This window comes from Pezoporus flaviventris, unplaced genomic scaffold (genome assembly GCF_033815535.1).
Source record: "Pezoporus flaviventris isolate CSIRO_AGI_PZ_B2104156 unplaced genomic scaffold, CSIRO_AGI_Pfla_v1 ptg000013l, whole genome shotgun sequence".
Lineage (NCBI taxonomy): Eukaryota > Metazoa > Chordata > Aves > Psittaciformes > Psittacidae > Pezoporus > Pezoporus flaviventris.
In genome coordinates, this window is record NW_026892561.1 from 19,539,626 (window position 1) to 19,824,514 (window position 284,889).

General features: G+C 48.0%; 4 protein-coding genes across 7 annotated transcripts in view; 2 read left to right on the plus strand and 2 right to left on the minus strand.

The window, feature by feature from the left end:
- Positions 1-28,183: 28,183 nt before the first annotated feature.
- Positions 28,184-41,545, minus strand: BRINP2 (BMP/retinoic acid inducible neural specific 2). Its single transcript, XM_061452041.1, has 8 exons — positions 41,401-41,545; positions 34,428-34,795; positions 32,368-32,558; positions 32,021-32,211; positions 31,579-31,684; positions 30,982-31,218; positions 30,550-30,772; positions 28,184-30,197 (listed from the first exon to the last, which is right to left on the minus strand). The coding sequence occupies exons 2-8, from the start codon at positions 34,727-34,729 to the stop codon at positions 29,081-29,083; spliced, it is 2,367 nt and encodes a 788-aa protein (XP_061308025.1). The 5' UTR covers positions 34,730-34,795; positions 41,401-41,545; the 3' UTR covers positions 28,184-29,080.
- A 2,052-nt stretch (positions 41,546-43,597) lies between these two features.
- On the plus strand, positions 43,598-96,685 carry ASTN1 (astrotactin 1). 3 transcript variants are annotated; one of them, XM_061452046.1, is made up of 23 exons: positions 43,598-43,969; positions 64,671-64,858; positions 67,944-68,337; positions 69,160-69,306; positions 69,748-69,855; positions 70,955-71,104; positions 71,628-71,795; positions 72,002-72,086; positions 79,687-79,761; positions 80,251-80,388; positions 80,761-80,911; positions 81,621-81,787; positions 81,977-82,171; positions 82,493-82,620; positions 84,925-85,029; positions 85,170-85,358; positions 88,395-88,663; positions 88,913-89,046; positions 89,699-89,850; positions 90,191-90,326; positions 90,436-90,536; positions 91,171-91,354; positions 94,671-95,172. In XM_061452046.1, exons 1-23 carry the CDS (start codon positions 43,687-43,689, stop codon positions 94,786-94,788), a joined length of 3,765 nt encoding a protein of 1,254 aa, XP_061308030.1. In that variant the 5' UTR covers positions 43,598-43,686; the 3' UTR covers positions 94,789-95,172. The 3 variants fall into 3 exon arrangements, with proteins under 3 accessions (XP_061308030.1, XP_061308031.1, XP_061308028.1); XM_061452047.1 differs by lacking the exon at positions 94,671-95,172 and adding an exon at positions 92,881-94,643; XM_061452044.1 differs by lacking the exon at positions 94,671-95,172 and adding an exon at positions 96,057-96,685 and having other exon boundaries at positions 43,600-43,969.
- An 8,220-nt stretch (positions 96,686-104,905) lies between these two features.
- PAPPA2 (pappalysin 2) lies at positions 104,906-191,553 on the minus strand. Its single transcript, XM_061452042.1, has 22 exons — positions 191,061-191,553; positions 184,987-186,049; positions 166,429-166,574; positions 160,064-160,357; positions 159,121-159,313; positions 157,490-157,611; positions 155,786-156,278; positions 155,131-155,259; positions 154,345-154,436; positions 153,880-154,073; positions 152,545-152,682; positions 149,072-149,207; positions 148,622-148,841; positions 138,035-138,206; positions 135,484-135,661; positions 133,149-133,362; positions 126,638-126,806; positions 125,802-125,934; positions 124,568-124,677; positions 121,807-121,878; positions 107,472-107,570; positions 104,906-105,490 (listed from the first exon to the last, which is right to left on the minus strand). The coding sequence occupies exons 1-22, from the start codon at positions 191,551-191,553 to the stop codon at positions 105,416-105,418; spliced, it is 4,935 nt and encodes a 1,644-aa protein (XP_061308026.1). The 3' UTR covers positions 104,906-105,415.
- Positions 191,554-219,013: 27,460 nt separating this feature from the next.
- The window catches only part of COP1 (COP1 E3 ubiquitin ligase), a 135,694-nt gene continuing 69,818 nt past the window's right edge, over positions 219,014-284,889 (plus strand). Inside the window, exons 1-13 of one of the 2 annotated variants that reach the window (XM_061452048.1) lie at positions 219,014-219,437; positions 225,574-225,633; positions 227,145-227,242; positions 228,683-228,759; positions 231,236-231,355; positions 233,754-233,822; positions 244,576-244,635; positions 247,526-247,602; positions 252,225-252,282; positions 255,294-255,408; positions 258,976-259,111; positions 274,410-274,553; positions 283,050-283,158. In XM_061452048.1, the coding sequence (XP_061308032.1) occupies positions 219,100-219,437; positions 225,574-225,633; positions 227,145-227,242; positions 228,683-228,759; positions 231,236-231,355; positions 233,754-233,822; positions 244,576-244,635; positions 247,526-247,602; positions 252,225-252,282; positions 255,294-255,408; positions 258,976-259,111; positions 274,410-274,553; positions 283,050-283,158 (1,461 nt within the window). In that variant the 5' untranslated portion in view covers positions 219,014-219,099. The remainder of the gene's footprint in view (positions 219,438-225,573; positions 225,634-227,144; positions 227,243-228,682; positions 228,760-231,235; positions 231,356-233,753; positions 233,823-244,575; positions 244,636-247,525; positions 247,603-252,224; positions 252,283-255,293; positions 255,409-258,975; positions 259,112-274,409; positions 274,554-283,049; positions 283,159-284,889) is intronic. The other variant, XM_061452049.1, reaches the window with a different exon arrangement.

Sequence of the window (284,889 nt, forward strand, 5' to 3'; positions counted from 1 at the left end):
TTACAGAGGAGAGAATGACCCTGCTGCTGCCAGGCCATGGTAGAAAATAGAGGTAGGGGGTGGGCTTCTTTATTTCATCCAAGATTCTGGTTCTCTATTAGCCCTGATTCTGTCTTGCATCTTTTCCAGCTGGAGCCTGTCTTTATTTTGTTTTGTTTTGTTTTTTTTCTTTTTCCCTTTTTTCTTCACCTTATTAAAAATGGCTTTGCCATCTGCATCTGTCAGGAGTCTGCCGAACTGGGTCTACGGCTCAGTGAAGATACAAATGTGTGGGCTATCCATCATCAGATAAATCCTCTCCTTGCTCCCACATCTCAGCTGCTAATAGGAATGCTGGGAAAGGGGTAACTGTTTTACCCTGCTTTTTCCTACCATCCTCTTCCTTCTCCCTTTTTCATCCCATCTCTAGGCCTATTACAAGGCAATTGGAAGGCTGGAGTTCAAGGACACTTGTTGGTCCAGGCACTTTTTGAGAGGTAAGGATGGAATGGAAGAGATTGACTTTACCCAAGTGGCTTAAAAATGTAGCTTTGAATGGATGTTTTCAGCAGTGTTGTATATGACTCCATGTAATATGCGCTGAAAGCACTCGTGCTCCTGCATGTCTTGTCCTCACTGTGTCCCCTTTCCCTGGTGCAGATGACCAGCACTATGGGGCTCTGCAAGGAGGAATGCACCATATATGAAATCCTCAGTTGCTACAACTCTGCAGGGTCACTCAGGTACCCAGAGGGAGATGACAGCCTTCATTGACACCCATGGATTTGCTCATCTCCTCCTGCCTCTCTGTTTTCTGCAGTCTGGTACACGAGCTGCTTCCCTGGCCTTGACATACTAAGAAGCTTTCAGCCAGGTGGGCTCAGAGGAGCAGGCAGGCAGAAAATGAAATCAGTCTTTCCATGCTTTTGCCACAGCTATCTGGTCAAGGAGGGGAATTTTCTGGGAGGGCAGACCCCTGCTTTGGCAGGAGGAGAGAAGAAACAGCTTGAGCTTGCTGTTTCTATGACAAACAGATGGATGTTCAGTGAGGACCCAAGAAAACCCTCTTCCTTCAGGCTAGCTGCAAGCCCTCCAAGCCAAAGCTTTGTGCTGACTTGAAAAAAGTATCGCTTCGTTGATGCTCGGCCTGAATTACCTCTTCTAGGCACTTGATTCAGGACAACCTTCCCCTCTTGCCACCGACTCCTGGGAGGAGCCAGCTGTATGCCTGCAACCAGGCAAGAATGCAGCAGGAGTCATTGAGCAGTGAGGAGGGAGGAAGGCAGGTGATGGCAGATTCCTCTGGCATCTCCACACTGCAGGGCTCTTGGCGAGTGAGTGCTCGTCTGCTTTGAAAGCTTATTGCTCCTGCAGGTGGGAGCCAATTTGTCTGCTTTCCTGCCCAGGTGCCATCTGTTTGTAGGATTGCCTGTGTGGTGGATGAGCACGATGGGGATGCGGAATGGAAGGGGCTGCTGGGATAGGAGAGATGAGCCTAAAACTTTCCATGAGTAACTTCAGCACTTCTGGCTGCCATCACTCCTTCTCCCCTGCATCATGGCAGGGAAATCACAGCCTGTCATTTGCTGTTCCTGGAGTGTGATAGGAAGCTGAGGCACTACTAATAGCAAGCTATCATTTTAATGCTAATTTCCTACTATTAGTTCAGGTTGGGGGAGGCTCAGCCTGGGTGGAAGGAAGCCATTAGCAGATGGAGAAGGTGGAATATGTGGGGATTGTTCTGCGCCCTGAGAAGGGACTTCCACCACTAGAAAAACTGGTAGTGGGCTCTGGGGTCAGTCTCTGGTGGATGTGGGAGGGAGGAAGGGAGAGGGACGCTTTGTTTCAAGTCATCTTCCTGTGGGGATTTCTTGAGTGCTTCAGGCTTTGGCTTGGATCTGATGTTTGCTGCTTGTTGCCAGCCCTCAGTGAGTTGACCCAGGGGATTCTCAGAGTGCTGGCAGGACTGCAGCTGGTGGCATGGTTGTCCTTTTAACAGAGGACAAACCAGGGTTGTGTTTGTCTTTTTGTGAGGAGCTCCCCAGTTCAGGAATGTTCAGGACATTCCTGTTGGGTGATGAGCTTCAAAGCAGGGAAATTTTGAAGCCATTCTTGAGATACCCAAGAGCAAAAAAAGCAATTTGACCTTTTGATATGTGAACAAGCTCAATTTCCCCAAGCTGGAGAGCTGTTAGGAAAAATCAGTGGTGGAGCTTGGAGCTGTGATGGAAACTGAACTATTTCCTTTCCCTTTCCAGAGATGTGAGTCCCCACATCTAACCTGTTTTATCAGTCTCTTCTAGCCATGCCAGACAAGTGGAAGAGCCTGTGCTGCTCCCCACACTGGTGTAGTTGCCTGGGAGCTCTTGGAGAGTTTGAAGAGAGGTTACCAGGTGCAGTAGGAGTGTAGGGCTCGTCTGGCATTGTGTTGGCAGCAGTCAGAGAGGTTCCTCTATCATGCTTGGAAACACTGGCACATGAGCTGATATGCTGTGCCTGGCTGAGAAAAAACTGATTGCCCACTACTGAGGGGTAGAATTGTTTTAAGACAAGGGCCCAGTAGTCTCCTTGCCTGTGGTTGCTTTTTTTGCTCTTGGGTATCTGAAGAATGGCTTCAGAATTTCCCTGCTTCGAAGCTCATCACCCAACAGGAATGCCCAGGCTCCTGAACTGGGGAGCTCCTCACAAAAAGACAAACACAGCTCTGCTTGGTCCTCTGTTAAAAGGATAACCATGCCACCAGCTGCAGTCCTCACAGCACTCTGAAGCACATCTCCTGAAGACCCACCAGCCTGTGCTGATCTAGACCATGGGCTTCATCATTTCATATGGAAGCATACGTAGATTTTTTTAAAACCACTTAAAGACCACTTTGAAGCTCTTTTGGCATCTAACAGAGGCAATGAAGGGATGAAAGCAGACACAAAAACGGGAAGGAAAACCAGGAGCTGTTTAAATGGCGAAAGGGATGGAAAGCCAAGAGGGGACCGTTCTGCCAAAGGCTACATTAGCAGAGTAGCATTGCTCAATGTGGTTACCAACAATCAGATCTGCCCCAGGGTGAAGCATGACTTGCTGCATTTTAGGGAGTTGTTTCCACCTGAAAAAAAAAAAAGGCTCCGGTCTTTTTCTTTTGTAGAGCCTCTTCCCTGCCTTGGGCTAGGAAAGAAAGTGAAATATGAAGGGTTACTTTTTCCTAGCCAAGAAGAATGAAACAAACTTCCCCTCGGGTAGCTGACTGAGGAAATCAGCACCTTACGTATTCCCAAGAATAATACAGTCAAGTAGTTGGGGGAGAAAGAAAAAGCCCATAACGCAGTGTTACTTTTCCCAGTTCAGCACTCTGAATAATGAGCCTACAAGCTGGAGGGAGAGGTGCCAGGAGAGGCACCTGTGTACAGGAGATGGACACAACAAGTGTCTCACATGGGCCAATATCTGAAGCGATTGCTCTCTAATTTTCTACATCAGTGAGAACGCAGCGCAGTGCCATCAATCACAGTCAGCCTCCCCTCGGAAAGCCACCTCCTGCCTCACTGTACTCTGGCATCCCCACTCTGCTTCTGCCCCTGGCTGGGGAACCGCAGGTGTACCAGCCAGCAGGCACGTTCTGTCCTTGGGGGTTTCTTCCTTGTGTTTGAGCCTGCTTGTGTTTCTGCCCTTCTTCTTTCTCCACCCCCAGCACCTGTTCCTTGCCAGTGCTTTATTTCCAGGCTGCGTTTCTCCTTCCTGGAGTCAGAAGAGGCCAAATACTCCTTATATCCCCAATGAGGAGTAGGTGTGGAGCTGCTTTTTCTGGGATAAAACCCCTGCATTTTGCATGGGAGAGGGAAGGGGGTGAGTTTTGTGCCTGTACTGCTCATCTCAGGATAAGGAGGTTGGATTTTATGGGTCTTCTAAGGCTGCTCTTGCAGTAGTGGCCATGAGAGCATGTTCAGAGGACTGCTGTTGCCTGCTTGGCTCCTTCATCCCAGCCCCAGCTCTGGGCATGGAGTAGCTAAGAGAGCCACCTTTCATGCTGGGCTGGTAGTGTGATGTAGCAGCTCTTGGTCTCTCGGTTTCTCCTTCTGTGAAGTACTCTGCTCCTTCCAGGCATGCCTGTGTTTCCACCAGACCCAGGGACACCTCTTTGGCAGGAGCAGTGGTGATGGGTGTCCTGAGCACACCCAGGGCAGACACACTCCTGAGATGGCCAGAAGGCTAGCGGGAGATGGATCTGTGCTCATGATTGTTTCTTCTACTGGAGCATAGACACAGCTGGTGAGTTTGATAGCTTTTGCTTCTTCTTCTCTCTCATGTGCTAGGTTTTGTTCAATTGTGGTGGCTCTTGGTAGGTCCAAGACAAAAAGTGGTATGCAGTCCCATTTCTGGCTCCATCCGCTCCAGCACCAGCTAGAACCAAGGACCATGATTCTTTCTTGAGCACATTCCTAGACAGAAGCATCTTCTGAATAAATCTGTGCGGTTGCCACCTGCGTCTCAGTCTCTTACACTGGTTTCTGAGAGCTGCCAAGGATCCTTGACCTCTCTTTCAGGCATGGTTTCCTCCATGTATCAACCCTGGTTCGGTGTTGTGGTGCTATTGCTGGCTTCTGTAATAGCTGCCTTGTTTACTTCCCAAATGCCTGCCCTTTCTGTAATGAGCTATAATTCATCCTGGTTTATACAGTGCTCAGAGATACCTGGGGCAAGGAAGGTGTGCTATTAAACCAGCTTCTAGGCTGCTCTCTGCACTGGGGTTGCTGATCAACTGGAGGTGTAAAACATGGAGGACAGGGGGGACCAGAGTGAAATGGGGAACAATTACCTAGCAGGGTAAAAAGGGCTGACTGGGTTGGAAGCTGCTGGGAGCTGACACATGGGTATAGATGAATGGCTATGGCAGGCAGGCAGGGCGGAGGGGTGAAAGATGGTTTTTTAAAGCATCTGCTTTCTTCTCTTCCTCTGCTTTATAACCTGTTTTTATAGAGACTGCATGAGGAACACATTTTTTTATTAGCAGCTTGGGAGTGGAGAGTAATAAAGATTAATTTTTTTTAAGTAATTCCTTGCATTATCTTTTAATTTCCTGTGTCAGGGTTTGATTTTTAAATCTGCAAATGGAGTTAACCACAAACATGCTCATCAGTCTGGAAGCGGCAGCCAAAGGAGCTGGGAGACCTGGTAAAGCTGGGAGAGGCCCCAGCCCCAAAGCTGAGCCTGAAATCCCAGCCTCTGGGTGACTGCTGCCTGCTCCACTTACGGATCTGATAAACAAAGGCTCTCCCTGCCCCCTGCATCTACATTTTCCATCCCTGCCTCCATGAATACAGAAGACATGATACTTTGCTGGGCTTTAACCTGCTTGGGAGACTGGTTTCTGATGGAGCTGTACTACATTCACTGCCTCAGATGAGCTCTCATGTGCCCTGTTAATTGTACCCATAGCCATGGTTGCTCTGAAGCTGGGCAAAAGTGATGCCCTGCATCCAGAGACCCCAGCCCCAGCTTACTTTGACCACTGATCACTTTTTCATAGCTTGTTCTTCAAAATATGGCCATGCTGGCTGCTTGAGCTCGCTCTGAACTTGTGATCTCTCTGTAGAGCAAGTGGTGGAGGCAGAGAGCAGACATTATGGAGAACCAGCCAGTGCAGACAAGAACATTTTGGTTCACGTGGGTATGAAAGCAGCTGTAGCTCAAGTGCCTGGTGAGGGCTTTAGATGGGCAGAGGGGAAGCTGAATGAAGGGGGGGAGCACAGTGGGAGTGTTGATCGTGTCCTGAAAAGGCATTTTAGTGGATTACATCACCACTGTGTTGGAACCAGGACCAGAATGAGGGATTTTGGAGATATCTGGGGATGGGGAAGAGCCAAATCATGCATGGGGAGCACACTGACCCAGACAGCTCCTGGCTCCCTCTGACAGATGCCATCTGGAGCAGGCTTTGTGCGTACCTGGGTGTCTGTGTGCTTTGGCAGCCCTCTTGATGGCCAGCTCTGCTGACCCAGTGTGGGAGGACTGTGCTCTCACTCCTGATTGCTTCCCTGCATGGCTGGAAGATCAGCTCTGCATCACAGCAGAGGGGCTCTGTGCTCAATCCTGCCTCACTGCTGATCCCACATGGCCCCCTACTCCTGGGAAGAAGAGAAGCACACTTCAGCCCATCCCCAGGTGTGAAGTTTGGTTTCCCCATGCCAGGTCATCTCTGTGTGTTGACATTTTGCTGGGCAGAGCTGTCCCTGATGAGGTCTGAGTCTGCAGGCACAGTGCAGGGGGATGTGGGTTGGCCTTATTTGGGAGTCTGTGTGACTGCCTGGCACCAGGCATCATGCTTACAGCTATGAATATGGTTTGGTTCTGGTTTTGTACTTTGACGGCAGGCTGATGTCTTGGCCTGCTGGCCAGGCTTCATCTCACTGCATCCTCTGATGTCCAAGGGAGTGATGAAAAGCTTTGGTGGCTCCTGCATGTTTTGGGTGGGAAATGCATTCCTCAGCCCTTTGTTTGGATTATTCATTTATTCAAGTGTTGGCTGAAAAAAGGACCCTGCTCTCTGACAGCAGCAAAAGAAAGAAGTACTTTACGGGTGCTCCTGATCTCAAGAGAGAAACTGAGGCACAAAGAGGTGGCTTGATGCCTGTACCACTAGCACCTCGGTCACACAGAATCAATCAGAGGATTGTTTGGTTTGGAAAGGACCGTAAGATCATCAAGTTTCAGCCCTCTGTGTATGGCTGCCAATCCAGGTGTCCCAATATACTGCAGCTAGCCACAGCTTTGAGTTGTGTTTTTTTAGCCAAAAGAAGCATCATTTGCTAAAGTTACCAGGTGCCATGAGAGCTGGGGGACAGCTCCCACTTGTCAATATCTGCCCAAAAGCAGAAGCCTCTCCTGTTGTGACGGGTTCTTCTTTTTTTCCTTCTGAAGTTACAGAGAGAAAAATGGAAATAAAAAGCAGCAGGGAGAGAGCTGTTAGAAAGCTTAAAGCTGTCACAAGGCATTGGTTAGTTTATGTGCAGTGAAGTATACAAACAAGTTTTCAGCGTCTTGGTTGGAGCCAGGGAGCATGGTTTTTTGTGTGATAAATATGTTTTATAGGTCTTTTATGGGATTTTTTAAAATGGCTGTCCCAATAAATTATTTACCAGGGTAATAAAAGATCAAGGAAATTGTTCCAACTGTGCTGCTGAGCATCTAAATCCCAAACATTTACTGGGGTGGAAGGACCCTCTGAATTCCCTTGGCCTTATAAAAGATGATCCAGGTGTGCTGTTTGTCTGCGGTGTTCTTTTGGAGGCCAGGTCCCAAGCCAGCCCCAGTCTGTCTCCAGGAGGTCTCAGAGGCTTGACATTGGTTTTCAGCCCCTCAGCATCTACTCCTGCATTTCCCTCCACCTCTGGCTCTCACAGCTGCAAATCTCTTGATAGTCTCTGACTCTTTATTTAAGTTTCCAAAAGTTCTCAGAGGCATAATGGTGCTACCTGGTGTGAAATAGTCATGTTTGTTTCTGTAGCTCTGAAAGAGAACATCATAATCTAGTTGAGCTACAAGTGGGAAACTATGGATGCCAGAGAGGGACTGGGACTATAGCAATAGGACAAGGGGTAATGTGTTCAAACTTAAACAGGGGAAGTTTAGATTGGATATAAGGAAGAAGTTCTTTACTGTGAGGGTGGTGAGGCACTGGAATGGGTTGCCCAGGGAAGTTGTGAATGCTCCATCCCTGGCAGTGTTCAAGGCCAGGTTGGACAGAGCCTTGGGTGGCATGGTTTAGTGTGAGGTGTCCCTGCCCATGGCAGGGGGGTTGGAACTTGATGATCTTAAGGTTCTTTCCAACCCAAACCATTCTATGATTCTATGAAATGGAAGGCAGAAATCACTTAGAAAGTGGCAAGGAGTTTGAAGAAAGGCATAAGCTCCTGCAGCACAGGCCAGAAAGGCTGCCATGTAGTCCTACAGACAACAAGGGCCCCCTACTACCTTAGATGTCTGGGTTGGTATGTTTCTCCTTGCTTGGTATCGACTGCTACACAAGGGGTGGGCCAGGTTCTGTTTGTTGCTGGCCTGGTCTCCGTGGCACACAAACCTAGAATAGCCTCTGTGGAGGTGAAATAATAATTCTTGGCATTCCAGCCACAGAGACTATATTCCATACATATATATTGACATATATATTACAATGCCCCATCTTCTGGGGCATTAGGCCAGGCTTTAGGAAGTTCAGGCACTCTCTGTCCTTACTGCTCCCAAGGGAATGGAGGAAGGAAAGGGCTGGGGGTCTTACCATGGGTCCCCACCTCAGGACAGGGCAAATACTTTGGCTGCATCCCAGACTTTCTGGAATAGGAAGTGGGATTAGATTTAACCCTCGGTAGGGTTTAAAACGGTCTACTTGTTAATACCAGCAGCTTTTGCAAGGACTCTGGTAGAGAAAGATGCATCCCTGTGTGGTAAGCTGGTCGTAAATAAATTTAGATGGGATTTTAGAAGCAATTTTCGAGGCTTGAAAGAGATCATTCTGGAGTGGCCTTCAAAAAGGGATGGTGGGTGGGAAGGGACAGCCGCTGTTTCAAGATAGATCTCAATATTCATGGGAAGGATTATTCATTCAGAGTCTTTCCAGAGGAGGGAGTCCTTGGGTATCTGATGTTTTGAAGTGAGACTGGATTGATCTTTGTTTGTGCTCTCTTTAGCTTGCATTAATCCCATGCCTCAGGGCTTCTGCTTTCCTCCTCAGGGTCCAGCAGGGAATCCTCATCTCCACTGATGACTAATTTGGCTCTTGGGTTTGGTGGTGGTCCTGTCTGTCTGAGGTGGTGGAGAATGGCCACAGCTGGGAGTACATCTGAGTGCAACATATCAGCCAACAGGAGCACAGAGTTTTATTTGGCTTCCTTCTTGTGCCTGGAGGCTTCCTCAGATCTTACCCTTTCCTGAAGTAATTCCTCTGCTGTTACAAGGCCCTGGGAAATTCGCAGAGCTGCTAATCTTCCTTATTTACTTCCCATGCCATGTTAATGTAGTGGCTTTTGGACTTGCTGGTCCTGCAGCCAGGGGTATAGCCATGTCTCCAGACCCTTTGGTCTAACAGAAGCACTGGAATGGAGATCCTGGGCAGCTCCTGGAAGTACTAAGCTGCCCTTCTGTCTTAAGCCTGGGGAGAGGGCAGGCAGTAAAAAGAGGACTTGTTTCTCTATTCTGGAAGCTGGGCCAGCAAGAACAGTCCCGTAGCACCCATTCTCTTGGCTGCCAGAGGACTGGGGTATGTTCACCGCACCCTAGAGGATATCAGTGCTGGAGCCTACTGCTGTGCATCCTGCGTGAGCAGGCTAAGCTGGGCCATGAATCATTAAGGCTCTGGCCTGGGAAGGGTGTAAACTGGAGCTGTGTGTTTTAGTGGGTGATGTTTGCTGGGGTCAAGGCTGCGTGGTTTGTCTTTTAGGCTGGCAGCTGGGCACTCAGTTACAGAGCAGGCTTTCTATTGCAGGGAGCGGAGGATGGTGCGGGGTCTGATGTGTGGCTTTAAAGAAAACAGGACACATCTCACCACAGCCCTCTTATTAATTGTAAACACATCCTGCCAGTTTGGGAATGGGTGTCATAAATTTAAATGAGGATTGAGCCAGCATGGGGCAGGTGTAAGAAGCCCGGATGATGTGTGTAGGCCAGGCTTAACGTCTCCTCCCGCTCACTCCAGACTATGCAGCATGACTCTGCTGACTTCAGTGGCATTTCCTCCTGGCTTGCCTCCTCGTGATGGGAATTGGACTGTCTGTAATTGAAAAGGACGGGGTGTCTGCCAGCAGACTGCAAGCCACGTTCCCCTTGGCAGCTTGAGCTTGTTGGTGGAGGACGGGGGAGACAGGCTGGGGCAGACACCTGCATTGAGGGGAGGTGAGCCTCAGCATCATGGGGATCCCAAATCCATCTCCATCTGAAGCTCTCTGGATGGAGCCACGTATTGCATAGGGGTTGCCCATGCCCAGAGGGGGACTGGTGTCTTCAGCTGCTGTTGCATGAGCAGTAATTTGCTCTCATTCGTGATCTCCCCCTTGCTGGCACCAGGACAGACACGTGAATCACTGCTTCTCTGAGCAGCTTTCTGAACCAAGGACTTGATCTTAAAAGCATTCTGTGATCGGGCTGGCTGTGTCTGACCCCGAGCTTTGCATCACCATGTCTCTCCCTGCCTGAGCATCAGTCAAGAGAAGCCAAGGGAGGTAAAAGGCTCCTGGGGTTTGCGTGGTCCTGAACACTAACGTGAGCTTGGCGTTCATGGCTGGTACAGCAAGCCTTGGTGTAAGGCCAGTGATCAGGATGCGAGGGTGTTGTAAATCCGGCACCTACAAAGATGCAGGGAACAAAGCGGGGCAGGATCTGCATTTCAAAGAGTGTTGTTTCTGTAGCAGCACAGGGAGCAGACGTGCCTGCCTGCCTGCTGCCAAGGTGGAGAGACGAAGCTGTTTGAACTAGAGTCTCTGGGAGCCCATAACTACGAGCTCCATGTTTGGGGCATGGTTAAAGGAAAGCTTTGTACCCCTGCACTAATTGCATTGTGCTGAGCCTAAGAGGTGATGCCTGCTGGGCATGGGCCTAAAATGGCTGCATCAGATGAAGATGTCTTGAAACAAGGCTTTGCTTTCAAGTATATGTGGTCCCTCACTTGGCTACTAAGGACAGAAATGCGTTGCTGAACTGAGGCAGGCTCTCTCTCTTAGGGAGAGCCAGCTCCTACCTCAAAAAGCCTGTAGTCCAGGCAGGAGAGGCAGCCATGGGAGTAGTAGGTGAAAGAAAATCCAGCGATGATTAAATGATTTGGTTTTGTCTTCCGGTTATACCAGGGATTAAGTCAGGAATGACCGCACATGGCCAGAGCTCCAGCCTGGCCACAGTCACTGGACAAGGTGGGCTCCTTCACTGCATATGACTTCTTCAGGAAAAAAAAAAAGAAAAAGAAAGGGTTGGTTTTGGCTGTGAATGTTTGTTGGTGGTGGTGGTATTTTCTGGAAGGAGAAATTGTAGAAGGTGGGTGGTTTTGGACAAAGTGGCACAGTTTTCATTTCTCTGAGCTGGCTGACTCGGTGGGAGATGGAGCATCTTGTCCCCAGCACTGCTGCCTGCTGTCACACTCCCAGGGCAACTGTTTCACTGGGGGAAGAGAGCATCAGCAGATCCCAGTTTTCTGCCCTGGCATGGGGTTGTAACAGGCTCAGTTTGTGGATGTCCCTGGGCGATGGACGAGCAGACCTCTGCATTCTTTCACAGCCCTGCTGACATGCAGACCCTCTGAGCGGAGACTGGTGATAGGATCCTGATGCCTGGCTTCTGTTGAAACCTCATGTGCCTTAAAGGGACTGGAAAGAGGGGAAGTTGCAGGGGGAGATGCTTCCTCCAGGTACCAAAATAAAATACAGCAAGGAAGTGCTGGAAGTGCTATTTATAGTAAATAAGACATCTTAATGTGTATGTGTGTGTGTGTCCCTTCCCCCCCCAGTTGACTGGGGAGCAAGGATAGTTTTTATGAATGAAACTGTTTGTCCACGTCAGTCACCTGTCTGGGTTATCACTGTGCAGTGATCAGAGGGCACCACAAGATAAAAAAAAACCTAAAGGAAAGAAGAAAAGTCCCATCTGTGCCACTCAAAACACCTCTGCTCACTTGGGCTGTCATCCAGCAAAGCACTTATGCACGTGTGAACGTCTTCCTGAGCAGCACTGTGTGGCATCTGTGCCTGGGGCAGGTGAGCAGGGGCTTTGCTGTTGATGTTTGGAGCAAGGTGTCATGGCAAGGAGCCAAGGAGAACCTTGCTCTTGACCTCTGTCTTTGCAGCATGCTCATGAGATGCTTTGCAAGATGAGGGCCACTCTTGGTGATTTCTGATTTGATTGCAGGTGAGCCTGGGCTTGGAAGTTACTGTATTTTTCCTTGTGTTCCTTAATCAAGTGACGCTGCCTGAGGGAAATTGAAACCTTACTGGAAATGAGGATGTGCTTCTTCCTGCTGGGATGACTGGAGAACTGCAGGATGTCACCCTGAGGCAGGACATCTTTTCTCAGACAAACAGGTACTTTGGGGTCAATGACATGTAAAAGCCAGTTCCCTTGGTCACAGGTCTGGCCTTAGGCCAGTCTCACTTTCAAGCTGCATCTATGCAGTCTTGCTTCTGGACCCATGGAGACCTCAAAAGCAGTTGCCAACACTGCTGTGGCTGTGGGACCTGTACAAAGATGTCCTGGGAAGCAGCAGAGCCCTCTCTTGGTGTTCATCTCCACTAACACCCATGTCGGCAGGAGGGTGGTGGTGGGATGTGTTTCTCATCTGTCTCAGTGAACTGCTACAGAGAGCAGCAGGATGGTGAGCAGTCCTACAGCTGAGACCAGAGCTGGACCCAACATGGTCACCATTGCTGTGACAGGGCAAGTGGCTGAGAACCACTCTGGCCACCACCACCACCACTGTCACCATGAAGGCATAGCACATCCCACCTCTTGCCAGCTGCTAGCATGCAGGATGTCACCATCAGCACGCAGTTGCGCATTTGCTGTTTTACAGACCTCGGCTGGGTCATTAACACAGGAGCAAAATAAAAAAACAGGGCTCCAAATGGATCCCACAGGGATTCCCTGCAGCAATTAGCTTTATACTTGAAAACATATTTCCAATCTTTACTGCTTGCTCTCTGTATTTGAAATAATTTTCTACCCAATAAACCTTAGTAGCCCCAAAACATAATTTTAGTGATTCATTAATTAACGACAAGGTGACCCGATGGTTCAAAAGCTGAGCAAAACCCAGTGCATATATTAGGCAGCAAGGCAGTATTTCTGAGGTGTTCACCGGGTGGTGTGCGGATGCAAGTGCTTTATATAGGACATTACCTAAGGCCTGGCTGGCCAGGGCGGAGGGCAGTCTGGGTTCTTGGTTGCTGACGGGCACGTTCTGCACGGTATAATTGTGCTGGAATTTGAGATGCACCTGTTTCTCCTGCAGAGCTCTTGACTGGTTTTTAATCCCTCATAAAGAATAATTTGGGGTATCTGTTAAGCTTAGGAAGGCCTCTAAACCTGAACACTCTCCTCGCCCCCCTTAACATTCCTTGTGCCTTATAGTAGGGAGTTTCAGGGGTTAGAAGCGTAGTATATCCCTTGGGCTGTTGTGCAATCACCGCCTTCCCTTTGCTTTGCTTTACGTCCCTGTGAGTGCATTAACCAGCAGGACTAGCTGAAAAGCTCTGGTGACTGCTTACCCACAGCTCCCTTGGCAGTAATTCACGCTGTTGGGGAAGCACAAGCTTTGAGGTGCCTGATTGCTTCAGTTGCTTCATGCCTTCTGCATTCAGTCAGAGCCTGTGAAGGGTCCTGGGCTAGTGAAGGCACCAAGTGAAGGGGAAGATGTACTTACTATGCCATTCAGAGCTGATGCACGTAAAGCTAGGCTCACTTGCACACAGTTAACCCAGCCCAGGTCCCTCTGGGACCGACTCCTGCCCGGCTTCTGCAGAGTGTGAACAAGGATGGGGTGCGTTACCAAGGAGGTTGGATCTGCTCCCTGTGGGGCTTTACCTAGGCAGGCCTGGAGCCCATTGCAGGCTGGTGAAGAATGATGCACTGGTGGGATGCCTTCATCAGGCCTCAGCTGGCCACCTGGGAAGTAGCCAGTGACCACGAGGGTAGGTTGCCTCACCATCATGGAGGCCATGGTGGGGTAACTGGAGCACTGACACAGTGCTGCCCGGTCTTTGTGTGTGAGGTAAGCTTGTAATCTTCTACTTAACAAAAGATGGGAGGTTGCATTAAAGGCTGCTGCCTCTGTCTGGGTTTTCAGCTATCATGGGCTCATCCTGCTTTATCTGTTGCATGTGAAATATCCCATGTAAAGCTATGCAAAGCTTCCATAATCCTTCCTAAAGCCACCCTGTCCTTCCATGTGAATATTATGTTAGATTATATGCTTATTAAACTCACTCAACAGAAGTTTTACATCCAGCTGGGGGTGATAGTCTTGAAATGCCATTAAGGTAATAATTATATTACATTGTCCTTCATCCAGATTTTGAGCGACAATTGCTCACACCTGCTGCCAGCCTTTTAAGTAATAGTAGATGCAAGGGGAAGGTTGTGTCGTAGTGGGTGGTATGATCCCAGCTGGGTAATGTCCTGGGTGTGGGAGTCCTGTGCTGGCTCCCTGGGGAAGTTCTGTCAGCACTCACTGTCATTGTGCTTCTCCTGATCAGAGCACTCTTCCCAGGTCACCCCAGGGCTCCTCCAGCTTCTCCACTAGGGCGGTGTGAAGAAAGGGGAGAAGGCATAGTACCGTGTGGAGGTGCGGCCTGGGACACCTCTTTGGCACCACTCTCTGGTGGAGGACTCTCCGTGGGAACCAGCACCTCTGTCTGGGGTTGGATAATGGGTGGGAGGTTCCCCTGTCTTGCCCTGACACATCTGGGCTGTCCCCATGCCTTGGAGATTGAGACGATGCCATTTAACACGTTCGTCAAGTGCCTAAGTTCTGCTGGCAATTTGAATCATGAACTTCACAAAACTCCATGCTCAGAGGAGGAGAAAGGGAAGGGAAGTCTTCGAAATGAGACTGCTATGGCTCATCCTCAGTATCCATGGTATTGTCTGATCCAGGCCCCTCTGGTTTGCCCAGCCTTTGCAAAGCAGCTTGTTGGCCAGACCCCTGGGCTGGAGGTGAGGGACAAAGCCATGGATGTCACTTTGCTCCTGGCTCCTCTACTCAAATGGAAGGCTGAATTAGCTTCAGTTATTTCTACGAAGCTTATATGTTATGTGGGACTTAACTCCTATCAATTCCACTTACATCCTTGTGGGGAGAAAAGTTGCAATTTAAAATGTAGCAAAATTGCAGTAGGTGGTTATTTTGTAAGTCGAGTGAACTCTATTTATCCTCCAGTCAGGTGTAAGCCCACTGCCTATCACTCATCACACCCCACTCTGCCGCAGCCCTGCCGAGATGATCTGTTTATCTATAAGCCTCATGAGCCTAGAACGTATTGCTTCCTGGGTTATAACTGGATTTAGCAGAAATGAAATCTTCCCCTCAGTTTCTTGGTATCAAGTAAGAGCAGAGTACAACCTGACATCCTGCTCCTAAGGGATTTGTAAGGCTAAAGACTCTGAAGACTTGTTGAGGTGTCTTGATGGACTGCAATGGGTCTTTACTTCCAGAGAGGGAATCAGTTAGATTTTGCATGATATGGGATTTCTCTGAGTGACTTTGGTTGCCAGGTCCTGCCAGAGCTTGGAAAGGGATACAACCTCTCCTGAGCACATGGACGGGCAGAAGCTGTGTGGCAGCACATGGTGCTACACAGAGGAGGTTGGGACTCCTAAATGTTAAGAAGGAGCCCCAGGAGGATGTGGCAACCCAACCTGGCTGTACTCCTCCTTTCAAAGATGTCTCAGAGCTGATATCAGAGTGTGGACATGATTCCAGCTACTAACAAATCAATATGGATCGTTGTCTCCCTGCTGGGAACTGGATCAGGAAATGAGACACTGGCTGGGGGAAGGGGGGGGGGTATTACCCTCCTGGAGAGGGTAAACCAGCAGTGACAAGCCAGAAGAGTTCTTTATGGCTGTGGCACTTCATTCCAGAGGTCACTGTGAAATGCTGAATGCCCATTAGCTGGTATGAGTGTCTCTAGTCTGTGGCAGAAGAAGATGAGCTAGTAATTGATTCCCGGATGCAGACGGGTGGATGGACACTGAGATCATTCAGAGGGCAGTTGGGCCACCTTCAGGTCCTCAAGCCTCTCTCTATGTCACCACTGATGGCTGTGCAGCAGGTAAGGATCTCTAAGCCCATTGTGAAGGCCAGGTGAAATGGTGGCACGCGTCTCTAGGGACCTCTAGGTGGGCCCCCGAAAGACTCAAGGGCTTCATGCCTTTGCTAATGTGTCCTGCCTGCTGAAGGGGATTATGTATGCTGATACAGAGGTAAATACAGACATGCCATGCTCCTGGCTCCAGTGCTGGGCATCCCACCATCTGCTTTCAGCTTCCAGCCTCTCTCAGAGAGTAAGCTGCTGGCAGACGTCTACCATCAGTCATGGGTGGGGAGTGATTGGCTGCGTTAGCGCGACACTGATGCAAATTTAAATCCTTCCTTTGCTCTCTCCACTAGCAGCCCTGTGTTTTCAGGAAGAAAGAGAATGGGAAACAACTTTTTTAATGAAGTAGAGCATTTAAATTCTCTTTATATTTAGTCCTATCTAGAGCTCTTTACCCAAATGAAGCAGAAAGCATTTACAGCTGTATTTTCCATCACACCAACCAAGGAATATATTCATTTGCAGTAACATGGCACTCAATGGAGTGGAAAATAAGCTCCCAAAATTGCTCTCGCTGTGAGACGGTCTCAGTGACTAGTAAAAGCCCGTTTGGATTCCTCTGACCGGTCACTTTGGTTATGATAATAATTAATTTGATCGAACACCTGAGCTGTGGCAGTAACACTTGGCCCTGAGATGGTTCTGCTCAGGACCAGGCTTGGGGCTGCCTCCTCCACCGCAGCTCCCACTGCTCCTGCTCCTGCTCTTGGCTTTGCCTGCCTGGGAGACCTTGCTGAAAAGCCCAGTGCCTCCAAGGGTGGCCATCAGTGCACACGGCAGCTGATGCCCCACGTGTCCTGCTCCACATCTGCCACACAGCCGCGGGAGGGGACATTGCCAGCGCCGTGGCAGGGCTGGCCTGTGGTTGGTGACAGCATTGCTGCCCGTGGCCACCACGCACAGACTGGAGTTCTGGATTCCCAGTGAGCGGCAGGCTACGAGCACAGGAGATGTAAACGTGTTCCTCCTTCCCTCTGCAGCAACCTGAGGAGGACGTGAGCGGAGCATTAAGCAGGTACCGACCAAACACCAGCGGAGGGTTCTGCTAATTGCTTGTGATGTCTCGTCCAACTCCGTCGGCACAAGCAACAATTGCTACTGGAAACGCAATTAATAATTAAGCACTGGATGCTGGCAGGTGTCAGGAGGAATCTGCGGGGCCCGGCATCCCCCACATCAGCACCTCCCTCTGCCTGCACGGGAGCAGGCAGCGCCAGGCAGGATGCATCCCTTCACTGCCTGGATCAATACTGGGTAGGATGCAGATTCATGCCTTGAAGAAATAACTTGCTGGTAGTGTTTCCACAGCGTGGATGATGGCTGCCTGCTGTCTGAGGCTTATGCGGCAGGATGAGAGCCCGGCACTGGCCTGCCTAGCTGTGTGGACCTGTGCATCATCTCCAGTTAGCATTGCAGGAGTGCTTCCCAACTCAGTCAAACCCTGCAAGGATGTTCTATGGGTGTTTTCTGTTCCTGCTGGACAGGGCGCTGCTCAGCAGTGCTCCTCCACAGGGTTGAAGACTTGGAGCATGTCCCTGCCTGGGGCTGGCATAGCCACTGCAGGGGTAACCAGGGTGGCTGGGCTGCAGGTGCCTTAATGGTAATGCCCTGTTCCAGCAGAGGAGGGGACTCTTTCTGTCCCTGGGCAGCATGTCCCCCTGCTGGGGACAGTAGCATGCAGTGGAGTGCCAGTCCTGGACGCAGAAAGCAGCCCCTTGGTGCATTGAAATATCTTGCTGAGATGTCCTCTGGGCTTGCTGTAGTCAGGGGACCCCCCGTGTCCCCTCTCACAGGCTCAGCCAGCATTGCTTTGGCTTGCAGCTTTGGCTTGCAGCTTTGGCTGCTGCTTGTGATGACTTACAGCCTTCTTCAAGCTGGATTGTATTTTTAATTACAGTTTGCATCTGAAGATGGGCTGCTTTGCTGGTTCAGTTTTGGCTTGCTTTGTTGTTTTTTTTTTTCCTACTCTTTTTTTTATCTTTTTCCTTTTAAAGTCCAATAGAGTTTAAGCTCCCTGAGAAACAGCTTCAGCTTTTAGGAAGGTGCAGAGCCTTTTCCCTGGGTAGCAAAGTGTTGATTTCCTACACAGGCCTGAGTGATGGTGATTCCCTTATTAAACTGCACTTAGAAGCAGTGACTGTCAGGCAGGGATGGAGAGCTTCCCTGATAAGTTGGAGCTATTCATTATTAAATTATCTTCATTCACTTGAACATCTCATTTTCATTGAATTAGATGAAAAGTGCTCAAAGGCAGCTGCTGCAGCTGCTTGGAGGCTGCCAGGAGCAGCGTGCAAATGTCACCGCTGGCCTCTCCTCCTGTGCCGGCCCCATCTGACCCTTTCTATGGGATGGACGGGCCTTGTGCTGGTGTAAATCTCCTTGAGGTCACTGTGGGGTTGCACCAGCTGATGGCCTGGCCTTGGAGATCTGACTCACCAGCTCTGAGGATCTAGCAGGGATCAGCTCCACTGGGGAATAAGGTAGTGAGGCAACAGGGCTGATCTTAGCCTGGGTGGGAATGAACAAGATGAGTGTCCTCATTAACAGGGGCTGGTGTGGTGTGACTGATGGGGGAGCCTTGCCTCACTACTTCAAAAGCTGGGATAAAAGTCCTGCTGGGGGTGCAGCTGGGTTTGGCTGAGTTACGCTTTAAGCTTGGCCTAGAGGACCCTGCAGGGCATGTGAGCTCAGCCTGGGTGCCCAGGAAGCTCTACTGGTGGTGGGGCAGGCAAGAAGCTGGCAGGCAGCACGGTCTTGGGCATAAAGCACATCACCGTGCAGACAGCAGCCAGCTGCTTTGCTTGTGCCCATCGCTGGGCAGAGGCAGTGCATGGCACTGTCGCCCCACATGACAGTGGGGTTCAGTGGGGAGTTTATCACCTTTCTCACAGCAAAATTGATGCAGGGGCTGCCTGGGGCTGAGCAGGTCTCAGCCTGTCTAGAAAGGCTGCCTCTTGGTGTTGAGTTGTCTGGTTGTCTTACTAACAGCAACAACCCTGACACTTGTCTGCCACCCAAGTAAGAGCTTCCTCCTCCTGCCAGCTCTCCATCCCCACCTTTACCTCTTACACTGCTCCCTTTCTGTGGCAGCGTGTGCTGAGCAGTTACAAGCCAGTCATGCAGGCATGGCTCTCTCTTAAACATGAAGCCAGCCAGCCCTGGGGTGCTTTTCACGAACATGAGCTCTGGCTCCCTGCCTGCCTCTCCCTGCAGATGGCTTTACCCCTGCTCCTGCTGCCCGCTCCATCCCTGGGCAGCAGCATGTACCTGGTGGGGGCAGCCACTGGCTGCATTGGTCCCAGCTTTGTCCCTCAGTTGCAGATGAGCTGGTTTGAGTCCTGGTGGTTATTTCTGACAGAGGATGCCATCTGGCTGCCTGATCTCTCTGCTCTCACCTTGGCATGACTTGCTGGCACCCAGCCCCATTGCTCGGCATTGAACCAGGGGGCTGCTGTCTGGGCATGCCAGCCCGCAGCTCTTCAAGGGGTTTTGTGGAATCTGGGCTGGTTTAAAGCTGCCCTGTAGAAATGAGAGACAAAAGGCCTTGGACACAGCACGCTGTGTCCAGGCACCATTGATCTCTGTCCCCAGTCATATGTAAAGCTGCATCTTTCCCTAGAAGCAGGATATAAGGCTCAGAAGTGGGATATCTGGCTGATGCTCAAGCCCAAACATTTCAGGAGTAGGCAGCATCCCTCTCACCTATGACACCCTGTGACCCCGCTGGTCAGTGAAATTCCCTTCGCTTTGCTGCCCTGGGTGCTGTGAAGTCCTTCGCATCTCCTACCCTCAGCTGCCATCTTTTTCGCAGCAAGGAAAAGCCGGCCCTTTGGACCAGCTCCTCAACAACTGTTGCTTTTCCTTGCCAGTAAATCTCACCCGAAGAAGCCACTTTGATCAATGCGCTTGGATTTCAGCCTTCAGCCTTGATCAAGGCAGGGGGAGGGACAGAGTGAGTACCCACGGGCTCTTTGGAGATGGTCTAGAAAACTAAGCTCATTCTCCAGGAAAAAACCTGCTTCATCGTAAGAAGCAGTGCTGTCAGAATAACAGTGAACCAGGCAGGCAGAGGAGGAGGAGGAAGGCTGCATGGTTCCCAGGGCCTCAGCTGGGCTGGGCCAGGTATGGGTCCAGCAGTGATGTGATGGTGTTGCTGCGAGGCTGGAGCTACTGCTGGGTGAGGGCAGGAAACCATAGCTTGGGAGGCACAGTGGGGAGGGTGAACGTATGCCTCCCCCTACTCTTAGTTCTGCTGCAAACCCAATTTTCAATATGTGTTCACTTTTTGACTCTCCCACCTTCCCCAACCAAGTGGGGTTGAGAAAGTTTTCTGAGCTGAGAATGGGTTATATTTGCTTCCTTGGGTCAGTGATTTCCTTCTCATCTTTAACTGGTGGGATCGGTGCTGCAGGTCGGATGTTATGGACCTGAGGACAGCTCTGGAACAAGAGCAGAGGGGGAAAAGGCATCCCCGCGCCAGCTGTGGTCTGACCATTTCAGCCATAAGCTCTTTGTGTTGAATGAAAGGATGATAAGGTCAGAGCCTCTGGTTAATGGCAATTAATGGCCAGCAGGAGACCTCCAGGGGCAGCTTTGTTTCCCCTACCAGTGCATAGAGGAGCACCGTGTCAGCAACTCCAGTGGGCACAGGCCCCTCTCTGGGTTGCATTACCTGGGAGGGGAGCAAAAGATGGAACAGAGAAGCAGAACCTGGAGGCTCCCATGAGCAGGTGAAAGCTCTGGCCAAGAATCACCCTCCAGCACTGTCCTTCTCCCCCCTCTGGCAATCCTCCTCCTCCTCCTCTGTTCCTACCTCTGCTCCCTCTTCTCCTGCTGTCGCCTTCCTCAGGTACACACACATGCGCTTCTTGCCTTTCCTTTTGGCTACAGATGGTAGGCAGGAAAGCCAGCCAGCCAGATGTGTTTTTCATAGCTCCCAAGCCAGGCATAACTAAACATTTACATTTATTACCAATTAGAGGGGAAACAGACTGTAGTTTTATGTACTGTATATGTCTGGATATATTTCAGTTTGTGACCTTACTTACATCCCCCCCAGCAACTAAATCTCTCTTGGCTGGGAGCAAACCCCTGGAAAGCATCCACAGCACCAGATCCCATCCCAGCATCCCATGTCCCTCTGACTGGGAGATGATGTGGATGCTGTAGCAGCCCTGACACTTGGTGAGCACCAGCTACTTTGCAGGCAGCTGCAGAAAGCCTGTGCAGGGGTTTGCTCCTGGATGATGCTGAGCACCCCTAGCGCCACAGGTCTGCCACATCCCCAGGGGCAGGGATTGCCATGGAGCCTGGCCTCTGGCAGGAGCCGTGTCCGTTAGCCCTGCGTACAGATTTACATACAGTGTGGCTGCCAGTCTGTGGCTTGCAAGTGCCCAAAGCCGCGGTTCCTCAGCCAACTTCACAGCAGCTTTTGGTGATGTTTGAGCCCACAGTGAAACACGAATAAATCCATAACCAGACTTCAGGCCTTACTGAGAGCAGGAAAAGGGGAGAAATAAAAAGTGCATGGTGGTGGTGATGTCCCAGTCTGTTACCAGCATGGTCACTAAGGGTCTGACATCCGAACAAAGACCAGATCCTGCTCAGCAACGGTCTGGCCCCAGGGTGGTCACCACAGTACAGTGTCATTGCTTGCACTGCTCATCTCTGCGAGGCCAGCAACTTAGCCAGAGCTGGTTTGAGCTCAAGACAGGATTTGCATGTGACCAGCTAGCCTTGGACAGACTGATGGACTCCCACTCATGTGAGGATGAGGACTTGTTCTATGGGTTTGCTACACATGATCATCAGCTCTCAATCCTGCTTCTAGGCAATGCTTAAGCTGCAAAGAAAATGTTTCAGTCCCCTTCCTCAGGCCACCATCCCCTGGGCAGGAGAGGAATGGAGAAATGTGCTGTGGGGACATATTGGACAAGGGTGTTCTTTAAACAAGGCTGTTCCACATCCCCCCTGGTGCTGGGAAAGTGCCCATCCAACACCACCCCTGCAGCAGCCCTGTTGGGATGCAGAATGCCTCAGCCACTGGCCCCTGCTTAGCCTGCCCATGCCTCCCCCATCCTCCTCCCAGCAGGTACTGAAGCCGTCAATTCAAGCTGCAACATCCCAGTGCCTTCCTTGCTCCCAGTTTTTACCCGGAGGGTGCCCTGAACTCTCCTGCAGTCGTGTCTGAAGCTCACCTCTGTCTGTGTCACCTGGATCCCTGCGCACACCTCTGCTGTTGCTCAGGCAACAACCTCTGGGTTGGATGCCCCTCCTCTCTCCAAGATGCTGCAGCTGGGGAAGCATCCTAGACAAGGAGGGAAAGCCATGGGCAATGCCATACAGCAGTTACATACATCCCTCTGGCTGCTGACGGGGATGCCAGGGGGATTTATTCCATCACAGGGGGACTTCAGAAATGCAATATTTTATTGGAAGCCTATTAAAATGTTCAAACAGGCAATTAAGAGAGGGACAATGTTGCTGTGTGGGATGGCAGCTGATGCAAACTGAAGCAAGGTGGGGGTGGATTGCTCACCTGAGCAGGGAGAGCCATGGCCTGGCATGGCCACAGGGCCAAGGCCAACTCTTTCAGATAAGGAATAAATAAAGCTGAGAGGCTGAACTGGGGAGTTACGAAGAGCTGCAGTATTTTGGCAGAGCTATTGGAGAGTGAAAAGGATGAGCTCTGGGGAGGAAATAGTCCAACCCAGCCTCAGCGTATGGTGGATCTGTTGCTTGTGCCCCCCCCCATGCTGGGGGGCAGCATCCTGCCTTTATTTGGACAGGGTGCCCCAGGTACAGGCAGGACCAAGGATGCCACAAGCCTTGGCCACCAGCCTTTGGTCCCTTCTAGAAAGGAGCTGACACAGGGATGGGGCTGCATATGAGCCCTTATCCAATAAGAGCTGGGGAGGAGCCAGACAGGAGGTGTCACATCACAGCTTCATGCGTGGATTTGTCCCATCATCATGCTAATCAGCAAATGCAGGTGATGGTTTAGTGAGAGAACTGAGCTTAAGGTTAGAAAATAGTAACTTTTTTCCCTCCTCCCTTAACTTTGCTGCAGTGTGACAGGGTGTGAGCTCTTGGCAGCTGGGATGGTAAATGTTTTTCCATGTGATCTCATGATTATTAATGGATTTTAGCACTTAACAAAGTAGAAATTGGGAGATAAAAGCTATTAGAAACTAATTTGGGTAATCAGTGATCTGTTCCCCCAGGAGCCTTCCTGAGGGCAGTGCTCCCAACACCACTGCTGAGGCACAGGAAAGAAGGAAATCTCTTTTTCACTGGGTTTCATGGGCTTTGGGGGAGGCTCTTGATTTATGGCTGATGAGGAGATGGCTTGGATGGAGCAGGCATGATCTGAGCATTGCTCTTCTCCCAGCAGCCTCCTGGGATTTATAGGGTTTCACATCCCTGGACACTATTTGGGTTGGTTTATATGCCATATTTTTTTTTACTGTTATTTTGGTGAAACAACCATAGAAGCTAGTTTGGGAAAACAATGTGGGAAATAAATCCTGGTGGCACAGGCTTTCCCAGTGATGAAATGTGCTACAGGTGGAGAAATAGGTCCCTGAGATGCTTTTCTCCTTCAATTCCCATCTCCCTGAGTGGATCAATAATGCCAGGGGCAAGGAACTGTCATGGGGCATCGTATCAAGGGAAAAGCTGGAAGGTGGCAACTGATGTAGTACCCACTGCTAATTTCAAGGCAGATCAGCTGGGAGGGTTTGTGTGTCCTCATACGGAGCAGGAGCAGCCTGATCTCTCTCCTTCTGTCTGCCCATGATCCAGCGTCTGCTCCTGGCACGTGCAGCAGGAGCAAACGGTCTGTCATGCAGCTTTGTTCTGGTTGTTTTCTCACAGAGCTTTGCCCTCCAGGGAGATCCTTCTAAAATGCACCATCCATCTCAACCCACTGCCCAGGAGCAGAGCCAAGAGGTCCCTCCCCTGGGAGCAGTGTCCAGGGGGCAGCTGGGCCATGGGTTGAGGGTCCAGCCCAGTGAGCTAAGTCCTGCACCCAGGCTGCTGGCTGTGAATCAGAGATGCCCCTGGCCCCAGTGCTGCTGATTTACACTGGCTGCGGTGGCATCCCAGGGCAGAGCACCCATATTTAATGGACATGGTACCATTGCTGGCAGCAGCAGCTCCCAGCTCTGAGCCTGGGGAGGAGAAAGCAATTTGCCATCAGCGGCTGCAGAACCCTGCAAGTTTCTCTGCTTGCAGAATGGGATGCTGTGACAGTATGTTATTTGATGGTGTCTAAAGTGGTCCTCAGGTTCTCCTTGAGAGTGGGGAGCAGCTGGGGAGCACTCGAGTTCAAGGGCTGGTGCAGGCAGTGGGGTTGCGTTGGTACTAATGGGTGGGTGAGGTTATGCTTTTCCATTTCTGCTTAAGGAGGAGGCAGTACAGAGGGAAGAAGGGAGCTGGGGAATTGGGAATAGACCTCCTGAGGTGCCCTGAATCTTGAGTCATCCTAGGTCCTCACTAAACTCCTGGCAGGGGACACGGGAGGGTGGCTGGGACCTCTCCTGCATGTCTGGGCTGATAGCAACCTCTCCCTGCCTCCTCCCCACGTGCTCCTTGCAGCCCTTTCTGCCTTCTTTTCAGACTGCAGCAAGAAGCTGAGGAGGAGGAGAAGGAGGAGGAAGGAGGAAGAAGATGAGGTCCTCATCATTTCAAGAGCCTGTTAATCGTCCCCCCATGCTTCCTAAGAAGTGGCCATTTACTGCAGGCCCTGTAAATCCTCTCCAGAGATGGAACACCAGGGAGCATGGCATGGGAGGATGAGAGCCCTTGATGGCTTTGAAAGAGACAGCAGAGAGCTGGAGCAGAGAGAAAAAATCCAGCCTACTGTCAGCAAAGGGAGAAAATAGACCGAAACAGAGAGAAACTAAAAATGTGCTGAAGCAGCTGATGACAACCCAAACAGCGGGAGAAGGCTCCTGCCTGCCAATTAACGAGGCTCTGGTGCTAATTTGCCACCTTGACTGCACTTCTGAGCCTGTCAGGAGAAGGGGAAAAAAGGAAAAGATGAAGCTAAAAGAGATGGTGAGGTTCCGGTGTGCCTTGTGGCTACACAGATGTCGCTGGGCTTCAGAGAGGTGGGGGAAGCAAGGGGGTGGTGGTGAACCCCCCCTCCACGAGCCTTGAGCTGAAAGAGAATGATGGCAAGTCTCTGTGGGCTTGTGTGTGGCAGAGCTGCTCCTAGCCGTGGCACTACCCAACCTGGGCATCCTGGTTGCCCAGGAATAGCATCCCATGGTCTGGTTGGTTAGATGGGAGAGTAAGTGGTGATCCCATGTGCTTCCAGGGGCATTTCTGGTACCTGTGGACAAACTGTGTTACATGGAAGAAGCTGGAGCAGCGCTGTGCCGGGGCGGAGAGGTCTGCAGGCAGCTTGCTATCGCCTGCCTCCCCCAGAAATGCTGTCAAACAGCAAAACAGCTCTGTTGGCAGCTGCCTGGTGGTTATGTGTGGCTGACAAAGCTGGAGGAGCCCTCGGCAAAATGCTCGGCGTGAAGCCTCCCGCCAAGCAAATCATCTGATTTCCACTTCTTGCCCATCCTGCAGCCTGGACCAAGAGGGCAGGGACTGCAGGGATGAATTTCAAGCAAAATCTGCACCAATGTGCTGTTTGCATGAAAAGAAAAAGAGTATCTGCCAGCAAAGTGTGTTACCTGAAGCCTCCCCAACCCTCCACCCTTTCCTGGGGATATTTCACCCCTTGTGTGTCACATGCTCTTCTCCCAGGCTGACAGCATCAGCTGGGAGCTATGAGGAGGATAACTCAGGTGGGCTAGAGCAGGGATGCAGACTTGGCCCCAAAGCCTCTCTCCATCCTGGCAAAACTATCCCTGCTATTGAGGCACAGCCTGATACGGAGATGCTCCTGGCCATGAGGCCAAAGGCAGCACCTCATGACAAGCAGGGCTGGAGGATCAGCAGGTGCTGTGGAAAAGGGGTAAAAGCACTGGGGGGTAAAACCAGTGTAGGTTGGATAGCTGGAACTGTGAGGGTTTTTGATTCAGGTGTAGCCAATCACAGCCTAACATTGGCTGTCTTGGGGCTGGGAGATGGAGGTGGGACCAACCCACACCTGGAAGCCACAAGCAGGAATGCTGAAGGAGAGCACTGTGGATAATCCAGTCCTGCTGCCAGGGCTGGGGGGTGAAACAGCCCGGCCTTTCCCCAGCCTCCTTTTCCCTGGCAGAGCTGCTAAACAAACGTGTCTGGAGGGAACTGGAGTGTCTGCAATCAAGAGAGTGAGAAGCTCAGCTTGTTATTTAAGAAGCAGCTTTCTGGCGTTCATGCTGCGGAGAATATTGTGTAAATGCAGGAGCTTGCAAACCAGATTCCAGGTAAGGATAACCACAAACACACCAGCTTTTAAGACCGAATGGGTTTGACACTGAATTCCTGGTTCAAGGTGGCATGATGGCTTTTTGCACCCCGAGGCCAGATCCTGTTGGTGCCGTGCAGCAGTGACTCTCCAGCCAGCCCTACTGGTACTGGAACTGTTCTTTGCAGGGGAATGTGCTGCAAGGTAATCAGATGCTGACCTCTAGTTATTAACCTCATCTTCTTAATCACCTCCATTGAGTGCCTTAATTGCTGAACAGGGATGGGAGGACCCAGCTGCTTCCATCCGGGATTAACATGCAGCCTGGCAGTCCCTTTGCAGGGGGCTGGAGGGCACAGTGCTGCTGCTGCTGCTGCTTTTCCTTTGATTCACCCACTTACCCTGGAAAAAAGTGCAGGTGGCTGTACCAGAGTACAGCAATTTATCAGCAGAATCCAGGGAGCCATCCCATCCTTTCCTTCACTCAGGTAGAGAGGTGGTCCAGCCCCACGGCATGGGGCCCTGTGGCCAGGGATGTGCTTGGCATCGCTGTCCCTCCTCACCTGCTAGCCCTTGCATTGCCAATGGGTGCTTTGCTGAGAAGGTGCTGTGCTAGCTGCTGGGCTGAGAATGCCATACACAGCCTCATTCCTGATGGGCATCTAAACCAAGTGCCAAACCCAGTGCTTTTGGGCAAGACATGATGAAATCTTGCTGGGGGACTGCAGGAAGGGGAGGCTGAGCATACAGAGTTGATGGCACATCCCAACATCTGCCTGCCTGCCCCTGCCTTATCTTGCATTAAATTGAACGTAAACAGCCTTCATCTGCTTCTGTCCCCACGCATCATCAGGGCATCACCTGCTGCCTCTAGAGCCAGCACCATGGTGGAGAAGCCTGGGGTCAGTTCTCCATTGTGTGAAAGCTGCTCCACCATGTCTTGGTCAGGGGCTCCTTGAGATGCTGCCAGACATCCTAATGGCTCTTGCATTCATGTCCAGGTGACTTCAGGATGTGTGACTGGTTAAGCATGCTGAAAAGCATGGCAGGAAATGCTTTGGCTGGAGGAGACAGGATAGAGCAGAGGAATGTTAGCCTGATGCATGGCCCACATGATGATGGGGAGGAGTGATGTGATGGCTCAGAAAGATGTGTAGCAAAAGCCAAAATAATCTTTCTAGCTGGGAAGCCTCCCGGCAGCAGGAGCACACAGCACTAGCGGCCCTCCCGCCTATACCCTCCCCATCCCTGGGCAGATGTCTGCTGGCTCCCCCCAGGGAGCTGAGATGATGGCTTTGACTTCTCATTTCCTCCTGGTGTGTTTAATTGCCTGTTTTTTTCCTCTTTAGGAGTGGGAGACAAGGGAGGAGATGTGAGCAAAGGAAGACAGATGTATGGAGAAGTCCAGGTGACAGATGAGGGATGCTATAACCACAATAGCTAGCCTGATGGATTGATAGATTAGACAGGGAATATAAATAGCAATCATCTACCCCCATTTTATTTTCCTCTCACCTATCTCTTGATCTCTCCTGGTGTTATTTTCCTCCTGCTTATCTCTTTATCTGTCCAGTCTGAGGATGGAAGAGAGGGGTAACAGGCTGGTGACAGATGCAGGATGGATGAGTTCAGGCTACCGCTGCTTCTGCAGCATCCAACCAAGCAAGTTTTGCCAGCTGGGGAGGATTAGGAAGCAGACTCTAATCTGCACACTGATACACTTTTGCCCACCTCTTCTTTTCCCTGTACCCTGCTGCACCCCCTGCTTTCAGGATGCTGTAGGCTGGAGGATCAGCTCCTTCCTCTCTCTGCACTGTCCTCAGCCAAGAAAGTGGGGCAGCTGCCGGAGCGGAGAGCTCCACTTGTCTGGATACCCAGCGTTTCCATCTGACAGCCGGGCAGTGCCGCTGCTTGATATTCTGGTCAGGCACCGAGCACGGTGGCAGCAGCACTGGGAAGGAGGGAGGGATCCACGCAGCAAGGGAAAAGCCAGGTCCAGAGATGACAGTAACTGTTTGGGTGTTTTTTCTTTAATCTCCGTTGGTTTTGGTTGCTCTTTTGCTCAAAAAAGGCATTATTTAAAAAATATATTAAACAGATACATTTTACTAATATGTCTCTTGGCTGGAGCCACTGACAAGAAATGACACTCCCCAAATAAACAGGCTTAAAAAAATCCCTCCCAAACAAAACAAATAAATAAATACATAAATAAAACTTTTTTTTTCTTTTCTTTCTTTCTTTCATTTTAGGTTTCTCTTTCAGGTAAGGAATTGTGGCCCAGAGGTCTCTGCCAGTGTCAGTGACTGCAGTGTCCCTGGGGCAGGTGCCAGGTCCTTCCCATGCGAGGAGTGATGATGCCTCAGTAGTGCAGCAGGCACAAGAGGCCCCAGTGGAGATCTGCCGGGTATCAGGGGCCTACAGTGCGGTGTCCCCCTGTGCCCATGTGCACAACTGCAGGAAGGACCACAGAGGATGCAAAAGCGAAGGCATCATATAAACCTCTCTTAAAAAGACTACAAAAGTTGGGGTGCTGAGGATCCACTGCTGGAGGATCCTCATGGCAGGTTGGGCATCTGCTCCAGCTAGACCAGCAGCTGCCTGTGGCCAAGGCACATCCCTCCTGACCATTGGCATGTCCCCTCAGCCACCGAGTGGCTGTGCTGGCATCGTCGCCATGCTTGGAGCCAGTTTGCGCTGTGTGAGCCATCCCTCCTCCATATTCCTGCTGGTGTCCTCCATCCGCTCAAGCCCTGTGTCTCTTTGGCCAGTCGCTGGATGTACTATGGAAGCACGCGGTTGGCACTAAGGTAAGGCCTTGATTTAATTTTTTAGGGTAGTTATTCCTTTGCTCCTCCCAGGAGTCCTTTCTCCCAACCCCCTCGCTCTGAGATCGGAGCGGCCCTGGCTGTTAGCTGCACAGCTTGCCCGTCTCCTGCTCTAGTGCGTTGGGCAACTTGGCATTGAAGGCCCTCAAAGAAGACTGGATCCTTGCCACCTCATTGTTGGCCAACTTAAGCCTGTGCCGGAGCAAGCAAGTGAAGAGGTCAAGGCGGGTTTTGCCAGGGGGTGACAACCTGTTTACCCGGTCCCTGATCTCCAACAGCTGAAGCATGGCTGAGTCCTGGGAGCCCTGTGTATAGGGGTAGTCCAACTGAAGTATCAGGTCACGAATAGCATCTGGCTCAAAGGGCAGGCTGTAGCCAAAGACTTGCAAGCTGTTGATCTTCATGTACCCCAGATTCTTGGAGGGATCTGCCATCTCCAAGGGTTCATAGTAGATTGTCTCGTTGGAGCTGTCATCCAGAGACTTGATGCGGCTCCGCAAGTAGACGTGGACTGTTTCAAAGAAGGTCTTCCACTTATTGCCCAAAGTGAGCGTCCAGTTTTGGCATTGGGCAGAGGCATCTACATTAGTCCTTTCCCAGTCTGGGAAGCTGCCTTCATTGACGGGCATGAACCAGCTCTCTGAGTGGCTTCCGCCGAAAGGATTGACATAGATGGCCATGACAGGCTCCAGTGTGCTATTCTTGGTGAGGCAGATCTGCAGAGAGAGTGCCAACATCACGTGAACCAGCCCGGGCTTGTACTTGTTGCTCTTCAGGGTCAAGAGCATGCGTTTCCTCCAGGAGGGGTCGAACCAGCTCCCCAGGCGCATATCATTGCTGATGAAGATGGAGTGCACCTCGATGCGGCTGTCCCGTTTCTGCAGGAGGTACTTGAGCTCCAAGTCCTGCAGGTCTGTCTCCAGCCCCAGGTAGTGCTCCAATGAGTCGGCCACCTGGGGGCGGCAGAAGCCCTGGGTGAGCACGTAGCCGTGGTTGCAGGTCCCGCAGCGGGTGCTGTTGTCCTCGGCACAGCTGGCACAGGCTGGCCCGTCGCCCAAGGCACACGGGATGGACCCCTGGCAGGACGGCTGCTCGGAGGGACATGTGCAGCTGTGGCTTTCTTCCAGGAAGGTCCCAGGCACAGTGGTCTCGCTGCAGTACAGGAGTGACTGTGCACGGCTCCACCAGTAAGGGAGGGACCTGGTGGAGAAGAGACACAGGAGGAGAGATGCTTACATGGCATCTTTCGGGTCATGATCGAAGGAATTTCCCTAGGGATGGAAGAGCTGCCCATCTTGTGGTCACTTTTCTGCACTGCCTATGGCATTCCATGAATAAAGCCCCATTTTCCACCTCTAGGCTTAGACTCAACTTCTCAGGGTCACATTCCAGGGTGGCACGGCTGCCCCTGCTGCCTGCTTGCCCCCAGGCATCCCTCCGGCAGGGCAGGGCCTCTTAAAGCCCCAGCCATAGGTGGACTCTGGGTGTAAGCCTCCCTCAGGACTCTGAGCAGCGGTCCCCAGTGTGGGGTAGGGATGCTGTGGTACACTACCTCTCCTTGGGCAGCTTGAAGCGAGGTTGCCGGTGGCAGCGTTTGCTGAGGTTGAAGAGCCGCCGGATGAGCCGGTGGGTTTTCCTAGAGAGCAGTTTCAGGCTGGTGCCCAGCTGCTGGTAGCGATGCTGAACATCCAGGTCCATGGCCCAGAAGTGGGAGATGGCCGTCCTGTTCAGGAATCGGTCCCCAGGAAGCCTCTTCACCAGGGCCTGAAACTCCTCTGCGCCGGAAGAGAGATGGTGTCAGCAGACCCATGGGAGCAAGTGGCACAGGCAGGGCTGGAGGCAAACCCCCTCCACCCAAACTCAGGTCTTCACAGTGTGACAACCGCTCTGAATCCTTCCCTGGAGCCCCACCACCCAGCCTGGGCTGCTCCCAAAGGACAAATTGCAGGGAAGGAGATGCTTTGTGGGATGTCCTTAGCCTCACCTGACTCCTCGAACTGGCTGTGGTGGCTCTCCCAGGCTCTCCGGAGCTGGGCCAAGCTGCTCTCCAGCGCCTGGATGTCAGCCTCGGGGCAGTTGCAGCGGGGGAATGCAGGCTGGCACTGGCAGCGGCAGTCGCTCTGGTGGCACACCAGCTCCCCAGCCGAGCTGCAGGCAATGTAGCTGAGGGCAGCTGCCACAAACCTCTCCCGCAGATAAGAAGGGAGCACCATCTGCAGCCCTGCAAGCAGGAAGAGCCCCAAGAGCATCAGGGCCTGTGTTGTGGAGCCCCTTGAAATCATTGTCTGGGCAAGGAGGGACTGAGCCTTCCCGCTCCCCAGGCTCCCACCCTTACATGATTATCATATCAATTTGCCGTGGAGCCACTTGTCTGGGCTGTGCATCGATCTTGGCTCCTCTTGGCAGAGGAGCGACAACCTCATCCTACCCAGCTTTGATTATTTTCATCCCCTCTCCTCCCCAGCTCCTAAATTAAAAGCAGGATCTTGAGCCAACATCCTGCTCTGCGGCCCCCCGTGTGCCCACAACCATCCCACAGTGGCACTTGTCCATCACCACGTCCCCACCAGCCCAGCCCTACCTTGGAGCTGCACTTTGTTCTCAGGGCTCTGCACCAGGACGGAGCTCACCGAGTCCAGGTTGTCATAGTTGCTACAGCCAAGTGGCCCTGTCCGTGTTTCAGTCACCTAAGGGGAGACCCACAGGTGGTCAGGGACACGGGAGGGGACCCAGAGCACGTGCCACCCCACTGAAAGTGCTGCAGATAACCCCTGGTGGACTTGCCATGCCCCACTCCTCAGAGCAAGCTTGGAGAGGAGGATTAATTGCCTGCTAATTGGCTTGCTGACAGGTGGCAGCCCTGCCTACAGCCCTCTGAAAAATGTGCCTGCATTAGCGTGCCCAATTTCCCATAAATAACACAAATGTGCTAACTTTGCCTGCTCTCCCCCTCTGGCTGGTGAGGTGCTGCTGAAGGGGCCGCTGTCTCCCGGCGCTGCGTTCTCCCTTGCGCCCTCGCTTACCTTGATGGCGGCGGTGGCGATCTGGATGTGGTGGAGCCGGCGCAGGGTGCTCTCCCGGTCAATGAAGTAGGACGCCGCCAGCTGGTGCAGGGTCTCCAGTGAGACCCCCGAGCTGTTCCCGGCCACCCCGGTGGGCTCTGCCCTGCGGCTCAGCTTGCGCTTGTCCACAAAAATGGTCAGGGACTCCTCTCCTGGGGAGGACACGCAGTGCTTTGGGTGCTGCCGCCTCCCCCATTCCCCTCCTTGACCGTATTTCTCCTGTAGTGCCTATTTTCCCACCCTCTCTCCTATGCACTCTGTCTTGTGCAAGGGAAGTGAGCGGGCAGCAAGCACCCACCAGCGCTCACCTCCCAGCGTGGCGGCGAGCAGGAAGTGTGTCCCATACTTTCTGATGAGGCTGTCGGTGATCTGCTGAGCGCTGGGTCGGCGTCCCAGCAGGCGGATGTTGCGGATGAATTCGGGGGCCAGTGGAAGCGGCAGGCTGAAGAAGTCTTTCCTCTCCAAGGCCAAATTATTCACCTTCCAACGAGCAAACTCTCTGCGGGATGAATATGGCAGTGAAGAGAGGGTTTGAAGCGGGTCCAGCTGTGCCACATGCACACTGTTCCCTTCACTGTTCACAGCTTCCAACTCAGGGCAGGGGGGACCACCCCAATCTCCCCACTGCTCCAGCAGAGGTAAAGGATCTGTTGGGCTCACCAGCTATAGATCCAGTCAGTACAAAAGAAACATCCCTCCCTAAGCCATTGATGGAGATAATGAACTACAAGCAGCGGAGATACCTAGTACTGATTAATTAGGCGCCTCCGGCAGGCATTAATCACAGCCCTGCACAGGACCAGAGCCTTTTTCAGGCTGCTGGGCTTCCTGGGCCTTGTCCATCCTCCATCCTCGTGCCAATGGGTCTGGGTGAAAATCTAACATCTGGGCTTCCATAGTTGTAAGTCTTAGCACCATTCTGTAGCAAGCTGGAGGCACTGGGATGTGGTGGGGCTGGTGGTGGGTCCCCTCATAGCCCCCAGACACTGTGAATGTGCCCCACCGGGCTCCCGGTATCACCCAGTCCCACGGCGGAGCTGCCAGCCTGCCACTGCCTGGAACAACCAACAGCCCGTAAGCAACTAGAGACTGATTTCAGCCTAATCTGTGGCATTTTGCTCTAATTAAAACCAGGCCTTGGCTTCAGACAGTTTAATTAAGGGCTGGGTGGGAAAGGAGGGAGAGGGAGGAGTGGATGGCTGCAAAGGGAGGGGCTTGACGCGTGCTGAGTTGTCTTGCATCATGGTTTTTGGGCCCACAAAGCAGAATGTTAGGACCAGGAGTGGAGTGGAGGCAGGATCCTGCTCTTCCCTTTGCAGGCATGCTCCCTGAGTGCTGGGGCACAGAGTGCTGGGTGGCCAGGAGCCCTGCACCAGTTCCCCCCGCCCCATCCCATAGTCAAAGCAAGCCCTGAAGGCTGCTATCTGGTTCTTTGCTTAGAAGAAGTTCAAGCCAGCTGCTGTCCTTCTGGCTGCTTTTTCCCATCCCACCACCATCACCAGCAGCATCCCTGGAGGATGCGGGTCCCTCGGCATGGTAGTATCTGTGCGTAGGAAAGTGGCAAAGAGAGGAGAGGAGCTCTCTGCGGGTCCTGGGCTGCATAACAAGGCTGGCGTCCTGGCATTTACGTCAGATTCCCTGGGGGAGAGCAGCTGGGTTTTACTCCACTGCTGGAAACCCCCAGGGATGGGCACCAGTGAGCAGAGGAAAGGAAGAGGGCTCATTAGCAGAAGGTGACAATTATCACCCGGAAGTGGTGGAGTGGGTTTCCCATGCTGGCTGTCATGAGGTGGCTCTTTACTGGAGCCAGTGGACCCTGCTGTTGCTGAACCTGGTTCTCTAGTGGCAAGAACCAACCCCATCCAGCATTGGCCCCTAAACCTGCAGCATCCCACTGCCACAGTTCATGGGATGACAGCACTGGGAACATGCCAGAGAGTCAGTCAGGGTGACTTTTTGTGAGCCTTAGCCACATCCCAGCCCCAAATGGCTGGCAGTCCAGGCAGGCTCACTGATTTAGCACAGAAATGTGTGCATGCAAAAGTGCAAAGAAGTATTCCTCCATGCCTCTCACCACAAGCATTGATCCCATCTCAACCTGTGCATCAGATCACTCCCAGCTTAGGCAAATCCTGCCTGGAGCCGATCCCAGCCATGCCATGAGCATCTTGTGGGGCTGCTGTTATATACCCTGGGAAAGCTGCATCTCACGTGCACCCATCTGCTGACTCTCCTGATAGGCAGCTTCCTCCCATACACAGGGATTAATCAACGCTTGTGTGGATTAAAGCAGGTGTGTCTCCACTCTGCTGTACCCGCCACAGCCTTCCCACACCACAGCTCTCTCCTGGGGTGCCCATGGTCTCACCTGTAGATCCTGTACCTGGTGGTGAAACCCTGCCGGTAGCGCTCCATGAAATCCACGTAATCCTGGGCTCGGTAGAAGGGTCCCCGGTCGGTGAGGAGCCAGTCGAGGGGTGCCCGGCCGGAGGAAGAGGAGGATGACGATGAGGAGGAAGGGGTCGCCGGGGCAGCATGCTGCTGGGGCACCGTGCCACCCGCCCCATCGGCCACCCCCCAGCGGCAGCACGTGCTCAGGGCCAGGAGGGCCAGCGGCCATGGGAGCATCGGCAGGGGGCCGTCAGCGCGTGGGAGCTCCTGCCGCCCCATCCTGCTGCTGCCCAGCCGGCTTCTTCATTCTCTCACCCCGCAGCAATCCTCCGGGACAGCCCTGTCCTGCAACGGCACCGCAGGGAGCCCATAAGGTGCAGCAATGGATGCCCGCAGCACTGGGTGAGACGAGAGGTGCTGGCCACTGTTTAAGTTAAATTAAATCGTGGCTACTGGCTGTTTGAGGCATTTCTGCCTTTCTCTCAGCTGTGCGTCAGCCCGGTGACCCAAGCTTGCTGCTAAGGAGTGCCCATGTGAGGTCGCCTGCCTCTGTGCCTTGCACTTTGAGGATGCCTGTCATGAGCACATGCAGCTCATTTCAGCAGGGCTAAAAAATGATAAGCATGGGGAACTGGAAAAAATGGGCCTCTCCGGGTATGGGTTGAGCTGCATGGGCCTGGTGTTAGGCTTTCCTTTGCCTTCTGCCAGTGGCTGGCTGGCTGGGCTAATCATGGTGATGTTTTGACTGCAGTTGGTGTTTATCTCAAGCCAAGATCTTTCTGCTCTCATAAAGCAGGGTGCAGTATCTGCAGGAGTAAAGATGGAGCTTCTGGCCCCAGAGCCAGAGCCTGAATTTGCAGGTAAAAGTGGCAGACAGGAAGCTGCAAGGTCCAGCAGAACTGGGGTGAGACAAGGTGTCTTGCTGGGCAGCAAGAGCTGTTTGAGTAAAAATGAGGACCCCATCATGCAGTGCATCCTGGGGAGGTATTTTTATTTTGGGCAGGTGGCCAGCTGGGGACCAGAGCACAACTGCTCATCCCTGCTGAGCAAACACCAGCCCTGTGTTATCCCGGACGGAGCTTTGCCATGTGAATCATCAGGCTTTAACATGTACGATTGTTTTAATTTTTTTTCCCTCTCTCTTGTTTTTGAATCCTGAAGGGTGGGTGCCCTTTGATTATGCTTTCTCAGCTTCTCACTCAGCCTGCAAGGCTGGGGCCCTGTTAATTATAAACAGAAGCTGAGATTTTCACATCACCAGATTGGGGATGCCGGGGCAGCGGGGTGGGCAAGAGAAGGCAGGAGCAGCAGGCAAGGCTTTTCTGTCTCCTCTGTGCTATCTTTCCACATGTCACTCTGGCTTCTTCCAACTTTGCAGGCAGCCACATGACACCCCGGTCATTGCCTCCTGCTCCTGGCATGTGGAGTCTCCCCTCCAAATCCTGGCCCAAATGAACAGCCCCTATGCTGAGGTGGGAAAGCGGACTGGCAATGTGAGGGTGGTTTCCTTACTCTATGCCTTGGATGTTGGAGGGGGCATCTGTCCCCCCTGAAATACGTCAGGACTTGATGCTGGCTGCTCACAGAGCTGCTCGTGTGCTGCCACGTGTGAGTGATGGCTGAGCAGCTGAGGCACTTTGGCTGCTCTGCTTCCCTGCTTGCTTCCCTGCCTGCAACCAAAGCCGGGCAGGGGGAAGCAGGCACTGGGATGGAGCAGCTGCCTGAAGCAGGCAAGCACCTTGCTCTCCTCCCCAGGAATATCTGCAGATGCAATTAAAATTGAGGTGGCCTGGGGACCAAAGGAGCCTGCAAGGCTCAGGAGTAAACCCTCTTGTCCCCCTGCTGCCCGGCAGCCATAGGTCCTGCTGCTGGGCTCTATGGGATGATGTGGGGAGTGGGGACAAGCTGCCCAGGAGGTCATGGCGGGATCCAGGGTCCAACAGCAAACTCAATGGATTATTTAGATGCAAATCATGGGTTAAACGCTCTGTGACTTGGTACCTCTCCCATATAGCAGGGAGGAAAGCAGTCCTCTGGTTCTCGGCTGAGAAGCAGAGGTGAAAGCACTCTTTGAAGAGCATCTTTCTAAACATTGCTCACAGAAACACGCTGTTGGTAGCATTAAATATGGCTGTGCCAGCAAAACACCTTGCTGAAATAGCTGGTGTGCTAGGTAGCCTGCCTGTTGCACCATCAACAGGGTCTCATCCGCTGTTGTCTGTGGCTCCCGACCATCTCCAGCCAAGGTGGGGCTGGGCTGGCCCTCTCTCCCTCCACCAAGGTCTGTACAGCCAAGGGGATGATTTTCCACAATTGTGATGGGAAACTGGGCTCATTCCTCACCATTTCACCCCAGCACAGTCCAGTGTGGATGGTCTTGTGCCAGTCATGCTGCTGCCCTCCCCGAGGCTTTCCTCATGTAAATCAGGAGGATGTGGGAGCATCCTTCCTATGATTCAACGCACACAGGGGATATTCTTGAGAGACCAGGTAGAGCACTGTCTCTTCCAGCAAACCATCCTGGCTGCTAACAGCTTCCCACCAGCACTGATCAGCCTCTTGTCACCACCATGGCAGTCACCCCCAAGTGCCTTCCCCAAGAGAGGCTTCCTGTGCTGACCTTCCCTTCAAAACCCTCTCTCCTCACCCAGCACTGCAGCTCAAGGCAGCAGACCTGGATGATCATTATGGGGACAGATATTAAGGATGGAGCCATTTTGGGTCACCCCTTCTCTTAGGCTGTGGTCCCCAGACCAGCTAGAAACCATTTCAGCCTGCTCTATTGCCTTCCTTGGGGAGCTTGTTCTGAGATTCAAGGCTGAACATGGAATGTTTCGTTGTTGCCTCCTCATGTTTTATTATAGAGCAATAAAAATAGTCAGAATTGGGTATTTTCAGCACTTGACTGGTGCAAGCTGGTGCAGATCCAATGAAGGTCCCCTCCTGGTGTGCAGAGTCCCTCAAAGCAGCCAAGTTTCCAGCCTTGCTAAATGAGCTCTTATTTACACCTATCTCTTATTTACACCATGAGTGCTGGCAACTCTGAGGCAGCTCCTGCTTGGGGACAGGCGCTGACGCACATGAGCATCCTTCCCAACAGAGACTTGAAGCTCCAGGTCAGGCAGGAACAGGGAAGCCACAGTGGGCAGGAGAGCCTGCATGGGGACTATACAGAGTTACACAGCAAGCTTATACCTGAGCAGCAGCTTCCCTGCATCATTGTTACCTGGGCTAATTTATTTGCTTGTATCTACCACAAGTTATACAAGATAAGTACATGCAGAAACTGCTATAGCTCCGTATAGTCCCAAGTCCACACAGGTTGGGGGCTCTGCTGCTCTGCAGGGGCAGGGGCAATGCTTATCAGGGTGCACCTCTGCCTGCTCACACCAGCATCCTCCTGGGATGCTGGGAAGAGCAGAGCTCTTTGGAAATGAGTAACCCCCTCGACCTTACTACTGAAGCTAGAAATAACTTTCTAATCACTTTTCCTTGATCCAGAAGAATGAAGGTTTGATGAGAAGCATCTGACTACTTATTTTTTATTTTTGCTTTTTTTTTAGGGTTTTGCATCACTAAAGTTGGAAAACTTCCAGCTTGTTAATTTTTCTTTTTCTCCTCCCTCTTCTATAAAAAGAGTGCCAATGCAAATATTTTGGCAAACTTTCCCAAGACCACAACATCCTTTGCCAAGTATTCCTGATCTTATTGCAAGCCCTCTGTGTCCCTGTTGCCTGCAGCAGAACACCCCAATGTCCCTCCAGTGATGGCCGGCGCAAAGCCCAGGCTGGTGTGTCACGCGCTGCAACTTAAAAATAGCTTGTTGCAACTTCTAGAGGTACCCTTGAGATGGCAATGGGATTGCTTCTGCGGTGGGTGCCCTCATCCAAAACGGCTCAAGAGAGACCAAGACAGAATGATGTGAGGTTTGGATGAGGATGCTCATGTGCTCGGGTGAAGTGCAAAAGCCTTTCTCTACTACCCTTGGAGCTAGCGGCAACAGCAGCGATGTCCTGCAGAGTTATGCTGGGGTCCTGCCTGCTTCCATGCCAACGGCATCTTCAGAGCCACACGCTCCACCACTAATCAGGCTGAGCTCAATAATTAAGACATTAGCTAATTATCAGGGACATTAACATTGATTTCTGCCCTTTCATGCAGCAGGAGTGGATCTAGACACATAAACCGAGAAGCGTGTGCCGGGGAGAGCTGTGGTGGTATTTGCTGGGTGCTGTGGGGAAGAAAGGGACTCCAGACAGGTTCTGGCACTATACCCTGTGAATGCCGAACTGAAGACTGGAGCAAAAAAGCAGCATCTGATGTCTGTGCCCAGTGGAGCAGTACTTATCGGTGGCAGAGCTGTGGGACATGCCCAGCCATGGGGGCTAGTCCCTGGGGCACAGCAGGAACAGAGGTGCATCTGTGTGGGAGCTGAGAGCCACGGGGATGGATCTCGAGCTCCCTGGGGATGTCTTTTAGTGGGAAAGAATGTCAAACTTGACGACTGAGTCACCTTCTCATTAAACATGGGGAAGCTTTATCAAATTAAGGCCACTTAAAAGGAGTCTGGGCAGAGGCTAAGTGCAGTTTAGATTCTGAAGTGGATTGTCTCAGCTCAGTTGTGCCTATATGTATTCATGCAGGCACCCTGGCACCTCTTGCTCTGCCGCTTGCACCCCCAGGACAGACAATCCCAAAGGATGCTCAGCCCAGTGCTCTGAACCAGTGCCACCAACCTTATGTGGGGCTACCTACAGAGGACCTGCTCCCTTGCACCTAGCCCTGCCCATGCCGCTGCCTCCTCTGTCCCCCCAGCTCTGTTGTGGTTTTCAAGGATCTGCCGCCGCCGGGCTGTCATCCGCACGCTCCCAAGGAAGCGCCAGGGCCTCATTGATCTGTCGAGGTAATTAAGAGAGCGAGCCAGGCACTGCCGGAGCGACAGCAGCACAGTAATCGCTGGCAAAGTGGGCACGGCGGGGTGCTGTCAGCAGCCTGGCACCCAGCCTGCGGAGACGCGGCTCCAGGCAGCGAGCATGAGGACAGCCACCTCAGAGCCTTCCATCCCTGCCTGAGCGGCAATCTTGACGATCAGTATGGTGGCTGCGAACCAATTCTCTCTAGGCTTCTGCTAACCACCCTCTGTAGCCCATTCTGTTGCTATTGCTAAGTGACTTTAAATCACTGCCTTTCTCGAGCTCATGAGACTGGTTTTAAAACCTGCAAGACTTGACAACTTGGGTTCCTTTTATTAGCTTTTCTTCACATCCTCAAGAGCAAGGCACTTGAAGATGAGAGTAAAGGAAAATAGTAGAAAATCCCAGGACTCTCGGAGCTAAGGATTTGCATAAGACGTCAAATGAGATGAAGCCTGGGCTGCCATCAGGGGAGATAGCAGCTCCATGTATCGTGTCACACCAGCACCATGTGTTCTGCCCTCTGGCTTTGCTCACCCGAGACTTTCACACCCACGGGCAAAAAGCCTCTTAAAAGAGCAATGTGCAAAATACAAGTCCTCCCAGCATGGTGATGGCAGCAGTAGCCCTGGCTTCCCCTGCCTTGTGCTGAGCTCTCAGCCTGAAGCATCCCTGCAGATGGGTTTCTGGGGCTGGGCAAGAGCATCCCTGCACACGAGAGCTGTGGAAGAGTATTCCTGCAGCCCCCTTCCCAGAGAAGATGGCTCCTTATCTCATGATGGACCCTGCAAGCCAAGTATCAGCCTCTCACAGGAGCTGGATGAAAGCAGTTCAAGGTGATCACTGCTCTCTTCCATCCCTCACTTGCTTTCACACAGGTGGGCAGTGATGCACAGTGGTAGCTCAGCATTAGCAGTCCAGGGTAAATACGGTGGTGTGTGGTTGGTGCTGGGCAGAGAGAGAGAAGAGACCTGGGTTGTCAGAATGGGGCCACTCCCCTCCGCAGCCCCTCTCTGCTCCCCAGGTCTCGAAGCTGTCCCTGAATGCACCAAAGCCAGCTCTGCCTGGGAGAAGTGCAGGGACCTCCTTGCAACATCTCCGGGGCTGGTAGGGACCCCTCCTGGCTGCTGACAGAGGGGGGACACTGACATCTGCCGGCAGCTCCCTCCCCGACCCGCAACAGCACCCCGGCTCACCCTGCCTGGCCCCGCACAGCAGCGGGGGCAGCTCTGGTACCCGCCACCCTGCTCCAGGGCAGGCTCGGAGGGCGGCGACACAGGGGTCCTGCTAAGAAGGGGCAGGACAGGATGGACATCCCTGTGCTCAGACCTGATGCTCCCCAGCCGGGTGCTTTGAAGATCCAGAGTTTTATTTCCTACTGAAACAAATTAATGCTTAGAGAACGGAACTGGACCTCGCAGCCTGGGACCCCGCTCTCCTGGAGCGGCCAGCCCCGGCACCGCTCTGGGAAACACATGCAGCGCTCAAGGCGAGCAAACACCTTCTGAAAGGTGCCCGCTCCCGCCTCGCTCTCTTGCGAGAGAGCCCAGCGTTGCGGCGCTGGCTCAGTGCGTGCCCCGCAGGGGAGATGCGGGCAGCGCTTGAGGGGATATCGCCGCCGGTCCCGCGGCTCCGGGACGCCTCACACCGGCATCATCCTCGGAGCAGGGTACGCTGCACGAGCGGTAGGAGGTTTCCAGCAGCCCAGGTACCTTGTTTACCGGTAGCAGCCCCCCGGACCTGCTGGGACCCGCACCGCGGTGGCTCCCGTCCAGGAAGAGCTCGTTGCCTTTCTCTACACCTCTCTGCGAAGCGATCCCGAAGCACGAAGGCAACTTGACCAAGGTCACCGAGCAAGCCGTCGGCGGCAGAGCGGCGTCTCCACAGCTGCGCACGGCGGTACGCGGGATCTCCGCCGTACGCGGTCGCGGCTTTCCCCCTCTGCTCCCTCTCCTTCCCCTTTCCGCAAGCCATCGCACCCCCCCCCAGCAGGGTTCCCACGCCGGCTCACCCCCTTCCCCGACCCTGCAGACTTACCCCAGGCTCCGGCTCAGCACCGGCGGGGCACCGGCCGCCGCTCCATCCCGTCCCGTCCACCTGCTCTGCGCCTCAGCAGTCCCGGGCTCTGCCCCGCCGCCGCCTCCCGGCCGCCCCACAACGCCCCATCGCCGGAGAAGCCGGCGGCCCCCGGCGGCCCCGACAGCATCCCGCGACCGCGCTCCCGGCCCCGCACCGAGTCCCGCCGCTCTCCGCGGGCGCCGCCGCCGCCACCAGATAATATATGCAGGGGCGGCAGCCAATAAAAGGCGCCGCCGGCCTCCCCGCGCCATCCCATTGGCGGTGCCGTGCTCGGGGCGGGGTGGGGGACACGCGTGGAGCGGTCCCGGCCCGGCCCACCCACCCCGCCGCGGGGGTCTCCCATCCCCGCCGGCCCTTCCTGCTCTCCTTCCCGGCCCCGGAGCTGCGCGCCCCGCAGAAGGGCCGCGTGGGCCTCCCCGCGGTGCCCCGCAGGGGTTGCAGGCTAGAGGCCCCGGCAGGGCGCTGGCGTCGTCTGGACTTCAAAGGAGTCGTGGTTGTGCCAAATTACCCCATCATATACCGGTAAATGATTCACGAGGTTCGGGATGTGGATGTCGTGCATTGGAGCAGTCAGCAGGAGGACGTGGTTGGTGGCGCCGGATTTACCGTTCTCTGCTGGTTTAAAGTGTTTTACTTATCTGTATTTATTATTCACGCCTCCTGCCAAGCCCCTTGTTTGCTCCTCTTTGTGCAGTGTTAGATGTTACAGGGGCACTGCTCTTGGAGATGCTCCTGTTTCCAAAAGTCAACAAGGATCTTCTTGGCGACACCTTCTGAGTGTCACACCTTTTTTTTTCATGAGTTTAATGAGTTTGTATCCCCTGGTGAGAGAAGAGGAAGGAAAGGGCCTGGTGGAGACCCTCAAAGAGATTTTCGTGTACCCCTTCTAGGGCCATGCCCTGTCCTACAAAGCACTGCTGCTCATTTTTCCTGATTTTTCCTGTTTATTCTAATTGATTCTGCTGGCAGCTGCAGCCAGTTGGTGCTGGAGGGGGACTGCGTTGCTGAAACATATCCTGCTACATTCTCACTCGTTTATGTTTAGTTTGATGCTTGGCTCTTTTTGTTAAAGAGGCTGCTATTGGAAATGGATCATTTCTGGTGAGAATAGTTTTTCTTTCCCAAAATGCGGTGGGTAACTGAGGGTTATTATAAACCAGAAATGGGTCGGGAAAAGCATCTATGCTTGGTGTGTTTGGGATAGAGGCTCCCCTCATGATGCCCATACTAGGGCATGTTAAGCTTCACGCTGGCGTGAATGAGGGAGGAGAAATTTGGGAAATTCCCCGCGGCTTCTGCAAGGTGAGGAGGAAGCTCTGAAAAAGAAAAGATATTGCAAGATTTTTTTGAAGTAAGATCTGTCTGCTGTGCGTGGTGTCCTTCGGAGGCATCAGGTGGGATGGAGCCATGTCCTGCACAAGGAGCTGGTGGGGTGGAAGCTCCAGTTCTAGGGCAGCGCTGTCTCTACACCCCTCTGCTCCAGGGATGTCAGACGGCAGGAGAGAGCCTCCAAGGGTGAAAACCAGACTGGCACGGTCGTGTGTGCCTGTTGGACTAGGCCTGGGCTTTTCATCTGACATTGGGAGAGGAGAACATTTAACACCAACATTTTGTCTGCAGAACTATAGGTGTTTACAGGAAGGTTTGATGGTTGGGCAAGCTGTTGGTGCTGCTCTGAGCTCACTTAAAGAGAGTGAACATAAAAAGCATTCAGTGCAAAAAGAACCAGCAGCTTTGGGGTTGGCCCTTACCCTCTAATTTTTATTTATTTTTTTTATTCCCTCCCCCAACCCCCCGTATACACAGGTCTGGGGGCTTTGGAAATCCATGACTTCTCCTGGGATCTTGGAGGTTGGTGACTTCTGGGGCTTTTGGGTCTGTGACTTCTCGTGGGATTTTGGACATTCATGACTTCGGAGGTCTGTGATTTCTCCTGGGTGGGTACTTGTAAGTTACTTTCAGTGCAGAAGGTGTCAAAGGTAGTTGGGTTGGGTCAGGCAGCACCGGCACCTCTTCTGCCACCGCATCGCTCCGCAGCCCGCACGGTTTTCCATGGGTGGGGTAAAAGATTGGAGAAGCGGAGGAAGGGGGAGGCGCGGGGCAGGGGAAACCGAGCAGAGCCGTGCCGTGCCGAGCCGCGCCGTGCCGTGCCGAGCCGCACGGGGAGGCGCCGTGCCCCGCGTCCCCGCCCCTCGCCGCCGCCACCGCCCGCCCGGCGCTGTGAGCGCGGCGCGGGGCTCCAAGATGGCTTTGGCCGGGCTGTGCTCCCTGCTCGCCGGCTGCTGCCTGGCCGCGGGCAGCGGCCCCGCCGAGGCAGCGGCGGAGGCGGCTGCCAAAGAGCTGGAGTGCAAGCTGAAGAGCATCACGGTGTCGGCGCTGCCCTTCCTGCGGGAGAACGACCTCAGCATCATGCACGGCCCCTCGGCCGCCGAGCCCAAGCTGCTCTTCTCCGTACGCAACGACTTCCCCGGCGAGATGGTGGTGGTGGATGACCTGGAGAACACGGAGCTGCCTTACTTCGTGCTGGGTGAGCCTGCGGGCAGGGCCGGTGCGCGGCGGGTCACCTCCCCTCCCGGCGGCGGGCCCCGACCATCCCCGGCTGCGGGGCTCCTCCCTGCGGCACCGGCGTGCGGGTCCCCTGCGGCTTCTCAGCCCCGGTGCCGGTTCACCCTCTGCAGCATCTCGGCCCTGGCCGTGACACCTGCTGCCCTGCTGCAGTATCTCGCCCCCGGTGCCTGTTCACCCTGCTGCAGCATCTGGACACTGGCAGCAAGCACCGTGCTGGATGCCATGGAGATGCTGCAGGCCTGGGGTGCTCTGTGCATCCCCAGGTTGTCATCTGTAGGGCTTGTTCCCTGCTGATTGCATGGCCACTGGTGGCTTGTGCTGGCAGAAGGCCCACAGTCTGCTTCTGGTGTGCCTGGCTGGAGGTAAGGGTTTCTGCTTTGTCCACCCCTGAGCAGAGTCACTTTTCCTTCAGCCTGGTGGAAAAACACTCCAGTGCCCAGCATTTCCCATCCTACCTGTGTATACTGACTCCAGTGTTCCTGCTCTGAGGTTTTAGGCTTTGGCCTGCTCATATGGTCCAGGTGGTTCCCACCTCCTCTAGCCAGGCCTCTGCATTTCACCTACTGCCTAAACCTCATCTGCCCAAATCTGGTGGGCTTTTTCAGTTCTCTTCCACAAAAAAAAAAAAAACAAACCAACAATTTGCTCCATTTTTTTTACACTGGGATCTGAGCAAGGCCTCTGCCACTTGTGAGTGGGGATCCTCCCTGCCACCTGGAACAAGTCGCTGAGATTTTTAATTTTTAGTGACATTGGTACACAATACCAGTTTCCTACCACTGCCTGCACGTAACCCCCTGCCCTGGGCAGATGTTACTGTTGCTTTCCTAGCAGCCCCTCAGTGACTGTGAACACCTCCTGCAAGCCTTGTCCATTTGCTGCTGCTCTTGTGGCACCTCGGGTGCCCTTTGCAGTTTTTAAAATACCACCCTTGTCTGAATGTTGGTACGAAAATGAGGCACTAGTGTGTTGCTTTGTGTGGCATTGCTCCTCTGTGCCACCCTTGTGTGCAAGCAGAGTATAGCAGTGGCCCTAACCTGGTGGGTTGGGTCTTCTCCCCAGCGCTTTGTCACCTTCATTCATCTGTGTGCAAAAAAGCCCCCGATCCTGTGGGCTTTGTGGGCTTGGGGCAGCGCTCACTGCTGCATGGGCATCCCCCTTTTCCCATGGGAAAGACAGAGACAGGTGGGGGGCTTTTTATGCTATAGGTGGGGAGGTATGTGGGAATACCCTGGGCTGGTTCGCTCGAGGCCGGGAGCTGTGTAAGGAGGGGGCAGTAGGCTGCGTGGCCCCCTTGTCCCCTGGTCCAAGCCCCGTGCTGCGGGAGGCTGCGGCGGAGGCCGGAGAGCGTTGCTGTGGCAACAGGGCGGCAGCGCTGCAGATGCAGGGGGACTTGCAGGCATGGCCGCCAGCCTCACGCCACATTGATGCCCCAAAGGCAATGTGAGTGCGTATTCTCCTGACTCCCTTGGGTCTGCTCCCATCCCTGATAGGCCCTGGGGTGCTGCCGGTGAGGAGCAACTGGGCAGGGATGTGTGGCTGTGATCTGGTGGGGGTCCCTGTGCATAGCCCCTGGCTGGTACTGCAGGGATTTTTCCCATGATTTTCAAATCCATGAGGTGTGATATGCTGGGCAGTGAAAGAAAAGACCTGACAGACCCTGTTGCACCCAGGACTTAAACTGATGATGCTGGGCAGGTGGCTGCTTTTGCCTTCATTTCTTACCACCACCAGGCAAGCACAAGGATGGATGGTTCTGTGCCGGTGCATCCTGATATTCCTGTGGTGGCCAGGCTCTCCCGGGTGTTGCCACCAGGGACATCGGTCCCCAAAATCCTGTGGGTGCATGAGACTGTGTTGGCCCTGGCACTGAAGGGTTTGGCCTGTGAAGACACAGAGGTGGTCCTAGTAAAATTTTCCCCACCTGGGATGCTGGGGCTTGGAGCTGGGCTGGCAGGAGGAGGCACCTTGCGGGCCCCCTGTTTGCCAGGGTTTTGGCTTGGTGATTCCTAGGAAACACCTCCCTCCCTTCTATGAGACAAGGGCTTGCTTGGAAGCTGACCTGGCAACTTTACCATGTGTGGGTATTATTATTATTATTGTTGTTGTTTTTGTTTTCATCCTTTGCCATGTGTGGGTGTTGTTGTTGATATTATTGCTATCCTGGGCATTGCTTTTGCATGCAGAAGCCCTGGACTGCATAGAGTCTTGCGAGCATGCTATACTCAGTGGGGACATGGCCATGTCAGGTCGAACTGGTGTCAGTGGCTGTTTGTGTTTCCACAGGCCCTCATGCATGGGTTGGAAAGTGTGTTTGAGCATTCTTCTAAGAACCTGGGTTCACACGGTGCTGATTGCACCACGTCTGTCAATACCCAGATCCATTAATTGTGCCCACCTTGTTGAGTCTGAATGCATAATAGTGTGTCAGAGTGGTGGATAATCTGCACACCCGTGTCTGTGCTTCTGACCCTGGAGTTGGGCAGCTGCTCCTCCTCTCAGTGGCTTTTGGTCCCAAGGCCTGTGGACAGGGAAGGGGCTCACGAGTGGAGGGGAGCTGCCCCACTGGTTGACAGGAGCTTGGACCAGACCCCAGGGTGGTGCCTCCAGGCCAGGGAAGGCCTGGGTTTAGGCTGGGAGCACCATGAATGGCAGGTGGCGATGCACAGGTGCTCCTGGCAGTGGCACCTTGACTCTGCCATGTGGGCTCTTGAGCAACTCCTTTGAGGTCACTCTGTGCCTCAGTTTCCCCCCAGGAGGGTGGGAGCATATGGGGAGGTGGCTGCGGCACTGTGGCAGGGGAAGGGGCAAGGGGAGCAGCCAGGACAGGGTCAGGATTGGGAAGCGCAGGAGTGGTTGGGTGTCATCCCCCTTCGGCTTGGCTGTCTCTTCTAAACTTCCCTAAATAATTCAAGTGGTTTCAAGCTTGGCCACCATTCACAGAGACTGGTGTATATGATTTCCTCTGCCTTGGTGGTACCCCCCTGCCATGGTGGTCAAGCTGGACATCCTTCCAATGTCAAGGTTTTTCCCCCAGCAAGAGATGTGCTGGGGTCTTTGGAGAGCCACATATGATGCTTGCTAAAAATAAAGTCCCAGGGGTGTGTGTTGACCTGGGCACCCCAAAACTGGCTGTCACTTCCGACCCCGATGAATTGCTCCAGTAACATAACCAACTTAATGGTGAGTGTGGAGGTTGTGGGCATCCCCTCGCTGCTGGTAGGTGGTGTGTCGGGGACTCTGATGGACCCCTCCATGCCAAGCTCTGCGGGGGTTTACCTGTGTCAGTGGGGATGATGGGGACCTGGGCAGTCTCCTGCCTGAGGGTCTGCAGGGGGTGGTGGGAATGTCACGTGGGGGACCGGCATCCATTGCCTACACGCATTTGCTTCTGCTCAAGCTGTGGCTTGGTGGAGGGCTCAGGGGGATGCACTTGCCTTGATCTGCTGCCCACAGCTTTAGCTTTGTATTTCTCTTTACCCAAGAGAGTGAGGCGTTGCTTGCTGCTCACTTCCCGTGCACCATTCTGCTGCCAGAGGCAGGTGTGTTGGGTGCATTGGTGCTCAGCCCAACCAAACATGCAGACCCTGCAGCTGATCCCATGTTCCTCCAAAAGCAGAGGGATTTGTGGGATTATTACCCCTCGTGTGGGAGGAGGGAAGGCACTTGGGCAGGGCTTTCATCTGCTTTGTAGCTCCCTTTGCTAACAAACAGAGTGTGTTTTAATTGCACTTGCTCCTGCCTTGTACATGTGCTGCCTCTCTGCCCGTGTTTGCTCAGGAGCAGTTCAGCACACGTGGTCCCCATGTGTATTGCCTTTCAAGCTTGTACCCATAAAAACCCACACTGTTTTATATGCATGTCCTCAAAGGGACTCTGATACCATCCTCCTGCTTTGCTGTGGGTTATTTTCCCACCTCCTGAATTTTCGGGAAGTGAAGAGGGTGTGGGAGCAGGGATAGGGCTGCTTGCTGATACGCGTGGGGCTGCCTGCATTTAAAATCACCCTGTTTCATCCTGCTTTAAACCAAGGAAACCTCAATTTGAAATGGTTGCCTTTCATCTCATTTTGTGTTTGTTGCATTAGTTGTATTTTCTCCTAAAGGGAGGCTGCGTCTCACTGGTTGGTGACCATTAAGAAATGCTAATTAGCAGTTCAGTATTCCCTGTCCGCTAACCTTCACACCCCCTTCTTCTTCACTGCTTGGCTCGGCAGCATCCAACCGCATTTGATATGTCATTAACTGGGTTCACACTCCTGCGGGCTGCTAATTTTTCTGGGCCCCATCCTTCGCAGGTTATAAACTGGCAAGCAGGGTATTTATTAGCATCCTGGCTTCCTGTGGCCCCATGGGCTTGGCGGAGATTTGCGATGCAATTAAAGAAACTCATGAAAGACGGTGCCTTTGACTCCTTTGCCTTCTCTGTAATGAACAAGGTAGTTGAAAAGTGAAGTCTTAAAATACCTTTTTGTGTGTAAAGTCGACTTGAGGAACTAGAAAGCGCAGCCGATGGGTCGAGCCCATGCTTTCTGGGCTCTGGATAATTCGAGGTCCTGAAATACCAGAATTTTGATGTCCTCTTTCTGTTTCCTTGAGTTTGGTGGAACTGAAGGAGCTTTTCCTGCCCCACCAGTTTCCAGCCCAGCTGCTGTGCCCTGAAATGGGGGCAGCACAGCCCCTCATGCCCCAATTCCCCCATTCCCCATTACCTTGAAGGGAGCCTTGGCATCAAAGGATGGTAGAAGGTTCTTAACTTCAGTGACTTTAATAGATTATCATAAAGTTGGGCTTTAATACAAGCTGTCATGATTTCAAATTATCTTACTTTTAAATTAAATAGATTCCTTTTTAAATACAAAATCAATTCTAATTTTTTAGAGGGGTGAGATTTTTCAAAGGCACGGAGGAGCTGGGCATATTTAACTGCTCTGGAATATCTCCTCGAAATATCTAGTCAATTCTTTTTTTGTTAAATCCCAGCTAAGCTCTTGGCTGTGCTGGCTGATGTCCTGGCCTAGACTCCCCTGGGTTAATTGTGGGATAGCATGGTGGGTTGTGGAGATATGAGACAGATCACTGCAGTGATGTGGGCTGCTGCTAATTGGGGTGACGGGCCACCAGCATGCCTGCCCACCCTGCCTCTCCTTCCAGGCTGCACAGGGAGACGGTGAGATGTGACATCCGTCGGCTCTCATCCTCATCCCACATGTCTCCCCACTGCTGTGGACTGTGGGAGGTGTGTCCCCCCCATCTGCCCTCAACCCCCAGCTCCTAAATGTCTCCAGAGGAGGGAAAAAGGAGCCAAGAGGCTGCAGGACTGTTATCCCCCTTTTCTCCCACTTCTACATCAAGTGAGAAGAGTGTCCCATTGGTTTTTGGTTGGGATTGCTTGGCCCTACTCATCCCACCTGTATCTGGGTGCTGGCTGGGGGTCCCAAAACTGATGTCACTCAGGGCAGCTCTCTGTGGTAGGAAAGCGGTTCTTGGGTCCGGCTACCAGTCCCTGGCTTGACTTAACTTCCAGGGGAGGTGGTGGCACCCTGGCATCACTCCCAGAGCACCCCTTCCCCATTACATGTTGCTGTCTCTCAAGACTGGGGCACAGCAGAGGGCTACAATGGGGCTGGTCCCACCATGGGACCCACTGCATCGCTCCAGTGTGAACCTTGCACCTGGAAATAGGTGTAATGGTGAAATAATGGAGCAAATATTAAGAAATTCTTAAGTACCTAGAGAACAAATGAGTTAAATTATACCAGAGGAGCTCAATTGCCTTGCTTAGATTGATTGAATTGCTAAATGAGCCCGACTAATGGAATGGAGTGGATATATCGGACTTTTACTCAAGATCCTGAAATAATTTCTCTAATAAGATTGTGAGCCATTAATTGAACTTGGCTTTGATCCTGGACACTGTCGCATGCACTGAAATCCGGCGCTATGATCTATGTTCTAATGTGCCTGGCTGAGAGGGTGGCCACCAGCACCTCCCCGCTGGGTGGCTTGGAGGGTGGCCAGGAAGTTCACCGGGGGGTCCCAACACAACCGCAGCAGGGCCTGTGGTGGTGAAGGGACCCCAAAACTCCCTGTCTCAGCTGCCCTCCTTCCCCTTGGCAATACCCACCCTGGTAGTGGGGTGTGCTTAATTCCCCTCTGCTGCCAGCAGCTGATTGCCTGGCTGGAGTCCTAAACCCAGTTCCCATTGCTATGGGGAGAATTTGAGATGGATGCCTGGGGTTTACATCTATTGCAAATCCAGGCATGCCACCTTCTTTCTGCATCTTCCTGGAGTGGTTGCTGCTGCTGCTGGTGGGACATTGTCAGTAGCATCTAGAGTGCTGTGGGCTGCCTGGTCTGCCATGTATGATGCTTCCCACCAAGGCCTGGGGCCTTGCAGAGCTTCAGGAAAGCAGAGAAGATCCTGGCCTGGAGCTCTTGGCAGGATAGGACACTCCCATCTAATAGGGTTTGAGTGCAGCCTTCTGGTGGGACTATGTTCCTGCCGTTGCTCTTGGCCATGCAATGGAAACCTCACCTCTCCATATTCCTTTTCCAGCTGAATGATGAGGCCAGAGTGGATGAGGTGATCTGCTCAGACCCACTGAAGCACTGAGAACACCCTCACGCCTGGTCACCCTCCTCCAGGTGATAGAGCCCAGCACCAGCTTCAGCTCTGATCAGGGGCAGCCCTTAAAAACCAGAGGCTGGGATGGAAAATGCTGGAAGAAACTTTGCAGCATCCCTGGGAGGATCACAGGTCCTCCATGGCCAAACTGGTGGTGACCGAGGCTCAGAAGGGAGGCACAGGGTTCACATTCCCATCCTTAGGAACACCTTGCCCCATGCTGCACCCATTGCTGACCTGCTCTCTTACTGGGAGCAGAGGTTTTGGTGGTACGGCGGATGCAGAGGCTCTCTTGTATGTTTTTTCTTAAGAAAGGAAAAAATCCTAAGGAATAGGGATTTTGTCTCTGGGAACCCGTTGCCACAGCAACCGTGCATCCAGCTGGCTCCAGCGGCAGCAGGGCTGAGAGGGGATCTCACTGACCCAGAAAGCAGTGGGGGGAGCGGCCGTGGGGCTGCTTGGTATTTCAGTGGTGGGTTTCCAGGTCTGGCAGCACCAGGCAGGGTGGGCAGGAAACCAATGCTCAGCCAAAGGAGCAGTGTGGGTCCTGGCCCCCTCTTTCATCTGGATGTGCAGATTGATGCTCCCAGCTCTCTTTATTCACTCCCAGCCCTAATTTCTCAGACTGCATCCAGGCAGGGATGCTCATGCTCACTCCTGTTCCCGCCTTGAGACCTGTCCCAGTTTTGGGGACCAGACTGCCTGTATGGGTGCTCCTCAAGGACCCCCAAGGCTTTGCAGCATGCATTGCCCTCCTGGAGTTGTTTGTGGTCCCTGTGGTTGAAGAGACCCTCGGGCAGCCACACACCTCCCTGATGCTGCTATCTCACCTCTGCCCTTCCCATGCTGGTGGTGTTTGCTCCTGGGCTGCATCCCATTTCCCACCAATATTCTATTCTACTCTATTCTGTTCTATTCCAGTCTATTCTATTCTATATTCTCTTTTTAAGAAATTATTTTTAAATGCTTGCAGGAGGCTCTGAACTCATCTGTCTTGGAGTTCTGCTGCAGAGTGGTCCTTCATATGAAGGAATTTTTGCCTGGTGGGATTAAGGCAGCCTCTGGATGGTGACGGCTCTGTCGTTAACACTGGTGTCCTTTTACTTGCAAATTTCTGGTTTCTGGCTTCTCTGCAGCCAGCCTGGCTGTGGCCGGCAGCTCACCTCAAGAGCTGCACTCTGGAGGCTGGGGGATTTCTTCAGATGAGGAAAGATTTTTGATTTCCAAGTTCTGGCTGCCCTGCCAAGGCTTAACTCTGGGAAAGCACCAGAGAAGAGCTGGTATTTCTGATCCTGTTTTGCTGCCCTGCAGCGAAGGGACGATGCTTGGGATCAATGCTCACCCCGTGGCACTGGTACTGGGCTCTTTGGGGTCTGTTCTGGGATGTGGTCTAAGCTGACCACATGATTTGCTTTGCTATGGGGCTTTGTTTGCTAGTGATGGGCTTAAGCAGCGGTCTGAGCTCTCCACTGTGTCTTGTCTGCAGAGCCTGAGATCTGCTGAGGATTTATAATTTAAGGGGTGTAAAGAATCTTTAAGGAACCCCCTAGCTGGTAGTGGCACATCAGTCACAGAAGGTTTAGGTCTGTGTTCCCCATGCAAGAGGAGAGGCAGTCCTGGCTGGCGCTGAGGCATTTCAGTAATTAGGAGGACTAACGAGCATAACAGAGCAAGCAGCTATGGGGGATACAGGGAGCTGGCTTTGCTCCCAGAGGAAGCTGATCCAGCTGAAAAGTAACCTGGTGGAGGAAAGGAGTTGGAAAAGGGTTTAAGAGAGTGGCAGGAGGTGATAAGGAGACCCTGGTCGTGCCCTTGCTTGTGATTGGCCCAGCAAGGGCTGTGCTGTCTCAGGAGCTCTCCCCAGATCAGGTCTGTGGTCCAAGAGAAACCATCGCCTGGCTGCAAACGCCTCCATCCCCATGTCTTTGGGATGGAGGTCTGCCTGATGGACAGGGGAAACTGGGTGCAGGCAGCACATTGACCTTGGGTTCTGGGAGCAGCACCTCCCAAGAGTGGGGGTGCGGTTCCTCTAATCCCAGCTGCGATGTCACCGTCACAACACACTGGCTGCCTGGGAAAGCAGATATTAGCAACCCTGAAATATCCCAGAGACAGGCTCTTGTGTGATGGGAGACAGTTGCCATGGAAACCTCCTTCAAATAAAAAAAAAAAAAACCAAGGGAAAAAACCTCCGAAATTTAAAGCAGCCCTTGTAGCTCAGAGGAACTGTAGACCTTATTATGGGTTTTGGCACACCCTCTGCCCCCCCCCCCCCCCCCCCTTTTCTTTTATTTGCTCCAGCTAAAAGCTCCAGGAGACAAGGCAATTAGTTTGAACATCCCAAGGGGAGTGAGAGAGGGAGGGCACAGTGCTGGAGACCAGCTGCCTAGGCTGGTGGGCTCCTAGTACTTCTCTGTGTGGGTGCCCCGTGGACACCCAGTGCCTTCTCTTAATGGGATTTCTCCAACATGGAGGAAGAAGCAGGGTGTTTTTTCAGAAGAGGTGGGTTAAAATTTAAAAAAGCCCCTTCCTAGCGTTGTAGGTGGAGGGCATGGGGGGTGGGTTGGTGCGAGCAAAGGATTCAGGGCATTGCAGGAGGAGTGAGGATATGGGAAATGAGTACAGGGCACAGCTCCAGGATGGAGGCAGGTGGCTCAGCACAGGTCAGGGTGATTTGTGTGTATGTGTGTGGCATGAGGAGGTAGTGCCTTTTTTCATATCAAAAAGGGCAGTGTTCTGGTTGGGGGGCTCCTGTGGGGATAGGTTGAGCTGTCCGGCTTCAGTGGGGAAGGGGAGATGCCTGGGAGACAAGACATCACACTCACAAATTTTCTTGCCAGGGCCAACTTTGTAGCTTGTGGCGCCAGGGTCCCAGGAGGGCCAAGTCCAGCACAGAGCAGAGTTTAAATTGCTGCGGTGCTCTCAGCCCATGTGCTCCCCTAATAATGTCCCCAGTGTCTGTAGCCCCTGGGAAATCTCCTGGAAATGTCAGGTTTGGATTGTAGAGCCTGCTGTGCTCGCCACTGCCCCGAGCTCTCCCCAGGCTCCCCTGGGCGCTGCTTTCATGGTGGTGGTTGTGCTGGTGTGAAGCTGTTTTCCCATCCGAGAGGTACACCTCCCCAACTTTTGCTTTATTGTTCAGCCAGAAATAGCTGGGCTCTGGCTTTTCCCACTTTGGGAGAGCTCTGCAGAAGGGCAGTGATAGGACTTGAGAGCCATCACACTGCAGGCTTTCTTGCTGGCAAAAGGGACAAGCCAGGGAGTTTGTCTTTGCAGACATGACAGGTATGGCCTGGGAATTTGGGGGGAATTATAAATGTCTCTGCTGCCCCATGAGTGGGGAGCTGCAGGAGTCCCATCCCAGCTCATGCCAAGGAGCACCTTTAGCTGGGCTGGGATGTGAGTCCAAGCATCCGCAAGCAAGACAGTGCTTGAAATATCCTTCCAGGGTAAAATCAAACCGATTTTATTAGCTGCTCAGCAGAAGTTGTTCTCTTCCCAGGTGTGCCATGCTTCTGGCATGCTCAAACCTGATGGGCAGGAGAAACAGCACAGCCACCTTTGTGGATGGTGGCAACGCCTGTAAGGCAGGGAGGGGAGAACATCCCGTGCATCTAACACACTTAGTCAGCTTTGGATCCTGCTTCCAGATATTTTTGTTATCATGTTTCCCTCTTTCCTTGCTTGTTGAGCAAGGCACATCACTGGTTAACAGCAGGGGCACTCAGCCTCAAGCTGCCATCTGAGCATCCCTCAGCAGTCCCCCCATGCCTGCCACCACAAACTGGGGTGAAGAGGTGTTACATAGAGGAGCTGTGAGCTAAACAAGGGATAGAGGTTCCTGAGATGGACATGGTGCATGTCTCCCCACGGGATACTGGTGACATGGTCAGCCTGGGCTGGGTCTGGCCTCCTTGTAATTAGAACTCAGCACTGGGGGACGAACGGTTTTTCATGTGCTGCGGGATGAAAGGCAGCGTGCATGTGAAGCACAGCCATGCCAACAAGGCGGTGCAGGGAGGGCAGGAAAGGATGGTGGTGGTGGTAAATACAGGAACTTGCAGTTACCTGGTGCTCATAGTCTGGCAGAGCTCTTTGCTCTTGAGATGTGAAAAGGCAGCTCATTCCTCACCTTAATTTAATTTTGTTTGCTTACAGAGATGCTGCTTATTTGCTAAAATGGGATGCTGCTTCCCTTTGGCAGAGGGGGAGAAAGAGGCAGCAACACAGAAATCTCCTAGTCATGGGGGTGCTGTCCTGGCTGGGGTGGCCTTCGGCACTTGGCTGGCCAGAGCATCCCAGCTTCATCCCTTTTTTCCCAGCCATCTCAGATTTCAGCACCGGACTAAGAAAACCAGTAGGTTTTCCTCCCTTTTATTTTTGTCCATGAGAATGCAAGAGCACTTTCTGACTGTGGTTGTGACATGGGGATTTCTTTTTCCCTGCCAAGGGGGTGAGCCCTGCCTGAAAAGGCAGGCAGGTAAATACAGGCAGGGCCATACTGCTGTGTGATTGCGTTAAAGCTGATGGGCGCTGAAACCAAAGAGCGGTGTTACATAATTTGGACTGCAATGCAGAAGTGCTTGCTTAATTTTTAATTATCCAATTGCTGCATGTATGTAGTGCTCGGACTGGGAAGTGGGGCTGGCCCACGGGCACGTGCAAGGGAGCTTGGCTGGCAGCGACAACGGGAAAGCCTTCCCTCATGTTCCTGTCCCTCCCAGCATGGCAGGAAGACATGCATTCCAGTGGCACTGACACACACAGTAGGAGCAAGGCTGGGCTGCAGCCGCTGGGAAGGTTGCTCTGCAGTCACTACAGGGAGCAAGGGGTGTCCCATTGAGCCGTGGGAGGACGGATGACAGTCTGCAAAGGTCTTTGAGGTTTCTCGGGCTCACAGTGTTAGATAAAGGGAAGACACTGTGGTTGCTTTGCATCCAGATTTCCTGAAGCTGCTGGTAAAAGAGCCTTGAGTGCCTCCTGGGGTGGGTTTGTTGAGATGCAGGAGAAACAGTGAAGGAACTGTTGTAGACCTCAGCTGTGAAGCACTGTTTCTTCCCCTCCCTATTTCTCCCCCTCTTTCAAATCCCCGCTCTGCACTTTGTGTCCTTCCTACAAAGGCAGCCACCTCGGAGCACCTTAGGCTTCAAAGTTCCCAAAATAACAAAGGTTAAAATAAATTAAAAAAAAAAAAGAAAAAAGAGAGTTCCTACAAGATCAAGTCATTGCCCCACTTGCACCTGGGCTCAGAGCTTCAAAGTGGCTGCAAAGAGCCCCCCATAGCATCCATTGTAGGGCATCTCAATGCTCAGGTTCCTGTCTTTGTCTTCTTGAAGTCACGGGAGTTTTTGCAGCAGCCAGGATAAGGCCACAGGTAATTGCATCCATTGAATGTGGTGGGGGGCTTACTGCTTTTGCTGCCCATGGGGGCAATCTGGAGAAGATTACTCATGGAGGAGAGGGACATGGTGGTTGTGGTGATGGGCAGGTTCGAGCAGGTGAGATTGGTGTCCCCTGATCAGGCAGGTGGGCAAAGAGCTCCTTTTAGGAAGGCTCCATGCTCAAAGTGGTGCTTTGTGCCTCTGCTGGCTCCATTGATTTATATAGATCATCAATATGACAATTATATACACCTGCAGATTTAATTACCTCCATTTTTGCCAGGCAGTGACAGATTTATACCTCTATTCAGTTCCTGTAAATCTGAAACAAGCTTGACTAGACCCAAAAGCCCTCCCATTGATCACTATGTACTGGCTGGTCTCTGGCCCTCTTGACAAGCTCTTCCTTCAAGAGTGATAAATTCAAGATGCACAGTTGACTTTTTTCCCCTCCTACTTTTTTTCTTTCCTTTGTTGTATTTTTTTTTCCCACACTTCTTCCTGTTATCTTTCAAAGCCGTTCCACAAACTTGAACATGGGACTTGAAACCAGGTAAGACCTAAGCACTGAAGACTTTATGACATTAGGCTGCAGTCAGCACCCCACGCCTGCCTTCTGTGTTCCAGTATGGGGCCACTAGCTGGGAGTCATCCTGCTACCAAGGCCAGCATCAGTCCCTGCAGAAGTGGGAGGAGGACCACCTCTTAGAAGGCGGAAGAAGGAAGTTTTGGCCCTGCTGGTAGCAGGAGAGTGGACAGGTTTATTTTGGTCCTGTTTCACTTCCTGGGAGGGCCACCTGATCCATCCCATGTCCCAGAAGACCAAAAGGTCCTGCCTCTTCCCCTAGGAGATGAGGAAAGAGCGGTCGCACTCATTTCCTGTGCCAAAATAATGTCTAATTTGCCTGACCTCTTGGCCTTGGCACAACAGGCACTTAAACAAATTAGTCTGCAGGAGCAGGCTGAAGTTTACCCTTGAAGTGAAGTCCATGTCATCACTGTAATGCATCCCCCTCTCCTCCCCCTCCTGTCCCACCACTGCCGCTGCCTGACCTCGCCTGTACGATATGCTCCAATGTCTTGCTAAGTGCCTGGCAGATGGGCTGGAGTGGCTGGCCATTACCTTCCCTGCCAGCCCATGATGGATATAAATAGTGCTTTGCCTTCCTGTGAAAATTGCTGGCTGGCTTGGAAAGCTGAAGGTAATCTTGGCAGGTGTCTTGGGTCTGTAGGGTCTGATGGCATGGAGGGCTGGGGTTTGGAGAGGGGGAGTTGCTGCCTGGGTGTTGAGAGGCTATCTCAATGGAAGGGAGCTGCCTTGGGGTCTCTTTCCCCCAGCAAGGCTGTGCCTGGAGGAACAGAAGGTCTCGGCTGTTCCTGAAGGGACATGTGGATGTGGAATGCATCCTTCAAGGGTGGCCTGGATAGCACCTAGCTGGCTTTGTAGCCACCTTCCATCCCCAAGAGACTGAGCAGTGTTGGGGGAAGCAGTTTTGTGGTCCCTTGGCATCTCCAGCCGTGACAAGTTGTTGATAATTGGGGAAAAATGTTAAAAACACAGCATATATAGCATGGCCCTTTCCCTACAGAGAAGGTCTGTGCTGCAGGGATTTCTTTAGCTGGCATTTACTTCTGGGCTGTCTGGCTCAATAGCTGCTACTGGCTTTGTCTCCCGAGTTTGGTTTGTTTCTCAGTGCTTTCATACTTTATGGTGGATGAAGCAGAGCCTTTATTTATTTATTTATTTATTTATTTTAGTTTTCACACACCTAATTCTTGCAAAGCAAGAAACAATGAATAATCATTGCCTTTCCCACTGCTCCACTGGCTTCATGATTTTATAGGATTTTATCATGTCCATGTTCAGTTGTTTTCCTTGCTGAGGAGTCCTAATGCAGTTGGCTTCTCCTCTCCATAAAGCCATTTGTGGTGTTTCATCTTCCTTGTACCCCTCCTGCGAGCCTTCCAAACTTTGCCTTCTCTGTAACGAGATGGCTGACCTGAATACTGCTTGTAGGACTCGACATCAGCTTGCTTTCACCAAGTTGAATTTCACCTGCCCACTTCCTTGCCCACTTTCCTCCAGCACTTCACAGCTTTAGCTTTGAGGAGACTAAATTTAGCATTGGTGACCAACTTTGTCATTCGCCTCCTCTTCTAGAGCGTTTCTGAGCAGTCAAGGTCCTGACAAAGATCTCCGTGGGGCTTCTTGGTAACCTCCTTTCATTGTGAAAACTAACCTCTTGCTAGTTTCCCACCTGGTGGGCTTCAGGAGGACGTTCCCTCTTATCGCAACCCCACTTCAGCACTTTGGGAAACTTTGTGGGTGGATTTTGACAAGAACTCTTTGTAATGAATCCGTCAAACTGGATCATCCTTATCTGCTGGCTTAGAGTGCTGAGTGACCCATGCACCTACCAGTTCCTCTAACAAACTGTCCAGGACAGGAGTAGAATTTTCTGGTCTGTAATTTTCATGATCCACAAGAGCTTTTTTAAGAGATTGGGGTCTCCTCTGCTAGGTTTTGCTTCCCCAGTTGTTCACCCTTTCTGAGTGGTAGCTGTTTTGGTGGAGTTCTGCAGGTGGCCTCCTCTGCTGCTCAGAGGTGAGCACCATCTGGGATGAGGGGTTCATGTCCTCCATCTCACTGGTTTGCTGGGAGGTGATTTAGCCAGCACAGTAGTTTTCCATGGCTGATTCAGAGCTTCTCCATCATTTGGGCTCTTTCTGTAGAGATCTGGGTTTCCCTCTGGAAGAGGTGAAGTGATAGCATTACAGGTTGGGATATCAACTCCGGATGTGATCCTTTCTGGGTTTTATTTATTTGTAGGTTGTTGCCACACAATCTCTTAAATTTGCTTTTGTTAACTGTCATGGTGTGGGGCTTTGGTTTTTCTTTTTCACATGACTGTGTCTCCCGAGTGTTGGTCTAGAAGGTGAATTTGTCTGTCTTCCCCCATCCCCTCTACAGTACATGGTTACAGAAGATGGGACCGAACTAGCAAACTAGGAGTGAAAACTAAACATCAGCGAATGTCCCAGTCTACTTTTTTTTTTCCTTTTCCCCAGATTTGGGTCAAAATTGACAAATGTGGTGGAAAAATAACTGTGGAGAGAATGTCATACAGGTGTGATTGAGCTTGCCCTTGGGTCCACAGGGAGTAGCAGGGGTATGTCGTGTTGTAAGGTCAGCAGCTGCAGAGCAAACTTGGTCAACTCAGACCCATTAATGATGAATCAGTGTCCTTCACTCTCGACACAGCTACGTGACACAGTGTCACTCCCAGAGTGATGGAAGGTTTCCTTTTAAAGAAGGGGATGGACAAATTAGGGCTGTGGCATATTCAGGACAAAAATCCCAGTTCAAGGCTACAGCGTGGCAACAGCTTTGAAATGTAACTCCTTGACAACCTTCCCAAAAGCAAAGGCACCCTGTGTTCCAAGGAGAAACCTGGTTAGCTGTCAGCCTCACTATGACAGCTAATGGCTTCATGTGTACCAACCCCACAGGCAGTCATGTTGGGATGGTCCTCTCTGACCTAGCCAGAGAGTGGATGCAGATGCAGTGGATGCCTTTTCTTTGAGCCTTTAGGTTCTCTCATGTCTATGGAGATTTTGCCAAAGGTGCTCTCTTCCATGGAGCAGGTTCCTAGTAGATTTAGTACCATTTGTGTTTGCCATTTTGGAAAAGGGGGATTATCTTGAAAAGGCAAAATGACCTACAGAATGAACTGTTTTTTCTACCTGAGACTGGAGATAGGGAAAAGAATGCAAATAAAGTATGTCAGTGATGAATGTGATATTTTTTTATAAGGGCTCATAAAATCATGAATATTATCCCATGAAAGATGCATCACTAAAACCTTGGAAATAAAAACGAGTTAAATATCAGGATATGAGTTTTGACATCTGAATTTGTACGAGTCAAAGCCCGAGGCCCCGACAGAGAGTGCGAGTGGCTCATGGTGGGAAGGTGTCCAGGGTTACTTCAGACACTGGAGGAGTGCAAGGCTAGCGCTTCCTTTAGCTGAGTTACAGCCCTTTAAAGAATGTGCAAGGTTTAAACACAGAGCAAAAGCCTTAGCTAATGGGGACCTTAAATAAGAACACAGTCAGGTTCTGGATGGAAAATAATGCAGGTTTGAGTGTTAATGAGGAAATACAAGTCCGAGTCAAAATCTGCTGTATGACATGGGTCTGCAGAGACTGGCATTATGGCAGAATTCATTTGACTAATCAGAGGCATCTATTAGTGCAAAACACTTCCAAATGGAAAGGAAAATTGTTTTGCCTTTTTTTTTTTTCCCATCGAATGCTGGTGTGCAGTCTTTAGGAGAGTTTCTGTCTTTGTGTGCCACAATGTTGGGTCTCAGCGGGAAGATGAGGATAGAACCGGTCCATATCAGTGCTGGGCTCGGGGGCCACAGTTTCAACATTGCACCAAGTCAGGCACAGAACTGGGCTGTGCCAGAGCTGCTCTCTTCTAAAACTGGGATATGCAGAGGTGTTTCCTCCAAAAGGACTGTCTTGGCTTTGGGTGGGTTGGTTGTTCCTAGAGAAATGAGGTTATTTGGGATGATCAATAATGAAGAAGGTATTAATCCACTCACCTCCAGCAACTTCAACTGGACTTTTTGTCCTCTCTTTAGTTTGCCCCTCTACAACCCTTTCTTCCCTGCTCCCTTCCCTTGCAGATGGTCTGGGAGGGGAGCAGCCGCAGCTGTTATGTTGAAAGCATCAGGCTGGGTCTTGTGAGGCTACTGCTCCTGTAGATATGAAGGACCTGGGCCACGTTTGATACCAGGTGAATGCAGCACAGCCTAATTAGTGGTCTCTTACTGTTATTAACCCCTGACTCAGGTAGGCTATTTTTTAACAGAGGTGCAAGCAGTTAATACTAGTGCTAATGCCTTCATATCCAAGCCCTTAATGAAAGCCATGCAGGGACCAGGCCTATCATCAATATCTTTCAAACTTTGAACTTGAAATTATCCTCTCCCCTCCTGCCTTTTCCTGGGGGGAAGGGAGTTGGGGGGAGCTTTCCCACATCCTCTCCCACCTCCTCCCGAATCTCCTGGCTCTGTGGTATGACCTGGCCAGCAGGGTTGGCACTTGCAGTCGATGGTAGAGCTGAGTCTCTGTGCATCCAAATAAATGGCCCCAGCTGGCTACATGGGTTACTGTAGCACCTCCCACCAGGTGATGAGATGTTTGCTTGGACAGCAAGAGGAAGATAAAAGTGGAGTGCATTGGACTGGGAGAATAGAGAGCAAACAGATGCTGTTAGGGAGAAAGCTTGCTCTTGGTCTTGGTCTTCTTTTTGTTTTGGTCTTGCTTGAACCAAAATCCAGGAGAAATTCACAGACCCAGTAAAGCATTTATATGTATAATTTTTTCAAGCAGAAATGGATGTGGTAAGGGCAGTTAGCCATATTGCTAAGACCTGAGAGGAGAAGAGAAACATGTCCAAGGATGAAGCTCCCTCATGAAGGCACTGCCTCAAAAGTGTTTGCAGGAGCAGGGATGGTGGAGCAGTGTTTCCTGCTGTGTGATGAAGGGGTCACAGCGTGCTGGTTTGGGGTGATGGCAGTTGATTTCTGGGGTGTTTTCCTCTGTTTCTAGCACTTCAGACTTGTGTGCGATGCAGCTGCAGGGTCATGTCGTGATGTCTGGTGGGAGAGGGTAACGTGCTCAGGCTCTGTGGCTGGATTATGCTCTTTTGAAACAAGAATTTCTTCTCTTTTTTTTCATACATTTTTCTTTTTTAAAATAAGCCTGTTAAAATAAATTTGAAATTATGACAACCTATTTTAAGGCTTAAATTTACTATAATCTATTAATCATTTAAATAACTTCCATCAAGGAGTCCTCCTCAAATATTAATGAGCTGAAGGGTGCTGCTTTTTCAATGATATGTCAGATCAAGGGAAAACATCTTTAACAGTAGCTTTCTAAATGTCACAATGTCATATACTTAATATCTATTATTTTCACTCTTTACAATAGAGCAAATGCTGGTATTTACATTTTTCCAAATGTCAGTACGTTGAGTTCCTGTTGTGCATAAAAGCTCTTGCCTTAATTACTCCTAATTTCATGTTAGCAGGCAGGTGAGGGAAGAATATTTTCTTACATTTGAGCTAGTTCATTTGAAGTTGGGAAGCTGTGGGAAGTTGGGGAATCGGGAAAGCTTGTTTTCGCCTTTCAGCCCATGAATAAAAACCAGGTGGGAGAGGAGGAGATCTGCTTTTTCAAACCCTCCCGGCTCCCAGGACCAGGTTTTCAAAGGGGATCTGTGTTCCTAAACACATAGCTCAGCGGTTAGAGGGAATTTCAAAAGTGCTTCTGGCTTCCTAGCTGCTTTAACTCCTCTCAGTTTTGCTTCCCAGCGGCATAAAGGAGAGCTCAGCATCTCCCTGCTTGGGACACTCAAAGCGCACTGACTGACACCAGAAATGTGGCCCATGCTGAGCAGAAACAATCTGCCAATTCACTCACTGCGGCTAATGTTTCTTTTGATTAATCAAATCAGTTTGGGAGGATGAACCTGGTTCCTGATGCAGATTTCCTCCCCCCTCCCCGGTAGCTAGCTCACTTAAGGCAGCCTAATGAAATTAATTAACAGTAAATTTAAAATGTTGTTTTTCGGTACTGTAATTGAACTCCAGTTTTCATTTGAAGGCAGCATGAAACAAGCAAAATAAAGATGACAATTTACAAAGCAAGACAGGCTCTTTCCCATCAAAATGAATGGCTACAAATGGGATGGAGCAGACTGGTCTAGCTGGACCATTCTCACAGGGCAGAGACAGGAGGGAAAGGTGTGTCTTGCTGGGAAGCTCATCACATTTTTAAACATCATTCCAACGTATGCAATTGAAGCTTATATTTTCAGGAAAAAATAACTAACTTACAATGCAAGGCTCAAGCTGATGGCTGAGATCTAAGTGGTCTGAGATGGTGATCAAGGTGATCTGGTCTCAGATGGCAGTGGTGGTTAACACGGTGCCCATCTCTCCTAGGGATGTGCTGTTGTCTCCTCCCTTTTGCTAAGACCCTTTGCTGTAGGAAGTCCCTAAATTTTGGAGTCAGCCAAATGAATTTGGTTTGGTTTGGCATTTAGTGTCCTGTGGCATGGGTCGTGTTCATGTCCTTAGCTGTTCCTCCTGCTTGGGTGTCCTCTGCTGCTGTCACTCCTCAGCCCAGTGTCATGGTTTAAACCTAGCCTGTAACAGTACCATGCAGCCACTCACTCACCCCCTTCTTCCCCCCTCCTTGGGTGGAATAGGGATGAGAATCAAAAGACTGTAACCCCACAGGTTGAGATAAGAACAGTTTAATAGCTTAAGTATAATACAAAACTATTACTGCTACTACTCCTAGTAATAATAAGCAAAATAACAAGGGGAGAGAATATAAAACCAAAAGGAGAAAGGAAAAAACCCCAATAAACACAAATGATAACAATACAGTTGCTCACCACTCGCTACTGATACCTAGCTCGACCTGAGCAGTGATCTGAACCTTCTGGGTAACTGCCCCCAGTTTATATACCGAGTATGATGTGCTGTGGTATGGAATACCCCCTCGGCTAGTCTGGGTCAGGTGTCCTGTCTCTGCTTCCTCAGGGCTTCCTGTGCCCCTCCTCACTGACAGAGCAAGAGAGGCTGAAAGTCCTTGATCAGGGTAAGCGCTACTGAGCAACATCAGTGTGTTATCAGCGTTGTTCTCCGATTGAAGCCAAAACACAGCACTGCACCAGCTACCAGGAAGAAAATTAACTCTATCCCAGCTGCAACCAGGACACCCAGATCTGTGCCACTGCCCCCAAACCCTGAAGTTAAAGGTATTTAGGGGAAGTCAGAGTATTTGGGCATGAGGTGCAGGTACATCTGCAGATCTCAGGGCTGAGTCCTATGTGGCAAGCTGTAAAATATGGTTGAAGATGGAAAAAAAATGCACCCTGATTGCAGCCAGAGCTGCAGGTACAATTGCAGCCAATGTATGTTTCTCCATTCACAAAGGATGGGAAATATTTTCTGTCTGCAGTAACTTGCAACATGGTCCCAATGATCCTGTGAGTGTCACTGAGAAGCCTATATCCTCTGCTCTCTATGGCTTGTGTTGTGTTTAACACAAAGCATGTGGGTGAAACCCATCCAAATTAGGGATGGAAGGATGCTGCTGGGCTCCCCAGCTCTGGCCCCGAGATGCTGTCAGTAAGTGCTTTATCACTGCACTACATCTGTCTTTTTGCTCTCTTACCAAAATGTGTAAATACAGATTGAATTCTCCACCTCCCCCTTTTTCTCCATCGCTCTTGTCTGCACTCTGGCAGCTTCTTTACACCCTGGCAGAGGTTGGCTTTTGTGCCAGGAGTCAGGATCACATGGAGTTTTCAAAGGTGATTTTCTTTCTTTCCCATGCAGCTGCCAATCCACATCTGGATTTTACCTAGAAATTTGGTTTTACTCCACTTTGACCCTTCAGGCTGTGGGTTGTATAGGGCAGTAATGGTGCTGGCAGGAGGTGACTGGAGGGAGCCTGCTGTGTGTGTCTCTTAATCCCTTCACCCATTTGGGGGGAAGAGGTGAATGTCCCCCACCACCCCTCTCCTCCACATTTCCTGTGTGACCAGCTTCGCTTTTGCAGAGATCTCGGGCAATACGGATGACATCCCACTGGTGCGCTGGCGGCAGCAGTGGCTGGAGAATGGCACGCTGCTCTTCCACATCCACCACCAAGACGGGGCCCCCAGCCTGCCCGGCTTCGACCCCACAGATGAGCCCCAGACCGAGTCGGCAGAGGAGGAACTGAGGATCCTCCACATCTCTGTCATGGTATGTGATGGGAAGGCAGCCCCTCTTTAGGTGTCCAGAAGCCTGCAGAAAATATAGGGGCCATATGTTTCCGTATATTTCCCCATCTGGGTCCAGCTGACCTAGGACTGGGAACTGAGCCCACATTTGAAGGCTGGTTAAGATGCCCTGGACACCTCTCTAAACCATACTGCATTCAGGGTGCTTTAACATTGGGCTGTTTTAAACCTCTCCCTTAATTTGCGTTGCTTTACAAATATGTTTGCAAGAGTGCCTTTATTCCTGGGTGCCTCAGGGCTTTGAAGGTCTCAACCACCTTAACCCAGGGTTAATTCACATTGACTTTGTCAGGAGCCCTTTGCCTGGTGGATGATGCCCGGTGTGTGCTGCTCTGGCGCACGGCGGGTGTCACGGTGCCACTGGGCACTGTCACTGCCACTTTTATCAGTGCTGCAGCCCTGTGGATGTGGTTTCACAGCGTGCAATAAACAGGAGCATCCCATGTATGGAGACTGCACAGGTCTCATCCTCCCCCCAGATACGTGGGGATGAGGTTTTTTGCAGTAGAGAAAGGAGGGCAAGGCAGAGACCTGCATGTCGCAGGTGGGTCTGTGGTTTGTTGGTTGGGGTTTTTTGTTATGTTGGAAAAAGTTTGAAGAATCCAACAATTTTTGTGCTGCTGGAAGATAATTAGCTGGAGACAATGTGTTGCCCAGGCTGCAAACTGGCTGTTTAATGGTGCCTACCCTAATGAGAGCGTCAATAGCTCTTCCAGATTGCAGCCCCAGGCCAGGTTTCTCCTCCATCATTTGTGCTTGATTAGTCTCAAGAAAAAAAAGTAATCACTGGCAATGCCAACCCCAAAAACATTTTGCACTGTTACCTTATTTTATTATTATCCTTTCCCATCTGCCTCTGAAGAGGGTGTGTCACTCCAGGAGAGGCTGGCCCCAGTCTGCCACTGCGGTCTTGGTCTTTGTGGCTACCACTGAATCCCAAGATTGAATCCTGAGATAGGAATGCCTGAAACAAAGCTCATTATAGAGCTGATGAAAAGGATGTCTGCAACTCATTGCTGTCATACCAAAATATGTACATACACATCGAATCCTCCCTCTCCCCCTTTTTCTCCATCACTCTCAGCTCTGCTCTGGCAGCATCCTTACACCCTGACAAATGGAGTTTGGCGTTTGTGCCAGGAGTCAGAATCACGTGGAGTTTTCAAGGCTGATTTTCTTTCTTTCCTGTGCGGTTTCCAAGAAAAGGAAGTGTGAGCAAGGGGCTGTATCCATCGTGGCAGCAGACCACATGCGGACCATGAGAGAAGCTCTCCTGCACCCGTCCAGAGCAGAGCTCCTTTGCAGGTGTCATGAGTGCTGGGTGGGGGGAATGAAGGTAGAATGAGATTTCTGTGCTCCCATGAAGGGGAATAGGGTGTCTGAGGTGGTGCCCTGACACCCTCCCATGAGCAGTGTTTGGAGGGGACTCGAGCCCTGGATTTTATCCTTTTTTAGAAACATCTTGATATCTCAAGTGACCACATGCATCTTTTCTTCAGGGGTAGTTTGAGGTCTCAGGCTATCAGGGTAGAAGAAATTCAGTTTCAGTTGAATAACAGGTCATTTCTGAGAGCCCAATCAGCAGTCCTAAACACATGTTTGTCAGCCTGACTTGAGCTCCAGCTTGGTCTCCCTTGTTTATCAACATAGGTGCATGGCAGAGCTCTCTGGTGTTTGGGAGATTTAATGTGCCTACAGAGGGCAGCCAAGGAAAGCCAGAAATGCCCTGGTGTTGTTTCCACCTGCTTGTGACCCCTTATGCATCTGGACCCTTCTCCCAAGAGCCGTGACATGGGTGGCCGTGTCTGGTGAGGATGGGGCTAGCTCCACTTATTTATGAATCAGAGGAGCTCAGAGGGATTTGAACATGATACAGAATTGAGCCCTCACTTTACCACTAAAATCCACAGTATACGCATGTCCGGTCACAAATCCAGTGACAGTTTTCAGCCCCGGTGGGAGATTTCCCATCCTCCCAGCTGCAGGCTCCTGGCTGGAGAGATGCCATGAGCCAGCCAGCCCTCCTCCTCTGCTGGACTGCTTGTCTGCTTAATCACTGGAGCTTTTTTTTTGTTGTTTTTTTTTCTTAAAAAAGGAGTTTTGAAGGAGCCTGGGATGGTGTACTGCAGCTCCATTGTCCTGGGAATGAGAGAGAGTTAAACCATAATGGCCATTAAAGCTTCTTTTCCAGCTGCCTCTCCTGCTTCTCATTCAATAATTCCCGTGATGCTTTATCCTAATGGAGCAGATTATTACTATTATTTTATTTTATCAAGATCACCTGTTGCACAGAAAAGAGAAGGGGGACCAGAGGCACGGATGTACACAGAGCTCTTAGCTGGCTCCGCATGCTATTACTAATATTAGTAATATTATTAACAGTATTATTGGAAGATGGGGCATAGAGTTCAGCTTGGGCTTTTCTCTTACTGCCTCTACCTGTGTGCAGTGATGATGTCTCTGCAGGGGGTGACCTTGGGGACGGTGGTGAGGTGGTGGGGCTTGGTGCAGTTTCTGTGTCTGCCCATGCTGCGCAGGAGCTTTTTCAGTCTCTTCCCCCTGGGCGTTCCCCACACAACGCTTCAGTCATCCGGCTGTCCCGAGCCTTGATCTCCTTTAATCTGTGCTGCGATTTCTCCAGGATACCCTGGGAAAATCTCCCAAGATTGAGAGTGACAGCGCTGAAGCCGGGTGGAAATGGGTCAGAAAAAGTTGGCCGTAGGAGTGTTTGCCTGGAATAAATCTGATCTCTGCTTTCAAAGACGTGTTGCGGGAGAGTGAAACAAAACATGCTCTGCTTTAAATGCTGCTTTTTCATGCCTCAGTGGTGACTTCAAAGCGGGTCCAGCTTCAGGCAGGCTTCAGCTGGGAGTGCTCGGCCAGTGCTGAGGACTCCATGTGCCAGCATCCTCTTATCGGCCTGACCAGGCTCTTTTCACCATTGCCTTTGCTTTTGGCCACACTGGAGGATCCCCGGGGCATTTGCATCCTCGGGGGGTGCCTGGCACTGGTCCCTGGCTGAGCCCTGCTCTTGTTTCTGCCTTCAGGGGGGGATGATCGCTCTGCTGCTCTCCATCCTCTGCCTGGTGATGATCCTCTACACCCGTCGGCGATGGTGCAAGCGGCGCCGGGTGCCACAGCCCCAGAAGAGCGCCAGTGCTGAGGCGGCCAACGAGATCCACTACATCCCCTCGGTGCTGATCGGGGGCCACGGGCGGGAGAGCCTGCGCAACGCCCGCGTGCAGGGCCACAACTCCAGCGGGACGCTCAGCATCCGTGAGACCCCCATCTTGGACGGCTATGAGTACGACATCACGGACCTGCGGCACCACCTCCAGCGCGAGTGCATGAACGGCGGGGAGGACTTCGCCAGCCAGGTCACCCGCACCCTGGACTCGCTGCAGGGCTGCAATGAGAAGGCCAGCATGGACCTCACGCCAGGTGGGGATGGGATACGGGGCATGGGCTGAGCTGGGTGCTTTCCAACCCGTCTGCTCTTCATGGTTCTATGCAAATTTGCCTTGAGTATTTTCCTTGGTTTTCTGTTTTTTTTTGTTGTGAGATGTTGGTGGCATTCTGAAGGTGCTTCATTGCTGGGAGACTTTGTAGCCAGTTGAGAGCAGTCCCTGCTGGGTGAGACATGGCTGGGGCAATGCAGGATGGAGTTTTGAGTGAAAGGGCTGTGGTTCCTATGGCCCGATTGAGAACCAGAATGGTGTCCCCTCCAAGCTACTTCATGGTGACCTCCAAAATTCCTTCATGTATCCCAGGATTTCCAGTGTCTTCTTTAGCTGAGATTTTTTGTAGCAAAATTATACTTGCCATCAGTATGATACAGAGGCAATGCTGTCTTTTGATCACCAATGCAGCTTCTTTGAAGCTTGTAACATACTTGTTTGTTGGCCCTATTACCAACTGCCCCATCCAACTGGAGCCTTCTGAACTGAGACATAGTTTTGGAAGGCCACAGTCTGGACCCTAAATCTCTCCAGGCATTTTATTTACACACCTGGGCATGCAGAAATGACCTGACAGGCTGAATGTTAAATCTCAGCCTTTGGCTAGCTTGGTGGAGGTGTTGGTCTCCTTCAAGCTTTGAGGAAGTCATGAGGGTGCATTGGGGGCAGCTCAACCCATTGGCCATGGCATCCTGGTCACTTCATGCAGATGCTGAAGATGGATCCAAGAAAATCGCTCTCTTTCTCTCTCCTTTTCTAAAATCTTTTCTGCTGAAAGATTTTGCCTTCAATTCTTCCTACTCAGGGAGTGATAATGCCAAGCTATCCCTGATGAACAAGTATAAGGACAACATCATTGCCACCAGCCCTGTGGACTCAAACCACCAGCAGGCCACGCTGCTGTCCCACACCTCCAGCAGCCAGCGCAAGCGCATCAACAACAAAGCACGAGGTAGGGGAGTCCCTGGGGCAGACAGGGTGCTCTGGGCTTCCACCCACCTATGCTCCAGCAGTTCGCTCCTCCTTGGGATGGAAAAATAGGGCCAGTGTTGGGCAAAAGCATGGAAAGAAGGGTTTGGGTAGAGATAGCTGAAAAAGTGGTGTCTGCAAGGATTCAAATGGTGTTGAGTTAAAGATGAAGATGGTGTCAGGCTTGGAAAATATTTTATGATACTCGCATGGCCATGGGGAAAGCTGAAAGGCAATGGGAACCCTGGCAGGGAGCATGGCTGTTCATGGTGGAAAGGGGAGAAGATGCTGTCCCTGCTGTGCCCAGCAGACAGGGCTCCTGATCTTCAAGTCATGGCTTGCCCTGAACCGGTAATGTTGGATGTGGTGCCTTGGGGTCACACAGTGCCAGCCCTGCCGTGACCACGCTTGGTGTCCCCTGCAGCTGGCTCAGCGTTTCTCAACCCTGAGGGGGACTCGGGGACAGAGGCGGACACCGATCCCCAGCTGACCTTCTACACGGACCCCTCCCGGAGCCGGAGGCGCAGCCGAGGTGGGTGCAGGTGTGGAGGCGGGTGGCAAGCCAGGGCTCCTCTTGCCTTGTTTGTTGTTGTCTCTCTGCGTTTGGAAACTTCTCACTGGCAAGCAACGGAAACCCAGGCACAGTTCATGCTGCTGTGGGCAGGCACCAGTCCCCGTTCCCACAGAGTGCTGCCACTGCTCTCTGGCGCAGTTTCTCAGCAGAGGATGAAATATATTCTGATTTTTTTGCTGGAGGCTTCTCCCGAGCTCTGGTGTGTATTAATGAGTAACACGCTTCAAAGCCTAGCCCGTGACCTCCTGTGCTGCTGCTCGGCACGGTGCTGCTGTGGGTTTGCTCCAGCACCATGCGTGTACAATCTGTATGTGCAGCAGAGGATGGGGACAGGCTTGGTCCCCAGGCAGGAGTCTCAGCTCACTGCCCTGCATCCTCCCTTTGGGAGGTTTTCTCCTCTGGGAAGGAGAGTTTGTGTCTGTTTTCCTTCATTGAGCCTTGTTTGATGGATGGTGCCTTGTTTTTCTGGGAGTGGTGGGAGTGGGAGTCATCTCCTGTGCTGGGGGCTGGGAGGTTGGTTTGGGCTTTGTCTCTGCAGGGAATAGCTCAGCCTCCAGCCAGCTTTTGCGACTCAGGTTCTTCAATTGAGAGACTTAAAGTCAAAGACCTGCACACCCTAAGGAGTTAGGGCTCTCCAGTGCTTTTTCAAAGGCATCCAGGAGCCTGTTGTCATGGCAAAATTAACCTGAGAGAAGTGCCGTGAAGAAGGAGGGGAGGAAAAAAGTGAAATTGCATTTACCTTTCTTCTCCTCAGTATCTCTGTTCTGCTTTGAAGTTTTGCTGCTGCAAAGGTCTCAGCATGCTGCAGTGCAGGGGTGCAGGAGAGAAACTCGCAGAGAGACCTTCTCCCAGAAGACCCCTGCTGCAGCAGGTGGAAGGGAGGGTCCCACAGCAAAGGCTGCTTCATTCTCTTGAAAATCCAGAGCAATTCAGCTTGATTGGATTGGTGCTGGATTTCCAGTGAGCTGGGCATGGTCTCTGCACCCTGAGATCTCCTGGCTGCACCCCAAGATCTTCCTGGGTCCCCCAAGTTTGACTTTGCTTTAATTATTTTCAGTGGGGTCCCCTCGAAGCCCTGTTAACAAGACCACATTGACCCTCATCAGTGTGACGAGCTGTGTCATCAGCCTTGTATGCTCCTCCCACATGAACTGCCCCCTTGTTGTCAAGATCACCCTCCACGTCCCTGAGCACCTCATTGCTGATGGTGAGCACGCCACAGCCTTACCCACTCCTCCTGACCCATTCTGTAAGCTGTGATGGAGGAGAGGAGAGAATGATGGAGGGGACAGATGCAAGATGGGTACAGGATGGAGGGAACAGGCGTAGGACAGAGGGTACCGGTATACATGGGGGATGGGTGCAGGACAGAGGGGATGGGCGCAGGACTTGGGGGACCTTTGTGAGATGGAAGGGTCAGGTAAGGGAGGGAATGGACCATCATGGAATGAAGGACATCAGTATGGGACAGAGGGGACAGGTGTGAGACTGAGGGGATGGGTGTGGGATGGAGGTGGCGGTAGCGGGACAGAAGGGACAGGCACAAGATGGAGGGGGCTGTCACAGGATTGGAGGAGACAGGCATGGACAAAGGGGGCTATCATAGGGCAGAGGGGATGAGCACTGGAACAGAGGATTTGCTGTGGAACAGACAGGGCTATAGAGTGAACCGTCATGGGATGGAGGGGATGGCAGTGGGTTGCCACTGCTGACTCCCCTCTTGGTGGCAGGGAGCCGGTTCATCCTGCTGGAGGGGAGCCAGCTGGATGCCAGTGACTGGCTGAACCCGGCGCAGGTCGTTCTCTTCTCCCAGCAAAACTCCAGTGGGCCCTGGGCCCTGGACCTCTGTGCCCGGCGCCTCCTGGACCCCTGCGAACATCAGTGTGATCCTGAGACCGGTAGGTGGTCAGATGGTTGCAATGGGTTTAGGAGCTCATCTCTGTCTGCTCAGCCTAGCTTCAGTGGGAAGATGCTTTCTTGCCTTGCTCCACGTGAGATAATGAAGCTGCTGGGTGCCCCATGTGGCTGCAGGCTGGGTTTGGCAGGGAAGCACGTGGAAAGTCTTGTCCTTCCAAGACCCTCATGTCCTCCCCTTTCTCCATAGGTGAGTGTCTCTGCTACGAAGGTTACATGAAGGACCCTGTGCATAAGCATCTCTGCATCCGGAATGAGTGGGGAACGAACCAGGGGTGAGTGTACCTGACACAGCATGCCCATGCTTGGACCATCCACACAGGAGCTGCTGGGCTTCAACAGCAGCATAGTAAGGCTGTGGCAAATCCTCTTGGGTAAAAGAGGCATCTTGGTGAATCATAAAGTCAGTGCTTGGCTGACCTCTGCAGCAGGACTGCAAGAGGCAAGGATTTCTAGTCTTTCAACTAATCAGAGGTGATGTGGAAGAGGCCATGGCTAGATTTCAGAGTAAACACCCCCTAAAGAAGATCAAGGCTGCTCCTCTTCCCTTTGCTGGCACTCTCTTCAGCATCTTGCATTTTGTGGGGTTTCAGTTTGGGTGTATGAGGTGTCAGAGGGAGGCTGAGGTTGGGCTGTGGGCCCTAGTGGAGGAGGGAGGCCTCAGGTTAGGGATGCCCTATTGAAAATTGGGCAAATCAGATGCTTCAGTGCCATGGCCTGAGGGAACAGAGCAGTCACTGCTCCACAGCTTTACACCTCTGAAAGTGCAAAGGAATTTCTTCTGATGTTTCAGCAGCAATTTGGGGGGGGATCCCAAATGTTCCCATCTCTCTGTGACCTTGAGCATGCTTCTGATGGCTCTTAACACTCATGAGTCTCTGATATGCAGATGGAGACTTCCAGAGATGGCTGGAGGTAGAAAGACAAGCTGGTGCAGAAAGCCAGGACACCCCCAAACTCGGAGGTCCCATGTGCATTGGCACCTTCCTTCAACTCCATTTTTCCTCCCCTCATCTTGCTATGCTGCAGCTGGATTTGTGGCAGCCCTGCATGTGGCAGGATGCCCTCTCTGAAGTCATTAGTCTTCACAGTGGGGAGAGAAAAATCATCAAAGGCTGGGCTTGGCAGCACCCGCACTGTACTGCTGTGCTGGAGGATGGCAGCCGTGGGGGGCTGCCCGTGCTGGCTGGCCCTGCCTGCAATCCTGTTCACTGGGGCCTGGGGAGAGCACCACTGCTCTGTATCCGTTTTAAAAGCAATTTAGCAATTGAACCCCATGTGGAGCACCAGCCAGCAGCAGGAGACAAGGGCCACTGTTGTTGTGGGTGCTCTGAGCCCAGCTGGGACAGGGCAATGCTCATGACGCAGGTGGCCGCATGCTGGGGCTGTGCTGAGTGGTGCGGTCAGGGTTCCCAAACCGCAGCTGGGAAAATACAGGCAGAAATACAGCTTCCTGCCCTGTTCATCGCCAGGGGATAAGTGTCTGACAGGGATGTCCTCAGCTCCTCTGTGCCCATCTAATAAGAATCACTGAGTGATGGTGGCTGGGGCATGTGAGGGTGTATTCCTCCTGCCAGGGACTTGTCCATTTTGGGATGTGTTTGGTTTAGGAATGGGTTAGAAAGAGCCCACAGGCACCCACAACCACACATGACTTTGATGCCAGCCTGTGCCTCTGTCAGAGCTACCAGCAGTGTGCTGAACCCACCACCCTGCAAAAAGCAAGAAGGCAAATTACTTTGTTGGGGCAGGTAGTAAAAATGGATAAGCCCTGTGGAGAAGAATTTGCTTCCTTCCCGTTTGCTTTTCCTTTGCTCCTGGGTGTGTGACTGCAGCTTCACACTTTTCCTCCCATGCACATTGCTCTTCTGTTAGCTTCTTCCTGACCTAGCTGCTCTGTTCTCTAAAGGGAGAGAGCTTTCAGTTGAATTGGAGAAAAAAATATAGGTGGTAACAAGCAGGAGAGAAGCCAAGGGGAAGAAGGACAAATTAATTCCTGAAGCCCTCTGGACCTGTTCTCAGATCCAGACCCAGCTGTAGTCTTAGCAATGCCACTCTGAAAGATGCCTAGGACCCACTCTCTTCCTTTGGGGAATTTAGGGCCACTTTTCAGACACAGCTATATCCCAGTGTCTCCATAAGAGCCTTCTCCATGTTCATGCTTGAGCTTCTGCTTTCCTTCTGCAGCCTACTTGGCTAGGATACATGTTGCCTTGGGTCTCTCCTTATATGCCAAAGTTAGCTATGACAAATTGTATGCTGTATTTCCAACATCCTTTTCTGTTTTGGGCAGAGAAACCTAGCAGATCTCATTTCCCCCAAGGTGCAACACAGCCCTAGACTATGATGGGGCTGCTGAAGTCCTCCTGCCCTTCTCTGGGCTCTCAAGAAGGCTTTGACACTGCGGTGTCAGAGCTTTTTCAATGCCACCCTTTGAGAGCTCCTCTCTTGAACTGTTTGAAGCCAGGGTAATTTTGTGTTTCTTCCTTGAACTTGGCAGATTTTTGTTTCAGAAAATGGCAGCAGCTGAAACCACACTTAACTGTCCCTGCTGCAGCTTCCACTATTTATAGGGGCTCTTGAAAGCGTGTCCACCCTAAGCATTGTGAAGGCCAGCTTGATGTTTAATGAGGGTTTTTTTCTGCACTGCAATCTGTTCCTGATGTCCAAGGGCTATTTGGTGCAGCTCTGTCAGCAAGGGCTTGTGATGGTGGAAGTATCTTCTACCTGTCCCCTTGGACCCCTGGCCTCCCCGGGGTCATGTCTCTCTCTCATGTCCAGCATCTTGTCAGAGCCCCTATAACTGAAGAACTTGTAACTTTAACCTGGTATTTATGTTTTTTTTTGGGTGGAGGCTGAGCTACCAGGCCGTGCTGTCTTTTGTTGCACTCCAGCTCACTCCAAACTCTAGCCTAAAAAGGGCTGTTCACTGGCTCACCTGATAGAGATGTTTGCAAATCCCCCATCTCAGGGCAAGATCAACTGTGCCTGAATTGTTTCTGACCATTGTTTCTCCAATATACTCCTAACTCCTCCAATATTGGAGCGATCTGCTGCAGCTGTGGGTAGCACAAGCCAGGCGGCAAGTCAGTCCCCAGAGAAGCCACGCAGCTCTTAGCAAAGGGGAAGTCAGTAAAGCAGGAACAGTGGGCTCTGCAGATCCTTCTGTGTGTGCTTGGGATCAACATGATCTGGTTATGACCTCTTTTGCTTTCCTAGGGTGGCATTTTTATCTGAAAACTCATTCCAACCCTTTTGTTTAGATAGGTTTGCCATTGGTTTGTTTTATTTACAGTGATTACGGGTTGACTTGGAGTCTGTTCACTCAGCAGCATCTAATTTTGCTCATGAAGGTGAGCTCCTGTTTGAACTTTATTGGTGATGGCAGCAAGGCTTTGTGTGTTGTGTGTATTTTGGGTACCATGCTGAGATCCATGCCTCTGTGGTACATCTTTTGCCCAACACATCCGGTCCCTAAATCTTCATCGATTTTTCAAAAGTAAGACATTTTTGATCATGGGTAGCAGATACATTTGATCAGCTGCTTTTTTTGTGCTTCTCTTCATCTGTTTTAAACAAACCTGGCTGTTGCTGCTTGTGTGTTCACAGTCTGTCTTCCTACTTTGATATGCATTGTTAATTAGCTGCTTTTCCGCTCTTAACACTAACATTTCCCAAGTAGGATGCAGTTTCCAGCAATCCAGCCAATCCTGCCTTGTCTTTGCTCATCAAACCCAGTTCCTGCGGTTACTTTGCGGTATGACTTGACCAAAAGTCAAATCAGCTCATTCTGCCTTTAGTTAATGAACTGTTACCTGCCCTCATTTGTACTTCATCTCAGCCCTTAGATCAATCCTATGATGGCCCATGGCTTTCCCATCCCCATGTGCTGTTCTTGCCTGGATGCCCTTTTCAGACACCCGATGAGATTTAAGGTGGTCTGCATTTAAGAGGTCTTTATCAATGTGCCCTTTCAACTTGTAGCGGGCTTTACCCCAGCATGGTGAGGCTTTAGGTCACTTTAAGGCAATTTAGTGAACGTGTTTGGCTGGGTACTCTCTTCCTCTTCTAGCAGCTGGCAAGTGGTGGCCACCACAGCCTTCCTCCCATGCAGGACAAGTTACCCCTTTCTCCACCCTGCATCCTTGCAGCCATTTTTCCCCACACAAGATCTGAATTAGCGTGATGGCCTGTGCCCTGTGTGCCCACCTGCCCTCCCTGGGGTGTCTCTTATGCATGCAGTTATTTCCCTCCCTGGCTGTACACCTGCTCCTCCTGTACCATTCCCATGAACTACCCTCTCCCCACCCCACAAAGGAGCCAGGGAAGCACTGAAGTGACAAGGAAAGCACTTTTTCTGCTTAAAGTCTTTTTTTCCCCCTTCTTCTCATTTTTCCCACCCCTTTTTTCTGTTTTTTCCCTCTGCCTCTCTCCATCCCCTGCTGTGCGCCTCGGCTTTGCGAGCTTAAAGGACGTCCAGATAAAAAGCTCCTCTTTCTTTCAGATCCTTTCACCAAACCACCCATCCGCCTCCTCCTCCCACCCCATTCTGCTTGCAGATTTATGGGCAGCCCAGGGAGAAAGTGCCAGCATTAGCATTTTTAATAAAGAGCTGCTTGGAAGGGATGGCAGCGGGTGGGGAGGTGGGAAGGGGAGAGGCATCGGCAGCTGAAGCCTGAGCAAAGCCGTTGCAAAGCAAATTCAGAGAGGAGCAGGGATGGGCATCACCAGTGGTAGAAGTTGGCAGCTCGGTGCTATCTGCCTTCTGCTTGTCCCCCATCGGGGTAGTGTAGGCTCTTCATAGGTCCCCACCTTGGTCATTGTGGAAACCCACTGGGGCTGCAGGAGGGGTGCCAGTGCTGCTGGGATGCTTCTTGTCTTTTCACCCTGGGTTTGAACCCCTGAGCTGCCAGTGAAGGGATATGGTGAGTGTCATTATGTGCACCACTTGCTCCCAGCTCACACTTGAAGCTGGTGTTCTGATGCCATGATGGAGCTGGGCATGGCCATCCTCATGCTGCTTGCTTTGTGGAACCCCCCAGGAGCACAGGGAGTCAGGGAATTAGACACAAAGTCACATATTTCAGTGTAATAACAGTAAATTACCTTCTTCTCCACCGGTATTTCAGCCACGCTCGCATGCAGCTACTTCTCAGAGTCTTCTGCAAAGACTCTCTCCTGCAGCCATTCTGACCTCCCTGCCAGCTCCTCTCAAACCAGCTGCTCCAGGTTAGCTCAGTGTGGTCACAGGCAGTGGGCTTTGATTGCTCGTCCCACCCCTCTTATTTAGAAGAGCTTTGCAGGGAGCAAAGACTGGCAGGAGCACAGTTCTCAGTGCTGGAAGTCAGTGTGGCCTTGTCCTCTTGGGGCCGCAATTCAAGTGTGGCTGGGGTCCTGTTGAGGTTGGGAAGAGCATCACCAGCAACACTAGGTTTGGTGGTATTTTGGGAGCTTCCACTCAAGACCAAAGCGAAAGCAAAGCACAGCTGATGGTCCTGCTGGAAAAAATCAGAGGCCTGAAGATCATTCCAGGAATACACTGACAGCCCTTTGGCCATAGGAACTAGCTGGCTGAGTGTGGAGAGTTTGTTGTTTCTCAACTGCCCTGGTGATCCCCTATTTTGTTGTTTCAGATGCCTGCCTACCTTAATGCCAAGGCTTGCAGGGAGCTGAGAGCTGTAATTTCTGGCTCGTTTAATCCAACCTGGTCAGGCACAGAGCAGCTTCTGATCAGTCCTGCTTTCTTTTGAGCTCTGACGGCCATGCAATCAAAATACCTGCCAAAAGCAACAAAAACCAAAGCAGGGATGTATCTCTAGTGATCACAAAATGCAGGGAAAGAGTCAGCTGTTTGAGCACATGTGCGTGCACAGGAGATGAAGGAAGGGGATAACAGAGTGACAGAGGCACAGGGGACAAGAGAGAGTGATGGAGATGGTGAGGTGTCCCTGGAGGAGGAGATCTCGCCCCATTCTCTGCAGCAGAAGGCACAAGTCAGCAAGGGAGTGTGGGTGGAAATGTCAGTGCTGAGCTCCTGGAGAGCTTCCTTGCAGATGAAGATAGACAAGTGCCTCTTCTTGAGCTGGAGGTCTTGCATGGAGACTGTTTCCAGGCTTACCTCATAAGGTACCATGTCCTTGCAAGCTCAGTGGTGCCTACAGCATTGGTTGTCTCCTGCCATGTAGGCACATAGCTAAAGGCTGAACATTCCTTTTAGTAGGCCTTTTGTGACCCCAACTAGAGGCAAAGTGGGGAAGGCTGGAGAGCTGCCATGTGGTATCTTCCTGCAGCATGGAAACCTTTCTCAGCTCAAAGCATCATCACACAAATTTTAGTCACAGATGGAAATTGCGCCCTGGGTGGATGCAACATGGCCTGGGCTGACTTCCATCTCCCAGGCAGGTGCAAACCCACCTACAGTGTGTCCCAGATGTGTTGGCATCCATTGGCTGCCAGATGTGCCATCCGGCAGAGGTCCAGCAGCCACCACACCTCTGCAGTGCCTGTCCTGTGTTGAGCTCTGCTGCAAGCCAAGAGCAGCTCTTCATAACTGCTTTTCTACCCAAGTCACTGTGGAACAATACCTTGCCTCTGCTTTTGTTCCTTGCCTGGCGTGCTCCTGAGAAGCAAGAATAAAACCCATCTGTGGGAGCACTGGAAGGCGGAGGCGTGTGGCATTCACAGTGTCGTCGAGACGCAAGGAGCGCATCGCTCTCTGACTGGAGCTGACCTCATTCAGGTCAATCCGATCTGGGGGCTGAATGTAATCCCCTTCTCCCAGCCGACCGGATGGGAAAATGGCATTGTATCCCAGCAAGGAAATGAGACGTGCACTGTAATCCTGCAATCAGGATTTTTTTTCTTTTTTTTTTTTGTCCTTGCTGAAATAACTTCAGATTAGAAATTAAAGTGCTTGTGCAGAAGAGCTGTAATTGCCTCTGGAGAAAATCCTCAGGCTTGTCAGCAGCACCTGATACTCTCACCCTGAATTTTAACAGCAGTGATGCAATGGGATGGAAAATCTTTCCCTCCCCAGATCTGAGCTCTTGCAAAGAGAATTTTGAGCTTTAGCTTTTGGGAGCGGTGTTTGTGCTGTCTAATTCAAAACCCGCTACAGTTAGTCCGGGTGCCTCCCTTGTTCTGCCATGTCAGCCTTGCTCTGCAAGTGGTGCTCTGCCAGTGGGGCTTTGCTGCTGGGGATGCAGAGCACAAGGTGTCATGGCCATGGGTGTCCCACCAAAGGGCACCGGCCACTGAATCATGATTGCACGTTACGCTGTACTACCTAGGGCAGCAGGGATGGAGGAGATGGGACCATCCTGCTTGGCTGCAAGCTTCCAGCTTGTCTTCCAGACCCATTTTCAGAGTCTCACAGCGGCTGAGGCTTCCTCAGTTCCCCTCCTGAAACAATGAAATCCAAGGGGAATAAGGAAGGTGGTGAAGCTGTGGCCCCAGACCTCACATGCTCCCTTGCAAAATCCTCACAGAGAGAGAATTCAGCTGTGGTTTAGTTCTTTTTGCAATTCGATGGCTGTGACACCAATCCCTAAATGAGGGCTGGGCAGGTGGTACCTGAGCATGCAGAAGCGTAATGCTTATGGATGTGGGGGCAATTGGAATGCACTATGTCCCAAAATAATGGGTGTGATACACCACTGACATGTTGGCAGATTGGGGCTGGGGTGAGGATCTGATGTTGTAAGAATCCCAAAATCAACATCTTGGAGGTGGGGCTATTTTATCACCTTGTCCTGGCTTGGTTTGAGTCATCTCATCCCAGGACCCCTCTGCACAAGAGCTAGGGGCTAAGCAGGGGAAGTGATGTGAGTGCAGCAGGGGCAATGCCAGTGTGATGTTTCTGGGTTTCTCTTCTAGGCCTTGGCCATACACCATCTTCCAGCGTGGCTTTGACTTGGTGCTGGGCGAGCAGCCATCCGACAAGATTTTTCGGTAAGTGGTAAAGGCAACCTGGTCAGCACATTTTGGGGCTCAAAGATATGACAGAGGGCATACGGGCAGGCTGGTACCCCAGCTGGTACGGCTGAACACAGCTGTCCTGTGCCACCTCCTGGGGACATGCGAGCATGGCTGGGAAGGTCCTACTACAGCTGCCATGTGGGATGCTGGATGCCCAGCAGTCCGTTCCTCTTCTCCGTTCCTGACAAGAAAAAGGTTTTAGCTCTGAAGGAGGACTTCTACCAAAAAGGGAAGTGTCTTTTTTTTTTTTTTTTTAAATTACCTAAATTACCTGTGCTTTTGAGGGGTCATTTGGGTGCAGAGGAGCCACACCACTGTGTGTCTGACACAACCCATCTGTCTTTGCTTGGGCTGGCATTCCTGCAAGGCAGGGTGGAGCTTCAAGGGCTTGGATTTGGGTAGAGGCAGCTCTCTGAACTTGGCATTTCACTCCATGCCAGCCTTTGCTGCTTTCGCTGTCAGGTTCACCTATACCCTGGGGGAAGGTATGTGGCTGCCTCTGAGCAAGAGCTTTGTCATCCCACCAGCTGAGCTGGCCATCAATCCCTCCGCCAAGTGCAAGACCGACATGACAGTCATGGAGGATGCAGTGGAGGTCAGGTAGGTGCAATGGTGGGGAGAGGTTTTTAGGATACATTTCAAGCAAACAAATCGGCAGTGTGTCCTTAGAGTGAGAAGACCAACTCAAAGCATGTGAGGGTTGATGAGCGCTGGGGCCCCAATCCCACACTTTGCAGGTGCAAATTAGCATGTGCTTTGATCTGCCCCATTTAGTGCCTGCAAAGCTGAGCTTTCAGAGGTAGCTGTCATTATCTCAGTAACTCCTGGCTCCCTCTAAAAGCTTGGCTGCCATTCTATTCACTGTCAGCCTGAGGGGGACCTGAGCTCTAGAAAACCCCACACAGCAGCCGCGGTCATGCACATGTTTGCAACATTTCATCGGAGCTGTGACACTCCTCCTCCTCCTCGCAGGGAAGAGCTGATGACCTCCTCCTCCTTCGACAGCCTGGAGGTCCTCCTTGATTCCTTTGGCCCCGTCCGTGACTGCTCCCGGGACAATGGGGGCTGCAGCAAGAACTTCCGCTGCATCTCAGACCGCAAGCTGGATTCAACAGGCTGTGTGGTGCGTGGTCCCCTGGGGATCTGCAGATCTCCTTCAGTGTGAACAGGGAGTGGGAGAGTGGAAGGGGAAAGGATGCATCTTTCCTCCTTTGCCATTGCTTCAGGATGGTTATTTGGGGGTTCTGCAACAAGAAGAGATGTTTCTGGGCTGACCTTGCTGCACACATGCACAAAAAGAGTGGGATCTCATCTGCTTGCTGGCTCTCTGGGAGGTCCCACATCACTCACACATGTACCCTATCCCCAAAACAGCACAGCTGCTTTGCTCTGCAGAGAAAATGTGTGCCCCAAAATGGAGGCGTTTGTGGGGCTGGGGAATCCTGCTGTGATGCCACCGGAGCTGGACATCAGGGTGAAGGCTGTGAGTATGGGGCACAGGGTGGGCTTGGAAAGCGCAGCATTACTTTGGTGTTCACTGAAGATGGGTGCTGGTAAGCAGGCTTGATTCCAGCACATTACTTTGGTATAGAGCAGCTTGGGTGGCTCCCATCCCAGGGTTTGCACTCCCCAGGGCTGCAAATAGGCTTCTGTGCAGGAGGTATATCTGCAGTGGTGGGCAGTGTTGCAGCCACCCATCCTGCAGCCCCTGAGCACTTCTCAGGCTGCGATTTCCAATGGAGAGCAGTGCCGGAGCCCTCCCCTCTGCTCCAGCCCCTGGGCCAGACTACTTGCTCAGGGACTTTACCTCTTGCTTCTCCCACCCCTGCCAGTGCCCGACAGGACTGAGCCCCATGAAGGATGGCACAGGCTGCTATGACCGTCATGTTGGCGTGGACTGCTCGGATGGCTTCAACGGCGGCTGTGAGCAGCTGTGCCTGCAGCAGATGGTCCCCCTGCCTGACGACCCCCTGCTCTACAACATCCTCATGTTCTGCGGGTGAGTGACCCATCGCTGCCCCAGCCATTTGGACACTCCTAAAGTGCTGCTGTACTTTGCTGCTGCCACTCTGAGCTCATAGCATTGGGAGGGAGGGTCTCCTCTGTTCCAAATGTCCCTGCTGGGGTGGCCCCGTTCCCCACCGGTGGAGGCTGCAGCTGATGATGGACCCCTGTGCTGGCTTCCCAGGTGCATTGAGGACTACAAGCTGGGCACAGATGGGAGGTCATGCCAGCTCATCTCGGAGTCGTGCCCTGAGGTGGGGGACTGTGGCGAGCCCCGCGAGCTGCCCATGAACCAGACGCTATTTGGGGAGATCTTCTATGGCTACAACAACCACTCCAAGGAGGTGGCTGCAGGACAGGTGCTCAAAGGGACGTTCAGGTGAGCTGGGGATGTGGGGAGGTGACCCCAGCAGGGTCAGACCTCTCCATCCTCTCAAGAAGGCAGCATGGGAAGCAGCGTGGGGCTGGACCTTAGCAGACTGCCTGATCCATCCATGTCTGACCAATCTTTGTGGGAGGTGGAGGGGCCAGTGGGCAGGTCATATCTGAAGCTTTCTGTCAGAGTAAACATCTTTGTAACCTGTGCCCAAAGGAAAGACTTGTTGTTGAGTGCCTTTATGGCATTGGTCACTGGCTGGTGGGGATGATCCCCAGCAGCTGCCCTGTTTTCCAGCCCTATCCTCCTCTCTGCAACTTCCAGGCAGAACAACTTTGCCCGTGGCCTGGAGCAGCAGCTGCCAGATGGGCTGGTGGTGGCCACAGTACCCCTGGAGAACCAGTGCCAAGAGGAGCTCTCTGACCCCATGCCCGATCCTGAATTCCTCACTGGTGAGTATGTCTGGCCGGACCTACACTCTCCCAACAGGGCAGATGTTGGTGTGGATGGCTTCAGCACCTAACCCTCTCAGGGGATATATCTAGTCTGGCTTTAGCATCCTGTGCTCACTTGCAGCAGCAGGGCTTAAGAGGAAAGCATTAAAAGCAAAGGAGAGGGAGAGGCTGCAGATTCATGGTGTGGTGTAAGACCTCAAGTGTCCATTGGATATTTGGAGTATTTGCAAAAAGATTTTTTTTTTTTTTAATTCAAGGCAAACAAGTTTTCCAAATATCTTTCCAAAAGTATTTCCAAATCAAGAACCCTTTGTCATATATGATAATATATGCTTCATATATAATGAAGCATTCAAAACCTGCCTCAAGCAAACCAGAATGTCTTGGTTTGTCCTGCCAGAGCATCACGGGCCATGAGCAACAGGATTATAATGGATTTGTACACAGCCTTCAAGGATTTACCCTTCTTCCACCAAGTTGCCAGCACTGATGAATAGCCTTTGTTTCCTTGGTGTTTGTAGCCATTGGCTGAAATGGCCAAGGGCACTGGGCAGCTACTAAAAGAAAGGTGTAGATAGTAAGGTTATTTTGGAAGGTGTCTGCAGGGTGGTATTTTACAAGACCTTGTGAATTCGCTTCATTTGGCAGGACTCCTAGGAGGGTTTTGGGGAGCATCTGTGGGCTGCACCCAGGGTGCAATGGGTGCTGGTTCCCCCAACAGCACATGGCAATGTAGGTGTGTGTGCAGGCAGATGCAGGCAGGGAGGAGGGTGGCAGTGGGTCTGCAGACCTGAGATACCCCAAGAGAGCTGTGCCTGGTGGGTCACTCCTGCAGCCATGGGGATATTCAGCCCTGCCTGGAAGTGATAGAGGACACCTGCCTCTACATGGGGCCCTGCTGCCCTTGACGTGATTACACGGTTGTAAGGAAGGCACTGCCGCTGTGGACTCAGCATCAGAGCAGGGTTATGAGACTGGGACTCCTCTGGCAATTATGCCAGGGGGGCAGAAGCCAGTAAATTATCCTATTAATTTCCCACTGCTCTGCTGGCTCTTTGTGCCTGATTTAAAAAAAAAAAAAAAGAAAAGAAAAGAAAAAAAGGGAAAATTAGTAAAATCTTCTCTGCTTGTCAGTGAGCAGGTCTGGATATTGCTGTGAATACACAAGAGGCAGAGCTGCTGAATAAGGAAGGGCTGGTTTTGCATAAACACTTTGCAGGGAAGAGCAAGGCTTTGAAGGTGTGTTGGTAGCAGCCAGCACCGAAGGGAGAGGCACTGGAAGGCAAAAGATCTTATCCTCCTTATTCTCTGCCTTCATTTGTTGTTATGGAGCGGAGGATGCCTGTTATCCTCCTGAACTCCTGCTGTGAGGCTGGTTAGCAGCAGAGTTTGCTGCTTTGCTGTCAAGTGGAGGCGAGCCGTGATGGCTGTACAGCAGTGGAGCTGTGAGGGAGGAGGTAGCTGTGTCCAGGCATCCTGCTTAGCACACAAGGGTTGTTCTGATCACCAAAATCAGAGCCATGAGCACCCTTCAATTCAATTTCTGGGACTTTGGCCAAGGCTCGGTGGCCTCTGTCCCTCTGCTCATGGAAGCTGAGCTGCTGCATGCCTTGGCCTGTTCTCTGGGCAGTGGCTGCCCAGCCCTAGTCTCCATGAATTTCTTGTTCCCATAATGCATAGTTAAATGGATGGAGACTGGGATGTCTTTGCCTCTAGAAGGAGAAACTTCAGGTCCTGCTCAGCTCCAGCGCTGCCATAGTGTCCTGAGGGAGCACGAGCATTGACAGGTGTGCAGTTTTCCCTGTATGTGTGTCTCCTGTTCGGCTCAGTACTGGACAAAGGGGACCTATGGCCTCTTGGTTGGCCACACTTGGGCACACACGGCATGACAGTGACCGTTCCCAGGCCTGCAGACAGCTCATTAAAAAGGGTAACTCTCATTAGTGAAATAATTAACACACCTGGGCAGGACTCAGGAGCGGGCACTGGAAAGGAAGCAGAAGGGGGGTACAGGAAGAGGCTCATTATCTTCTGACACAGAGCCCCTAGTCACAGGGTGAAATGAGCCCACGTGTCTTCCTTCAAAGCCATGGTTTTAATTGCCAGGGAGCAGCTGACCCTCTGCTCTGAATGCCTCACCCCCTCCTGAGGGGGATGTGGTGTGTGCACCGTCCTTTTCCCCAGCTTCTTTCCACCCCACTGGCAGCATTGCCCCAGGCACAGCACAAGGGGCTGCGGCCATCCCCATGGTAAGACATCCCTGGGCAGTGGCTCTGAGCCCCTGTGTCTTTTCTCTGGCAGGGATGGTGAACTTCAGTGAGGTGTCTGGGTACCCCCTTTTGCAGCACTGGAAGGTGCAGTCTGTCATGTACCATGTCCGGCTCAACCAGATGACCATCTCCCAGTGTAAGTGTATGGGGATAAGGGGAAGAAGTGAAGAAGGGGTGGTGGGCTCGGAGGTTGGCTCCCCGTTGCAAGTGTGCAGGGAGGTGGCAAGGGCTTAGGGTTCTCTGGGATCTGAACATCTCCTCCCATCTCCTTCCCAGCCTTTAGCAATGCACTCCACTCTCTGGATGGGGCCACCTCCCGTGGAGATTTCATGGCACTGCTGGACCAGTTTGGCAATCATTACATCCAGGAGGCAGTGTATGGCTTTGAGGAGTCCTGCTCCATCTGGTATCCCAACAAGCAGGTCCAGAGGCAGCTTTGGCTGGAGTATGAGGACATCAGCAAAGGTAAGAGCCCTGCTTGTCCTAAGGAAGGGTCTGTACAGCCACCCCATGGGAGGGAGAAGCATAGCAGGGAAAGTGCCTATTTCATGTCAGGGCTGTGTCCCATCTCTTTTTCTTATTTGCACCCTTTGAAGCTGGCGAAAGACCTATATACTGCAGCAGCATTAGTCTGGGCCAGAAAGGAAGATAAATACTACATCCCCAGGGAGATGGAAGATGAATACACTAATCCCACCAAGCCGTCCTGCCTGGTTCTGGACTTAACTGTTATTTGTCTTTAATCCTGTTACTTCCTTCCTTTTGTCTCTGCCATATCTGCTCTCTTCCACTTGCATCCCATGGCAAGTGGAAGACTTTTCTCCTTTGAATGTGTTTTCATCTCCAGGGCTATCAGCAATGTGCTTTTAGTGTGTGGAAAACAGTTACGAAGTGGAAGGTTCCCCATGGTGCCGAGGGCATCTGGCACTGCTGCACCTCATCTGGTGCCCTCGGCAAAGTGAGGTGTGAAGGATCTGTGGTGGAAGGGTTTTTGCAGGGAGGTGATGGCTGGTTTGGATGCACGTTTTCCAAGAGCAGAGGCAGCCTAATGTCTGCCTGCTGCCAGCAGGACCACAGCATCTCTTGTGCTGGCCTCTGCAAAGCTGCCTGCAGGCATTTTGCTGCCTGTGCTGGGGATGTTGGGTTGCACCACCTAGGTTTGTGCAGCAAACAGGAGCCGGCTCCCAAGCCCAGACAGGGGGATGCTGAGTGGAGATGCTGCTTTTTAGGTGACCTTGGTTTGTTGACCCCTGCCCATGAGCTCCCAGGTGCAGGCAGCTCACATGGAGCTCACAGGCACCATGAGTACCACATCGTTTCCATCATGAAGCTTCATAATTCTCAGTATTGGCACCAGCTCACAGTGCTGCTCTTGCTGTGCCCTGGCCACAGAGACATTTGTTTTCTCTCCAAGGGCTCTTATGTGGGGAAGGCTTCTTAGACCTGCAGCCTGGACATCTTCCCAAGCCCACCTGTGAGAGTACAGACCCATTGCTGTTTTGCTGTGGGCTGTCTCCAGATGTAGCATCTTTTGATTGCAAGTGCTTTTTTTTTTTTCCTGCAATTTCCTCCTCTTTGATTTTCCTGCTTGGAGGCTTTTCAGGTCTGGCAGTCTCCTTCCACCCACAATATCGCGTTTCGTTTTCACTCTGGCACCTGCCACTTTCTCTCCTTTGCTCTTTGTTTGCAAACGTCAGGAGCTGGATATTGATTGAGAAATTGCAAGAGACAAATCATTCCTTGGCTCCTCTGCTTTCCCTCGGTGCCTGCTAAGTTGCAATTCACAGCCAGCCCAAAGCGATCCATTTCCAGCTTCCTGGGGAGGGGAGGGGGGGGCAGAGTAATGCTCTGGTACCCCAGGTTTTGTTCAACAGCCTTGTTTTCTTTGCAGGAGCCTTGAGGATAGGCTAGTGCTAGCCCTCTTCTCAGTAAGCCTTTGAAATAGGAAGGTTTTCCTGTTGAGCCATGGATGTGCTCTCGGGCAGCTCTCCACAGCAGCCAGCCTGCACCAAGCCACCACTGCTGATGCTCTGAACCTCTTCCAGGAGGGAGGCTTTGCCTGGGGATCCTTCAGCTTCCTCTGACCCCACTGACCATCAACAGTAGTCCCTCTGGGCCCCTCTTTCTTCAGTGTAGACCCAAAGACATCCTTTGGCAGGGGTTTTGGGTGAAGAGCACTGCTCCCCACATGGCAAAGCTCACAGCAGCAGAGTGATGCTAGCCAGGGCAGCGATGAGCAGATCCTACCTACTTGACTGCTGTGCCAGGACTTTTCCCCTTGTGTCAAATTATTTCTGCTATGGGAGTTCTAAAGAAAAGTCCACCAAATGCTGGGTCTGGCTCACTGCCCTATGTGATGTGGACACAGTGGCATCAGCCATTAGGCACCTTTGCGTGGAACTGTGAAAAGCATAGACCATGGTGATGCTTTCCTGGTGCAAATCTTTGTTCTGAGCCTGTTGGGTTGCAGGGTCAGCAGGGCAGGACCTGCAGATACTCCCCCATACACACGGGGCAGAAGGTAAACAAGCCTTTAGTTTCATCACAGGCTGGGGGTCTGTGGTCCCAATGGCTGACATATCTGCCTTCATGTCACCATTTTCTTTCACTTCAAGATGATGCTTTGTAAGCTAAGCCCTTAGGGAAAGACCCGATTTTCTTGCTCAACTGCAACTTTATCTACCGCTGTAATGCCCCATGACAGTGAAAAGAGATAGGAGCCAGGCTAGAGCCATGTCCTGAAAAGGAACTGCTTCCAGTGTCCCTTCCCCTGCATAGGGACTGAGGGCAGGAGGGATGGTGGGGCTGAAGAGGGGCTTGGTGGCTTTGTAGCCATCTCAGGAGCTTCCTGGGTGTCTTGAGACACTGACAAGTCTTCCCTGCTCATTTTGAGATCTTTGGTGCTGCTGGCTGTGCATCTTTGAGACGGGAAGAAGGCACTGAATCAGCATAGATTGTGTGCACCCTGGACTGACACTCATCCTCTCTGGTCTCATCTTCTGGTCTGTCACATTAGCTTTGATGTAAGTCCTTGAGAACTGAGTGAGTTGAGTGAAGAAATCAGCTGTGGGGCCAGGAGGACTTTTGCAGTGGAGTGGTTTGGTAAGGGGCTTTTGTAGGGCGTCAGCCTGGGGTGAAGGTGCCCACACAGATCCTTCATCAACCTCCAGCCACATGAAGGAGGCTCCTTCTTGTGGGGACCTGCTGCAAGGGTAGTTCATCCCAGTGCTAGGCAAAGAGCTTGGGTTGGGGAAGCTGAGGCACAGGGAGACAAAAGAACCTGATGGTAGCGTCCAGAGTGGACTTTCAGTCCTGATTCTTTTTCTGAAGACCACTGAGCACCTCATCCCTACAGAGGAAATGGGGACCTCTTAAGAATACAGGAGGGTCTCTGGGCAGCACTGCCTCTCTCCTAGGTGGATGGCAGGGCACTGGCCCCCTTCCATCCACTTACTGATGGCTTGGAGCCCACCCTGGTGCCCCTCTTTTCCTCCTTCCCAGGAAACTCCCCCTCGGATGAGTCGGAGGAGCGTGAGCGGGACCCCAAGGTGCTCACCTTCCCTGAGTACATTGCCAGCTTGTCCGAGTCAGGCACCAAGCGCATGGCAGCCGGTGTGCGGATGGAGTGCCAGAGCCGAGGGCGCTGCCCCTCCTCCTGCCCACTCTGCCATGTCACTTCTAGTCCCGACGTGCCAGCCGAGCCCATCCTGCTGGAGGTCACTAAAGCAGCCCCCATCTACGAGCTGGTCACCAACAACCAGACACAACGGGTGAGGAGCCATTGGCTGGGGCTGGTGGGGTGGGCATGGGGAGGTGGCAGGATAGCATCGAAGTGATCTTTGCAGGCAGCTTGCAGGCATCATGTCAAGCTGTGGCAGACCTTGCCCACTGGCCAGCCCTGCTATCCAGCGTGGACAAACCATGCTGAACCCACCCAAGGGATGGATGAACACTGACTTGATTGGTGGTAGGATGAGAGCTCACCTGCCCAGTGCTTACCCCCTTCCTCTCTCTCTCAGCTCTTGCAGGAAGCCACCATGAGCTTGCTGTGGTGCTCAGGGAGTGGGGACGTCATTGAGGACTGGTGCCGCTGTGACTCAAGTGCCTTTGGGGCTGACGGGCTGCCCACCTGCGCGCCTCTCCCACACCCCATGTAGGTCTCCATAGGTGCCCAGGCTGGCATCTAGTTATGATGGGTCTGGGAGGAGGAGGTGGTGGCTAATGGCATGGTAACAGAAGTTGGTGGGGCTGGAGTGGTGTTATGGAACAGGTTTGCAAATGGATAGAGGGGACCTGGAAATCAGGCAGAGCGTGCAGAGATGCAGTATATTTTCTAAATTCAGCTGAAGACTGATTTTAGATCCATTCTGGTAAAGCATTGCCAGAGAAGGAGCCCTTTGGACCAGAGTGCCCAGAGTTAGGAGTATGAGAAAGTCTTCTCTCCTGAGGTTGCTCTCTCCCATGATTATAGCTTTGAAATGATTGAAGAAAAGTAATTCAAAACCAGTCCCTACATACTGTCTTACAGAAACCAACTCATTTCTGGTACATTTGCATGTGGTCTGCACAGCAGCGAGTGGCACTAGCAAATATGCTCATGCTGCCTTTTACATCAGCCATAGGGACTGCTTGGTGAGGTTGTCCTCAGGATCTCTCCCATACACTGTGCCTCAACCTGGTGATTTTGCTGCCTTTTTAAGGTACAGAGGAGCAGCAAGGTGGCGACAGACATGGGTGAGGGTGAGCATGGGTGGGTGGCAGACCTCATCTTCCCAAGAATCTGACCAGCTGGCATTGCCCCCTAGCCTCCGGCTCTCCACTGTTCATGAGCCCAGCAGCACACTGGTGGTGCTGGAATGGGGGCACTCGGAGCCCCCCATCGGGGTGCAAATCGTCGACTACCTCCTCCGTCAAGAGAAAGTCACTGACAGAATGGATCACTCCAAGGTGGAGACAGGTGAGTGGGGACTCCACTGGTTCTCTCTAGGGAGAGTGGGATGGAGATGTTGGAGGAGAGCCTCTGTCTCCCTCTTTGAAAGTGGGAACATATCCAGTATCGTGTGAAAAAGAAAACAGCCCATCTCCTGCCCACGATGCTGCACTAGTGGCAGCTCCATGCCATGGTGATGAGCCTTGCTAGAAAAGCAGTGGGTCCATCTCTGCACGAACTTCATGCATGAGCCTTGGTCCCCCTCAACAGCAGGCAGCGTGTTAGCAGGCACAGACCTCAGCAGCTCTCCACAGCCCTGGGGACATGTGTATCATCACCCACAGTGCATCCTCCCCTCTCTCCCTAGAGACTGTGCTGAGCTTTGTGGATGATATCATCTCTGGTGCCAAGTCACCCTGCGCCATGCCGGCCCAAGTGCCTGACAGGCTGTCCTCCACCATCTCCCTCATTGTTCGCTGCCTGGAGCCTGACACCACCTACATGTGAGTTGCCTCCCCTGTGCCATGCTTGTGGCAGCACTGTTGCTCTGATGCTCCTTTCTTTGCGTGAGGTCTTGGGAGTCCAGAGCTTCACCTTTTTCCTTCTCTGCAGGTTCACACTCTGGGGAGTTGATAATACGGGAAGACGCTCCAGGTCCAGTGATGTGACGGTCAAGACCCCCTGCCCTGTGGTAGACGACGTGAAAGCTCAAGGTGAGATGGAGGGAAATGGCTGGACTGTGATACTTGGGACCAGCAACAGGGAGTTCCCCCTTCCAGCAATTCCCCACACACATCTTGCATCCTGGCTGTAACATCTCCTTCACCCATGGTGGCCCAGGTGCTGCCATGGGGTATTAAGGGTTGGTGTTGAGAGTGGCAGGAGGCACAATTCCCCTCTGCAAGTGCTTCTGGAAGGATGGGAGGATGGGTGGAGGGCCAGGCATGCAGCGAGGGACAGGCATGTAGCACATACCAAAATAGCCAAGACAACCTGCCTGTCCTGCCCCGAAAGCAACTGGTAGTGTAGGTGGTGGTTGTGCTCAAGAAACCCAGTTGCGTACCTTCTCAGAAATAAATGGTATTTTGTTCACTAACAGTGCCTCATGACACCACATGTTTCTTTTCTTAATTGGACTGAACTACAGGAACCTAACATGGACTGAGTCTGGGGAATACCATCTACTCTGTTGTTCCTCCACTGGGACCTTTTCTTGATATAACATTAACAGTAACTCAGAGGACAAACTTTGGCTTTGGTCTTGGCTCTAGAGCTGAGCTTTAGCCTGGTGGGCTTTATTCATGGCATTCCTTGCAGCCCACTGAATACCTTTATACTTCTGTGCAGAAATAGCAGACAAGATCTACAACCTCTTCAACGGCTACACCAGTGGTAAGGAGCAGCAAACAGCCTACAACACTCTGCTGGACCTGGGTTCCCCTAGCCTGCACAGAGTCCTTTACCACTACAACCAGCACTACGAGAGCTTTGGGGAGTTCACCTGGCGCTGTGAGGATGAGCTGGGGCCCAGGTAGGCTCAGAAGCTGGGTTAGCTAGGCAGGAAGGCCTGCCTACCAACAGGCTTATCCTTTGTAGATGTTTGTGACTACATCTACAGGAAGGCGACTCTGGCAAATCTCACGAATTTGATGGTAGAGCTTAGAATCTCACAGTGGTGTTCCTGTTTTGGATGCTGTGCATACGTTTGGTGTCCAGCCATCTCCCTTGAAGGACCAGAGACACAGGGCAAGTTGGAAGGCAGTAGACCATAGTCAACCCCTCATCCTTGACCATCTCACTAGTCCTGTACTGTCTCTCAAGTTTTTCCTAGTTTGTTCATGCTGTGCAGGGTGGGAAGGGGAAGAGATTCTCTTCTTCCCTCAGTAGCTGCTGCTACATGGAAAAATGCATGGAAAAAGTCTTGGAAAAATATTGCACAGCTGAGTGTGGTTGGAGTGCGCTAGAGAAGGGCCCCAGGCATTGATGCAGTTGACTCACTGTCAGTTGTGGTCCAAAGCAGGCAGTAGATTGACCTTGGGTCTGAATTGCATGTGTTCCCTCCCTTTCGATGCATGTCTGCGGTTGTGTGGGATGATCTCAGGGACATGAGTGTTTTGGTGCCCAGGCAGTGCTAAGCTGCCACAGCAGGTTTTGGAGGAGGTGGCCCTGATCTCTTCCTGGCTGAAAACGTCCCTTCATGCCTAACTGAGAACCATGTCTTCTCCCTGGGCTTCTCCAGGACACTGCAGCCCCTCCAGTTGCCTGGGGATGGGTTGTCTCATGTCCTGGGCTTGCAGAGACAACCAGATGTTCACTTCTCCCCTTATCCTTTGATATCTGCTTTTGTCTGCATGGTTTCCTAGTGATGTGGATGCTTCCAGTTGGTTTAACAAGCTCACTGTGAGATTGTGTGGGCTGCAGTGGTGTTTCACAGCATCTGGCCTCCAAAGAGCCAGAACCTTGAGCCCATCCTAACTGAAGTAATCAGGATTACTTCAAGTGTATGTCAGCATCAGCTCCTATCTATGAAATGTATGACCTCCACCTTACCCCCTGTTCCACACCTCCTCTTGCTGATCTCACCAGTAGCTGTCTTCCAGCCCTGCTTCTCCAGGTGATCACTTGTGGATTTCTAGCAGAAGACTGGAGATCCTCCAAATACCTTCTCTGTTCTCCAGCCCTCTGATATTTGATCAGAAAGACACAACAAATAGCTGGTGGCTGTCATGCACTTAGTGTCTTAGGCATATCTCCTAGTCCAGCTTTGGTGGGAAATTCCTAAGAGATCCTACACTCCTTGAGGAAAAGCTGGGATCCCTCCTTTTTCCCCTTTTCCCATTTATGTTCTAAGAAATGTGAACTCTTTGAGGCACACCCTTAAAGCTCAGTAGCGACATCCCTGTGCTTGGAGTCTTGTTAAGGCTGAGGCTCCCACCAGCTCCCCTGCCTAGGGTTGCTTCATTCCAATGACACTGAATGGGATCATCAGGCTTGGACTTTCATCTCACCTTCATCTTGGGCCCAGCTGTGGTGATGCTGCTCTTTCTCAATTTCCAGATGTGAAATCCAGCCCCAGTTTGCAAAGGACATCTGACATCTGTTGTGATGGTTTGCATGAGGAGCACATAAAATTCTTTATGTGACAGATTGGAGTCATCACACAGCCACTGCCATCACTGCAGCTGAGCAATACCATAGCCTCTCACTGCCTCAGTGAGGAGACCAAGGACCATACAGAACATAAGGTGGAAGCTGCCATCTCAAGCCCCACAAGGCAGATGTGTATTGACATGGAGGAGCCAAAAATGCCACTGAATTGCCCAGATGTTAGCTTTGCTGTGTGAATCGATGAGCCAGAGGGTTAATTCCAGCCTCTGAAAATTCTGGAGTGCTTAGGATGGGATGACGCAAGTTGCTGATGAAGTGTTTGCAGCTCGCACTACTTGGAAAGAGACATTTAGGCAGCTGCAATGGGTTCTGGTGATGACAGATCTTGGAAAGCAGACCTCCTGTTTGATCGTCTGTGAGGGCGAAGCATCCAGACTGGTGGTGACAGGACAAATCACTTGCAGATGACATTATTTAGCCAGCAGACAGAGTGTTTGTTTGACTGTTGCTGATGCTCCTGAATGTGGACCCACACGAATGACTTTACCATGTCCCTCCTCCTCCACGTGGCCATGCTGCCTTCTGGCTCTGCTTGTTTGTGGTGTGCTCACCTCCCTTCTTGGAGATGCTGGCTGCTGGAATGAAGGAAGTGAGGGTGTGTGCAGATAACTTGCTGGGGTTACAAAAGACAGTGCTCTCTCCCAATCCAAGAAGGGCTGCAGAAAGCCCTGCACTTGGCATAAGAAAAAATGGAGGGAAAGGCGAGTCATTTTCTAGCAAGTAATAAGTGGAAATGGGATTTGATGCGAAACCTGGTGAAGTCTGGTTGCGTCTATGGGCTTTGAGCCAAAATCTGTGGGATCACATTCAACATTCCTGTGAGAGTACATGAGATGCTGGAGGAAAAGAGAAGCAGCCCCAGCACCTTGTCTAGGTGTCTATATATGGGGACCAGGACAAGTGAGAAGCCATGTACGTTCTCATGGCTGGAAGACCTGGGCAGCTTGGGTAGCTATCTGTGGAGTTAACACTGTGCTAAGCACCTTCACCTCTCTGCTGTGATCTGGAAGTGAGTGCTGGGGCTTTGGATATCATGTGGCTGCAGAGCTGGGCAACATATTGGTGGCTTCAGACTTGCCCCTTTGAGCTGCAGCCATATCCACAACCAATGTCTTGAGGGTTCCCTCTCTGGAAAAGTCAAGGTTGGCTCTGTCTGAGCCTGGGGTAAATTAATTCCTCTCCAAGCAGCTCTGCCATAGTGCACGTGGCCTGGAGGAGGGTTTGGAGGGGATGTGGATGGTCCTCCATGCTTGGTACGCGTACCCTTGAGCTGTCTAACCAGCCACAACACAGCCATGTGCTCCACACGCAACCCCTGCTTATCCAAGTAGGAATGTGACAATGTGTTTTAAGAATGTGTTTTCCCTAACATCATGGTCTGTGCCTCCACTGCCTGTTCTGTGCTGAGCAGATGCTGAGTTAAAGCTACCAAGGGGATGTATCTTCTGTCTGTACTAACCCACCAACTGACCTTGAAGCTGGCTAGAGAACTTATTCCAGCTTTTGAGACACTTAAAATTTTGTCTGGGTTTCCAGGCACATGTGATACTCACCTTCAAGGCACTTGATCTGAATTGCCTCCAGATTTGCCAGATTCCCTGGACATCGCCCAAAGTGTTAGACAAGTTTAAAATGAACATAACATGTTTTATCTTAACAAACCATTTTTCTTGATAAAGGTATAAAAAGCACAATTTTAAGGGGAAGAATGTGAAAAGGAGAGAACACAATTTAGGTCATATTTGGCCAGGATCTTTGCACCCTTCCAGTATCTCATTCAGCATGAGGGGTTGGTAACTTAGCACTTTCTTGCTATCAGAACAAGCCCACACTGAAGCTGTGTTGCCCTGGGGGTGCTGCGTGTCAGTCTTCTGCTGAAGATGGATTCTTCCTGGACCTTCTCTCCCTCTGTCATACAACCTTCTTTTCTGGCTTCCTTGGCTGCGTGATGGCTCTTTATGAAGTGCTACTGCCATGACCTGGCTTTCCTTGTTTTGTTCTCTGCAACTGGAAGATGCAAAATGCACATACAAAGAACTGGGGAGGTCTGCCACATCCCCTGCTCTCTCAGAGCTTTTTGGATCAAACCTATGTTGTATGCCTCAGTATGTTCCTTCCAGTTTGCATGCTGTCCTGTGGGACACATTTTCTAAACTGTTATTAAATATTACAAGTCATCTACCAGGAGTGTCAGTCATTGTACTTATATCCTGTGATACTGCATCTTATGAGCTTGATAGTTCTTATCTCACTTTCAGCCTCCCATAATGACCCCCACAAGCCAGGCAGGTATTTTGACAAGAGAGCAATGCTCCCAGCATACCTGCCTTTTCTCTGCCCTTCCTGCCAGGTCACTGTCCTACAGTAAGCCATGAGTGACCAGCACACTTCCTAAACATCACTTCATGGAGAGCACACTCATGATGACACTGCCCTGGGCTGGCCATGCATGTCATGCCTGACACCTTTCAGCATTTCTCCACATGTCTGCAGTGCTATTGGCTTCCACTTTCCCACCCTGTTATATTTGGGGTCCAGTAACTGCAGCAGTGACTGGTGATGCCATTTGGGTCATTGATGTCCATCCCAAGGAGTGTTGGGGGTTTCCCAGCTATACCTGCGACTGCCCCTCAGTAAACTCAGCCTTGTTATGAGGATGATACAGGGTGGAAAAAGAAGGAGGGACAGAACAGGGAATTGTGAGTGCCAAGACCAGTGATGCAGGTCCAGCACCACGATGTTGGCATGGGCACCTCTGACCATAGTAGGGGGTGTTCTAATGTGCATTTAGGCTTGCAGTGGTGCCCCAGGGCTAGTGTGTCCCCCCAGCCATGCTGTACTCCTTGGACAGTATCAGGCTCCACTCAGCTGCTGTCTATGCTGCCTGACTCTTGTGTTGTTTCTTCTCTCTCCAGGAGCTCTGGCAGTGTACTAAATGTCTTTGGTTTTCTCTCCTCATATGCTCCTCCTGCCCTTCCCACCATTCCCCCGTGGTGTCTCCATCACCCCCACTGCCCCTCACTGTCTGTCCCCATGGCATCTCCCCTTGCCCATCCTCACTGCAGGAAGGCTGGCCTCATCCTCTCACAGCTGGGGGACCTCAGCAGCTGGTGCAATGGCCTCCTGCAAGAGCCTAAGATCAGTCTCCAGCGCTCATCCCTCAAGTACCTCGCCTGCCGCTACAGTGAGATCAAGCCCTATGGGCTTGACTGGTCAGAGCTCAGCCGGGACCTCAAGAAGACATGCGAGGAGCAAACACTGAGTGTCCTTTACAATGACTATGGTGACAAGGACTACTGAGGGTTGCAGGCTCCCACTCTCACACTGGCCTTCCCATGAGCATTTGTGAGGGTTTTATACATGGACCCATGGGGGGAGGGTGTCACTGATGTTTCTGGAGGCAAAAATTTGGACCAGGGAGTGAAACCAACTGCTCTGCAGGACCGACTCAGTATTAGTTTCTTCTTCAACTTGGCCAAAAGCCTTTCTAGTTAGAAGTCTTGTGGGACACAGTTTTCTTGACTTTGTTTTATTCATTTTGCCAAGAGGTTCCTCAGCATCAGTGGAGAGGGGAGTCCGGGAGTGTGCAGCCTTCTTCTCCCACCCCATCCCTGCCCTGCCTGTGGAGACCATTCCCGAGGGCGGGGGACATCGGTCACAGGAGAAACACAGTGGCACGGGCAGGATAGGGGAGCAAGGGATGCAGGGTTGCTAATGGTTATAGCTGAGCAAAACAGCCACCGGATGGCCAGGAGGATTGGGATGTTTGAGGGTTTTCTTGCAGTTGTAAAGCATGAGGTCTGTATGAGACCCAGCTGAGTGATGCTGCCATTGAAGGGCATGGTGTCACCAGCTGGGGTGAGGAGAGAGGAGCATTGGTGAGCCCTTCTCCTCAGGCTCTTCTGTCATGGTTAAAGCCTATGTCTGCTCCAAGATGCAGAGTCCTCCAGAGCAAAAGCATCTTGTCCTCAGGGCCAGTGGTCAACTGGACATTGTGAGCTTTCTTCTTGCAGGACCACATTGCTGGGAAGTCACATTAAAAATACCTTCTTGGGGTTTTTTTACCCACTACAATAAAGACTTTGAAGCAATGTCAAACTACTGCTCAGGAGAGCCCCAGCCAAGAGATCCGCAGTCAGATGGCTCAGATGGAGCTGCCTTCTGCACCAGCTGCCCTGTAACTCTGGCATAGCCCAGGCTCCGCATGGTGAGGGGAGTGGGGTGTAGCGTACCCCACCACGGTGGTGCAGGATGATCCTGTAGGTCCTGGTCCCAGAGACAGTTCAGTGACATAGCATGGCGGGCAGGCTCCTGAGGGTGTTGTTTGCTTGCGTTCAGGCTCACATCTGCAGCTCTCACCAGTGACTCTTTTCAAGCCAGAGAACTGGGGTTGTCCTGGGACACTGGGCTTGGATCAGGGCAAAATGTTCTCAAAAACCCTTTTACCACTGATGGTGTTAGAGGCAGCAAATGGCTTCCTTTTAGCTTCAGCTTCCAGCTTGGTTTGCAGAGGAGGCATCTCTGCACTTGCCAGCTGTGCACCTTTGATCTGGACAAGCCAGGAGCCCTACAGAGGGATTTTTATGATGCCTTTTCAGAGAGAAATTTCCTTTTCATTTTTTCAGTCCTGGCAGGAGAAGTCTTCAGCCTGTCACTTGTGACTTTCTGCCTCATTTCTCCTTATACCTGCTAAGGACATGGCTTGAACATTTTCATGGTGCTGAGAGGGAAGCAGCTGCGGTCCGTGGTCCACAGCTGATCACAGCCAACAGAGTTGCATCACAGTAATTGCTCAACAGCAGTTCAGTATCTTCCTGCAGGACCACGCAATGCTTTTCTCTTCCCTTCCATGGGCAGACCTCTCCTCCAGGGACAGCTAGCCTGGATGGGGTGCTGCTGGGAGCAGGCACCAGCAGTCAGTGTTACCTGGGTGTGTCGTTTCTGTAATGAATGTGTCTAGCAGGGGTCATCAGGCAAACGCCTGCTGTTTGCAAGTCTACTGTGTCCTTTTGGCTTCTTTTCATGTGTTTCTCCTTATATTTTGATGTGCCTGATGCTGCCAAGGGCTTAGGGCTCAGAGCAAGACCAATGCCATCTCCATGCACAGGTATATGTGCAGATGTGATCTGTACTGAGCCATTGCTCCTTCTCCTTTCAGTCTCCAAGACACTTTGATTTATCTTTTTGCTTCTCCCAGCAGATGCTGTGACAACTTTTAACTTCCAGCTGGGCAGCTGACCAGAGATGGGCAAAGGGCACCTTTGCTCAGTGCCTCAGAGGGGTGCTTGGACGAAGGCTGCTCTGGCCCAGACTCAAGTTGGTTGCTCGCCAAGTAATACCGCTTACATGGCCTTTATATGAAATGCAGACTGTTTTCCTTTGGGTAGTAGACTCTTCTCTTTTATCGCTCACTAGGTGCAGCAGCAGGGATGGGAGTGGTGCAGCCTGCCAGTCACTTGCTGCAGTGCTGCCAGAAAAACCCTGGACACCCCATGCATTCACACCCGCCTAGGTCACCCTTTTGTCCAGCCCCAAGATTTGCACTGGGGCTATTCAGATATTTCTGTTCCACTTCTGTGCTCACATTTCAAAGTCCTTGCATGGTCAACCAAAACCCTGCAGTATCATCAGCCGGCTGGGCCGGACTCCCTCTGCCCCAGCGTCCCCATGGCGGGGAGATGGACCACCCTGGAGGACAAGGGGAAAGACACCCGTCCAAGCTCCTTCGGCAGCATCCCTGCACAGTTGGACAGAGCTTGGCATCCTCATCCCATGACGTAACATGCAGTCTGTGTGTGGGGCTGTGCTCCACCTGGTTGATACTGCAGCGCTCCTGCACCCGCTGTGCTGCCAGGTCCTGCTGGTGTGGCACATCTGAGGGGCCATCTTCACAATGGCCCTGGCTTTGTGAAGGCTTTGCAAGTCAGAATTTTGCTCAAACTTGGATTTTCTTGCCAGAATCCCCCAACTAACACATGAGCCCATCTCAGACAAATACCAGCAGCCTGCCATGGGAGCCCAGACCCAAGAAGGGGGTTGCACCATGGTAGCAGACCTGGCTTTGGTGAAATGTGTTGTATGGGGCTTGCTCACCCAAAGCAGCCATGGGCAAACCCCATGGCGTGCCCTTCCTTGCAGAGCTGACACCATCCATGTCTGCTGCAGGGTTCTACTGTTTGGTCTGTACAGTATTTTCTCTCTTGGACTCCTGGTTCCCCCCACGAATCCTGGGAGACTCAGAAGCTGGAGAACACACTGTTTTGTCCATCCATTTCTGCAACCTCCCTGCCCCCCCCCGCTCTCTCTTCTTGTTTTATTTCTGAATTAATGGGCAATCATTCACCTGAGATGAACCTCTGGGTTGTTATCTTTTCTTTGCTGCACCCGTCCCCCTGTAATAGCATTATTACCTTTTACTTGTCGTGGAGTTAACATATAAAGATGGTTTGGTCCTTTTCTTTACAAAGATGGCTACAATTCATGTTCCTTGATGTTCAATTAAAACTCTAATGTGATGTTTTACTACTGTAGATTGAAAGTAGGGTGCTTTAGGGTGACGTAGCCATGTGGCAAGAAACACAAAACTCTTCCAGATCACTTTAAAAAAAAAAGAAAAAAAAAGAAGAAAAAAAGGTTTTAAACAACAGCAATGAAAAAACCCCATTGTAACACTATGTAAAACTCCAGATGATAATTTAACCGACTATTAAATGGAGCTGTTAGTTATCCATGGCTCGGGCAAACTGGAGTGTTTGTTTATAGTTTTGGTCCAGTTGATGTCATCTTTTGGTAGTGGATGAAACACTCCCAGCCTTTGAACTTGGGTGCATTTTCACACAAGTTTAGCATTAGCCTGTCTGCCCCCTGGGTTAGCCTGTTCCTAAACCATTCAGTACATACAGCCAGAGCTATGTCCTGCACCTCGCCTTGCCTACCTGCTCTTGCTGGGCACAGGAAGGTCCAGATACCTGCAGGCACCTCTGGTTTTGGGGGAAAGGCTACATTTACATGTCCGTGGCAAGGGGCTCTCAGTCTTTGCTTTGCAAGCCTCCACAGATACTGGGAATTCAGACTCAGAGTCCAAAAATGCTCCTTTTAGCCTGTTTTTTCAGTATATAAGGTGGATGGGATGGTGCTCTCTGAGTGTCAGCCACCCCTTGAGAGCTTTCTGTTCCATCTGGCAGACTTCTGAGAGAGGACCAGCAGTATTACAAACACTAATATTCTACAAATGATGTGAAAATCAGTGCCTGAATGATGTGAGAGCTGCAAAGGATGCCTTAAAAGTAGCTTACAGTGCAGTGTTGTGTCTAATGCTTAGGCCATCAGGACTTGTAGGGGCTGGTCCCTTGGCCAAGCTCAATGTGTACTGCCACGCACCCTGCCAGATGCATATGAGACCTGGGGAGGGCCAGGGATTACTGTGGGCAGGCAGACAGGATGCCTGAGAGGACACGGAAGAGGGAGAATTTAGGGACTATGCACACAAATCCATAGGAAACCAGACTTCATTAAATCTCATGGAACAATTTTTTTCTTTCTCTTCCCACTGTTAAATTGCAGGAAAATAAGATAAAAATACATCCAATACTTTCCTTCTGCTATTTTCCATGCAGTTAAATGCTGTGGCTGCCACCAGCTCATTGCACAATAACCCATGGCTGTGGAATGAGACATAAGGATGAGAAGGAGGAGGAGGAGAAAAAGAGGGGATGCGTGGCAGAAAGGCATGCAGTTGCAAGCCTGAGCTGCTGTGTAAAAGAAGCAGGGTTTAAAGACAGGACAAGGGAAATCAAAGATAACAAGAAGTTGACTGTCCCCAGAAGGAATGTCATGTGTCAGAAGGTCTCAGCGTGACTGGGTCATTGCACCTTCATCAGAGCAAAATCTCCTCTGGGGTTGTCTGCTTGCAAGCAATGGGGGTGGACTGTGAGGGTGCATCACCAGCACAATGCCAGCTTTTCAGGAAGGGTTTGGTAGTCTGTGTGTGTTGGAAGTGTTGACATTGACCAGCAGTCCATATTCTCAGAAAGCAGGTACCAGAAGGGGTCACTGCATTTCAACACATGCATGAACAACATGGCACTGCTGGAGCCCACACACAAGGCACTGTGTCCCCACAGTCTTGGTGGCTGCCCTGTTTCTTAATGACTCCTCCATCATAACAACTGTCAAAGCTTTTCACATCCAGTTTCTGCTGCTGAAAGAGACACCCTACTCAACCACATGTACTCATTGTCTTGGGGACACAGGAGTTAGCATCTCTTGCCTTGAGGCTGGGTGTTTGGCAGAAGGGAGAGGATGGAATAGGGAAACAATTCTTCACTTGGCTACTGCCACAGACGGATGCTCTTTTGTTTTAAATGCAAGATGTGCAGTGGGGGTCCTTGTTGCTCGGGGCTGTGGAGTCCCCCAGTGAGCTGTCCTTCATAGGAGCAAAACTGGCCCTGGTGGAAGTGCATGGTTTTGGGGAGCTTTGCACCAGAAAGGACATCCAATGTCACCAGATGTTCCTCCTGGGACCAATGAGAGAATCCATGCAAAGACCAGAAGTGAAGCAAGGCCAGTGTGGAGCAAAGTGAGGCACATAGCCACCAGAGATGGCTGAAAGAAGAGGGAGCGGGGTTTAAAGACAGGACAATGCAAATCAAAGATAACAAGGAGCTGACTGTCACCCATAGGAATACACCCTTTGATTTTGGACATACCCATTCCAGAACCCCACCTTCTGGACATGGGGCAAGGGCCAGCCCTGCCTGCAGTCCTGCCTGCATGCCCCTGTGGCTGGAATCCCCAGCCACTCCAGCAGAGGCAGCTAGAAGGACCAAGGGCTTGCCAGGACCCCACTTGTTTCCAGCAGCAACACAAAAGCATAGCACTTCAGCTTGTTTCAATCAGGGTTGTGTACATATGGCTCCAATTGCCAGTGATGGGCAGGGCACCCTGGCTGTGGTGAGAGAAGCAGGCTGTGTAATGTGCCCAGGCACCTTGAGGTCTGCAGGGGCAGCTACTTGTCCTCAGGAGCTTTCTGCCTGCCCATGCGGCACTGCGCACCCTGTGTGAGAGGCTTTTCCTTCTATTTCCTCAGCCCATCGCTTCTCTCTGGGGCCCTTGATGCGCTCACATCAGCCCTGCAGGAGGAATGTTTGGATTTCATAGCTTTCCATAGCCTTAGCATTGCTCCCTAGGGTCCAGCAGCCCCTGACCCACTGCAAGTGCCTGTGTTTTTCAGTCCTTTTCAATCTCTGCACTTGCTCACCTGTGACTCACCTTCTCCACCTCTTGAAGCAAGGTGCATGGAGAAGGAAAGAGAAATAGCTCCTACCTAACACAGACTTGGCTTTTCAAAGGCACTGAAAAGCCACTTTGCAAAACAGCAGAGGGGCTCCTTGAGGGACCATCTTGCCCCTAGCTGATGGGGGGTAGAGGCTTGAAATGTCTCCAGTACTGGTCCATCAGAAATGCAGACTAGATGTTTTTAGCTACCATTTGTGTTTGCTTGCTCTTGGAGATGAGCTTGGCTTTTTTTTTCAGGGCCATCTTATTTGCTCAGTTGAAACAGTCTGTTTGCTCAGTCTTAAAAAAGGAAAGCAAAAAAACCCAAACCCCATAACATGGACACCAAACACCTGAACAGTGGGAATAATTAAAACCCTGTAATCCCCTTTCCCCAAAGTCTATAAATAGCAGTATTTCTTCCCAGTAAACCACCCCATGGGCCTGAGGAAGTGACCGCAGGGCAAGCTGGTCCCATTGCAGGTGGAGCCACCAGCTGTGGCCACTACAGACCATTGTAACTGGCTCCATGGCTGGCACCATGGGAGACCTGGCCAGCTGGGGCCACTGGGAACTGGGAACTGGGCACTGGGAAAGGCTCCTAGGGTGAGATGCCAAATTCCAGCCTCATGCTGTCCCTCTTCATGCCACTGGCATGATAGCCTTTCAGTGTTCGGGGTGGTGGGACTTTCAAACCTGGCTCAGATGCTCCAGGTGCCTCTGGTCCAGAGGGGATGCTCAGGTATGGCCAGGGATACACAGAGCTGTGGCTACAGCAGGCTCCATGGGTCAGGTTGCTTCATCCAATGCTACAAATCCCCAGAGCACCAGAAACACTGACTTGGCTGAGTGCGCAGAGCAAGCCAGCTGTGGGCATCTTCAAAGCAAAGTCCTGACCCAGAAGGGCCCTGTGAATGTCCCCTGCTTTGGTGACATGGGATGTTTGTGGGGTTTGGAGATGTCCATGGGTTTGGCTGGTACTATGGCATCATCTTGCCCCGGTCCCCATCACGCTTTTTGCTGGCAGTGCACTGAAGCAACAGGAGATGGGTTCCTTAAGCAGAGGAAGGCATATGGGACCAAGGGTGCTGGGAACAGCTGAACCACCTCCCTCCCCAAGCCTGGCTTCCCTTCAGATGAAGCAAAGAGGCAAAAGAGGCAGAGGATGAGAAGATTATTTATTTTTCATAGATTTTTATAAAAAATAATTATCAAATACAAAAAAAAAAATAGCAGCAGCCTCCATTGTGAATAAAACCCTAAAGGGACAAAAAACGCTCAGTGTCGCTATAGAAGAACAATATTTCAGTACGTAGAAGCTATCCATTCATGAGAAGCACAAATGCCTATCAACCAAGCCAGCACCTCTGGCCTTGCCCAGGTTCCCCTGTCCATGAGGCACGGTCCCTTCCCTGTACCCACTGGTAGCCAAACAGGTAAAATTTTGGCATTTAAACACATAAGCATGCAGCTAACACTGACACCAGGCAGGGAAGGGTTTGGCATGGCAGGATGCTGGGACTTAAAATTCCTCTTCTGTGTGTCACCTTCATCCCACATCCCCACTCTCCCCAGCTGCTGCAGGCTACCATACCTCTGCTCCTACTTCACTGGGACCCCTGGGTACCCCCTTCCCTGCGCTGTTGGAGCAGGGTGGGCAGCCTGAGCTGCACCTCCTGGGGATAATGGAACTAGAAGAGTCTCAGAGGGACTTTTTTAATTTCCTTGGGTTGTTTGAGGATTTTTGTTGGGTTTGTTGGTTTTTTTTTGACTGAAAAGTGTGTGTCAGTTAAAAAAGTGCAGCCCTCTGCCAAACTGCATTTGGGTGAAAACCCCCGGGTGTTTTACTTGTGCGTGATGGGAACAGAAATGTCAGTGTGTCCCTGCTGCCAGAGGAGATCTGGCCCATCATGTCTTTCCCCCACCACATCGCTGCCTAGACCAGGGCAGCAAGAGGTAACCTGCTGTGGGGCGATGGGGACACTTGCAATCAGGAAAAGGACTGGAGAAGGACAAGGCACCTCCTGCCTGGATGGTGGTGGATGTCCAGGCACCTCTGCCCCTACTTTTGTCCTCCGACAAAACATTTAGGAGATGCCGGAAAAAAAAGGGTCAGGAGAGCTAGGGGAGCCCGAAGGATGCCTTGACAATCCCCGGTCTCTCCACACCGTGTCACCCTCTCTCCACTCTCCGGCTCTGCATAAACCCAGGCTCCGAGCCTGCCCGTGGGGGCACCTTTGGGTCTCCTGGGCCAGCTTGCAGCTGCACACAGGAGCCTGTGTTCCTGCTCTACGCTCCCTTCTGTGCTGTCCTCTTTCTGCCCCTTTTCTCTGCCTCTTTGCAGCACAGAACCATTAGCGTTAACCCCAGCTGGAGCCAGGCAAATCCCTAGGGCAAAGCTTGGTGTCTGCAAGATGCTGACAGCACCTTGAGATCACAGCCTCCCTGCTATCTGCCCGAGGAGTGCTTTCTTGGTGTGGCCTGGCTGTTTGGCTTCTCTCTCTGTCCTCCTTCCAGCGCCCTCTTAGCAAGGAAAGGGAAATTCCCTACTCCTCCCACCCTGACCTCCGCTTTTCCCAATGATTTGTACTTCACAGCAGCATGGGTGTGTGACAAAGGATATCCTTTCTCAGCTTCATCAAGAGCAAAGAAAATATAATATATATTTATATATATTATATATATGTATATATATAATTAAGTTTAAATATTTGCAGAGAGATCACAACTACCTCGACCTTGCTAAAAGAAGCCTGTACAGCAGAGGGGGTGAATAGTGACAAAATCCAGAGCAAAGGCAGACACCCAGACACCGGACCACGACAAATGTCTGTGGCAGCGCCTGGGTTCTCTGTGTGAAGCCAAGCCCAGCGCACGGCTGAGGCAGTGCTGGACCCCTGGCTGAGCCCCTCAGCGTGCACCGGGCCCCGTGTCCCAGCTGGGTTTGGGAGGGAGCAGTGATGGGTAGGGGACTGCCACACGCCTGCCCTCTGTTGCCGCAGCTCAGTGGCCTTGACCAGTTCCCTCTGTGTGCAGTTGCCATCCCGCTGCCTGGCTCTTGCTTACACCTCCTGCCCCATCACACCCCACCAGGGACCCTTCGCTCCTCCGGTGCTCGCCTGACTGAGAGAGGCCCTTCATGGTGCTGCTACTGGTTCTCCTCGGCTGCCGGGTCGCGGCATGTGCACTCATCCTGGTCACAGTCAGCAGCAAACGGGATCACCTGGGGAGATCAAAGGGAGATGTGAGCCTCTGCTTCAAGATCCCTGGCTCCTGGCACCCCTATGCCCTTGAAGCCCTCTCCACCATCTCCAGTAAGGATAGACAGACACTCTGGGCTGTGCTCTGATGTTATTGGCATTGTGGAGACTGCCAGGCCCCATGCTCACTAAGAAAGGGGCTTGGATACAAGCTGTCCCCGGCTGAGTTTTACTCTTAGCATTTTCCTCTGTGTTAACTTGTGTTTCAAATTTCGCAACCAAGGGTCGGCTTGAGTCATGTGCCCCCCCATAGTCAAGCCCTGGGGAGAAGTCTCCCTTGGTGGGTGCGAGACATTTGGATTAAGGCTGGCAGCGGTAAGGCACCTCTAGATTTCAGTTTCACTTTTCTCCCTATTAGAAAAACCCCTTGTCCATGTCTGAGCCCATGTATCTGTCCTTCAAGCTACTCCTGGCTCTTCCAAGCTCAGCAAAGCATGGAGGTAGAGCATAGCATTATCTTCTGTAGCTCTTGAGGGAACTCAACCCAGCTGCCAGCTGCAAAGACTGACCTCCACATGACACAATATATGAGCCAGGTAGATGCATACAGTTCTTGTTCATTAAGGATTAAGAAAACCCAGACAGGCCGGAGGCTGTGTGAGCTGGAACAGCCTTCAGTGGGGCAGGCAGTGGGTCTGTCTAGGGCCGCTCACAAGCTGTGCTGCTTTGAGACGTCCCATGCAGGTAGAGCGGCTCACTGCACATTGCTTTCTCTACAACAACTCTGTGTGGCCAAGCAATCTCATGTCACCTTAGCTGGTGACAGCAGAATAAGGTGGGAGGGAGCCAGCAAAGCATCTGGTTCCTGGTTGACAGTTGTCCAGTCATGGGCCATGGGAGCTGAGAAAAGAGTTTCCTCCAAAGGTTTTATACACACCAGGCTCAGAGCCAGGAGGTTTGCTACTGTTGAAGCGCATTTGATTTTTCACAGCCTAGACCAGCAAGAGGCTGAAGTGGTTTTGCGGTGTTTAAACCCCATATTCCTGCATCTACCTTATCAGAGGTGTGCTGTAGGCTTGTGCCACAGGAGATCTGAGACCTGTGGGGGATGTGAGCTGGGGCTGGGTATCTTAGAACTATGGGACTGAATCCTCTCACCTTTCACTGTGAACCTGTCCTTTATTTTGGTCAGAGATGCTGACGTCTCAGACCTCCTGAGAGCCATGCCTTGCTCTGAGATGTCATGATATTGCTGGAAGGGTTCACTCATCACATGGGTGTAGAGCCTTTTCTGTCCTATCTCAACTGGATCTTCCCAGGATTTTATTTTAACTTCTCTGTGTGCATGCGTGATGAAAGGAAAAATGATTCAAGCTCCACAACAAAGATTGAGAAGATCCAAATTCACATATTTTTGCAGTGAGAAATTATCTCATGCCATACAATTTGTTTTGCTGTTGGACATGCTTAGGAAGGATGGGCTGTGAGTGCTGGATAGCAAGTTGGTGGGAGGGGAGGTTGTGATGCACAAAGAAGGATTTGTGCAACCCCAAAGCCAAGTTGCTCCCTCTATGCTATTCCTCCCTCCTTCCTTTCCTGGGAGAACTGGGAAAGACGTTCCATAGTGGATGGCAATGGACCATCCCAAAAATCCCCTAAATTATATGACAAGGTGACTTCTGTCTCACCATGGCTAGCACTGCATCCTATGGAAGTAATTTCATTGCATCTTGTTTCCCAAAACAAAAGGAAATCCTGTGAACCTCAGTGGGAGACGGGCTGAGCTTTCAGTCCCACTGGCCTGAGGCCAAACCCCACTGCTAATCAGTGGGATGATGTCTATCAGCTTCAGCTGGCTTTGGTTTAAAACCATGGGTTTATTCTCCATTTGTGGGAGAACTGCATTGCAGGCTTGTTTCCAAGGCCAGCAAAGCCAAAGAGCATAGCTAGCAGTCACCACTTAATCCTAAATCCTGGCCAGCACCACAGAAGATGCTCACTTACCTTCCTGGAGGACAGTGTGGAGGAGCAGCAGTCACCCCCATCATACTGGCAATATGCCCGGTTGTTGATGGTGTCGCACCAGCCATCTGCTTGGAAAGGCTAAGGCAGAGAAATGAGTCTTTGCTTAAAGGGTTGTTCAAAAGCAGAAGGTTACCCCTAAAAGTTGAGGCCCCAGGTCTCAGGCCAGCAAGGCCACTGGTGCACCTCTGGTAAGTGCCAAGGCCCAGTTCCACCACACACAGTCTCCTCTCCAAAGCCAAAGGGCACCAGAAGACTGTTATCCTAACTGATGTGTATGGAGTAGTGGGTTCTCAGAGGGCAGTAGCTGTAGTTCAAGGATCAGGGAACTGTCAGAAAGTGAGAAAGAAAATCCACATCATAGAGAGGGCCACAGCCTGAATACCACAAGTCCCCATTCCCATCTCAGTGCTTCTTCACAGAGTCCATTGCCACCTAACTAGAAGTCAGTTCACCACCTCATCTGGTTATCCACCTTCCCACGCCCCTCTCACTGTGTCTCCACCATAATCCAAATCTCTGTATGTTCACAGCTGAACAACTCTCTATAAGAACCTGACTAACTCTTCTAACACCCTTCCTACCAAAGAGCTTTGCTCTGAAGTTGAGCTTGGTGATCTGGCTTGGACAGCTAAGTACAGAAAGGCTGTTCTGAGGGTCCATAGAACATCCTGCTAGAGGATCAGTCTCAGGGAGGCAACTGCTTTATCTCCCTTGGAGTACAAGAAAGGTTAAACAAGGTCAGGAGTCTCACAGAAGTACTTGCACTCAAGCTAAGGCAAGCATTGGCAAGCCCTGGTTGCAAGGACTCTGGCTTTTCCAGAATGCTCTTGCTCTGGTTCTGATCCCTAGGAACATGTCCCCAAATTCCACTAGACTCTCCACTGGAGACTCTAGTCCTGTCAAGCCCCACTTGCCATGTTGACTAACAAGGCTACTTATTTGGTTGCCAGCTGTGACAAATGGAAGGGATCTTTATTAAGCCCCAGCTCCCTACAGGAATAATCCAACTCTGGACTGAGTAGAGAGGGCATTAACCTGCTGATAACCAGAAGTATTGGTAATGTGGCCACCTTCCAGCTTAAGTCTTGGCCATCTTCCTCCTCATTTCTCTTCTTTGTGGCCCAAATCTCACTCTCTGTAAGGAAATTATATGGTTGAGTGGTGGGGGATTCTACATTGCCAGAATAATGGTGGGTCCTCTTTGCATGGAACAGCCCAGTGCCTTTAGCTGCTCTCTTGTGAGTTACTGGTCCGGTCTCCCTCAACAACTAGGGATTTGCAGAGCCCAGCTTGCCTTGGAGCAGCTCAGATGAATGCTCCATCACTACAAGCTTTCTTTACTTTCAGCTCTAACATGGAAACAGAAAGCTATTGCAGAGGAATAGCTTTCTGTTCAGAAATGTTAAATGGCACAAGCAGCCATTCAGAAATCCATTTTATTGTTGTTTAGTTACATGAGTCATCATAAAAGAGAAACAAGCAACTGAGGCTGAGAAGCAGCCAACTAGGGCTGAGAAACAATGCTGTACAACTGGTGCAACCAAACAACGTGCATGTGAAGCACCTGCAGTGAGCTGTCAGGAACAATCCACAGCCGAGGTTTATCACAGATACACATTACCACTGCCAAGCAACAACCAAATGTGCTAGCAGAATGGAGAGGCCATTCATTAACTGAGTGATTAGTAATGAAATGTTTCTCCTGCTTCAGGCTCTGTGATGGTAGCTACCTCTCAACCATCATGGCCAAACTCCAAGATGACTGCTGCCATCAGAAAGGGCTCTTGGTGGAAACCTGGCCACCCTTTTACTCATGAAAGCAGCTGACCCATTTCACTGAACCTGGTAGCCCCAGATGACAATTAGGCTTCAGAAAACATGCAGACCCAGCCTTTGATGGACACTTGGCTGTAGCACCTCTAAACTAAATGACAGCCAGCTGAAAAATGTCACCATACAGTGACAGTCCTGCATCCACTGCACCAAAGCCAACATGTGGGACTGGAGATAATGCCAGTAACTCACAGGAAAAAAAACATGCCAAACCGAGGGAACTGATGTGGCTTTTTGTCACTGTGACTCACAAGGAACAGAAATTAGCTCAATGCAGCCTAATGACACTTCAGGAATTAGCAGCAGGGATTATGGCAAACCACTGAGTCTCTCTGTACTATCAGTACCATAGCCCCTGGGGCCAAATCCAGGAAGCCACAGAGAGATTGCATTTGCCTGGAAGGTCTCATGAGAGAAGAAGAAAGAGTGCACATTCCTACAGTTGGGAAATTGAGGCACAGTCATGTTAGGTAGCTCACTCAAAAATAAGAAGGGATTTGGCTCCTATTATTGCTGTCACAAACCATGTCCAGAGGAGACCAGGGTACAATTTCACCAAGGCAGTAGGGTTAACACTCCTCTTCCATTGAAAAGCATCAGTGGGTCTTAAATGATAGTGATCAAAGAAGGTCTCTAAGCCACGAAGCAGCTTTGAGCACCAGAAGGACTGGGGCAGGGATGCTGAGGCTGTCCAGTGCAGGGATGCAGGCAGGGTCCAGCCAGGGCTGCTGGCAGGAAAGAGCTCTTCTGGGTGTGAGCTGCTTTTGCAGCCTTCCACATGGTAGAGTTTTTCCTTGAGCTTTGCTCCATATGTCATGACTCACTGGCAAAACAACCCCCGCCACTTCGGTAGTTTCCATACAATTATGGGGAGGTTTGCCCATCCCGGCTGCACAGGTCTGAAACGATTTCCAGATCTTGTGTACAAGGTGTGTGTGGGGGGAGAGACAGGGACAGAATGGGGAAGGAGAGGCTCTCAGTTTCTCTCTACACCTATTAGGGCTAATTGCCCCCTCCTCTCAACCCGCCGGAGCCCGTACCCCACCCTAAACAAATACAGGCTCCTATGGCAACACTTGTTGGGGAAACTTAACAACTCATGCTCCAAATTACATTGGAAAAACATATGAAGGGAAAATAAAAAATGACTAATTGGACTCAAGGCTCAAGAGAGCTAGGCACAGGGTTCGGGAACTGCTGTCCCTGCCCCTCACCCGGTGCCTGCAGAACACAGTGAGTCCCGCTGCTTCACCTCGTCAAGAATCTCCACCTGGCTTCATCTTTGCAACCAGCAAGAGCAAAGTAAGGTTCCAGTGGGTCACCCCTGAGGGCACAGGTGCTTTTGCACTTGCAGCAGTCTTATTGTTCTTGCAAGAGTCATGGCAAGGGAGGACATGGGCAATGCAAAGAGGAAAACCCATAGAGACTCTCTTCAGCCTGTGCTTGAGCCATGTGGCTCTAGAGAAAGCAATGCCAGTGGTGGGAGAAGGGAGGTTTTCCCCTGTTGGTGACTCGCAGAAACACCCAATGTTTTAAGATGGCAGGAAAAAAGAAAACACCAATGTCCAACCATGCCATGTGAAGGCAATGGATGTGATCAAGGGAAATCGCCGGCTAGGATTCTGTCTCCAAAATATGCATACTCCAGTGCAGGGGAGAAAAGAGCTGGTTGAAATGGCTCGTATAAACTAGGAAGAAATGAATAAGGTGACTGCTGCAACTGCTCCACACTGTGTTAAGTGGTAGGGAGCTGCTCAGTTAGGCGGCGTGCCACCGAGGCAGCCAGGGAGCTGGGCTGTGTCAGCGAATCTCCCCACTCGCGCCATTCATCTTCCTTGTTTATTCAGACAGGAGCTTCAGCGGGGCGTGTGTTAGCACGTGGAGGTGCAGCATCTGGCGCTGCCCAGCCTGAGCCCTGCGCTGCCGGCATAAAAATAGCAACCACGAATCAAGAGCTTGGCAATTTAAATAGGCTAAAAAAACACAGGCTCCCAAAGCTGGGAATAGGCACGAGTGAAAAGAGAAAAAATTAAAGAAAAAAAAAGAGGGAAAAATATTTCAGGCAAATGAGGGATATGAGAGAGGACTAGTTATATCCTGCTGCATCCCAGGCAGAAGCATCTCAGAGGGCTTGGTGGTGAGGTTTCTCTTGAGGCTGATGGGAGATGCCATGCAGGGAACAGCATCTGCGCACAGCGTTTTCCCACCGTCCGTGCAGAGTCCCTGGGGCTGGGGCCAAGCTGGATGGCTCCCTCCCCAGGGCTGCCGTACGCCCAGCAGGAAGCCCCCAGTGCCATCAGCGAGGGAGGCAGGGTCCAGATGCTCTTCTTCAAAGCCACCCTGTATGTAGGTTGATTCACTGTGAAAGAACGTCAAAGGGTGCAACAGAATGAGGGAAAGATGAAGCATGAAGAATAAACCACAGATTCCATCAGTATCATACATATTTTAGTGCTGTGTCACAGGCATTTGGTGAACACTATGTCCCAGGAATGCAGGTTTTGCTCTGGTTGAGCAGACCTGAAGGCCCAGTACCTTTCTTTTGGCATTCCAGATTCTTTGGAGGAAGGTGGAATAAAGAAAAACCAGTGTGCACCTGCCCAGTTGTGTAACCGAAGAGCTGTAAGACTCTACTGCGCTGCTGTTGTGATGGAAAGTGCTTGTGGTTTCTGTCTGTCCATAGCTACAGAAAGCCGAGATCCCAGTTTCAGGAGATCAAATCCAGCCTTAATAAGCAAAATGTTTCCCCCCAGCCTTCATGAGGCTGTGCAGGTCCTGAGCCTTGCGACTGTGCTGATCCCATCCAAGGAGAGTACAGTTTGCTTTTATGCTGCTTCTAAGTCAGCACAGATTTTGCTGTTCTTTCATCCTTCCCTTTGGGCACCAGCATTGACCTTGAACCCTTTGCAGGCTGAGATGACCACAAGCAACCCTGCAGCTAAGGAGGTCCAGTTGTCTTTGTCCTTGGCTGTTGCTTTCAAAGCAGCTCCCAAAGAACAGGGGAACCATCATTTTGGCAGGGAGACTTGTGGGGACCAGCCCTGGGAAAGCTGCCACTACTGTCAGATGCACACCCTTGCATATCAGCTTCACTGCCATTTATTCCACTCTTGCAACAGATGAGCCATTAGTGGTTGAATGATCAGCTGGAGGAGACAGGAGGGAGATGGCATGACAGGAAAGATGGGAACAGGGCTGGGCAATAAGCATCTGCTGGGGAAATGTCTCCCTCCACTGTGCACATGGTCTTTCAGGAGCCTTGCAAGGTTTTCAAGAGCAAGTCCCCAGAGGCATCAGTGTGTGCTCAGCATCAGAAATGAAGAAGTAGCAGTGCCAGGCTTTCACGCACAGCTGGAAACCTCAGACCATATGGTGGTAGAGGGATGTCAGCCCAATCCGGGGCTCACTGAACCATGGGACTGAACCTGGAGCTGTCCTACAGTTGGAGACCACTGCAGTTTCAGGGGTCTAAGACATGCAAGAGAAGCCACGTTCCAGAGGCAAGCCACTGCATGTGGCAGGGGGGAGCAGGCATAGGTGCATGGGGAAAGGAAAGCACTGAGAGGCTGCTGCAGCCCTTGGACAGGGATAGGCAGAGGGCAGCTTCTCCCTGACAGATGCCTTTTCTTCCTTCCCACCTCAGCCACTAGCCAAGGTATTTCAGAAAGCTCTGGGAGGTCCCTGGGAAGACTGGAAGAGTACCCAAAGCCTTGTTAGAAGTCTGGTTCACTTAAGGCCCCTATGCATCCACCACGCAAGATTGGGTGCCTGGAAATTCCCCTTCCCATCCCTGCCCACATACCTCCGACATTGTTCCAAATCACTGTTTCCCTGCAGAAAACTGGGGCTGGTGTCAGTCCCTCCAGCCACAGACGTGGCAGGAGCTAGTCAAAGCGATGCTATAGCGCAGTGTCCCCAGGACACATCCCTTTCCTTGCACACACACACACTCATGCTGGTGAGGCAGAGAGCCCGGCCATTCTTGGCTCCCCCTGCTTGCCCAGGGAAGTTGACTGGGAATGCAGACTGTGGGAGGAAATGACAATGTTCATTGTTTGGATTAAATATTTTTCTTGGCCCATTCTCCATTGCAGTGTGCCTTTTATTTCATTATTTTTTCTCCCCCCCTCGACACCCCAAACACATTCACTTTCCCTCTCTCCTTCCTGAGGCTCTCCAGCAGCAAGGAGGAAATCAGCTCTGCAAAACACAAAGAGGGACGGAGAGGGGACAGGGCTGGCTTCTGCTCAGAAAGCTTTTTGGTATGCCTCACTGCCTGAGCCATTCAGAAGCAGCCAGCAAGCTCTACCTGGCCCATTGCAGCCAGGGAAGCAGGGTGAGCATCACTCAGAGGAGAGCTCCAGAAATCTGGCAAGAGGAGCCAGGGACAAAGTGGCCTGAAGAAGGGAAAAGAGACACAAATTACTACAGACTTCATGCTTCATCCACTCTTTCTGTGTCTCCCAGGTTCTGCCCCCTGAAGTGTCCCTCTGCTCCTTTTGGACCAAGGCAACCATCCCTTGGAGTCACATGCCTGCAGGATGGCTTGTCTGGAGACATCATGGACCTGCCCTGTCACCTCAGACACAGCCAGAAAGCAAAATGGAGAAATGCCAATTGTTTCTGAGCTTGCTGGTGTCCCCAAGCTGCTTGTTTGTCAGCTCAGCATGCAGACTGCTTTCATCACATCTCAGATCTTCAGGAATATCTGCTCCAGCTCCAACATCCTCCTCCCCAGGCCTCACTAAGAAAACTGAGGTTTGCTGCTTGAGAAAGTACTCCATACACTCGAAGGAATGCTTCAAGGAAGAGGTGATAGACAAGAAAGCAACATCCTGCTGTCTGGTTTCAGCCTGTGTGCCACCACTTGTACTGCCATGCCCAAGGCAAGCAAAAGCCCAGCTCCCAGCAGTCTTGGTACGCGGCTCTAGGCGTTCCTTACACAAAGGGAGTTCCTTGGACATGGGTTTCCTGCAAACATCTAGGCCTTGTTTGAATCAGTCTGGATTGAGTTTGGACAGGATCAGTGTCTGAAGGGGGATGGACAGCAGAGAGGTTAGATTTCTGCTTGGTCTCCAGCCTGAATGATGCTGTAGATGACCATACCAGGAGACCAGGTCCTTGCCTTCGTGTGTGAAAGTGCTCCTGTGTCCCAAGACAAGATTTGGCTTGGACACACTTCTGCGACAGAAGTATGTGGCCCTTAGGGCTACTGAATGGGGATGCATCTCTATCCCTGGTTTGCTCTGTGCCTTGCTCCTCAGGGACCCCATGTCACGGCAGACAATGATCTGTGAAGGGCTTTGCCATAGTCTATGGAAGCAAAATTGAAGAAAAGGCTGGAAAGCTGGTGCAGATGAATACCACAGCAACGGAGGTCTTTGCTTCCATAGAAGCATCTGTGTCCGTGATTGATTTATTCACAGTGGGATGCTTAGCCTTGTCCTTTTTACACCCTGATCTCAGTGCTAACAGGAGCAGAGAAACAGAAGCAGGAAAGAACAAGTGAAGAGGAGCAGAGGAAGTTGTCATGTGTCAACAGTGCTCCTGGCAAGCATGGCGATTTCTGGAGATGGGTTCTAGTGCTCACCGTTCACAGGGATGCTTCTGCGTGCAAGAGAGAAGCTAGGACTTCCCATGCCATAAGTACCAGCCTGCAATCCTGCCCTCAGCAGCTCGCCTGCTGCATGGATTAGATCTCCTGCCAAGCCATTTGTGCAAAATATGTTGCAGGATAGAACGGGTTATGGAAAACAAGCCCTGAAAACCACAAGGGCCTCCTGACCCACTTGTATCTGGTTTCTGCCAAGTTCTTGTTACAGATCTTAAACAGAAAGAAAAACAATGTACAAAGGATGAAGGAGCTGAAGGAGAATGAATATTCGTGTTGGAAGAACAGTTGGCTGGACTATGTTTGGGGATGTTTGTTTATTATCAGAAGCAACTCATAGGTTTTTATTTCAGCTTTCAGTGGCTTGACACTCCCTCTGTGTCACCAGCTGCATGTCTGAGACCGCCAGGAGAGGGGAAAGAGGGACATGGATACGGATGGAGGATGGCACCTGAGCTGAAAGAGGTAGAGAAGCAGCCAGGGCATCCCGAGTGCAGACCAGCCTGTACAATGAGGCCTGGGGGAGCTGAGGTTGCCTCCACCTTTTTGAGCCTCCACCACCACTGTTGATGTGCCTGGATGCTACTCATGCCAAAAGGCCCCCATTTTTCAGGGCTCCTTAAGCCTGTCCCTGCAGGCAGGAGAGTGGCGTCCGTCCCCTGTCCTTGCACCATGCTGGTGTGTGACCATTCTATTTCCCTCTGCTTTGTCTTTTAAGAAAATCAAGTGTCTATAATCACACTCTAACTGTGTGCAGGGGACAAAGATCTTCTCATAGTTTAGGAGAAGTATGCCTCAGCTGAGATTTTTGGAAGAGATATAAATTTATTTGGGCTCATCCTCTGGTAGGATACAACCCAAGCTAAGCATCCCATGCTGCTCATGCCAAGAGCAGCACGAAAACGTATTTAGTAGGTATGTAGCGAGGTCTTGCCTTCTACCTATCCAGCACGGAGGGCTTTGCCTTCACCAGTCAGAGGCCAGGTCTGATCCAGAAGAGACCACCACCTGCAGTCCATGCTCCTCATGCTCCCCCATCATTTGCACTTGCTACATTAAGCATGGTGGAAGGTATAGCCCTGCCTGGTCCTTTCGGTATCTGTTTGTGGCCCTGATGTCCACTGATTTGTAACTTAAAACTACTACTCACCCCTGCAGCCTCATGTGGACAGACAGTGCACAGTACTCACTGTGTCCAAAGCACTTTCCTTCACCTGTCTGGAACAAATCCCTTGCCAGTCCCAGTGAGGGCTCCCCAATTCTTCATCCGTCCTACCTAGCACCTCTGTGACTTGGCAAACCTCCAGCCACCTTCTGTTCTCCAAAGCTGGTTTAGGGTCTCCTTGAAGGGTAGCTGTGGCATCCCCTTAATAATTTTGAATATTTTTTCCAACAGTGCTGCATCCTCTTGAGATGTGTAGGCCAGCATGTACTATCCAAAACTGGAATGTACCAGAATCTAGGGCAGTCCTGTTTGGTCCCCTGGATTGCAGTGGTTTTAAACTTTGGCATTGGTGAGACCCCTGACGGAATAGCAATCATGTGGACTGCCTCTTGCCTGCTTGCAAGAGCAGCAGTCACATCCAGTTGGTTCCTCTCTGCTTTTTCAAAGCCAGACAGCAGACAGAGGAAGAGTGCAAGATGGATAAAGATGTCATGGAATGCTCTCACAGGGACAAGAGATGAGAAAGTGATGATGTGAGCATCACAAGAGAGTGAATGAATTCTGGCCATGTTCTAATACCTAGTTGCTCTAGACAGCCTCCTTGGAGAAGCTGGGGTGCCTGTAGTCCCCATTGCCTTAAGCCGCAGGAGTGCAGAAGATCTCTTTCCCAGAGTGGAGCATCCCACCATGTTTCTGCCTGGTTTCCTGTGCTGAGCTTTGTCATGCTACAAAAGCCCCCCCAGGTCTGGGAGGAGGGACAATCAAGGCACCCTAGCCTGCTTAATGGTGAGGAACAGAGGCAGCTGCCTGCAGCTGGAGCCCAGATGCAATGATTTGCCCAGGGAGGGAGTTGCACGCTGTCTCCTGTCACATTACAGCACAGCAGGACCCTGAACTTGGATAAGACTTACCATGCCCCCTATTGCATGTGCTTTCAAAGGGGTTAATTCTGGCTGACAAATGCTGGACACAAGCCGAGCGAACATTTTGTGCATGCTGCTGGGAAGAGCTAAGGACCCATCCGGGTCCTTGCCTACCTATTAGATTGCGAGATTCAAGAACGTCTTGCAACCACAAACACACTTCAATCCCTATCTCATCATTTCCATTGTAAATGGGAAACCTCAGGAAAACCACAAAACAGGGAACAGATTAGTGTTTACGATTGTGATAACATGACCAGCAGCACACACAAGGGCTGTGAGACCTTGTCCTCATGTGGGGAAGACCTGAGAAATTCCCAGCACCTCATGCTCACAGCAGCTTTCTGGTATGGCCCATCCTCACCCAGGACATGAGGATAAGACCTCAAGCCAAAGTCTCTGCACATTCCCTCAGCACACAGGCAGGGCTGTTCAGAGCAAAGCACAGCAAAGCCAACCTCAACCAGAGAAGGCACTGAGTCACCTCAGGAAGGAAATTGCTGTATGTGGAGGCACACCACAGGTATAGTAGCTCTTGTTCAGATCCAGCCATACCAGTATGAAGCTCTGCCTCCCAGTGATCTGTCCAAAGCATGCTGCCTTCAATCCCTTGCAATAAACTCTTTGCATATTCACACAATAACGAAACAGAGCTAGAGGTGGAGGTGAGGTCATCATGTTGCAAAATGTAATTGTTCCCCAGCAAAGCCTGCCCACATTCACTCTGACCACTGCAAGAGCACCCTGTCTTTCTCCGAGTGTATTTGAACAGCAGAGTGATAGTTACTCCATCCTGTGAGTAACACTAAAATTGATGACAACATACCTGATCTTTTCCACCTAAACCACAGCCACAATGTGAGCCACAGGAGCCCCTGCGGTGGGAGACAGAGGGATGCAGAGCTAGTGAGCTGCACAAACTAGGAGATGTGCTATAGCAGACACACTCAGGCACAGACTATTTTGGAACATGGTGGGAATAGTCCAAGGGAGCAACCTGGATCTCTGTACATGCTGTATCCTCTTTTGAAGACAACAGCCTCACTTGCTCTTTGGCACAGGAGGAGGATAAGCAGAGAGGCGGTTACCTTGTGATGGCTTAAGAGAACCTGCCCCAGATGTTGCAAACACCTCCCAAGCACACCCAGCAGATGAGAACACCAGGACCATGAGCACCTCCTCCCAGATCAAGCCAGGGAGGGGGGGTTTCTCTCTTCCTCTCTCCACTCAGCCCCAAGCTCCTTCCCGCAGTGCTGCCATCTGTTTTTCTACTGATGGCAGGGGATGAGATGTTCCACTGGCCCTCGAGAGGCAAAGCATGCTCGGCACTAACTCATATTCCTGATGGGCTCCTGGAAGGGTCCCTTACCGAAATACGTGCCTCCCTGCTCTGGTGATGGGGAACTTGGCAAGGCACAGTGGGAGACCAGGAGGCAGATGGATGACCAGATTAATGGAAAGAGAAGGGAAGTGGGAAGAGAAGCAACAGATGAGCAGACAGGCTGATCTGCTGCCAGCATACAATAAAGATGAGTGAGAATCCCTCTAATGCCATTGTGTGGTGACCTGAACTTTCCAACATGAGGCAGGGCTCCAGCTGGGACTGGAAAAGTTGGGTCTTGGCTACTGCTCCCATGCCGCAGCCTGAGGTGTCTCCACCAGGGAGAGACAGTACAAGCAGCCAGGTGTTCTGGATTTCTCTTACATAGGGTTGTTCCCCAACTGAAGCATCCAGATGAGAAAGCTTCCTCATCCAACACACTCTTGGCACTCAATGGAGAGGCAATGGCATCTCTAAGGAGTGACTCACACATGAGGTGACCTGGGCAGTCTACTGGAACAGCACTTTACTGCCCAGTAGAGGGGATAGGCTGGGATCCCAAAGAGTTTTTCTCCAGTAAGGGATTACTGTGAAATGAGGGGGAATGTGGGACTAAGAAGCCCCATGGACATAGCAAGTCAAGCCGAACCACATCAGACCCAGCAGAGGCTGTGTTCTGTCCCTGCAGGACATTGTTTGTGCAGGTAAATGAAGGGAGGAACAAGAAAAGGAGATGGGGGGGCACCATGCACCACAGATAGGTGACCAGTTATATTCCATCTCTACACAAATCTTGTTGTCTGATGTCCTCACATCCTGCAAGAGATTGAGTCCCAAGTTAAACAGCCTCTGAGAACCGCAGTGTTTTTGGTCACAAGGATGGGGACAGAAGAGGTATAGGAATGAGAATGGAAGCCAGAGAGATGAGGTGAAAACAACATTCAGGGCATTTTCTGTGGTCAAATATGTACGGGGAGGATGGATGGGATACTGGTAACACCTCCCTTCTTCCCAGTGCCGAGCAGCAGCTCCCAGAGAAGTATTTTGAATGAGACACGTTTGATAAGAGTTACTCTTTATGGCAAGACAATGATTACTATAAAACACATGTGAAAAAAAGTTATCTAGGAAGACCTGCCTTATCAATTTAACCTTAACAACTTGCAGCATCATAGAAGAAAACACAATGAAATGAGTAATCAAAGACATGTACGTGAGAAGTGAGGAGGAGAACAGAAAGAGGCAGCTGTGAGCTGTATCAAAAAAGGAGAGCATCAGCTGAAAGAAACTATCCGAGGACGAATCTTCAGTAGTATTACAGTGAGTGCCTGTGACCTTAAAAATAGGCCTGCACTGATGAAACTGCTAATGAAGAAGAAGGCATTGTTCCACAGAGAAGATCGGGATATCTGTCAGATAGTTAGATGACCTGAAGGACTAGACAGAGAAACAGGATGACATTCACTTCTATAAAATTGAAGGGCAAGCTCTTGTACTTAGGGTAAAACATCTGCTGTTAGCTTGCAGCTCATCAGTTGGAAACAAAGGAGGTAGAGAAAGATCTGATCTGGGTGTACTTGCTGACCTCAGGATATCTCTGAGCTGCCAGACTGATGCAACTGCAGAAATAACAGATATAATCCTGTGTCCTATCAAAAGAGGCATCCCCAGTACAAGGAAACTGTGCAGGCCTTTGTTGAGACCTCAGCTGGAAGAGTATGTACTGCTTAGTCATTGCTGATGAAAGATTAACTGAAAGCAGAAAACACATTAAAAAGTCTTCAAGACTTGATGAAGAGCATGGACTCTCCACCTTTTGGTAGGATACTGCATGATTTTTGCTTCCTTAACCTCTTTTATGCTAAGGATGCTGTCTAGGTTTGCTTTCCAAAAGGGGATGACAAGCATCCAGGAGCAGAAAGAGGTCATGTTGGCCATGAGCATGGTGGCCAATGAAGAAATAGTGACTGTTCCTACAAGATGCTGGGACTTCAGGTAGTTGGTGCCTATCTCTCTCTCTCTCTCTCTCTCTCACACACACACACACACACACGCACGCACACACACACACACATACACAAATAAGCTGGCAGTTTCCACCATCCACTGTGGGATCTCTTGCTGAAGACACAGATCCAAGGTGAGGTACACGAGGAGGAAAGGATAGGTTTGGTCTGGTGTACCTGAGCCTAAGGGAGCATCCTCATGTCTGTGCCCACTTTCTGTCACCTGAGCTGCACAGGAAGGGAAGATGAAGCACCTCACACCCCATCTGTTTTTATTTTGGAAGGACTCAAAGAGCACAAAGAGCACTTACTCCCTTGCTAGTAGGAGAGCACAGAGAGGATCACCACAACTGTTTGGACTCCTTTTTTCATGTCAGCCCATTCTACTTCAAACATGTTGCCCCAGAGCTGAGCTAAAAGATGGGATTTAAAAAGACCTGGAACTCCCAAAATGCCACAGGATTCATTGCTAAGCTCGCTACTATCAAACACCTCACTAGCACACAGTATCTCATTCCCCTACACTTGCAGCCCATGCTTTGTAGTAGACACACACAACACAGCCATTGACTTCGGGAACTAACTGCTGCAGCTTCTGCTGATCATAACATTTCCTTCCTGGGGACGTGCCCCCTGCAGCATCACATTTTCCACAACTCTTCAGCTGACAAAGAGCTGAGCTAGGCAGAATCAGTGAACAAAAGTAATCATTTGCATTAAAAAGAGCCCATTTAAAAAAATTATCAGCAAAACCCAAAGTTATTTTTAGTGCACAAACTTCATTTACATTTTTTTTTTGGTAAAAATCCTAAATTTTTAGCAGAGAGCATTCCAAAATACCCTCTCTTTTCACAAGTAGTGCTTGACAAAGACTGCCTATTTTTAATTTCCTTTGTGAACTGACTCCAGGCTGCCTATGACTTTCTCCTGCCTGGTCATTATTCAAAGCGAAATGAGTGGCTAACCAATTTCTGCAAGGAATTCTTTGTCTGCAGATTCTTCAGGAGCAGTTTGTTTTGCATGTACAAGGCTGGAAATCCTAGTTGTTTTGGTTGGACGCGTGAGTCACACAGGGCTTTTCTGGATCCATGTTACTCTAGAACTGCGGTTCTGGTTAAGGAAATATTCAGGCTTGGAGTCAGCACAGGCTTTTTGGGGATACCCCTTGCCAGTGAAATCCTTTTGCTAGAACATTCTTCCTAGCCTGGCCAGAAAGCTACAGGCTAAGAAGGAAATAGATTATTCTGCAGCTTTCATTCCCCAGTGTCACCCTGGCTGCAGGAGACCAGAGATGCTTCTCTGGCCTTTCTGGTCAGCCAACAAGCCCTGGCCCAGCTCATATGGAGTAAATATGAAGTCAAAGCCACCCAGGTTTTTGCTGGAGCAAGTCTTCATATTGCCACAAATTCTACTGCAAGGAGCAGGCAGCTCATATTGTGGGCAGGGGGGACTTACCTCGCATGACTGGATGCAGTGAATGACAGAGGGGTCTGGATACCACCGCAGCCTACCCGTGCACACAATATGCTGAGGAGGGAAAAAAAGAGTGGTTAGGGGAGGTGGCAGAGGAAGATCAACAGCCACCAGTGCTTTCTAGAGGCAGAGGGTTTCTCACAACACTGCATTGCTCATTGCGGTGCAGAAAAGCAGGGGCACCTCCAGGACCCTCTTCATTCACCTCTGCCCTGCAAGGAAACCCTTTGCAACCTGTTTGGTTCACCCACAAACCAGGATACATTGTTAAGGCAGACATTAGACAGACATGCATGTATATGTAGATGCATATAGATGCACAACTGTGAGAGAACAAAGAGAGGTGGTGGGGACCACCAGAGAAGTGAGCTTGGATAGCTCATAGTATCTGACTTGGCCAGAAGCTGCTGCTTGCAGGAAGCCACTCAAGGTCATGGCAGGTTGATGTCTGCCATCACCCCTTTGCATGATGCTGGATTCACCAGCTTCTCAATCACACAGGATGCAGGTTCAGCTAGTCATCACTCAGTGTCTGTATCAATTTGCTCACTGATCCCTGCTCAGGCTCTGAGACCAGGTCCCAGGAGGACTCACCTCCCTGGACCTGGCCTGAAGCAGATACACCAGACTCACATTCACTCTCAGGGCTGTTATTGCTGGTATTTACGAGACATGAACTCAGTTGCTGCAGCCAAATGGACACAAAAGCAAGATGTGAAGGGCTCGGTTTTATTGCGCTGGAATTCACCATTCTGCTCATTGAGCAGGGGTTTGTGGGGAGCACTCATTATACAGGGGGAAGAAAAGCCCCACCGCACATGCAATTTCCTCCTTGTTAAAGCTCAGGCAGACTTTGAAATCTGAGGCTCCATAAAACAACGGCTAGCCTGTGAAAGTGTCCTAGGATGCCCTTCACAGCACAGGAGTTGCACAGAGGGGCACATGTGTTTTCTCCTAGCCTCCCATTTGAAATGTGTAGCAGCAGACAGAACAGCTCCAGCATCCCTGGCTGGAATAACATTTGGGGATAGGGCAGCTTTGCTTGCCCTATCCCCAAATGTGAGAGATAGATGTAGAGACCTGCTGCAGGTCCTTCTGCTGCATATGCAATTGAGACAGTGATGGAGCTAGTGCAGGATGAGGTCCTGGCAACCCGCAGCCAGCGTAGGGAAGGCAGACCTGCAGGAAGCCACTGTCAGATGTGGCAAAGGTTGGGGTTGCTGAATGAGCTAGCCAATTCCTGATCAGTCCAAAGGATGTTTGCGACCTAACCCTACTGGGGTGTTTCATAGGTGGTTGTTGTGCAACTTGAATGGCATTTTAGCATACTTATACTAGTATACTCATATTCCAGGCTGGGAAGAAAGGGCAGAGGGCAAAACCTGCTCAGCTGCAGGATTCAGCAAATCAGAGCTGAAAAGAGAACAGGACCATGCCCTCCACGAGTGGCCTCTGCAGCTCCCTGTGTGGTTCACCCCATCCTCTCCATCACCTTGGAAGCTTGGCAGCTCCCTGGAATAGCAAGTTCTTGGAGGCCTGGAGGAGCTAAGAGGGGAGCAGAGGCAGGAGCCAGGGCAGAGAGGAAAACAAGACGGTGCAGAGAGAGGGCTCCTGGCACGGGGGAGCAATGCTTCTTAAAATAACACCTCTTCTCCCTCCTCCTCTCTACAAAATGCCTCCCTCGCACGAAAGCCCACAGCCGTGGCAAAAGGGAAGCCGAACGCCACTGTCTTGACAGGCCAAGCCATCTGATCCCTCAAAGGCGAGGACTCCTTCCAAGGCTCGTGCTTAACCGTCCCACACACCCCAGGCATCCTCACCCCCCGGCAGCGATTTGTCGTGGATCTGATTCAAAGCAATGTACAGTAGTATCCACAGGCACGATGCTGGGCCTCCTGTGGGTTCCCAGGAGGAGGGGAAAGCGTTTGGATGGGAGCGCTGGCTCCTGGGAAGATTGTTTGCTTTTCTTTGTTCCACCTCCTTCCTTATGCATCTCATTTTATTTTAAGAAATATTACCCCAGCAGAGCTGCTTTTTGGGAAATTTGTGCAGGGAAGATCCAAACTATTTGAGTTATTTGAGCTGGTTTGCCTACAAAATGACTAAGAGATGGGAAGGGAAAGGCTCCCCAGCTCCAGCAGCAGAGGCAACAGGCCGGCCAGCGGGTCCTGGCAGCCAGAGACACCTTTCAGCTGACAGTGCCCTGCCTCCTCCCTGGCAGGAAGATGCCTACCTGGGGTTCCATCTTTACTACCAGGTAACTGGGGACCCAGGCTCACACCATGCAGGGGCAGCCTTTCCTATCCCCGCACACAGCAGCTTAGCATGTTTAGGCATGCAGCATGCCCTGAAAAATCAGTGGGATTCCTGCATTTAACTTCATTCATTGTGGTATCCTGCAACTCCTTGAAAGCTGGCTTGGGAGCTGATAACTTACTGAACTGAACTTTGGTATGGGACAGCAGGAGGCTGTGCAGTAGCATCTGCAGGGGAGGGAAGAGGAGAAAGAAATGGTGAGAGGGAGGAGGACCCTGGCACTAGAACCTGGTTATGGGGAGCAGCAGACACCTCCAGAGCATGCAGCCTGGGCAGCTCCTTGGACCCCGCAAACTCAGAGGTCACTTTTGCTGCTTGTCTTTCCAAACCTTACCCTTCTTCACACAAGGTAGAAATTTCAGATAAAAACCATCAGAGAGGAGAGGAGAGGTGCTCCCCTCTATGCTGCCTCCACCTTCCTGCTTACCTGGACTCTGGTGGGCTGCAGACGGTGATCCATCGTCTCTGCAGTTACGTTGTCGGGCAGTATGACAGGGTCGCTGGGAGGTATGATACAGGAGGGCATGCACACAGCACCTGCAGGAGGACAGAAAGCCTTGAGGACTTCAGGAACAAGGCAATGATGTTTTTCTGGGAGACACTAAACCCATATATGTAGGCTCCTTACCACATCTACTACTCCACTACAGGGTAGAGATGGACATAGAGGAGAACCTTCTCCTCCCAACCTGGGGTGACAATTCCTTCTCCAAATCCTGAATTATTCAAGAATATACAGGAGTTGTGGCCAGTTCCCTTCTCCCTTGAGGGGAAAATTGAAGGTACCCTAACAGACAGATTCAGGCCCTGATGGCAGGACATGGGATCCAGCATGAAAATAAGTCTGTCCTGGGTGCTATGGAATGTTTATTGAAATATTAAGAAGCCTCTTTCAAAGCTTTTTGCCGCTCTGGATTCCCACTGCCTTCCTATGACCCAGGAAGATAAAACAAGCTGCAAAAAACACATTGGAAAACTAGGTGGATCCCAGCCCTAAGCCCAGCCTCACATCAGGTCTGCCCAAAGCTGAACCTTAGTAGGCCCTGCCCTGGGACTCTCCTCAGCCTGTTTTGATCAGACCCGGTGAAGTGGTGTGTTTGCTTCAGGATGATACTGGCTCTGCTGAAGCATCCCGTCCAGCGGGATGCCAGACTGAGCACTGCAGCTTCTCCTGAAAGCACAAAGAGACCAAGTCCTGGAGAAAGAAATGGATGATGTGGTCCCTCATCTGGCAAAAGTGCCCTGCTACACACAACTGGTGCGACTTTTATCTGGACCTGCCACATTAACCCTGCAAATGTCAGCAGCAGTAGCAAGCAGAGAGACCTCGAGGGGGATGAAAGGCTAGAGATTACAAAAGTTACTGCAAAGGGCTGGGTTTACCCTAGAGACAAGTCCCTGCTCCTTCTGAAAAGGAGAGATGCTTATACTGGAGCCAGCTTTAGCTTTGAGTCTTGCCCATGATTACAACCAGCTCATGCACAAGACTAAAGCCAACCCTGGCTCTATGTTTAGAAAGAGAATGAAAAAGAAAACAGGATATTTTTAATGGATCTAGTGGGGATTGGTACAAGAAGAAGAGTCATCATGACCATCAGCTCTATGGGAGGGCTGAGTCAACATGAAGTTTGGGTTTTGGTTTAGCTTTTGTCAGTCCTCACCTATGCCATGCCCCTGCTCGCACTTGTATTCCACAAAATTCAGCTCTGGGGGTGGTGGGCAGGTGCCACGTAAGCTCTCGCACAGTTTGAACTCCTCTGTCCATAAGCCCTCCTTGGTGCAGACGATGGGAACCTGCAAAACAGAGGGAGAGCAGCCAGCTTTACTACCAGCAGCAGCAGGGCTCACCCTGACTGGCCACTGCCCAGCTCTGAGGGGAATAAAATGCAAGCACCAGCAAAGTCCAGAGGGAAGTTCTCCAGGGCAGCTGGATTGCAGCAATCTGGTCCAGCCTAAGTGTGCTTTGCATTACTGACGAGAAAGCAAATTGTTTTCCAGCTGCTGCTGGATCCCACCAGAGGGAATCAACTGCACTTCTGACAAGACCATTCCAGCAGGCTGGATGAGAAATATGGGTGGCAGAGCCAGGCAGGCAGCAGCCTCCATGCCCAGGTAAGCCCCTTGGTTAGCAAGCCTGCTGCAGCAAGGTCGCCCATCATCCCAGGTCAATGCATTCGCAGCAGCTCCCCAGACCCATTGGAAATCCTCTACTTTTGCTTCCCAGCCCTTTTCACTCAAGAGAAGCAGGCTTGCTTAAGACCACTGTTTTTTGGAAGAGCAGGAGATCATCCTCAGGTGGTGGTGCGCCCTGTGCCGTGGCTGGTATCCATCAAGAAAAGCTTTGGGTTTGCAGGGCAACTTGCTGTTTGAAGGTACAAGGGATGGCCAAGCTGCCGTGGGGCCCCTCTGCACAGCGGGGCATAGGGAACCCTGCTCTTTTCAGGTGTTCTGCAGCACAGCACTTGGCCGATCTCTGCCTGCCCCCCAGGTCACTCACCTGTTGCTCCTGTGGCTCACAGTTGAGGACGCACTGGCTGTCCAGCTCAAAGCCCTGGGTGCAGTTGTACATGCCCTCGAAGACAGGAGGGGGTGGCTCACACACCACAGGGATGCAACGCCCCTCTTCCCACTGCCCGCTCTCCAGGCACTGGACCTTCAGGAACTTCCTGGGAAAACACAGAAGGGATAAACCCACACTCAGCCAGGACATTTTCTCCTTCCGGGGGAGACTGCAATGATTTAGGAGCACCAGATGCTTTTTCCTCGCTCACTTTCCCACTGCTCCTCATCTCTTGTGGTGCTTCTAAACCATCTATCTGCCCCACAGCCTCTGTGGGTCCTGGGCTGCTTTGTCTCACCCCCAGTAGCTACATACTTTGCTATGCATGGATGGAGCAAGCCTCCAACAGTCAATCCTGCTGGCATTCACCCAGCTAATCCAGAGGCTCCTCTTTGTAATCCATCCAGTTCTGTCAATCCTGCTCTTGACGAAGGTCTGTCATATCCCTGCAGACCAATACTATTCTCTGCTGCTAAAACAGCCCAGGTGCAGGCTACTTGCCAAGAAAATCATGAAAAAGAAAGGAAGAAAAAGAGCAGGAGCAGAGCCCAGCAGGTTTTCAGTCTCCTGTCCTTGGCAGCAACAGACACCACATCTTTTATATCGAGGCATCAAAACCCCATGAGGCATCAGGCTGGATGGGATTGCTCTCCCAGAAGAGGACCGCAACCCCAGACTTTGACACACAGGTTTTGATGGTGCTGACGGGTTTTACCTGAGCCAGTGTTAATTGCTCTGTCTTTAATGACACTTTTTCCCCTAACCCCATCCTTCTTTGCTACACAGCCTGCTCCAGCTGCTTGCCCCTGCCCTCTCCCACCACCACTGCCAGAAGGCAGGGCTCCAGGCTCTGAGTTATGAATTTTATAGCATGCCATAGGTATGTGGAGGGGGTTTAACTGGGTTAGAGAAACCCCTGTAGGAGACACTAAATTGTCCATTGTTCTGAGAAGACAAAATATTGCATAGGGCCAGCCAACTGCCCCCCAGTATACAGTGTTGGTCACGCAGGCCAGAGGGGTGAGGGGACCACATCCTCACACCACCACCAGACCTGGAGCAGGAACCATTGGCCATCCCTATCATACGTCTGCTGGGAACCCCTAAAAGGGAAATTCGAGAGGTTTTTGAAACATTCTCTTCTTTTTAAGAATTTGCAGCTCACGGAAGTTCCCCTTCTCCCTTCAGAAACCAGGGATCTGTTTTTCCTGAAGACTATATGTGGTGGACAGCAGGTTCCTGTTGTGAATTTAGGCTCCAGCAGGTGATGTGGAGGCAGACAAGGAAGGGGATGTGACAGGTCCCCCGGCACACAGCTCTGCACAAATCTTCCCACCAGACCACGCCGTGTGTGCCCACGGTACAAGCACCTGACCAGCAAGTGGTGCTGCACTCCCCTCTAGACCAGTAGCCTTGAGTCGACTGAAGGGTGCTGCAGCTATGTACTGTTTCTGAACGGTGGAGAGGAGGAGCCCTGCATGCCATTGTGGGTGTCCGCGGTTTTAGCCCATCCCTATTTTAACTTTCATGATTGCTTGCCCTTTCCATTGGGATAATGGTCACCGCCTTTTGAAGATGTCCCCATCACACTTTGCATCCTCCCATGTCTGAATGCTTTGCTTTGCCCACCTTTAAAGGCAAGTGAAGGCACATGCCAAGGGGTAGATCTGTGTTGCATGTCCAGGTACTCCAGCAGCATTTTCCCCTTCTTGAATTACCTGGCATTCAGGGTGTGATCCTGCTGTACAATTTGCAAGGGGTAAATCAATGGGGCTTAAGCTGATGCCAGTAGCAGCAAACTGGCAGTGCAAAGCCTCACTACAACAGCGATACCTCAAGCACTGTGTAAACTCCTTTACAAACCAGGAGCACCCCAGCTACACGCTACTTCCCACTGCCCAACTGGCCACCACACTATAACTGATGCAGCCACTACACCTCCCTGTTGCTCCTCCAAATCATATCAGAGGCCCTTTGCCCAGAAGCCACATGAAAACCTGGGTGGAGAAGCTGAGCACAAGGAGGACACGCTGTGGGAATTGCAGTTTGCACAGGTGCACTCTGTGGTTTACAGCTCCATCATCTTCACTAGGGCTCCTTGTCTTGATGTGGTGCTGGAGTGACCCCAGCAGGGGCCAGTGCATGCATGGCCTCTCCCACCTCTCCTCAGACCTGCACCCCCTTACACGTGGGGGAAGAAACCGTCTTGCTTTGGAGGCTCATCCCACTGCCAGCATCCATGTTGGGGAGCTTCAAACAGGGCTAACCTGGGATGACCCCAATGTAGAAGGTGGCGTGCGGACCACTGCCGCATGCACGAATTGAGCAGATCATATTAAGGCATGAAGAAGGGAAGGGAAAGCCATTTTAAAAACATATATATATATAAACACAACCTCATAGCCGCTTGCAATTTCCAGACCCCCCCAACTTCTGATCTGGGTTAGCTGCATTTCTCAAGGATTAACAAGGAAGCCTGGCTGGCATCCAGCCACGTAATGGGTCAGCCACTATGCAGGGACCAGGTCCTCTGTACACGAATGGTGATAAATGAGCCTAAAGCCTCATCTCCCACAGCAGGAGCCTCACAGCTTCAAAATGAATGGGAGGGGGAAGGAGGGAGATCTGGCAGTAAACTGAAAGAAAGCAATACGAAAGAAAAGAAAGCTTGTAGGACCTCTGCTGCTATGCACCAAACGGCCTGGGCAACAAATCTTTAACAGAGAAGTTCCAGGTGGAAATGACACAGGAGTCACAGGAGTCCACTTGACAGCCTGTGTTTTCTTTACCTGGCAGTTTGGCTCTCTCAGCTGTGCTGGTGTTTACCTTTTATCTGAAAGGGGCCAGATGTGGGCAGGAGCAGTGAGCACCCCACACCTTTGCACCCACCACAAATGCATAGTGGCCTGGTGCCCTGCTGAACTCCAATGGCCCTGGGTTAGGCTGTCCTGCTTTGCCGAGTCATCTTTCTCAGGGATTTCCAGCCTCTGGTTGCTAACTCCTCCTAGTCCATTTTCTCCTCCATGTGCTCCTGCCTCCTCTCACTCTTTCATGGTCTCTGTAGTCTTCAAATGGGGAGAGGAGTCAGAGGGGCTGATACCTCCATGGAAGTTCATCAGGGGCCTGTGCTGCCTTGATCTCTGGTCAAAATGCAGGCTGAGACTTTCAAAGTTGCCTGAAAAGACCTGGATGCCAGTTCTTTTTGCTTCATTCTTTGGTAGCAGAAGGGGCTCAACCCCTCACAAAGGTAGCTTTGAGATCTCCAGATCTCTCCAGGGAATCATTCTACATTGGGCAAGCGAAACAACCACTCTTCAGGGTCTGACCTTTTTGGTCCCCTAACTGAAAGCATCCTCTCAGCATTAGAGTGCCCCTCTAAAGGATGCCCTTGATATTTCTGTTAGTGTTAGTGAGCTGCTTCAGATGGTCCTTCATGGCGGAAGCAATAGCAAGGATCACTGAGAGGGTGATGCTTAATTTGCACAAAGTATCTGACCCCTGACTTTCAGGCCAGCTCTTTCCAATGCTGCAGATTCGGACAATGTCAAACATTGTTCCTTGACAGTTCATTTCACTGTATGATCCAGGTGGGTTGGCTGGTGCTGCCACTGGACAGATGCTGCCCAGAAACAGAGCACAAATGCATATGTTAAGTTCCCCTTTTTGCCATTGTTTCAGGGTTAGATATGAAATAGCTTGGCAGCTGGAAACCAGGCTGCAATCAGACTTCCTTTAGGAAGAGTCAAAGAAGTTTTAACCTTCATGTCAGCGTTGTCAGTCAGATGATCCTGCCAGCAGAACAACAACAGATCTCTGACAGGATCTTGATTACACAATCAACATTTCCTCAAGAATCTCTTGTTGACAAGCAGTGATTTCTGAAGGGCCTTCCCTTACCCAGGTTAATAGATAAAAGCATCTTCTCTGAGACAATGGATTTCTTCATCTCCTTTCTCTTGAATTTATGCTATGGGAAATAAATTTCAACTAAGATTGCAGGAGCCTCCTAAAGCATCCTTACTGCCCCTGCAGTAAAATTCAACTAACAAAATAGAAGTGAGGGAATCACACAAACATCTCTGTCCAAAAGCATCTCAGCTTGGACAGAGACAGCTGGATTCCAGCCGTGGGTCAGGCCTGCAGAAGGTGGGCACTGTAGCTCTACCACTGAGGAGCAAAAGGTCCAGGACTTGGGCCCTCAGTCCAGCTGTAATAGCCATGGTGTTTTATGAGGTGCATTAGAGAGAAAGACTGCAGAAGGCTGATCAAAAAGGCAGCTAGTCAAGTGGTGATGCTGAGCCCTGACTGAATTTAATTCCTGCTTGCTCATACTACAGCTTAACTGTCCCTGTCTATAGAAGATCCAGAGCCAACCCTGAGGAAGGTGCCTACAAGCAGCCCTCAAAGGCAATGACCAAGATTCTTAGAATACACTCCCTCCGTCATTCCCCTCTAAAAATCACTAGAGCTAGAATAATTCAAAGGGAGCCTGAATTTATTTCCAAGGTTAAGCTAGTTAGCTGGCATGCAGTCTTCAGTGTTAGCCATGGATTATGCCTGACAGTATCCACTGTCCAGTATCCATGGATCATTTGTGCAATATATAGTACATATAGAGTCTTGCTTTCTTATGCCTATCAACACCTGTACAGCACTAAATCCTTTAGTAAGGCTGGTGCTTGCTGGGTTGATGGACAGCGGGGAGACGATAGATCAAGAACTCAGTTTGCTGAACCCAGGAAGAACCCAGAAAGACTTCAGAAGACCCCCAAACCTGATGTCCAAATCACCAGCAGAGACCCCGCTTACACACCAGCATATTCAGAATGTGCACCTCACCAGTGCTCTTTCCAGAGCTCTCCATTACCTTCAACAGCTTGCTTTCTCCAAAACTGGCCTGAACAAAAAAAGCAACTGCTTACTCAAGCAGGTCCCATCCTCTGCCTGCCAGGCCTGAAAATTCAGAAGGATTTCCAGCAATCCAGCAATTGACTGGCCTGCTTACTGGCTAGTAGCTACTACTCCCTACACGTGCCAAGGGGGTTGTACTCATGCTGAGTATATATGCAGAGCTCTGGATAAGGCTGTACACCAACATTTACACTTTCAACTAGAGGATTTTGCTTTGAATCAGGCCACTCACATAGCAGTTAACCTGCACGATAACGCAATGCATTTTCTATTAATGCATTTTTTGCTTACCATAACAGGATCATTACTCTGCCAAGATGTTAGACAAATCATTAGCAACGATACTAGCAAATTTGAAAATGCTATGTCAACATGCATTGCTATGAAAATGTAAACCACGTCACATGGTTTTCCTGGACTTGTCTCACAGGCTGTTCAGACCCATGGATAGGGAAGTTGCACACACATCAGAGGAGCCCTGGGAACTCCCAGAGGGCATCCTTTTTACCAGCAGTTGCTGCGGCATGACTGAGATGGCCTAACATTGCAAGCTGCACTGATCTGATCGCACACCCAGTGCCTGAAATGCCACAGGCACACAAGCTGCTTTGCAGTTTGCAAAGCACTCCATGTGATTGTAGCTGTAACCATAATTTGCTCAGCTCCCCTTGGCCCAAGAAATGTTCCTAACACTGTGAAGAGCTGTTTACAGAAACCACTTCCTTCATTACAAGGCAAGAAATTTGGCAACTGCTTCCCAGAGTACAACAACCCTACCCCAGAGCAAAGTAGAGATGAAGTCTGCATTCAATTAAAACTGGAAGGGGGCATTAAACAATTAGCACATAATTACCTGATCTGGGCTACCATCAAGACTCTGGGGAGGACATGGTCAATGCCAGGAAATCTTTAGTGACCATACCCAATGGGGACTTCAGCAGGAGACATAGCAAGACAAAATGCTACTTTACCCCCAGCACCACGATATTGGCTGAGTGCAGGGCTAGTGAATTACCACGAATTCTTCCCTGAAGCATTGGGGAAAATCTTCTCCAATTGAAATGCCAATGCTTGAGATTAAATTTAGCCAAGATGTGCAGGGGGTAAAACGCTAACCCTGACAAAAGACAGTTATTCATTCTTACAACCAGTGCCTTGATCTATGCTTTATCGCTTTTAGGAAAGACATCAGCTCCAGGAATCTTCCAGCATCCATTACATCCAGTTACCTGAGAGTCTGAAAACAATTCTGTACATGCTTGATTTTCACCAAGGTGCATGGGAAAATTCGCATGCTTTAGGTTAAGGCACTTAGAGTACACATGTGCAACAGCAGTTTACATCTTGCTTCCACCTGCTTTCGCCTAAACCAGGGTGAATATCTCTTGTATTTCATGAAGTCAGCATGACTGGAGCAAGCTGCTCTTCCATGTACCTATCACACCAACTCCTCAAGACTGCCAGCACACTATAACCGCTCCTTGTTCACACTGTGAGGAGGAAGGAAACAGTGATAACAGACCCGTCACAGACTTACTTCTTAGGCTTTCCTGCTGCATTCTCAGCCACATGGTATCCAGGCTTGCACTTGTAGCGACAGACTGAGCCCACGTCATGGTTCCCCTGCAAGCACCGTGGGACCAGGAGCTTGGCGTTGGCCACCACGGGAGGTACATCACACTCTAGCTTGCAGTAGGCTTCAGGGAGTGACCAGAGACCATCCTCCAGGCAGGTCAGCCACTGGTTTGTTCCTGACTCCAAAAGAGAAGCAGCATGCTGGGGTTACAGCTCACCCAGGGATGGAGTCCTACTGAGGGAAGCTCAGACCAACCAGCAAAAGTCCTCTTGTTAGAGTGGATACTGATGCCAAGGCAGGCAACAGATATGAAGACCCAAAACTTTCCCTTAAAATTCCCCTCTCTGGTGATGCCTCAGGACAGCCTTCACTGTGCTGGGGCTTTTGTGTATGACACCTATCTGTCATATTCTGTTCAGCCCACCTTCATTCTCCCCAGGTGCTTTCTGCAGCTTGCCCTTACCTACCCTTACAAGCTGTCATACCCTGTGCTGCACATGCAGTGAAAGACAGGAAGCACCAGGAAGACAGGTGTGGGAGCCTTAACTGGTGTGACTGGAAATTCAAACCATCCATTGGTAAAGGTTTGGATTCATTATTACAGTCCAGCTCTCTGCTGTCCCTCAAAACAAGAGCATCTGGTAGACCGAGCAAGTGGGTGGCTGAAACTGTACAGCTCTGAGTGCGTATAGTAAGTGTCCAGGACTGCATCACCCGCATGGCGTGGATAATGCATGGTTCGCTGGGAACTACTGAGCAAGAAAAAAGCTGGACTGAAGTAAATGGGAGTCCTCTGAGAGGTTTAGGTCAGCAGGTTCCCAGTGCAGCCAGACTGCTCCATGCTTCTGTCAAACACCTTTTTTTGGGGCTCACTGCTCTGCCTACAACTGCTCTTGGGCCAGGGGCAAGACCATACCTCCACTCAGCACTTGTGTTCCTGGCGGGCCAGTGCTGCTGAGGGTCATCCTCCGCCTTCAAGCACCGTGCAGCTGTGTCATCCTTTCCTTGCCTATTCTTAGCATTTATTAGCCTTGAGAGCCTGCCCGTAAGGATGTGAGCCTTTGGGGAGAACAAGCATCAAGCACGTCTCTGCCTCGACAGCTCAGCCGAGTCAGCTGGACCTCTAAGAGTTTACCCGATGGCTCAGCAGCCTTGGCCAAGCACCATCAGCCGTTATGTCAGCTGCTGGAAGTCACCCAGGGTGCTCCACCGAGGGGACGCCTTCCCACCAAGAGAGCCTATGGCAAACCTCCTGTTGACTTCAGCAGCAGCAAGGGGCAGCTGTAAGTGAAAGATCAGATTAAAGCCCTGCCCTCAGCTGACCCATGCAAGGCAATGGGCATCGTTTTGTGCCGAATTTGGGCTGTCAGGTCATTGTTCGCGTACTACCCCTTAGATCAGTTCACACTGGGGATCTACTGGCATCCCCCTGGCATGAAAGAAGACCTTAATTCCCTGCAGTTTTTTCTCCTTAGATTTAACTTAAATAAAATAAAATAAAATAAAAAAAAGTAAATTATTTTCATACGCTTCAGCTATAAATGTCTCCATAAAATAGGACACCCATTAAAATGATTTGTTGTATGTGATTGTTCAGAGCAAAGGCGCTAGTGAAAATTCACATAAAGTCTCAATGCTTGAAGCTGTCAAGGCAATTACCCCCAAAATCCCATCCAGCTCAGCCTTGTATAGACAGGAACAGTAGTTCTTTTTCTCCGACTTGGCTTCAAAACATTCCTGCGGCTACCGATGGAGTCGGCAGTATGAAAGCCAGGCCATGGCATGTCTGGGGGGGACTGCTGTGTGTCTGGGTGGTGAACATCTCCCAGAGTGTTCTGCAGCTGTGGGCATCAGGCTTTATGGCTTTATACAGCCCCCCGCCTCCTGAACCACAGGCTTTCCCACAGCCACCAGGCACTGAGCCATTTTTGGCTCTCTGAAGTCCCCTGTCTGTCTGCGCTGGCTGCCTGCACACTTCTTGGCTCCCTTGTCCCCATAATACTGGAGGCTGACGGACCTCACCAGATACCTGAAGAAGACATCCCTACACCAGGGTGGATAAGGCCTGCCAGCTGGGGGATAGGAGTCGGAGGGAATTATCCATGCTATGGTGTCTCCACTCAGGGGGTTTGGATGCTCACCATTTCGAGAAGTGTCTCAGAAGGCTAGCTGGCTGGCAGAAGCCAGGATAACTGGGAAATTCAAAGTATTAATGCTCTGTTTGAACAACTTGGGACAGGCACAGAAAGATGGCACCAAAAAGGGTGGCTAAATCTCTCAGTACTCCAGACCATACCTTGGAGCTTGGCTGGGTGGATGCAGGAGAAGGAGCATCTCTGCAGATAAGTGGTCCCTTTAGGGCAGGAGAACTCAGCGTAGTATACATGGGACTGGTCAGGAACACCACAGTCAACAGGGTCACAAGTTACAGATCTGTCCCACCGTCCTGAGCTGCACATCAGCACCACCTCCTGCTGTGGAGAAAGCAAGCTCCATCAGACCCCCGAGAGAGCTTTAATCTAACTGGTTTACCACCTCAGCAGAAAGGGCTGACCCAGGTTCAAGGAAAAGGAGAGCTTTCACCCATTTTCCCTCCCAAAATGTGCCCTTTCTCCCCACTCTGGACACTGAGTCACAAAGCCCTTACCTGTTCACAGGGTGACATTCGGGGTGTGAAAGCAATGAATGGCCCTTGAGGGAACATGCAAGGCACCTGCACAAGAGACCTTCTAGTGCTTGGTCTGTAACTGCTAACCTTCAGAAATGCTAGCTGCATGCACACTGTGTGAATGGTGCCGGAGCACACTAAAGAAAATAGAAAAATCCCTTCAAGATACACTACAGCTTCCTGAGCTGCAAGTTATTTCCAGCTCTGTGTGCTGCAATTTCCTCCCCTAGAAGATCAAGTCTTACTTCATCTGTTGATGGGCAGCTCTCCTGTTTATTGTTTTTCCCAAATGCACCGATTCTCTCATGCCTCAGTCCACAGACCCTACTGAAATCAGAGGTTCAGATAACCTCATTTAAGAATCCTAATTACATGGCCCCTCTTACACAGCTGGGGGACTGCGTGAGAACCTAACACCCTGTGGTCCAATCACTAAACATGATCAACCTGTGCTACAGACTTCATCAAAGCAGAGTGGTGGATGTTGGTGTGCCATGAGCAGCCTGGTTTAGTGAAAGGAGTCCCTAGCCACGGCAGGTTTAGAGTAGATGATCTTGTAAAGGTCCCTTCCAACCCCAACTGTTCTATGATTTCCACTCCCAGACTGCTAACCCCAGCTCAGCAGTCCTCATGTGGGGCTGCAGACAAAAGAGACATCTTCCTGATATCTCTTCACTGGCTGAGTACAACCATGCAGCTCATACAGTCAAATATGTGACCTGTCCTCACAGCCAGCATGTTTTGATTGAACCTGGCTATGGTGGCTCTGAAGGACATCACTAAATTTGAGGCTGATACTCTTGGGCGTGCAGCAGAATCATGGTGTATCTGAACTAGGTGGACAGGATAGCTCAGAGGAGAGCTGTGTGCACGTTCCTAAAACACTTCAACACGAGTAGGGTCACACGGCCAAACCAGTAACATCACTGGAGGGCTCGGGGCAGGGCACTTGCAAGCTGCCATCGGCTGTGACAGCCACATGGTGAAGCTCTGTCCAGAAGTTTCCCATCTTGCTGCCAAATGCAGGAAAACTGTCACCCGAGGCAGATTTATTCTCTGTGGTTTCATTTCAGAGAATGGGAACATTTTGTTTTCCCTAGGCATGCCTTGGCCCACAGAGCCATGCGGCCACATAATTAATAACCTCCCTGGTGATGAGGAACTGAACGGTGCATCCCTGGCTGCCTCATTGCCCTTTCCCACACCCACCCCTCCTGCAGCAAACACCAATGGATGCAGCATGGGAAACCTGCCTGACAGGTGCCACGAGCACTTGCAGCTCTCCTCTTTCCAGTGGGGAAAGGTCCACCCTGCTGACATGGCCTAACTTGCCTCCCATCAGTCTCCACCCTGTGCAAGTTCATGCTCTTGCTCAAGTTAGCGTGGAGACCAGCTCAGCCCCACAGACTCCTGTTCCCCCTCCAGGAACAGCCTAAGGACAGGACACACTGTGCCCACAACTCTGTCAAGGTCTGTGCCCAGACCCAAGGCAGCCTGGCACCCAAGGACACATCAGTCCCACGTCTCCTCTGTCAACGCCCAAGAGCCATGCTGACTTGTGGCTTTTACAAGGCATCCCCCAGCCCTATGGGAAGCAAGACAAACTCTTTCATAGTGACCTCTGGGCTGCCCTGCTGGTGTGGACAGTGCTACTGCAAAGTAACACAAAGGAAGATAAGCTGTCTGTGCTGTCGGCTGCCTCTAAATATAGTCGCTCTGCAATGACTTCATTTTTCCCTGAGCCACTAACTTCAGCGTTAAGAGAGAAGACATCCCTGGGATGTTAACCCTCCCAGCAATGCCCACGTGGAGAACAGAAATGTCTACCTCTCCGTGTGAGTGCAACAGCCTAGCTTGGGACACCACCTGCAGCGGCATTTAGCCTGGCAGAGCAGTGGTCTGGCAGAGTGTGGCAGCACTGGGCTGGGAGAGCTAGAATGACTGCAAGGAGGGAAGGAGAGGTGTCGCCAAAGCAGGACCACCAGCCACCAGCACAGAGATCCAGTACTAGAACCTCCACTGGGCTGACGTTTGATGGAAAAGAAGCAAGGAGGTCAGGGCTGGAGTAACAAGGTGTCCTGAGGTCACTCCAACCACCTCAGCATGGTTAAATGTCTCTTAACTAGCACTTGGTCCTCGCACAGCTTGTGAGGTCACCTCCACCCTGAGGTCTGCTTACCTGTGTGGATCCCAGGCTCTTCCCATTGCTGGAGTGGAGGATGAATCCCTTTTCGCAGGCAACGGTGCATGCCATGTGCCTCGGGCCATTGGAGGTACAGTTGAGGGTGGCAGCATGAGAAAGCAGCGGCCGCGTGCAGGTTCCGGATCCTGCACAGGCACCATGAACACAGCTATAGAGGAAAGAGAAGAGGGAAGGGATCAACCAGTGGGTCCCAGGACTTCTTTAGCTAGGATGGGCTCTCTCCAGCTGACACCTACATGGGATGCTCAGCAGGTCACAGGTGCCTGCAGAGATGCATAGGTATCCCTCAGCCCCAGCTACTTGCAGGCTTGAAGTCTCCTAATGATGATGCCAGGAGGGTACTTTTTCACAGCTTCGCATTGGCTGGAGCTCAGCCCAGTCCTAGTCCATACCTTCCCACATTCCATCTTGTCATTCCAAGCTTATGAAAGAAGGCATAGCCAAACAATGCTCCATCCAAATTCCATGCTGTCTGGTGGGGTTACTCCAGCTTTTCCGCACTAGGGTATGCACTCTGCATTGCAGAGCCTGCATACAGCCTGGCACCAAAGGGACTGGTGGTGCTCAGTGTAGGTGTGGCAAGAAAGCAAGAGAAGGGAGGTGACAGGGAGAGGGCAGGGAGATGGGCATATGCAGCAAGGCCACAATTCTCTCATGGCCAAAGTAGGAAAATTGACATCAGATGGTCCTATCAAGCAGCACTCCTGAAGGCACAGGGGTTAAAGCTAATACCCAGCTGTTACTGTAGCACCATCCCAAGCAGTCTGCAGCTTCTTCAAAAGCAAGGTGTTATCTACCACATGACCATTTCTCATCTTCAACATGCTCAAATCACAGTAGATACCAGAGAATCTGTGGCAAGAGACCTCCTGAAACTGCACTCTGCAGTGCCACACGGAGTACACCTCACACACGATTGCAGCCACTCACACACGTGTTCCCATAATACTCTGCTTATGCATGTATCTCACAGTGAACAGCGAGAGATCCGTGTTTTTCAAAGGCAACAAAGCCTAGACAGTAACACTGGGTGTTTCCCCTTCCTTTTGAATGTTTGAATCTGCACCTCAATTTCAGTCAGCCCTAGGGCAAAATAAAGACAAGATCTGCATCAACAGATAGTCAGGAAGAAAGGACGAAGAGGCCTTTTTAAAGTCTTTGCTGATAGAAGGGTGATGAGTATGTCAAACCCTGTATTGGACATCAGAGAATCCACAGAGGATTCTCCAACTGCAAGGAAAGGTTTAGCTGGAGAAGAAACATCTGCAGATCTTAGGGAACCAGCCATGAGATGTTCAAACTGTGTGCTGCCCCTCCTCAGACCTGGCAGCAGAGTTGCCCAAGCTTCATGTCCACACAGCTACACCACAGCCTGTGGTGGAAGGGAGAAGCTGCACTTGCAGCAGCTGTCTCCTTCACTCCACTCTTGACCCCTTCCCACACTGCTTTTGAGAAATGTCATCAGGATATTGTCAGTATTTATCTATATAAACTTTTAAAGGCAGGAATCTTGTATAGGAGAGAAACAAACCACCGAATTTCATTTGTGGGGACAGTGCAGCCCTGGGAACAGCAATACCTTGTTTCTGAGCATCATGGGACAAGGACACCTTGGTGTTGGTTGGTCCTCAGCACCTCTGCTCTTCCTACAGGCCCATAAGGCATTTCAAGCCTGTGCATGTTGATGCCAAACTCTTTAAGATCAACACACACCTGTCCATCTCTACAGATGCAGCCATGGCCACTGAAGTGAGATGCAGCTAAAAGGAGGAATTACCCTCCACTGAGCACCACCTGAAGTTGCATGAGGTCCCAGGAAAGCTTGCAGTGTGTCAACCATCACCTCAAAATAAACAGTCCCCTCCTCACTGCAGCAGCTTCCCACCAACAACCATTCATTAGGTACTGATTGAGCATCACAAATTAACCTATAGTGAAGAAGAGGGCTGGACAGAGAACTATGGTCTCCATCAGTGAAATATAGCCAGTAGATTAATTACCCAGGGTGGAATGAGGCCAAGACATGGGATTGACACAACAGCTCCCACAGGAAAAACACTCTGATTATCTGATGTTATCTTCCACCAAGTGGTATAGGTGCAAAAACTGACATCAGCCTTCCTGAAGCAGAGGGAGAGGTGCTGCACCTTCAGCTGATAACTGGGGAGAGAAGGGAAGGAGCTGCACCCAAACACCTCCCCTCTGCTCCCTTCTTTGCACGTGGATGCTGACAGTTTTTGTGCACTTCACACAGAGGTGGGACAGGCAGCCTTTGCCTCTTGCATTTGCTCAACCTCTTCAGCAAAGGATGCACAGCTAGAAATCCCACAAATGACACCAAAAAAACCCAAACGTCTGTGTCGGCACTGAGGGTTAAGGGAATGCAATGTGCTGTTGACTCTGGACAAGTCCACCCAGCCAAAGGCATGGTGGAAACCTGCAGGCCACAATCTTGAAAGAGCCGGTGGGCACGGGAGGGGACCGCAAAGGAGAACAAGAAGAAAGGGACTGTTTTTTCAATGCAGACCTGTTTATGAAGTGAGAAATGGTTTCAGGGCAGCTGCTGCAAATTCTTTCACTAGCTTATATTTCCATTTGCTTCCTTTTTAAAGAATTTGTTTTATGAGCACAGCGTTTGTCAGGTCATTAGCTTCTGAGGGCATCTGGTACCAATTGTAGCCCTCTCCCCTCCCCTCCTGCAGTCACCTTCTCCAGGCGGTTTCTTTGCTCCCTGTCTGTGCCCCAGGCATACACATGCTCCCATCCCCAACTCCACCTCCCCATGACAAAGCCACTGTCCCAAACCTCCTTTGTGTCTCTGCACAAGCATGTGTGAAAGCAGTTGAGCTGCTCTTCTTTCCAGCCTTGCTCTTGCATCCTATCCCCTTCCTTACCAGCCATGGGCATGTAGGGAGATGCAGCTGGTGCTCAGCGTCCATACTATGGTGGTTGGTGCTACATCAATACATCACCACAAGGAAGTCCTTACCCATGGGTGCATCCAGGAACATGGAGGTTATCTAACCAAACCACAGACCACATGTTGGGTAACAGGGTTAGGAGATTAGCTGTGGGTTCACTAAGCAGCTGTAGGCTCCAGGGAAGCTGGATGCCCGCACTGGGGCCCCAAGACACCTAACTTCATTTGCTCATGATGCTGTGTTGAGTTACGGAGCACTCATTGTGGCACCGGGTCAAGGTGGGGTTGTTACACTTCTGGACACATCCAGCTAGGCCAAGTGCTTGGTTGGGGAAGCTCTGCTGACACTGGTGGAGTGACAGGACATTGACTAGGGCAGCCTTGTCAGTCGGGACAACATTGTTATTAAATAACAAGTAATGAAGCACAGATCGTTTTCAGCACTGCTGGACACATTTTGTTTTTCCACCAGGTTGGAAACATAACTGACAATGCTGGTATAAAGTAGATCAAGAGATCAGCAAACTTCTTACTGTATTATTATATCTGAAATTAGTTATACATAAGGGATTGATAATCATAGGTGATAATACCAAAATAATTCCTTTAATATACACCAGATGTATATACTCATTCATGCATTCTTTATGTGTACATAGATGTATTTTACAAACAATTAGCTTTCTCTTTGGCCCAAAAGATGATTAACTTGTTGCCATGTTCTTTGTGACTAATGACACCCCTATCCCACAAATACCCACTAGGTTTTATTTTGAAAATGATCTGCAACTTATTAACTCAAGTTCTGAGAAGCTATTCCCATCCTGTGTGTAGCTTTGAAGTCTGGTGCTATTGTTCCAGACCTGAAGAGGGGCTCAAACACTGAAAGCTTATTTTCCCAATGTATTTCTCAAATATATCAATAAGCTTAAAAAAATAATATATATATAGATATATATCACTTCTATGTACGTACTTTGCCTTGATGGCTTGCTTTATTATCGGTATCATCATGACTATCACTTCACCACTCTGGGCCAGGACACCCTTGAGCCTGATGGTGTACAGTGCAGAACAAGAACAAGGAAATCAAGCCATGTGGTAAGTCCCCATCATGATCCACATGTCTTACCAGGGTTTGGGTAAAGTGATGGAATAAATCACTGTTCCCAGCTGCTGGAATCACCCTAATGAAGGCTGGACGAGGAAATGGTGCAGTTAGCCCAGTTCTGATCTCAGCATGAAGGAGCTCTTTCTCTTTTTGATGATAAATGAAATTCCTTTATCACAGCTGCAAACTTCTAACTTTTGCCCATTTCTGATTCAGGCCATATAAGATGTGGGACAAGCCAAATGTTTTTTTTAAGTTGTTTTTTTTTTTCTGCATGAAACATCCAGAAATATTTCCATTTTTATCCCAGCAGCTTTTGAAGCTCAAACTAATGATTTGTCAACATCATTTTTACAAAATACCAAGTTTTTTCCCTAACTTATTCCACGTCAGCACCAGGCTGCATGATTTTCTGGGCTCACCAACTCCCGCAACTCATACATCAAAGAAAGTTTCAGATGTGAAATTTGTGAAATTCTGCTTTGGAATGATAAGAGGTTTGCTCTGAAATGGGACCAATTCTATAAACAAGGCCAAAACTTTTCCTTTGGGATCCTTCATCTTTCTAGAATAAAAGCAGGAGGCAACTGACAGCAATAGTGGCAGTGGTGGCAACGTTGGTAGGGAGATACTGTTTTGTTGTGACAAAACCCAAATCCTGAAAAGCTGAAATTTCACATTTTACAGCAATTATTCCATGGAACACAGAAAATACTGATGGATTTACCCAAGTCAAGCTAAGCCAAGCCAAATACAGTGCAGCTGCCTAAAGTCTAATAAATCATCCAAAAATTGCTGTACTATCTACACAAGCTTTCAACCCAAAGATTGTTGCTAAAACAGCCCTTATCATCAAGCTCTGACTTTAACAGGGAAAAATTATTCTAAGTTCATCTCATGGTACAGATTTCTGGGGAGAGGGTGTTATAGGAGATGTTGATGGAAAGGTAAAGGCTTCAGCCAAATCTCCTGAAGTTAAAAGTAGTCACTGCATGTACTCTGGTGGAGTCTGGACTGTAGCACTGAACATCAGTGTGATAAAAGATGTTTACCCCAATGTGGTCTAGCAAAAGAGAATAGCTAGGAAATGAGAAAAGGTGTTTTGGAAATACTTGGGAATTTCTCCCTTCAGGCATGTTTCTCACAGAGGGGAAAGGTCTCACTTTTCCAGTAAATCTGATAGCAACCATCCTTGTGGGAGCAGGCTACGTGTACAGACCCAACGGTGGTGATACTTCTTGATTATGATCTTCACTGAGGTTGCCATCTCAAGAAAAGATGTTTGCTTCTGTACGTGACTCCCAAAGAAACTTGGCAAAAAACCAACATCCTTGAGTCATCCACTGTCATCTACCTCACAGAGAGGGATAAGGCACCAGTAGGATGTCAAATGGCCCCTCTGCAGTCATAATGGAGGAGGAAGAAAAAGAAGCAAGAGCAGATCAATCTTAATATATTTCCAGACAGCTCCCTTCCATGTTTTTTTTGTTGTTTGTAACACCAAAATAGACTTACGGAAGCACAGAAAGTGAGGCTGAATGGCATGTCAAGGTTGGTCTAGTCAGCTTCCCAACCTGAGCAGGATGGACAGGTCCTTCATCACTCCTGAGAGGAGCTGGTGACTCCTTCCTGAACACAGGTAACCCATCTGCCCATTGTAAGGCCATGACACAAGTAGGATTTACCTGCCAGTATTCCTCAAGAGTACATACTCAGCTACCCCAACGAACACTTTTATCCATACCTAATTCCCACAACAACACACTGTACCTCATTTCTGCCACCTTAAATCATGCCCAGAGGAATTCACTTCTGATCCACATCTACCACCAAGAAAGACATCGAAAGAGTCAAGGGATTTCAAATGGGAGCTGCAAGCAGAAGCCATAGCTGGACTGCAAGACTTTTACATTATAAGATCTAAGGAGGAAAAAATATTTGTTGTGACAGAGAGGAGATGGTGAGAGGATCTGATCTCTCTGTACAGACACATATACACAGAAAAGACATCTGCTGGCAGGAAGCATTTAGACATTTCTGACAAGAATGGAGTGAAAGCAACAACTTTCATCTCGAAATCAGAGGCAACTTCTCAGCAGAGAGGGTTACTGAATGTAAGAATAGCTCAGTAGGGGAGACGATGGACTTGCCACCTTCCTGCATCCTATACCATGAGATAAGAGAGCCTTCAGAAGGACATATTTAATCTAGTTTCTGTGAAAAATGCTTGTGCCTGTATATGACAGTAGGGAAGGCAGGGCAAAACAGGGCAGGCTGGCTGCAGCAGTACACCAAGGGCTCTGCAGGCAAACCTCAGGGTCTCCAGCACTTGCTCCCTTCTTCACTGAACATAGGAAGGAGAGAAGACTTTGAGATTCATGTAATGTCCATAGTGGTAAGAGAATAAGGAATCGAGATCAAGCTTTGGGGTTTCACGAGAAGCTGTTCCAAGGTTAGGAAAGAAACATGCCTTGCACCTCACGTCTTCTCTGTGTTGTAATTCACCTTCCCTCAGTGTATCAGGGGCTGGCCATGCTTGGAACAAGTTTATTGGACCAGTGGCCCTTTCCATGAGGTGACACCAAGCACCCTGCTTCTAAGCTGTTCAGCTACTGTGATTGACACCAAATCAAATTGGTGAAAATCCTTCTGTGTTGCGAAATATTCCTAGGTGAGAGTGGCTAGTCTCAGGGAAAAGCAGAAAATGCTTTGAGCATCCTCATAAAACCCCATATACAAAGTATTGAACTCAAGAAGCTGACTAAGCTGCAGAGAGCATATAGAATAGGGCAGCCTATGACAATGGTTGATACACCTCCAAGGTTTTCCTTTGTCACTTTCCAGCTGGACAGTGAAGCCTCCAGTTGAAGAAACTGATCAAGTCCTGCAGTAGAGCCTTGGCCACCACTGCCCACCACCCAGTCAGGGACCGACAAGCGAAGTGCCAGAGGTCAACAGGCTTTGGTGTTGGAGGAGAGGTACTTGAGAGGTCTCCATGGCAGAGGCTGAGGGGAGCCCATGCTCCAGGAAGGGTGGTGGATCAGGATCCTAAGCTCAGTTCTTGAGAAGTGCTTTCCTCCAAGCCAAGGAGAGAGGATGTGCATGGTGCAGGACAGACACAACCTGCTCTGATGGGCCTCATGCTGCACCCAAGAGGCTCCATTTGCCTGGGAGAGGCAAAGAACAAATGTCCAAGCAATATGTGTCGTCCTCACAGAAGACAACTCTCAGTGCCGGCTCCACTGTGCATGCAAGCAGAGCATGAGCAGACAATGGCTGGGAGGAGAGAGTGGTGACGGGGGTACATTTTAACCTGAATGGCATCTCAGCCCATCAGGGTGATCTTGGGATACCAACAAAAGGGTCCATCTGCTTTGTGCATGGGGGCACCCTAGGCCAAAGGGAAGAAACACCAGAGTCCCCGCAAATTTTAACACCAGCACAGATGCAGTTCAGAAACTGATCCTGCATAAATTTGGCACCCAGTAGAAAAGAAACCAAACAAAACCTGCCTGGGAAATGGGGCTAAACTGAATAAAGCTTAGCAATTGAAAATATGTAAACAACCCCCTTCTTCATCTGATTTTCTCTCTCTGACATCAACTTTCCATATGAAAGGAACCCAAACCTCACTCCCCTTGATGCATCAAATCCACTTTGAGGGAGCAGAGAAGGGCACTCACACAGGAAATAAAACACAATGCAGATAGCATTTTGTAACACCTTTCCTGTTAATTCACCAAGGCATTTCCCACCATATGCTAACATAAAATCAAACACACTAAAAATAAAAACAAGCTAAAAATAAACATAATGGAGGAAATGAAAAATGTTCCCCTGGTTCAGCGTATAGCCTGTACCAAGCAAAATAGGAGAGACTGTGACACAATATGAAAATACAAAGGATGAAAGCTGCAGAGTTTGAGTTTCCTGGGTGGAAACTCATTAAAACTGATTTTTGCTTAGCCTCATTAGGTACAGAAAGCAAAGAAGAGCCCTGAGCTGCTGGCAGAGACAGTAGAAAGGGGTTAAGTGGTGCTGGTAGCAAGGTGTGATGGAGGGACACCTACACTGCTTTGGTCTGCAAGTGCTCCTTCAACCTTCACAGCTCAAACATGTCCAAAAGCAGAAGACAACTCTTTTTTCAAAACAAGGATGTACTTTTTCATCATCAAATGCCTGCTGCATCCTAGCCTGGAGAAGGCTGCATTTCATCAGCAAAAACATGATCTGTTTTTTTCCCTGCCTGAAAAGCACTTTGAGATCCTTCAAGATGGAAGATGTTGCAGAAATACCAAGCTGTCATATATTCATTATTTTGGCAATGACCATTCCTAGACTAAGTCAGGAAATTTCATTTCTTTGTTGATTTTGTTACTGTCCTTTTCTTGGGTTATTTTAGGAAAGCACTCACATTCACATACTGTGTATCTGAGGCTGGGTGCGTGCGAACGGTCAATTCAATTCTTTACAGGAATAATACAGATCTTCTGTGATATTTTACAGATGAATGTTTCTAAACCTCTTAAGATTTTATATTCCTGAATTTTATAGAGGATTTTTTCCCCAGACTCCACCTGCCTTTTATGAAATGGATTATTAGCTCTTAAAAATAAAAATACTACTGTACATTACTTTTGGAGATGAAATAGATTTAAAAATATGATAAGGGGTACACTTGGATGTTTTCTGACTGAAGTCAGATCCTTTATTATTTGTGAGGCTACTGGAGGCTGTAAGCCTAATCCCTCTTTAAATATTCAAGCCTTTTGTCCAGAAAAGCAAAACTATAAATAGCATTTCCTACTCTGAAAACTCTGAAAACACTCTGAGTGCTTGCTGAGAGCACGTGTGTAACCTGCAATACTGCAGTTAAACCAAGGCAATAGGGAGCCCGCACAACAGCAGCAAGAGGAGAAAACATGAGGACGCTGCTGTGCCCACACAAAGGAGACAGCATGCAGCTTTGTGTGCTTTGGTGATATGGGGACTGGCTTGTGCTTCGGCTGTAATGAGACTTTTAAGAGAAAAGCATCTATTTTCCTCTCTATTTGTCCCCTTATGAGCTTCTCCCCATCCATAGGTAATGCTTAGCTGTGTCCGGTTAGTCTATTTCTCCTTGCAGTCACTTCTGAGGGGAGGGGTAAGATCTCAAAGCAATGAGAGTGTAAAATTATTTTAAAAGATGAGAAAATGTAATTGAAAAACCACATCAGTTGGCTGGGTTCTTAGAAGCATGTGTGTACATAGCTGTAACATCTACCAAGAGGAAACAGACTACATTTCAGGTGAACGCTGATCCTCTAATGTAAGGCTGAGAATAATATTTATATGCTGACTCACTAAGATTAATGTTTCTGTATAAATCACACATGCACTTAAAACAAAATAGAAAGGAAAAAAAAAAAAAAGGAAAGTAAAAAGCAACTGCAGGATATTCATGCTTTCCAGAACTGTACATAAATCAATTGTACCATGATCCCACAAGCTTTTAGACTAACACACGTATGCTCATTCATTACTGGGGATCTTTGTCCATCCAGGGCCATCAACAGAAGAAAAATGACAGTAGCAGTGATGCAATGACCCTAGTGAAAGCCCTTCACTCTTAACACCCCCACAGCTCCAGCAAAGCTTGGACCCAATATCAGTATTTCCAGTGGTGCAGTTTGAGTAACTGGCTAAACCAGAGCCCTGGATTAGCACTCGTGCAACTTCAGGGAGCCTGAGATCTGAAACCAGAGCCAGACTTGGTAGGTCTGGCTGTCATCAGCCCCACTACCCCTGTAGGACAGAGCTGAGCACCATCTTTTCATTCCTCCTTGGGTCCATGCCTCTGCTTGGCATGCTCTTTCTGCCTTGTTTATTTAGTCTATTTTGGACTACAGTCCTTCCCTGTCCTTTTGCCAGCACGACCCACTTGGAGAGCGGCGCCCATTCTGCAAACGCTGCCTCTCATTTGCTGCTTTATGAAGACAAGCAGACGCCTGGGAACACCAGACATCAATAAATTAGAGCACCGTTGCTACTATTATTGTTAGCACCACATTATAATGGTGCAGCATGAAACCTGTTTGGAAGCCTGGGAGAGGGGGAGTAAGCACAAAGAGGAGGAGGAGGAGGAAAAGGAGAAGGAGGAGAGCCTCACCCCCACCTCCTGCAGTGTGGGGAAGACTCAATGGATGGAGATGGAGCTTGTAAAGCATATGCAGAAGCATCCAACATTTCAGCTTCAGCAGCAACCCTCAGCAGTAACTCCTCAGCAGAAGGAGTTTGGTTTTCTCAACAAGGAACAGCCCTTTAGTGCAGTTTTGTGCAGATGCACAGGCCACACACAAAATCTATTTTCTTGCCTTCCCGTAGTGAGATAAGCAAATTCGGCCATTATACTGGGTGTTCCAACACCACCTCAAAAAGCACTGGAGAACAAGTCACGAAACATTCAGCAAGTAGATAAAAACTCCAGAACTCAAGCCCCAGAGGAGAGAGGTACTCTGGGTACATGTTGCAAAGTGCTCTGAGGAGACCATACCTGCAGCACTGATGGCCACATCCCTCCTCATGTTGCAGGAGGCAGGCAGTGGGGTCAGAGGAGCCAGGCTGAGTTGAGGTCCGCAAGGCCACAGCTGCAATGCCCACAAGTGGGGAGGAGAAGTTGAGCAGCACCGAAACAGCCCAGTGGGATGGGTCCTCCTGGCCATGGCTCACATTAATGATGAGGGGGTTGTGCTGGCATGACAGCTCATACATCCCTGCAAGACAAGGCAAAGAAAGAAGCCACTAGCTCAACTTCAGGGATATTTTCTCTGCTTTTGGTGTATCTCTTCTGCTTTCCCACACATCCCAACAGACCAGCTTGGGAAGCAGAAAATGCTGCAAACAGGAATAGGGGACAGCAGCACCCAATCCAGTGAGAGATCCAGAGAGCAGGGGTGCGAGCTCCTGGTGTCCCTGCTGGTACCACAACCCATAGGTTGCTCACCCAAAGAACGGTTCAGCCCATCTATGTCACTCAGCTGGACAGCGACCCTTGGCTTGCGCTGGTTGCTTGGGATGGTGCCAGAGGAGGCCAGGAAGATCAGGAGAGAGGTGGGCACTGCGGGTCTGTCAAAGCACACCTAGGCAGGAGGGTGAGAAAGACCCTGAGAGCATGCATATGAAATACAGCCTTTCTGATCCCATATATACAAGGAGACAAAGAGGGAATGTGGTGAGAAAGCAGGCACAAGATTAGGGGGTCAGAGACTACAGGGCAGCAAATGTGTGGGAAGAGAGAGAAGAGAAAGAAGGGTGCAGGAACACACTCCTTTCCCTCCTAATTCCCCTTTTCCTTTTCACCAGTCTTCCCCACAAGTATCAGTCCCCTTGCTATAAATTTATGGTATCTTCCCAGCTTCCACATTTGCTGCTCTTAAAATTGAGCAACACCTGATCAAGACCTGGATTACCCTTTTTCAGTCCTCCCTCCACGAGGCTCTGATTCCCACCCCATGGAGTGCCGGCCAGGCAAGCAAGGTATTCAGAGCTACTGGCCCTGCCACCAGAATATCTCCGTTAAAAAAAAAAACCAAACAACAAAACCAACAAAGAACAGCCTCAGTACCCAAAGTGACTGCAGACTGTCCATCAGCCAGCACATGGAAAGATTTGTGGGAAGAAACCCTGCCTGCTAGGACAGTCGACAGCTCCCCACTTGTCTATAGCCCCGAAGGCTACGGGAAGCAGCCGGGAATCTCATGGCATCAATCATAGCAGGACAGATGTTCTTAGGAAGTAAGAAGATAGAAATGTTTTTCTCCCCCACCCTGCTATCCCCCCACCCTGTGCCAAGATGTGTTTTGATCAAGATCCACCCTATGGAGTGTTTTTGTTAAATGCCGGTGTGGAGGAAGCCCAGAAATTCAAGGCGAAGGTGTATTTTGGAGGAGGGCAAGTCCCAGCAGGCCTGGCACAGCCCAAGGAGCAGACTGCGGGAGCAGAGGGGACAGCCACCCGATTCGTGATGGCATCCCAGGCTCAGGGTGGTTCATGCCATGCCAGGCATTGCTTATGCATGGGAGCAGGAAAAAACAGTGGGCTTCAGCCCAGGGCTCCCACCCTGCAGGGAGGTGTTCGACAGCAGACACCACAGAGTGAGTCCCCACTGCTGCTTACATGCTCCCTTGGCCAGGGCTTGCTGCAAGGAGTGGGCAAGGAGGCACAAACATTTTTATTTGATACATCACCACTGTCTCCTTTGGTGAGAAATGTAGGTGTGGGGGGGAGAAACAGGAAAGCCAAAGGGAGGAAATAAAGAAGAGAAGATGAAGAGCCAGCAGGGCTCACAGCCTGCTCCAAGGAGCCCCTCAGGACAGGACTGCAACAGGAAAGCTCCAAGGAGTCAGCCACTTTTAACCCAGGCACCTGCTGCCTGCTCCTCTGAGCATGGTTCTGCAGGGGAGGAGAGATGGTTGAAGTCAGGTGAGGCTTCCCCTGGACTGCACAGCTTAAGGTGGAGGGTTTAGTCTTTCCCTTCCTACAGCGCACCTACTTGGTGTTGAAAGACACTGGCCCCAAGTTAAACCAACATCAGCTGATTTGGACTGAATGTCCCAATTCTTTTTTAGTTTTAGTACATATGATGTGCTTGGCCACAGCCAGCTATCTTAATTTTAATCCCTCCTCTCCCCCTTTCTTTTTCATTTCCTGCACGTTACGCATCCTGACTTGCTTACAAGTGATTTTGATTTCTTCCTCACCGGATGTGTTGGAAACTGAGAACAAAGCATGGCTGGAGAGCTGCAAATCATAATCATTCCCATCTGCAGACCCACGGTGCATGGTAGATGCTTTGTTAGGTGACACAGACACACACACCTCTTGCCCCCCGGCCTACTTACAGCATGACCTAGCCTTTCCCTTTTTATTGGTGCCACTTCTTGAGAAATGCTGTAGGAAGCAATTCCTACCACCCAATCAGTTTCGTGGCATGGCTCTAACAGGGTGACGCAGGTGCAACAGCTTTAAAATGGGCATAGAAGCTGGTGGCCACGAAACACCATGCGCACATGGGTACACATGTGCATGAACAGCACCATTCCTGTCAGGGCAGGCGGGTGCGCTAGGCAAATTGTCAACAAGAAGCTGTCTTTCCTAACCCAATATGTTACCAATCAGGCAAACTGTATTAAAAACAAGGAAAAAAGAAAAAGGGCATATTTATTACTAGTCCATAAATAATTTTATGGGTGGAAAATAATAGCACTCCTAGAGAGAGCATGGAGAAACAGTAATGAAAGTCTTTAATATAAACATCCATAGAGGAAGAGAACTGACCGCAAGCTCCAATAAAACTGGAACACGCTTTAACCCCTGGTGAGAAGTGGAAAGCAAGCTTCCATCTAGGTAGGGCAGAGGGGGAGATTGCTGCTTTCTCACTAGCAAAGGAGGAAAGGAGCTGCATTTTTCATGGCCAGAGTCTGAAGCCAGAAAGTAGGTTGTGAGCACACAGACAAGGAAGAAAGGGAAAAAAGAACAGTTAAATGAAGTTCTGTGGAGAGACAGAGAAGCTCAGAGGCAATAGCCATGTTTATTGACTCAGGTTTCACAATCACCAAGTCATCTGAGCCTCTTGGGAACAGGTCATCTCTAGACAGCCTCAAGCAGAGCAGGGCAAGGTGCCCCTCAAACTGCAGAGGAAGCAGCATGCCAGAGCCCAGCTTTCCAGTAACACCAGGAAACAGCCACGAAACCTCTAAACCGTGTCTGTGGTCAGAAAATCAATGCTGTAAAAATCACATTGGCCTCACCCTCAGCTCTCTGTCCTGCTCCTCTGCCTGCCAGGACAGAGAGGTTCAACCCTCCAGGTGCCCTCCCAGAGGCAGCCCCCAGCTGTGGAGGCAGCCCCTGAGCTCCCATTGGGATGCAGGATCAGCGTCTTTGGCACAGAAGTGCCTCCTTTGGTCTGGTGTCACCGGTGAGGGCAGAAGGACCTGCATGCCACAGCTGGTTCCTGTGGGCTCAGGGTGCTCAGCAGCAACCTGAAGTTCTCAGGACCCCTCAGGATGGCAGAGTATATCCAGCTACCCTGTTTGTTCATCAGTCATGGGGAATGAAGGCAACTAGGACTTTCAACACAGCTTGTGTCTGCTCTCTGTGGGTGTAATGGCACAGCTTGACTATAAAGGGTAGTTAGGAGCAAGTTGTTTCTCAGCCTCAACACATTTCTGTGGGCTTCTGGTTTCAGGCACAGCCCTTCTCCTGGCAATTTGCCCCAGGATGGGTTTGCTGTTCACAGTGGGAATGGGGCAATGATGTAAGACCCAGCCACAGGCATTTGGGGTTTTTGAAGAGCTCGGTAGAATACCAAGCCCTATCTGAGCAGTTTTTAAGACTGCTGTAGCTCCTACAAGACAGAAAAGGATGGGCCTTTATCATCAAAATGCTGAGGTAAGCAAATCCTTCATCCTTACTTACCTTGAGCCAAACTCCTTCATCGCCTAAGGGCATTCTCTCCTCATCTGGATCCTGAGCATTGTCTTGGCTTGGAGTGCAGGGGAACCAAGCAGCCAGGGAAAGGTCCTTCGGCACACTGTGAAGCTGGGATTTACATACCTGAAAGGAGAGATTTATTTCAACCCAGAAAGAAACAAGGGAAGTGAAAGAAAGAAACAGTACCTACAAAACCTCAAGACTCAACAAATGTTGACAAAGATCTCAGCTTGTTTTCTAGCAACTTGTTTTGCCTAGCAAAATTGTTTTGAAGACAATTAGGATACAGGTTCCCAAGCAGGAGTAACATCTTGCCACCCACACCTGCACAGGAGACTTTTGCCATTTTGGGGTGTTGTAAATATGCCAATTAAGCACCCTATGGTGTCTGTGGGGCTGAGTCAGGAATCAAGCCAAGCTGTGAGATGATAGGTAAGACCACAGCGTCCTGATTTCGGCTGGGCTGATGAGATCCAGAGGTGTGATTCATTTGCCCGAATACTAGTTTTCTGTTCCATTCAATGCCTCGTGGTATCCCAAATATCCACATATGCCTGGCAGGAAAAAAAACCAAACCAGGAGAGATATGTATCGTTCTAGAGGAGCAGACACCTGAGTCCAAGGCATCTCCTCAGACATATATATCTGAGCAACTTAATCATGCAGGTCTCAAGAAGAATGTTTCTTATATCAGGTCAATAGAAACACATGCGTAACAGGCTAAATATGACTTCTTGACAAATTTCTTACCCTTCTTCAGTTTGCAAGGAAAGAACACACACGTACCATGTTAACACTGATCAGGCGAATTCCTGTCCTAGACCTCCAGGCCCAGCTCCAAAGCCCATATGAAAGATGGGAATTCTCCCACAATTTTTCCTTGGCTTCAGATCAGAGAGTTTGAGAGCAGTACAGATGCTGATGAATGCGTGATTTTATCCTTTCAGGCCCTGACCTTATAAGGTATTAAACTTGTGGGATTTTTTTTAAACCAACATGCTCAAGGTTGTGCGTTTAGCTGGTGGGATGGGGGTGGTCACTGTTCTGCAAACCGCATGGTTGGGGGTTGCTCCCAGCCTTGAGGAAACACACTTCCATGTACTGCAGTCCCCAGGCTTAGGGACTACTGAAAGAGGTATGAGAAATGCACAGGTCTTCTACTGGCCCCCTGCATGGGAATAGAGCAATCAATGAACGCTTCCAGAGGTGTTCTGAAGGTTTTGGTTTTGCCACAGTGCACTCTTGCAGCAGTTACCTCCCCAGCTTTACTGCATGGGCTTTGCTAGACAACTCAGTTTTGGGGTCCATGCCTTCACTCACCGTCACAACAGGCTCTCCAGTGACTAAGGAAGCAGGGCAGGACTTTGCATCGTGATGGGAGGCATAGGCTTTTGTTGCCCACAGATCCACAAAGCCATCAGGCGTGTAGGGTCCACAGTCCAGGACACTGCTTGTCTTCTCAAATGGCTCACACACACCGTCCCCATCGTGCACGTAGCACAGGCTTGGTTCCCCTGCAAGGAACAACCTGTTTACAAACCAGGCTCCAGGCACATACATCTCCACATTCTCCTCCCAAGGGGCATGCTGGCTGTTTAACCCTGGGATTTCCCACCACAAGGACCTGACAAGCTCCATGGATCACTCCAGCTGGAAATCCACGTTTTGTTGTGAGGAGGCGCATCACTCCCTGCTCCGAGGAGCAGTGTGAATAATGGAGCAGTGTGAATAATGTACAGTTTTGACTCCTGCCTCAAAAAGAGGTCACAATCCATTTGGACTCACCGACACAGTTGAAGCCTTTTTCCTTTTTACACTTCCTGGAACAGCCATCTCCATCTATCAAGTCCCCATCATCGCATTCCTCCTCCAGGCTCCTAAGAGGACAACAGCCAAACATGTTAACAATGCCCTTGACTGAACATTCCTGTGCTTCTGCCCAATTGTGAGTGAGGACCCCATATCTTCGTTCCATTTCCACAGAAGCAGGGAGAAGAAGAATAACTACATGTGGAGTAAGGTAGAGAGCACACTATATCTTGCCAGGGGATAAAAAAGTTGAAAACACAGCATATGGCAGAAGGTGTGACTGTACTGTGACTTTCTTATAAGACCTGAGACAAGAACCATGGGAAAAAATGAAGCTATAAGCAACAGGGGAAGTAGAGAACCACGTCTCAGGAAGACTTGCTGCTGGAGAAAGCAAGAGTTGGAATGGGCAGGAGGTTCTGAGATGGGGCTGGTGTTTCAGTGGGAGCTGGAGAAGGGAGAGAGAGAAGGTTAGCCCAAAAGGAGTCAGGAATCAGCCCCCAGTTGACATTTATGGCATCTCATGAGGAAAAAAAGCCCAGGCAGTTTCCTTAAAAAGGTTCTGTCCCCACACTGCAGAAAATAGACCCAATAGGCAAAGCTGGCAGAAATGCCTTGATTCATACCTGTTCCTTTGTGCACAATTGCACATCCCAAACCACAAGGAGGAAAAGAAAAAAACCCCTCCAGTGTACATCCTTGGGGCAGGATGATGTGACAGCTTACAGAACCTCAGCTGAGAGCTTGAGTTTCTTGACTTACGTGGTCACCTTCCCATCCCCACAGTAGGGTGCTCCATGGACATGGACAAGCGGTGGGGAGGCTTCTCCTGATGTTGTCCCAGAGACTGCCTGTACCTGGTACTGGTACACCTGCCCAGGCATGACTTCCCTGAAAGAACAGAGAGGACTTGATGAAAGAGCAGGAGGGAACAGCCCATACATTTGCAACAGATTTGTTCACCGCAGCTACAGAAATCATATGTGTGTGCCCATGCAGTATCACAGTCTGACATGCGTCTTTGTACTCTAAACAGCCAGAGGCAGAGACTGTGGGAAGAGGGTCTCTGCCAGGTCATGCAGAGGGCCCTGATACTTTTTTCCCTAGGGTCTGAGCAGGAGAGAAGTGGCATTAACTGGAACAATGATTTTCCCAGTTGTGTTGATGGGGAAAATGTTTCTGGGTTAATAAACTCCTTCTAGTTAGCCTGGGCTCATGGGCAAAGGTTATGCTAACATGGTGGGTCTGCAACAAGCTTCCTCAACGCTGAACAGAGAATCCACTTGTGGAATTGAATGTCATCATTCCTGAGGTGGGGAGGGAAGGAACAAGACACAAGCAACACCGTCCATGGATTCAAAGGCAGGACTGGAGGAGGTCATCAAAACTGTCACAACAGAGCAGCCCTGTCACTCACGTGTCAATGAACAAGCGGTGTGCCTGTGGTGGGGTGGCGGGGGACCCACTTGCAAATGGGGGGTCACGGAGGACTCGGTACTGGATCAGCTTGCAGGCAGAGCAGAGAGAGCTGTGGGGCATGGATGTCAGCAGGGCTGTGTCTATCTCCATCCTCTCATCAAAGGTGTAGATTTTGACTCCAGACATCTTTTTAGGGATGTTAAGCTTCACGGTAAAGGGAACATCACAGAAGGTGTCCAGGGGGCCCAAATGGATGGACTCCCCATGCTCTGTCAGGATTTCAATATCAGATAGCGACTTGGGAGAGCCCGTGGAGAGGTACGTTGTCCAGAGGGTGAGGGAATCAGGGTAGACAGGGTGCAGGAAGCGCAACTCCAGGATGCAGCCATCTGGCTGGGGGCATGGTACAGTCATGTTCATGTGGTAGAGGTGGAGCTCTGGACTCCAGGCCTGCAGGCTGGGCTCACAGGGCTGATCCACATCTGGAGGCCCTGGGCAGGAGGGACAAGAAGGCAGCTGATGAGAGCCAGGGGACAGCTAACTTTACAGGGGACACAAAGAGGCAATCCTCCCTGCAGCATCCCATAGGTCCTTGAGCATCTCTGTACTACAGCTGCACAACCATGAAGTTTTGCACTCATAGGCATATGCCAGACCTGGTGGCATCTGCCCTAACATTATAGAAAGCAATAAACACCACTAGTCTCCCAGCTCCTGGGTATGAATACAAGCATAAGGCTTGGCACATCTGCTGTCTCACAGCATTCTAAACCAGGGACAATGGTATCCATGCTGTAGCTGGTCACAGTGCCAAGCTTTAGAGAGAGTCTGGACAGAGCTGCAAGACATGAAGCTTTCTCTGTAGTCTCATGGGTACAAGAGGCTTACCAATGGCATCTGGATGCCAAGTCCCTAGGGTTCCATGGGTTTGGACAAAGGCTAAACAGAGCAGAGACAAAAGCTTTTCGCAGGCACATGGGGGAACAGGTCACAGGCAGGAAGGGACAAGGTCCAAAGCAAGCCAGAGAAGCAGCTCTGGAAGCAAGCCCTTCAACTGTGCGCTATATACAGCTCATCAGATCATTTCACCTGGTCTCCTACCTCCTCTAGCTTTGCCATTGGAGGAGCTGAGGCAGCATGAAAAGCCCAACAACTCCTGTGGCAGCTGTGTGATCCTGAAAGTCACCAACATGCCTACAAGGTGGGTCTCTAAACCAACGTCTGAGTTTCACAACAAGTGAAGTGGTAACATCCTGCTGTTCACCTTGGCAGGAAGGAATTACATCCAGCCCAGATGGCCCAGGACTTGGCACAGACTCAGTGGGACTGAGCAAGGAGCTGCTCTTGCTCCCTTTGGACAAGACTGCAATAAAGCCTGTGAATACCCTTGAGGTTTTGAATGAGGTCCCAGGATCTATGTTGTAAGACTTTTATTTCAATTAAATGTCCCTTCCTTTGACAAGAATCTCTAACAACTTTCTGGGCAATGATTGGGGTTAATAGCAGAATGTCAGTTTCTTTGTCCAAAGCCATCTGGCACTTACCAGGTATTTCCTGGGCATGTAGAAGCCCTTCCTGCACTAAAGAGCCTCCCAAAGAGGAGACAACTTTCTAAAAGAAAAAAAATCTTCTTTTTATTTCCCAACAAGATCTCGTCTCTTTTCAAGGGATTCATGGCCAGGGAAAGAGCAGGAACATTTACCTTCTGCTTCTTCTGGGGTCCAGTAGCCAGAGGAATCACACACGCGAGGGGAAGAGGCCTCGTGCACATACTGACGGAAAGTGCCATCCTCTGCACAGTCATCACAGAGCATGTCCTGCTCCCTGCAGACAGGGGACAAAAGCATTGGCATGCCTAATTGTGACTAGTTACTTTTCCATCCACATTTGTTCAGACAGGATCAGATGGGAAGTCAGAAAAGCAAAGCTAAGTTCCCAGGAAGCCTCTGGGCATATCATCCTGCTTGAAATAAGCTTCTTCAAAGACAAGACTGTGACCGTGGACCAAGCTGGTTTTAATCTGTCTTCTTCTACATGCCCTATAGATGAGCCATTGAGTCACCTGTTCTTACCCATGAAGCAGAGCTAATAGACTTCACACTTTTTAGGGCAATGCCTCTGCAGCTGGGTGCACTTGGGTCTACCTCTGCTAAACCCCATAGTCAGGTTTTGGCTTTCATCACTACTGTAACACAAAATGGTCATGATAATGTCAACTGGGGGGGGGAGGGTGTGTGTCCTAGTGTGCTCTCCAGGAAAGAAAAAGACACTTTTTTTGTGATAAGTTTTAGCCACTTTCCTTGACCAGTTCATCTCAGGTCTCCCACCATGGAGCAGCTCCTGAGACAGCTATGAGCAAGAACAGGGGATGGATCTGGAGGCCCAGCACCTGCATTCTAGACCTGTATTTTCCTGCTCACAAACCACACCATTCCCCACCAAAGCAGTCTGTTTGAGTGACTTAAGGCCAGCCAGCACTCAGAGGTTCTCATGTCCAGGGGTGTGACAGACACATGCCCTTGCCATCCCTGGCTGAAAGGCACATTGTGGAGAGCACCAGTTCTTTGAAAAGGCAGCAAACGCTCATCTAAGTGTCCCAGCTACACTCAAACAGCACTTTAAATTGCAAGAGACAGCTTTGTGAGGCAACTTTAAAACAAGTTCAAGACCTCTTTAACATGTGCTTATGGTCCCATAATAAAAACATAGACCTAAAACCTGGTGGAAACTGAGACGTTTTAGTAAGAGTGGCTGCTGAATAGCGGCATTGGTGGTGTATCCAGGTCTTGATGACTTGCTGGCATTGGGGAGAAGGAAGACAGCCACCCGGCACTTGGGGCTATGCACTGCTCACCAGCCAGAAAACTCTGGTTCCTTGGCATCATTTCTCTGGCTTGAAAAGTTTCCTGACTTACCCCCAGTTAGTTACTCTGCAAGTCCGTGACAGTGCTGGGAACGAAACCCAGCTCTTGCGGTTCAAGCTCCCTGCCTTAACCACAAGGCTGCATTTCCTCCTGGTAAATAGCTATTTTATACAATAAGTGCTAAATGAAGCTCATTTTTCATTCTCTGATTGCACTCTGGGGTTTAAGAATTGGCACTGCCTCCCAACGCTCTTCAGCTTTCCCTCCCGGCACCCCGACAGCAGAAAACTTGCGGGAGAGCCCATGTGCCAGTAGGGCCACTGCAGCAACCCAGCTCTTGTGTCTGATGGCTCTGCTGGAGACAGCCAGGGAGAAAAGGGGATGTGGGGTCTGCACCATAGAGGATCTCTTGTCCCCTCTAGCAGGTTCCTGTGCGATCCCCAAACCATTGCAACAGCAGATCCCTTACCTCTCGTGGATGACACCACTGATGGGAGGCAGCCAGTAGATGCTGAGGGAGTCCTGTGTCTGCCCTATGACCATGGGAGGCATCGGGATGGGTGCAGGCTTCTTGCTCTGGCCCCAGCGCTGGTACACCAGGTCCAGGTAGCAATGCATCCGGGCCACTTGGTTGGGAGTGAAGGTGTTGGTACAGTCGTCATCTGGCGAAAGAGAGGCCAGGCTGAAGGTGGCAGGTATGGGCCAACGATGCACGACAATGTGCACATTTCCTGATCACCAAACCTGGTTTGGGAATCCCTAGGGGGACCTGGGAGAGATCAATGTGCGGTGGCTCTCCTGTCCGGACTCTCTGGTGTCGTGTGTCCGCACAGCCACAAGATGGCACTGCCTCAGCAGCTCCACATCCTTGGCGCTTACTCAACAGCAGCTCGCACCAGTTCCAGCGCTTGGGCAGTGCCACCATCTTCATGAGACTCGCAGTGCGTCAGCAGGAGGTGACAGAATTGCTCTTCAGGCTTTGGTCCTCATGGGCTGCCAGGAGGAAGACCAGCCCTCCACGACATGCCGTTGGAAACCAAGCCAAAAGGGCTCCACTCAAAGGTCAAAAATCGTAATAGTCATAGTAGTAATAACAACAATTAAAAAAAAAAATAGAAAAGTTGCTTCAGGACTGGAGAACAATGGCACACCACCATGCAGACAAAAACTGCCTTAATGCATGTCCAGTGACAGACTGGCAGGGAGGGATGGATGGAAACAGCCTGCAGCAAGAAAGGGACTAAGAAGCTACTGCAAGCACAAGCTGCAGCCTGCCACATCCCAACACACCAGGAGGGACCACATAAGTTAGAGAAGGAGAGAAGGGACTATTAGTGGAGGTGGAAGGGAGAGAAACCCAAGTTTCTAAGGAAGGTGACCCCCTACAATTTCTGACAAGGATTACTCATTACCTGTGTAACTCATGTAGTTGTTGAAGGGCGTTCCCATGTAATGTGTCTGGCCACAGGTGTCATTGGTGGGGTCTGGATCCCGACAGAGTTTACTCTTTGGGGTGGGAGCAGTGTCGGCACAGAGGTCTCCCGTTTCCATGGATGGAGTTGTCTCTCTGCAGGGATCATCACAAGATTCCCGCTCACTCACTCCCTTAAAGACATGGTACAGCCCCAGGACATGTCCCACTTCATGGATCATAGTGTTCGTGTGGCCATGCATACCATAATAAGCAGGGTTGAGAACAACTCCACCTAGAATTGGAAGTACAGAGAACATTAACCAAAGAAAGAGACAGCAGGCAGCTGCCGTTACTCACCTGTGCTATATAAAACTCCTCTCATTGTGCTTCCAGGTCACAAATTAGGTGCCAGATGGAGACCTGAAGATGGACACATTCACCCTTTTGAAGGATGGGAAGAGGGCTCCTTTACCCTCTTGGAGTGGAATGGTGGGTGGCTTTTCTTCCCCATCTGATCACACCACTTCCTCCAAGATCTTCAATCATTTCAGCTCGCATTTCCCTCTGTGTCTTTTCACATGTTCGTAATTCAGAGTCTGCTTTGGTTCACGCTTACAGCTCCAAATGAGGTTTGGAGCCAGGGAACCAAACCAAGATATGCTGTGAGTTTACAGAGATACTCTTTTGAACTAGAGGACAGAAGACCTTCCCTAGCCTAGACAGTGGCTAAAGCATGCCAGCTCCCATGGCAGGGGAGAGCAATGAGGCGCCTAGCAAAGTCCTGACACACTAGGCTGTGCCAACTAGAAGCCACCTTCAGCACAAGCCCACATGAAGAGTCAAATGCCCTGCCTCTGGCCACTACTGAAAACATCAATGATCTATTGCTTCAACCTCCAACCAGACTTTAAGGAGTAAATTAAAACTCTCATGAGGCGCTGTTGCAATCCAATAAGCTTCTATCACAAACCTGACCCAAATTCACTATGTATTTTAGAGTGGGATATCCCAAAATGCAGTGTCTGAAGAGCCCTTCCTCCCCTTCATAGGGGTTTGCATGTGGGCAAGGGGGCAAAAAGCAGACTCCAGCATGTGCCCAAGCTGTCTCCAAACAGTATCCCCATGACATAGGAAGCTGTTTTCAACCAGACAGCTTGAATGGCAGTGCAGTGAATAGCTGGCTCTGGCACAGCTTGCTCCCTCCTTTGCAGGAGTCCAGAGGATTTACTGTGCCAGCTGTCTCACAGCAGAGCTCCACTGCTGCTGCATCTCTGCTGCTGATTGCTGCCCCTGCCAGCAAAGTTAAAATTGGCAGAGGGCCACTGTGTGATCCTATCTCCAGCCACAGCATAGACTGCTTGAAATCTGCTCCTGAATCATCCCTGTGCAACACTGGACTACCTCATGTCCCCAAGTACAGGGCATTCCTTCCAAGAGAGGGCTATCTTCAGATCACAGTCTCCCTGGCAGGTCTGTGACTCTTGTGGTGGAACCATGCTGGGTGAACAATGGGTTGGGGCTAGAAAGGGGTCTTCAGAGATGCCCTGAGAAATTCTCTCAGGCCCAACAGAGTTGCAAAAGGGTGAAGGAAAAAAAAACAAACCACAACAGAGTGGCATCTTCTATGAAGCATCCTCTGTGTGTGGCTCATAGAAGGGCTGAGAAACACCACTGACCTGTCAAGTAGCACTGTTTCCTGGCTAAAAATTAATGTTTATTGTCTTCTTCCCCACAGTGTGGATGTTATGCTCAGGGCAGCTTGGCTTGAGGCTAAAGATGGGTCACAAAGTAGCTGCATTCCCTTTCTCCTCAATTGTAAAACACTAGAGCAGAGGACCTTGCAGCCCATCAGCCAGCTCTTGACCCTTCATTTGACTGGAGATGGGCCACAAAGAGGTACAGAGGTTGAAAAATCCATTTGGGACCTTCATGTTGTATCCTGTCAATCATTAGGTTATTGCAAGACTCTCAATTACCACAAGGTAAACACAAGGTAGCAAAGGGCATCCCATTGATGGAGAACCCAGTGGGCACATAAAAAAAGGCTGCTCCTCATTTTAATCAAAACAGGGTGTAAGAGAACAGAAAGAAAAGGCATGTCTGTGGCCAAACACAAGCCTGAGCAAGGCAGGGGGTGCCTGCCCAAATATCTGAGAGGAGGAATGCTCATGCAGAAAGAAAACAGTGTTCATAAACAAATAAATGAGATGTGAAAACCCCACACACATCCTGTGGCACTAACCACAAGGAACAGGTCTGAGCACGAGGGGTACAGGAGGCCCTGTGACCAAGCAGCCCTCCTCCCAGCAGAAACCCAAAGTTCTTCCCATGCAGGGGAGTAAATGGGATTCCAGCACAGGGAGGGAGAAAACCGTCACAGGGGAGTGATGCCAAGGCTGGGATACCCTGTCCCTCCTCTTTGCTGGCTTTCCCTATCCCATTCCTCCCACACACTCCACAAGGACAATCATATTTGTAATACTTTTTTTTTTTACAGCTAATTAGATGGCAGGATTAGAAACAGCATGAGAACTCTGCCTTCCTTCCAGAACATCTCTGTCGCTCCGTTCCCTGTCCCCACATCTCCCTGATGAGCTGGGAGAGCTCCCAGCTTTGGACCAGGAAGTTGTATTTCCCCTCTGCAGGATCCTGGCTGTAAAGACAAGATACGGAAGTGTTTGTAACATCCCAACAAGACCAGTCTCCCCTCTCCCTCCTCTGCAGATCAGGCTTTTCTCCTCACCTCTGCCTCCTCCCACCCTGGGAGATGGGGTAAATTTGGCTTTAAGCGAACTCTCCCTCTCTTGCCTGAGGACCAGCCCAAGGAGACTTCCAAGGTCAGCATTTACACAACCAAGCTAAAAACTTCTATGTCATGCCCCTCTGACATCAAGGAGGTCCAGCACTCCAAGGCAGGTGAAGCAGAGTCTTCTTTGAATTTGCCCACTCAACCAACTCCAGGCAGCTTGAAAGCTTCATGTCTGGCCTCTGGCCTCTTCTTCCTCTTCCAGACCAGACCTAACAGCTACAGCTGGTAACGTCCCAAAGACCAAGCCCCAGCTCTGCTCAAAAAACAAGAGATGCCCAATCCATCAGTACAGTGAATGATTAGCACTGGTGTGGACTGCACTTCACCTTCACTCATCCCTTGGAAGCTCTCAGTCCCAGCACATTGCCCTGCTTCTAGCCATGATCAACAGCAATGCTGAAGGACTTCAGTTCAATCTAGACCCCAAGAAGCTAACCTGGGTTAGGGCTGTTACAGAGGACATATGCTCAGACAAGCACAGGAGATCTTTAAACAGCAAACCACAGAGCCGAACCTGTATCACAGGGCCAGTCTTCCCCAAACACTGAGTCACAGCAATTAATGGAACAAACACATGACAGTTAGTCAGACAGGAAGATGGCGATTGCTTAAGGTACCTTTGATGGAACGGCTGGCCCTCCTTCAGGAGCCACTGACCTCAGCCAGATATATGAGCTGGCCTCAGCTTATATAACTACAGAAAGTATTTATAACATCAAATATTCACAATTCCCTTGCCTTTCAACCATGTTTAAGCAAATACAGTTCACATGCAGCTACACATGAAATTTAAAGCATCTGCATTATTACAGGGTTTTTGAGGCAAGGCTTTCCACTGTGGAAAGGTAAGGTTTTCATAGGACATGAGTTCTTCGACTCTTTGTGTTTTGCAGTTAAAAAGATTTACTTCTAAGTTCTCAGAAAATTCATTCCAGACTCCAAGTAAGAACTTTGAATTTGAGAGTGATTATGGTGGAAAGACTGAGACAGATGGTATGGTTAAGAAGGAGTTTTGCAAAGAGACCTGAGACCTTCTACCTCTGGCTGCAAGTTGTCCCTGTCTAGGAGCTCCACAGCAGCTGAAATACTGCCTACAGAAGTATCATAGAACAGCTTACCCTCTTCGACTCAGTATGTTAACTCTTGTACTTCAATAAATGTAGTTGCTGTTGGCTGGTATCACTACTGGTCTAAAATGGGAAAACAACCCTAAACTTTCAGAAGGGCTGACTGGGTTCAAATTTACTCAGGAGAGTAATCTGGAGGAGAGCAATAGATCTGTAAATCATCAGCATGAGAATGGTCACTTAATTTCTGGTAGCCCAAAACAAGCATAGGTGAAGAGAAGGGGATGAAAAACAAAGTTCACTGAACACTTCCAAAAGGTGAAGACATCAACAGGAAGATGAGGAGGACTTTCTTGAAAGACATACTCAGAGGTCAACAAAGAATGGTTTTGAAGGTGTTCGAAGTCCAGATGGCAGGTTAGAAAAACATCTAGAGAAGAATTTGTGGAGAACAGTTTGGAAACAGTATACTTATTGGGCTTTCAGATGAGAGGGTCTGTATGTGCATAGGAAAAATCAGCCATTTCTGCTCCATGGGACTAAATAGTGGCATGAGGAGATCACTGAAAAAACCCTAGCTCCATCATCCTGACACTCACCCTTTACATATTTGTAAACATTGATGAGGTCACCCCTCAGTCTCCTCCAAGCTAAAGAGTCCCAGCTCCCTCAGCCTCTCCTCATAAGAGAGATGTTCCATTCCCTTAATCATCTTTGTAGCTCTGTGCTAGACTCTTTCAAGCAATTCCCTGTCCTTCTTGAACTGTGGGGCCCAGAACTGGACACAATATTCCAGATGTGGCCTCACCAAGGCAGAGTAGAGGGGGAGGAGAACCTCTCTTGACCTACTAACCACACCCTTTCTAATGCACCCTAGGATGCCATTGGCCTTCTTGGCCACAAGGACACATTGCTGGCTCATGGTCATCCTCCTATCCACCAGGACCCCCAGGTCCCTTTCCCCTTCACTACTGTCCAGCAGGTCAGCCCCTAACCTGTACTGGTACATGGGGTTGTTCTTCCCCACATGCAAGACTCTACACTTGCCCTTGTTGAATTTCATCAAGTTCCTCTCTGCCCAACTCTCCAGCCTGTCCAGGTCTCACTGAATGGCAACACAGCCCTCTGGTGTGTCAGCCACTCCTCCCAGTTCAGTATCATCAGTGAACTTGCTGAGGGTACACTCTGTTCCCTCATCCAGGTCGTTGATGAAAATATTAAACAGCACTGATCCCACCACTGACCCCTAAGGGACTCCACTAGTCACAGACCTCCAGCTAGATTCTGCCCCACTAACCACAATTCTCTGTCTTCTTCCTTTCAACCAGTTCTTGATCCACCTCACTACCTGATCATGAAGCACTGGCTGTAGTAAGATGATTGTCAAGCTGAGCCTTGGAAGTGATTTCTGGGAGCTGAAGGAATAAATTTCATGGAGATCTGCCTTCCTCAACAAGTAACTGCAGCAATACGCTATTGAAAAAACAGTTCTGAAACTTGCTGAGGGAAACTGGCAAAAAAGAACTTTGAAACAGGTCTTTAAAACTTTGAGGGTTTGACCATCACACACTTGTAAAAGCAGAAGGTCTAGGTCTTTTGTGCAGGTGTCAGGAGTAATTATTTCCAGTTACTTACTGAGAAACACTTTAGATGTTTTGACTGCAAAGTATAAAGGGCTTTGCTGGAAAACTCTGACATTGAAGAGGTGGAGGGAGAAGCAGGAAAAAGAAACAGCAGAAATAGGAGAAAACACACAGTACATTTACATTCTAGTGAAGCCGTTGCCCTTTCGAATGCTCTGTAGCCTGCTAGGGCTGATGCCCTTGAGGGTCTGCCTTGAATTCACTGAAGTCAAGAACCTTGCCTCCAGCAAGCAGTAAGCCAAGTTATAAAAACATGGTTTAATTTCATAGTCATCCTCACATTTGCAGCTGGATTCAGAAGCTGCCACTGCTCACTGCCTGGTCAGGTTTGGAGTTGTTCATATCTGGAGTCTCAGCTCTGAAATCACCAACACTTCTGGTTTATCTGTTTGTCATTACATGGTGCAAAGGGAACGTCACCATTTCCAGAACCCTGGAAGACAGACTTGGAAGGTCCCAGAAGAAGTTAAATATGGAAGGTCCCAGAGAAGTCAGTTATGAGGCTAAACCCCAATCCAGAGCCTGCACTGATAGTGAACCTGTAGTTCTCCCCAAATTCTCTATCCCACTGTCTCACTGCCTTCAACATTAAAAGTTTCTCATAACAATCTGGAAGCCGCTTGTCAGGGTGTAACCCCACCACTTTATCCACATGGATACAGGGAACAGGCAACTGCTTTTCTTACAGCAGCAACTGTTGCTACACCAAAAGCCTGTTTATCGTGACTTTTTTGTTAAATATCCTCAATGTTCAGCCAAGTCATGGCTGCCTTTTTTGGCAAGTCAACCGAGAGGGAAAAAAGCCAACAACCCTGAGAACCCATGAGTGGGACAGCTCACTTACCCAGGTGACTAAGGGCCTCTTTATCCCATGGCCAAGTGGCAGCACCAGCCAACTCTTCCCTCACTGAACTGGCAAAGTACACGTTGAGGAAGTGGGTGCTGTTCAACTGCAGTGCCTCCTTCAGCTCCTTCACACTCATGTATGCCCTGCAAGGACAAGGGAGAGGAGACAGTCAACATAGATCTCAATGGACCAAAAAGAGGAAAAGCAGGAGCCACCTGTAGATAACCTGAAAAGGGTGCAGCAGACCTGGAGATCCCATCCTCAACTCTCTGAAACCAGCCGCATTTGTTAAAAGCATGGCAAAATTCAGCAAGTTTCAACAGGATGTCCCATGACACTACTAATTCTGCTCTCTAAGGTGCAAGCTCTGCTAGTGAGTGATCTGGGTGGGAGGAAGTCATGCAAATCTGAAGAAGTTTTGCTAATTACAGTAGATTTGTTGATGAATTCTACTCTTATAGAAGGTTTTCCAACAACAGGGACAGAAGAGACCCCAGAGAACACATAACAGGACACAAAAATGGGGGGAGAAACAATGGGACAAGAAAAGAAATGCAGAGGCCAGTCCTGCAAGGAGAAAGAAAAAGTGTAATTCGAAGGGTGGGAGTGGAAGTAAGTTTTTCTCATGGGGTGAGGAAACAGAAAGGAATCAAGAACTGCAGCTAGTTCCAGCAAGGGTTTTCAGAGATTGTTCCTGATACAGGTCAGGGCAGGAATGGACAAACCTTATTCTTGGAAAAATAAAGTGTTTGCCATCTAAGGCCAAGAAGTCTCTTCTCCAGCTTCTCTAGCCTGATTTCCCCTACTCTATCCTCTTCCCCAGGATGAATACACTGGAAGTGGCAGTGCATGGTAAGAACAAGGGGTCTCTGCAAAGCATAGCCGCATAACACACCAAGAAACACGCTATCTCACTCCCATCCCTGTGTATTGTATAAGGAAGAGCATGAGCAAAAGGAATCTTGGAATTTGCTCAAAGAAATTTCTCTTCCACCTCTGTTCAAAACAGACCTTGGAGAAAAGTGCTGCCTGGGTCCAGCCAGCACTGAGCCAACAGCAGGGCTTTCTTCACATGTATCTGTCTCTCTGCACATGATCTGAATCCTTTTTGAGAGGAGGTCTGGGATGTCTGCAGGAGCGAGGGCAGGGAAGCACAGGAGCTCCCAGAATAAGCTTAATGGGGAGAGGAGGACATCGCTGAAGACAGATCCATCAAAGGGCATGCCTAGTGGAAAAAGACATCTGACAACACTGCTGGCTGTCTCTCCTCCCATCTCCAGAGCTGAAAATAAAGAGGTGCAGGAGCAGTAAAAAATACTGGAATGAGGATATCCAAAACATCCATTTCTAAAGGGCGCAGGAAGGTAACGGGTGGGAGAGGTATGTAGGCAACAGACATTGAAGCAGAGCAGTAACACCCATGGGTGTCTGGGTGTCCAAAAAATGATCCTCACAGTGTGGTATGTCTCTCAGCACTTAGAGGAAAAATATGTAACCCAGCAGTCAGGAAATTTAAGTTCCATTTTGCCCTCTGCATGGCTCTTTCTGCACAGTTCAGAGGTCTATATTGCATTCACCCGTACATCAGCAATCCCAGTGTTGATCTTTAGGGAGTTCATGTCCTCAGCTGTGTAAAATGATCAGGATCTAACTTAATGATAATAATAATTCCAATAATAGCAGTAGGGCCTTGAGTTGCGCTGCAAATGACAGATACTCTTTTAAATCAAGTACTAGCATTTCCACCATCAGTGCCATTAGCCTCATGGACTGAGACGGGTAGCCCTAGAAGACATTGTCTTTAAGTCTGAGGACCCTGACCTGTGGTTTGCGAAGCCATTAATTGAAGAGATTCTAAGAAGGGAAAAAACTCATGGAAAGGCTTCAAATACATCACTATGGAACGATGATGGAAATGCACCATTGTGGAAATATGTCATAAGAATGACTAAACCTGCAGCATAAGGCCAACAGCAACAATAAGGTGGTGGAAAGCATTTCATTTGTTCCCATGCTTCCAGGAGCAATTGGCATCTTTAAGCTGCACAATGCGATCGTTTCTTTATGCTGGATTTGCCCTGAAGGTACACCAGCTATACTTGAACAAGGAGCTTTCTGTAAAAGTGGTGTCCATTAGTGCATTCCTTAACACACTGAATTATAGAAGGAAAGACAAGAAAACTGATCATGGGCTAAGGGGAAAAATGGTGTATTCTCATCTGAGATGTGAAGTGAGATGTGCGAATAGAGTGTTTGAGATGACAGGATACGTAGTCAAGTTATTATACCAACCAATTTGTTTAGAAAGAGAGAGGTTGCTACAGCAAATGGAAAAGAAGGAGTAAAAAGTGAAAAAATAGAGGAACTGGACTCCAGAAGAAGACTACAGGAGGATGGCATGTGGAGCTGAGCTTGGTAACCCAAGGTCACTTCTATAGATATGAAACAGCAGAGACTTTCAGAAGCCATTGCTGACTTGGAAGATTTCAGATAATCAGGATCTGCTGACTATCTCTGTCCTACTGGTCTGCCCCAGTAGGCCATCCTGAGCTGGAGACATCTCACCCACCTTCCCAGTGAACAAAGCAGCTCTGAAACCCCAGTTACTTTAGAAAATCTTGGCTGGATGATATGGCAGCATTTAATGGCAAGATGAGATGACCAGCTTGTCTTCACCAAGCCCTGAGATCTCCCACCACAAAGCAGCATTCCCAGAACACTTTCCCCAGCCACATCAGCTTGTGGAGAGAAAACTCTCCCAACCGGAAACGACAAATTAGGAGAACATGATCTCTTCTCTGTGATGTCTCGCCTGAGCATCCCAGACACGCGCCACACTGACGCCATCCCTTCAACCCAACCAAGACGGGAGCAGGCCGGGAGGAATAGATAGGGAGAAGAATAAACAAACCTGAAGAACATATTTGTGGCATGACGCAGAAGGAAGAGAAGCAAATATTTCATAGAAAATAGAGCATAAGGAGGGGGAAGGGGGGGAGGAAATCTCCTTCATGCACCAGAGCTGCTTGGGGGACACAAACTTAAAAATAACGTTGATTCCTGACCTATGATATCTTGGAAAAATAGCACCGAGTCCTTCTAGGCTATCCAAATTCCGAGAGCTGACGTCAGCCCTATTCAGAGGGATATTCCCGACGCCCCTCTTCTGGAGACATGATGTTTTTCTGGCTGTCGCCTGCCATTCCCTTGACACTAGCAACATTTTTTGTCAACCCTTAATTATAAATAACTCTAATTTCCTCCATTGAGAGATCTGGAAGGTTCAGGGCTGTGTCAAGAGAAGAGGGAGCAGTTCCAGCACTGGCATACTCAGATGAGTTGGATGGACAAGAACAGGAAAGGACCCCAATTTCACCCACTATGGCATGGAAAGCATAAATATCCTGCTGGTGTCCCCGAAGTCACGAGCAAGGCCAAAACAGCTCTAGAAGGGGCAACTCCAGTTCTCCTCAATCCACATTTCCCACTGGCATCCTTAGCTTAGACAAGGAGCACACAACTGGCGTCTTCGCCTGTTGCTTACTGCCAAGGTTATGCTCTCCCTCTTCTTTAGCGCTTCTGTGATTTTCCCGAGGGGGAAAGCAGAGCAGCCTTTGGACTCCACAAACAGCCTAAATGACAGCCTTCTCCTCTGCCCCTCAAATAGCTTTCCAATGCCTACAAGATCAGAGTATTTCAAACTAGATGGTATTTACAACAGGGTGGGCACTGCAATCCAACACAGAAACACAAGGAGAGACAGGGCACATGAAGGTACAGCTATCAGCTGTACCAAACCCAAAGGAGAGAGCACAGGATAGAAGAGAGACAGAGAAGGGCCATCAGGTCATCAGGTCTGCCAGATTCAAAGCGAAAGTTCTTCCAATAGCATCCAAAACTGGTTGTGAGCAGGTAGCTGCATAGCAATACCACCTTGACCTGGGGAGTATTTGCATCCCTGGGAGAGTGGAGCTTTCAAGAAGAGCATATTCAACAGTAGAGAGAGGTAAGGGACAGGAGGGCTATGGACTGCCATTATTAGAAATGAGCATGGGCATGTACACCACGTGAAACGATGGCATTTGAGGGAATGAGATCAGATATGATGGCCTCCCTCATGATAGGTGCTCAGCCAGGATGCTGCTGACTTAAACTTCTTCTGAATGACACTAGCCAACAATCTGACTGAGGCAGACTTAGGCACAACACTGCACATTGTTTTACATGTGAGACTCATGGTTGGCAGAAGGCAAGGTAGAAGAAGCAGCACAGTGGAGCCACACTGACGCTTATGTGGTACTCATGCTAGGTCAGGAGCACATGGCTCTGTATGGGACAAAATGATGTGCTGTCATTGTGTGGCATTTCATGCTGTAGAAAAAAGAAAAGGAAGATGAAGTTCAGCAGCATCAGTGACTGTCACCATAGAACAGTGGAATCAGAGACTCGTATCTGTGGATAAGGAGGATCTCCACAAGTTATCTACTCTGACCCCTTTTTCAAAATAGGTCTAAGTAACATTGTTCAAGGCAACATCCAGCCTGAACAGCTACAAGGACAGAGGGTTTCCAGCCTCTCTTAGCAACCTATTCTAGTATTTAACCACACTCATGGTCAAAAATAGAAAATTCCTAACATCTAAACCAAATTTATCACGTTCCAAATTGTGACTATTGCTTCCTGTCCTCTGCCATCTTGAAGTCCTGCTTCATCTTCTCCCTGTCACGCCATCAAATCAAAGGGGAAAATCACCAAATGATGGTAAGCTTTGCATGGAAAAACTATTACTGCAGTAGACCTTACCGCACTAAGGTCTAGAAACCCAAAGCTCCTTTTCAAGTAGCTGAAAAATCGTGCTACATCCATGATCCTAGGCCTCCCTGGAGAACCCTCACAACCCTTTATCATACTTTTCCCTCTGCAATTTTGTCTTAACTCAAGGGGGAGAGAGCATCTTTCTACTCATGGTTGCAGGTCAGGCTCTGGGCTACCTTGGCCAAACGAGAAGACTTGACATGCTCTGGAGAGACAGAACTGTTGCTGCTTTTCAAGGCGGCAATTTCTGCCTCAACAACAGGACCACTGCTGGTGGGCAGGTGGGAGAGAGGAGAGGATCTGCTAATCTACAGGGCAGAGAAATGAACAATGAAGCTGTAACACAAGCCTGATGTGGTTTAAGGTGGGAGAAGAGGAGCAAGAGTGGCACATTTTAGTGACAGCCATATTCATCCTGGGGCCATGAAAGTGGCCATTACTACTGAAAGGCAAATGATGGAACTTGCAAATGAAAAGCAAGGCCACCATGTACCCCATGCAGTACCATAAATCAAAATTAATTCTCTGGGTAGTGCAAAGGATGCAGTGTGTAATGCCACAGGAATTCCATTGCAATTCAAAAATAGGAGTCTTTTCCCTGTAGACATTTCAGAGGGGAAGTGGGAGTGGGGTTGGGTGGAAGTTGTCCAAGTGCCCTCCATGGACAGCTGGAAAATACTTGAGACCAAGCCAGCTCCAACTAACCATACAGTCTAATGAAGTCACAAGGGATTCCTGGTTCTGCTTTCATGTCCTTTAACCACCACAATTCCTCTTTCTACTCCCCCCATGCAGGGAGGCTCCCCTTTTACCCAAACCTCTTCTTGACAAACAAGGAATCCCTAAGACTTCCCAGGAACTAGCACCAGCCTGCCAATAACGTTTTTGGTGTGTGGACAACACATTCACCCACAGCTGCAAAGGGTTAACACAACATGCAGCAACCTTGCTTCTGAGGCAGCAGACACAAGCCCAAGAGACTCAATTTACTCCATGAAGACAAATGCTGAATCAAGTGGCACGGATATTTTTTGGAGAGCAAACTCTCCAAACTCTTTGTATCATCAGTGAAGAGATGCTTCTCCAGACAGTAATTCAAAGTGGACATCTTCCAGTTCACCATACCAAAGGGCTCCTCTCCATGGTGACTCTGTAGAGGGGGGTTGTCTAAAGGGATAATCCTCCAGGCTCAGGCTTTCTGCTTGCATACATGAATCTTCCTTGCTAGAATTTGTGAACTCTCACCTTCCCTGAAATTTCTGGTGTTAATGCAGTTGGGGGGTGATGTTATTTTAGACAAAAGCTAAAATCTTTCTGCACTTGTTAAGACTACTTGCATCCCCATGACCATGGTCTAGGAGCTCCGACTCCAGTACAGCACTACGCTGGTATGCAACAGACATCATTGCCAGCATCATGACAACTTGACAAGGCAGCAACATCCAAATGACTCTCATCTGGACAGGCGTTGGTAGCACAGCCAGATACAAAACACATGCAAGAGGTGAAGGGAAGGCTGAGGAGCAGCCAGACATACCCCTGGGATCACAGAAGGCAAACCACTGCTGGAATAATACCCTCTGTAGTCCTCAAGAGTCTCTCACCAGCTTCGTTGTGTGTCGGGCTCCAGCCAAAGAGAATCTGGGTACACAAGGGATGAAGGCATCACACATCGCTTGGATATGCCTGGAAAAACCCAACCCTGAGGCACTGATAGCATGAGTAGAAGAAGAACCACCTAGGAAGCAGCCATCACTGGCAGCACCACTCAAGAGACAGTATAAAATTTGCGTGAGCGGCTGAGTATCAAGATGCCAAAGAGGACAACAGTCCTATGAGTTCCATCTCTTGAGCTGCTTCTCACCCAGAGGCTACCTGCAGAGATCGCCTACAGTCCCACCATATTCACACCTCCACAGACTGCTTTAGGGTCTAACACAACACCAGATGCCCAAAAGGGCTTCCTTCCCAGGGTAGAGAAACAAGGACCTCTTAATCTTCCTAGCAGCTTTCCCCATACAACCTTAGAGGTGTAACACACCTGTATAATTTAACATGGAAAACCTTGTGCCACCAAAAGAAGGCTCACAAATTCAGCATTTCCTACAGCACTTCAGCCCTAAAGCATCTTGGTTCTGCCAAAGCCTGTACACACTTGCAAGTTAATACAAAATAAGCCAAATACTTCCCACAGGAAGCCAGCTTTGAGCTTGTGCTAGCACTACCGATTCACCCCATGAACCTTTCTTTTTATGCCCTCAGGGAGGACAAATCCATGCAAGTCCCATAAACTTCCTGGCTTATGTGACAATTCTTGTGTTGCTTAAGCATAATGGGCCATCAACTTTCCCCTGGGATAAATTTGTCCTGGCTATCTGCTTTTTAGTGCTCTACATCTTGGGGGAGTTGATAGCATTTGGGGGTTATTTTAATGGGAGTTGGTAGCCATGATCAATTGTAAAAGCTCTATTTCCAAGGAAATGGGTATTTAATAGATCTTTGAAAATGTTGGTTATTGACCCAATGGCCTTAATGGCTTAAAAACTGTCTGATTGTAGCATGTAAGAGTAAATGCATATGATTTTCAAATGCATACTGGAATAGGTAGTAAAAACCCTTTTAAATTGCAGGGACCTGGTCAATAGGGAGTTTCCATTTGCTTGTTTGTCCTTTTTATTTCTATCAGAGTGAATCATGGCCATCTCTTCCTCAGAGAGGCTTACCATTTCCTCACGGGTGAGATCATCTTAAAACACGCGACCCATCTGAGACCCCATCAAGGTACTGTGATGTCTTTCATTAGACTAGGTGGCAGTGCAGAGTCCAGCTTTCAGAATGCTCCCAGGAGCAGAGGACACATGGACCGTCTCTCATCCTCCATGGGTGATGCAGCCCCAGTGCTCTCAGGGAAGCCCCTTGGGAGCTGAAGAGCCCCATGTGCCTCAGTAGCCTGGGTTTAAACTGAACTTACAGGCTCTCAGCTAACAATCATAGAGTGAAATTCTGAGGCAGAAATCTTGGTTTATGTGGGGTTAACACATGCCAAAACCAGGAATGAACTACAAATGAATGCCATTCTGGAAGCAACGAACAGAGTAAACCCTGATATTTATTTCATGGTGCCTGCAAGCACTGACTCACACACGCAGCCAACTAAGGCACGTATTTCGGGTTAGCAACCCCAGCAGCTCTCCAAGGTCTAAAAAGGCTTAGCACAGGCTGCAGTTATTCCCCATCCTTGCTCATCATGGGGACAGCTCCCCTCTCCTGGCTGCCTTTTTCATAAGCCTGCAGGACACAGTTGCCCAAGATTTTAATCTGTTTGAAACCAGCCTGTGGGTTCAGCCATTGCAAAGAGGAGATCCCAGCCACGCATGTGCAGGACAGCTAGACTGGATATACATCACCCCCATGGAATAAGACAGAGAAAAAACCAAGGACCTGAAAACTTCCAAATTTCAAAGGGACATCTGTCCTTCTGCTCCCTTCTACCTTTCCCTTCAAAAATCTCACAAAGAAGAAATTAGAGAGTTCAGAGTCATGGCTCATTGCTTCTCCTCATCAGTGGAATAAGCAAAGGAGACAAATATTGCAGGTCACTGCCTGTGTCCATCCCAGTAAGGTGTCTCCTACTGCCATCCTAAGTACATCCATAACACAGTATCCCACCTGCTTGCAGCAACACTCACCTCCATCCCCTGAACCCCAAGAGCATGCAAGGAAGGAGCAACACTGCTGGCCAAGTGCAGACTCTGGGTGCAAACCCCAGGGCTTGTGCATGCCTGGGTGATAGGACCCTGCTGGCTTTGGCTTTCCACGTGCTCCCAGAACTGATCCCCTGACTCATGGCAGGCATGAAGGATGTTCAGACCACCACAGTGATCTCTGAAAACCCATCATCATTCCCCTAGAGCACGTGCCTGGCCATCTGCGAAAGCTAACAGTGTACCTAGCAAGTAAGGAAGCTACTGCACATCTATGGGGGCTGTAAGCAGGACATGGGAGCTTTCATGATGAGACATCATCCCTGAAAACAGGGAAACAGTAGTGCCTGGGGAAGTTCATCAGAAGAATTCAGAAGAAACAGAGCTAAAGATCCAGTTTTGAACCATTTAGGGGAAGGAAAGGAGCCCTAACAGGGAGAAAGGCAGTGAAGCAGCAGCTTGGGGAAGGAGGGGAGCCCAGCATCGTGCTGGGTGGCGAGGCTCCAAAGCCCAGTGTAGGCAGCATCCTGGCTCCAGTGCACACCAACATGCTTTGGAGAGACTTGCTATCCACCACGCAGGGTAAGTGCTCATCTTCCTTTGACAATGTTGATGCTGGCTGGTGAGACACTGGTGTTACGCAGAACATATGTGAGAGAGGCTGAGAAGTGCGGGGGGAAATGTTTGCAGCCCCTTGTGGTTTTGTGAGGCAGAACTCAACGGTGGCAAGTTATTCTAGATCAGTCTCCAAGCTAAACAAAGCCAGGTATGGTTTACTTTGTGCCTGGATTGTTTGCTTCAATGGAAAATAAAAAACATTCCTGGCCAGGACCAAGTTTTACAGCACATTTTGCCTATCTAAGGTTGCACAGATAAGCCCTGTCCCACCTAACCCACAAGACCAGACCTGAAAAATCAGCTTTCTCTTACATTTTGCCTGCATCAAAAATACAAAGCAACATTCCAGGTTCAGGAAGGTCTTAAGGCCTCTGCAACCAAGTCAGTGTCCTGAATTCCACTGCTAATTTTTATACCACAGTTCACAGTCTGCTGGAGGAAGGCAGAAGGGGTAAAACACAGGTAGGTACAACACTCCTGTTCTCCCCAGCATTGTATGGGCTTCACGTGGCTGAGCAGAGTCTCAGCACTAGGAGGCTCAGTAAAGCAAGCCAGACAAAGGGGAATTGCTTAAATAAGACCGTAGATTAACGCCTTGTGTTTAGCCAGGACCAAGCCGCTTCACCTCTTTTCATTAAATGCCTCTTTCCCATCCAGGGACTAGGAAGCAGGAGGCCAGAACCCCAGCATCAGCGGCAGTACCTCACTGCTGCATGACTCAAGGTTGGCAAGATGTCTGAGACTTCCGTGCCTCAGTTTCCCTGGCAGAAGATTACCCTTGTCCGCAGCACAGGCAGGTGTTTGCAAACCCACATCCCACTGCTGTTGAATGGAAAGTAAGTGCCTGGCTTTTCACCATGTTCGTCCTCCTTTCCCACCCATCATCCACAGTATCCTCATGTACAGGACAGATCTGAGGTGGGAAAGAGGAAGAGCTGTGAACTGGATAATCATGGTGAAGACGACCCTACAGTGCCAGCAAGGATGTGCCTAAAGCCTGTCTCAGCCAAAATGTTGAGTCTGATGCACAACAGACTCGACACTGTCTTCTGTGCCTGGTCTCAGGAGGCAGAGTACATGTGGAGCTCTGTGCTAGGACTAGTTGAGGCTGGAAAGAAGCATGGGATAAAACATATCAAGAAACAGCTCAGTCCCTCCTGAAAGAAGGCATGGATAGTGCAGGGGTGGAAGCCATAAGCTAGCTTCTGCATGGATAGTGGAGGCAGAGCCCCTAGCTTGAGATCATCTCCAAAAACTATTCTGGTGACCATTAGGTGACAAGCAAAAGTCAGTCTCTTCTTCACCCAGCCTCCCTGACTAGTAGGGCAGCAGAAAAGAAAACAGACACTGCAAGGCAGGGGAAAGATTTTTGATGATGCCCAGATGAGCCCGCAGCAGGCTGCAGTGTGCATGGCCATCCTTTAGAGGGGCAATTGCCTTGCAGCAGCAGGGTGGCAGAAGATGAGGGTGCCACCTTTCCAGTCTCTGGCTGGTCTCATCTGGTCAGACTAAAAGCTCCTGGGCACTGGCAGAAGGACAACCCTTTGACAGGACTGACAACAGTGGATGAATTTGCTGAGCAGGGAGGACACTCCCAGAGGCATTAAGCTAACAGCTCCTGGTTCCTGTGCAAGGGGAACCACATAGACCTGTGGTCAATAAATCCCTCTCAGACACTCTTTACCATCATGCTAATGTCATCTTGCTAAAAGATCCAAAGCTTTGCTACATTCACCCTAAACTTCTCACTAAAGAGCAAAAACTACTAGCCTCAATATGGATCAAGAGAGGGATTGAGACAGGAAGAGGAAACGAAATCTTTTCAAACCAGTCATCTACCCTGTCTTTTATTATTATTATTATTTTCTTTAAAAAAGCCCCCCAAAACAAGTCCCAAGCCTCCAACTTATTTTTAGGTCCAGGCGATTGTGTGTCCCAGCCAGAGCGCGGCGTGCGCAAGCCAGCTTTCTAAAAATGCCTTCCTTGTGGATATAAAAAGGACAGGAGATAATTTATTGGGGAAGTTTTGTAATGTAACAATCATATGTTAACCACAAACAACAAAAAACATCAGAGGCTGCCTCTGGTCCCCAGTACAGCCCTTGACAGGCTGCTGTCACAAAGGCTCAGCATCCTCGCCCTCCTCAAAGCCTCCCAGGAAAGTCTTCTGCCTCATGCCATTTTGGTGGGTTTGGGCTCTGCCGGAGCTGTTCCTTCTTGCCCCTCTGCCAAGGGGCAGTTTGATTTCCTAAATAACAGAGGCAGCTGTGCCAAGGAAAACTAAAAGCAGTGTGTTGGCTTAACGACTCCAACGGCCACGGCTCAGCCTGCCAACCCAAATGTGGATTAATTCATCCCAGAGACCCCATCAATGCCAAGCAGATGATGTCCCACAGGATGGCTGCTGAGCTCCCTGCCACTCTGCCGTTTCGATTCCTGAGGTCCCTCTAGCATGGGCAGGGTCTCAGCTGGTGTCCTTCACTTGTGGGCAAGGGTACAGTCAGATGGGGAGGAGCCCTGGGGAGAGCTGAACATCAGGACAAAGAGTGACACCCCCCACCCCACCAGCCATTGGACACACGCTGTTCCCTCACAATTGCCATCCTGATACAATCAGACCCCTTCAAGTGAGCCCCTGAGACAGTGGTGTTTGCTAGAACAATAGCTCACATCTGGGACAGCTGTTTTCCCCGAAAGCACCCAGGCTGCCTACAGCCGCTGGGCAGGAGTGCTCTCCCCTCGTTCACATAAGGATCATGTTCCCCCTCTCCCGCAGTCATCCCTGGGGAGACCTGACAGCTTCCTCGAGGCACATGGTGCCTTGCAGCTCCCAGCTCAGGAAGGCTTGCAGGAGTGAGTGAGACTTATCCTCCAGCAGAGGCTTATTAGAGATTAGCCCTCAAACCTTCTACCTAGGGCAGCAAAGGAGTGCATTACTGCACCCCTAAACATACAGAAGATTTAAGCACATCAGCTGTATGCTGTAGCTTGCTATACAGAGCAAGCTGCATTGTCTAGTACCAAAGTCAGGGGCTGGCAACCATCCCGTGGACCTGGACACCTCTACACTTTCATGTTCCTCTTCCAGCCCTGCTCCTCTGCTTCCCGGGATAACTCAACAGAGGTCTGGTCTCACCAGGATCCACTGTGATATGAATATTTCCTTTTATCTACCAGCTCATGCTGCTGAAGTTATAACCTCCCTTTCACACATCTTTGTGAGACCAAAAGCTCCAAAGAAATCTTTGGCGTGCTCAACTCATAGCCTCATTTATAATGAAGTTTGGAAGATACAAAAGGCACAAGGGCAGACAACTACTTCACATGGAAGGAAAGGACCAGTCTTCACAGCAAACAAGGAACAAGAAATTAAAAATAGGCAGACTAAGCAAACAAAAGACATCTTGCCAGGACAGCAGAGGCAGCAACCAAAGACTGACTACTGTGTTCCCCAGTAGCACAAATGTAAACACACTGCAGAGCCCACTAAGTCACACCAACCAATCCCACACTGCATGCATTATCTCACCACCCTGAGTCCCCCTTCTTGGGAGAAAAATCCCAGTGTTGGGCTCACCTTTGGCACAATGCACCAGATACTTCCTAAGGGGTAGTGTCACATGACAAATACTCTCCAATGTACTTTGAGAAGGTCAAAAGCAAGCACCTACAAGCTGAGTCACCCAGAAGTACATTAATATGGATATAGCCTCCAAGTCCCATCACAAGCAAGCAGCTTGATAGGCAACCTGCCCACCTGATATAATGGGCTCTACCAAGGACAATCCCTTCTATCCTTGCCAAGTTTTGAAATCATTAATCAATGGGAAAGCTCAGAGGGAGTGGGTTTTCCTACAAGGAAAGAATACATTTTTTATGATCTCAAATCCAACCACACTCATGAAACTTTAAAGCACCTACCAAGAAACCATCAAGCTTCAGCAAAAAGCCCTGTTTATTACTGTACCTCCCCAGTCCCAGCAGGTCTACTAGAGAGGAGAAGCAACAAGCTCAGAAGCCAGTGAATCCATCACTGCCACCTTTGATGTCTCCAAAGCATCCATCTCCTCACCATCACACTTCCAATCCCCAAGACCTGAGCCCAGCACCCGAGGCACCGTCTTTTGGAAACACCAGCCCTATGTGCAGTCATGGGGCTTTGATCTCATTGCAGCTACAGAGACATGGTGGTACAACTCGCATGACTGGAATGTTGTTGGAAGGTCATAGCAACCAGGAGAGGTGCCTGAGGACTGGAAAAAAGCGAATGTTAACCCAGTCTTCAAAAAGGGCAAGAAGGAGGACTCTGGGAACTATAGGCTGGTCAGCCTCACCTCAGTCCCTGGAGAGGTGATGGAATGGCTCATCCTGGAAGCCACCTCTAAGCATGTGGAAGTCGAGCAGGTGATCAGGAGCAGGCAGCATGGATTCACCCAAGGGAAGTGAACCTACCCGATTACCTTCTACAATGAGACAACTAGCTGGATAGATAAGGGAGGAGCAGTGGATGTTGTTTACCTGGACTTCAGCAAGGCTTTCAACACTGTCTTCCATGATATCCTCACAGGCAAGCTCAGGAAGCAAGGGCTGAACAAGTGGACAGTGAGGAGGTTTAAAAACTGGCTGAAAAGCAGGTCTCAGGGGGTTGTGGTCAGTGGTACAGAGTGTAGTTGGAGACCTGTAACTAGTGGTGTACCCCAAGGGTCCAGTATAATTTAACTTATCCATCAACGACTTTGATGAAGGGATGGAGTGTCTCCTCAGCAAGTTTGCTGATAATACAAAACTGAGATAAGTGGCTGATGCCCCTGAGTGCTGTGCTGCGTCTTTCAGAAAAATCTAGACAGGTTGGAGAGATGGGCAGAGAGGAACCTTCTGAAATTCAACAGAGGCTTCTAATTTTGAAATAACATTGCACATACCTGCCCCCTTTCACCATGAGGAAGATCTGCTAAGGTCTCCTTTAGCAAGGAAAGATAGAGGGAAATTGAGCAGCTGATTTGAATGTTGTTTTACCATCTCGTTGGGATTAAGGTCTGGCCCCGTCATCTGTTGCCCCAACATGCCATCCATGCCTTACCTGCTTTCAATTTGACATCTTTTATGCTACCTGTCCAACCACATCCGGCTCAACATCTCCTGACAGTGGACTGCTTAAGTGCCAGAGTAATTCGTTCAGAGTAATTAGTTCATCCCTTTGGGAAAAAGGGATGTCCACAACAGACACTCAGTTCAGGTTAATCTGGATCAGCTTTTGAAGACAGCACTTAAACAGCAGGAGGCTCCCAAGCATCCTTAACCCAATTAAGCACCCTTCTCTTAGGAAGGCCAGCTAAGCTTGCATTAAAACCCATCAAGTGTCCTGTTAATCAGGTACACTTTAACATCACAGCTGTGGTCATCCCAGTGGAGGCCACCAAGAGACTGGAGATGTCTCATAATTTTTCACCTCCTTTTGTCACTTTGGTTATTTCTGCCCTTACGTTGGGTAGTCAGATGAAAGGCCCAGCAGCTCTGCCCTTAACCACTTTGCTCTCCAGACTCCCCTCCAGTCTTTCTTTTCACATTAACTGTGTCACACACCAGACTCTCATTGACTAACTGCCCGAGGGGAACCCTCACTGAGTGTTAATTGCTGTTAATGAGCTGTTGTTGCTTTCCTTCTAAGAGCACCAATTAACAACAGCATTCAAGGCACTGCAAGAAGATGCATGTCTGCAGCAAATCAAGGCAAATTTTACATCAGACCCTAGCATTGCACTACCAGCAACTCCTGGAAAATGCTTTAAATCAGGGTGAAGGATGACAGCAGGCAGCTCTCCTGCCATTGCCTGTCTCCTTGTTGTTCATATGGTGGGTTAGGGTATATGAGAAATCTCTGACTTTCTTCCTATAGTTCCTGTTGTGGTGACCTGCAACACTCAGCTCTTCAGAGTTCTTGTCTTCCTCCAGCCACAAGCACATACTCCCACTGATGGTTTTTACACAGAGGCTGGCTCAGAACTTAGTGGGATTTATCCTGTCCCATGAGCTACTAGATGAGGTGCAGGAAGGACTTGGCAAGATGGCTTGATGATCTGATGGTGTGCACAGTAACACTGCCATTGTTTCAGGATCATCCCCCACCCTAGAGCTGGGGGCAGTTCCTACCTCAGCTACAGCAGGGTCCACCCCATCAGAGCTTTATAATCCTTCTTTCCAAACCCCATTTTCCTCCCTTGTTAAGCGTTGGCAAGGGTATATGCTAGCATGAAGTGTGGCCCTGGAAGTATACTGAGATATGCACCTGCTAAGAAGTACTAGAGCTACCTCTGTTCCTAAGGCTTCTCCTGATTTTTCTGTCTCAAAGGTGCAGTCCAAGGAAAAGAGATTTTAAATGAGGGACGTGCTAAGATGGTAAAAACTTCTCATGAGCACTTAAGGTCATGCAAGTCAAGACAAGGTATTTAGACCATTCAACAGAATAGACTACATCTGTCTACAATGCTAGTAAAAAAATTGTCCAGTGTCTCTCTCTGATTCTCTCATTTGGATTATTTTTAGCTAACTAAGAAACATTCACATCCAGACTCCTTTTTGTGAGAGCCCTGAAATGAAATACAGCAGAACTTACTTACTCCATGAAAAAAGATCCCAAGGTTTTTGTCTTGCCACTTTGATCTGGAAGGAGATTTAGAGAGCAAGGTTTCCCTCTCCCCCAGCTCTCCCACAGCCTCAGCTCCCTCCTGCTCTCTGGCACATGATTCTCCAGCAGGTATGAAAAAGCCTGGGCATCTCAGTGGAGCAGCATCCAGCTTGCTCACTTACTCTCCTGCAGTTACAGGCCAACTGCTGCTGTTCACATCGAAGCACCTGGCTCCTATCGTGCTGCCTTTCCACAGTTTGTTAAATTTTATTTCACATTATTTCTTCTGTTTTGGCTTCCACCCTAAAAATCCTCCTGTAAGTTCCCCAGCCGCCCCACTACTCATAAATGCTCATTTAAGTATAATACCTTATGAGCAAATCCAGAGGAACTCACTCAGCTGGAGCTCTGTCCAAACAAAACCCCTTGGGCTAAAATCACCTTCTTGCGTATCTTGAGATTCATCCACCAGCCTTGGGGGAATGACACTGACCTGGCCCTGCCTTTGTGTGAGATCAAGCTCACCTTCTTTTTCCCCAAACGCACACTACCAATTTCTAGTGGTTTTCCCACAGACAGATATATTCTTCCCCAGGAGCCAGGGTACCCTCAGCAGGGACGAGCCCAGGAAGGGTGGGTGTCTACCAGTATCTCTGAAGAAGCCAGCCAAAGACAGCTCAGAAGAGCTCAGCAGCAGGAGGATTCAGCTCATGCCCCATATTTCCCAAATGCTGGGTGCACCAGATTTTGCTTTTCAGAGCTTAGACTACAATCGATTTTGTCTTCTGCGCAGGCCAATGAGGTCTGCGGAAAGAAAATTGCAAGAGATTTGTTATTTCCCTAGTGCTCCCATTCTCCCATTCCTTTCCCACAGAAGCAAGGTTTTTGTTTTCTTTTGTTTTGTTTTCTTTCCCAACTTCCAGGGGAAAATCCTGACAAATGGAAGCCCTGATTCATACCAGCAAAAATTTGGCCTTTTTTAATTTAAGGTGGAGCCTTTCTTGTCTGAGGATGAAAACATTTCTCTAACTACACACAGAGGGCAAGGACTGAGCCTTTGCTCTGCTGAAACCAAAGCTGAGTGGCATTGGGTGCTCACAGCCATTATGAGCGGAGAGCTGTTGTGCAGGCAGGAGTGCTGCTCATCTCTCCTCTGCTCAGGAAAGAACTGGTACTCGCTCACAGGGATGAAAAACAAGGGTACAAGGGGGCACAGGGTAGCAATGGTGAGACTTTCAGAGGTGGAAGAGCATCTTCTTGGGGGGTGCTTGGGCAGAGGCATGGTTTGAGGCTCCATGGCTATAGTGATGCATTGGAAGAAAGGCTCCCCATTTTCCTCCCATGTTTTCTCAGATGACTGAAGGATATGTGAGAAAGGCTCAGGAAGGGAGGAAGGGAATTACTGCTCTTCTCCCATCACCTCTGCCTAAGCAGGGACACCTGTTTCCCTCCTCCTTCTGTGTCTCACCTGTGAAGCTGCAGAGAGAAGCAACAGGCTTGGGAAAAAGTGTTTATGGCTACAGCCTACCTGCTCATGCAGACCAGGGGAAAAACAATGAAGGGGAAAGAAGGAGATCAGAAAAGCAATGTGCCCCTAAACCCCTCCCCTGCAGCTTTTCTCCCCAGATGCTGCCATCTGCACTGCACCACTCCTGCTCCGGTGGGCACCTCTGCCTGTCGCCAGGAGCCAGCAGCAGGGAATCAACAACTTTCCCTGACACTGAGACAGAAACAGCTTAAAAAAAAAAAAGCGCAAAACCCATGGCTTTTTTCCCTGTCTCCAGCCAGAAAGCACATTTGGCAGAGCCCCGCACACTGGAAGCCATCAGCAGGGCTGCCGGCACCTCAGAGGCTCCAGGGAGGAGGGCAGGTGTGTGCAAACCACCAACTGCGCTAAGGACACGGTCCCCACCACCCCAGGGTCTCCCATCACACAGGCAGTTCCTCTCTCTCCATCCTGCTCCAGCTGCTGCTTCCACCAAGAGTGCACCAAGGGAGCAAGGGTCCCCTAATGTTGTGCATTGATGTTCCAAGAAGCAATGTGGATTTTGCACCTGTGACATGCAGTAAAGGCACATATCCTCCTCTGGCACCAAGCAGCCACCCTGTGCCTTTGCCTGAAGAAACAGATTTGGTCCCCAACCACATTTGGTTTTAAGATGCAGGGTTTGATCAGCCCCTACCAGTGCCCAGCCAAGACCTTATACCCACAGGTATAATTTCCTACAGCAAGATTCAGGGAGGCTCATTCACACCACCTCACTACCTTACCAAAACCTGCCACTCACACCTAGTGGTGTCACCTCTTTCTCCCCACCCCAGCACTCTTGCAAAGGCATTTGGGATACAGATTAAGAAATTGGACTGTTGGACACATCCATGGAAGGAAGGGAAGGGGCCTTGGTGCCCCTCCCTGCTGCATCCCATGCAGGGAGGTCAGGAAAAGCAGCACTGCACAGAGCTGCTCTGCCCACCCTCAGTCCTGCTGGTGCAATCCCGGAGACTGGCAGCTCTGCACTGGGAATACCACCGGGGAGGGGGGCTTCCCATCACAGACACTCATTTTAGGGGGAAAAACTCTAATGGCAGGGCATCACAGAGAGGTGCCACGCCATGTCGTGGGATCTACTGGTCGTCAACGGTAAGCATACCTGTCCCACGGGAAAACACCCTTCTGCCTTCTCACACTGGAAAATCACCAGTTGGAAGCAACATCCAGGTGCAGAGTGGTTGTCAGAGAAAGGGTGCACCCCATCCCTTGATGTGCCACCTCCCCATAAACCCCTCACCTACCTCTGGGGTGAATCAGGGTCGAAGCATGTCCGGGATACATCGGTGGCCTGTGGGTCGCAGCAGTCGCCATCATCAAAGTCATCCAACATGTTGTTGCACTCCATGTGGCAGATGCCATCACGGCGCTTCCAGGAGAAGCAGCGGCCTGGCCGGCGGCAGTCCCCACCATCATAGCCAGTCAGGGGGTGCTCGCACTCAGGGTCACAACGCTCGTTGCCCACCTTGCTGGGCTCACAGCCCAGGAGAACAGCACGGCGGCGCAGGGAGGAGTTGCGTACCTCCATCAAGCTGAGCTGCCAGGAGATGTTGTAGGGTCGGAAAGCTTCACTCAGCGCCCGGTGTTGCCGCCAAACCTGCTCCTGGCTGACTGTTGGCCGCCCACCGTCATCCTCTGCCAGGTTCACCACCCGGTACCGCACCACCTTCCCGCTGCGCAACGGCCAGTGCCGGTTGTAGTGGGAGACCAGCTCCACGTTGTCGCAGGCCGTCTGCCCGCAGGCAGGGGGGCCAAGCGGCTGCAGGACAGGCGATGGAGGGGATGGCAGCACCCACTGCTGGGGGAAGGCACCCTCCCGAAAAGGTGCCCAGCGCTCCTCTGGGGTGGCAAAGCCAGCAGCCAGAGCCAGCCCTGCTGCCCCCCTGGCTGCCCCCTCTAGGAAGGAACGCTGGAGATGGGTCTGGGACAGGACACCCTGCCACAAGGCTAGCCCGGCCAGGTGTCCCCGGAAAGCATGTGCAGTCCCCCAGGCGTCCCCCCCCAGCAGCAGTGTGCGGCAGGAGGCCATGAACGCGCTGTGCAGGGGTCCCCCCTGCCCACCAGCACGGCCCACCCGTGCCCCGTCCACGTAGAGAGTCATCCACCGCCCGTCATAGCTGGCAGCCAGGTGGGTCCATGCCTCGGGGCGGTATCGGTGGTACGCAGTCACCTCGGTGGCAGTGGCTGCCCGGTCCGTGCGGAGGGAGAAGAAGAAGCGGGCATCCTTCTTGCCGCTGAGCTGCAGGGCGCGGATGCCCAGAGCCCAGCCCTTATCGCTGGCTGTATGTGAGCAGTTGTCGAAGACACCTGCAGTGGGGACAGGGATGGGGATGAAGAGAGAGGAGAGCTGGTGAGCACTGGAGAGCATTGCTGCTCCTCCCCAGAGCATAAGCCAGGTCCTTGGCAGTGAGACAGCTCTTGGCAGGGCTGTAGGGAGCCTCCTGATGCCACTGCCACAGGTAAATGAAGGTGGCCAGAGGCAGGGCAATGGGTGCTGCACCTGGGGTACCCCCATAATCATTGGGTAAAAAGATGGAGAAGCCAGGAGAGATGGCAGAACTGGAGAAGCAGGATGGAGAGGAGAAGAAGAGAGCGGATGAGAGGAGAGGCCAAGGAGCAAGGCATTTCTGCTCTGCTCTCCATAGGAGCACTCCTGTGGAACAGGATTAGAGACTAAGCTTTTTATCTGCAGGCCAAAGCTTTTAAGAATTAGAGCACATCAACCCAAAGCAAAAAAGCCTCCTTCAGGAATACTTCCCCAACAGCTTCCGGGAAGATTTACAGCTCCGCTTTAAATTCCAGTTTTCCTCCAAGTCACACATCCAGTGCAGGTGGGTGAGGGTCAGAGAAGGAAGGACTGCCTCCAGTTGAGTGGGTGCACTCCTCAGCCTATAAGGCTTCCAAAGCATAAATCCATTCTGGGGAACAGCTTTGGACTCAGCTTCTCCCTGTGTGCCCAGTGTGCTGCACACCTGTGTTTTAGGCTGGGCAAGAGCTGGAGCTTTGCTGACATTCCCTGAAACTTAGGCTGCTGAGTGGCCAGAGTCAAGACCCAGCGGCCTGCAAGCACTGAATGCCCTTGGAAATCAATGGCCTTAAGGCACTTAAATACCAACAGGGGCAAATGCACCCACTGCTCGAAATAAATGCTTCTGGGCTCCTAAATCACCATAAGGAGGATGTTCATGCAGATCATCAGCTAGGGCAAATGAGCTTGAGGGCACACTTCGCACCCCACCAGGGGCACCTTCTGAGAGCCTCCAGTTCTCCCATTCACCAGCCCAACAAATCACTTCCAGCTGCAACTGTGCCTGATGCTGACAAAACCTGATGCTGACAAAACCTGCTGCCATGCCCAGAAGCCCTTTCTTTTTTGTATTCCTGCTGCTGTATTAATGATGCTCCAGCTGGCTCTTCCCTGCTGCGTGGGTTCTCCTGCCCCTCACTGTGCCACTCCTATTGCATGCACTGCCTGCCCATCTCCATGGAGTCAGGGCATCACAGGCCAAAACAAGGGACACCTGCCTTGTCCTACTGCCCTGCCTGTCCCTTCAGGTGCTCAGCATGACACGCTAGGGAAACTGTACCTGTCCCTGTCACTGCAAAGAGGACAGCAGAGAGGCAGAGGGGTAGAGCAGGGGGATCTCCAGAAAGAGCAGGATCTCCTGGCTTTCATCCAGGGGATGTGACTGAAGCCAGGTTACCATGACCCCACATTCCCCTGCCAGCCCTGATGAACATGGCTGGCCAAGGTCAGTTCAGCCCTGCTGCAACCCAGGAAGCAGCAACCCTCCCTCCATCTATCCCTTTCACCCAGGGCAAGATGGGCTGTGGCCTCTCAGACATCCCACAGCCGTCACCACCCTGGGCACAGATCCCTGCCACCACTCACTACAAAGGCAGCCACGCACAAGCCTCTGTGGGCGGATGGACTTTGGCCAACTCTTGTTTTCTTGTGGATTGTGAAAGGGAAGCAGAAAGACCAGGGGAAGCTGGGACAGGGGGAAGGCAAAAAGCGGGAGGCAGGCAAAGGAGCCTTGCAGGCATGAGAAGGCAGAACTGAGGGGTATTTTGGGGCTGGGTGCTGGCTGAAAGGGGCTTAGACCTGCATGCTTGAAAGCCATCTTCCAGTATTGGTCCTCACTGCGAAACAAGGCTTGATACCTCCTCTCTTAGAACTCATACATTTCACCTTGAAATAATTCAGAATGCCCCAAATTTTATTAAACACTAAGGCAAAAAAAATAGGGCAAACATGCCAGGGGTAGTAACAGCCTCTGTGTTGAGTGCAAGTTAGCATCCTCACAAACCCATGCTGGAGCCAAGCCAAGCCTGGAAATATCTGGCGAATTCAAAAACCTGCCAAAAGAACCTTAAGCGAGCCTAAAACCAGATCTGGAGATTTCTTCAAAGGGAGGAAAGTAATACCAAGGTCAGCTCTACAAGAGGGGCTGGAAAACCACTACAGCAGCAGCTGGTGCTTCCTAGACATGGCCACGCATACCATCTCTGGCACAGCAGCAGTGAAGGAACATGCAGGCAGAGCAGCACATCCCACAGCCAGGAGCCACTGCAGAGCAATAAGCAGAGCTATCCAGCACCAGGTCCTGGCATCTTCCTAGGGCCTCCACAAGAAAGCACCAAAGCCCTAGTTTAAAGGCCCTGCAGTTTGCCTAAGAACATAGTATGTTGTCTTGGGGAAACCCACCAGCAAGGGAAAGAGCTGTTTGCAGAGGAGGTGCAAGGGGATCTCCTCAGCACCTGTAAGTGCAGCTCTGCCTCTGATCCGTCAAGTGGGAAAGTGAAGCTCTAACCTGGTTTGTGATGTTCATCAGTGCTTAGGGCGACAGATTTTGGTTTAAAACAAGAGTTGGCAACAGTGCAAAAAAAAAAAATTAAGAGAAAGGTGTCTACCAGGAAAAGTGCCTGGTGGAGAAAAAACCTCCAAAGAGATGAAGTGTGCAGCTTTGTAAGGGCCACACTCAAAGCAACATCTCCCATTGGGCACTGGCCATGGCAGGGCACTAGGGTTGCTCCCCAGCAGAAATCCCCCCACACAAGAAGAGCTAAAAGGGGTGAACAGCCACATCCAGGATGGCCCTAAGGTGAAATGTGACATCTACAAGAACAAAGCCTCAACTCCTGACACTTCAATCCAGTCAGCAGTCACACGAGGCAACAAGACAGCTTACTTTGCCCGGACAGAGCTGCTCAGCCTGGCCCTATTTCCCAGGCAGTGATGCTGGAAGGTGCTCAGTTTTTCCCTTCTTTCCTCCTGCTCTCCCTCACACATGGACACCTGGAGCATCTCCAGCTCCTCCACAGCTTTGGACCACTCCATGGCTCAGTCCCCTCTCCACTGACAGAGCAGGAGCAGAAGATCAGAGGCAGGCTCTGCACCTGCCAAATGGCTAGCAGCTGTCTGCATCACCTGCTCACATGAAATGCCGTCAGCAATGGTCTGTCCCCCTTTGCTACCCACACCTGGAGCCCTGCAGTGCCGGCTGCAGGGAGGTGGTGGGAAGGGGACAGTGACTCAGACAGCAGGAGGTGCCTGGGCCCGACTCAAACCCTGGAGCATGGAGGACAGGCAGTATTACCCGAGTGAGTGCCAGTGCTCACAGGAGTTGCTCTCAGCACTAACAACCATCCCACCCTCTGCGAGGAAATCAAAAAAGAAAGAAAAGAAAAAACAAACCCAAATCGACAAAAATCCACTGGCTAGCTGGGAATAGTAAAGCCCAACACCTGCAGCCAGACCTCCACATGCAAACAGCTGTGCTGCCAATGCAATAGCTGGGAAGTGTCCTCTGTGCATCCTGAGCTGCTGCCTGCCACTGGGGCAGCAAGGACCCTGGTGGGACGGCAGACAGCAAAGTGAACACTAGGTAGGTTCCTTGTACATGGTTACTTTTCCCCTCTGCCACCCATCCTCTAGCCTGTCATTCCTACCTCCTCCACAGCAAAGATGCAGCTATCTCCACTACAAGCCAGGGAGATAAATTAATGAAATAGGCTGGGCAGCGAGCAAAGCAGAGGGAGGTTCAGAGAAGTGATTGCCAGTGGAGGGAGAGTTAGGGTAGAGAGAGGATTTCCCCAGCCAGTCAGCTTGGCTGGGGCAGCACAGAAACCCGGCAGCCCCCACTGTGGAGACCCCAGATATCCCATGGGAGCAGTACATCCTGGCGCTGCCACTCATTCCCAGCCCTGCCTGACATCATTGTGCTGCCCTGCCACAAACATCCGTACTCCAGGGCTGCATGAAGCAGCACTGCAGGAGATGACATCTGCCCCACTCCATGCCCAGGTGCCAGTCCTCTTTGTCTCCTCATAGAATCATTTAGGTTGGAAAAGACCTTTAAGTTCATCGAGTCCAACTATAAACCTAACACTGCCAAGTCCACCCTAAACTGTGTCCCTAAGCACCACATCTACACCTCTTTTAAGTAACTCCAGGGATCGTGACTCAACCACTTCCCTGGGAAGCCTGTTCCAACGCTTGACAACCCTTTTGGTGAAGAAATTTTTCCTAATATCCAACCTAAACCTCCCCTGGCACAACTTGAGGCCATTTCCTCTTGTCCTATTGTTGCTTGGGAGAAGAGACTGACACCCACCTCGCTACAGCCTCCTTTCAGGTAGTTGTAGAGACCAGTAAGGTCCCCCCTCGAGCCTCCTTTTCTCCAGGCTAAACAAGCCCAGTTCCCTCAGCGACTCCTCGTAAGACCTGTTCATCACTTGGTTGTTTCTTAGCTCAGCGGGGTGAACGGGTAATTCCCGGCAGCAAAACACCTGAGGCCGCCCTCTGCCCCGAGAACCGCTCCGCAGAACCCTCGGTGTCGGGGGACGCCGGGACCGGGGCCGTGCGTGCGGTGCGGCTGCCACCGTGCGGCCGCGGGAACCCGCCGGGAGTCCGGCCGGGCCGGGCGGGGAGCGGGGAGCCCCGGACAGCCCCCGGAGTGTCCGCGGCGCCCAGGAAGGAAGAGGGAGGGGTGTGCAAGGGAGGGTCTGGCCGAACGTGTCCCCCAGAGGGACCTTCCAGCTTCCGGCGGTAGGAGAGGGAGAAATTAGGTAAGAGCCGGGGGGGGGGCGGGCGGGCTGGAGGGACGGGGCGGGGGAGAAAGCGAGGGGAGGGGATGTTTTAGGGTTTGGTCTCAAGGGAAAGAGGAATGTTTCACGCCTAGGGTGCTGAGGACACGGGTGGGAGGGTGGGGTGTCACCTGCCACAGCGGAGAAGGCAGGCGAGTCCCCCAAGGGGAAGTTGGGAGTGTCGGGTCCCCATCCTTCCCTGCCTGCCCGCCGGCGGGACGGGGTTTACCTGCGATGATGGCCGGGTTGCTCTGTCCGCCCTCCGCCTTCACCCACACCTCCAGGGTGAACTCCTCCCGCGGGATGTGGGGCAGCGCCTCTGGACGCGCCGCCAGCTGCTCCCGGCCGCCGGAGAAATACAGCGCGGGCAGCGGCCGCTCCCGGAGGGGGCTCGACACCTGCGGCCCCCGGTCCCATTGCCTCTCCCTCCGGACCTGGCCGTCCGTCTCGGCCCTCGGCTCCTCTCCGCCTCCCTCGGCTCCCCGCGGTCTCCGGCCCCGCGGTCGCCCGGAGCCCGGCGGAGCGGCAGAGCCGAGCACCCCGTGCGCGCCGGGACCCTGCGGGTACAGCCCGTAAGGGTGATGCCGGGGGGCGGCACGGCGGCTCGGCGCCTCCACCCCGCAGCCGGAGGCCAGTGGGGGGTCGGGGGGCCGCGGGTACCCGCGGGCCAGGCTGAGCGCCGTCAGCAGCAGCGCGGCCAGGGGGGCCCCGCCGCGCAGCATCTTCCTGGGGCACAAAGTGGAGGGGGGGGGGCGGCCCCGGGGGAGGGGGGCGCTCAGGGGGGCGGCGGGCGGCAGCGCCGGGGCATCCTCCCCCGGAGCCGCTGCCCCCAACTTTTCCCCGGCACCGCTCTCCTCCCCTCTGCTCCTGCGAGAGGAGGAGGAGGAAGAGGAGGAGGAGGAGGAGAAGGAAGGCGAGAGCACCGCGGCAGGGACCCCCCTTCTGTCTGCAGCCGGGGTTCCCAGGGCACGGTGGTCCCTGAGCGGCTCTCTGCGCTGCCCGGATCTGCCTGCGGGAGCGGGGGATGCGTTAGACGCCCTTATCTAGAAAGCCCCGAGGCGCTCCGCTCCCCCCCACCCCCCACCCCATCGAGGGGTGTGGAGGGGGGGGCTGCCTTATTTAAAGATGATTATGTCCAATCTAATAAACCCCGAGCGGAGCATCGCCCTCCCTTCCCTCCTCCCTCCCGGGCGCTGCTCAGGATGCTGACGGAGAGGGGATGCGTTGGGTCCCCTCTGCATCTCCTCCCCGCCCCCGGGACTTCGGGCCAGCACAGGCAGCACCTGCCTGGTCCCTGCCGTTATCAGCGGTTGAGCCTGGGCTGCTCTTAGGTTGCCCCAGCAGCCTTCCCACAGCCCCGCTCGCTGCCGCTCTCATTCCTCTGCTTGGCACTCCAGCACTTGGTTTCTTTTATTTTCTTTTCCTTTCTTTCTTCTTCTTCTTCTTCTTTTTCTTAATTGCTGTTGGGTTTTGTGTTCTTTGGTTGTTTTCTTGTTTCGGTTTGGTTTTTTTTTGTTTTGTTGTCTTTCTAAAGTTGAAACGTGCCCGTGTTTTCTGCTGTTGTAGCTTGCGGTGTGATATCTGCCTGAACACCTCACCTCCATCACCTAGGGGGGGAGCAAAGGAAGGTGAGAGGAGGGGATACCCCTCTTCAGCCCTCCCTCAGCGAGGGGAGAGGTGGTCTTGGGCTAAGTGTGTATGGAGGAACCACCCTCAGCCAGAGATTTTGCTGCCTTTTCACTCCTTTATTTTTTTCCTTTCCTGAACAGCAGTCCTGTCTGTCTGAGATGTGTGGAAAGGTGGGATGGAGGTGCCTTATCTGAGCAAGATGGAAAGAGCCACGTTCAAAGCCCCCCAAAATCCCTCTTGATGAAACAAAGGAGCAGGCATTGGTGTGAGATGCACCTCACCTACCATCGTGCCAGAGGGTATGGCACCGGTGCTGCCACGGGAGAGCTGCTTCAAGCATATGGGTGAGAAAACAAGCCCCTAAAGTTTCCTCTTGGTTCCCAAGATGCCGTTGCACCAGTGTGCGGCGTGGGAGACTGGGAAAACTTCAGCAAGGAGATTCAGCAAGAAGAGATTTTTTTCTTTTCATTATTATTATTATTTTACATATACTTCTTTTTGCACTCTCAAACACTATCTGTGGCGGTCAGTCTGAAGCAGGGTTGCCAGTGAAAGCTGGGAGGCCCCTTCCAGGGTACCGGCTTTCAAACCAGAGAGGCAGGAGAGAAGGGATTTAAGAACAAACAGCAGGAGCTGGCTGCATGGGGTTGGGGTTGGGGTTGGGGTTTTTTGTCTTCTCGAGGTGGGAGGGTGATGGAAGCGGGGGGGCTGGTGCTTTAGTGGGGGAGGATAGAAAAAGATAGTTCTGGAAAAAACTTGAGGGTTAAGAGGGGTGAGCACAGTGCTCCACCAGCCCCACAGGTAGGAGAAAGGTAGGTGTAAGCATGTGGAGAGGTAAGGGCATGGTGAGGCTGGGCTGGAGGTGTGCAGAGGGGAAGATGCAGAGGGTGAACAAGGCCAGACAGAGTAGGAATGGCTCATGCAAAGGAGCTCAAGCAGCTCCCAAGGACCTTTGGGGCGTGAACCATGTCCAAGGACAACATGAACACCTATCCCTCATGGGGAGGTGGTGAAATGAGGTCTGTGGCTCTCCTGCCTGCACCGAACACACCGGTGCCCATCTGCTGGCAGTGCAGGTATGGAGGTGACCCTGCTTGGCACTTGGCACTGGTGAGGTGGCCCAACAGGAGTATTATCCTGGGGCCAACACCAGCAAGCATTATGCGTGTTCATTCAGGAATGAACTGAGCTCCTGATAGCCCTGTCTACTAGGGCCTGATAAGAGAGGATCCCAAGGGATGGCTTATTTTGAATGGTAGTGACCTTATTAAGCTGTTATTAATCATCTTGCCACACAACATCATGCCCTACCCCGTCATCAGATCGCATACTCCAAAGAAGCAAGACCACAAGACCCTCAGCAGCGTGTGCTGCCATCAGTAGTGCTGCCTCCTCTGGGACAGCCTGGTTGGGATGAATCCAGCATTGGAGCAATAAAACCCTCCAAAAATGCACCCAAGTGAGGCCTCTATATATAGGCTCTGGCCTGGACTAAGCTACTCACTTGACAAATGACACCCACAAACAAATAGCTCTGCTGTCTTTTGGGCTGGTACACTGCAGGAGCTGCAAAGCCCATCAAGGAACCTCCTTTTTGGAGGGGAGATAGGCAAGAGCAAAGGAAGGCTCCCTGCCACACCAAGCCTCCGGCTCCCCCTGCCCGAGCCTGGCTGGATTTAAGGAACCACCAGATCAGGCAGCCGAGTGCATGAATCATTACCCAGCACTGGCTCCAGAATCCTCTCCATCCACATGCAGGCACGTTCCCCTTGCAGCTGCTGCTAAGGTGGGGCCCAGAGGAGGTTAGTGAGGCTGGGGAGAGCAGGACATGGGGGCACCTCACCAGACTGGGTCAGCATCTGGAGAGCAGAGACACCCGGATGCTGTTCTCATCCCAGCACTACTGTGGGCTAGAGAGTAAATTCCTGTGGTCTGGATAGTTCTTCTTTGTTTAAAAATAAATAAATAAATAAAATTGGGGCAATTAGCTTGACCAATTTGATGATTTTGCTGCATGTAAAGTGAAGACTGGCCCTGGACTTGAGGATGTCAGTATGGTGGCAGTGCACCCTCAACATGTTTTCTGTTTCTGAGGGAAGCCAGCTGGGCATCTGTTAAGAGATCCCAGCTCAGAGCCAGGCTGCCTTGGCTGAGGAATGAAATGGCCCTGCATCTTCCAGTGATCATCCCAGGCAGGATCTAGCTGCAGTTCAAATCTGTTGAAACTCAGGAGTAAGATAAAGGACGTTGGATAGAAAAAAACGAAGACAAAGTGGTGGCAGAGGGTAGGTAGGTTTGGTTGAATGTTCCTTGTCCCTTCCCCATGCATTGTCCTTCCTGGTATGTCCCCAGACTTTGGAGCCTCTGGGCTGCAGGTGTCTCCAGTCAGAGTTATCTGGGGTGAGGACTGAATCAGGCAGACTACCAGCGCTAGGCAGGGGGCCCATGTCAAGCCCCTGGCCAGGAGTCTCTGGAAGGAGGCAGGGGGAAGGGGGAAAACCCCATCAAAGTGAGATGCTGAGGCAGAGCATTGGAGTGACCCCAGAACAGGGGTGGGGTTCCCAGTGCAGGGTCAGCCCATGCCAGGGGAAGGTGAAGAGCAGCATTTCAGCTGAAGCAGAGGCAGAGCTGTGCTGTTCCCCATGGCTGTCAAAAGCCATCAGCAAAAGCCTTCCTTGCCCTCCACTCCTCCTCGGGAAACCTCTGGCGATCTGGACATGGGAATTAGGGCTCCAGAAGAATCCAGCTTTTTTGTTCGTGGCCCGGCAGCAAATCCCATGAGCCTGAGACAGCAAGCCTCAGCAATCAAAGCCACAAGCGTCAGCCAACCCTGCTCAGGGCACAGCCCAAGCCCTCCCTCCTGAGTTTGCCTGCTTTTCCCAAGCAGATTAGGAATCTGTTCAAACGCACAGGACCCCCAGAGGTCAGAGATGCTGGCCTCCCGCACCAGAGGTTTGCCTGGGAACTCGCTGAGTTTCCTGCTTCTGGTAGGTCTCTAGATAAGCCGTGGTGTGAGGTTGCTGTCAGTGCCAGTGCCGGCAGAAGTCCCCAGCCAACACTGAAAATCCAGCAGCAAAGCTTTCCATCTCTTGCATGTTTGTGCCTTGTAGTTGGGTACATCTTGTAAGGGACAAGAGACAACCAGGCCCACCCCCCCCCCACCCCCCCCCCCCCAGCCTCTCTCACCTGGATTCTCCAAGGTCTGACAGTAATGCTGGGCTCCCCACAACCCACACCTAGTATGAGTTCCCCATGCTGTCCAGTTCCATGAGTTTGGTGACAACAGGTTCTCCAAGCCCCTCTGCTGAATTCATCTATACCCACCTCAAGAATTCAGTAAGCCATGTACACAACCTCAACTCCTTTGGCAACAGAGCCAAGGAATGAACTTCAAATAATAGCAAAGAACATCCAGCTAAGGATATGGCTGCTCCACATCCTCACACTCCTTATCTGCCTACTCACCTTTGCTCTGAACCATGCAGCCTGCAGACTGGGTGGCACTCCCATGGCTGCAGAGATGGTAAGAGCCCATGAAGGATGCTGGGGCTTTGAAGGCACTTTGAAGCTGGTTTGGTGTATCACCATCAGATGCAACTATTTTGGAGCAGCCTTGGATGTCACACTGAAACCTCAATCTGTAGCAGAGCTGTGGTGTGCAGGGCTCTTGCAAGCCTCCAGTAAAACCTATTTACTTACAGTTAGGAAGTGAGGACAATGCAGATACTCAGCAGAACACTTACATCTCTACGTAGGGAAGACATTGTTCCCTACACAATAGCCTCCAGGGGTCTTTCCGCATCCTGGAGTTTTGCACTTCACCAAGAACTTGCAGATGACAGATTAAGACCATCTAGAGAACAGAGCACGACCTTTGCCAGATGGGATGTCTCAGATACTGAAGATTATTCCAACTGCTCACAAAGGGCAGGAACTTACCTGCCTTTATGTAATGTAGCTCCTCCAGCAGCCAGCGAGGAAACAGAGCCACCGAGGAAAAACGTACATGAAAAAGCAGGGGAGAAAGGGAATCAGCCTCTCACTTCCACTACACCACTGTCTTTGGGGAGTTTCAGCCCCATTAAATTGGGTTGTTCGAGTGCATCTCCATATTCTGCTGGGTGGGAAGTGTGCCAAAGAGACGGGATGGGAGAGGCACAATGCTGCACAGCTCCTGTGGCAGCAGCAGAGGCAGGATCCTGGAGGAGGAGGTGAGCTCCGCAGGCACCCATGGGAGGAGCATATTGGTGCAAACAGAGCAGGGACAGGCTCAGACTTCCAAAATTCCACCCCAGCAGAGCCAAGATCTGCTGTCAGGAGCTCCAGGAGAGCACCACACTCATGGAAGCTCCAGCAATAAATCCAGGTGGAATAATTACATGACCTTGCTGCATATTCACCGTTCCCGTGTCCGTGTGAACATGTTTGCTAGTCCTCCCTGGATGCGCTGCTCACATGATAGCATCTCTTCCCTAGCTGAGCATGACTTTCCTTGCAGGAGTGTCAGAGCAATTACTTGTACAAACATGCCTCGCCATCTCCAGATAGCCTTCGCTCTGCCTCTTGCATTTATATACACTTCCCATGTGTCACCCAGACAAAAAAGCCATTTACTAGAGCCAGTTGATAAGACACGGAGTGAACAGGTATCTGAAGGACGATAGGAGGGGGAAAGGGCTCGTGCCACCCTGGTATGGCAGCTTTGCAGTTGCAAAGCTCAGCAGCTCAAATGCCTGAAGACGTTTTAACATCTCTTCATCTGACCTGAGCCAGGGAGCAGGTGCCGCAAGAAGAAATGGAGCAGGATCAAATGAGCACATTGGCTGGGGTGGAGGCAAAGGGGATGTATCTTTTAACTTTGCTGCCTCTGGCCTTAAGGTAAAGCAATTTGCTGGTCCAAAACATACTGTCATGGTGACACCTTCTATCCTGCTCCTGGGCCAGTGGGAAGAACCCGCTTCGTAACCTGGCAGTGAGCAATAAAAAGAAGCATGAAAGAACCAGACTCCACTCCTAGAAGCTGGCTAGCAGGGCTTTAAGTATTTGGGAGTTGGATAAGCTCACCACAACAAGGAAACACCTCTGCTCTCTACGCTCACTGTTAGCAGAGACTTGCCAGAAGAGCCACAGGCAGGGCAGCAAGGGGGAGGAAGCCACGTGCCAACAGGCAGCTCGCAGCCTCCAGCTTGAGTCTGTGCCATGGACCTGCACCACCCAGTTTATTCGTGTCCCAGCTCGGGGCAGGTTGGAGCCCTGGTGAATAGTTGAAAGAAGCGATAAGCACGCACACACACATATGCTCTTCTCAAGCAGGAGAAAAAGGTGGCTATCTCAGGCTGGTGAAAAGACTCCTTTTGGTTATTACTGGGGAAGGAGATCAGGACATGAACCCATTATCCATACATTATCCAGCAAGTTTCCAGTTGCTTCTTAGTTTGGTTGCTAAACACTGCCCATATGACTCTGTAATGAGTTTGGTTTTGCACCCCTGTTGTTGGAGGTGCCAGCAACCCTGGGTGTCCATACTAGTGGCATCCTGGTACCTGTGAGCCTACACAAGTAGTGGGAGTGGGAAGCACCAAGAGAGTTGGTTCCCCCAGCCTTTGCAACCAGAATGGGTACTTTCATTTCCTGGAGGACTGGCACTGGGATGTGTATTCTGCCACATTGTACTTTCTATGAGAGTTAGCTGAAACTCATGTAAGGACTGGAATCTTTGGCTTCATGCTCCTGAGCCTTTAGCCTTCAGTGTCTCTAGCAATGGTTCACTTCCTTGGCCCATTCAAAAGCACAGGCACATCTTTTGAGGAGGTCTGGCAGCTCCACTTCTGAGACGTTTGTGGCATTTTCCACCTGATCCCAGCCCTGGTGACACTTCAAGACCATCTCAATCCAGGGTGCTCACACGCACCATCGCTATTGAGCAGAGAACGGAAAGGCATGGGCACAAAGGCATTTGACAGGCCAAGTCCTTGATGCCAAGGACAACCCCTTCCAAATAAGTATCTTCCTGCTAAAACTCACTGCATATTTGTAGCCTGCTCTTGTAGTCTTTATCTTGGCTCAGCCAAACCTAATTAGCTCTGCTAGGCTTCATCTCTAGGTCAGGTTTTTCCCTAGCTATTTCTGTGGCTTTGTTTGGAGCTGCAGATGGACGAGTGATCCCTGCTGTGCCAAGAGTTACACAGGGCCATCTCTGAGCTCATTCCCGTGCTGCTGTCAGAGCTGGCCAGCAGCACTTCCAGCTTCTGCCAGCCTCACTGCGCAGGCAAGAAGCACAAGAGAAGAGTGGGAGTCTTCGTCCAGGGTGAGCCAGCAAAATCAGTAACATCTCTTTGGGTGGGTACAGACTCACCAGACAAGGTTGTTCCAGGTGAGCATGGAGATGAGAGGATATTTGCTGGCATGCCCTTCCTGTGAAAGCCTCCAGCTCCTAAACCTCTTGCTCAAGTCCCTTGCAGCTCAGTGTGTACACCCAGCATTATCTCTTTCCTGCAGCCCACACCACTGCGCCCAATGCTGCAGTTCCACCAGCATCACCCAGAGTGGTCTTTTCCCTTCTTGTCTTCCCCCAAGCCCTGGAGATCCTGAAAACTCACCATGTTCCACACTGCTCCCCACCGCAGGACTGGGAGCACTGGGCCAAGGTTCAGGAGCTCCAAGAATGCAGCAGTCCCTTGAGCAACACCTGCTGCCCATCAGACTCACCAGAAGAGTCTGTGATGGGCGCTGCCCCTAGCCAGAGCGCAGCTCTCCAGCACTATAGGGGACTGAGGAGGAATGTGCTGCTCCACGGTCTAAAGTATCTGGGATGAAGGAGGACAAAGTTAAAGCTTCACCTTGCTGGGATATCAGCATATTGGCACTCATGTGACCTTCTTAGTTCAAGGTGGTTAGCAGCGCAGAAAACCTCAGGCCAAACGCATCCAGCAATATCCTGTAGTATAGATAGAGTTGCTCCCGTAAGGAGCCATTTGGCAGCATTGCTGTCGCATTCCAGGTTGCGATTAAAACAGAAAGACCCATTTGCTGATATAGAAAGTGCCCCATGTCAGTTGCCTTGTTCCCCGGGAAGGTGGTTAAACTGCGCTGGGGAACTGCTCTTCCACCTGCTGCTGCCCATGGACTGAGACAGGCTCGTGGCTAGATGGCGCGGTTTTTTGCTAGCCCTCTGCCCTTGCAGCACTGATTTCTCCTGCCCAGTTGCCAAAGCACTACCAGCAACCTGGAGGCTGAGACATGGCCCACCCCGCCATGAGGCCACCATGAGCCCCCTGGGGGCTGGTGAAACCCCGCAGCGAGGGAAATCCTCAGGTGCCTGTGCCCAAGGCAGGCAGCGGTGCAGGCACATGGCACACGCCGAGCCGCGCCACCGTGGCGGGGACCCTGGCACCCACCCGATCCCCGACGAAGGTGCTGCGGTTCTTGGTCTCCCCCCAGTGACCAGACCACATATAACAAAGCTGCCCGTCTGGCTCTCGCTCGGGAGGTTTCCAGCCCCACGAGCAGAGCTCCCGGCTCCCAGAACGGGAGCATGATTACCAGGTAATTATACTAATAATTATTTCCCTGAATCCGCCCCACGGGTGAAGCCCTCTCGCTGGCACAGCAGCTTGCCTTTGCATTTTCAGAAGCAAGACCCTATTTCCCCACACACACCAGCACTGCAAACGTATATATTCATTCATTGAGACTGACACCGCTGTGGCAAATGACCTGTCAACAGATTTACAGCAGGAAGTAAGTCACTGCCTCTGAGCCTCGGCTCTTAATGTAATTAAAGTCCTCTGTTTGGAACTCGTTGCTAATTAATATTCATGCTCTGTTCCCCATCTGCCATTCCCACATTTCTGGTTCCTTCTGAGATTCATCAGAGGGTTATTAAGGCAGTGAAGGAGGGGGGTGGTTGGTGGGAAGGGGTTGGATCAGCTTTTGGTAAGGGAGCAGAATTACACCCAGGACCCTGGCTGCTCTGGGAGGGGATGGCCAAAGCATTGCGCTGGCTTGCTCCATTGCAATGGGGGGAAATTAAAGGATGAATGAAGAAACAGATACCATTGGCTGGCTCCCAGTGTCTTTCAGGGCTTACTTCAGCCCTTGGAGGAAGGCAAGAAGCATCTCTGGAGCTGGGCTGCCAAGGACAAGCTGGTAGCTGGTGGTGGGAGTGAAGCCTAATTGAGATAGCGCCTAATTGCTGGCTCTTGTGGTTTGTCATGGGGGAGCAGCCATGGAAGCCCAGCAACATAAAACAGACCCACCAGTGTGGTTATTTCGGGGTGATGGCTCAGAAGGAGTTTCTTATTAAGCCATATTCACCTGGGCATCTGCAGAGAGGGCATGGATGTATGAGGTGTTCATGGGCACCAAGAATTTGCCCAAGCCCAGTGTGGAGCATGAGAGGATGTCTGCAGGGACACCCTGGCCAGCTGCTTTGGGTGAGCACAGCCTTTGCAGTGACAATACATCAGGTGCTCCTGTTAAAGTAGATCATGGGATGCCCCTTGACCTGGGTGGGCACTGAGAGCTTGCCCTGTACCTGCACAGACTTGAGGTCTTGTTCTCCTCTATGATCCGCAGCTGCTGTGGCATTTCCATGGATCCTGACAGGATGAGACACCCATGGGAACCACCACAATTCCTGTGCCAAAATCACTGAAACCAGACACACACTGTCCACCTCTCTGGGTGACAAAGGTGTCTCCATGTCACCGGCTGAGGACCTGGTGGATGCCATCCTGCTGAGCACACAGGCTGCTGTGTATATATGCAGTGCTCTGCAGCAGGAGAAGGCCAGGCTAGAGATGCATCCCCAGTGGTGGCCCTGTATCACCCCATCACTCCATCTCCAGATGCTGGAGATGCCAGAGCTGAGCATCCTTTGAAACTAAGGGCACTACATGCATTGCAAAGCCTTTTGAAGACTCTCCCTTCTCCTAGGATGCAACCATTTGTAACTGGTAGTCTGTGGTCAGTGCAGACAAGTAGGAAATGGGAAGGCAGGTCTTGCAGCCAGCCCCTCTCAGCAGGAGGATGCTGCCCCTCTCATCTTCCTGGGGATTTCTTCCCCAGGAAAGGTGGCATGGGGACCTGGAATCACAGGATGGAGATTCCCAAGGGACCAGAGGAACTGTGACTCTCAGCCAAGCCCCACGTGCTGGGAAACACTGTCTCTGTCGCAAGAGCACTATGAGTGGGATTTCCTCAATTAACTAAGTCCATTTCAGGTGGCTTTTAGAGCCTTAAACACAATTGTAGGGTTTGAATCGGATGCACCCTGCTTTGAAAGCTGAGTCCTGCTGGCATCTCCTGTTTGTATATGAAGAAAGTGATTTATTCATCTGCCTAAAGCACAGTTGCTCTTTGACCATCCATCCATTATCTTTATCTATCTTGTCCTAGTTAGGAGCTGAGCAATCCATCTCACCCAACCTAATGTATGCCAAACGACTCCACGAGCCGCCGCTCTCTGAGTGGGCTCTGCCGGCGCAGATAGCGTGGCCCTGGTTTCAGCAGGACTAATGCAATTGCACTGACGTCAACAGGAGCCACTCACCACCACCTCTGAGAAAATTGAAGTCTAGGATGGGCAGGCCTGAGGCAGGCACCGAAGGGATCCACGGTTGTAATCGGGACTGGATCTGCTACCAGCTCACCGTGCAACATGTGGACCATGTGCCATTCGCACAGAAAGAGCCTGTTTAACTCAGACACCTTGTTTCTCCTTGTTAAACTGCAAAAGGGCACAGGGATTGCAGTCCTGGGGCACCATCTCCTCATTTGTGATGAAAAGACCTTGCTGATCCTGTGTTGCATGAGCATGAAGAGCGGCAGCTGCACCCAGGGTCTCCAGATGTCTGCCTGGGACATGGCAGAGGGGCAGCACCTTCTGCAATCAGACCTCAGGGGGCATTGCAGGCGATAGCAGGCTGCAACCCTTCTGTCTCCTGGGGGAGAGAGGTTCCTCACCTTGTAGAAAACAAGTGAAGCACCATGGAAGTGTTCAAGTGCAGGTTGGGTAAGGGCTTGAGTATCCTGATCTAGTGGATGATATCACTCCCCATGGCAGGGGAGTTGGGACTAGGTGATCTTTTAAGGTCCCTTCCAACCCAAACCATTCTATGATCTATGACCATGAGAAATTAGCTCATAAAGTATGTTGCCACCTCTCTTCTAATCTTTCATCAGGGACAAGCAGTTGTGCCAGGCTGAAGGTGCCTACAAGCTCCTTGTCTGCAGCAGGCAGATGCCCAGGAAGGAGAAACAAGTCCCTGCTCTCTGCCCCACTCTTTGCCTGCATCCTGGGCTATACAGGGACTATTCACTCCCACTGCCATGAATGGGAGACTACCAAGGCTCTGTCATGAAAGAAACATGGAGAAGGTTTTGGGAGGATGGCATTGGATCTGCCCACCATGTGTATCACCATGGTGCTGCTGGCTGAAATATTCCAGAGAAGTTCATGTTAAAGCAAATCCCTGGGAGTCAATTTCTGCCTAAATGTCCACATTTTGGTATTGTTCCAAACAATGGGAAACACAGCCCTGTAATGGGAAGTACTGGGTAACCTCAGTAACAAGCAGTGCTATCTATCCTATAATTAATTCACATTAATTTACCCTCTTTGCTTTGGAAGAGGATTGCCAGACCGGGGGAAAAAAAAAAAAAAAAAAAAAAAGGGAAAAAGAAAGAAAGAAAAAAAGAGAAAGACAAAAAAAAGAGGAGAAGAAAGCAATGGAAATAGCACATCCCCTCTGGACTTGAGTAGCTCCAGACCTGTGCAATGGCATCTGGTAGAGCAGGGAGAGGTGTTAAGTGATGTGGTTAGGAGACCTCTGAACTCATCTAATGCACAAGAAAAGGTTTCATCTGTGCTGAGTGGCCAAGCAATGCTCTCCACACCATTGGTGAATGGGGTTTACAGACTATCTGAAAGCACAGGTCACAACATTTTTGTGAAAGAGACTGTTTTTTGAAAGATTTCCAGCCTGAGCAACCCATGCTTCGGATTATCTAGAGATGTTCCAGGTAAGGATAAAAAATTTGGGGAATCAAGCAGACCCAGATCTCAAAACCAGTGCCCAGCTGGGTACCAGGATGCTTCATTTGTATCCCACTTCTGTGGCCAACCTGGTAGGTCAAGTGAGGAGAGATGACCTCCTCAACCACACACCTTCTCTTTTGCCCTGGTTGGACGGAGACACTGGTTCTGAGCATCATTGCTGCCAATACCACTGCCCTGCACATGCAGTCCGACCCAGCAAATCACCAACATGCTTTGAGCTGTGACCACTTGTCTTTTGGAAATTCCTGGCTAGATTGTGCCAAAACATCACCCAGGTTTGATAAATTCAGTTTGCTGTAGCATCAGATGACTCTGTCCACAAGCCAGGGTGACTTCATAGCCACTGTGAGCACGAGGCAATCACCATGTGCTTGTAGAGAAGTCCACAAGTCAAAGAGTTGCTTTTGTGCAGTGAAACTATTTTGACTGAGCTTAAGTCAAACAATGAAATATTCATAGGACACTAAAACAGTGGGCTTACTGGCTGCCTTCTGATGGGAATCCGATAATACTGGAGACAGCCTTAATTCAATATTCAAAAAGCCTTTTTCTTTCTCTTTCCTTCTCTCTCCATCTCCGTGTTGTCTCTTTGGGTTCAGAGATCTTTTCAGAAACCTCACTTTTATGTGCTGGATGCATTAGTGGGGAGAGAGTAGTGGAGAAGAAAAACAGGGAGAGAAGGAGTGGGAGCACAAGGATGGAGCCTATACACAGGACAGCTGAGGATTTCTGGTCCCTAGGCTACCTGGTGAAGCTTGGCTGGATGATCAGAATCAGATCTTCCTGAAGTATGTCTGCAGGGCTTTTTTTGGGACCAGACCCATACCCATCTCAGACACGGCTGGTTATGAGTCAGTTCTGGTCGAAGACCTGTGTAACAGTTGTTGTGTGGTCCTGCACTCCCACTCATAGACATGCTGAGTAACAGGCTACCTGGCTCTGCCATAGTGCAATGCTAGGAGGATTCAGGCCATTTTTGGCTTGGCATCAATCCTATGAACAAAAACCAAAATGGTGGAGATGGAGCCTTTGTCCACCAGCATGGACTGGAAATTGGGAGAGTTGAGCCTAGATGCTCATGAGGGGTAAAGCCCTGTGGCTCCAATGATATGGGGGCTGTTCATGTGGACATTCATTGTCGTCCAGGGTAAGGACACAGATGTTAAGAGGCCCTAGTGAGCCATTTTGTTGCTCTCAGCTTGCCCTGCTGTTGCTACAACTCTCAATCCCTGTCCTGGTACGTCAATACTGTCATTCTCCTTCCTGTTTCAGAGAAAACAAGGACCAACCTGTGAACCAATTTCCAGAGGTCATATTTTGTGTGGAACTGCACTTGAGCTTACCCACAAAAGCCAACAATGACATACAGCTACCCCATGCCAGGACATGGGCACTGCTTTGTGCTGCAGCTGGGTGGGAGGCAGCTGTAGCTCTCCTGGTAAGACCTTGCTGCCCATTGCGCAGAGGGCCAGTATTAGAGGATGTTATCAAAGCTCCTCCAGCCATTGAGGAGCCAGGGGACTGGTTGCTGTCCCTCTGAATACAGAACGGAGACCGCCAAAAGATACGAGCAGCAGAAGGTGGCTTCCCACACTATTCATGGATGCTGTGGGCAGGACACCATGGGTGCTGAAGTTTCATATGGTTCAGGCAAATTTAGGGAAGAAAGTCCCCCACAGTGACTCACTAGTCATCTGTAGCTTTGGATGGCAGTGCTGTAGATGTCTTGCAGCAAAGTGCGGGTTTAGAAGAGCAACAGCTTTCCAAGCACTTATCAGGGCTTTTTTTCCTCCTCATAGCGTACTTTACAGGAGGGTATTTAAAATCAAATGATTTACTACACAATGCACTGATTATTTGGTTTCTTCTGGCATCTCCCTGTCACGAATGCCCTCGAGCTGATCAGTTTCAACCTTCAGAAAACCTCTCTATTAGCATTTGATCTTGTCAAGCCCTTTTTATAGGCACTCTTAAAGCTAAATGGAAGCTGCTTGATGGCTATCTGCCATGCTGGGTTGTGTGGGCAGATGCCAGCTAGCAGGGGCAGAGCACAGTCCCCATGCAGCAGGCTCCAAAGCACCAACAATTGTACAAACAATGCACAAAAATTGGGTCCACATTCATGTGTTGTGGGGAGGATGGGGAGCTCCGTACTGCTCTGAGCTGCTCCCCATTTCCAAGGCTAGGTGGGAGCCCTCTGGGGAGAAGCAAGATGCTCCATCCCATTTCAGGAAGGGTGTCTGGGTGCTCAGCTTGGGGACTGTGCTGGTGCATCCTGAAGAAGCAGGGGGCAAGCAGGGGGCAAGCAGGATGCCTGCAAGTCCTTTCACACCTGTAAGAGCCTCATGTTAGTGAGGTTCCAGTCAAACTCCAGCAGGGACCTGACATGCTGCTTCCTTTTCCTGCACTTTCTATGGCAAAAAAAAAGGAGATTTCTTTCTTTTTTCCTTATTCTAGCATCTCCAGGCCTGACCATGCAAACGCATTCAAGATACCCTTTCTCCCTGTTGAACATTTACAGATTCTGGTTCCAGCTGTACTCAGATTTTTTTTTGTTTTTTTTTTTTAAGACTTTCTGGCAAATCACCAGTCCCACAGATGACTGCTTTGGAGCAGATTTCCCTGTGCATTTGGAGCCAGTGCAGATCTCCTGATGGGGTCTCAGGCAGCACTCCTTGTCCTTCACCTCTCTGCTGGTGCTCCAGGTGCATCTCAGCCATGTCATCCCCTAACACTCACTCCCTACCCCATCTGCGAATTGCCTGGGGCCTTCCTCTCCCATTTGTGTCTTCAAGACAGGTGGAAAAGCTGGAGCACTCACCCAAGGGGCACAGAGACCTCATGCTCCTGGAGCCCTTGGCACTGCCTGGAGTCACCCCATTCATGAAGATGAGTGGAGGTACAGTGCATGCAAGAGAAGTTCCCAAAATGCGCTGCCAATCAGGAATTCGATGGTGTCAGGCTCAGACTTTCCCCTGTCTGATGTAATATCTCAGATACAGCATGCCAAGCCACAACCCTACCATAAATACAACCATGGAGCCATAGCATCAGTGTGTGTCCAGGCTGGAGAGGTGAGGTAGGCATTTTATCCCATGGCAACATGGCACTGGAGGTAGGTATTTAGCTATTGGAAACTAGCTGTTTGGTGATGGGCAGAGATTATGAAGCTTGGTTTTCTCCAGATTCTGAGTCTTATGTGTTGACTCCAAGTCTTAGATCTTCAAGCTAAGCTTTCTGTGTATTTGTGGTGTTGACTGTTTCATGGTAACTCTTGGTGAACACCAGAATATAGTTGATGGATTCCACAGACCATGTTGAGAGCTGAAAGCAGAGACATGCGCTGATGTTTCAGGTGGGAAAATAGGTTCTAAACCAGGTCAAAACAAGGTTACACAGAGGATGTGTGGCAGAGCAGGGATGGGATACAGAGCCTACAACAATGCTCTCCACACCTTGCCTTGATCCTTTTCTTCTCAAGGACAGCTTGAAAACCTGAAGGCCCCCGTTTTCTCAAAGCATCCATTGCGCCATGGCTCTTGGACCACTGGTGGCTGAAGGACCAGCTCCTCACCCATGCAGCAGTGCATGCCAGAGTGTCCCCTTGATTGCAGCTGTTCTCAGCTTCTCCCTCAATGAAGCCCTGCTCTCCAGGTGGAGTCACCCACAGACCCATAACCATCCCAAGGAGATCTCCGCAAGAAATAACATCGTTGATGGATGTTGCCTGTCTGCATGAATCGTCTGCCAGTAGGTCACGAATTACTCAGATGTGTCTGTTATCCCAAATTATTCCCTGATTCACGCGGTGGCTTACGCAGGAGCTCCTTGATTAGATTCCTCAATATTGAATGCCCCAGCTCATTGGCCTGACCTTCTCATCCGCGTAAGCCTCCAGGCTATAAACCATTCTTATCCAAAATCTTGACCTCATGTTTAATTTTATCTCCATTGACGTTAGTGGAGGTCAGTTAGGCTTGAACATGCACTGGAAATTAAGCTTTCCTGTACTAGGGCCTCCATGTGTATCCCTGTGCTGACTGGTGACCCGAATTCAAGGATGCCTCTTCCCTGGCTTCGATGGGCTCCAACTTGGAACACATATAATTCCTGGAATCAGTTCTATACCACTGACAATGATGAATCAATCAATTGCTTTCTGAAAGTGTTCCACAGAATTCCCTCAGCATTCAACACGCTGGCAGGCTTTCCCACCAGAAAATTAGTTGGCTCAACAGTTCCTGGGATAGTGAGCACCTTGAGCACTGTTCCTGCCTGGAAACAGATGGATTTAAACATTTGAAATAAACTTTTGGGGGATGACCTTTTTCAGCAGTTCCCCAGCCCTTGGGAGAACCAGGCTCAAGAAAAATGTGTTTTTTGACAGAGAGTGGTTGAGGAGAAGGAAGTGTGCATGAGAGTTGGTATATTGACGTCAGTCAGTCTGGTGCAGTCTGGAGAGGATTCTTGCAGGTTCAGCAGATCCTTGGGTACCTGACCTCGCCTGGGTGGTTCCATGGAAAATTCTTGTAATGCTCAGGTTGAATTCACCTCACATCAGATATCTTTAAGGTTGTTTGGTTTGCTTGATTTGTTCAAAGCAAGCAAATTATCTAGGCTCCCTCTCTGGTAAGTGGAGACGAGGAAGAGTTCAGTCCACGTGTTGATTTATGCCAGGTATTTGAGGCAACTGGCTTAAATGGGATGAATTGCTCTCAGTCAGTTATTCTTCAGCCCTTTGGTCATCCAGGGATCTTGGACAACAGCTTTTGCTGCGCTAAGTAGCTTTTGGATGGCTAATGCTAGCTACAGTGAATCCTACCCCTCGGTGCTTACCTGTACCTTTATAAGTATCCCCCACAGTTCAAACACCCCAGTATCCAGGATATACTTCCAAACGGTGCCCTCCACAGTTGCTGCATGAAGGAGGACAAAGCACCTTGAGCCAGCAGTGGGAAAGGAATCAGCAAGACATCTCAACTGATGGGGCAAACCTTATCTGGCATTGCTCTCATAGCTGCTTACAAGGTTGGATCCTCCTGCCAGCAACAGGGACTCACCACAACATCTCCTAATGCTTCACTACTTTTTTCCTGACAGAAGGAAGTTCCTTCAGTTCTTTCTAACTCTTTTTGCTGCAGTTTAAAGCAATCACTCCTTGTTTTTTTTTTTTCTCAAGGCACAGTTTATGCCATCTCTGGCAGTTTTTAATGTATTTGGAGCCCATTTCTGTAGTCTCTCCTCAGACTTCTCTGGTCTTGGTGAAACTGACTCAGCCCCCTGCCTTCCCCATGCTGAGCAGTTTCTCCATACTCACACAGTAAGTTTTCAGTATTTCTGAGGCAGCCAAAAACATTTTCTTCCACCATTCTTCTTGTCAGAATGCAAAACAGGAGCCCAAATTCAGATGAATTGGTTGACAGCAGCTCTTCAGAGAAGGACTTGGGAATACTGGTGCATGACAGCTTCTACATGAGTGAGCAATGTGTGTTCACAGCCTAGAAAGCCAATGAAGTCCTGGGGGCATCACCAGCACTGTGGCCATCAGGTCCAGAGAGGTGATGCTTCCCTCTACTCCACTATCCTGAGACCCCATCTGAGTCTAGCTCTGGGGTCCCCAGTGCAAGACAGACATAGACCTGCTAGAGGGTCACCAAAACAACCGAAGGGCTGGAACACCTCTTCTCTGAAGAAAGGCTGAGAGAGTTGAGGTTGTCCAGCCTGGAAAAGAGGATGCTCCAGGGAGACCTTCTTGAGGCCTTTGAAGATCTTGAGGGAGCTTATAAAAAAAAAGTCAGATGTTTTACCAGGGTCTGTATTGATAGGACAAGGAGTAACAGCTTTAAACTGAAATAAGGCAAATATAAGGAAGAAATTTCTTACAAAGGGGGTGGTGAGACTGTGGAACAGGTTGCCGAGAGAAGTCGTGAATGCCCCATACCTGGAAGTGTTCAAGGTCAGGTTGGATGGTGCTTCAAGCAACCATGAAAGATGTTCCTGCCCGTGGCAGCAGGGTTGGACTAGGGGTCCCTTCCAACCCAAATCATTCAATGATCTTCAGACCACAACTTAGATTTTAGACAAATGCCCCTGCTTTCTGAAAGATGCCCAGCGCCCTGGTAGGAAAGCTGAGTGAGGAGGGGATCCCCAGCACCTCTGGCAATCACATCATGCCAGCTTGAATGCAAAAATGGGGCTGAAGTCTCAATAATGGGCCAGGTGTGAATGTTTACGTATTGGCATAATGTAGAGCATGTTTGCAAAGAGGAATGAATCATTTCTCACTATCAGTTTAATTGTTAAACACTGCCTCTCTCTGCAAACTATTCATGAATAGATGACAACTTTCTCTAATTTAATCATTAGTCCTAATTATTCGCTCCATCTCTCCTATTAATAACACCCAGTCAGCAGACTGACAGTAAACAGCTCCACGCAATTATTTTGCTGAGTGAAGTTTGAAACATGAGCTGTGCCAGGTATTTCTGATGAGGCACAGATTGCATGGCGCATCTCTGTCTACCCACCACGTGGCTGTGAAATCCTAGAACTGCATTTCTGGTGTGAATGCCCCTGTTCGCAAAATGAACACGTGCCAAAAAGCTGCTGGTTCCCAGACTCAAAGGCATTTGTTTGAATATCTGTGAAAAGTGAACACAAAGAAGGACCAAAGCAAATACATTTTATACATTTTAAACGGCTCAATAGATCACCAGTCTCAACTTCCCAGGAGACAGCTTTCTTTAGGTCCATGGTGTACCCTATATTAAGTGACAGTGAGAGAATCTTCCACCTGAAACTGAGTGATTTATTGCAAGGGTACATGAGAAGTACTCAATATTTAATCAGCATGATGTTAATTAGCTACAGCACATAGCTTTCTCTCATCCATGCCGTGATCCAAGTAGAGTCAGGCACCTGAGCAGTGTGTGTAGATGTCTGCCTTTCTTTTGGCGTGTTACCTGGGCAAGGATCCTGGACAACACCAAACCACAGCAGCTTACTTAAGGCTTATCAGTTTTAAGGCCATTTGACGCTTTGCAGAGAACAGAAATAGGAATCTCTTTTACGCACATAGAGACCTAAATTTAAAGCCCCATATCAAGTAAAGTCAACAGCTCACAAGCATGCCTTCATCCCCTGGAAGAGGCAGCAGCAGCATTAACCCCAGACAAAAATCTCTTCTAAAAAAACCGTATCGACTTCTGGTGGGGAGAGCTCCTATCCTGGTTTTAAATTCACTTGAGATGCAGAGTTTATTCAATTATTGGCCATCTAGAGAATGAAATGTGGCTTCACTCCAAATATCAACTGGGTAGGAGAGAAGATGACAACCAGGTTAACCCTTTGTTTACTCTTCAGCTAGGCAGAGGGTGGGCACCAGGATGGCACTGAGCAATCTTACACACATGCATCATGCATCTCCAAGGTTAAAGCCATTGGCTCAGTCCCCTGCATGCAGAAAGGGCTTTTATACTAGCTACGCCTAGGAGGGCAGGTGGAAGGAAAAAAATCAGTTTGATGTGGTACCCAATGGGAGGATGCTCTGTTCACAAGCCCCCTTTTGTAAGGGGACCCCATGTAGTACAAAGGGCTCTCTGTCCTCAGGGGAGACCCATGGCTGTAAAACAAAGAGAGACACCGGGAAAGCGTCTGGCTCATTATTCCCTTCTGAAAAGCTCTCCAGCGTCAGGCTTTTTAAAGGAAGATTCTGGGCAATGAGGGGGGTGTGGATTAAGGCTGAGATTCATTGGAAGAGGCAAAGGAGGAGGCTGGCAAGATGTAAATCCTCACCAAATGCCCTGGGAAGCACAGAGGGTCTTGGGCTGGCAGCAGGGACCACATGCCAGCACTTGGGGCTCCTGGGAGAGGTCAGAGCTCTGTAGTATAAAGAAGTTTTCTCGGCTCCTCTAGGATACATCTGAAGCATTTGAGGGGCACCACTCCCACAGAGGTTACCTTAATGCTACTGGCTTTGGGGGGGGGGGGGGGGTGTGTGTGCAGCCACACTTGCTGGTGGCTCTGGAGGGCAGCTGGATAGATGCTGGATAGAAAGCAAGCACCAGCCAGTGCAACTTTTCCATGTGTGTCTGTTCTCAGCCATAAATACAGCTTCTGCTGGAGGAGGAGAGGGTGGGGAAGGTTATATTGTATTTGGGATGCTAAAGCACAAACCTGCTGCTTTCTCGGAATCTTCTGTATTAAACTGATTTGACTTAGAGCTCACACCATCATCCTTGCCACTTGCTGCAGGTTGGGATGGTCTTGCAAGGTGAGACTTGCTCTCAGGAGAACCAGGGAGCAGAGCCACTCCTGGCAGCAGGCAGACATGGGAAGCTGGATCTGTTCCCTGCGAGAGGAGCTGTAAACGGCCTCCCTTTCCTTTGTCATTACCTGGCAGCAGCAACACTGGCAGAGATGAGTCTGAGAGAAGCAGCAGGCTGCAATAACCGAGTATGGAGCATCTTTGCCCGGTCTGAGCTTGCCCTCTGATGGTAAGCTCTGGTAGTGAGAAGAAACAGGTCTGTTCCCAAAACTCCCCGCGAGGGTTCCCTACTACCCAGATAATCCCACTGATGCTAATAAAGCATTTCAGAGTGCTGTTGCTACGAAGGTATACTCAGCTCCTTGGGCTGAAGACTGTCCCAGTGAGGGCAGCTTCTCCATGCAGTCCCTTGGCCATGTTGGCCCAAGTCCTGCCCTACCTCAAGCAGGGCTAGGGAAACAGGGACTGGCAGAAGGCAAGCAAGGTAGTGCAGGGATGCTGCAGCAGCCCAAAGTGGGCAACAACACCACAGACTGCCTTTTTAAGGCCCTAGTTTGGAAAAGGAGCCAGGGAACGTAAACAAGCAACTTCTGCCAGCCATAGCCATCTACTAGCTTACCCAAATCCAGCAGCTGACATGTTTTGGGGTGCTGGGTTTTGTTCATAGTCCCTGGAAATTCAGCCTGGACATTGTATTTCCCTGGCCATGTGTGCAGGGAGGGATGAGAACAGGCACAACTTTGTCTTTTTTAATCATGACAAATCTGTATGATAGCTGTCTGGTGTATGAGCAACAAGACAGTATCACTGTGGGTCATCGTAGGCTGCAGGTAACAGAGGGGACACAGGAGAGCAGAGACTGCTCCAGCTGGGCAAAGCAGTGAACAGAGGGTGAGAGTGGTGCGTGCCCATCAGCTCAAATGCAGGTAAATATATATATATATATATCTTTGGGTTGGTTCAGAGAACAACTTTGATTTCACAACTCCAGAAGGCCTTAGGACAGTTTTCGTCATCAGATAATCAGCAGAGATGTCATTTTCTGTTGCACTTGAAGAAGGAGATGCACCAGACATTTCTTCGTGCCCAGCACAAGTTTGATTTGGGCAATGAAGAATAGCACATTGGCTAGATGGAAAAGCTCACCTCATGCAGGCAGAATTTGTATCTGTCAGAGGAAACAGGGCAGTGTGAAATTTCTTGGGCTGGAACCCATCAGTAGTTCAGTGGATCATACCCTGAAATGCCCTCATTGGTAGCTGCCTTCCATAGAAGAGTAAATTTTTCAAAACCCATTGATCTGCATCAGAAGAATCCACCCCAATGAATTAAAGTGGACTGGTGAATATTCAGGCTGGTCAACCCCAATACGGTCATTTGATGGGCTTGGAAATACTGAGATTTGAAATAGATTTCTCTGTATGTGTTTCACTTCCTGACTTTTTGAAATGTTACAGCTCACTTCTTCCGGTCTGCCCCTATAACCACAAGGGCCAGGCCCACACTTCCCTAAAAATGCTGCAGAGCAACCTGGCTCAGGCAAACACCAGATCTGGGCAGCTGGGGTTACAAGAAAACATCAGCTCTTGCAAGCCACGCAGTAAATCTTAACAGGTGGCAACACTAAAAACAGATGACTTTTGGCATCCATAACACAATCGAGAGAGTTCACGGGGGACAGCAGAACATGCTAATGCTCAAAAAAAACCCCAACAATTGCAAGCCACTAAATAGACCTGTCCCATAGTATAAGGGAACATAAACTAAATCAGTATCAATCATTTTGTGGAAAGAAGTCACTTTGGACAGAGATGCCAAATTCATTCTTATTAAAAATTATTAGAACAGTTACACAAGGAATGAATTTGATCATGGTTGTGTTTAGGGAAGGTATATTACCTGACAGCGGGAGCAAGCAATACCAGGGGCTGGGTTTGGCCAGATTTGGGGGTGTCAGTGAGAGCAGGGATGATGGGTAAGGAACACTGAGATTCACCACTGCACTGCATGAGAACTGGTGAGCTTTGGCAAAGCTGCAGCATCCTGAGGTGGACCTGGAGCTGCACAAACTGAGGCTGGGCCAAGCCTGCATGAGAGAGAAACCATCACTAGCCCTGCTTGCACCGAGTGGAGGGTTTAGTTAATATTTGCCTAGAAAGCCCACTCTTTGAATACAAGGCCAAAGACTCTCAGAGAGAAAGGACATGCTATAAGAGAACCTTCACTCTGCCCCTAGGCATGTGCATTACAGTGTGGCATTTAATAACAAGATGGCATCTTTTCTTTCCCCCTGCAAGGGTATTTCGTAATTCTGAGCAGTGAATCAGGTATTCCTGCTTCTGTAGGTCAGAAATGAAGTCAGGCTCTTCTGTAGCTTTGCTTCAGCACATTGAAATGGCAGTTGCATGCACATTTCTCTTATGGTTTCTGTAGTGCCTGGGAACTTTGAAGACAGTATTTCAGTATTACAGATGAATCACCAAATGATTATAACCTCATTTTAGTTCAATCAAGCCAGATGCCTCTTCAGAAGACCTGAATGGTGTAATTTGTGGTGTAAAAATTACACTTCTGCCAGATACACCTTTTATTTTTTCTTTAAAGTAACAGAGGTTTTCAAACACAGCAGTAAATGTTAGTATTTTATTTTGTTGGTTCTTCATTTCTGAAAACGGTTAAACCATTTTTGCTCCAAATCTCTACACCAACTTGGAGTTAGCCTAAGGAAACTTTGCAAGTGACAAAGGTGTTATAAAGCATTGGAAAAAAAACCTTTTTCTGTTAAATAACTCTATATAATCTTAGCTATATGTTTCTAAGCATCCCACTCCTAGCACTACTTGCTTCTACAATATTGAACTAGAAAATACATTGAAAAAAAAACTAACCAACCAGTCCCCCACAGTTCCTGCTATACTCATATCTCAAGCAGCCTGAGCTAACCTAAACTGTGTATTGTAATAACCAAATATTCTTTCACAGTCAAGTTTCAGGTGATGACCAGACATGTACCTGAGTTCCTATAAGAGAAATTAATTTTTACTCCTTTGCCAAAATACAGTCATTAAATTAATCGTGCCTCTTCCTCAAGGGCTTTCCCCTGTGCAGGCATCAGACAGGTACCACTGCCCTGCAGAGACAATATCTGCTGTGGGCAAAAAGTGCTGTGGAATCTTCTTCTGTCTGACATGTCCTCCAAATCCCCACATCTCTGTGTCTGATTGCCAGAATGGAAATTCAGAGAGATGTGGGCATGTTTCTCACAGGTAACTGGGCAGGGAGTGTACCTGATGGGTAGGAACTGGGTTTCCTGGATAACTCTCCTGCAGGTAACTTTTAAGAGAAGTTGCTGACAGCCTGATTTTGAGATTTATGGAGCATTAAGAGTTCCCATTGACTTTGTAACCAGGTGATGAATCTGTCTATGCTTATTTTTTCTCAGCTATAAAATGGGATAAATGGCATTTCTGCCACTGGCTAGCTGGGAGGTTAATGCAATGCTTATTAATAAAGCTCTCTAATGACCTCTGGAGCAGCAATTCCCAGGCCAGGGTAGCAGCTCCTAGTAAAGGTTGCTATGCTCTTGAACGGACTAACGGACCCAGTGGAAATTAGGTGGCAGCAACGAGCTCAGAAATGGAAGCAGAAGTAATTTTCCTAATGAGTCACCATCAGTCAGGAACTGAGCCTGGGAGGTGACTGTCACTTCCCCCAAACATCTGGTGTCACTCTGTGTGGAAGAAGTCTCAGTCTCCTTGCATGGTGATCCATGCAGAGCATCATTAATGATTTCTGTGTCTGTGCTACAACTGGGCGTCACAGCTGCAACTGCCTGCTGCACAGGAAAAGGAGCTGCACTCATAAAAGTCACCAGCTTGGGACTTGTAATTAAGTAGAATTTATGTACCCAGAAGAGCAGAATGTATACTGCTATTAAGGTTCATTCATCTATAGATAGTACTTGCTACTCCTTCCTTTAACGACACGGATAGTGCATCATCCTTCTTTGCACAGGATCAGAACTGGTACTTCACTGCTTGTGATATAGTTAGCAACCGGCTTTGAAGGCTGGAAAATAGAGAAAAATGACAACAGACTCCTACAACCAGTCTTCCAAAATGTACGTCTGTCAGAAATATCAGTTTCTTTCTATAACACATTCATAAATGGCTATAGTTGGAGACAGCTTATTGCAGAGTAACTGATTTGTCTTCAGCCTAAGTTTCATGCCAGTCAGGAACAGGTCATGTTTACTGGCTGGGCAGGAGGTGCTTGCCTTGCTGTACTCCATACATCTTTGAAGGCAGACAGACATAATACCTCCTTTAAGAGAGGATACAAAGGTAACACCCAGATAAAGAGAGGAAATAGAAGCAGTCCTCTGGGGGCAGGTTTAAACCTGAACAGGACCCTAGGAATAACATGCTACATGAGGATGCAGGTGTTCCCACACCAGGACTCTCTCCTCTGCCCCAAACACATCATGAGTTGTGCTTCAATGCAGGATTCCAGCCCCAAGGCAGTGCAAGCATCTGGCACACTGCTGGCTGGAGGAGACAGAGAAAAACCTCTTACAGTTGATCTATCATGTTTCATTCTTGTACCCCTGCCATTGAGTCTAATAAAAGAACTGTCAATACTTGGACTGTAGCAAATTAATTCTTAGAGCTCATTTCGTGCTAACAGGGACTGGAAGGTAACTGACTTACCACTGCTTCAGCTGCGGTGAACTTTAAAACTGGGAGACTTTATCCATACTCTTTATGCCAGTGTAATGCATAGGAAGTAGCATCTAATCTTCCCTTAGGCTGCATACACTGATCTTGGAACTAATAACACAAGGTAACCCCAGGAAAGAAATACCTCCATAAGCCAGAGGCTGTTCAGTATGCATCAGGGCAGTGAAGAGAAGGTCTTCACTTAGAGGACCTCCAAGACCTCATAACGATTTCCTAAAGCTCAGATATGAGGGAGTTGGTCCTTTGGTGCTGAAGGTGCTGGGTGCCACGTTCACGGCCAGGCCTGTGGGTGTAGTTGTTGTTGTCAAGGCCAGTTACATGTAGGGATAAGTGGGGATGTATTTGATCTTTAACAGCTTCTACTGGTGTCATTTTTTCCTCTCTGGCACACAGTCAGTAATGGCATCAAAGAATAGCAAAACTTTCCAAGGATCAGCCAGTATGTGTGAAGCATGTGGACACACTACTGCGAACATGGCTTTGTTCTTCCCTTGGAAACCCAAAAGTCTCATTGCAGACTTATCCATAAAGCTTTTGGTCCCTCTGGAAGACAAGTAAATGAGGCTTTCCTTTTTACTAGCAATAGGAAATAAGATGTAGACACCAACAGTCAGGCTCAAAGGTATTTAGGCAATTTTCTTTTGCTCCCACTGAAAACAGGGGGAAATCAATATGCTTCAATGTCTTTATGGAGCTAGTCCTGAGACCTGCTGGTCAAAAAGCTATTTATAGAAAACATGGGAACGCAGTGGCTAAAAAAAACCCAAACCAAAACAAATCAAAACACCAAAACTACAAAAAGGAAACTTTTTAATAACAACATGAAAGAGTTAAATCATGGGAGTGACTATAATGGCAGATGTCAGCTTGTAAAGGGAAGACTACTGGATCTCAAAAAGAAGCTGCCTTTGAATTTCCCAGCTTGCACAGATCCATGTTTACACACTAAAATTCCTCACAGCTTAGGTTTTGTTGACTGTCTTGGTTGGTTGTTTTTTTTTTTTCCCAACATTAGTGATATATACATAGAGGCAATTACTCAACTGTATTCAAGCACAGTTGAGGGGGACGGACAGGAGGAGCACTCCACAGCTCTCCACCTGCAGCAGCACCTCCAGAAGAAATCAAGAGCTGTGCCTCCCTTTGGGACATTTGTGGTCCACCACCCCTGCCACCCTGATGCATGTCAGCGAGGTCACCTGACCTCTGGTCAGTAGATACTGCCTATCTGAAGCCACCTTTTGTTTCTCTCAGACCAGTTTTACCAGCTCTCATACTGGTTTCACAGCCCACTGTAGGCTCACTCCACCGCCTGTACTGGGAGGAGTGCTGCAGAGCTGATCTCTTTGGGCGTTTTCCCATTCCTGGGTTTAGGATTACCATTCTCAGGCAATGCCCTAGTGTTTCACTAGCTGCCTCTTTAACCCTAGACAGGTAAAGCTGACTGCAGAAAATACAGTTACTAAACACAAAGGAAGCAATATGTTTCTATAGGTCTTTAGAAGGGAAATGAAGGGAAAAAACAGATATCTCTCTGCAGTGCTTCTGCCCAAGCTGCGAAGTTGGCAAGTGCTCTGTTTCATGAACCCTTCAGTTTGGCTTGCAAAAGTCTGGGGGCAGCATCTCTTGTTACACCCAAAGCATCTTCAGGGCATCAGTCATTAACACTTTATTCATCAATTTAGGCAGAAAGCAGTTTATCCTTGTTTCTGTACAACCATGGGCCACTGTAGGATAGCAGGAACATGCTGTGGGCCTTGTTAGTGGCATTCCCACCTGCCCAGGCAGTGAGGAGAGCTGGCTCAAGATCAGCAAAAGCTGCTAACTCGTTACTGCATGCCTTTCTGCGTGAAGAAATGATGCTCAGGATAAAGTTCAGCAGGTGTAGAGCTGCTCCTTGGGGTACCCTCTTTGGGGTAACTGCAAGCGAGAGCACCCTGAGAGACACGGATCAATCCTGCCGGTTGAGGACCCCGAGCGGTTAGGGTGGCCAGTGCCAGTCTCTGGGGGACAGTATGGCAGCCTTCCCCCGGCACTGCTGCGCTCCGATGGAGATGTGGAGTCGCGGGGGAATGCCTCCTTGCCCGCAGCCAGAGCTGGCTTTAGCGGGCGTGGAAGCACATGGGGCAGGCAGGTTCCCGGCCCACAGCCGCCGCCCGGCTCCCCGTCCCACGGCCCCAACCTGCTGCAGAGCTTCCCGGCCCCGCCGCTGGTTTACGCCTGGGGGCACCTCAGGGTTCCCGGCCCGGGGCGCAGCGCACCAGCCTCCAAGCAACCGTGGGCCCGCGGGGGCCGGGCCGGGCCGGGGCACCCGACGCCCCGCCCCGAGGGGAGCACGGCCCCGCCCCGAGCGGCGCATGCGCGGCTGGCTGTGCGCCTGTCAATAAAGCTTCAACAAGCCCCGGGCCGGGGGCGCGCGGGCGGGTGCGTTTTTTACCTTTTTTTTTTTTTTTTAAACCTTTTTTTTTTTTTTCCTTGTTTGAACGAACTTTATTGTTCCCGCGGCGCCGCGCGCGGGGATGCGCTGAGGCCGCGCCACCGTCGGCCCCGCTCCGACCGGCCCGGCCTCGGCATGTCGGGCAGCCGCCCGCCGCCGCACCCCTCCGCGCCGCCCGCCGCCACCCCGGCCTCCTCCTCTTCCTCCTCCTCCTCCTCTTCGGCGGCCATGGCGCCGGGCTCGTCCTCCTCGGGCGGCGCGGCGGCGCGGCCTGTGTTGGTGGCGGCCGCCGTGTCGGGCTCCGGCGCGGGGCTGGCCCGGCTGGCGGCGGCGGCGCGGCCCGGCGGTGGAGGCTCCTCCGCGGGTGGCGGCGGTAGCGGCGCAGGCGGCGGCAGCAGGAAGAGGCCGCTGCTCACGCCGCTCTGCAACGGGCTCATCAACTCCTATGAGGACAAGAGCAACGACTTCGTCTGGTGGGTGCGATATATCGCGAAGGTATCACCCGCTACCCCCCTGAGGGAAGCCGGGGGGCTGCCGTGCCGGCGGGAAGCCCGGCGGGGTGTAAAATACCAGTGGGAGGACGGAGCAGCCGGCAGCGGCACCTCGGGGGTCCTCTGAGGGGAAAGAGGCGTTGGTACGTCTGATTGCCCTCGAGGGATATGGCCTTGGGGTTCCCACCGCCTTTGTGGTTATCTGGTTGCGTTTTGGCCCGGCGTAGCAGCGTTGCTTTCACCATCTGTGTTACTAAGCAAACCCAGGTTATTCCCAGCAGGTCCCTCCTCGGATACACTCCGGCGCAGCCCAACTTACCGGGAAGGAGTGATAATATGAGGCGTTTCCTCATATACAGCTTGCTGATATCGCAAAAGAATGCCCCGTTTCCCTGGGTGGTGTAGTCTCAGCAGGGGCTGGCGGGACTCTGGTGGGTGGGATGGCTCCTATAGAGCCTTCCCGCTGCCCCGGTCTGACCTCCAGAACAGGAACCAGTGAATATTATGTTCTCCTACAGACTACATCCATGGGGTCTCTTGGTGGCTAATAGATCCAGCAAAGCTAGCGTGGGTTTGCTGCTCTTGCTGGGAAGGGTTGTCTAGTTTGAAACAGCAATAAGGATTGTGTCAGTCTGACACTTAAAACCAGATGAGTGGGAAATTGATGATGGGATAAAAATTTTTCATGAAGCTGTTCAGATGCTGTTTTTCTAATGTTCAGCCAAAGCTGTAGCTCATAGCTGGAAATACCCTTTCATTAGAAGTGGTAGGCCAAGGCCTACTGCTATGTGTGGTTTGAGAACTGGTGGTAATTGGCAGTTTTAAAGAAAGCCTATTGCTGATGGGTTTCAAACCTCCTTACATAAGCAATAGATCTGGTTATTTATTTTGTAGCTGGTTGGAGGTACTAAAATGTGAGAAGAGAAAGTAGGGGTAAGTGTTCATATCTGAAACTGGCAAACAGTGAAGAGATACTGGAAGGAAGCTTGAGTTGTAGGAAAGCCATGTATCAGAAAGAAACTAAAAAAATAGAGGAAGAGAAGTGACACACAGCTTCCAAGATGACTTTCTGGCAGCTCTGACTTACAGGTGAGAGTTGAAAGTTTGTTATCTGCAGAGAGCAGGCCTTGTCTCAAAAACCTGTAGACTTTATTTTACAGCTTTGTAAATTGTCCAGATGAGAAATATCCTTGCCACTAAAGTGGGAACCTGAGGCTGCTGAAAAGTTAGTGGCAGAAAAAACAGTGAGTACTTCTTACTAGTAATAATCATAAACTGCTGCACAGTAGCAGAATTAGGATGAGAGGACAGCTGTTATCAGCTGATGTCCTGCTCCAGCTCAAGGCTCTAGGCCATGTTAGGTGGATGTAAGAGCACTTGGTGTGGGAGATGACTGCATTGCTGATCATGAGTTTTGTGATCATGGGTGATAAAGCAATTGCAAATGCTTGTGTTCCTCTGTTCCCTTTACAGTTACACTCTCGCAGTGGTGGTCTGCAGCCATTGCTCCCTGTACTTTCCTGGTCAGCTATCGCTTCCTGTTTTGTTGCCTGTTGTAGAAATGGGGGTATTTGAATGGAAACAAGTTTGTAGGCCAGTTGAAGTATTTTAAGACAATTAAAAAAGCTGAGTTTCTTATTTGTGTGGGTATTTTTTAGTGGTTTTGTTTGTTTTCCTGCAGGTAAGTACTGTTCAGGATTCAAGGAGAGCATATAATTAGCTGTTTTCTCCTCACTGAGGACTGCTGCTGGCTGAACAAGTGTGTGGGGGGGAAATCAGCTGAGTAGTAATTGTAGCAAAATGTCTTATCCCCCTTTTGTTGGTATTTACAGGAGCCACATTGTGCATATTGAAGTGAAAGTCAGAAGCATTAACAGCAGACAATAATTATTGTTAACTTACCTGGGTTCTTCATAACTGTGTATTTCTGTGGGGTGTTGGGTTTGTGCTTATTAACACTATCTTAAAATTATAGTATTCCTCTTATTTGTATTGTTTTACTTTTTGGTTTTGGGTTTTTTTCTTATTTTTTTTTTTTAATTAGCAGTACAGTTATGCAGTACAGAAATAAACTCAAGTGGTCAGCTCTGAAATTTTGAGTGATGCCCAAGAAGACATGTGTATGCGTGCTGGTTTAAAGTGAATTAAAGATTTCGATATCTGCGTGAGAAGCAGAAGTTTTCCATATGCTGGGTTTTGTGTGTGTGAGTTCCTTTTTTACATAAGAACACTTTCAAGATGCTGCCAGCTGCAGGAAACATTTTATAGCTCTCTGAACATGGACTGAGTTGCTGCTAGCTACAGCTGTAAACTTGGTAGATTTTGGCCATGCCAGACTGAAGGTGGGAAGCGGTAAACAAGTTTAGATGAGTTTGGAACGTCAAGGTGCAAATAAAAATTCTGTAAATAATGTTAATGTATGCAGCTTTTCTGCCTGTCTTCTGAAAGTGCTGCTGCAACAGTGTGAGGCCTAGGCTGCAATCTAAATGTTGGCATACATTGCTAGTCTGGGTTGTGAAATGTTTAGCAAGTATATGCTCAGGAGTTTGCAAGTGTGTACTGTTTGTGGTGTGTATCAGCTTCTGCCTGGAAAAGTGTAACTGGTCAGGAAAGCTAATAGGTCTGACTTACTGGACAACTTCATTATAAAAAGAGGAAATGTTTTTGGTTTGTGCAGGATGTAGAATTTAAAGGTAATTTTTGCTGTTCCTGTAGCCAGGTCTCTTTCCACTTGCCTGGAGAGCATCTGAAAGGAAACCTAATCAAAGGATTTTCTGCTGTTCAGCAGTGTAATTGCTTACAGTTTTCCCAGACCATACATCAGCCCTCCTAGTTAGTGGTTGACTAAACCTCTTTAAAACCAGTTACTATCTGCTTTGCTCCCTGCATAAGAGGGGATGTTACTGTATCCTGCTTCATACCAGTGTTTGTTTCTGAGCTCTGTCACACATAATAACATATGGAAGAGGGGACATTGCATACTGACCTGGAGAGGTATATCCAACAAACTTGGGTGTGGAAGGTTTAAAGGTAGACTTGGAGGTGCATGGTTTTTTAAAAACTGTTCTTTCCTTGGGTGATTGTCTGTTAATGCCAAGCATGGGCTGAGTGTAGTTGGTCACATGTTTGTGATCTGGCAAACCCCTTTAGTAAGGAATACTGCATGTTGACCCTGAAGGTCACAAACTGAAAGCACAGTGAGCTGTTTGCATACCATGTAAAATGATAGTTTTATAATATATTGTTATATTAAAGTTTCAAATTGAGCAGATAGTAATGGCAGTGATTTGACCTGACTACCTTATATGGACAGAGCCTGCATCAAGTCCTGCTCTCTCTTTAGACCAAAGAGGAACAGAATAGGAGGGGGGAACCTTAAAGGGTCTTGTCTGCTGCAGAGCAGAAGGAAATTTGAAATGTGTAGAAATTTATAGTGACCACTTTCAGGCCTTCTCCTGAGAGAAAGGTATAAGAGAAAGAATGGTAAGCCTTTGCAGTGCAAATTTATAGTGACCACTTTCAGGTCTACTCCTGAAAGAAAGACATAAGAACGGTAAGCCTTTTCAGTGCTGGATAAAAAAATTGTTAGGTAAATAAGGCATCAGTGTCTGGTGAAGATCAGTGACATCTTTGGCTTGCTGAAGTAATTTACATCCTTTTTGCCTGCCTCTGCTGCTTAAGACAAATAGAGAATAAGAGCTATCTCATGCAGAGAAGCCTTAATTTCACCATACTTCTGCTTCTCAGTTTTGGTGTATACTAGAAACTGTAGTATGTCTCAAGTCCTCATCACTCCACTGCTTTCCTAACCTTCCCTCTATGTTAACTTAAAACAACTGGTGCATAGTAACTTTCATGTGTTATAGCCAGCTTGACTTTGGCAAGTATTAAAAGTCATCATTCTTGTTTCCACTTGTAAATTGGTGATCATTTTAGGGGAAACAGTTTTTAATAGAAACTTTAGGCTCCATTAACGATGACCCTGGCACTGGATGGCTACGTGTTCTGGCTCTAATTGCTTTTCCTCAACCATTTTGCCTCTGATGCTTCTCCAATCAAACTGGTATGAAGAAGAATAAGTTTAGGAACAGTGGTCTTGGGTGGCTGTCATGTTAGTAGATAATTTTATTATTTTAGCTCTGATTTATTTATTTATTTATTTTAGCTCTGATTTTATTTATTATTACTCTCTTATTAATCCACCTTTGTTGGTTAAGTTTGGTCATAATTTATTCTGAGTAAACTTGCATTGAAACTAAGTAACTTCTAACTTGGAGATAGTGGCTTGAACTCTTAAAGTTGGTGCTACTCAAGCTGAATGATGTGCAGAAAACGGTCTGTCGATGGAAGAATGATAGGTGTGTGTTAGTTATTTTTGAGTCATCTTTTGAGGTGGCTCAGTTGGTTTGTAGAGTAGCATTCTGGTTTGATTTGTTTTTGTATTTACGCAGACAATTTGGTGAAATATGTAAGGCAACCTGGTCTGTATGTTAGGACAAACTTTTCAAGGTACCTTATTTTCCAGTTTGGTGGTTCAGAGGTGGGGGGTTGCATTGCCAGGGGCCACAACTTCTCCTATATAGGCTTAAAAAAATAAATACTTGCGGTATTTCCTTCTTTCTATTTTTAAATACCTAACTGGGTAACAAATGTTAGTATCCTCTAAAACGGATGATAGAAAGGGGGAATGACTTCCATGGGTCGCTAATAAGAAGAAAAGTTGAGGTGCTTCCCTCTTGTTGCTCAGCCAGGCATCACTTATTTCAGTGTGATCTGGGGGTTTGTCTTGGATTCAGAGATTCATGATTTTTGAAAGTTGTTAACAGTTTATTAACAGCTCATTCTGTGGGAGCTGCCTTGTTGGAAGAAGGTGGGAGGAGGCTGTTTCTGAAGAAGACAAATGCTGGTGAAAACCTCTCTCAACTGTGAGATTGGTGTGGACTTGTGGGAGTGAGAGTATTTGGATCTCTAAGGACTTGAAAGCAAGGTGAAGCTTGTGACACAGCAGATACATGTTATGTGCAGAATTGTGACATTGCTGTCCACACCATCTCACTGCATAGCTGGCCGAGACCTGAAGATGAATATGCCTGTGACAGCATGTCTTACCAGCTGTCAGGGATAGCAGCCATAGGAGTCACTGAAAGTAACATGCAGCTCTCCTCTGCTTTCCTCTGTGTTTCATTTTTCTTTCAAACATGTCACAGCCACTGGATGATGAGACAATAACAATCTCACCTAATTCCTTTTTTTCTCATCTTGCTCAGATTCCTATGGAAGCACTGCTTGCTTGCACATCCTTCTTCAGCCTAATTCTTGGTGATCACTCCCAGAGAGCCGGCTGTGTGGTTTGTCACTAACTAGTCTTGGAAAAAACTAAAGCCCGTATCTTCACTTGTGCTTCTCTGTTTTCCTTATGCACATCCCCATGTTCTGCCCTTCCCGTCTTCTCCCTTGACTTCGAAATGTGCTTGACTGTTGGTTCCCTCTTTAGGTTGCACTGTTGCCTTCATGGTGCTCTTCAGCAGCCTCAGCCCTGCCTGCTACCTGGCAGTGCTCTGCACGCAGACCCCGTCACTGGCACTTTCTTTTCCTCATTATTAGTTCTTGTTCTTATGACATTATTACTATTTCTGTTCTGTTCTGCCTCTTTGCTTTTTTTTTTTAATTATAGATAGCTATTGGTTGGGAAAATAAAGGAAAGCTAAACTAATCTTGGTGTATTTATAAATACCTTATGTCTCTTCACGTAAAAACCAAATTTTGTGCGTTTTGTTTGAGATGTAGTACAAATGCTTAGGAGGCTCTTCTCCAGGCTTGTTTGTAGAAGGTACTCTGGCTTTGGTTTTGTAGTTTGCAACTGTTGAAATCTTCAGGAGTGAATACTTATCCGGTTTCTTATTGTAGCAAACTGCAGTGTCATTCAGAGTTCAAAGGACTGTTGATTGCCTTTTCATCTTTATACTGCTGGGCTGCTATTGCACTTGTGTGTCCTCTTTCATTTTACAAATAGAAAATATTACCTAAGCGTGATCAGGTGGCTGCTTTGAATTAGTAATACTTTCCTTACTTTTTTTAACATAAAAAGACATATTTGTGTGTTTGGTTTTGTTTTCAGCCCCATCTGTTTTGATATGATTGAAGAAGCCTACATGACAAAATGTGGACACAGCTTCTGGTAAGTTGGGTTTGTTTGTTGGGTTTTTCTACTTTTTTATTGTGCAAAATGTCCATCTCTTGCAGCAACATCAGTCCACACATGTGAATCTCTTTCCTTCTGAGTTTCTGTTACTTTGCTGTCTTCTGTCCCTGCACTGAAGTAAGAGTTTGAAATAAAATTTTAAGATGGGTACTAGGTAGATTTAAAAGAAGTCATCTTGGTGTTGAAAACAAAAAACATGCAACTCTATTTCCTCTGTAAAGAAATAAAATGGTCATAAACTGCTGGTAGCATCCAGTACCCAGAGTTGGAACAGTGTGCCAGCTTACCTCTGTTGGTTCCTCTTCTTAAGAGGTCATGGGGGTGAATGTTGGTGTTAAGAGGTCCACCTTGCCTTTGTGCAAGACCGTAAACAGTTTGAAGTGGTTTGCACATTGTATGGTGCAATTCCTTTGAACTTTTTAATAGAGGATATGCTTCAGGAATGCTTCTGTTTTATTGAATTGGCCCAGTCCACTTTTTCATTGTGTTATTTCTGGCTGCTATGAGAAGCAAATGTTTGGTGGTGAAGTACAAGAACCCTCCAGGGGCAGGTGTAGAACTGTCTGCTGTTCCTCCTCTCAACCAGGGCTTGGAATAAAAGTTGAATCATGATGTTTTAATGTCCCATGTACATTATACTCTTGTAGTGTCTGTTAAGTAGAAATAAATTGCCTGTGTTTTTACAAGAAGTAATATTTCAGTAGCATAAAGCACTTCCTGAAGCAACAGATTCAGTTAACTTTCAGAAATATTTTGACTGGCAGCAGGCAAGATAACAGCTGATGGTGCCCTCTGTTATAACACTTTATCCCTGTGATCTCTAATGTTTTAGAAGTCCAAGATGAGAAGCATTCAAATATCTTTATTTAGAAAGAACAGAGCAATGTTATCACAGGATGTCTCTGCCAGCAGTTGGCATCAGGCTAGGTTCTTAGTGAGATGCTTAAATGTGATGCTAAAGTGCATCTTGTAGTTACAGTTGCTCAGATAGGTAACAGCTCAACAGAGAGCACCTCTGAAGTCACTTCTGGTGAGAACAAGAGCCAGGAGGTGGGGGGAAATGTGAGAAGCTGGTGAGGGTGTTTCCTCTGCTCTGTTACCCAAAACATGTAATATTTTTTAAAGTTGCTTGCAAAGTATTTGGCTAATCTAGAAGAGTTGCTTCTGAATAATTTAGTCTGCTTGTTAGCCCTACCTATGGAAGGGGAGCTGAGGTATCCACATTGCCACAATACTTGAGGAAATAAGAGTGAAATACTTAAACACCTTTTGTATGCCTTGCCAAGAAACTTTGCTGTCTTTGTGCTGTATCATGCTCTGAGTTAATATTAGAACATTTTGACTCCAAAGTAGGATCCTGTCAATGCAGCTGTTAGATGGCAATGTGGGATATACATTATCTAAGGTTGATATTATTTGCCTTGTGCTTATGTTTTGTTCCTTCATGTTTGCTCACAGTTTTGTTTCTCATTTATCTTTCTAAACAGCTATAAATGTATTCACCAGAGCTTGGAGGACAATAACAGATGTCCCAAATGCAACTATGTTGTGGACAACATTGATCATCTTTATCCCAACTTCTTAGGTGAGCTCTAAGCTTGCTTGCATGAGAAGCGTCTTAGTTATTAAGGAAGGTAGGCATATGTAAATCATTCTATAAGTAACCAGCTTCTGGATATTGAAAATGAAATCCAAACATCAACTTTTTGGTCAAAAAACACAAACACCACCACCAACAAAAAAAAAACCACACAAAAATGCCACCAAAACCCCAAACAGCAAATAAACCCTGTTTAGTAGCATAAATTGTTAATAGTCAACTGCCTCCAGCAGTTCTGTGTGCTGAGTTAAAGTATTGACTGACTTGCTGCTGTTTGCATACTAACAAAAGCAAAACAAAGATGTTTTTCTGATGGCTAGAAATTTGAATGTCTTTACTTTTTTTTTCTTGCACTGTTGCCTGTCTAATAATCAAGAACATGCCCTGTTTACAAAGCTTGGACACTGGTGAGGAGAGGGGGAAGGCTGAATTATGTATTGTGCTATCTTAGCTGCTCTAGTGAGGTCTGTGTGATGTATGTATGTGTATCTTAAAAATATTTGTGCACATACCTATACATAATTGTAATTGATAGCTGCTTAAACAGAGGACAGAAATGTTCATAACTGGTAATAGAATTTAAAACTTAGTTATGGGGAGAAAAGATCAAAGGAAACACATTGCCATGTGAAATCATAGAATCATAGAATAGTTAGGGTTGGAAAGGACCTTAAGATCATCTAGTTCCAACTAAGTTAAATATTAATTTCATGTGCTGGGATACCAATTAATAGTAAATAGATTATAATCCATGGTGGCCAAGCAATGCTTCAGAAATGGTATTCCTGATTTAGACCCAAGCTTGCTAAGCTGAGTGTGGTGTTGAGGTGGGTTATAGGATATATGTTAGGCCAAGGAGCCTAACAGAGGGCCTCTGTACACCTGTGTTCAGGGCTTTGAGGTCTCTTTTGGAGGGGCAAGACCTTGTATATGTGTGTGCAAAGGATTCAGGTTATCCTTTTCTTTGCACACTTCACTAAATTGGTGTGAAATAAAACTGCAGCAAAAATTATCTTTAAAAATACATATAGTGATTAAAGGAAAAGGTTGTTCTATTCAGCTGTGCCTGGTTTTGGCCTGTAGTAATCAAATAATATTTTATCTCCCTCATACTTTTCTCTGGTATACTTCTGCCGTAGAGTTGAAAAACGTTATAGAGCCATGGGTGCTTAGAAAAAGGAACTGAAGTAATTGAGGGTTGTTTTTTTTTTTCCCTCTTTTTATTTGTTGTTGACTTTTTAATAATATTAAAAAAAAAATCCATCAGTAAATTGGTGAGGAATAAAGTAGAGGCATCTACTATTTTAATTATTGATAAACTTACTATGGAATCACTAACTGAAGTAAAAATATTGAGGTAGAATCTTTAATATTTGTTTTGTGACCTTTAAATCCCTCTCCTCTCTGACATCTTATGTTTTTTAGTCAATGAACTTATTCTTAAACAGAAGCAAAGATCTGAGGAAAAAAGACTCAAACTGGACCATTCAGTGAGTAGCACCGTATGTTCCAACTTTCTTTCTTTATATATATTTAATGGTTTTGTACAGCAATTGTTATTGTGTCTTAATTTAAAAGAAATTGTACTGTTAAGCTCATGCTTTAACTTGCTTTGAGAGAAGAATACCAGTATCAGTGGCACTAGTTCACTTCAATCTTGTCAACTCTTCCTCTTCCTGCCAGCGTTGTATGTGTAGAGGCAAGCTGTGTTAGCATAGCTAAGTGTCATGTAATGTATTGAATATAATAGGAAACTATCTATGGAAGCGCACTTATTTAAAGGTAATAATTTTCAGTGTTGGAAATTACGGCTATAATCAATGAGAGTAATGGATTATTAGAAGTGCCATAGGCTTATCTGATCATGTGTGAGAAACTGTGTTCTATCAGGAAATTGAAGGAAGGCTAATACCAGCCACAAGAGGGAGAAGGATGTGTTTTGCAGTAGTAGTGTCTAGCTCTGGTCCTAGATAAAACTGCCTGGATATCTTCTAGGCTTGCTTCAAGTCACAGAATTGGAGCATGATCTGTGTTCTTAGTTCCTGAAAACCCCTGCACAGTAGCAGTGGACGCTCTTGTACGTTAAGATCAAAATAATATGCAACATTAACTAGAAGACGTGCATATTTGTCTTGCTATGTCTGGCTTCCTTGGCTTCTGTAATTCATAAATAAGGTTGCAAAGTAATAATAATAATTATGGAACCTCTGTGTTTTGTGTTTTTGTTGGGTTTTTTTTGTGGGGGAGGGGGAATGGAATTTGGTGGTTTTTCAGGGTTTTTTTGTGTTTTTTTTTATTTAGTTAAATCCCTCTGAAGTGGTATTAATTTAGGGGCTGCATTGCAGAAATCAGTGTTCTCAGCAGTTGTATACATTTAGAAGAGTATGCTTTAAGGAGTCATTGGTTTACTTGAAGTAATGTTTTATATTATAAAATATGCTTATAACATATTTAATATATAATCTGCATAAAATATATCTGGTTTAAAAGGCACACAATCAACCTGAAGACATGTACAATAAATTCTTGGAAATTGGTTCTACTTTTTCTCATAGTGCACCTTTGAAAACTATGCCTGTAGATGCATCTGTCTGAGATAACTGCCAGTAAGTGGAAATCTGCCATGATTTCATGCCCAAAGCAGTTTTGTGTCTACCTTTTGGCAGCAAATAAAAGATAGTGACAACTCTAAAAAGAGAAACTTTGCTGTTGTACCAGCTCCTTAATGTGACTGTTCTCCCCTTATATTGCTTCTGGTATGAAGAAAAGTAGCTCATGACGCATTGCAGAAAAAGCAACATTTCTTAGTAATGGGATTTATCTTAAGAAATCACGTTAAGGCATCTTTGAAGCTTTTTGAGTATCTTATCAGTAGTACATTTAACTAGTACATTAGTATGTTAAAGTTTGTTTCAAATCTTGTTGACTTGCTTAAAAATTAATTCTATTTCCAGTTGTTAGAGATTGAAGTTGAGTTTTTGCCTATGCGGTTTCCACAAGTTCTGTTGAGAGTTGTGTAAAAAGTTGTGTGTTCTATATGGATGTTATCTATTTTATTGTTTTTAATCTAGTCAAAACAAATAAGCTGCAATCTCTGAGAAAATGTCTGGTTTAGACCAGATGGCATTTTTAGTTCTTGTAAATTTAGGTATCTTAATTTAGTGTCAGTCTATACAGCAGGAATTTTTAATCCTGCTTGGTTTCTTAGAAGGCTTAAAGACCTTTCAGCTGCTCATGTTGGTTCCTGAGGCTTTTTGATGCAAGGTTATATTAGCATTGACCTATTATACAGGCTTTTCTGTGCCAAAAGAGTCTGTGTGGTAGTATGCTGGCTCTCTGAGGAGTCCTTCTCGGCTCTAACAGGTTACATGAGTCTTGTCACTCTGATGAGGTTCATCTTTCCAGCTCTCCCACTTCCATGCAAATGCTCTTAAGCGTAGTAGTGAGGAAGGTGAAAGCAGGGGAGAAAAAAGCTCATAGTACCTTCTTCCACTTGAATTTAAAATGAGGGCTTTGCCTATTACTTGGTAAAAAAAACTTAAAAGGTACTGCCATTTAATAGGATTTCAGGTAGATATAATCTAGCTAATGTTGGGTAAACATGTTTTGGTTTGGCTTTGGGGTTTGTTTTTTTTGTTTCACTTTTTATCCACGGAAATATGGGGTTTGTTTTTTCTCTCCATAGAAATGTGTTCTCAGAAACTAGGACACAAATTGGATAAAATTGTGTCTGAAATAATCTCTTCCTAGCAGCAGCTACACTCTTATGAAGCACGAGTATCTTCCAAGTAAGATAAGCAGTTATACAGTAGGACAGAAGAGCTATAACCTGTACATGTGGGAGAATTGGGAATTCTGATTCCTAAAAATTGTTTTGAAACTTTACAAAGGAATAAAATACTGCAGTGTTGCTTTTAATATTTGTTGCTGGATGGCTTGAACTCACCTTCTCTCCAACATTTCTTGTTCTTTTCCTAGAATGGCCATAGGTGGCAGATAATTCAAGATTTGTTGGGAACTGATCAAGACAATCTTGATTTGGCCAATGTGAACCTGATGCTGGAGCTGTTGGTGCAAAAGAAGAAGCAGTTGGAAGCAGTAAGAATTTTATTTTAATGAATGCTGTTATCTAGATAGCAGTTGTTTCTTTTCATTCTTCTTGAAGTAAGATTCTATTGCAAAACTAGTTGCTCAGATTCTTCTCTTTCATTTTGGTGTGGAAAAGTTGGCCATCTGATTGACCTCTGTAGAAAACTAACATTTCAACTGTAATCCCTGTAACATAAAATCATAGAACAGTAAGCAGTGAGGGTTGGAAAGGACCTTAAGATCATCTCGTTTCAGCCCCCCTGCCATGCGCAGGAACACCTCACACTAAACCGTGTCACCCAAGACTCCATCCAGCCTGGCTTTGAACAGTGCTCAGGTGGGGCATCCATGATTTCCTTGGGCAGCCTCTTCCAGTGCCTCACCACCCTCACAGTAAAGAACTTCTTCCTTATATCTAACCTGAACTTCCCCTGTTTAAGTTTGAACCTGTTACCCCTTGTCCTGTCACCACAGTCCACCTGAAAAGTCCCTTGCTGGCATCCTTGTAGGCCCCCTTCAGATACTGCTATGAGGTCTCCATGCAGCCTTCTCTTCTCCAGGCTGAACAGCCCCAGCTTTCTCAGCCTGTCATGCTTACAGTGTTGCTTGTGGCAGAGTTGTATAAACAAGCAGGGAAAATGGAAAAGGATAGGAGAAAGTGACTAGCAGAACAGAGAATGTGTATGAAGTTGTTTACTAATTGACTGCTGCACAAGTAAATATCGTATCTTTCATGGTAATAAGCATGAAGTCCAAAATGCAGGATAAGGAATAAACTCAATGAATGTGAAAAACATTACACCTTTTAGTTTCTGCTGGAACTGCTAGAACCGAATTGAATGCCACCCCTGAAGGCTTTTTTTTGTATTTAATGCTTAAAAGAAAAGTTCAGATGTCTTATTTATGAGGCTGGTTTGAAGACTTACACAATATGAAGAAACCTGTTACTTTGATTTAACTGAAATGTAGTTGGTTTGGGGTAGTTTTCATGTATTTGGCCATTTCATGCTGTTGGTCATTGACCATTTCCAGTTACGAGAGCCAGATCTTCTAGATGACACCATTACAAAGGATTACAAAATTTGGCTTACTGAACTTTGGAGAGGAAGATGGATTTAAATGGTGCTTTAAAATAGATGAGGAAAAGTTGTATTGGGAATGGCTTACCTTATTCAGTCTTGTAGAATTAATATTTATACAACTTATGGTTCTGATGGAAGAAAAGTAACCCAAAAATTTGTTTACTGAATACTAGAACTGATACTACGTTATTGCATGGGGACTTGTAGGTAACATTTTTTCGTGGTTCAGTGAAGATAAGACTGGGGTATGGTTTCTAACTCCAGAGTAAAACATTCCTTACTCCCATGCCCTGCCAAGCCTTTTTGTCATTTGTGACAAATCTGGAACAAAGAAGGCACAGGACCGAGTGTATGGGTGCTTCTGAGCAGGAATATCTTTCAAAGATACTAAGCCTTAAACAAAAACAATGCTATTGGACACTCAAAGAACAATTTAAAAACATTTTTGCTTTCTAGTGTTACTTGCTTCACTTGTGTTATTGTCCCAGGAGTGTAGAGGAAGAAGAAAATCTCTAAAAAAGTAGTAGTCTTAGATTCTAACTCTTTACTTGTCCCATCTTCTTTGGAGGAATTTTGTGTACTCCTGTGACTTGAACTTTTTTGAGATTATGTTCACAGACCTTCAATAAATATTTCAGTAGGTTGTGAAAATAAGTCTCAATGCTGGGTTAGGATTAGGGTTATTAATGCTGGAATGTAGGCTTTATTTTTCTTGTGCTTCTCGTATCTTGCTCTGTCAAATTTTTGGACAATTTGGATGAATACATTAAGCTGATGGTTAAGGTAAATCATATGTTGTGGAAAGTTTGGCAAGGGGTATTTTAGTCTCATCAATGACATTTTTGTTGTTTTCCACTCTAGAGGAATCTTCAGCTGTAATCTCTTTATGTAAACACAATTATTAATTCTGCGGGGAGGTGTTTTCTGTATGAATACTGCATGCTTTGTTAACCACAAAATGGGTGCTAGTGATCTTCTAGGGTAGAAGATGAGTCTGGGATGAACCTGTATTCCAAAACCAATTTCAGACGCAGTAGCCGAAAAAAGAAAAAAAATTCCTCGTTTGTTCGTTACTGAAGATTTACTAATAAGAGCTGTTAAAGTTATTTCTGCCTTCATGTAAAAACTTCCTGTGAGCCAAACAACCTTAAAACCTGTGATGCAAAGTAAAACTACCATTCTTAAAATTGCCTTAATAAACTATTTTCCTCACCTCTGAATTTAAGCTGTTTCTGTGCTAAGTATGGATTTCTGTGGATGAAAGGAATGTTTGTTTCTCTTGATGTATATGGAAGAGTTACACTTCCTTATTTATTGTGTTACAGGAGTCCCATGCTGCCCAATTGCAGATCCTAATGGAATTTCTCAAAGTTGCCAGGAGAAACAAACGAGAGGTAACGGTAGCTTGCTTTGTGTTTCAGTGGGTGAGGTGGGTGTCTGCTGCTTTCTACCAGTTCATTTCTAGTTAAGTGGTGTGTTAGCCTGGCGTTATCTCTGCAGTGAAAAAGGCAAGGTCTGTTTGGGGAAATCTTGGGCAAAGGACATGTGGGTTTTAAGGAAAAGTAATCTCTTTACAGGTACCAGCTTTTAATCACTTGTCTTTTTGTTTCACTGGTAAAACATATGGGAAGATAGAGATTCCTTGCTGTAAATTCACATCAAATTTTTGAAAAGATTTTTTTTCCTGTGATGGAAAAACTGAAAGATGCAGGAGGAGTGAAATTGCTGTCACTCAGTTTTCTTTCTTCTAGTCTGTCAAATGACTTAACTAATGCTATGTTGTGAAAGAATGAATATTCTGTGCTCTTATTTATCTCAAAATGAGAGTTCCATAATGACACATATGGTCTTTCATGGTTTGAAGCTTATGATTTATAATGGCATGTAGTGTATAGGCCGTAATGCCAGAAATATCCCAGAAACCTAGAAAAATGATCATAAAAACAGCAGAAGGACAAGTTTTGGAATCATGGTTTCTGATAAGATGTGAAGAACGTAAGACCCAACAGAATGCCTGTAAGGTCAAACTTGAGCCATATGAAAGTGATGGGTGTAAGAAGCCTTCTCCAGTATGGATTGAGGGTAGACTGTGTCTGCCAACAGGTATCCAGGTATCTGGCCTTTTGACCAGACAACAAGGGTACCGGAAAGGAACTAACCAAAGGGGAAAAGTGAGACCAAGATGAAGTTGCATTTATGGAGTATGACACCTACTAGGCAAGGCATAGGATCATGAAAAGTGATGAAAATACTGTCTAAGATACCTTGTCACGAAAATGTGAGAGCCAAGATACTCTCTGGTGTACTAAGCATAGCAGTGAAGGCAAAATGGCATACTTCTGATACTGTTTAGTATGAATCATACTATTTGTTTCATCCTTCAGAGTCGAAAATAATTGAAAAATACCTGTTACTTTTGTTTTTTTTTGCTTAAACAGCAAAGGCTCAAGCATTGCTCAAAACTATTAAGGTATCTTTTAGCTTTCTTTTTTTGAATGCTGGTAGAGGTTATTTTGTGGTGGTTTAGTCCTATAAACATTTCAGATCTTCAGAATATCTACTTTCATTTTCTTGTATTAATAATAATGTAGTATTGTGCAGAGAATTTCAGAAGTTTGATCCTTCTTCACTGCAGATCTAATGCAGACTCTGGCCATTGTCCATTGGCACTATTTAACACCTTCCATCAGGGTTCGGTGTACTGGGAGGGACCATTAAGGTAGTGTGGAAGTTTCATGGTAATTGCCTTATCTAGGAGGTGAATTGAGAAGTAGGTGCTTCGGGAGGTTCATACACAGTTTAGCCAGGGTGTTCTTCCTTGTGTAATCCTGTGGTTATTCAACAGCAAGAGTGGAGTAGTACTATGAAGTCAGCAATGACTTTGCTTTCTTCTCCACCAGTTGAAACTGACTTAGAATAACTCTCACAGAAGGGAGAGGCTGTTGATACCTAGTTTAGTTTGCTTGTGTTGAGTGGGAAGGTTGAAGGGAAGGGAAATTGCATAGCTTCTGGTTTTTCAACATACCGTAGTGCAAGTGTTCCAGCATTGAAGAAACTTAGTTTTGGCTGCAGATCCTCCTAATACAGCCTTGGGAATGTCCTGAAGCTTATTGGAACATATAGCGTATTTCACATCCTCTGTGTCCCTGCTCATGTGTTCCCTCTGCTGGCAGGCTTCCTTGGTTATTTCTTACCCCCCCCTTTATATTCCAGTGTGTTATGTGGACTGTCACATCTCGCATGACTTTTGTGCAGGCCTGTCAGTTCTCTCCTTGCTGTTGTGATTAGTGTCTGGCCTTGCCATTTATTTTGTGGGAAATGAGAACTTGTCAGACTTGCTGCTAGTGATTTTTCTTTTCACTTGGATAAGAAAAGTGAGAACGACTGGGTGAAAGCATGGTAAATACAGACCAGTCAGTAGGGTAGGAAGATGTCAGAATCTGTCTCCAGCAATCAGGCTATACCCATAGAGTAAATTAAGCCAGTTGATGCTCCCTTTGTTTTAAGTAGCAGGGTCCTCCATAGCTGGTTGAGTTTGTGTCAAGTATTCCTTTCTAGAGGGAGTTTTCTATCTGAATAATAGAGGAGTTACTATCTGGGAAAGGATTATGGTACTGGTGAAGGTGTATCCAAAGCCTGAGATGATAGTTCAGAAGCTGAGAAGGGGGTTTTAGGTGGCCATATTAATAATGTGGTAAAGCAGAGGAACGTTATCAGAGCTTCAAAGTTTGCTGGTTTTTGTTGTTGTGTTTTTTTTTGTTGAGTTTTTTTTTGATGCTGCAATAGGTAACAGTTTAAGAAATAATGATGGAATTCAGGCAACATGCGTGGACCCTGTAGTGCTTCTATGATGTATTGCACAGAGCCGAGTTGTATGAACATGCTTTATTATGGGGAGGAACACTACCTTTTTTTTCCTTCTTTCCTAATTCAAACCTGGTTCTAGTAAAGATGACTGCAAAGTAACTGCAGTTTCACTCAGCCCATAGAATCACAGAATGATTTGAGTTAGAAGGAGCCTAGAGAACAGTTTAGTTCAACTCCCTTGCCTTCTATTTCCAATGTGCTCAAAACCCTGTCCAGCCTGGCCTTGAACACTTCCAGGGATGGAGCATCCATAGCTTCTTTGGGCAATCTGTGCCAGTGTCTCACCAATCTCATAGTAATGAATTTCCTTCTAATGTCTAATCTAAATCTACCCTTTTCTCAGTTTAAAACCATTCCTCCTTGTCCTGTTGCTACTTGCTCTTATAAAAAGTCTCTCACCAACTTTCTTGTAGGCACTTACGTTGGGAGCCTCAGAGCTGAATGCAGTATTCCAAGTGAACTCTCAAAAGAGCAGAGGGAGAGAATTTCCTCCCTTGTCACACTCCTTTTGGTGCAGCCTAGGATGCGCTTGGCTTTCTGGAGTGTGAGGACACACTGCTGGCTCATCAGCTTTTCATCAGCCAACACCCCCAAGTGCTGCTCAGGACTGCTCTCAATCCAACCTCTGCCCAGCCTATAGTTGTGCTTGGGATTGCCCTGCCTGAGATGTGCAGGACATTGCACTTGGCCTTGTTGAACTTCATGAGGTTGGCATGGCCCACCTCAAGCATGTCAAGGTCCCTCTGGATGGCATTGCTTCCCTCCAGCATGTCAACATTCCATTCTTAATAAATAAAAAGCTTTTTTTGTGTATGACTGAGAGTGTTTGTTTCAAATTTTTGCCTTAAATCTTGAAAATAATGCAATACTTCCTGGTAGTTTTGTTTCCTAATATGCCTCTTTGAATATTCAATTTATTGCAAATTATTCAATTTACTACTTTGAAAAGTTGTTACATACTGCAAACATAGTCTTTTACATAGAGGCTAGGTACTTTTAAGGGTCTTTTAAGAAATATTTTTTTTTTATTGGTGATCCTGCCCCTCTACTCTGCTCTTGTGAGACCTCACCTGGAGTATTGTGTGCAGTTCTGGTGTCCTCAACATAAAAAGGATATAGAACTGTCAGAACAAGTCCAGAGGAGGGCCACAAGGATGATCAGAGGACTGGAGCACCTCCTGTATGAAGACTGGCTGAGAAAGTTGGGGCTGTTCAGCCTGGAGAAGAGAAGGCTGCGTGGAGACCTCATAGCAGCCTTCCAATATCTGAAGGGGGCCTGTAGGGATGCTGGGGAGGGACTCTTCATTAGGGACTGTAGTGACAGGACAAGGGGTAATGGGTTAAAACTTAAGGGAGGTTTAGACTGGATATAAGGAAGAAGTTCTTTACTGTGAGGGTGGTGAGGCACTGGAATGGGCTGCCCAAGGAAGCTGTGAATGCTCCATCCCTGGCAGTGTTCAAGGCCAGGCTGGATGAGGCCTTGGGTGAGATGGTTTAGTGTGAGGTGTCTCTGCCCATGGCAGGGGGATTGCACCTAGCTCTTAAAGTCCTTTCCAACCCTAACTATTCTATGATTCTACTTAATTAGTTAATGCAAGTATTGTCTCAGAGTTAATGTACCTGTATAACGTGTTCAAAGCGTATGGTTAACCACCTGCAATGCTTCCTTGCTTTACTTGCAAGTTCTGTGCTGTTTTTTAATCTGCCTTCATGAAATGGTGACTTCAGAGCTCATTGGAGGGGTTTTATGTAGAAGAAAACCTTATCTTTGTGGACTTAAGAATTCAGAATAGTGCTCAAGTATTTTGACAAATACCTCTTTCTTGTACTTCCATAATTTCTCAAGAAGATAAATGTGTGGTTCAGCACCTGTAGAATTTTCTATTAGAAATCCTGTTTTGATGTGTTTATAACTTTCCAAACATTGACCTTTCAAGCTGAAGTGCACTGCATGGTTGTTTTTGTTTTTTTTTTTGCAAAGGTATTTGCAAGTCTTTTTTAAAGTTGTGAGTTTGGATTTATTTTGTGTATGTGTTTTTCAGGGTATTTTTGTTTGTTTGAGGGTTTTTACCTAGGGCAATGTGGTAAACAAATCCTTGACACTAGTAATGAAAAAAAATATCTTCCTTTGAAAAAGATTGAAAACAAATGGCTAAAGCTTGAAAATACTTTATCAACAAAATAACATAGTTTTGGAGGGGAGAAATACATTGAACATACAGAGTCATTGGTTGTCTCTAAGGTGAACTTAGGGTGGCTGTGTGCCTTTCCATATGTGTGCACAGTTAATTGAACGCACATTCTCCACTTTCTTTGATCCAGTGATCTTTTCTGTTGAAATCAAGGATCCAAGGAGTCTGGAAGGTGAAGTTCAGTAATGAAATAATTGACTTTGGGTGGTGTTGGTTCTTGGTTTTGTTTGTGGTTTTATTTTTGTTTGGTTGGTTTGGGTTTTTGTTTCCAGTTTTCTTATTTTCAGGGGAAAATTCATATTTTCATGCTGGAGTTTTAATGCTGTTAGCTGTGTTACGTAAATACTTTTGCAAGTTTAACTTTGTTAGCTTTTAAATGGTCACATTCTTTCATCTTGAACGGCTTGTGAGAGGGCCAATAATACCAGTTAATACAAAAAAATTCTCCTTAGTTTTATATTCATTGCTTTAAAACGAGGCCTTACTAATTGTCTTATCAGGATTTGAGTGTTAAGAAATTAAGTTATACACCACTGTATCTATTGTATACAAAATTTATCCTAAAACATGGTTAGCTCGGCTACCTGATGAAGTGTTTGCTATTTCTGTGAAGTAGCACCACTGCTTACTGAAGAATACTGAGTGCAGAGTAGTATCACAGATGAAGTTCTACAACATAGAGATGATGTTCCCTAGATGCATTCACGTCACTTTTAATGTTTTCTGGGCTTTTAAATAATGCTACATTAAGTCATTAATGCACAGGGGGACTATGTTCAGGTGTTAAATATTGTGGGACAGAGAAGTAATCCTGAAATGTCTCAGGCTTGTGGCCCTGAACGCCTGCTCAGCACTTCAGACCATCATTGTTCTTTTTCATCCTAAATGCTTGTATCTATCCAGCTGTCTTCACTTACTCCATATTGTGATCATGTTAAATACTAAAAATAAGAGGAGTTATTAGTTATTGTGGGATAATTGCAGGGAATTAAAAGCAGGGGTGTCATTACCTTGTGTTAATCATTTCTCCTGTCAAGTCTTACTGTTCTGCACATGCACACATGGATGAATCAACGAATAAGCAGGAGGAGGTGACAGAACTAGAACTCGGTTGTGCTCTTATTTTGTCATACTGTCTTGATTACATTCCAGGACTCCTGAGGTTCATTTTATAGCTATAGTAATCTTTTTCCTATCAACTGCACTTAAAAAAAATGGTATTTAAAATCTGTTTGCATTTCTAAGCAATTCAGTGAGAGACATGAGTTCTGACTGCAGTGATAATAAGTCAAGGATACAACTAATTTATGAGCAGCAAGCTAATCATATAAACATCATTCTGTAATAGGTGATTCTCCTTACTACAGTGGAGAAGGTCTTTCCAAAGAGGAAGATGGGGCAACGGAGTAGGAGGAGCTGAGTAGCATGTTTAGTGATAGATTACTTGCCTTCAGGTTTCATCTAAATGTTTAGACAGCTTTGGTCCCTCCCCCAGATTTTTTTCTTGTGATGCTTTTCTATCATACCCTACCAGTAAGCCTTCAAAGCATTACTCCTGCAACCCAAACTCAGTTTAAGTGAAGAGGGAAATTAAAGATATGAAAGTGGGTTTTTTTGGGGGGGTTGTCTTTTCTTTTTGGTTGTTTTTTCTTTTTTTGGGGGGGGGGGGCTGGTGTGGCGTTTTGGTGGGGTTATTTGGTTGTGGTTGTATGGTTGGTTGGGTTTTTGGTGCTTTTTCGTCTTTTGGTTTTATGTTTTTTTTTGTTTTTGTTTGGCTTGGTTTAATTTTTTTTTTTTGTCAGCCAGGCATCTCCTTCCTCTTAACCTTAGGAATTCTGTGTGTTAAACAACTCAACCAGGATGTTATTTTCAAACCTTTGTTAGCTCTTCCCTAATTAAGAAGCAACATTTACCATTTGGAGGAAATGCTGATTAGGGAGAAGTATTCCAGGCAGATAAATGTATTGTAGATGAGCTGCTTATGTGTCTAAAAGGCTTAGATGCCATGTTTCACCAATGAAAGTAACTTGGGGAGGCTCAGGCGCTCTGTTCTTCATACTGAAAGATACCTTGCACCTTTTTCCACTTGTGCAAAGACTTCATAATAGTAAAGTGTTAGGTCAGGCCGAGTGAGATTTGCAATTAATTTCAAAGGCTAAAATCTCTAAATTCTGAAAATGACTTTCTTGCCGTAGTTATGTATGCTGTGACAGGCTCTGTATCTGAAGCAATAATGGAGGGAAAGCCCAGAGATGGACAAGAATTCCGGCTGCTTTCCAGAGAGATAAATTGGTCTTATTTTCTGTACAGTTGTTGAGGTATTGAGTTCTGTGGGAAGAAATTAATTTCACTGGGTACCTTTAGGAGAGAATTCACTGTTTATACTGAAGTTGATACTAAAGCTTGTTAGTGTTTGTTTCTTCCATAGTTGATGGAAGAACAAGAAACAGGAATAGATCACATTGGATGGCTGAAGTTGTGGGATAGAATGAAGAGGTTATCTACAGAGATGACCTGATTTATCTTCCTTAGTTGGACAGATGGTACTTTTTACCTTGTCCTTGTTGGTGCAATGGCTGTGTGTGCCCAGAGGAAAAAAGATGCTCCCTCTGGTAAGACTCTCATCTGTTTTATCTTGACGTATGGTTTATATTGTGGTGAATGCATGAGGGGTTTGGATCCAGGTGCTTTGTTTAAGCTTCTTGGTGGAATGGTGTTGGTGATTTTATGGTGTTTCTGTAGAAAATAACTTCTGTTCTTTGCTTGTGCTTTATCTAGAACTGTGAACATAGTTGTCAAGGGTATGTGACTCTGTCTCTCATGCATTTTTGTAGGCTGTATCTGTGGCACCGGAAGGCTCTGCTGAGCTTTTAGTTTGTTGCAAATGTTTAGACCTGGCACCAGGAGACCCAGTCAGGACTATTCATTGTGCTGTGCAAACACAAAGGATGAAGCCACTGCTGAGGGCCTACAGTCCAGAAAAAACAGGAAGCCCAAGGATGAAACCTCAGTCTTGTGCCTGGCTATGCTTTTTAGTAGAGAGCCAACTGAAATCAAACTGACTGTGACCTGGTGTTTAGCATTATGTAAGTTGAAACTAGTATTTCTACCCCAAGAGCCTTATGTGGAAATTCAGTATTATGGCAGAGTATCTCTGTCTCTGAGCAGCTCTGACGAGGGGATTTCCCTTCAGCCACATAATCCGTCACAGAATTGCCTTTGAAGAACTCTTTGTATGCCCTTCTAAGATCGCTTAAGACTTAAACTAGAGGGTTTTGGGGGAACTACCTTGTGGGTGTGAAAGGGGTTTGCATCTGAAAGGTTACCTAAAAAAAAAAGATATGAAAGCCTGTGTTTCCTAGTGTGGTAGCTTCTTGACTTGAATGTCTGGAATTCTCTTTCCAGAACTTATAAGAAACATTGGCTATTTCGAGGTTCGTCTGTATGTATGTGTTTGTGTATAATGTGGACCAGAAGGTTCATTCAGTGGAGTTAAATGATGAGGTTTAGCTGCTGAATTAAAGCCTTCTCTGTGTCCACGTTGTCCTTTTTAGTTCTGGGAAAGCATCTCTCTCTGAGAAGAGAGTTTATAGTATATGCTTATGTTTTAGCATACATTTCAGAGTTCATTCTAAGTGGTTTTGCTGACTTAATCTGAAGTTTGACAGGCCTGATTCTGCCCATCACCGGGACAGGCTTGGCTTGGTTTTGTGCCTAACATAGTGAAAATCAAATTAAGGGCCCATCAATCTGGATATACTGCAAGGACTATAATTCAGTTAGCTTTCCTGAAATGTCCCTCAATGGCTGGTGATTATAAATGAGTAGCCTCATTTTTCAAAGTTTAATTGGAATGAATGTGGGCTGATTTAAGATCTTTGGTAGATTAAAGCTAAACCATGGAACAATTGAGCCAACCTACCACAAGAAAAAAAAAAAGTCTCAGTGTGGAGACTCTTTTGGTGCTGATGGTTTGAGAAGACTCTTCCTGAAATAAACATGAAACACACTTGCCAGTTTTTAGACTTGTTGTTTTTTGGGTAACTTTGTGATAGGTTCAAATTGCTTGCCTTAATGTAATTAGAAGAAAGAATTAGTAAATGAAAGCCCGAAATCTTGTACTTCTGGCTCTGTGCAATAGTTAACAAAAGCTGGCCAGCAGAAAAGGTCTCTAAAGGTCTCCTGTTGATGTGATGGCAGCAACTGTCAGTTATTTTTTAGTTGTCCAGTTTGGCTGTGAGCCACTCCATTGTAGAATAACTGATGTCCTTGCTGTAACTTTGGAACTTCTAAGTGGTTTTGTAACTACTTTTTAAATGGGATTTATGAAAGTGGGGGACTAATGGTATTTGTCTGCTAGAACTGAGTTCAGGCAGCGCCCGTGCTGTGTAAGTGTCACTTAACTTTACCACTAATCTTGGAGTTGTAGCACCACCTGCTATTCTTGCTGTAAGTTTTGCATGTGAAAATGGAATTATCTGTTATGCTGTAGTGGTTTGTAAATGATCTGTGGCAGTCTAGTTTTAAACCATTAAACTTGTGCACTCTGTGACTCAAATACAAACTGAAACATTCAGAGTAGAGAGATAAGGGTGTAAATACAATATCACCTCATTCCAAAGAAGAGGACATTTTAGGAATAGGTGTGGACCCAGCAGTCCTTACTTTGTCTTCAGGAGCTTTTTTGTTAAAGTTGAAAGGACAAATTAAAATGGTGGATTATCTAATGCAGAGCACACAGATATTTGTAATGCTTATCAATAGTGGGGTTTTAAGTTGGTTTTGTTTAAGAAAACTTTCTGCCGCTTAAAGGATCAAACTTAAGCACTTGAATAAGTCTTTGGGAGTAGCTTGCCAAATATTCATGGGAATATATAATACTAAGAATAATGTCTTGCAATGCTAGTAACTTTGGTTTAGGGCAGTTTGATATTCCTTGGTAAATTCAAAACGACAAACTTTCCTGGCCATTATGGAGTGTTGTGCTTAATAAGCTTTCAGTGGACTTGCTAACAGCTTGTAGGTATAGGCCATAGTGCTAGCTGTCTGTAGATTTTTTTACTGTGAGTTGAGGAGAGTCAGGTGGACTGCCAGTTCTCAATATTTTCATTAGGCTTGTGTGTATTAGTGAAGCAGGCTTGCACTGGAGCAGAGTTTTGCCTAAGTCCAGTCTTTGAGTTCAACTACAGAAGTGCATGTGTTTGAGTCTTGCAAGGCCGTGTACAGGCTGTGTGGGGGTTTGGATGGGATATTTCTGCTGAATGAGAGTGGGAATTAGAGCTGGTAAGTATATGATGCTCTTGCTTATGGAAAAACAACTGTCAAGCCTGTAGCTTCACAGCTACTAGAGATTAGAGAAGCCAGGTTGGCTGAAAAGTGATTGAAAAACCTGAAAAATATTACATGTAACACAAAGAAGGGAAAGGGGATGTTGGCTGGTGAGGCGGGAAGTGCCCTTCTGGCCCTTTCAGGGCTAGCCTGAAGTTAGCTAGACTGAAGTTTCTCATGTAATCTGAGGTAAGTATCACACCTATGAAGGAAACACCACGTGGTGCTTGTTTGCTGCCAGGAGCAGATCTCCTAATGGTCATAATGGGGGGCTTTTGGCCAGTAAGAAGATATTATCAGTAAGTTTAAATTGTCAAGTGGCAGGTTAACTGCTAGCAAAAGAAATACCCTTAATACCTTTTAGCAAAACATTTTGTGTTTTATTGAAGGGTGAAATGATCCCTGTCTTTCATGGTGTTTTTTTTATGTTCAGTGTTTGTGAACCAGTTATAATTAACTTGCATGAAAGATATTAGAGGAGTTTAACAGTATTAATTTGAATGGTGCGGGTCTCTGTGATTGATAACAAAGTACTTCATGTTCTTGGTTTGCATTGTTTTAGAATAACAACTCTGTCTTGAATGTGGCTTGTGTGTACGTTTGTGTTAATCTATGCATATGAGCATCTTACCTAGTGACTTTTGAATTGTATAGCATGCTAGTTGAGATAGTTCAGGTGCCTCTCTGAAAAGACTGTAGTTTATCTTGGTAGTGGTGCAGTGCAGATTGATTGAGGCTTCTCCTGTTCTCTTATCCACAGCAACTGGAGCAGATCCAGAAGGAGTTAAGTGTTCTGGAAGAAGATATTAAACGAGTAGAGGTGAGGTGCCCAGACATTGCTCTGACTCTGGCATTTTTTCATTTTCATCAAGCTGTCTGCCTTGCTGTGGAGCTGCTGCATTAAATTTATGACATTTGAGGCAGTAATGGGAAAATGAACAGATGACGTTCTTTAATTTGTTCATTTAGTTGATGTGTGCAAGCTGCAGGTTGGTAAGAGGGAGTTTTGTTGAAACCTCGCTCTTACATAATTGTATTTTTCAATTTCTTTGTGTTGGTAGTATTTTAGAGTAATAGAAATGAACAGCTAGTATATTGACCATAACTTACGATTTTTGTATGTTTCATTGTTCCATATATTTGCACAGGCTGCTTAAGTCTTAGCAGCATGCCATTCTTAAAATGGAGAGATATCGGGAGTGCATAAGAAAGCCATAATGCAGAGACTGGGTAGGAGCAGAAGCAGTTCATGCTGCCTGTCAAACCAGAATCAGACTCCTACCTCCACATACAATTATCTTAATCCCTTAATGATGGGGATTTCTTTAGATTTTTTGCTAAGAATTATTCTCCAAGTATTTGCAGAATCATAGGCTAGTTAGGGTTGGAAAGGACCTTAAGACCATCTAGTTCCAACCCCCCTGCCATGGGCAAATACATCTCACACTAAACCATGTCACCCAAGGCTCTGTCCAACCTAGCCTTGAGCACCACCAGGGATGGAGCATTCACAACTGGTTCACCTGGTTTAAGTTTGAACCCATTCTCCCATGTCCTGTCACTACAGTCCCTAATGAAGAGTCCCTCCCCAACACCCTTATAGCCCCCCTTCAGATACTGGAAGGCTGCTGTGAGGTCTCCACGCAGCCTTCTCTTCTTCAGGCTGAACAGCCCCAACTTTCTCAGCCTGTCTTCATACAGGAGGTGCTCCAGTCCCCTCATCATCCTCATGGCCCTCCTCTGGACTTGTTCCAACAGTTCCATGTCCTTTTTATGTTGAGGACACCAGAACTGCACACAATACTCCCAAGTGAGTTCTCATGAGAGCAGAGTAGAGGGGCAGGATCCCCTGCTTCGACCTGCTGGTCACGCTCCTTTTGATGCAGCCCAGGATACAGTTGGCTTTCTGGGCTGCAAGCGCACACTGCAGCCGGCTCATGTTCATTTTCTCATCGAGCAACACCCCCAAGTCCTTCTCCTCAGGGCTGCTCTGAATCTCTTCTCTGCCCAACCTGTAGCTGTGCCTGGGATTGCTCCGACCCAGGTGTAGGACCTTGCACTTGTCATGGTTAAACTTCATGAGGTTGGCATCAGCCCACCTCACAAGCGTGTCAAGGTCCCTCTGGATGGCATTCCTTCCCTCCAGTGTATCAAGCGAACCACACAGCTTGGTGTCATCGGCAAACTTGCTGAGGGCGCACTCAATCCCACTGTCCATGTCAGCGACAGAGATGTTGAGCAAGACCAGTCCCAATACCAATCTCTGAGGGACACCTCTCATTACTGATCTCCAGCTGGACATTGAGCCATTGACCACAGCTCTTTACATGCGGCCATCGTTGTAAACCCATCAGCTCTGTTCTTCTGTCCTTATTGAGTCTAAATTCCTCCTTGGTCCTTTAATCATTCTAGTGTTTTGATTTAGGAGTAGGAAACTGATGTTTGGAATGCATCAAACTGCCACCTCTGAAAATAGTGTTCCTTTAAAGCTTCTTGGTATCAGTTTGGAGGTCTGCTTCTCTCTTCTCACTTGTCTCAAGCAGTCAGCAGAATCTCCCAACTGCTGCCCAAAAGCCTCTTAGATTTCTTCACTTCCAATTTATTTGCCTGCTGATGAATTATCAAAATACCAATAGAACTGACAACTGCAGGATCTTCCCTTTAGCTGATAGCTATGCCAGTTGTATCTTGGTAGATAACAGCGTTTTTCAGACCTATTTCCCTAAATATTTCTCAGCTCTTGAGGAGAAAAATACATCTTGGCGTGTTTCCTTGAGACTGTTAAAATAGGTCTTCAGGTCTAAGAGAAGTTATCTCTGAAGCTGTGGGATCCCTCAAAGAATATCTAGCTGTCTGCTTTTATGCTTTTTAATCACGCACTTCAATGGACTGCACCTGGGGTATGTTTCTGGTGTGTGATAGTGACCTTGGTTCTGACCTTTAAAGCCTGGGATCTGTCTTGTCACATATATCCTGCTTTCTACCTAAAACCTAATGGGCACCTCGTGGGAATTTGAAAAGCACCAGTAATGTCTTGGAACAGTTTCGCCCCCCCCTCCCCCAGCTAATGAGCTGCAGCATCCTGCATAGCTTCCATTTCTCAAACATGAAAGGTAGTCTCATACTGGGTACACAACAGTGATTTAGTCTGCCAGTGCAAAGCCAAGTTTATGTACAAAGTTTATTTCTTTTGCACTTGCCTCACGGAAGACTGATAGATCTTTTAAGTCTGGTATCATCCATGATACCACCTTTGTCCTGTCATCTTGTAGCTGCTCTTGCCATGACCTATGCCCAGCATTACTTTCCAGCTGCGCAGGCTATTAGATACATTTTCACATGTCTCAAAAATGTAGTTACAGCTTGCTTGTTCTGCCATGGTTAAGGGAGGTGCTGGATTAGAGACAACTGGATGGTAACTCAAATAGTTGTTGTTTTTTTTTTTGAGTACAAGATCCAGAACTGCCTCTTTTGGGGCAAAAAGCACTGTAGTTGTAAGATTTCTGAAATGTGGTTGGAATGAGAAGGTGGGGGGATCAAACCCCAACGTTTCTTCAGCTACAGTAAAGACTTCTAGGTGAGTGCTGAATAAAAGTAGATACAGTCAGTCATCTGCTTGGAAAAACAAAAATCATGAGAATACTGAATATAAGACAGTGCCTACTATTCATGTTCTGTCAGCTTTGCTGTAACATGACTTTCTGTTTCAGGAGATGAGTGGCTTGTACTCCCCAGTCAGTGAGGACAGTACGGTGCCGCAGTTTGAGGCTCCCTCACCTTCACACAGGTATGGAGCTTGCAACTCAGAACTTGGATTGCAAGCTGTACATGTTGCACTGTACTTGCTAGTCCTCTCTGTGCCATGCCCAAAGCACAAGCAGAACTATTTTCTGAATGTTGTACAATATTATCTTGTTCTGTTTTTGATCGTATAAACTTGCTGTGAACAAAGCAGTGAAGAAAAAGTCATCTGAGTCTGGACAAAGTCTCTTCTAAACCACATGGTTATAAATGTAGCATGGATTAGGTAACTTGGATCGTAAGTCTTTGCTCTAGGGGAAGAAATGTTACTGTTAAATACATGCTACCTTTTCTGAACATTACGCAGTTCTCAGCCTAGGAAAGGTCTTAATTTTCACAGGGTTAAGTTGTATTATTAAGTGATCTTCTTTCCTGCCTCTTAGTAGAGTTCTCTAAGCTGTTGACTTCTGTGACAAAATTATACTGTTACCTTCTCTGCAGTTAGCAGCTCTAACCTGATAGCCCAAAAGTAAGAGAAAATGGTCAGATTTCTTCCACTACAGAGATTTAGATACTTTGGTAAGGAGCCTAGCAATACTGGCTGGGATTTCTCACAAGATGCTATTTCTGAACACCAAGACTGCAATCTCTCGTATTTCTGTGAAGAAAGAAATACAGCCCTGAGGGAAAGGACAGGAATAGTGTTTGTTATTCAGCAATTCACTGTTTAATTTTTTTGGGTGCAGGTGTGTTTTTTGGTGTGGGTTATTGCTGTCTTGCCAAGAAGCAATTTTGTGAAACTGAGTTTCTTGTCAGGTTCTATTAGTTTCCTGGTTATTGGCTATTAAATAGATTGCTTGTTGTTTGCTTCATGGTACTGGTGCTTGGAGAAAGCTTGAGTGCTGGTTGGGCTGAATTTGTTACATGTTAAACACCTTCAGGCCTAGAAACCTTTCCTTTTTCCTTTTCTTTTTTTTTTTTTAACAGAAGATTGTATTTATGAGTAGAAAGGTATCTCTATTACTTGGGCCAAACTAACAAACAAGCTCCCCAAGAACTTTATTGGCTGGAGTAATGCTTTAGGCCCAAGAATTTTGGTGAAAGAGTTGGGAGAAACAAATCTGTGCAAAACCTACACTGTTTTCAGTCTACTGAGGATTTCTTGTTACTTTATGCCTGTTTCATTAACCCTTGGACATGAAATATTCTCAGTTCTGGATTTTGAAGGTGTAACATAGTGTCCAAAATATTTTGTCTTTTGGATTTGTGATTTGTTTGAGGTCTGCTGGGAGATAGTGGCGAGTTAGACCATGGCAGGTGCAAGGACCGTAGGCTCTATTTCCTGCCTGATCATCTTAACACTTGTCTGGCTCCATCTCAGCTAGGTCTTGAACTTCTGGGGTTTTCCTCTGGTACAACATGCCAGGGGTGTGATATAGTAGGATATTTAGGGATTTTCCAGGGGTTCCCTTTTTCTCTTGGCTTGAGAAAGACCCCTTTTCTGTTTCCAAGTGCCATTCCTGCATTGAGAAGTAGTCTTAAGTGCTTAAAGATAAAATTATGTGAAGGAAGTGTTTGAACAGGCGTCAGTTGTTACTGGACTCTTACTTCTTTCGCTTGCCTTATCCTGGCAGGATTTTTGTGTAATTCAAGTAATTGCATTGCTTTGAATTACCAGAAAACCCCTCCAGAAGGGTCTACCCCGTGAAATTCATTTTCTTTTCAACATTAAGTTTTGGAGAGTGTATCAAAAATTGCGACTTTGATTCCTCCTTGGAAAGAATGCTGCAAAACAGTGAAGAGGAGCTTTAAAATATGCAGATTTTTTTTCAGCTCTGCTGTAATATTTAATCTCCAAAGTGCACTTCAGAAATGCAGTGAACTGCTAAGAATGAAATACAGATATAGTTTTGTCAGGTTTTACTTCCATGTTAAAATGTTACTAAACTTGCAGAGACCATTTTATTTGTCAGTGAATTAAAATGGTATGTTTAAATCAGAATATAACTTGTTATAACACCCTGCTAGTTAAATAAAATTGTATAAAATTTTACTTATGTGTCTTATAGCAAAAGGTTATCACAGACCTGTGCTGAGATGAAGAAAATCTCTTTAGCCTTTGAAAGTTCAGGAAAATAGATTTCTTTGGAATTCAGTTTTATCTGGTCTCTGGTGACTTGCCCTTATTCATCTACTTCCTCTAAATCACAGGCTTGCTTCATTAATTCTGTTTCTTTTCATTGTTTGTAGCATTTCCCCACACATACTCTTAACATCTTCAAAATGTGAAATCGCTGTATCTCCCCCATCTTCCTTCAGAAGTTCTTTAGAAGAAAAACAAGCATGCCTATCATGTTCAATACATTCTTGGCTTCAAGAGACACGTGTTTTCTGTTATACTTGTACAGGGTATGGTGAAATATTGCATTGGGTAATAGCACAGCATTTGTTTACAGTGTTGCAGTTTGCTGGGTTTGTATGCTAATAGAGAACAAGAGGGGAAGAGTAAGGGAAAAGAACAAATAGTTCTGTGTAGGCTTTTTCTGAACAGGCGCATGTGCTATTTTTGCTACCAGTAAGTAGCGCAAGCAGGAGATACAAATAAGCAACTTCTTGGTGAGCAGATGTGCAGGAGTAACAGCAATAATGAACTGTCACTGTAATAGGAGTTTCTGGGGAAAGATTCTGATGTAAGAATTAGTTGCTTGGTAACTCTAATTCAGTTATCGAAATCCTGATCTCCTTCCCCTTCATTTATTATTATTACTACCGCCCAGCCCTGTAAGGGTACAACCAATGAGGTTTATAGTCTGCAGGTTGCTGTATTGTTGAAGATTTTTAAATGTCGTGTTAATGTAGCTGAATTTCCAATTGAACCTAATATTGCAGCTTTTTACAAAGAATTTAGAGGGCACTTTTGTAATTTTCTGATTATTTGCTGCCTGTTTTTAAAAGGGAAAACATTCATGCATGTGGCAGTCAACTCGGCTACTGTCACCTCACAGAAATTACTTTGAATTTGTATTCTGGTTAGGGAGGCCATGTCTGCATTCTCAAAGGCTTTACATCACCAGAGAACCTGCAGCAAAATGAGACCGCACGCTATAAGTTTGTGTGTTTTGCTGTTAATTGCCACTGTACCTGTCTTGAAGTAGAGTACTTTTTCATTGCTTTCCAGCTGAGCATGTTATTCATGCTGTTCCTAGCAGGATCCGCTGTATGTGTTTCATTATTTCTTGTGGCCACATTCTAAATTAAAGTTCATTGTCCCTGGCCATGCCTGAAACAGCTCTGCTGTTTTCTCCCTTGCAGTAGCTCGCAGCAAATAATGATTTTTATTCCTCAGATTTTCTCGATTTGCAGCTTTTGTCTTGCCTGTAACAGAAGCTCTATCAATCACATCCTACAAGTTAACCACTAATGAGATTTTAAAAATAATCTCTCATCTTCTGTTTCTACTTCCCTCCACTTTCAGGGGAGCTTTAAAATGCTCAGGGAAATATTTCAGTGGTAGTAACATTTTTTCATCCTTCTAGATTTACAGGTGCTCTGACCAGCATTTCAGTCAAACCATGTGTTTCATGACCAAGAATGTCAGGTGTAAGCATCAGTTCTGGTAGCAGTTAACTAAACATCAGTAGGTACAATTATCTTTTACAAAACCAGGACCTGTAGCAGTGTTCTACCAGCTTTTTAAGGAAACCTTCAGCTTTCCCAAGCAATGCTTAAATCTAAGGTTATCTCATAAGTAAGACTGAGAACAAACCCAAATAGTTTCTTCCTGTCCAAGCCAAACAACACAGAAGTAGCAAGTAAGTTACAAAGATTTTTAGAAATAAATCATGGTGATGTTTGTAATGTGTTCTGCATAAATAATAAAGTGGTGTTCTTGTGTACTAACCTTCATTTGTCCTAAAAGTATATTAAATTTGATTGATAAGGGTGCGTAATCTGGCTCTGGAGTCTTATTGTGAGAGCTAAATATTTTGCACATATATGCAAGAATACCGAACCACTTGTCTTCTGCTTGTAGCAGTAGATCCTTTTGCAGTTTTTAAAGTTAAATCTCTTGAATTGCATACATGTGCTATGTTTTGAGACACAGTGATTTAGGGTGTGTCGTGTCATTATAGACACTATGTACCTCTATATGGTGTAGAATTTTCTAATAAAGGAAATCCTGGCTGTCTGTATTTCTTTAGTTAATTTCTGTATTTCATTACTTGTGTCCTTTGTGTGTCTTCAGAGATGTCTGGAATACTAGTGCCTGTTTTAAGATGCTTCCTCTAGCTTTTCACAGTGCTGTTTCATATGCCATGGCATTAAACTTTTTTAAAGGAACTGAAAAGCAATGGTAATATGTTATTTTTCAGAATGTCTTATCCAGCATATTTAATACAAAAGATATGCTTTTGCATCCTATTTAGGAATTATTAGATTGCACTACACATAACTGTGTGTGGCAGCATCCTGCTCTAGGAGATTCCTGAATTAAAATATCTCTCCCAAACCCCCAAACAAAAAAGTAACCTTGAGTTCCCTGTCTGTAAAATGGTTTTCAAAGGCAAGTATGCTGCAGGATGTAAAGGGGAAATAGAAAACAGGTTTAAAAAATATAAAGGATGGTTGTACAGTGATTTAAACAGACTATTTCTTTTGGTTTTGCAGTAGTATTATTGACTCCACGGAGTATAGCCAGCCTCCAGGCTTCAGTGGCAGTTCTCAGGTAAGGTAATATATGTGTCTGTGCACAGGGGGCTGAGAGAGTGAACGTGGAGGTTAGGCGCAAATCTGCAGGGTACTGGTCAACTCAGCTCTTGCAAAGGCTTTTAACTGGTTATATTGGGCAAACTGAAGCCCAGACTACAGCTGAAGGAATGACTGTGCATGATTATGTCTACACTGTGATGCCATCGAAGAAATCTGTTGTAATATATTCCGACATCCAACTTTATTCCCAAAGCTGGAAGAGGGGATTTTTTTCCTTCTAACTTTTTTTTCTCCAGCTGTTTTCCCAAGTGGGCAGCTTTTGGGAAGGAAGGTAAATCCCTGACTCTTTGCACTGAGTTAAATAGCTTTGGATCCAACTTGAACTTCAAAAAAAAAGAAACCCTCATTCTCCAAATATGCACTCATTTTGTAGTTTGTCCTCACTAGGGCTTTACAAACTATTATGAATTCACATAGAAGGTAAAAAGTTGTATATACAGTGAAGCTGTCTGGCAGGCAGCCTCCAAACCAACTGATCGCAGAGCCTGCCGAATACCAAACAGCACTGCTGTAGTTTTGAAGCTCAGAGTGATTCATCCGGGCTGGGAAGATGTCACTGATATACAGCTCAGTTTCAAAAAGATTAAACAGTTTTGATTTGGACGCCTGCACTGTTGGTTATGTGCCAGCTGGTGCTTTTGGTGCTCTCTGGTGGTGGTGGACCATCCATGGCACACAGCAGTATCAAATTAGTAAATTTAAAGGCAGTCGAAAGGGTAAATTAACATGTAGAAATAGTTTTGGGTCTTATTTGATGGAGTAGCTGTTGTAAAGAAAGAAACGCCTGAATTTTGGGCTGATATGCATATATGTGTGCATGTAGGTTTTGGTGTTTGCAGCTGTGTAACTAATTGGTAATTAGAAAATTATATCTACTAGTCTGTGGGGAAAGTGCTTGTTCCTGCTGCTGTGGTCTTGGGAGGTTTTTGCTTGAACAAAACCTTCAGAGGGCAGGTAAAATGTGGGTGGAGATTTTATGTTCAGGACTCTGATATGGTACAGGGTGTTTGTTTTCCAGTGACACTATTTTTCTTGTACCTTTCCGTTTCAAAGACAAAATTAGTAACATAGCTGTGCTGCTGGTAGGCACACAAAACAATCAGTCTAGACTTTCTGGTCATTCAGTTGTTGTTGAACTCTTTAGAGCACCTGATAAAGTTCAGACAGTAAAATCAGTCTGGATAACAGAGCAGTCTGAACTAATGTCCTCAACTAGGACAACCGTAGTCATTTTAGCAGTTGAATAAAAACTGCTTGGGTATGTTTTCTCTCTTTTCCTTTTTTTTTTTTTTCCCTTCCTGTTTCCCAGCATTGCTTAACAAGTAGCAAGGGAGCAGGAGCCATAGAAACTGAATGTATGTTTTGATAAAACGTGAGCAGTTTAAAATGCTTAGCTGCGGAGAATATGATGACAATGGGCTATTGCAGACTGATTCCTAGCACAGCTGGATTGCCATGTGCCAGCTTGAGACAGGGGGTATCTTTCTCTGGAGACCCAGCAGGTAATCACACAGCAGGCAAATACTTACCATGATTGATTCCATCTTGATGTGGATTGGGTATATCTGCTGATCAGACTCAAGCTTGGGTCATATTGCTCATCATGTTGCAGGTGGCTTGTCTTGAGACTGAAGTGACTGCAAGGGATGCTCAAAGTTGTCTTGAACCCTAATCACTCCTGATGTGATGAGAGATGCTGGACCCTTTGTAGGCTGGTACAAAAATTAATAGGAAGGTGCTATAAAAGTGTTCATTTAAGCATTTCTTAAAGCAGTGAAATTTTAGAACATTGTGGTTAAAAGGTGTTGATGTCCAGCATTCTAGTTCTGTGTTGAAATTGGAATTGGTTTTGAGATGAAGCATGCTGCATAGACCATAGGTGCTGTCAATGTGCAAGTGTAAGTCATGATGTCAGTGTATAGCCAAGGGCCTCATGCAGGAAGCGGCATCTGCAGGTTTCATTGCCTGGGGTTTGTTTTTTCCCCTAAAATGTTAGATACTGTTTGTAAAGGTATAAGCAGAATTTGAGAGGGCTGTAAGCTTAGTTTGTTCTTGTTGAATTGCTTGGTGGCTGTAGTGAGGGCAGTCTGTTCTCCTGTGTGGATTGAGGGGGAGTGTACACAGATTTTGATTATGCCACTGAGTGGCATTACAGGCCTTATATGTGGTCAGGGCTGTTATCCATTTGAAAACCACCATCTCCTTAATCTTTCAAAATTTCCTCATTAGCTTTGAGCGTGCAATATGTGATGCTTCTTAAATATAAAGTAAGGTACTCCTCATCATTCTTGTAATAGAGGAATTTGTTTCTTTTCCTTACTAGTGATTAAAACAAGAAGTACTCTATTTTCTGGTTTGCTTGTAGTTTCAGTCCTTTATTTCTACCTCTCACTGCTGGAGTAGGTTGGAAAATGGCTTTACAGATAAGTTTCATGGACTTCTTTTCAATTAGCCTTTGAACTTCATGGTGTCTTCTGCTTCTATCCTTATTGGCTTAGCTTTATGTGGAGAGTTCTGAGTTGCTTTGGAAGAATTCAGTAGCTGTTTAAAAAAAAAATCTCTTTTTAATGAGCTGTCTGATAGGGACCTAGGCAGTATTTGTTGTACAGTCTGATTTATGAAGCTGAAAGCCTGGTATCTTTGGCTTCTGATGTCTAATTGTATAAACGCAAGATGTGACTCCCCAGGCGTTGCTGCTGTGTCTTGCATGTAAGGCCAGAAGCAGTAAATTTGCAAAAGTTCAAGAAACAAGAACTGTCTAAAAGCAGCTCTTGTTTGTCAAGTTAAAGGGTGCAACATAGGACCGTAAGAATAACTGTTGATATGGCAAGATCTTAATTTATTGTCATTTTACACTTCTGACCCTTCACGTATAATGTATAAATTGCTTATAATTTAGTAAAATCTAGTGAAATGAAACCTAGGCCTGGCTTTACCTTTCTGAAGTGTTCTCTCTCCTCCATTCAGACCAAAAAGCAGCCATGGTATAACAGCACCCTAGCCTCGCGGCGCAAGCGTCTCACAGCTCATTTTGAGGACCTAGAGCAGTGCTATTTTTCCACCAGGATGACACGTGTCTCAGGTGAGTTCCTCTTGCATGTGTTCGACTTCTGACATCAGTTACCCCTTACAGTACCCAGTCCTCAGAAAAGACTTGCTTTTGAAAGAGCAGCTTTCTCTTGTATGCATGGGAATGTTGCTATGCATATTTATGTGTTACTCAAATCATCCAGTCTTGCTTCTCTTAACCCATCTTTGAAGTTGCTAAATTTAGAAAATTTAATCCTGTCACTTCAGAGGGACATGTTTTGCTTTGACCTCCTGTACTGTGGAGGGCATAACCCACAAGAAACTGTTTCATTGATGCTCATTCTGAGGATGCAAATGTTTGAAAGCAGTGGTTGGGTTTGTCTTTCTATTGTGGTGTAAACACAGCAGTTAAAAAACATTGCTATTGGAATAATACAGAGATACGAACATAAATTGGTACATTATCCTGTATTTAGCATGCCAAAGGACACTTGAAGGTTGTTCTCTATGTTGTCTAGATTGAGTCCTGGTTAACAAATGACTTGGAATATAAAAGCTGAGTGTGCAGTAGCATTGTGGTCCCATGGGACACACCTTAGATTTAAGGCTTGTTTTGTGGAATTAGAAGTTGTTTTCACAATTGCCTGGTTTGTCTCATTCATAATTGAGTAACAGTGTGACAGCAGCTAGAGTCATTGTTACCTAGTGGATGGATGGTTCTTAATTACATGGCAGGATTTTCTTAAGAAACAACTGGGTCAAATTAATATATCTCTTGAGGGTGAGGAGGGTTGCTCTGTGGCCCCTGTGGGGAAGAAATGAGCTTTGGGGAAAAAAGCTTTAGGCAAAGGGCTGTGACAGGCAGGATATTTGCAGCATGGAGTTCCAGCCAATGTGGAGAGCGAGGAGCAAAGAGCAGCCAGCCCTCAGTGGGTGGAAGAAACCCAGCAGGGACAAGGGGGAATCAGGCAGATTTTGCTGCAGTAGAGTATCTGTGCTTCTAGCCTTGCAAGCCAAGGATCAACCTTCCAGGACACATAGAACAGTGAGAGAGCTAGGGTAGAATTCCCTGATTTTATTTTATTTTTTTCTCTATAAATTTAGCTTGTTTTATTCACTTTAAAATAAATAAATAAAAGTGAGCCTTGGGTTTTCATGTGAGTCTTGTTTGGCTTTGTTTTTGTTTTTTTAAATTTTGGGGGGGGGGGGGGATGATTTTTTTATTATTATTATAAAAAAAGTTGGCCTTAAAGGCTGCAGTGTGTTTTAGGGGAGCTTGCTTTTAGATATGTCTGCATCTACTACCTGCTTCAGAGCACTGACTGGCTCAGTTCTCATCATGCACATTATAATGATTTTAAGAAGGAATGCAGCATGTTGGGAGGGTGCTGCAGTAGCTCCAAGATTGGAGAAGCTGGTTGGATGTGACCAGCCAGCTTCCTTTGAAGTGCCAGCAAATGCTTTATAGAATACAGTACTTTATACTGAGATGTTTTCATGCTGTGCTATTTTGGTGATGCATAATTGTTTATGTTAAAATAATACTTATTAAGCAAGGATAACAAATGGGGTTCTTCCCAGCATTCCCTTGTAAAAGACATCTCTCTTCATAATTGGAACTGTAAATATAAATGCAGTGAAACTGTTTTTGTGTATTCATATGTGTCAGCTGCACCAAGAGCAGAGGATTTGCAAATGCAGGTTATTTCCTAAATCAGGGATAACCTGTGATACTTGATTAAGCTTTCTTCTCTTAAGTCATTCCTACTTTTTGACACATTTTAAATTTAATTTAAATAGGATTTGATGTTGATTTAAAGCTTTTCACATGAAGTTCCTATGACTGTTCTAGTAGGGAATGGAGACAAAATATAATTCTTTAGTTATGAAATGGCCTTGCACTTTGACAGGAAAATGCCTTGAGAAATAACATTGTTTTTCAGGCACAGATATAGAATAAATAATAGGAGGACTGTGTGCTTGATCCCGAAATGGGGAAATGAAGGAGTAGCAGTTATTTGTTGCTATCATGGTGTTGAAAGAGAAAACCATCTTTGAAAAACATTGACTGGTGTGCTTTTTTTTTTTGAGCTGTTTCCTGTAGTGGTCAGGTGCTGATGATTCTCATTTTGAGTAGCACTTTGTTCATTTTGCCCCTTTTGATATGTCTAACAAGGGTAACATACGTCTTTACCCTTAAACGTGCTAATTACTGGCCTTCACTGCTCCTTTGTACGAGCAAACATTAAGTAGCATAAAAGGGACACTTCAGAGTGCCTTACAAGTGTAGAGACACATGATTTCTCATGGGAAGGAATTACCAGGGTGCAAAAAGTGATTATTCTGTTTTTCCACAAGAAATCACAGATCTATTTTGCCTTTATAGATCAACTTCTTCATTTTTTTTGCCTCTGTATTTCCAAAACTTTATAATAGGGGAATTTTTTGTCATTTCCTTATGCTGCTAATAAGGAAGTGGATTAAGAATAACTTACCTGGTGGGTGGAATTTTATCTCAGCTGTGTGAGTTGTATGTGTGGTTTCTATGCTGCTGCAGTGGATGCTGTAGTTTAAGAGGAGATGAGGTGTGCACTACCTGTAAACCAAGGTCCTCTGTGTTAGTGCTGGGAGAACAGCAATAACTGCAGTTTTCCGTACATTTCACTGGTGCAAAAACGATGAAGTGAGGGTGGGAGCATTAGAGGAGGACAGGGAACATTGCTGCAAGTTCTGGGGGTTATTACGAAGCCTGAAGGCTCTACCCAATGCTTGACTTCAGATCCGTGATCTTGGGATCCCTGACTTCCCCATGTGGCGTCACTATAATAATTTTAAAATGGTTTAAATAAACCATTAAATTCTGTTTATACTGAGAAAAGTTGGGACTTCTGAGGAAAACAAGGAATGACTTTATCTACACTGCAATTTAGTTTTAACTTTTGTAGTAAGCTATTCAGTTTCCCGCAGAATATTTATCACTATTCAAGCTGGCTCAGTTTCACCTTGTCTGCTGAAGGTCATAATTTTCACAAAATTTACAGTAAAGAGAGTCTTCTAGTTTCATGCTTGTCTTCTTTCTCCAGACCAGAAACAAATCCCTTAGCTCTGTTGCTTTTGGAGTAACAAGAGAAATATGTTTTAGTAAAAGTATTTTGAATGTAACTGACATCAAATGTAGGCATATTGTAACAGAAGTATAGGGAAAGGAATATATTTTCACCTCCATAAAAAATTAGACATGTTTTATATACACATAGTGTATTTTGATATGCGTAAAGATTTTTTTCCTGTTAATAGCTTTGTGGCTCATGGGCTCTGAATTTGAATAAAATAAATGAGCTTACCAGGAAAGCTGCATTTGTAATCTCTAGGTGGATTCTCAGCACAGTAAGTTCACCCAACATTGCAGTAGGAAGACTTTAATTTGTGCTCTGAAAAATCATGCTGCCTTCAGGGAATGCTAAAGGTGAGAGCAAACATGGTTTTGACCGCAGTCAACAAGTAGAGATAGTGTCACGTGAAGACTACATCTTGATTTATTTTCTTTTTTTTTTGTTTGTTTGCTGCTGAGTTTATCTTCTTTGTTTCTGTCCTCCCTGATGCTGCTGCTTGTCCCTAGATGACAGCAGAACCACAAGCCAGCTGGATGAGTTTCAGGAGTGTCTCTCCAAGTTCACGCGCTACAACTCTGTCCGACCTCTGGCCACACTGTCTTATGCCAGTGACCTCTACAATGGTTCTAGCATAGTATCCAGGTAAGATACAATGTGGCTCTGATGGTGTGTGTCATGCTGATACAGGCTGCCCTGAGGCTGAGTTAATAACCTGTATTCAACAAGTTATGGTGTGTACATACATAACACTTTGTTTCCCAAAAGCATTTTTGCAGATTTATTGATTACCTTTGATCTGTGAAGGCACTCAAGTACAGTTGTAGTACCTTTTATTCCCATTGGTGTTGATCAAGGCTGAATTCAGAACCTTTGAGGTGCCATTTAGTATCTCCAGCTGTTGTAATAAAGCACAAAGTGTATTGTATGGACAGTCCTCTGTATGTTAGTATAGTTGTGTTGTGATGCAGTTCTAGCAGTTTAGGATGCGTCAGTCTTGCTTGGTGTCGGTAGTTTTAAGGTTCTGTGGTATTTTTAAATATTGTTGGTAGATCCAATCGTAATGGCAAATACTAAAAAATTCAGCAGTTTTTAATTGCTATTCTTAGACTTCTGAGCATTAGAAGCTATGTTTACAGTGCTAAATACTAGTGGGGGGATGATTGTGGTAGAGCCAGTGTGACAGCTCAGTTTTTGCCAACAACAGCTATATATCCCTTGCCTTACTGGGTGGTCATGTCCTGTGTGCTGCTGCTGAAGCTCATCTGAGCTTCCTGTGGACCAGTTTAGACACTTAATGGGTGAAATGCTATCGACTGTCTTGCAATAGAATTAGTTTCTTCTTGTTTAGCTCCATGAACCAGCTTCCTTAGAGATCAGGCTTAAGAGATCACATGGGACCTGTCAACAACCCTAACCTTAAACTGGTTTCAGCAGCTGTGGAAACACACCCTGGGGCACTTAATTAGTCTGTGGTAGCTTGTTTGGAGGTGGTTGTGGTGGAAAAAATGATGCAATATGTTAACTGGTAAATCTTTTCAGCAAGGCATATGCGCAGGCTCTGTTAGCTTCTTACAGGCATGTTTCACAAATATAAATGCAACCTTCTGAGGGAGAAAAGTAGTATCTCTATATTGTATGTATATTCAAGGGGAGCAGCAGATCCAAAGTGGCCATGCTTCATGTCTTGAAAGAAACATTAAAGTGACACAATGAATTGAACTTGGGTTTTGAATCTTGATCTAAGGCCTTACGAAGGGACCATTCAGACAGTAACAGAACAGCTTGAATATTTGTTGACGTACCCTGAGAAATTTGCTCTATGTGAAGAAATGGAGGCATGTGTAGCACAGAATACATACTTTTAAAACCACATTGATTGCCTAACTACTGCAATACATAGCAGGAATGTATAATGTCTGACTTAGCCACAGAGGTCAGAACACAATAATCACTGATCTGACGTATATTTAACCTGCTCTGATTGGGTTCACACTAGCTGCAATGAAATGCAGATGGGAATCTCACTGCAACATAGACAAACTTTCTCAGCTACCAACTTCAGCACAGGTTGGATTTTGCTCCTTTGCCCTTTCTTCTCCTTGACATTCTGCAAAAGCAGCATTTTTCTGGTATTTGGTTAGAAAGTGCTGGAAGGGCAGTAAATCTCACTCCTGTTTTGAAGGCATTATAATTCTTGGTGAAATATATGTTTGAGAAGTATGTGTTACTGTTTATAAAGTGAAGATAATGGGGCCTCCATCCAAGCCAATTCTAGAATCTGCAGTTTTAACTGAAAGATAATTCTGCTTACCACTAAATGTTCTCCCCTGCTCATACTTTTTATTCTTAAAAGCATTTAAGAAATTTTTAAGGGTTTTAGTATGTGGGCTGAGTAAGACTGTTCATATCTGAGCATGTCCTTGATGAACAGGTAAAGCTGAATGTGCTGCTGCTCCTATTAGCTTCTGGCTATCCAAACAGTTCTCTTGAAGTCTGAATTTGTTAGTCAAGAGTTTACATACATTGTGTTGGCTAGCATACTTCTCTGTTCATCACTGTTATTTATCCAAATTAATAGGCTCAAGTTCAGAAGGAAATTCTATGAAGCTAAATGAGGTGTATGTCTTGGTGATGGCATCTTAAGATAATAAAAGAGCAGCTTTAAGTACCTCTGGGTGGGCCAAATTAATTATTGGGGTGCTTTAAAAGCTTTATTTTCATTTTTTTAAAAGCTGTGAAAAGTTTTATTGATTACTTGGTCTGCTGCACTGATTTCTAAAGGTGTTCCTAGACATGCTGTAGGAAATGCTGGTGAAATGACAAAAAAAGTAAGTCTTGCTGTTTAGCTGTTGCTATTGAGACAAACTCAATTTAAATGCAAAGCAAATGTAAAGTTAAGTAAGGAATCCTCATACTTTTTGGAAAGTACTCTAAAGGGTTTTTAAGTATACCTAAGAATAAAAGTAGAATTGGCAGGAAGTTAGACTTCCTTGTACTTATTTTTGTTGAAAAACCAAAACAAACAAAAAAAACCACCCCCCCAAAAAAAAAAAACAACAACAAAAAACCAAACAAACAAAAAAAAAACCCACACCAAACCCACCAAAACAAAACAACCCTGTTGTTACAAATGGACTAAATACAAGACTATTCGGTTTGCATTCCTTTTATCCTACATGGAGCTCACACACTGGACTCCAAAAGATCTACTATTCCTTATCTTCAAAACCCTGAAATTTATTTAGAAGAGAAATAAAACTGGGTTTATGGTAACAGGATGGAGTGTAATTAAAGACTATATAAGCAGGCCAGAGAAAACCTGAAACTGAGCAGCAGCACTGCTCTCCTAAGTGCCTTGCCACAAGCATATTATTTATGAATGTCTGGACTTGAGGACTAATAAGAAGACCGCAAACGATACTATGCATGCTCTGTTACTATAAAAACTCTAATGGAATACTCACTTGAGAAATCTGCAGTCACCCTTTGGGAGGAAGGGAGGATAAGCCCATGCCCTGACCCCCAGTTCCCGGTTTCCCCAGCCTGGCAGGGGCTCGCCTTGCTGGGCTGGCGGCGCTCCGGCGGCCGTATAGCGTCCGCACGATGGCAGCCGTCCGCTGCCGTGCCGGCAGTGGAGGGCTGCGGGCGGGGATCGGGGACCGATGCGGGGCCGGTGCCCAAAGCTGTGCGATTTCTATCGCGGGTTTACGGGTTTACACAGAAAGGTGCAGGCAGTATGGTCGTAAGCCCAGTGAGGGAGATCTTCCCTACATTGCTTAGAAATGTGCCCCCAAGCAGAACTTGGACCCCTCAGTACTTTATTTCTTCCCAGATTTGCTTTGAGAAAAAGATTAGCAGAGAAGAATGCTCAGTGAAAACATGTTCAAGGCATTGCAAATTGCTCAGTTTTGCTTTAACATTGGGGGACTTTCAGTACATCTGCGATATGAATGTACACGTAACTCAGTATACTAAATGTTGGGAGTTATGCACTCGGTTCTCTTAAGTACAAAGTATTTGCATGGTTTTCACAAGTATATTAAGGTTTGAGTTTTTTTTGGTGTTGTTTGGTTTTGTTTGGTTTTGGTTTTGTTTTGGGGCTTGTTTTTTTTTTGTTAGAATTGACCAAGGAATAAATTTTCCATTTATTATCCCCCCGCAGAGCGGTTGTCAGAGCTTAACTTTTCTCTGCTTGCTGTGGTAGTAAATGTAAAGGCTTTCTTTTAAAGATGAGTCTGTAAACTGCAGTGTTAGCATTACAATGATTTATGTAGAAAATTGCTTTTGCACTGTCAGAGGCCTTTGGAGAATAATGTGTCAGTCTCTCATCTTAAAAGAACGGAAAAATCCAAGAAACAGGCTACAGCAAGATGTCTGTCTGAAACCTGGCTAAAGGAAAGCTGGTTCTCCTGCTGAGAGGTTCCCAGGTCTGGTGGAAACATGGATACATTTGTCTGTTTCTTTGCCCTGATGCTTGGAGGCAATTGGTGCGGTGTTTTGTCATGTGCTCGGGCTTCAGATTGTTTTAAGCGAGCTTAACGTTTTTCTGAAAGGTCTCAAAATGACATCTGAAGGGTTTTGGGTAGCTAACTATCCAAAAGACAGCTATTTAGAAGCGTAGTGATTAGAGAGAGGGAAAGAAACAGCTTGGGGTTTGACTGTTGAAACCTTACTCAAATCATCTGTTGAATCTTGAGTCCATTATTTCTCCCCTCCCCTATTGCTTGCTTGTTACTCCGTTGCCTCTAAGTAATGAACAAGATGTGTACAGGTTTCTCTTAACATTCAAACAGTACAATTGTCGGTTTCAAGGCTGTGTTTTTGTGTTAACCTTTCAGTAACATGACCTGAAACCCTTTCTTCAAAGGTGAGCTTAAAAGGAAAACTATCCATTAGGAGTATGTTTTCCATGTATTTATTGAGATGTTCTATCTTATTTTTAATGTCCTGGGCTAGCTAGGGTTAGATGAGCCATTTTATTACGTTTGTGACCAGCAGTGCTTCTATCTCTGTGGTAAAGAGAAATGAAAGAAATGTAAGTGGATTTATCCTTTGTAGGATTATGTCTCACACTGTTCCTTGAAGATGAGAGATGAGAAGGGCTGAATTTTTCATATAGCCTATTAAATGAATCATTCTGTAAATGGACTCTTATTTACAAGTGGCAGCTCAAAACTGTGGATGGATCTGCCTTATTTAGACTGTTCCCACAACTGGAAGGAAAAGAGAAATGCTTGGATAAAGAGACTTGAACTGCAGAGTGGCTGATGAAGCTTGAAATATAATACCCTGAACCTACTTGAAGCTTGTGTTTCTCGTGTGGTTCTTGCCTTATTTTGTCTAATGTTTGATCCATAGACCAGAAGGGGGCTGGGGCTAAAATAAGGTTTTGTTTAGTGACAGCAAAGTACAGAGCCTTTCCCTTACTTTCTCTTCTTTTTCTCTGTAGTGCAGAACCCATACATTTCCTAGTACATAGCTGTGGTCTAGATCCCCTTGAGCAGAAGCTAAATGTGACTGGTACCCAGCCGAAGGGTCATACAGATCTCATTTCAGAGACAATCTAAACTATGTAACATAGCCCTCAGATGGGCTGCTAGTACCAAAAGCAGCTATGAAACCAGACAAGAGTGTATCTGCTCGTATCTCTAGTCTTCACCTGAAAAGTAAGCCTGGTGAGTGCAGTGACACTGCAGAGAGAGGCATGTGTTCTTCCATCAATATAAGCTTTCACTTTTAGGGGTCAAACTTAAGTAGCTCAAAATTGATAAGTTAATGAATGGTACTTGCATGGCCACCAGTGGAATGCTGGTTTTTAATTTTGGTTATTTTCCTAGTAACTTGAGACTATATGATAGTAGGAAGCTCTCTTTCTCTTAAGACTTCAAACCTATCTCCATTTGCAGATAATTACATGTGGGGTTTTGTTTTTTTTTTTTAATTATTATTTTGATTTAAACTTCATACATTTTTATGAATGGTCTGTTAAAAGTATTGAATGGTGTTTTGATGAATTTGGGAATCAGCTTTTAACCTAAATGTATTAAACAATTTTTTTTCTTTTTGTGGGATTTTTAATATGTTGAGGAAACTTTGTACAGTTTACATAAGCAAATTCCATTTCTTGGCAAATGTCATGTAGTGGTCACTAGCTGCAGCCTGGAGCTTCCCAAAGAGGTTGTGCAAACTTCTTCATCCTCAGGGGTATTCAAGAATTGGCTGGAGAAAGCCCTGAGCAATGTGATCTGACCAAAGAGCTGCCCCCTCTCTGAGCAGGGTATTGGACTAGAGACCTCCAAGTCTTGGGAACTGTACCCTTGAAATAGTTACATGACCAGCTTGTTAGAAACTTGAGGTTCTGTTCTCTACTTTCTGCCAAGAGTCTTCATCTGGCCTTAGGTTTTAAGGAGAAGCAATGTCCTTATGTGGCTTTGCCACATACAGTGCAAAGTGAAATTCACTTCTAATGAACTTTAAGATCCCCCACTTACAATTCAAACAAGATTGTATTAATTAGGAGTTTATTAATAAAACCAAGAGAAGCTTTGTAAAAGTGCAGGACTTTAAGATGAATGCTGTAGTGTTAGCAATGTCCTCTGAGATTAATATTTAGGGTAGGATGCATCATTGCATCCACTCCTTGACTGATCAGGACAAAAATATTTTCTGTGAGGCTGCAGGTAGCTGCCCTGCTGATGCTCATGTAACAATGTTTATCATCAGGTAATAGTGCTGTGTCTTGGCCTCAGGAATTGGACTTGCAAGACATGAAGGCTGTGGTTTCACAGCATTTTACATGCAGAGCTTCCATGCTGACAGTATTGGTAAAAGGCTAAGACAGATTTCCCTTAACTCCTCCCCACCTCTTCTGCCCCACCCCCAGTTTTATAGCTTTCTTTCGATGTTGAGTGAATTCCTGTGTCTGCTTGAAGAAGCAAACCTGGTATTGATAGAACATGAATCTCTGTAGCTTATTACAGTGTTCTTTCAACTCTTTAACCATGTTTGTTGGAAATGCCTGAATTTGCTAGGAGGTCATTATCTGCAAAGCACTACCATGCCTTTGGATATTTTTGGTTTTTTTCCTTCCTTGCTATCTAGAGCTAATGGTTATTAATATTATATGTATTACTAGACTTCCAAGATGTGTGGGATCTATATGCTGCATAGGTGTTTTGTAGAATAAGTTATGAAGTGACATTTTCTTACAGGAAACGCATTTGGCAGTTGGATGAAAATGTGTCAAATGGTGTTTAACCTCATTCTGTCATTGCCAGGCAGCAGGACTATCAGAGGTAGTTGCCCCAGCCTATTCTTTGCTCCTCAAGACACCTCATCTGTGACATAGACACATAGACAGTATTTATGAAAGTTGCACTGATTTGTAGTGTCTTTTGGATTGTCTGAAGAGGTTACTGTCCCCATCTGTCCCTCCCAGTGCTCTGCTGTGGGGTGTCTGCCAGAAGAGCCAATGGCAGTGTCTGGCAAATTTGGAGGCTTGGGTTAATAAGGCAGCAGGCTGTGTACTGGGGCACTGTGCTGGGTGGTGGTTTGTTCTGAGAAATGGGACCTCTGGCAGTGTGGTCATCTGGAGACAAATGTCTTCAGCTGCTACATACAGCTAAATCATGTCAGAATCATGGAATCATGAATTGGAGCCTATGAATGGACTGTGTTGTTTACAGTCCCAATATTGATGGAGATCTCCTGTGCTGAGCTTTTTCATGTGTACTTGTTCCCTTTTCTCTGTAGCTATGTCAGCAGCTTCTGCACTCGATTTTGAAGAAACAAAATCCTTGTTGGCATAGTAATAAATGTGAAGGCTTGAAAACAAGCTTGCAAGCTTTCGAATGGCCTTATATTTAGAAGGCACTTCAGTATCTATCACAGCTGAGTTCCTGCCTACTTAATGGCATAATCCTGATAAGATGGTACCACTGTGCAGACAACCTTGCAACTCAGCGTGGAGCAGCATTTGGTCTCTCAAACCTGCTCCTTGTGCAGCTTGGGCAGAGGCTGCTCTGTTTCTTCCTGGCAATGTTTCCCAAGCTTGAATGCCGAAAGAAGGCAGCTGGGTATGTTTTGAGATTTAAAACATTTTCCACTGTAGCATTTTGTAATGTTGAGGCTGTGCTCCTGCTACTGTCAGAGCTGTTGTAACCTACTATGTATCAGCCTAGCTGGACAAAATGGCAGATCCTGGTTTAAAAATGTAAATAGGTTACCCAAAATATTGTAGAGGGCAGGCTGATAAATTGGCTTGTATTTTAAATAGTGTCGTAAGAAACATTCTGCATTTAACTGCTGGCTTTTTTAGTTAATGATTCCCTACTCTAGCTTATTTTAAATGGTGTTTGTGGAAAAACTGAATCTAATCCTCATTAACTTGTGTGGTAGTTGTTTGCAGCAGCTTTGGCTCATTGTACTTCTGTGTATCTGGCATATAAACCCTGGGATTGCCATCATCTTTTCAGCATGCAGAAGAGCATCGCCTAGCAGTAAAGTGGCTTTTTATCAGTACGCTTTATGTTCAGTTGCTTGCAAAATTCAGTAGTTCCCTATAGGTTTTCTCATCATTAGTGCTAATTAAGCCAGGTTCCCCTGAATACATGTATTTAAAATACCTTATACAGTAGAACAGGATGTCTCTAGTTATAGTCTTACAGATAAAGCTAGAAGTCTGCTATGGCTTCCTAGGAGATTTTGGGTTGTATTTAGAAAAGATTAGGTTCAGGGTCACTTTAACTTGCTTCCCTCAGAGAGCATCCTGGCTCTGGAAGTTGAGCTATTGCAGGTAGCACAATTAATCTCATATTGTAGTATATTCTCTCATTGGGTTTAAAAGAAGACTGTTTTATCTAGCAGTGACAAAGCATGAAAGTAGCTCTGTTGGGTTTGATTTCAGAGCTGTGAGATGGATCTAAGCCCACCAAACCTCCTACATTCAGATTTAATATTCTTCTTTGAACAAGCTCTTTATGGAACAGGAGTATTGCTAAGCGGTCTGTTGGAACTGATTGCATTTCATTACACTTAAAAGGGGTTTTGTAAGCATGAAGTACACCTAGAACTAGATCTAATGACATTACTTTGTCACCGTGGTACCTTTTTTATGCCTTTCTTCAAACAGAGCAAAATAGAACTCCAGGCTACTAGGGCTGCAAGAAGGCTGTTGAAAGTGTGACTGCCGTGTGACTGGTGCAATAATGTTTGCCCAGAGCAGCCCAGAGCTAAGGACTGTCCTCTGTGCAGTGCAGGCTTTAGTGAACTGCTACAGTGCCCTTCTTGCCTGCGTCCCAGCTGTGAAAGGGTTGAAGATAATCAACGTGCAGAGCTTTATAGTGTCTTATCTTTATGCTTCAAATAGAGGTTTGCTTAGGGAGAGCATATTCACAGCAAAAGTTTGAAGCCTGGAGGAGGTGTGGTAGCAGGGGAGGGTACCTGTGGTGCATTCCGCAGCAGCTGGTGCTGCTGAACCTGGAGCTGGAATATCCAAAGCAACTCCAAGGAATGGGATCAAACTGAAATAGCTTGGGGGCCCTCTGTCTCACAGTTTTCATTAGACTTCCATTAGATTTGAATCTGATATATTGAGAGGTCATAATTATAGTAGCCAAAGTAACTTTACCTTGATTAGAGGACAAATCTGGCAATTTTTCTGGTAATCTGGGGATCACATCAAACCCAGACTAATATGATTGTTAGAGATGAAGGTGTTCACTCTCTGGTAGAATGTACTTATGGGGAGTTATGTTTATACGTTTTAATTTATACATATAGCAGTCTAGAAAATTGAAGGGTTTTTCTTAAAGTGATCCTTTTTGAGTAGAGACTGCAGTAACCCGCATGGGTTTATGGTATGCTGGCTCAGTTTATATTTTGGAAAACATCTTACAGCACAGGGGTTTGAATTGAGTAATAAATTCAACCAGTGCTGATCTATCCTTGTCCCTGTGGCACAGGTTAAGGACTTTGAAATAGCAGCAGTGACTTCCATTTAGGTGGTGCTCTGGCATGAAGAGTAACTAATGTAACTTGTTACTTTATTTAAAAAAAAAAAAAAAAACACAGAAAAAAAAACAGCAACAGAAAAACAGAAAAGACCCCAAACTTTTTCTGAAACTTCATGTTTTGTCTCTGTAGCCTTCGCTACTGTATGTAGCAACTTCTAGACTTTGAGCTGATAGAGCACAAAATCTGAGTGCTGTAATAGCAGCTTCCTATGCTTGAGTATAGCTTTGATTTTAAAAACTACAAATTAGTATGTTAGTGCATGCTTAGTGACACTAATTACTTTGCCTTAAAATACCAATCTGCTGTAAAAACAGTCTCTCAGATGTGATATTAATACCAATATCTGTACTGACCGCAGGTGCTGAACAGCCTGCAGTGGTGGCCATGGTGTCAAGATTGTAACTTAAATTTCTAATGTTTAAGTGCCTCAAGATGGGCACTGGAAATGGCTGTAAGTCATGAGATTTGGGATTCTTAGAAGTGACAGGACATACTTCAGGGAGCAGGGAGTTGCAGCACAGAGTGAGAAAGACTTTAAGGAAATGTATGTGAAGAGCAAAAGCTGCCATTGTTGTCTCTCCTTTCTCTCGCCAGTTAACTCCCCTCAAACTTTGAACATATCCATGTTGCAATTAAATATGGGGCCACAGCAAGACAGGGGTCAGGGTCAGAGAAGCAGAAACGGCACCATATTAGGTAGAAGTATAATTGAAAGGCTTTGGTATGTCAGGGAGGAAAATATGTATATGTTTAGTCCCTTAAGAGGGACTAGTCATCTGCTTCATGGAAATGGCAACTCCTACAGTCACAGAAATCATTACCAAGTCAGTATTGAGGCATTTGTGATTATGGTAGCAATTATAGGGTGTGTATGGAAAGGGTAGAGGAGTAGTTGGTTGCAGACCTTTAACTGTGATTAGTGGTGCAGTTAGTTAAAGGCAGATGCAGTTAATTGCAACCACCCCCTTATCCTGATTTGGAAGAATGGATACAGCATGTGCCCATTTTTCACAGAAGCTTGCTGGGCTAGGTGCCCCTCCAGTCTAACCCTTAGGGTGCTTCAAGCTGTGACGTCAAGTACAGTGTAAGGTGCCTGTCCTGGGTTCAGCAGTAGCAGTCATGTTTCTCCTCCTTGGTAGCTGGTGCAATGCAGTGTTTTGACTTTCGGCTCGGGAACAGAGCTGATAGAGATGTTTTGGTTTGGCCAAGGACTTTGTGAGCCTCATGCTCTGCCAGGGAGGAGGGGAAGCTGGGAGGAAGCAGAGACAGGACACCTGACCCAAACTGACCAAAGAGCTATTCCATACCACAGCACGTCATGCCCAGGATGTAACTGGGAGTTAGCAGGAAGGGCTGGGAGACTGCAGGGTTGGAGGAGGTATCAGTCGGAGCTTGGTCGGGCTTGGGGGGCGAGTTATCGGTCAGCTGGTGCTGAGGTGTTGTATTCTCTTTCCTTGTTATTTCCTTTATCATTGTTATCATTGGTGGTAGCAGTAGTGATCTGTGTTATACCTTAGTTACTAAACTGTTCTTATCTCAACCCGTGGGAGTTGCATTCTTTTCAATTCTCCTCTCCGTCCCTCCGAGAGCAGGGGGAGGGCAAGAAAGGGGGGGAGTGAGCGAACGAATTACCTGACTGGGTTTAAACCACGACAGTGCCTCAGGGGTTGGTTTGGAGGGCATGTGGCCCTATGCTGTCCCTACAGAAGACCACAGAGCATGCCAGCCTAGTCACTGCTTGTGGAGTTGTCTTATTGAGATCCAAATCAAATGATCCACAATCATTTTGTTGAGCATACTGAAGGGTATATCCACATTTATTTTTGTCAATATGTGTGGTATGGATCAGTTGTTCATGGATTATGATTCTCATATTCAGTGTGCCACCATTACATCTTGCAGGAGTAAGTACTTGGATTGTCTGTGTGGTTTTTAAAGTGTAACTGAGGGTGGGGAAACTCCTTGTCTGTCCCAAATCAATCTTGTGATGAGTGCCTCCTAGTTCTAGTGTGAAGTGACTTACTGAACACCAGCAAGTGTCACCTTGTTCATAACCCTTATGGTAAGGCAGCTGCTTCATTACTTTAATCAATTTAGTTGCCCATCTATGTATTCTCTAACTCCAGTGTGTCCTCCTGGGATAGAGAACAACTGCATGCACCATCAGGATGCAGATGTAGCAAGGCTTTATACAGTGGCAGAACTGGTAAATGCTTGCTCTTTTGTCTTTCCCCACTGGTCTACCCTCAACACAAGCCAAGCTTCCAGACATGCTTCAGAAGCAATTTATTTTGTAATTCCATTTTTTAACTTTGGAAAGCACTTGTAGCTCTAGGTTTTAGCGTTAAAATAAAGCAATTGATTTATATTTTCACAGATCAAGAATAAAGATAATCAGCAGAGGAACCAGAATCCTTGAGAATGTGTTTACTTTCTAGCAGCTCTTAGTGGTATCTCCATAGAACACTGATCATTAATTTCTTGGAGGAAAAAAAAACCTCAGTGACTTGGGAATAGGAGCTCTCTCTTCTGTTTTCCCTAGAACAAAACAATCAGTTCTTTTCAATTTGATTTTTAGAAGTAAATAGTGTTGCACATTTATAAGTTCATTTCCAAATATTCAGGATATACTGTGTTCCCAAAAGACTCCTTATCAAAATTCAGCTAGTCTTTGGTCAGATATGTGGAGTTTAGAGGAGGACTGAGGTAGGTTTGTAAGTACATGTAGCCAGTTGGTACTGCATCTGCCCTCTGGGATGCTGAAAACATTCATTGTCAGTCCCATGTTAAATCTGCTTAAAAATAGTACTACAAAAACACATTGCTCTTTTTGTAGCAGGACATTAGAAACCATTGCACGAACATTTTGCATTTCTTTGGTTCACTGGTGGCACTGTGCCTCTCCCCAACTGAAGTGGATGCTGTTGTCTAGCTATCTCTCAACTCAGTGGCCTTTTTTGACAAAAAAGGCTGAAGTATTTCTTATTACTTTATTGCATATTATCATTGTACTTACGACTTTCAATTCAACTATAGAAATGTATCACCTGCAAACCAGAATGTTGTTCTTAAGAGCTGGCCCTGTTGTGTCTTTTGACAAAATAAAACTAAGTCCTCTTGTCAATTTACATATAGATAAGCTTGTGTATAGGCAAGTGCTTATATTGACAGAAAAGATTTGGAACAGTGGGTTACAGTAATACCGTTGAGATGTTAAATACAAACAAGCTTTGCTTAATGTTAAACATATTTAGAAGACTTGTAGGAGAAAAAAAAACCATGAAAATAAATGTTGCTATGCAAGTTGTCTGTTTGTCCTAAGCCTGATCAGTCCATGGGGAAGCGGAGCTTTGCAAATATGAAGAATACTTTTATATGGTAAAGAATCCCCTGGATTAGGTACTTAGATCATTAATGTTTTAATTTGTGTATCTCCCACTGATTAGAAAATGAGAACACTTGTTGCATCAGGACTGTACAAAGGTGATGGAAGCCAAGGTGCGAGTATGTGTTAAGCTTGCTGTGTTTGGTTTGCCTGCCTCTCTCTCAGCCAGCAAACATCTGTACAGGTGATGATTTGTTTCTGCATCTGTTTTTCTCCCTGCTTCAAAGGTCACAGGACTGACAGTCAATTTTATTGGTTGATGCTTTTTATTAATTCTTTTAATGATGTGTTAACTTCTACAGACATACCGAAATACTCATTTGTTATGTCTACAGCGTGTCTCTATTAAAAAAAAAAACAAATCCACTAAAGCTAGAGAAGCAAACCCACCCTGGCTGAGAGAGGTTTTATTCTGTTCTAATAACTTGGCTTTTTACCAGACATTGTAATACATTATTTTTTTTCCTTAGCAGAAGGCTAAGGGTATAAATTGAATTCAAGTAGATTAATCGCTGCCATCAGTTTAGTTGCGCTTTACCTGAATCCACAGGGCAGTGAGCAGAAGCAGAGAGAGTGGTTCAGTTAAGAGTGTGGTATAAGTAAATCCATTGTATTGTTATGCAGGCTTTCAATTATAAAATTCTTCCATAAAATAGGGTGAGCTAAGATAAGGTAGGTCTGAATGGTGCTTTGGTCATGTTTGTATGGAAAGTGATTAGACTAGGGTAGATCTAGGGCAGAGGGTAGCAGTCTGGATGCTTAGATGACTTTTTTTTCTTTGCTCTCCTGTTTAAATAGATTCATAGTTGCTTGCTTTATTCCCCAGATGAGAGCATGTTCCTTTTCTTTGCCTGTTGGAGTCCTGCGATTTTGCAGGTTTGACCCAACTAGCTTGTTTCTCCTCATGACAGCAGGCAATTCTGAGTGGAACTGTCTCCTGCTACTACTTAGGAGTTTAGGTGCCTTAGTTAAAAGGCCAAGTTGCAGGCTGTGTCATTTAATTATTTTATACTGTCAGACTGCATATCAACAGTCCTTTCTTTCCATAGTTTAAAAATAACTTGATGATATCTTCTTTACAAGGACTTGAAAATTCTGTTGGCATTTAAATTTAGCTTAATTTGAAAGTATTGCAGTGCTTTTGACTTCTCAGCTTTGTTAAGGGGTAGAAAACTCTAGCTGCTGTAGTTGTGGGGCAGCCTAAAGAGCCCCCTCTCATCTTGTAACTGGTGTAATGCTTTCTAATTGTAGAAAGGTACCTTAAATGCCCCTGATCTTGGGATTTTTCAAGGTGTATAAATGTGAAAATAGTGTGAACTAAGTTTTCTTTGCTGCCATTCAGAACTCATTGCCTAGTTCACAAATGCTCTGGCTTCTTGAGGTGGGGAGGTCCCTTGTGATAGGGAGAACAGAAATTGAAATGAATTACTGAGTGGAAGGATCTGAAAGGAGACCTTGCAAAGATTGATTGCTTAGGCAAGAGTCTTGAGGAGAGCTGCTTACTGATCATAGGAACCTCCAAACCCTTTCTGGGGGAGTAGCAAGCTTGTCTTGGGGAGGCTGATCCTCCTGGAAGGAGGTAGGTGTCTGTGCAAATTCACCCTGCCTTGCCTGCAATGGCATGGGCTGCAGGCAGGGAGGAGATCCTAGGAGAAGCAGGTTTATTTTCCTGACTGCTGGATGTCTAATAGATTTCTTTCAAGCCCTTCCAAACTGTAAAGGTAGCTATGACATTTGCTGTTTATAACTTGCTGCCTGTCTTTCTCTCAGATGTATTTCATGTACAACCTCAGGCTTTTCTCATTTGCAGCTTAACTTTGTTAGAAGGTGACTGCTTTTATTTTCAACTTCATTGATGTCTATTACAAACTTGCCCTGCAGTTCAAGGAAGAAGGCACCTCTGTTTCCATGAACAACCCAGAGTGGCAGTCATATCGTGCATGGTTTTTACAGTACTGCCGATACATATTTCAACCCTCTGTTGTTACTCGGGGAATTTTGAAGGGTTTTTCTCACAAATACTGATTTCTTCTGTATTAACACTTCAGAGTTCATTGTATATAAGAGCGAAGGAATGCAGCAATGTAACAGAAAACAATGGGCAGTCATCCTATAGTATGTTGATCGTAGAACATACAGCTGAATGTTAAGTATGTTTCCATACTTATGTTTCCAGGGCGAGCTGCCAGCTTTGACATGTGAGTACTGTGTAATGTAGATGGTATGGCTGAATTCGAAAACCTCTAGAGCATCTGAACAAAGATCCTGGCTGTGGAGGGAAAGTGTGCTAGCACAAAAAGTCTGTTGCAGTAAATGGAGATGTGGGTGTATTTGGAGGGATTAGAAAATAGTGCTTGAGAGCAAGAACTCTATGCTGTTGGCCTGTGTGCCAGACCTCATCAGGGTGTTCTGAATGGGGTTATTTGCTGCAAATTGTGATTCTCAGCTCTGCTATACTGAAATGGTTAGGTGGTAAAATACACTGCTGGTAAGTACATGCATTGTGTTACACAGTTCTCAACCTATGCTTTTGTTCCTCAGTATTGAGTTCGACCGAGACTGTGACTACTTTGCCATTGCTGGAGTGACAAAGAAGATTAAAGTCTATGAGTATGGTACAGTCATTCAGGATGCGGTGGATATTCACTACCCTGAGAATGAAATGACCTGTAATTCCAAAATCAGGTAGGCAATGACTTCACATTTGAGCTCAGAGAGCCTTTTCCACCTACTTGTTTACGTGCAGTAAATGTTCTGCTTTTCTTATCCATTGTAGGAATGGGAGGGGAAGGGAGGAAGCAGGGAGCCGATGGAGAGCTTGCTTTGAACTTGGTGGGATCGTGTGGCCTAAACACTGTTAGTGGCATATGCTGGGCTTGCCCAAGGTAGTAGCAGGCCTGTATATCTGGAGGAGAAAGGGACATAGGGTAGTGAACTGCTTTTGTGTTCCTTGCAAATGCTGTTGCATGCCTGCTCAGTTAAAAGAAGGGTAAAGGCAGAGCAGTGGATATGCTCCAGGTGAAGTCTCTTGTCTCAGGGTAACTTTTGTGCCCGGTTCTTCATAATAACCACCTTCATGCTCTGTTCATCAGCCAGACCCTTTCCATTCTGCTGAGAGGCTGCTAGTCCCCAGGAAATGTGCCTCACTTGCACCTTCTGCCTATGACATTATGTCTACCCAAAGTACTGTTCTGCCAGATCTCATAATCTCAAGCTTATGGGAAAAGACCTTGCTTGATTTTTGCTTCTGTGCCTCTGTCATTACTGTCAACCTATTTTTTATCTTTTTAGATTACTTAAACCAAAGAAATACAGATCACCATGTCGAACATCAGTTGAAAGTATCTGCCTTTTAACATAGAAATCCTAGTTCAAAAGTTCTGTTAAAACTCAGAAGTAAATAATATTGGGCAGTCAAGTGAATTCAGTATTATAATACAAGTATCCAGCATCTGTTGAACTAATTTGTTTTTATTTGTTACTCTGCATTTTGAAACCAGTAAAGCACCCACAGAATTGTAAGTAATAAATTTATGTAACAGTCCAGCTTCCATGAGAACAAAATGTTGTGCAACCAGATTAATGTTTGCAGGCTTACTTTGTAGCATAAAAGGCACGCTTCACTTTAGCTGACATGTTTCTTAAGATAGATCAGTCACTCCTGTATCAATCATGCTGATTATTTTGTGAACTGTGTAACACTGTTTTATGAAGAAAAAGATGTAAATGCAGCTGACCCTTGGACTGATAAAAAGATGGATAAAAACAGTCTGAGAGGGATTTGTATGATAAGCCACATGATTATGGAGTTTGTTTTTTGCAGGATTTGTGAAATGTTCAGCATTTTTGCCTGTGTCATAGCAGAGTTCACACTATCCAGCTTCATTATTCTGGAGTAAAGAGCAGAATAAGAACAATCTAGCAGTCAGTTAATACCATCTGTCTTAATTAGAATGGGAAAGGAATGTGTTTAGTATTTCTTGGTCAGTCTGAGAACTTCCAAACCTGCTACTTCAAATTTGACAGGGATCTACACTGATGATCCTGCCAGGCATCAGGAAGTTGTTTGTTCTCCCTTCTCTTGGCAGCTGCTGGTGAGGAGAGCTGCGTTAGCACCTTCAGTGATGTTACTCTTGTCAGCTTTGTGCACCAGACAAGACACTGCTTGCATTCAGCATTTCTTCTCTTTCTCAGAAACTTCATGCATCTATACATTATATATATATATATGACAATGCTAAATGCATTGTCCTCTGATATTGTCTACCTCAGCAGAGGTGGACAGGGTCCTCCTCTTTCATTTCCTTGCCCTAGTTTCTTTCATTTCTCTGAAGAAATGCATGTTCCTCTCCCCCTGCGCCCACTGGCACCTACAAACCTTGTCATGAGGGTGCTTGGGTTTTGACAAATCAAGTTACGCTGTCAGTCAGATGCATCCTTGCTATATCCATTAGCTATGCTGCCAGTTATTGGTGCTGGGGCTCACTGGCGCAGTGTTGAGCAGCATAATAACTTGCTATTCTGAAGTGTTGTAGCTTGAGGGAGAAGTTATATGAAGGCTGTAATTTCATTACAGAATATTGCAGTATGCTGAAAATGTGACTGTATTATAATAAAAAATAAACACGTGGAGCCTTTTTTTTGTAAAAAGCTTTGGCTTAAAGCTGTTGATCTTAATTTGGTTGGCGGTGCAGCTTCTTCCAGAGGCTTAGTTCACATGCTAGTGCCCTTTCTGATACCAAAATCAGACATATTTTTGCTGTGGCACATAGGTGGTACCTCTCTTTCCAGCAGAGATGTGTGGGTCTGTGTGCAGATGGGATCTGGTGACACGTCTCTTCTGATTAAATTGATCCTGGTTAACCTTGTTCAGAGTGATGATGCTGGAACATAAATCAGTAGTGGTTATGTTGGTGCCTCAGCTTTTGGAGGGGCAGCAGCTCTGACGGGCTTTTATAAAAGCAGACAGGTGACAGCATTTGTGATGACTGTAGGCGAAGAGCAAGTCTGCTGGCCTAGAGCAGCTGCGGGAAGGGAAGCCCTAGCCTGGGATAGGACTGGCACCAGCCCAGTCATGCTCTGCCTTGTGCCAGCTGGGCGCCTGCTGAAAGGTTGAGCTTCATGCCAGCAGTAATTGATTGTAGGCTTTTCTGGAGCAGAGCCCTTGTACCAGCTGTAGCTGAGTCTTTCTTCCTCTCCAACCCCCTTTTTTACACCCACCTGCTTCTTAAATGTGTTCTTTTTTTCATAATGTGCTGAGCTTTCTTATCCCTATATTTAAGAATGGGGAGGAAGTCCGTGTGTGTTGGGTTTCTGGTAAATGTGCATTGCATCCCCCGGGAATGACAGTGGCATAAGCTTCCAGGAAAAACACAGGATGACACATAAATCCTCATAAAAATCCCATTTACAGATTCATAGCTTCAGTACAAGAAACAAATCCTGGCATTGTGCAGTAGCTATAAACAGCACCCTGTGAGCTAATTATGACTTGCTGTGTCCCTAGCTATGACAGGCAATAATCTGTGGCTTCCCCTGTGCAGGAGGAGATGGGAAAGGACGAAAAGAGAATGAAGGGCTAGTAGTGAGCCACAGCTCTTCTCTGGTGTATTTGAGAGGCAGTTTTGTTGTTTTGCCATAGGCTGCAGGGTTAGAAAAATAAGGCGATCTAGAATTCAGGTATAAGAAATTTGCTTTAGGCCTCATTAATTTACAATAGGTGATGTGTAAGTGTGGTTAGGTAAACACACTTTTGAAATCTCTGTTTAGTATTCTGCATGCTCACCACTGTGTGTTTGCAGCATCTGTACCTCAGTGATAGATGTTACCACAAACCTCCAAAATCTGCTGCATCTGTTTAGTCAACTGCAGTAAAAGCAAAGCATCAGTAGGCTGTTTTTTAGGAGGCTGCTAGCATTTTGTTTTCATTTTCTTGGTGTCAATAAATTACATGCGCGATTGCGCTGTCTTGATAGCGGTTCATGGGCATATTGCTGTCAGTTTTCAAAATGGGTGTCAGTTCTCACTGTTAATTTGAAATTAAGCTAAAACTTGTCATATGGTGTTTTTCATCAGTGTCTTTGCTATTTGGAGAGGTATGGACTCTCTTAATGCTGATAAACCTCACAAGTAGTTGTGTTGCGTGTCTGTATTTCCAATGCAGAAAACATTTGACACTAAACAGGTTATAAGGAAATATACCTTTAACTTTCATTAATTACAATTTTCAGAGTACCTGCTTCACTTTGCAACAAGATGAAGTTTTTCTTAAAAAGTATTTGTCTCTCAACCCTACTAGAGTTTTTCTTCAGATTGATTAGAAAAAAGTTGTGGGTTTTTGAGGGGCTTTTTTTCCTCTAAAACATTCATAACATAATTCTGTATGTCTCTGAAGTATTTGGTTAGCATTGTTATATGGATGTTCACTGCAGTAATAGATCACTTCCTTAAAAATATTTCAGTCCTGGAACTACTGGACATCAGTTAAATCATGGTAATAGACTGGATCTGAAGCACTTGGAAGCAGGTCAGACTGCAGCAGTTTCTGCCTTATTAAAAGCTTTAGCACATTTAACTCTCACTGCCAGAGGGGTGGTTGACACTGGGTAGCTTGATCCTGGATTTGAGACATTTCAGCTGTAAAAATACTGGCTCATGAAATAAACATCAGTGTGACTGACAACACTAAGTGAGCTGGCCCACTTGAGTCCCTGAATAAAATGAAGGGTGCACATGAATCTCTACAGGGTTGGGATTTCCATGTGTCCTGATCAGATGCTAAAGTTAGGGAGTGTTTCAGAGGTCAGAGAGTAGCTTTCAACTGAAGTTTCTTCAGGCTAGTCGCCTAGGTAGAAAAGCTGTAACAGCTTTTAAGGCAAGATAAACCTCTGGAGTGTACCTATTGCTCTGTTTCTGGATTAAAAAACAAAGCAAAAACTGGGGAAAAAAAAATACAGGTACTAGTTTTTAAAATAAATGGTGGCCTCATACAGCTCCTTTTAATCCAGTGTTGGATTATACATTATCTCAGCCTTAGCTATTTTTTGGTGTCATATTTCATAGCCTCCACATTTCAGTTTCTCACTGGATGTGGCTGCAGGCCATCTAAAGGTTGTCTACGTAAGGTTATTTTTATTAAGTTCTGGGGGTTCAATGCTTAACCTGTTTGAGGACTGTGTAAGCTTCACTTTTGGTCCTTCTCACCTTTGCCCTTTCCTTTTACCTTCTCCAGCTTGCTCCCCCATGCATTTTTGAGTCAATTTGTTACTCATGATACCACCTCAAGAGAACCCAAAAAGGTAGAGGTCTTTGAAATGTCAACATTTCAAAGTGGCTTGTGTTGGACAACTAGAAAGATCAGTGCTACCCTTTGAGGGGAGCATAGTGGCAGCTTCTCAGAAGTTTGTAAGTCCCGGTAAGCCACATGTCTCACCTCCAGGGCAGCTTCTTTCAGGCCTGTATCATCACAAATGTCAGAGAATGCAGTCAAAGGACAGCTTGGTAAAAAGCGCTCTTTACGTGAAGAGGGAGCTCCCTGATCAAACCCTGAATTGTGCTCTACAAAGGCTACTTCTGATAATTTAACTTTTGAAGAAGCTCAAGTATTGCAATGTCAAGGAGAAAACTCTAGTTTCAGACTTTGTAAGAAATGTTGGGTGGTCATGAGGGGAGAATTAAGGCAGAGAGCTGGAACAGTCTTGGTTTTGTCTTATTAGGATCCTTTAATCATATTCCTTAAAAATGAAAGACTTCTGGTGTGTGTGACTTTAAAAGGTGTTAATTGAACTACTTAGTGGCTGCAAATCCCTAAACATTTTTCACCTGTTAGTCCCTGTTTCCCCTTTTCAGTCTATCTACAAATGCTTTCCAAGTGAGTGTTAACCCCTTGTTAACAGAATCAGACTTCAGTGAGACAGAATGCTTAGGTTGATCTTTGCTGTGCCAGACCTAATGACTGTGCTTTTGGGCACAGAAGCCCTTAATTTTTCTCCATCTATATTGACTAAGATGATAAAATATTACCTCTCCCTGCAAACTTGATGCTTCTTATATCCTTATATCTGTCACATCTCAAACACAACTGTTCAGCTGTCCTTCATATTTTCCTACCTCCTCACTAATTCCTAACTTTAATCATCTGAGGTGATTTCTTTTTTTCCAAGATATAGTTACATGTTTATTCTTTTCATAGTTCAGTTGACAACACCCAGCTCTCTTTGCTGGTCAGCTGTGGATCTCATGCTCCTCTAGCATAGAGCATCCATCCTCTAACCAGCCAAGATGGCGCCAGTATGTCTACCTTTCTCTAGGACCGCTCCACCTGCTGACAATGCCTGACATGCTCTCAAAGCCATCCAGATAGAAAACTGCCTTCTCTAAGGTTAAGCCCTGAGCTGTATTCTTCCTGGTTTTGTGTGACTGCTGAACTTGGAATCACAGAATAGAATCATAGAATAGTTAGGGTTCGAAAGGACCTTAAGATCATGTAGTTCCAACTCCCCTGCCATGGGCATGGGACACCTCACACTACACGATGTCACCCAAGGTTCTGTCCAACCTGGCCTTGAACACCGCCAGGGATGGAGCATTCGCAACTTCCCTGGGCAGCCCATTCCAGTGCCTCACCACCCTCACAGTAGAGAACTTTCTCCTTATATCCAATCTAAACTTCCCCTGTTTAAGTTAAAACCCGCTACCCCTTGTCCTATCACTACAGTCCCTAATGAAGAGTTCCTTCCCAGCATCCTTATAGGCCCCCTAAAGACTAACTTAAGCTACTCTATGTTTTCTTCCCCTTAAGCTTTCTTCAAGAAGCCCTGACTTGAGCAGAGATGAGACAGTGGAGGAAACGGGTTTGAAGCCATAAATGTCTAGTGCAGTGTCTACCCATCTGCCATTAATTGGAGACTGCTACCAGCACAGAGCCTGTGTTGTAGCTGTAGGGATCTCAGCCGTTTTTGTGGTCAGTGACTGTCTGGAAACAAGTCTCCAGATGTCAGATATGGTTATCTCTGGACTGCTACAGCCCTCACCTCATGGTATTGGTGGGCAGTGCCTGACAGCTGCATTTGATCCTCAAGGAGCCACTTCAGCATCTCTGAATGAGGCTTCTGGTAAATTATAGACTGTCAAGACCTGCTTTTCTGTATGGGTACCTACTGGTAGCTGGCATAATAATAGCTCCTTGATGATAGCTTTTTTGGACAGTCCTTGTACATACAGTGCCTGAGGACACTAACATTTTCTAATTAATGATGTATCATGGAAGAGATAGAAGTAGGGAAAACATTGCCTGAGCTTCACCACCTTGGCCATCTTCTTAACAGCTGGTGGTTAAAGGCAGTGACTTACATTGGGTAAATAAAACTTTTAAATTTCTGATCCAAAGTTTTAAAACCAAGCGATGCTGATATAAGAAGGAAATGTGCATGTGAGTGAACAGACCATAGGCAGATAGAGGTGCACACAAGGAGAAGTAGTTCTATAAAAAGCTTCCAGTGGTCCACTGGAGAAGGTGCGTCCTAAAGTTTTTCTGCAAGCGTCATACAGTAGTGTGAGAGGCTTGTAGAAAGTCACTGCTGTTGGACAACTTCATCTTGTTTCTGTAAGTTACAGATTAACTTGTGCGGACAGGCAAAGTTAGAGCTGGAAGTGTTTTGGATCACTTGGTGAAGTTTCCTGCTGATGCAAGCACCAGTACCATGTTACTCCTTCCTTGTATTTTTTCAAATTTGTCTTAAAAGATGAGTTTCTTGCCTCCTGTTATTTGCCTACACTGGAACCTCAGATAAGCTTGTTGGTTCCATGCAGCTAAACAGTGGTGAGCCAGTACTAAGTGGTTGGTATGCATAGTCCCTCTGTAGTTATAGAAATCACACCACAGTAAGTTGACTGTAATTAGGAGTAGAACACCAGTGCTACTTGCTGTTATTTAATTGAAAGAGTTTATATTTAACTCGTCTTAAAGGAAAAGAATTTTTTATCTTCTGTCTCTAAATTTGTCAGGAAAATGGGATGCAAGTATATAGTGGAACCAAGAATTTGCCAAGGTATAATACTCCTAAGTCAGTATCTATGTACCTACATCATATTTCAATGTGTAGCTGCACAGATCAAAGCTGCACTAAGAAGTTACACAACCATGGGCTCCTAGCTTGTATTGTTGGTTAAAACTTGGCCCCAAGGCTACCGTAATCTAATTAACTGTGTCAGAGCTGTTTGAGGACCTTTATGAATTGGATCTGTCAGTTTAGCTTCCGCTACATGCATCACAGTTGGACACCAACTGGCTTGTTTCTCTGCCAGATGGTCCAAAAATTGGTGAAAAAGTACTACAAATTTTCTTATCTCTGTCACATTTTTTTGGGAGTCGGAGTGGAGGCATAGTACCAGAATGCTACAAATGTGACTTGGCAGTGTTGCTGCTCTTAAGTTTTGTCTGCTGATGGCTAGAGTTTGTCTATGGAACTGTAATTTAGTTTTGCACAGCCACTTAATTCAGTTTAAAATATAAACCTGTGTGATATATTTTGCAGTTCTCAATCGGAAGTGGCTCCTAAACTGCCCATAGCAAACAAACTGCTGTTTCCTCCTGCATAGGAAGTGGGGTGTTTTCTTTCAGCTTTCTGTAAATGCACAGAGTTTCTCAGAAGTCAAACTTTGATTTGCACATAAGTTCATGTATAGAACACTACATGCAGAGGAGAGATTTAGTATTTATGCAGCTGTGTGTCTTAACAACTATAGCTCCTGTTAGGCAAGTAGCTATCTTTACGGTAGTAATAATAACAGTAGCTATTGGCAGGAGGCTAAGAAGTCAAACCCTGAGCTCTCTATGAGAATTTGTGTGAAACTCAAATAGCAAATAATTGCACTTTAAGAAATTAATGAATTAAAAATAAAAATCATCCCAAAGCCTAGCATTTCATTTTGAGGGAGGCAATGTCACTTAAGCAAATAAGCTTAAGCTTTTAGTTTGTAGAGGAAGGAATACTCATAATATTTCTGGTGGATTTTGGCATTGTCCTTTCCTAAGTGTTTCAGTGGTGTGGCTTCATCAAATGCTGCATGCTTTGCAGGCACTAATTGTCTGATGCATTGCAAAAGTGATTTTTTTTTTTTTTTTTTTGTTGGAAGGTGTTATTTAAGGTAAGACTGACTGGGGCTCTTTTTCTTTTTAAGCTGTATCAGCTGGAGTAGTTATCACAAAAACCTGCTAGCCAGCAGCGACTATGAAGGCACCGTCATCCTTTGGGATGGATTCACGGGACAAAGATCCAAGGTCTACCAGGTAACACGCAGTCGTTGAGCAACACTTTCCCGCACCATGAACCGTGTCGGGGGAGCAGTATTTAGTCTGATGTTCTGCTTCTAGTCCAGCAATAGGCTTTCCTTTTCCACAGTGTGAAATGGATGCTCCTCCTGTTTGGTAAACGTGTCTCAACTACACAGCTTTATTGAGCTGTACTCTTCTGGGGGAAGCAGCTATATCTTATCACAGTCATGAAGCAGTTGACATTTTCTTGCTGCTGGTTTTGAGCAAGGAATCTGCACAGGGAGAAATTAGATTCTGGAAGCTGTTTGTCTCTTCTTTCTTTAGAAACCTTTGTCTCTCCATACCTGTTCAACTTCAGTCTTTGTCAAAAGCCTTTTGTAAAATCCTGGAGTGATTGCTGCTGCAAATGCTCATAAAATAGAAGACCAAAATGCAGATTTAAGTGGTGAGGCTGGGAGAATGGAGGAGTAGGCAGAACCCTTCCTGATACAGTCCTGTGCTCAGCAGAGCAGGATATGCATGCAAGTGGGCTGAGCCCAACAGTGAGACCTATTTCAGGAGAGGTTTCTGGCGTTTTGTCTATTCATGCAGTTTGAACATGTGTTTCTATATATTGGATTCTGAGAGCCTTGTGATCAGAATAAGGAGGTTGGAAGAAAGGCTGCTCCATTTGGGGAGGGTCTGGAAGTGCTGCAGGCTATTGTATAGGTAGCGTAGCACATTGCAACTGGTCAGTGATAATGACTGAACTGCAGACTGGCCTTCAGTTCTCATTTCTTGACAGTTCAGCATAAGTTTTAATACCTATTAAAGCTTTTGTTTACCTTTTCATTGTGTTGTGGCAATTTTATAATGCTTGGTTTTGTTAATCCTTTGTATATCTCAATTAAAAATAAATTATACTGGATAAAAATCTTACCAGTTTTCCCCTCAAATATATTTAGCATTTCTTTGAGGCTGAATAATGAACCTGGAGAGGAGCAGCTGTTGCTTATCTTATGACAAACTAATTTTGCTTCCTATTGGATTACTTGAATTTTTTATTTGGGTTTGCATAGAAGCATGCATACTGACATCTGCTTCACTTGTATTAGAAATCTGTTAGTGACTTTGTCCTGGCTAACTTTTTATGTCATCATCTTGCAAGCCAGCGTGAAGGCTTTAAACAAAGGATTTTACTGAATTCTGGGTTTCGTTCAGTTGCTTCCATGTGGGATATACCAGCAGAGCAAATACAGCTATCTGTATGTTGGGAGAGTGTGCAATCTTGTAAGATTTTTGAGTGGAAAAATATAGGATTAGACACCAGAAGTTTTGTTTACTAACTCAACAGGGAAGTGAGGATTTCCTGGACTTTCAGGCAGGTGTTTGAAATGGCTTTCAATGTGTATCAGTGGGAGATACCACTGTGATCTACTAGAATAAGCAACAGCACACAGTGGAATCAGAGCAAGTCAAACTGTAGTGCAAAAGCAGGTCTTTAACATATATTTCCTGAAATGTTCTTTCAAAGAAAAGGAGGGGAAAAAAAATAAACCCACCAAAACCAGTTTTAAAATTGCTACTCTACTATTCTGCTTTCATTGCACATCTGTCATGCTACAAGCATTGGTCTGATCAGGAGAAAAGATAGTTTTTGAGAAACTGCTGAACACAGTAAACTGCTTTCTCCAGGGTTCTGACAGTTTATAGCAAACAGCATGTGTCTTTCCTTTTACAATTTTATCAGATTAATACAGCTCACTA

What these genes read in the sequence shown, in the direction of transcription:
- BRINP2 (XM_061452041.1), bottom strand. Translation starts at nt 34,729, where the DNA reads ATGGGGCGGCAGGAGCTCCCACGCGCTGACGGCCCCCTGCCGATGCTC. An exon ending in GCTCGCCGCCACGCTGGGAG is followed by an intron (nt 32,212 to 32,367) that starts GTGAGCGCTGGT and finishes TGTCCTCCCCAG; the next exon opens with GAGAGGAGTCCCTGACCATT. An exon ending in GAACAAAGTGCAGCTCCAAG is followed by an intron (nt 31,219 to 31,578) that starts GTAGGGCTGGGC and finishes TCCTGCTTGCAG; the next exon opens with GGCTGCAGATGGTGCTCCCT.
- ASTN1 (XM_061452044.1), top strand. Translation starts at nt 43,687, where the DNA reads ATGGCTTTGGCCGGGCTGTGCTCCCTGCTCGCCGGCTGCTGCCTGGCC. An exon ending in GCTGCCTTACTTCGTGCTGG is followed by an intron (nt 43,970 to 64,670) that starts GTGAGCCTGCGG and finishes TCGCTTTTGCAG; the next exon opens with AGATCTCGGGCAATACGGAT. An exon ending in GAGGATGAGCTGGGGCCCAG is followed by an intron (nt 91,355 to 96,056) that starts GTAGGCTCAGAA and finishes TCCTCACTGCAG; the next exon opens with GAAGGCTGGCCTCATCCTCT.
- PAPPA2 (XM_061452042.1), bottom strand. Translation starts at nt 191,553, where the DNA reads ATGCTGCGCGGCGGGGCCCCCCTGGCCGCGCTGCTGCTGACGGCGCTC. An exon ending in GACCCTGATTCACCCCAGAG is followed by an intron (nt 166,575 to 184,986) that starts GTAGGTGAGGGG and finishes TTGTCCTTGCAG; the next exon opens with GGCATACATGAGTGTGAAGG. An exon ending in TGCAGCCCACCAGAGTCCAG is followed by an intron (nt 121,879 to 124,567) that starts GTAAGCAGGAAG and finishes TTCCCTCCTCAG; the next exon opens with CATATTGTGTGCACGGGTAG.